Source organism: Lagenorhynchus albirostris, chromosome 16 (genome assembly GCF_949774975.1).
Source record: "Lagenorhynchus albirostris chromosome 16, mLagAlb1.1, whole genome shotgun sequence".
Lineage (NCBI taxonomy): Eukaryota > Metazoa > Chordata > Mammalia > Artiodactyla > Delphinidae > Lagenorhynchus > Lagenorhynchus albirostris.
This window is the reverse complement of record NC_083110.1, coordinates 67103067-67391424: the sequence shown is the minus strand read 5'-3', so window position 1 is coordinate 67391424 and position 288358 is coordinate 67103067. Positions and strand designations below refer to the sequence as shown.

Below are 288358 nucleotides of genomic sequence, written 5' to 3'. Positions count from 1 at the left end.
AGCACAGGGCGCCAGATGCACTGAAGCAACCAACACACAGATGAAAACTGATGGCTTTAAAGGGGGGTGGCCCAATAAAGGAGCAATCGTGTTAAGGTGGGTTAGATTAGAACAACTCCTAGAGTGGGCGGGAACCTGGTCTATGGTCCCCTGGTGTCAGGGTGTGGTACAAAGCCATCCTCCCTACCATACTAACCAAAAGGTACCTCTGGGTTGGGTATAGAAGATTAACTAAAGAAAATCAGAACTGCCCTGTAAAATGGCTTATTAAGACCAATTTTACAGAATCTCTTCCAGAAAATAGAAGAAGATGGAATGTTTCCTAACTCATTTTACAAGGTTAGTATTATCCTGATACCACAACCAGACAAAGACAATACAGATACCCCTCACGAACTTAGACACAAACATCCACGACAAAGTATCAGCAAGTTGTAGCCAGCAGTTCATAAAAAGAATTGTATACCACGACTAAGTGGGATTTATTCCAGGCATGCAAGGCTGGTTCAATATTTGAAAATCAATCAATGTGATCTACTTCATCGATGGGCTAAGGAAGAAAAATCATATGATCATATCCATTGACGCAGAAAAAAGCATTTGACAAAACCCAATACCCATTTCCCAGCCAACTAGAAATAGAGGGAAACTTCTCAACTTGATAAAGAGCATCTATACCTACACACTAACATGATGCTTAATGGCAAAAGACTGAATGCTTTCCCCCCAAGACCAAGAACAAGGCAAGGATACCTCTCCCTGCTACTCTCATTCAACATAATACGAGGCGGGGGGCGGGCGGCGGGTGAAGGTAATGGTGTACTTATCGAGCCTTCCTGTGTTTCCCAACAATAAGAGCCAACATCTGGACCTCCAGCTCACCTCAAGACAAGTGAGGCCTCAAGGATACAGCACCAAGGCCCCACCCTGGGTATCTAGGCTGCCCAGATGGCAGCACTTGAGTCTGAGGTCCCTCTCACTGGCCTCTCCCACACGTTTTCATTTTTTAAAAATAAATTTCCCCTCAACATTGATTATTGGATTTAAACCCTCACTGCATCCCTTTGTTCTTCTGAAACTAAAGAGTTTCCCAAGTTACCATCAATCCAGTCCAAGCTAAGAGAGAAGAATCCAGATTGCACACTCTTTTGTATTACCTGAAACCAGAATGCAAAAGAGCTTACCTTTTGTAACCCCCCAAAATTGCAAAATGCTTTTTGTTCACCAGTTCATCAGCTCCAATCCTCTCCTCTCACTTCTGGGCCTTTCCTGGATCCCCCCTGGAGGAATGAATTGCTCCCTTCTCTGAGCTCCCGTAGCACTTGGTATGTGCCCCTGTGAACACACCTGGCCCTTTCCATTAAAGCACTGGTTCAGGTCTCTCTGTGGCCCGCCAGACCAAGAGGGACCACACAGTGAGTAATTTAGCATCCTCTCCCCAGCACCTAGCATGGGCTCAGTCATGGGTTTGGGTGCAGTGCCGTTGAGAGGTAGGTATCACTGGCACGTAGAAGGGACTCGGTAACTGGTAGCTGGAGTGGAAGCCAGAGGAAGAAGCTAGGACTTAGACACACTGAAGGACTCCATCAACGTCACACAGCAAGACGGGGACAGAGCTGGGCTTCGACGCAGATCTTTTGCTTCTCATTTCGATAAACAGACGCTTTTCACCTGCTCATGTCCTGCCCCGCGGCTCTGGAGAGACCATACCCCGGGAAAGCAGCTTGAGGGTTTAATGCAAACTCCACGGTATGGAAGCTGAAGAGAAAAAAAACAGCCTTGTTCCCACCGTGCAGAGACGGCACAGAAACAGAAAAACGGCCGGGATTCTGAGAGCCTCTGAAAACAGAATGCAAAACACAGAGCCCGGCCTACCACAAGTTCAGCAAAGTTTTTATGCGTTGAACTCTGAACTTTGAGAAGTCTGGAATCTTTAGCAATTGCTTATTGCCTGCAGGATAGACGCAGTTAGGCCCGTGCCTCCTGGGCATGCCCTTAGCTGCAATCCTCATTGAAGTTTCCATGCTGCTGCTTTCAAAACTGCTCAGATTCCTTCACTCAAGTGTTCTTAGCACTTATGTTGATAGGGAATACTTCAAAGGGTACATCTTTACTTTATCAAATCTGATCTAATTTTGCAGATGGAATCAAAGAGGTTCATTTTGAGTCTAGTCAAGTTTGCCAACCATCCCAGAGAGGAGGCATCGATGCTTTGTCGTCTGTGTAATTAACCTTAACTGAGAGGCCCCCAAAGACACCAGGGTCTTTAGCCATCCGGACCCAGAGACCCCTGCGCAGAGGCAGGGGCCTCCCTCAGAGTGAAAGGAGCATCAGGAGGGGAAAGATTGGTCTCTAGCGCCCTGGGACTCATGGCCGGTCCTTCTCCACGGCAGTCAAAGGCAGGATGGGTGTTCCAGGGGAGCTCTATGAAGACAGAAAATCTAACGAGCTTCCGTGTGCCTGGCGGTCCTCAGAGCGTGCTGTGTGGTAGAGGGGAGCCCTGGACGCAGGCAGCCGAGGCCCGAAGTATTAACCTTCACCCTCGGCTGCAGAAACAATAATGCTTGTCTTCTCCCAATCTGGCACTTTTTATAAAACCCAAAACTTGATGTCTGTGCTAATTGGCCCCCGATACCTGCGTCTGAAGCTGGATCCAGGCGTGGATTCAGCTGCCTAACCAGACAGTAATTTCCAACTGAGCTATTATAATTGTTACAGTAAAATGTCTGCCTGCATACAACACACCAGGTTGGAGGAGAGCCATTGAGTTTGGTGTTCAGAAAAGTTCTCTGTGGCTCAGAGCAGGAACAGTTCCGGCTGGATTGACTTCATTTGGAATACACACACACACACACACACACACACACACACACACACACACACACACACACACACACACACACACACACACACACACACACACACACACACACACGGCAGCCATTTCGAATTGAATTGAACACAAAGGCAGAAGTCTCGGGGATTCAGCTCTCATTGTCGTCAGGTCTGGGGTCCCCCTTTTAAAAAACGCTTCAAAAACTCCCACACACAGCTGGCCCCCAGCCCCTGGCTTTGCACACGAGGGAGTCACGTTCATCCACCAGCCTCTGGGAGGTCAGGGGGAAAGTCGCGGAGCCTTTGTAAGAGACCCGTGCAATTGACCATGAAAAGGCTCCGGGCTCGGATCTCTGCCCACTCGTTCTGGTCATCAAGGGGGTGGGCGTCACTCTCCCTTTCCCTCAGAGGAGAAACCAGGCCACGTCTGGGGAGGGGGGAACTCGCCTCAGCCCTGAAGCCTTCAGGCCTCCCCAGGTTGCCTGGCCCCTTACTCCTTGCTAAGAGCCACCCATCTGGCTCCCCTCCAAATGTTTCTCTACCCAGCAGAGTGACCCTGTAGAAACAGATCCGGCAAGACAAAATCCTGAACTTGGCCTTGAGGGCTTTATGATCTGCCTTGACTACCACTCCAGCCTTCTCTCTCCAGCCAAGACTGGTTTCATGGGCCTGTGATGTCTGCAGCCACATCGGGCCCCACATGCAGAAGGTTCCTGTTCTCATGATTTTGAAATTCTTAATTTTTTAACAAGGCATCCACATTTTTATTTTGCACTGGGCCTTGCAAATTACGTAGCCTTCCACCATGCTCCACACACATTCCCATGCTTCCTCCTGCCAGAAGCCTTCGCACATGCCGTTCCCTCTGCGTGGAATGCTTTTACACACCCCATCCCCACCAGTGACACTGCCCACTACTTACCTCACTCCAACTCATCCCTTAGATCTCAGCTGAAGTGTCACTTCCTCCAGGAAGTCCTCCTTGCCCTCCCCAAGTGGGTCAAGTCTTAGAGCCCCATTCTCTTCTCTTCCATAGCTCTTCCTATGATTCCAATTCTACATTTATTATATATTTATATAATTCAATTGCGAGCTGTTTCCCATCTGAAATATTAAGTTCTAAAAGAGTAGAAACCACATCTGATTTTTTTGCTCACCATTTTAGCCTCAGTGCGCAAGACAGTGCTAGACACATAACAAATATTCCATAAATGTGTGTTGAACTAATTACCTAATGTAAAAGGAGAACGCAAGTTGGAGGCGGGCCCTGCAGTCACACTGCCTCTTCATGTCTGCCAGCTTCATATCTGTGTCTGCTGTTAGCCATGCGATCTCAGGTGAACTCCCTAACCTCCCTGTGCTTGATATTTCTCACCAAGAAAAAGGCGATAAAAATGAGTAACTCATAGAACCATTGTGAGCTTTTGATGAAATGATGTACATGGAACAGTTGGGACAGGACTGATGCACAGTCAGCAGTCCAGTGTCCAGCACCGTTATTGTGGGATGGCTGGTGAACACTGCACATGCGCTCTCCATGTGTCACACGTCCTTGGAACAACCCTATATGGCAGGAACGGCTGTGCCAGGGTGGCACAGCTAGCAAGCGCCCGAGCAGGACAGGAATCCGTGAGAATCCATCTTCTTGGCTTGTGTTTGTGCCAAAGGCATACAGCAGTTGAGAAAGGACAGTGAATGGGCTTACCAGGGAGTTGCAGAAGCCCAGGGTGGAGCTCTGGCTCCATCCTCTAGTATCTGTGTGATCGTGGACAATTTTCTTGGCCTTCCTGGGTCTTAAGTTTCCTCGTCTACAAATCAAGGATGGTAAGAGATGCCTCTCATAGGGTTGCAGTGCGTATTAAGTGAGATAAACCTCCTAAGTCCCTTGGCACAGGGCATGGCTCATAGCTATGTATTCAGTATGGCTGAGCTCTTGGCGTTATAATTAAAGCCACATGCCAGTGTCACTCTCGCCCCGGTGCAAGGAGCCGCGCAAAGCCTCACGTCTCAGAGCTGCCTTGCTCCCATATTCACAGCCACCAACGCTTCTGAAGTGAATTCACAGTGTTTGCATAGAGGACGGCACCTTTGTCCAGAATTCCTTCGACTTCCGGCATTCCCTCCACGCCGCCCCTGGATGAGTTGTGCTGGCGGCAACTCCTCTGCTTTCCAGATCGAGGGTATGCTGTTCCCCAACGTGGAGGGTTTTCAGAAGACCGGAGGCCCCGGGTGCAGACCTGGGAGGGCTCTGAGGCCTGCTCCTGTTCTCCGTCCGCTCTCCCTGGAGAAAACAAAGGCACGGCGAGCGAAAGGTTAAACCCAGCAGGTGCCGGCCCTTCTCCACACGTGGGGTGCGGGGACAGGGGTGGAATCTCACACAGCCAGAATGGCTAGAACGCGCTGATCTGGGATTAAAGCAGAAGTCTTGTTTCTTCCTCAGCCAATAACCAAGTGAAGAGAAAAATCCCTCCGCGCTGCGGCCCCTTGCAGGCTTCTCAACAGACTGGGAAAACGCGGTCCGCCTGCTAATCACCTGAGCTCGATCAGGCGGGCCTTCCTCTCCTCAGAATGAGTTAGGGCAGATGGTGAGGGGGAATCAGGTGTGACCAAGGGGTGCGCCCGAGGGGTCTTGGCTGCCATCCAGACACATCGTGTCCCCCTCCCCGTGAGCTGAGGGGGCTCTGGAGGGACACCTCGGAGCAGCTGGGGGCGTCCAGAGAGGTTGACAGGGCCCTCCTCCACTTCAAGCAGAACCCTACAATTTTGTCATTCATATATATATATATATATATATATATATATATATATATATATATATATATATATATATATTATAGGAGTTCTAGAGAGGGTTCTATTTGAGGGTGGAAAGTCACTTTTCAAAAGTTATTATTAAAAGTAAAGAAGTACTGGTTTTGTCCATTTCCCTCATTTTACTCAAGATAAAGCTGAGACTCACAGAAATCTCTGAGACGTCCCTGCACAGCTAACTATCACCGAAGAGAGGCCAGATCCCGAGTCCCTCGTTGCCGACTGGCACTGCTCTACTCCAGCGCTGGGGCTACTGAGCGGTGGATTTGGAAGGTGGGATCCGCATATGAAAACAGTTCTGGGAGGGAAGAGAAAAATCACTGAGCCAGAGAAGACTTGAGAAGAGTTTTCCCTTTCCTGTGTTAGGAAAGGTAGGACTAAATACAGGTGCACTGACCCTCCCCTCTGCCTCTTAGGTGAATATGGTTGCCGTATCCTCTACAGGAGAAAAGTGGGCAGCGCCTGTTCCTGGAGACTGCCCCTTCCAGCCCTCACCAGGAGCCCCGCAGGCCTGCCCCGCACCAGCCGTCAGCGTTGGAAGCACATCTAGGGGTAGCCGTTAGCTGTGGGGAGCCCAAGCCAGGTGGTCTCAGCTTACGCTGATGGAAGCACATCTAGGGTAGCCGTTAGCTGTGGGGGGCCCAAGCCAGGTGGTCTCAGCTTTAGGTGGATATTGAGTCTGACCTCATGGCTTTGGAGCCCCAGGCTGATTAGCTGGCCATGAGGATGTTCTTAATGGAAGTAAAATGTCCTTCTGGCAGAAGACCCTGAAACCTGCTTTGGTGGGTCATGAAATTCAAAAGATTGGGGTAGGAGGAGACATCCAAGGTTATCTAGACTAATGACTTTATTCTACAGAGGAGGGTGCTGAAGCTCAGAAAGAAAAACCAACTTGCTCAAGAAAAAGTAAACATAATGATAGACCTATGCCTCTGGAGTAAAGGAGAGGAACAGCTGCGTCTCATCTCTTGCCCAAATTACTGCTCATCTCAAACCATCTCAAATCAAATCCTCTTTCTTGAGCTACAAGGCTTTCTCCCCTCAATCCTCCACCTCCCCCCATTCCCCAAATCTTATTCTACAAGTTGCTACCCAATTAATAAGAAATCCTAGCTTCTGGATGAGTCATAATTCCCCATCTCTCATGACTGGGCCACGTAGAGGACATTTTCAGGAGTTGTTGGTCCATATGGGAAGTCCTAACCCACTGAGCTGAAGTCAATGCGTATGCCTGACACTGAGCCAGGCCCCATCTCATGGCCTGGGAAGGACTCCATGTAGCCTGGTCTTACCCAAGCTCTCTTCCCAAGGCAGTGAATCAAGATAACAAGAACCAACCTAGAGAAAGTGGGTCATGTTAGCCAAAATTATTAGGAAGAGTTTTCCATTTAATTGGGGGCAATATAAGTCAGGGAACTGACACTTTACTTGGATCTGAGGAATCCACAGGCATGGATTCTATTTTCCAAATCACAGCATAGACATAAAATCAACACAGAAATAAGCAATCTCAATCAAAACAAGAAAAATGACGATCACGACAAATCAGCTTCCTGTCTTGATGTAGGAAGTTCATGGCTTTTTAGTCTCTTTTGCTCTAATCACCTCCATCCACTTTTCAATCTTTAAAATTTTTACCTTCACTTATTCATCCAATAAGAAGGTCAAGGTCAAGATGTTGGCCAAACCCTAATCCCCACTCAATATCCTCTTCCCACTACCCCCCGCCCCTCCCCAGCCAGCCTCTCCTCCAAAGCGAGCCTACGATAAGAGTACAGCAGGCTCTGTGCATTTTAAAGAGTTAGCCTATTCTCAACTATAAAATAATATGTGGCATAGAAAACAGCGTGTAGGATGAAAAAAGATCCTGTTTAGTTTCAGTGTGACATTTGCCTGGGGGAAGAAGTGCAGAGCTCATCGCAAGCCGATTGTTGAAGCCCTGACCAGTCAGTTACAAAGTGTCATCATTTAATATGCCAGTCGGATCTGCCTTTTCCAGGCCAATCACTCCTTTTGTGCTGGGGAGAGGGCAGAGGTGGGGTGCAGAGGAGAAATTGAGTAGCGGGGGGCTGGGAACAGAAGAATGAAGGGGGTAAGGGGCACACAAAAAGGACAGTTGCAGAATGTTTTATGGCTCGAGCTCCCTCCCACCCCCATGGGAGCCTCACTGGTGCCCACTGGGGCAGAAGGGCCAGAGCCCAGTGGCTCTTGGTCACAGTAGCTGCCCAGGTGAGGCATCCATAAATTATGCCCCCAAGCCCCACCTGTGCCCGAGACGTGAGTACACTGGGCCCCAAAGTCACAGAACTTACACACATCCCTAGAGCTGGGATCATCTTCTGGCCCCAGATGCTATCAGAAACATCAGCTTCTAAAGTTATGGGCAAAAAGGTCAACACATCCGAACCTATTACCACCTCCTGCAAGCTCAACACATTTCTGTGTTTAGACATCAGTGCAAGATCCCGGCTCCCTTTCATGACTCTGAGCTTTGTATCCAACTTACCATTAACGGGGCTCAGCAGAGGCAGGGCTTTTGACTCTCTCTCCCCTCACCACGGCCCCCTCTCTCGGTCTGTCAGCCTTTTCTTCATCAACTATATTTGTTACAATCAAGTCCTGTCAACTGTCACGGCTTACATACAGACTGCCAGTAAATATGTCTTTCCACTCATTAGACATTCCTCTCAGTCACCTTGGGATTTCTACCTTGTCTATCTCACTCCAAAAAACTTTTGTTCAGAAGTATGAGACACCCACTGAGCAATGTCAGCTTGCGGCCATTACCTCAGGAAGTGACAGAAAACACCCAACTGTCACTCATTAAGATCCATTTTTTCCAGAGTTGATGTAAGTCAGACTTTGCCCCCAAAACGAATCATGATTTATTTAATATATTTGCTTCTACAAGTGTCAGCTCATCAGCTTAAAATGTTCCTCCTTTAACTCTATTGAGGACTGAACAGAAAGTTTTCTTTGAAACCTCGTTTTTGCTTTAAGGCTTAATAATTAAAACAGAACCAAGAACAGTCAAGACTCTGCTCTATAGGCGCACTTTGGTGGCCCCTGGTTTTATAATTATATGTACAAAGCAGTCGTGTTGGAACTGTCGCCGGACACGCTGGGAAAATTGCCCCCCACTGAGCGAGCTGGCTTTTTCTGCCGGGCGCACCGGGCTGGGGCAAGATGAAATGAAAACCCAGGCTGGTTTGAAAGCAGGGACAAAAATAACAATTAGGGAAGCCAGGAGGAGCAAAATGCAGTCTCTTAATTGCTCGGCCCACGTGCCAGTGGGCAGCTCCCCGCCACGCTGCAGGAGCGGGCCCGGGGGTCCCCAGTGCTGTCCAGAGGCCTAGGGGAACGGCGGGCGAAGGTGCATCAGCCACAGCTTTCCGCGAAAGATGCCCGAGGCCTGACTTCGACCTGGATTTCGGGAGAGATGAAAGCCGGAGCCAAAGAGGAAGGTGATTTGACGGGCTGATGGCTTCCTATGGGGATCTTCAGCCCAAGGTCATTTCCAGTCACCCTCCCCTCTGTTTCAGATTCACTCTGGTCAGCACTTTCTCCTGAGGGAAGGAGAGGTTTAGCACCTCAGGAGGGGCCGTTTGGAAGGTGATTACAGTGCCCCTTGATATCCCTTGGCCAGGCAGTAGGACTATGGCTAATTCTCCCTCAACACCAGAGCTTGCTTCCCTCTATCCCATGGACTGGGGACCCCAGAGTGAGATTAATCCTGGGCTCAGCCCCGTCAGCAAAAGGACTTAGCCCCCAGACCTATACCTGCAGCCACGTAAGGGTTAGCGCTATACAGTGGGGACAGCACAGAACGGTAGAAAAGAAAGGAGAAAATCCATGTGAATCTGCCTAAAAGGAGATGGATGGTCTGGGGAGAAAGTTGGGCTCCTGTTGCCAAACATGTTCACGCTCCACAACTGATTATTGGGGTGCGGCATGGGAGAGCCCAGCCTCACCTGGGCATCTCGGCTCAGAGACGCTCAAAGCCCGTGCAGTTAGATCTTAGGATTCTGAGAGTCTCACATTTGGCCAGGTGTTCTTTTTGTTTGTGTCTGCATTACCAAGACAGAGCGGGCCCCATCTTCAAACATCTCCCCCACCACCTGGTCAAGGGCTCAGATCTCCTCCCAGGGCCCAGCCTCTGGGTTAGGGCATCCATCACTGACAGACGAGCATGCCCAGGGGCAGCAGGGGCACCTGGAGGTTTGAAGGAAGTGTCTGGAGGAGGCTGTGGAAGAAAGGCACCTGGGAGATGCAGGGGCCACCACCCTGGTCCAGGCAGCCTCACCGCTCACTGAGATGACTGCCTTGGCTTTCCTGCTCCACGCATCCACTCCCCAACAGAAATGTTCTTAAAGTTCAGATTTGATGGCAAAATCTCCCACCTGCACTCACAAACCCCTCCCACTTACAAGCATTCTAATGGCTTCCCACGGCTTGAAGGATAAAAGTCAAACTTCCTAAGAGGGTGAGCAAGGGCCTGGTCCCAGCTCTGTCTGCCTCATCTTAGGATCTTTGTGTCTCTGTGGCCTTCGCCAGACTTGGGTCCCCTGAGACAGAACCAGCTCTGAGCCAGCTGGTAGCTGGAGGGACGATGGCTTCCCGGGAGATGGAGAGGAGGGGAGGAAGTGGCTGTGACTTAGCCACAAAACCCTACAGTTTCCAATGGCTTTCCCCAGACGGGTGAGTCTCATTGACTGAAACCAGGTCATGTGCTCAGTACTTAGCCGCCAAGAGGACTGAGGAAGTGGGCGCTGCCCTTTCCCACTCCTGCTCCCCTCCAAGACTCACAGAGTGGAAAATTCCCCAAATATAAGGAGTTTCAGATGCTGGCCTCCAATAAAAGAACATGTCTTCTTTCAACTCAGTTTATTGCCAGAGTATAGCCTTCCCAGGAAAGCTGGCCAAAATCCCCAACTAGGCCTCGTGAGGGCACGTTTTCCATCTCTCTAGCTCCCCAAGTACCAGGAAGAGGGCCATTTATTCACCAAGCACATCCCTATCCTGCTCCCTGAGCCGGCATGACAGGCAAAACTCTGAGGGAGAAAAACGCATTCAATACTGGTCTACGGGGCTTCCCTGGTGGCGCAGTGGTTGAGAGTCCGCCTGCCGATGCAGGGGACGCGGGTTCGTGCCCCGGTCCGGGAAGATCCCACATGCCGCGGAGCGGCTGGGCCCGTGAGCCATGGCCGCTGAGCCTGCGCGTCCGGAGCCTGTGCTCCGCAACGGGAGAGGTCGCAACAGTGAGAGGCCCGCGTACCGCAAAAAAAAAAAAAAAAAAAAAAAAAAACTGGTCTACGCATGGAACCCTTTCACGTTGCCCGTGATCCTCAGCTCCAAAGGTAAATCAGATACAGAAGTTTCTGATGAGGTTAAATCCATTTCTAACCCTTTACGCCAGCATTTAAAACCATCATCTGTTTTTAGCAGTGAAGAGCTTTAACGTACAGGGGGTACCAAGGAACTGGGGTCCTTCTCCTAATGCAGCACCAGGAGGCAGGGGCTGTGGAAAATTGTGGAACCTCTTTTCCTCCAACCCTGTGAGGGTGGGTAAGAAACCCCTACCTGCTGACCTCTAAAAATGGCTGTTAATGCTTTACAGCTGTGCTGAAATAGGGACCTGCGTTAATTACAAAGCACGGTGGGAGATGTTTGGGACTAACGCTCCTCCTCGGAGGCACTGAGCCCAAGGAGGCTCTCTTCCCAACAGGAACAAAAGGAAAGAGATGTACGTTCTTCCCGCGCTGGAGGGCTTGTCCCGGAGCCCCACTAAAATCCTATTTCCTTCACGAAACTGTCACTGATGAGTGACTCCTGCTCCCTGGAGCATCTGCTGTCTATAGCACTTGTTTAACTTAGTATAAGATCATTCATTTGATCCTTCATTCACCAAACCCTCGTTAAGCCATGCTATGGACCAGCTTGAAGATCTTCTCTTAACAAAGAAACCGGGACAACCCTGGAGATGGGGGTGGGTGGGGAATGACTTGCTCAAGGTCACACCCGTCTTAGTAGGTCCTCTGGGCTCCCACAGCTCCCAACAAACTGGTCCCCACTGATGGCTTAATTTCTTCCACCAGGGCTCTGTTCTTTCAGAATGACCTATCACCATGCACTTTAATCTACTGACAAGTCCCTCGACGCCATCAGCCTATGAGCTCCTAGATCAGTAATTCTCAACCCTGGCTGCACATTGGAATGAATAAGGAGAATTTTTTTTAAATACCAATGCCTGGGTTCCACCCCACAGAGGTTCCGATTTAATCGGTATTGGGCTTGACCTGGGCATTGGGATTTTCACCACCACCGCTACCTCCAGGCGATTCTGACAGGTATCCAAGATCGAGAAGCACCATTCTAGAACACTGCTGCTCCTAATTTAGTGAGCATACACATCACATTGCGGCAATCTTGCTAAAAGGCAGGTTCTGATTCCGGAGGTCTGGGCTAGGGCCCAGGATTCAGCATTTCTGACAAGCTCCTGAATGATGCTGATGCTGCTGGCCTGTGAGCCATACTTTGAGTAGGAAGGCTCTAGAACAGGGTTCACGAGCCTCAGGACTACTGACATTCTGGGCTATATATAATCCTTAATTGGGGGAGGGGGTAGTGCAGAGAGTACTGTCCTGTACACTGTAGGATTTTTAGCAGCATCCCTCCACCCACTAGATGCCAGTAGTACCTCCCCCAGTTGTGACAGCTAAAATGTCTCCAGACAACACCACATGTCCCCTTGGGTGGGAGAAACACAATCACCCCAGTTGAGACCCACTGTTCAAACGTTGAATCTAGCATCTTTGAGTCCTCTATCTCGTGATCCAAAGTCCTTTCACTATACCACGTTGCCCTATTAACTATCTTTTCACACTCATCTTACTTACTATATTTGTAAATTACTTAATATTCCATCCCATTTCATTAACTCATCAGTGATTGAACAAGTACTTGGTGAGTGCCCAGCAATGCACTAGCCTAGGGATCACAGCAGAGGTAGCTAAAAGCTATGCCTGCAATAGCTCTTCGCTCCTTGATACAGCCCTTGAAAGTAGGGCCTAGGGCCAGCCCCGTTTTACAGATAAGACAACTGAGTTTAGAGAAACTAAGTAACTTGCTCCAAATCACAGATCTAGCAAATTAGAGAAACAAAACGCAAAGATGAACAGGATACAGGTGCTTCCTTAATGGAGTTCATGATCATGCAGCCAACATAGGCACATCCATGCTCCTGACCCTACCTTGGTGCGAACAGCACTAGATCAGTAGTCAGGGCAGAGTGAGATTTTAGAAAGCACGACTTCACTTAGTATATGGGGAAGGAATCCATCTATGTTTTTGTTTTTAATTCCTGTCTCCACTAATGAATTGATGGATCCAAGCCCTGGTGATTGAGAGCTGCTAAATCACAGAGAGACGGCGGACATCCAGTGCCTCCTGGTGGAAGAACACAACACCCCTAGGAATGTGATCAAGGCCCCAGATGGAGCTATCAATTCACAAGTAGCACAGAGGACAGAGGAACACATTAAACTACACCACAGGGATGCAATCGACAAAGTCCAGACTGTGGGAAACTCTGTGGGACAAATGACTTGGATTTCTTACATAGATGACTTTCAAGGCGAAAGAGAGAGAGAGAGAGAGAGAGAGAAGGAGGGAGAAAGGGAGAGCTTATAGATTAAAAACACTTAAAAACATTTCAATCATTTGCAATAAGTAGACTTAACTTGAATCATGATTCAAACAAACAACTGTAAAAAATATAAGAAAAGTAGAAATCTAAACACTGGATATTTGATGACATTAAGAACTTACTGTCGGGCTTCCCTGGTGGCACAGTGGTTGAGAGTCCGCCTGCCGATGCAGGGGACACGGGTTCGTGCCCCGGTCCGGGAAGATCCCACATGCCACGGAGCGGCTGGGCTCGTGAGCCGTGGCCGCTGAGGCTGTGTGTCCGGAGCCTGTGCTCTGCAACGGGAGAGGCCACAACAGTGAGGGGCCCGCGTACCGCAAGAAAAAAAAAAAAAATGGGATCCTACAATATGATGTCCTTTATGACTGGCTTATCCACATTGTAGCATGTATCACTACCTCGTTTCTTTTCATGGCTGAATAGCGCTCCCCTGTATGGACAAACCACCGTTTACTTATCTACTCATATGTTGATGGGCATTTAGGTTATTTCCACTTTGGGGTTATTGTGAATACTGCTGCTATGAAGTTCCGTGTACAAGTTTTTGTGTGGACATATGCTTTCATGTCTCTTGGGTATACACCTGGGAGCGGAACTCCTGGGTCATATGCTAACTTTGTTTAACCATTTAAAAAATTGCAAACTGTTTCCTAAAGCAGCCGCATCATTTTACATTCCCACCAGCAGTGTTCCATTTCTTCTTGTATCTGTTTGAGATTTTCCATAATTAAAAAAAAAAGTTTTAAACCTACCCTCACAGGCTGAGAACCAGCAAGGCATCATCGCCATGTCGGCATCTTCAACTCTTTCTAACCTGTGTCACTTCTACCCTCATGGGCCCTCTGGGATAAGATCGTGACCCGTGGTCAATCGTAATGCCTTCTTGTTTGCTAGGTTTTTAGGTACATAAAAACCTATCATTTGAAACCTCTCCCTTTCATTTGGGGGATGCAGTCTCTGAAGAAACCAAAAATATTAGCATCGGTAAATGACCTAAATCATGTTCCCAGAGTGAAGGGAATCAGAGGCAGCTGTCTCATCCTGCCTGGCCGCTAAGGAAACGTGTGCGTGATGCCGACTGCCCCAACATAATTACACAAAATGAAGGCTGCTCGGGAAAGAACCGCTGCGGTAAGATGAGTAGAGGGGACTGATGCTGCTGAGGCCCAAGGTTAAATGCTGGGGCATAAAGAGATGGAACCAAGGGAAATCTTTCAGCACGACAATTTGGGACGTAATGGCACCCAGAGTCGTGTTCTGCAGATGTACAGCAAGCACTTGGCTGCATTATTCCATCCAGGGTTCCCATTTTCTCTTGTCAAGAGGTCTTCGACTGAAGACACAATTGTCTTCCAGAGAAAGGCTGAAATGCCATGTGAATGACTCGAGTGATAGCCTGTAGCATCTTGCATGCTCAAGAAAAAGTAATGCTAATGGATTTGTACACTAAATAACATAAAGAGGGAGGGGGAGAGCCCCTCCACCCGCCCCCGCCTCAAGGCACTGCAACAGCGCATCCCAGAGCCTTCTTCTGAGGCACTAGTAAGGAACTAAGGCTTTGGTAAAAACCTTCCTCCCCTCGATGCGGACAAAGGACGCCTGGGGTCCTGGGAGTCCAGACCTGACTCTGCCTTCCCCTTCACATTCTGAAATCCTCAAAGAACTTGTAGCAGCTGTTCCCTCACAAATCTGGGGCACGTAGCTTCCCGGCCAGCCTCCCACAAACAACAACTCTGACCCAGACCTGGTGCAGGCCTCCCCTCTCAGGTAGCAAAGCATCCTGGGAGATTCCCAGCCTGCCTGGCAAAATGGTCCAGCCCTTCCCAGAAGTTTATAAGCACTAGAAGTTTCGAGTGAGCACCGTTATGGGATAACAAGGTGAGAGAAATATAGAACACGAGCACAGAAAAGACCTCTGGGCCCACCAGATCCAACACTCTCTTTTTACAAAAAAGAACTCTGAGAACCAGAGAGGGTAAGCAGCTCTATGAGGTTACATTATCAATTCATGTCAAGCTGTGTAATTCCACTCCTTTCCCTTGCGGAAGGTGGAGTCCACTGCAGGGATAAAAAATGAAAGAGCGTCACTCAAGAATCCCATCTCTAATATGTCTGGCTCTGGGGATGAGACAGGACAGGGAGACCTAAGGTTTTTATATTCTAATATTTTAGGTAACCATGACCTAGAAACCGCATCTCAGGAGTCCCTTTTGAAGACAACCATAGCCTTCACTGCAGGTTAGTTTGCCCTTGTCTGTGGATGTCAGCAATGGAGCATTGGATAATGGCATTTGGAGACTGTATAGCCCATCCCTCTTTACACAAATGAGGAAACTGAGCCCTGAGAGCAGATGAGATCCCCCAAGGTCACAGAGCTCATCCTACGCTAGTGTTCCAATCCCACTGAAGGGCACCACTCACCCTCCCTCCAGAGAAAGGAACCAGACACTGAGGAAACACCCTCAAGATGCACCCTTGCCACCCATCCCCCCAACCTGATCCAATCTGTCCCCAGTCTGTCACCTCCAGTGTCCTCTCCATTCCCTCTGCCACTAGCCTAGAGCAGGCTGTCATTATCATTTGCTCAATCCCTAAGTGTTCTCAAGCATCCACCCGTGACCCCTGGCCCCAGGCATTCTCAAGACCACAGCTAGAGCGATCATTTCAAAACCGAATTCGATCACGTTGACCACCCTGTTTAAACCCTTCAGTGACCCTAGAGATAAACCCCAAATCTTGATTTCTACAAAGCCCACCTGGCCTGGCCCCCGGGCGTGTCCGTGAACCACACCCCACACTAACTCTCCTGTTCAAGCCACAGAGACTGACCTTCTTTCCATCCTCCAAATATTATCCACCGTGTTCCCTCTGCCCCAGGGCTTTTTGGTGAATGCTGTTCCCTCTCTGGAAAGTTCTTGTTCCACTCCTCATTTAATTCTCTTTCAGGTTTTGGCTTGTGCCTTTCCTCAGGGAAGGCTTCTCTGACCCCCAACCCTCCTATGCGTCATGCTTTCATGGCAAATCTTCTTTCCTTTAGGATGTTTATCCCAGTTTATAATCATATGCTTCTCAGTGTGAGGAACATAGTCTATTTCCTCAGACAATAAGGATGAAGTCTGCTTAGTCTCACTGCTCTTACCCAGCACCTAGCGTAGTGCCAGACACTAGGCATATATTCAGTGACTTGCACCTGTATGACCAGAACAGTCGTGAACATATTCAAATGTTTCTGTATCCAGTGGTAATTAACTACTGCCCCAAACCTCCCCCGTGCTCCATGGTATTCTAGCCATATCCCCTCCCCTGGACCTTTCAGACCACCCTATAACCCAGCGACTAAAGGAGTAATGTCTGGCACAGCCCTCGGATAATAATGGCTAAATATTTTGAATATCACTCCAGCCTGCAGTTGGTAGGCACTTAATAATTATGGAGTGACTAAAAGAATAATGGTAGGGCTTCCCTGGTGGCGCAGTGGTTAAGAATCTGCCTGCCAATGCAGGGGACACGGGTTTGAGCCCTGGTCTGGGAAGATCCCACATGCCGTGGAGCAACTAAGCCCGTGCGCCACAACTACTGAGCCTGCGCTCTAGAGCCCGTGAGCCACAACCACTGAAGCCCACGTGCCTAGAGCCCGTGCTCTGCAACAAGAGAAGCCACTGCAATGAGAAGCCCAAGCACCGCAATGAAGAGCAGCCCCCGCTCACCACAACTAGACAAAGCCCACGCACAGCAATAGACCCAACGCAGCCAAAGATAAATAAAAATAAAGTAATTTAAAAAAGAAAAAAGGGACTTCCCTGTTGGCGCAGTGGCTAAGACTCCGCGCTTCCAATACAGGGGGCCCGGGTTCGATCCCTGGTCAGGGAACTAGATCCCACATGCGTGCCGCAACTAAGCATTCACGTGCCGCAACTAACCGTTCACATGCCACAACTAAGGAGCTGGCGAGCCGCAACTGAAGAGCCCACATGCTGTAACTAATGAGCCGGTGATCCACAACTAAGGATCCCGCCTGCCGCAACTAAGACCCAGTGCAACCAAATAAATAAATAATTTTTTAAAAAAAGAAGAAGAATGGTAGAACTAGCATTCTAACCTTGATCTATCAGCTCCCTGTTAATTATTCTTTCTGCTTTGTCCTGCTGTGCCCACCCCGCCCCCAGTTGGCATAAAGTGTTTTCTCTGGCACTCTGCAGGGCGGCAGAGTCAGGTTCATGCTTGGGTCTTTATGAGCACCTTCACTCCCCACTTCATGGTTTCACAAGCACTGCAGCAGTGACTGCCTTGACACGGAAATCTGCAGCACGTGGTTGCAACCGGGAGCAGAGGCATGTGGGTACACTTGCCAAAGCTCTCTAGGGAATCTCTATATCAGCAGAAGCCACGTACGTGGCTCTGGAAAATCCATTCACCCTTCCAAAGGGGTGAGACTTCCTGGGTGTTTGCTCTTAACCAGCCAGTCTTTCCTCTGGAGGAGCAAAGGGAAATCTTTCTTCCATTAAAGAAGATATTCAATTGCAAGCATTTTTTGATTCTTGGGTCACTGTCACCATGGTTGGGCTCCCTAACTTCTGGACATTGAAAAAGTGGTTCCTTTCTTAATTTGAGTTTTTCCAAAAGTAGACCCTGAGGAAAATATTTGGGTATAAGCAGCTTATTTGAGAGATGAGTCAGGAAAGTTCTCTGAGCGGGGAGGACATAAGCCCAGTAAAGGGTGTGCCAGTGAGGAGGGGATTTCTCCTCACACCTCACGGGTGCTCCGCGTCCCGCCAGAGCCCGGCAGACAGTGCAGCGTGCTTCTGAATATTCCGCCAGACAGGCACGTGAGCTGGGGTTTTTATTCACCAATTTGCATCCCTCGTTGGTTGAGGGTCCCTCTGGGACATTCATCCTCTGGCACCTCCTGCTCGCCCTGTGATCTGGTCAAGCAGGCAGGAGGCCAGAAAAGACCTCAGGCCAAGAGACCCACAAAGCCACTAGACTGCTTGGGAACTGTCTGCAGGTGGTCTCACCGGGGTCAAGGGATGTGTGCAGGGGACCTCAGTAGCATCCTCTACAGTGTTCAAGTGCCTTCGAGGGGAAAACCCCTGGGGGCCACTAAGGAAGCTGCACTTCGAGTGGCGGTACAGCAGGAAGAGCTTTGGATTCAGAATGCAAGTCCTGGGCTTGATTCTCCTCTCTGCCACTTAACAGCTGGGCCACTGGTCTAGTTAACCCCTCTGAACCTTACTTTTTTTTTTAAATCTGTAAAGATGGGCTTCCCTGGTGGCGCAGTGGTTGAGAGTCCGCCTGCCGATGCAGGGGACGCGGGTTCGTGCCCCGGTCCGGGAAGATCCCACATGCCGCGGAGCGGCTGGGCCCGTGAGCCATGGCCGCTGAGCCTGCGCGTCCAGAGCCTGTGCTCCGCAACAGGAGAGGCCACAACAGTGAGAGGCCCGCGTACCGCAAAAAATAAATAAATAAATAAATAAATAAATCTGTAAAGATTATAGTAAAGATTAAATTGAGTGCTGTATATAAAGTGATTGGTACAGTGCTGGGAACAAAGAAAGTATAGTGCTGGGCACATTATTTGTGACAATTAGCATAATAATAATAATCACTATTAAAATGAAATAAATCATTTGTTCTTAGGATTTTCATGATCTAGAAGGCTCACCAGACTGAGGGTCCAGGAAGAATGATGTCTTCTCGAGTTTAACTGTTGGTTTTCTTTAATTCACTCATGCATCTGTTTGTTCATTTTAGAAATATTTTTGAGCATGTCCTTCAATGACCTCATCAGCAAAAAGGAAGGTTGGCAATACTGGTGCAATAGTTCTTTCTCGGGTGCTTTCTAGCATTTACCATCTTTCAATCTTCAACTGTTCTCTGCAGGAAGAGAGCTTAGTTTAATGAAAAAAGAATATTATAATGACCTAATGGTGTTTAAATATTGATACCTACTGGCTACATGACTTTAAGTTACTTCGCTCTTCTATACTTCATCTGTGAAATGGGCATAATAATACCCACCTTGCAGTAATACTAACAAGAGATGGCATTCTAGAAATCTCTTACAGTGTCAGGCATATGATAGGAAGGTGACATTGGTGGTTCTTTCCCATCATCTCGGGGGTACGCATGGTTCAATAGATAAATGTTAAGTGGTGTTGAGAGGGTAAGCATTTCAGATCTCTGTGTAAAGGTGAAAATGACCCCGCAGGCCACACGTGCAGCTGAACTCATCAGCAACACGTCCACGTCATATAAAAGGACACACGCTGCCGGACTGGGACACCCAGGACAGACTCTGATTCAGCCGGTCATGCCCTCACTCCCAACACAGTGCCTGCACAGAGTAGGGACTTTGTCAATATTTGTTGATAAATAAGTGAAACAAATCCAGCCTGCTTTTCTGAACAACAGCACAACCAAAAACAAGGTGACAAACAAACAAACAAAAACACTTCCAAAAAGACACCATGGACAAAAGACACCATGGACAAAACTAAGGTCCTTAAGGATAAGTACAGAGGCATTTCTTGGTACCCAGTGAGAAGCCTGCTTGGTCGAATTACATTCCAGGTAAATGGAATAAAATGTCTCCCAGGCCCAGGATCTATCTGCACTAAAGATACAGACCACTGGACTCAAAGGCCCTGTTCTGAAGAGAACCACTTAATCATTTAGAATACATGATGTTTAGCCTAAAAGGCACAAATAGCGAGTACAAATGGCAGAAAACTGCAGGGCAACTCCTACTCAAGTGTGGTCGACCCAGCAGTGCAGGCATCAGCTGAGAGCTTGTTCAGAAAAGCAGGGTTTCAAGCCCCACCCCAGACCTGCTGGAGCAGAATCTGCATTTTATAAGCTGCCCACGTGGTTCTCAAGTTAGTGCCATGTTGGCTGCATATCATCTGGGGAGTTTTTTAAAAAACTGACACCTGGATTCCACCCCTAAGATGCCGGTTGTTTGGTGTGGGATGCAGCTTGGACAAAGTGATTATTAAATTATTATTTAATTTTATTTATTTAATTTTATTATTAATTATTTAATAATTATTAAATTATTGTTATTATAATCCCTGGGGAATGCAGCTCCATTTGAGAGACCTGCCTAGACCTTCATGGGGCAGCCAAGGCAGGGAAAGGACTTATGTTTCCACGTGGAAAATTAGTTTCCTGAGTTCTTCGTGGTACCTCCTATCTGGCCATTGGGAAGGAAGCTCTAATGTCGTCTGAGAGCCAGGCGCACCCAGGCCAGGCCTCCACCTCGTGAGAGAAGGAAGTATTAAGCCCCAGTCCAGGCTTCCCTTCCCTGCTTTCATGTGTCCACCACTGCAGGGCCCTACAACCATCACCACAGCTCGTACATCTGGTTCCTTTCCTTGGAAACGTCTCCCCTTCTCATTGCTTCCCTCCCCTTGGGGACAGCTTTCCTGATTCCTGCCCAGAAGAATGACCCGGGGCCAGCAGGATCTAGCCCGGGAACGTCCCCACAGTCTCCTCTCCGGTCCAGACCTCCAGGTGGGGCTTGAAGTGGTTACATCAGCCGTGGCCCAGGCAGCCCGTTCATCAGAAACGTTCCAATCCTCCCAGGAATCTGCCTGGGATAAGTACAAGGTTCTGGCTAATTTTAAATGTAGTTAAAAGATTTTCTTTCTTTCAAGGCATGCTCAATTTCCATCACTCCCCTTCTTAGAATACAGTTCCTCTGAGGTCTTCTCTTTTTATTTTCCAAATTTTTCCCCCCAAATGAGAACACTTACAACAGATGCAAATTCTTTGCTTATTTGGCCTCGTTTATCAGTAGACAGTATTTTTATAATGTAGAAAGGTTTTTAATGGGATGTGGAAAATGTCTTTTCTCCCCAACCACTAATAATTTAAAAAAAAAAATCCCTTTTTTTATTTTCTTCAAATTGCTTTTTATAACCCATTCAGCATTTTCAGGGACATAATTAAAACATCAAACAGTTTTCCTGCTGGTTATGCTAAAATTTGAATTCTTGAGGCAGCCACTATTATTAGATATTAAAATGGACTTGAGTATTTATTAAAAAGATCCTCTTAAGTAACTATTCATTTGGGTTTGCTCTGTTTAATATAAAGACAGGCCCCATAATGTGAAAATACCTGTTCCTAATAAAGTCCGTAATTGGTAGCAGGAGGGTATTTTTAAAAAATATAAAATATGTATTTTGTTCACTATTTTTCCAGCTTAATGTGACTAATTTCCCCATTCAACTTTATCCCTAAGGAAAACTATTGAAAGAAAGGCCATTACCAATACATGAAGCTCAGTAGTTTGCTTTCGTGGGATGTAATTGCTATCAAGAAGGCGAGTAGGGCTTCCCTGGTGGCGCAGTGGTTGAGAGTCCGCCTGCCGATGCAGGGGACGCGGGTTCATGCCCCGGTCCGGGAAGATCCCACATGCCGCGGAGCGGCTGGGCCCGTGAGCCCTGGCCGCTGAGCCTGCGCGTCTGGAGCCTGTGCTCCGCAACGGGAGAGGCCACAGCAGTGAGAGGCCCGCGTACCGCAAAAAAAAAAAAAACAAAAAAAAGAAGGCGAGTAGCTGGGTAATTTTGGTTTAAATGAGTACATAGCCTGAAAAAGGATAAATTAACCTCTGTAGAACAGAAATTAGATTCCAGCGAGCGATTGTTCTAATTCAATGCACACTGAGTCCGGGGCTAGGGAATATGTTGTCCGGGAGCAGAGGCAGCGAGATGCTGGATGCCGGATCAATGGTACAGGAAGGACACGGTAGGCAACTCGGGGAGGAAAGCCTAGGGCAGAAATGGAAACCAAGACTGTTCGTCTCTCTGGCTTTTCCAGGAGTTTGTAGAAATTTCTAGATAAATAGAGTTTTCCCTTCTCATGCAATCCCAGTGGGCTTCTCGGAGACTAAAGCGATCAGGTCAATTCATTAGACACGCTGTTATTGCCAGCATATAACATGACAATGCTGTGTCTGCTCCACAAAGAATAGTGGTGGGATGAATGTGTGAAGACCATGTGAGAATTGGCCCTCATCTCCCTGAGGCTGATTAACAAAAGTGAGACTGGTGAGCAAATCTAGACTCCGAGATGGTGGGTTAAGTGCCTTTCAAGTGGCACAGACATGAGGAGCTCAGAGCAGAGTCATTGCTTTGGGTTCAGGACAAGATGGAAGTCTTCTCAGCTGAGATGGCATAGAGCTGGACCTTGAAAAACATGTCAGCTAGAGAAATCCTGTCCTGGTAAGTCTTCAACCTTCTAGAAACGCCTGTAACACTAGAGGGTGTCGAAACTCCTAAAATCTCATACCTGTGACTGACTACATGAACTCATACCACTGAGTTCAGTCCTTGCTTTCTTTGTGGGATGGAGGAAGAAGATTCAGATGCTCTGCAAACATTAACTAGCTGTCCACCCCCTGCAAGGCACTGTTAGATACTGCTGGAAAATGAGAAGAAAAGAGGTAGCGAAATGAGCGTCTGCAACTGGCCGTCTACTCGAAGATCGGGATGTATAGCACCCCTGCCAGCCAACTCTAACAACTGTAGGAAGTATACAGTAGGTACCAGGTGAGTGCCTGGGCTGTTGATGCTATGGAATGGAAGGGGAGGAGAGGAGTAGACCCCTCGGGTCCTGGCAGCTGGGAAGTCTAACTTAAGAACATAAAACTTGGACTTAAAGCTAGGACACCAAAGAGCTTATCCTGGGTAAAGAACTCTAATAGGGAAACACAGGAGGCCAAAGGGAATGGAAAATGCATTCCTTGGCTGAGACACTATTGGCACTTTCAAACCAGAGAAGACACGGTTTGAATAGGAATGAGAGATTTCCCAAGAGAACAGTTCCTTTGCCCTGTCTTGCTTCCTCTGTCCTTTTTTTTTTTTTTTTGCGGTACACGGGCCTCTCACTGTTGTGGCCTCTCCCGTTGCGGAGCACAGGCTCTGGACGCGCAGGCTCAGCGGCCATGGCTCACGGGCCCAGCCGCTGCGCGGCATGTGGGATCTTCCCGGACCGAAGCACGAACCCGCGTCCCCTGCGTCGGCAGGTGGACTCTCAACCACTGCGCCACCAGGGAAGCCCTCCTCTGTCCTTTTTAAGCACATCCCAGTCTCCAGCCCTGGTCTAATTTGATGAGGCTGGCCAGTGTTATTTTGGGAGGAACAAGGGTTGGAAGAGCCTCCACAGCCAAATTCTTGATGAAAGCATTTTCCTTCTCCGCTCTGTAATCCCCACCGCTGGCCCAAACCTCCAGGCCCCAAGGTTAAGGCCCCTGCGCTGCAGGTGCAGGGCGCACCTGGGAATGTCACAGCCCCTCCCAGGGCCTCCCAAATGGAGTCCCGATGATAAACACAGAAGAAGAGATCAAGCTCTGTGGAGCCAGCGCCGAACACGTCTCTAAAGCCAGAGAATTTTGTTTCGCTACCCTCTGCTGAAGTAAAAACAGCTCCAAGAGTATTCCCTGGGGTGTGAGAGAGTGCTCTCATCACAGGGTTCAAAGACACTGGGAGGCATGTAGCGTAGCTGCAAGTGTCTGTATGTAATAATGCCTTTATGATGTTGTTTTGTTTCTGGCTCGCCTTTACCTGAATTATCTGAAGACATTGTTTGAGGCTATGAAAAAATATGAATAACATTAGGCCTTGAGATCAAAAATCATTTTGTATTTCCATGGTTGTTAGCCGCCAATATCCCACGCACGGCTCTCAATTTCCAAAGCAGCAGTGAAATGCTGGAGAGACCAGGTGAGGGCTTTTTTTTTTTTCTTTTTCTCATTTTTATTTTTGTTATTATACACTGGCCTTGATTTTTGAAGCTGTTGAAAGCTATTTGATATGGCAAAACTAATCACGGGAGGGAAACCACAATTTAAACACGTGAGATAAAAAGGAGCTATGCATACATGCATGACGAGATGTCCACCCGGCGGAACGAATTATTTACCACCTTCCAGGATGGCCCCATGTGCTCCAGCTACCCAGCATGCCTTGAGGGGAGATGCTGCCAAGAACCTGGGGCCGCTCTGACTGGAGACCTTTCCACGCCAGGAGAGCACGCTTTGGTCCAACCCTTGAAATGACAAACAGGCCTTTTTGTCTCTTTTGCTCTTTACCACTCTGCTCACTCAATCCTGCCTTAGTGAAGAACTCAGTTTGAAGAATTAAGTAAGAAGTTTGATTTTTCTTTTTCTTTTTTTTTTGCCCCTGTTACCTAATCTATGAACAGTGTCCAACTCATGTTCCAACAAGTAGATGAGGGCCAAGACCACAGCTGACAGACGTTCACCTCCGGCTGACCTGCTTTCAGGGCTCCAGGAGCCGCCATGTCTCACAGCTAAAACCGGATGTCCAACACCCGCCGCGATAAGGCTGTTCCAACCGGGGAAAACAGAGCATCTGTTTTCTCGCCTGGCTTTACCTCTAACTGGGTCTCAACTTTGGACAGGTCAGTCCACCTGCCAGCCCTCCATTTCTTTATGCCTTCGGAATTTTCCCAGTTAGTAAACCTCACGGTCAGAGGCCAAACGATGCCTCGGTCTTCACCGGCCATATTCCCAACCAGTTTCTGAGTCTCAGAGTGGTGGCCTCCAATGACCCTCTCCTTTTCCTTCTAGCTGCCCGTGTCCTCATTCCTTACCCATCTCCCAAACCCCAGTTTCTTCCCCTCTTCCCTCCTCTACTCCACCCTCATGCCACTTTCAGATTCACCACCATAAACACTTCTCTGATTCTGTCCTCATCCTGTTCAGAAGCCATCAGTGGTTCCCCGTCACCCCTCTGTTAATGTCCGCCTGTCATTACCTGTCTGTCCCAGCGTACCGTTTCATCCTTAATGCCCACTGTGCCCCTAAATTCACCCATACTCCAGCCAAACACACGTCATGCTTCTCACACACACTTGCTCGTGCTGATTCTCCTCCTGGAACACTCACTGTCCACCCTCAGCCCACCCTGACCCCGATCTCTGCCTATCAGATCTGTCTATTGGATTGACGGGTAAGAAGAGGCGGCAAAACATTACCTGTGATTGTTCAGAAAATGGAAACAAACAGAATGCCTAATTGGACTGAAATGGTTAAATAAATTGTTGAACAGGCATGCGATGACTTTATAAACCTTAGCTTGGAAGAATATTTAATGATATGTGAACATTCATTATTGTTAGGTGAGTAGACGTCTAAGGTATTCGTTCCACATAAGCCCGATTTTGTGAACTTGGCATGTGTATACATATGTGTGTGTGTGTGTGTGTGAACATACAGACATATAGACATTAACATATATACACACACAGACAAGAGTCTAGCAGAAACACACCAAGATGGTGCTTCTGCTTTCTTCTGGATGCTGGGATTATGAGTATGTTAATTTTTCTTCTTTATGTTTTTTAGTATTTTCTACAATGAACGCGTACTGTTTGTGTCATTTAAAAGTACCATAAATAATCATTAGCTATGAAACAGTGAACAAAAGGAAACCTACCACTGCTCAAGTGTCATCTCAAACATCATCCTGTCCTCAGAGCCTTTCTGGATGGCATGCCTCACCCCCTGACCACTGACCTCTACCAGTTGGCTGTAACTTTTTCTCCATCGGAGCCCTTGCCATGGCACATGGCCCGTTCTGCTTTGTACTGATGGCAACTCTGCATCACGCCTGCGTCTTCTCTCAGCCCAGGCACAAAGCTCGGCCTCCAGAAGTGCTCTCCACTTGGCCACACTCAGTCTCTGGGACTAAAAGGGTCAGTAGCTGGATAGTCTACGTGTCTACAGCAGCCATCCTGGACATCTCAGCACATCTTCCTTTCTTGTAGTTCTGCAGGGAACTAGGTTGAAACGAAGTAGCTCAAATAGCTTTTATCTATTCATTTCTTCAGAAAAGAAAAGGAGGCCAGCTCCAACTCACCTCTGGTCGCTTCCTGTTAGCAAGTTCAGGAGACACTTGGCAGTATTGAGCCTGGAATACAAAGATGGCATTCAGGGTTTCCTCAGGAGTGTTTGTCCCTAGAAACAAAGAACATCCTCATTCTTGAAAACCTAAGTAATAGATGTATAGCCAATACTCAAATTGTGCCTCCTGGTTCCTGAGCTAGAAAGCATCTGTCTGGTCTGGAATTTCACAGCGATCTCTAGTCAGCGGCTTTCCCAAGAGTTGTCATTAACTTGGACCTCAACCCAAAACTCTGAAGCGGCAGAGGCTCAGCTGCGAGGACGGTCTCTTCGGGCCTCCTGTAGCCTTGCCACCAGGAACACTTCTGCAGCACCCATCATTTCTTTCTTCTTCACCAAGTTAGAGAAATGCAATTCTCTGATGTCTGCAGGAGGGACTGATAGAAATTACCCAGCTAGGTAGTGGTTCAAACACTCAGGGAGAGTGGGATACACTCCCTACTTTTGAGGAGAACCAATGTATGGAAGAAAGATTTAAGAGTTACCACAAACCAACCCCCAAGTGTGCCCAGCCTTCTCTGAGTCCTCTTCATCCTTCAAATCCCACTCAGGTCCCATCCCATTAAGGAAATCCTCACACCACCATCATAATCACTTCCTTCCCTGAATCCCCACAGCTGATTCAGTACCTACCTCATGAAGTTGTATATAAAGTTGTATATAAATCATTAACAATGTCAATAGAGCATCCAACGCAAAGATGAACATGCAGGAGGTACTCGATAATGATCCCTAATCAGCCATTATATAGTTTTTATTAGTGTGTATCTGTTCAACTTTATCTTCCTTGAAGATAGGAATCCTGTCTGCAGAAGTAAAGCTTGGCTAGCCATCTCTGTTGGGAAATAGATTGTTCTAGATCTCAGGAGTCTCCTGGGTGGCTGAGAGTTTAACTCTTTGAGGACGGCGCAAGGGTACTCCTAGAGGCTGCCGGTTCTGACCTCTGTCCTACAACCGCCCTCGAGTCGTGACACAGAGCAGAGTCTAGGTGGTGGAAGTTGGCATCTTCAGGGACCGCTGAGGTGCGCAAGGCTTTCCGCGTTCCCACCACAGGGCAATCCTGCATCTCTCCTTGCTTCCCTGACTTCGGCCTCCACTGTGTGACAGTCTGTTTCTTGTTCCCTCATCGTTACATCGAATCCCCCAACAGCCCCTGTAACTGCTTCTGATTGCTGCCACTCTCTGCCCACTTCATTCACTCTTTTCCCTTTGCCTCCTCTCACTGCCTTGGCTGTCATGTGAAAATGTGTGACCTCCCCAGGCATCACCAGGTGTCCGTCTCAGTCCACAGCATCTGGGGTCCTCCCCGCTGGTGTCCACTGGTCACCACTGCGACCTTGGCCTTCTTCCCCAAGAAGCCTCCTTTTCCCATTACATCCAGGCCAGCTATCATTCTGGATGGTGACAATGAACCTCAAGGTAATAGAGGCTTCTCTCCTCCTTCTAAATGACCTCCCGTTTCTGGCAGAGAGTTAAAGATTTTCAATAAAAACTGGCTGCTTGATTCAGGGAAGCAGTTAGAGAACAAGAAACGACAAGCTCAGGGCTATGTTCGGCCTCAGCATGTAAAGGATGAGCGTGATCTGCAGAAACTTCCTGAAGCCACCCAAGGCTGTGCTGGGTTTTGAGGGGAATGGAAAGTTTTAGGTGAGTTAGTTTGATTTTTGTAATTTCCTAAAGACATTTGACATCAGAAGTTTCTAGGGCTCCAGACGTCTTGGTCTCTATGGCATGACCCAGCGTAAGGCAAGACGTCGAGAGAACAGACACCGCCTGGTCCCACCGCCCTCTGCAGATAATTAACACAGCTAAGGAGTAAACAGATTCCTGCTTCCTACTCCGTCTACACAGCTCTCGTTGACGCTGACGTCTGGGACAGAGGGACTTTTTCCTCCTCAACCGAGGCACGTGGAGGTGACTGGGGAGAGGTGCACAGAAGATGAAAACACTGTCTGGAGAAGCAACACAGCGACACGCTCTGTGAACTTCCTCTGATTTGCAAATGCAATTTCTCCCACAGACAATGCAGGCAGCACCAAGCCCTGACTGAAGACACAACTCATGAAAGTCTCCAGGTCAGAGTCGGAAAAACCTCCCGCCACTGAAGGCAGAAGGCAGCCCTGGAAATAATGAACCACATTAACTAAGAAATCGCAAAAACCATCTCTATTAGACAGCTGTGCAGGTCAAAAGGCAACCAGACAGGAGACATCAAGAGGAAACTCAGGCTCCCCAGGATAATTGCAGTGCAATTAATACAGGGTGAGTCACCGGCCTTGTGGAAGTGGGATCCGCACGGCTAAGGGGAGCAGGCTCACAGACCAGTCCCCCAGTCTATCAGCAGCAATTCCCCTTCCTCACCATCTGTGGAGCCCAAGGAAACAACCTCAGGAAATAGGTCAATATGATGATGTCGCTATTAAAAAAATCAACTGCAGAGTCCACAAATATCAACACAGAAAGTGCATCCTCTAGAAACCTGGAAATGATTTCAAAGCTGTCCATCCCAGCTCAAAGGCCTGTTGGGTTGCTGATAGCAACTCGAGGGGACAGACTAACCAAGAGAAGGCTGAGAAGAAAAAGGGAGGGCAAGGTGAAATTGACATGCATCGTGCACCTACTGGGTGCTGGGTGCTGGGTATGGTGATTTCCTTCCCATTACCTTCTGAGCCAATTCTTACTATCCCCATATAGATGTGGAAACTGAGTCTCAGAGAAGCTAAAGAAAAGCAAACCAGGAGGAAAACACAAAGAAGCAGAGATAGAGGTTGAGGGTAGGGGATGAGAAGAGAAAAAATATGAATCTATGAAAGGAAGGTCCACCACATTCTCCTCTCATCCCCCTTGGCCTTTTCCCCATTGGAATCCTGGACTGCACATGAGACAGAGGTCACTGTGCTATAAAAATACCCTAGGGCCCTTTCAAGAGCCACATTCAAGCCATATGCAGGGTTGAACAATATCTCAGCCCTCCCTGAGCTCACAGCACACGCACCAAACCGGAGGGAGAAGGGCAGGGCTCAGAGTACAGTGGACATCCACCAGCTGTAGCACATTACAAATGCAGGCTCTTGGGGCAGACCCTGCATCGGTAGGTGATTCTGAAGAAGGAAGTAACCACGAACTATGTTTTGGAAAATGCAATCGTAGAAGTTTTAATTCCTAGAATTTAAAGTACGCTGGTTGGTGTTACTAAGCTTTTCTCCCTCTTCCTCGAGGAGTACCTGTGGAGATGTGAGAACTTTCTGGGATGCAGAAGGGCAGAAGCAGCCTAGACAAGGGCCCTGGTTACCACTTCTCTCATCTCAATAGCCTTGTAGGAAAGCAAATTAGTCAGACTCTTTTAATCTCAGGCAGTGGTGTCCTGGAGCTGGCTGGTACCTGCTCACAAAAGCCAATTGTTAGATATTCAGAAATTTGCAAGCTGCTTGTTAAACCTTGGTAGCTTAAAATCTGCCACAGTGGGAGCATTTACACCATGGTAATTGGTAATTTTTTTTGATAAACACAAAAAATCAAATCCTTTCTCTCTCTCTCCCTCTCTCTATCTCTCTCTCTCTCTCTCTCTCTTTCTCTCTCTCTCTCTCTTTCTTTTTCCCAGCACACCACTAGTTGCAAGTGGCAGAAACCCTACTCAAATGAGCTTCAGTAAGAAGGAATATTTATTTGTTGTTACAACTAGGAAGTCCAGGAATAGAATTGCCTTTAGCTATAGCTGGACCTAAAAGCTTAAAAGATACTGTTAAATCCTTGTTTCTTTCCCCATCTTTCAATTCTGCTTTTCTCCATGCTGTTTTTAATCTGCAGACAGAATTTCTCTAGGTGACAAGAAAGATGGCAACTCCCTGCCCCATATCCATATTCACCCAACTTTATAAAAACCCAAGGGAAAGGGATTATCCTCCTGTTGGCTCTACAGAGAAGTCCTGAGAGGATTCTGATTAGCTTTAGGTCACATGCCCATCCCTGAACAATCACTAAGCCAGGGGAGAAGGAGGATTCTAATTGGCCAGCAAGGATCATGCATCCTACCCTGAGATGGGGAGGATGTAGCCATCATGGTTGACATTTGGGTTGTTTTTGTTTTTTTTGTTTGTTTGTTTGTTTGTTTTTTGCGGTACGCGGGCCTCTCACTGTTGTGGCCTCTCCCGTTGCGGAGCACAGGCTCCGGCCGCGCAAGCTCAGCGGCCAGGGCTCACGGGCCCAGCCGCTCCGCGGCATGTGGGATCTTCCCAGACCGGGGAAAGAACCTGCGTCCCCTGCATCGGCAGGCGGACTCTCAACCACTGCGCCACCAGGCAAGCCCCGGGTTGTTTTTGTTTTAACTTAGAGCTTGGAGTTGGTATTTGACCAAGCCCTCTGACTTAGGTGAGACAATGGACAACAAGCCCTCCTGAAATTAAAGGTTTTCTCGGCCAACCTGTGCACTGGAAAGGTGGAAGGATTTAGGAAGTCAATGGAAATCAGGCAATGCAGAAAGAAAGTCCATGTAAAAGGACTTAATAATTGTCAAAGAAATCAGACAGGAAAATGGTAAGCATGGGGCATCAGAGCCAGACAGCCCTGGATAACATTAAGTACTACCACATGAGTTGTTACAAGGACCAGGACTACAGGAACAGGGTAAGGCAGATGCCCAACATGTTTTGAAAGCTCAGTAAATGGTAGCCACCAGTATTATTATTATTACCTCTATTTTGTTGCCTCTATTCCTCACCTATAAAAGGAAAATGATAACATGACCCACTTTGTGGGGTTACTATGAGCATATGAGACATTATAGTACAGGCCTGGCCTACTATAGCTACTCCATATAAGTTGTAACTACCCCTATCAGGTAGAAACATTATTTTGAAGGTTCCCTTGCTCCTGCCTCAGCTTCTTCTTTGAATCATCAAAATAAACACTTGACATTTTCCTTCCTTTCCTCTGAGCACGTCAAGAAATAGTCAAGGAATTAAGACAACCATTTTGTCTCCAAAAAGAACCTTCTGGAAATGTGTTTCTCCGGCAGGTTTTCCAGAACAGGTGGGTTTGGCTGAAGGGAAGTCAGATATTAGCAAATATTTTCTATCATGCTGATTTCCTGAGAAAACTGTACAAGTTACTGAAAGTTTAAAAAAAAAAATCCTCCATCTCTCCAACTTCAAAAAAGGCATTGAAGGGGGTATCAGTGAAGTACACAAGATCTTTAGCAGAGTGGATAATATCAATGCATGTTGCTACTTTTGATATTGCCTCGATGACAGGAGTGGTGGCAGAAGTGGAAGTTCAAAAAAAACAAATTCAGAAGAGACAAATGGGAAGAGCTTTGTCACGCAAAGAATAATAAATGTTTGCTATGGCCTACTGGGCAAGGCTGTTGAGGTAAAGACAGTGAGTTCATTCAAGTAGCAATTAGATGCTATCCTGGGGGAAAGACCATCTTATAAGGGAGAAGCATCAATGTGGTGAATGGCTTTTCACGCTCCGAACACTGCCTATGTTCTTTTCGTACTCTTCAGGGTCTGCAGTCCCAGCAGAATATGTCAGCACAGAAATAGGCCCAGAAGTATATGCCCTGGGAAACTGGGCCAAGAGAAATAATGCTATTCAGGCAGGACCACAATGTGCAATGTTCAACTATAGCACCCATTTCACTTCCATTGCTTCTTAGGTCTTGGGAAACGCAGATGATGCTAGGGCAGGGAATGGGAGACAAGTTCTCAGGTCCTGCCAGCAATGCTCAGCTGTGCCCAAGTACGCTATGTTCCTGGGTTGGTGAATTCAATAGCATATACAAATGAGGAATTAAAATCTGTTATGATCCTAAATAAGAGAGACCATTGGCCAAAGGCCAGAGCTTTACTTCTTGGAAGTGCATCCTGATGGCTGCCTCTCCTAGTCTCAGGGAACTTCATTTCTGTGCCATTTCCCAATATGGGGGAAAAATGAGGATTTTCAGATATTTTTCAAAATGCATAATTTCTAGACGCCCTTTGGACAGTAGAGTTTCACATGTCTACATTTAAGGTCTTTTAAGTTTTGTGTCAAACACATAACTCAAGTTTACAGTATAGCTTCTGTATTTCAAAACCAAGATAAGGCATTAGCATGGTGGCCTCCCAAATCCCACCCCCAAGTCACATTTGAAAAAGGAAGCAGACACGCATAACCTGCTGAACATAAAGGAAAACAGACGATTGAGAATTAACAAATATTTGAGAGGTATCAATCTCAAACACGAAAACTAACACTAAAGCACAATTTATTCAGGCAACAGAAAAATATTTTAGAATTTGTATAAGTAAGGTCTGCCAAAAAGAATCAGAAATCTTGAAAATTAAAATTTGGACAACAAAAATAATTAGTAGGTGGGCTGGAAAACAGCATGAAATGGCTGAAGAGGAATTTAATCATGTAGAAAATGGAGAGGAAGCATTTGGGCAGAATACAACTTAAAACAACAAGTACAAATATATGACGGAAAAAAACCAGTTGATATGTGGAGTCAAGATTCAGTTGTTCCAAATTTCATCTAATAGGATTTCTAGATGGAAAGAGTGCAGGAAATAAAGCAGAGAAAATAAATTATTTTAGTAGAAAACCATTATAGAGATGATCATTTATATTGAAGGGACCCACTAAGTTCCTAGAAAAATAAGATGGCTTTAAACTAAACATATCAGGTAAAACTTTATAAAACTGAGTATAAAGTGAAAAAATCCTATAAAGTTTTCAGGCAGAAAAAAAATAGTTTATCTACAAAAGAACAAGACTAAAATTAGAATCAGTATAACTGATTCACTTTGTTATAAAGCAGAAACTGACACACCATTGTAAAGCAATTACATTCTAATAAAGATGTTAAAAAAAAATTAGAATCAGACTTCCCAATAACATACTGAAAGAAAAGAAGTCAAGCAATATTTTCAAATGTCTGAGAAAATAATTTTTTACCTACAATCTCATATCCACTCAAATTACAACAAGTGGGAGAACAAAATAAATATTTTTCTGACATATATATAGAAAATCATAAACTTTATTTACCACACATATATTCTGAAAGAATTACTTTAAAAAAAAAGTGAGCAAGGAGTAGATGAAGAATTCATGACAGTTTTCTTAATGTATAATTAAATACAAATGATTTTGATACATAATGTATAAAAATTAATATTTGGAAAAATCTCAAATGATATTCACATGAGAACATAAGGAAATGGGGAGGAGGAATGAAAGCAAGCTAACATTCATTGTGTGTGTGTGTGTGTGTGTGTTTGTGTGTGTACTCTAGATATTAATAGACAAATAAAAGGTAAAATACTTGTGTTAAAAGTGTATGGAGAGAGCCTCTGGTAATGGTACTCTGGATGAAATATGTTTTTAAAATTATACATATAATTATATAATATATGTATTATAATTATATAATTATATGTATAATTTTATATATAATATATAAACATAATGGAGAGTAACCAAAAACAGGTAGAAACTAGAAGAGAATCAACACTTAAAAAAAGGGAGCAGCAATGAGTACGTTTCCCATTTTTATAGCTCTTCACCTGAAGACAGACAGTACCTGGTAGGACAATTAAAACTTGAATGGAAACCCACAGTCTCACTGGTTTGAGGATCCATAAGACAGAATTCATGATGACCACAGGAGCTAAAGAGGAAAAGGCTCAGAAAGGAGAGAATCAGAAAAAGGGACCTTTAACTCTATAAATTTGTTGACTAAGTCCTTAATTATGCTGCTGTGAGGCAGACTGCACACAGTTCAGCTAAGCCAACAACCACAGGGGATGTAGAATTTGAAGTTAGAGTCTGATCAGGTAAGATGCCTGCTAAAGCAAACTATCTTTATGTTCAGAAGATTATAACTGAATCCAAAGTCTTTAAAATGTATCGTTCAAAATGTCCAGGTCGGGGCTTCCCTGGTGGCGCAGTGTTTGAGAGTCCGCCTGCCGATGCAGGGGACACGGGTTCGTGCCCCGGTCCGGGAGGATCCCACATGCCGCGGAGCGGCTGGGCCCGTGAGCCATGGCCGCTGAGCCTGCGCGTCCGGAGCCTGTGCTCCGCAACGGGAGAGGTCACAACAGTGAGAGGCCTGCGTATCGCAAAAAAAAAGAAAAAAAATGTCCAGGTTGGGCTTCCCGGGTTCGTGCCCCCGTCCAGGAGGATCCCACATGCCGCGGAGCGGCTGGGCCCAGAAGCCATGGCCGCTGGGCCTGTGCATCCAGAGCCTGTGCTCCACGACGGGAGAGGCCACGGCAGTGAGAGGCCCGCGTACCGCAAAAAAAAAAAAATGTCCAGGTCACTCTCCAAAATTACTAGACATGTGACAAAACATGAAAATGTGACTCATACCCAAAAGAAAAGGCAATCATTGGAGACCTACAAGAGAAACCTAATGTAGAAATTAACACACGAGGATATTAAGGCATCTATTGTAACTATGCCCAAAGGTGCAAAGGAAACTATGCTCATATGAATATGAATAAACAAAAGGAAGAAATCTCAGCAGAGAAATAGAAGCTATAAAAAAGAATCAAAATTCTATAACTGAAAAAAATCTAAAATTTCTTAAAATAGATTTAACAACAGATTGGATATGATAAAAGAATTAGTAAGTGAACTTAAAGTTAGAGCAAAGAAATAATCCAATCATATATGTATAACTGATTCACTTTGCTGTACAACAGAAAGTAGCACAACATTGGGACTTCCCTGGTGGCACAGTGGTTAAGAATCTGCTTGCCAATGCAGGGGACACGGATTCGAGCCATGGTCCGGGAAGATCCCACACTGCCACAGAGCAACTAAGCGCGTGCACCACAGCTACTGAGTCTGCACTCTAGAGCCCGTAAGCCACAACTACTGAGCCCATGTGCCACAACTACTGAAGCCTGTGCGCCTGGAGCCCGTGGTCCGCAACAAGAGAAGCCACCGCAATGAGAAGCCAGTGCACCGCAATGAAGAGTAGCCCCCGCTCTCCACAACTAGAGAAAGCCCGCATGCAGCAACAAAGACCCAATGCAGCCAAAAATAAATAAATAAATATATTTTTTTAAGTAGCACAATATTGTAAATCAACTATACTCTGATAAAATTTTTTTTAAAAAGAAATAATCCAACCAGAAGAACAAAAAGGTGAAAGATTTCTTAAAAAATGAACAGAGCTACAGTGATCTGCGGGAGAATATCAAATATCATGTAATTGAAATCTAAGAAGTTGTGGCTACACAGAGGATTCTGGGAAGATGGTGAAGTAGGAAGCACCAAGAATCTCTCTCCCCATTGATCAACAATTGCACTCAGAGGATCTCAGATTGTGATTTTAAAAAAAAGAAGAAAAGGAAATCTATTCCTATGCTATTTATAAGAGACACACCAAGACCAAAACAGATTAAAAGTGTTGAAAATGATAGGAGATGTATTTATATGTATATATGTAAAGTTAGTCAGAAGCCATGCAAATAGTTGTCACAGCTGGAACAAGTGCCCCAAATGCCCAGAGACAGGTGAGGCTGAGAGATGAGTGGACCTGAAGTGTACCTGAGAGCTTCTGATAGAAGATCCAATTTCTTTTTTCTATTATGCATATTTGATAATCCTAGAACTATTTATTAAGTCCATCATTTCTCGAGCAATCTTTAATTGTACCTTTGTATGTGAAGTGTCCACATACACATGGGTATGTTTCTGGGCTCTCTCACTTGTCCTTTGGTCAATTTGTCTATTTCCACATCAGTACTATCTTAATTATTATGGCTTTATAAGAAGTATTAATATCTGGCAGAGCAAATTATCCAACCTTCTTCTTCTTCAGGCTCGTCTTGGCCTTTTGTTTTTTTTATATATAAATTCTACAACAAGCTTGTCAAGTTCCTCGGGGCAGTGGGGTGCGGGGATCCTGTTGGGATTTTTTGTTCTAGTTGTATTGAGCATATAGGTCAACTTGGGAAAAAATGTCATTTGTACAATATTGAGCCAAAGATTATTTATTTAAACTTTCTTTAATATCTCTGAATAATATTTTTTCTCCATAAACTTCTCACTATCCTTTGTTAGATTTTTCCAGTAATATTTATATTTAGATAGATGATAGATACATAGATAGATGATTGATAGACTTTACTGGTATTGTAAATGGTATGTGCATCTGTCAGTGTTCAATTAGGAAAACAGAAATAACTTTTAAGTTCAAACAGAGTGAGATTTAATACAAATATTTCAGTGGTTATAATATTGTTAGAAGGGCTGTAGGACTAAAAGAGAAAGAGGGTGTGACCCAGAGATAAGGACATTGCTTTCACCCCTAGAGCCTACAATTCATATTTCAAGAAGCCACTGCACCCACAGAATAAAAATATGAGGAAAGGAAAAATCAGAGCTTTTGGAAATCAAAAGTATGATTGTTGAAGTTAAAATGTCAACAGAAAGACCAGGAGCCAAAAATGAAGAAATATGGCAGAAAGTAAATCAAAAAGAGAATTTTGTCATTGTAAATATGACAGACAAGATAATAGACTTGAATAAAAAGTCTACTTACAACATTAGACTAACAGGAATTCCTAAAAGATAGAGAAAACCAGGCAAAACAGTATCAAAGAAATAATACAGGATAATATTCCAAAGTTGAAGAATATACAAATCTTCAGATTATAAGGAAAATGAATGAGAAAATAAACCACACAGTGGCAAATGAAAACAAATCAGAACATCAAAAGCAAAGAATGAGGCTGGCAGGGGTCAGGGGGCAGTTACATTTTTAAAAAGGTTGCCTACAAAGGAAGTAAAATTGGACTGGCATCATATTTCTCATCAGCACACTAGACACCAGGAGATGATGGAGAAATATCTTTGAAATTCTTTTAGTCATATGTTTTTATACCCAGCCAAACTATCATTGAAGTGTGAGTGGTGGAATAAAAACATTTTCAGACATACAAGGACTTGGAATTTTCACCTCTTACATTTCTTCTTTGAAGTTATTTGAAGTTGTACTCTAACAAAACAAGAGAATAAGCCAAGAAAGAGAAAAATATGGAATCCAGAAAAGAGCAGAACCAACCAAAAAGTGCAACAAATGGAAGTCCTAGGGTAACAGCTATGCCTTAATATTATAGAGCTGTAGGTTTATATTTATTAGGCTCATGGAGGATTCAGGAGTGGTAAAGCAGAGAAAAGAATGAGGAAGGAAGAATTTGGAAGATGGTAAGGATGTGATTTTAAAAACAATTCAAGAGAAAGAGAAATGTCATTAGAAATGTTTCAATATGAACACAAAATACACAACAGAAATATACATGGTGAAAAAATATTTTTAAAATTATACTCAATTTCACTAGCAATATTATTAAATTATTAATGTATCAATTTTGGCCAATCAGTTCAATAAAAATTAAACATTGATTACATCTGTGCAAATGAAAATGCAATTAAATGGCCACTCTCATATGTTACTAGTGTCTTTTTGAAAGGCAATTTGGCAATAATTATCAAACATCTAAAAATGAACATTTTTGGCCCAAACAGCCACTTTGGAAATCTAGGATAAGGGAATGTTTGCATGTATGTCAGAAGTATTCACTATAATATGGTTTGTAATAGTAAAAATACAAAATGATAACTTAAGTGTCAATAAATAGGAAGTTGATGAATAGATAAATTATAGCACATCCACACGGGAGTACCATGCAGCCATTTAAAAATATATATGTACAGACATGAAAAATTCCAAGGACTATTGTTTAATGCAAAACAAACAGCTGAACGACATGGCTATACAAAAATATGTTTATAGAAAACAAGTGTAGATATGTTTGTGTGTACATAGATAGATAGATAAATATACAAATGAAGAGAAATGGTTTCTAGCGGTGGAGCAGGATTGAGAATAAGGGGAAGGTTACTGAGAAATTTAATACATCGCTATATATACTCTGATTAACTGAATCTTTTATAAGATAAAATATTTATGTTTAATGTTAAAATGAATAAGCACCCCCAGATAAAGTCAACGCACTCTTATGCTACACACTGAAGAGAAGGGGTCTAAGACAAAGGAGGCAATTGTCCTCCTCTATGATGCAGGTGTCCGCATAGTCTAATACTGAATGCTGAGCACCAAACACGGCTGACAGACATGCACAAATTGAATCAAATCCAGAAGATGATAATGAGGATGGTAAAAGATCTGGAATATCATAATAGCTGAGGATCAACATTTAAATAATGAGAATTGTTAGCCAGGGAAAAAAGAACATGATTTAAAAGCACATAATTTTCTTTTTAAAAATGACAGCTCTCTTGAAATATGAAATTTATCCTGTGTGGAACTGCACCAATGGGTAGAAGTTATAAAAAGAAAATTTTAAGTTCACTAGGAAAAAAAGAACTTCATTTTTAAAAAAATATACAAAGATATAAAAGCAGCATCCATTCTATTATCTAACAAATTGGTACAGTTTTTAAAATGAAAAGAATACCTAGATGATGAGAGTACCTAGAGAGTGGAAACAACCACTCTCATTTATGGCTATTTAACTGTCCTTCAGAAAGACTGTCCCAGTTTTGCTTTTTAAAGTATATAGTACATATCCATAGAATGTTTACACAATGATATAACTTCATTCATTCAGTGAATATGCATTGAGCACCTGCTATGTGCCAGGCATTGTGCTGGGCACTGGAATACTATATGCTGGGGACGGAACAAGACAGCTGCCAGGTCCCTGCCCTTAAGATGCTTGGAGGTCAACCTAGAAGCGTGGGATAGGGAGGCTGGGAGGGGATATGGGGATACATGTATACGTATAGCCGATTCACTTTGTTATACAGCAGAAACTAACACAACATTGTAAAGCAATTATACTCCAATAAAGATGTTTTAAAAAAAAAAAAAAAGATGCTTGGAGGTCAAACATTGCTGATAGCCTGCCCTCGAAGCCACTGAGTCTGCCAACGCAAATTATACCCCTTGCCCAGATATCTTTGTTTTAATAAACAGCATTTTGCATCTTTTAGGGAGCAGGAAAGTAACCCACATGAATTCCTATTTAAAAGATCATTTGATGCGGCCTTTGTCCAGAAGCAGGAACCCTCCAGACAGTGGAGGGCACCCTCCTCTGTCTCCACTTTCACGTTAATGACAGTTGTAAGGATTCCAAAGAATGGATGCGTTTTCAAAGAAAACTACAGGGAGTGTCCCCTGAGCCCAAGCTAAAGCAACTATAACAAAGAAAACCTTCTATTTTCTGGCCCTTGCATCCCCTAAAGCCTCAAGAATGGCCTGAGCCCTCCCCTCTCCACTCACTCCTCCGGATACCTTAAGTCCACAGCCCACCCTCTGAGTCCTTTCTCTACACAAACACTCCTATCTCTTCTCCATCATGTAGCATGTTTCCAACCCTTCATCTCAAGTTTGCTTGTTCGAGAGTCCTTATCTCAAAGTAGACTTTATGGGTCTTTCCTAAAGTCCCTCTTCAACCTAATGTCCCTTTTAGCCACCCTCACCCTAGATAATAAAGTTTGCCTCCAGTAAGTAAATACATAACCAGTTTTTGTGTTTAATTTTTTTTTTTTTTTTTTTTTTTGGGGCCAAGCAGCAAGGCATGCGGGATCTTAGTTCCCCAACCAGGGATGGAACCCACGCCGCCTGCGTGGAGTCTTAACCACTGGACCGCCAGGGAAGTCCCCATAACCAGTTTTCTTAACCTATGTGGAAAGTGCAATAGTGCCACCATGTTGGAGGGCTGATGCAGATGCATGATGGGAATTGCCCAAAAAGCAAACCCATGGCCCTGGGTATCCCAGAGAAATTGAGAAGGAATCATCTTCAGCTTTGGTCTGGGAGGTTCACATCAGTTGTGTGGGATATGTGTATGCGTTTCAAGAATGGTGGGAAGGGCGGGGTGCAGTTCAACCAGTGTTAGGGGTGCAGTCTATTGAGTTAAGCACCACTTTCTGGCACTGATCTACTTTGAACATGCGGTACCTTATTTTACGCCTTAGAACAGGAGGAGTTACTCATAAGATAGGAACTGTCATCCTCATTTTATCAGTATAACGAGGCACAGTTTCCGTAAATTGCCCAAGGTCATCTAGCTGTAGAACCTGTATCTGAATGCAGAGATGTCTGACTCCAAAGCCCAAGCCCTTAGCCAGGTTAAGCCAGTTGCTGGTCAACAGAATATGGCCAAGTGGGGACTCCAACCCTCCCCACTACAGCTGTTGCTCCCAGTTCATAGCTCCATTCCCACTGTGCCCGCTACGCACCTGTCCTTACTTCTTCCTCACGCACCCCAGCACTCTGCAATCTGTCAATCCGTAGTGGATCCTTAGGCTGGCAAACACTCATCCCATGTTCAATAAAGTGCAATCGGGGCTGGTGCACTCGCTTTTTTAATTATTGGTTAAGAACATGGGTTTGGGGATCAGACAGACCTGGGTTATATCCCTGAACTTCTCTCAGCCACCCTTCTTTGTCTGGAACACATGCATAGTGTCCTGACCTCTGGGTCTGGTGTGTGGAATACACAACACCTGCGAAGTGCAGTGCCTGGTACCCCGGCCCCTAACGACATTAGCCTTTAAAATCATTATTAGTATTAAAGGCTCACATGAGTGGTTCTTATTGCTGAGGACGGTGACAGCTGTTCAGTGTTCTCGCAGACCAGTCTCAGTGGGTCATTGTCTCTTCAGGCAAGAGCCATGGGACCCGCAGACGCTACACCCATCACTTGACCCATCATTGTAACTCTCTCTGATTGGCCAGCAGTTTGCATTTCTCCAACGTCACAGATCTCTCTCAGCAACTCTCCATTGCTCCATGACGCAGGCAGCACTGTCTTCACGTGGCACACAAGTCCCAGAGAAATAGAGAAACAGAAATTTGTCCAAGGATGTGGGGTGATTCTGAAAGAGCCAGAAGTGGAATGATCCCACCCTGGTTCCCTTCATCTCACATCCCTTGATAGTGTGTCACGCATATGACGCCCTTCATCAGGGATTCGGGAAGGAAAGCAGCTGCTTCATCCAGGGCTGATGAGACCTTCTCAGTGCAAACAGGACCCTCTGCTGGGTCTCCTCGACAGCCCGGGCATCATCTCAGGGAGCCAGGCATCATCACTACAGGCCAAGTCCATTGCCAGCCCGGCTCTGCCAAGAAACATGCAGCTCAACTACACTTGACTCTCAAAATAAATACTTTAAGTCAGAACACATGCGTCAGCTTGGCCCGGAGCCATCAGTAGCACCAATAGCGTGGAGAAAGCTTTTGGAGCAGAGGAAATGCAGCAGGAGGCCCCTTGGAAGGGGCCAGGTCAGGCTTCTAGGACCTCCGGAGCACACTCCCTGGGTGGAAGCGAAGAGTCTGCCCGAGGAGACACATTTCAGGAGAGAGGGGGTCATGGTGCAGATAAAGGACTACAGCCAAGGGCCAAAGAGCCAGTTCTTATCCCAGCTTTGCAGCTCTTGGCAAATCCCTCTGGCCCTGGGACTCAGTTTCCTGTAAAGGATAGTTGTTTGAAGGTTCAAAGAGCCTAGTGAACTAACTGTAAAGGGCTGTCTGGTGGGTGGGGGATAACAGTAGCCTGGGATGTCCTCTGTTGCTATCATCAGGCAAAGAGGAGAATCAAAAGGGAAATGTTCAGGTGGCCAGGGCCTGAGGACTGGGACAGCAGAAGGCCATGGACAGAATCAGGACCTCTTCCTTCCTCATTTCCAGAGGGCTCCTGAACATAAGCTTCCAATTTCTCCATCTGCTTTCCATTCTCCCTTCTTTCTTCCTTCCCTCCATCTCTCTCTTCTTTCTTCCTTCTTTCCTTCTTTGTGCTGCATGGATCCAATCATTGACAATTCCTCTCCATTCCTGAAACAAACTGTGCTTTCTCTATCTCATCGCAGGACCTTTACACCAGCTGTGCCCTGCTTGTCCTTCAGGCCTCAACCTAGATACCGCCTTCTCTGGGCTGGGAGAGGGGCCCCTCTACTGGGTTCTTCTAATGTCCTATGTCCATGATTATCTCTCCTCAGGCTCTGAGCTCGCAGATCAGGGACCACTTCTTATCCATCAGCCTCCCTTCAAGCAGGGCCTTGGAAGATGTGCACTGAGTGAATAAATAAGTAAATATTTCTCAGGGACAAAGTGGAAGGATGGGGCCCAGTCCTCCATCCACGAGTCCAGTGCTCATTCATTCACTCATTCCTCCCTTCACTTATTCATTCACACAACAAATACTTGTTGAACATCTTCAAAAGCCAAGTACCTGGTCAAGTGCTGGACATACAGTGGGGAAAAAGACAAAGTCCTCTGTTCTCAGGGAGTTTGCATTCTAGATAGAAAGGACAGGAAATAACAGACAATGAGAATAATATTTTGAGAAGGATGAGTCCTACACAGAAAATTAAAATAGGCTAAGGGGTTAGAGCTTGACCTAGTAGATATTTTAGATTGGATAAATGGGGAAGACCTTTCGAGAGATGGGACTGAAAGAAAACAGTAAGCAAACAAAAAAAAGAGCCCCTTGGGAGTGTCAGTAGGAAGAATATTCCAGGAGAAGGACAGCTTAAATGGGAGGTGAGAACAGAAGGAAGGTCAGTGGGATGGAATGCAATGGGTGAAGAGGAGTGTGCTTGAGATAAGGCTGGGAAAGCAGGGAGGGGCTAGCTTGTGTGGCGCCTTGCGGATCGTGAAAAGGAGGTTCTATTTTAGTCACGTGGAATGGGGTCCATTAGAGAGTTTTAAGCTGGGAGTGATGTGATATAATTCATGTTGTTCAAAGACTAGCCTGACCACCATGTAAAAATGGTTGGAAGGGCAGACAGGAGCAGAGGTGGAGAGACCAGATAGGAGGCTAGTGTGCTAGCCCCTGCCAGAGTAATGTTGGCTTGTGCTAAGATGGGCATGGTGACAATGGAGAGGAGTGGCTGGATCCATGCTGCAAAGTAGAACTGATTGGACTTTCTCATGTTGAGAAAGTGGAATTGATAGTAAGTACGCATGGAATGGATATAGGGGTGGGATGAAAGAATGGGGACTCGAGGAAACTGGGTGGATGGGAGTGTCCTGTACTCTGAGGGGGAGAGGAGACTGCAGGAGAAGGCGGCTTAGGATAGATGGCCATGATTGCTTAGGCCCTGTTCATTTTTAGACGCCATTTAGATGTCTAAAGGAAAGTGTCACTTAGCCGTTGACCACACAAGACAAAAGTTCTGGGGAAAGATCAGGGTTGGAGATTTGGGGATCATCTGCTTTAGGTGACATTTAACATTATGGCTCTGGATAAGGTTACTTGAAGAGAGAGAGTGTTCAGGGAAAGGATGGAGCCTGGGCCTGAGCTCTGGGCACTCCAGCATTGGAGGTCCACAGAAGAGAAGAGACAGCCAGAGAGGCAGGAGGAAAACCAAGGCAGTGTGGAGCCCAGATGCCAAAGAAAGGGAGATTCAAGTTGTCTTTCTTTTGTAATCCTGCTTCCCGGCCACCCCCAATCTTCTTAATCCGCCCTGTGCCCTCCTATAAAGGTACCGCCCCGCCCCTCGACCCTCCCGTTCTCAGTGGTGCCACACACACCCCCATGGACCAGTGCTCCTGTGCCGTCTCACCCGGCCTCCTTTGGCATCCTGGCACTAAATGACTAAATGACGTGGCCCTCGACAGGTCCTTGCCCTCCCCGGTTCCCCATTCCTCCTTGGACGGGAGGAGGCTGGAGACGGTGATGCCTTGCTGACAGCCTCCTCAAGACAACATGACTTCAGGCTCCGCCTCTGAGTGCCCACGCCAGGCTCTCCAAGTCTGGGCTTTACTTTGGCGCGGCTCCGAGCTCTCTTCTCGGTGGCCTTTCCCCACAGATCATAGGGCCGCGGTCTCTGGAGACAGTCCCAGGCATCCAGGGGGCCTGCTAAAAGCGTCACTCACAGGTGGGGCACGTCCAAGGGCCACGAAACAGCACTGGGAAAGAAGCCTAGAGGAGTGTCAGGGGAACATAACCTGGCCTTGGGCCCAGAGCTGCCATGTGGGTTGCCCATGACGTGTCCAGCCACCGGGGTGCTCTGCTCACCAAAGGAGGGCACCCCCAGGGCTCCATTTGCATTTGCCCAGAGGGACGGATTTTTTCTCATTCGCACAAAAGCACCCTATGAGCAGTGCCACGTGACCCCAACTTGGACGTGTCACCTGTACTCCTTGTTCCTGACACTCCGACTTCTCGGAGCTCGCCTGGTTTCTTTAGGCCCACAGACTGAGGTCTATAGGCCTGTCTCCACTATCCTTAAGCCTACCATTTGCACTATAGGCCTGTCCCCACTATCCTTAAGCCTACCATTTGCACTATTCAGGCACGTTGCCCAGTGCCTGGCTGGCCTCCTGATGTTTGGGGGCCACCCCACATTTCTTTAGGTTTGCTGTCTGAGGTAAGCCTGTTGTGTCATATCTCTGGGCCCGCGGCCAGGCTGCCCAGAGCCCTGGGGCTCCTGCTGAATATCTCGGCTACCCGGCACATGAGCGCTGCTCTGAGGGGCTGCTGTCAGGAAGGGGAATGAATGACCCCATCTCTGGCCTCCAAGGGTGACCACTGTGATTAGGCCAAGGGCTCAGCTGGGCTTTGAAAGGAGCGGTTGTGTGGTTTGTTTCCCTGTAAGATACCTCCAAGGCCAAATCCCCCAGAGACTGATTCGTGTACCCGGTTTGCTTTTTTTTTTTTTTTTGGTAATCCATGCTCAACAGGGATGCCTCCAGCCGGGGACTCAGTGCTGGCAGGACAAGCAGACAGAAATGGCCAGCAGCAGGGGTGGAAGCGGGCCAAGAAAAACCCCCAGGCCTCAGGTGGTGGCAGGAGGGCTGTTCAGATGCCCTGCCCACCAGAGCCTGGCCTCTGAGCTCCCGGGGACCCGCCTGGCCTAGCGCCAGCAGCTGCTGCCTGGTTCCTGCAGAGAACCAGGGAGACAAAACAGAGCCCGGTTTTAAGAGAGACACAAAGTGGTCTCTTCACAGAGCCCTGCAGCAATCTAGACCGATACAGACTGACGCTCTCACACAGGGAGGGGGCCTCGAGAAGCGTAATGTACAATACGCATCACGTGCAAGAATGCCGTGGTGGGGCTTCCCTGCTGGCGCAGTGGTTAGGAACCCGCCTGCCAATGCAGGGGACAAGGGTTCAAGCCCTGGTCCGGGAGGACCCCACATGCCGCGGAGCAACTAAGCCCGTGCGCCACAACTACTGAGCCTGCGCTCTAGAGCCCGCGAGCCACAACTCCTGAAGCCCGGGTGCCTAGAGCCCATGCTCTGCAACAAGAGAAGCCACCGCAATGGCTCGCGCACCATACCGAGGAGTGGCCCCCACTCGCCACAACTAGAGAAAGCCCACGCGCAGCAACGAAGACTCAATGCAGCCCAAAATTAATTAATTCATTTTTAAAAATTAAAAAATAAAAAAAGAATGTTGCACTTGGACAGAATAATAAATAAACTCTCATTCAGCAGCCCACCCCCCTTACCTGCCAGGCACTGTGCTAAGTGCTTTACACGGGCCGTGTCAAATAACGTGCACAAGAATACCATGAAGGCCCCCGTGGTCTCCATCTTACAGATTACAAACCAAGGTTCACACACCTACTCGAATGGCTAACGTTTAAAAAACTAGTAATATCAAGCCCTGGTGAGGATGCAGAACTGCGACCCTCATACGTCACTGGTGGGAAGGCAAAGTGGTACAGCCACTGTGGAAAACAACTTGGTGGTTTCCTATAAAGTTAAACATACACAAACCATATGACCCAGCAAACCGACTCCTAGCTATTTATCCAAGTGAAACGAAATCTGTATGTAAATGTTTATAGCGGCTTTATTCGCAATCACCAAAACTGGAAGCAACCCAAGCGTCCTTCAACAGAGGAATGGATAAAATAAACTAGTTCTTCAATACCACAGAATATTACTCAGCAATAAAAAGAAACACACTGTTAATACAGGGAAAATATGGATGAATCTCAAAGGCATTATTCTCAGTGAAAGAAAACGGGAATCAAATGGTTACATACTGTATGACTCCATTTATATGACGTTCTCACAAAGGAAAAACTATAGGGACAAAAAACAGATCAGTGGCTGCCAGGGGTTGGGGGTGGGGGGAGGGGATTGAATACAAAGGGGCTTGGGCGAATTTCTGGAGGGTTTTGAAAATGTTCTCTATATACCTTGATTGTGGTGGTGGATCCACCGTTGTGTACGTCTGTCAATACCAGCAGAACCGCACGCTCAAAAGGGTATTACTAGATGCAAATTAAACCTTGATTTTTTTTTAATGGAGAAAATCAGAAGCTCAAGGAGATCAAGTAACTTGCCCAAAGGCAACCAGCCAGGAAGTACCACAGTCGAGATTCAATACCAGCTTTTTCACCACTAAGCTGGAGATCATCTGGTCCAAGCCTCTTTCATTATGAGACCTGGATGCCCCAGGATGTTTAGAGAACAGTAGGTTCTGGGAGACAGCTTTTTTAAAAAAAAATTAACTGAAGGGTAATCTACAAATCATTTTTTTCAATCCCCTCGCTACAAATGTTTTTCAGTTATCTGAGAATATTATCACATCTTAGTACGCAGGTCACTAACTCTGTTATGCTTGACAATTGTGCAGAGCTGCAGCCCCATGGTTGGAGGACCTGGTCATCTTCCTTTCTCTGTCACTATTTGCTGTGTCAGCTTGGGTATGTCATTCACTCCTTCCACACCCCAGTTTCCTTATCCGTGAGAAGTGGACAATTTCACACACCTCTAGATGAAAATGGGGAGATTAAAAGAGAATCACAGAACCTAGCGTTTTAGATCTTCATGATCTAATTCAACTGCTTTCTTTTATCTCGGGGCATTGATTCATTCCGCCAGTGATGATAATAATTGTCAACGCTTATTGAGTACTTAACGATGTGCTACACAATTTACAGACATCTAATCTCGCTCCCAAGCCTTGAGGTGGTACTATCTCATTAATACAACAGGAAAATAAGACACCAAGAAATGAAGTCATTTACCAGGATCCCACAGTAGAGCCAGGATTGAACCCAGGTACCCCCATCTCAACTTTCCACTGCCATCTGGAGAGTAAGAAGCGCTAGCTGCACCTCTTGTCCACTGTGCAAGTACTAACCTCTATGGAGTTTTCCCCAAAGGGACTTTGGATACCCCAAAGGATTCTTCTCCAATGCGGAAGAGCCAGCTAAGATGCAGAGGTCCTCTGTCCTCCTGTTGGACACCTGACCTGTCCCCCATTCCACCAAGCAAGGGTGCCGGAGGACAGCGGAGGGTGGCAGAGGGTCATTTGGCCCTGGGCAGGAGTTAAGACGGGGAGGACGAGAGAAGCCACTTTTGTGGGAGAATGAACAAGTGCCGAGCTCTAACTCAATCCAGGAGGTTTCGTTCGGGCTCATTGTTCCTCATTATCAGAGCTAACTATGTTCAGGCGAAGGGCAAACATGTTCCTAAATTTATGTCTCTGTGTGCGACCACGACAATGCGTGTTTTGTGTGCTTCTCCCTGAAAAACTCCTCTTGTGACACGGGCGACCCAGCTTGGACTTGGTCTTTCATGTGCGTTACCCGCTCCGACGGGCCCCCACTGGCAGATTTTTCTTAAAGTCTTAAATGAGGGGCTAACCTTCTCTTCTCGGCTTTCTCTTCTCTGCTACCTATAATCTTGATTTGACTCACACAAAAGCTGCTCGGTGGGAGACCCACTCAAGAAGCCTTTGACGGGGAACAATGCACGGGCACCTCTACAGAGGCCGGCCCGCCGCGTCGAGAGAGGGTAAAGGGATTAAAGTTTAAAGATGTCATGTATGTTAACCGACCCGTATTGGTTTTATGTATTTTGTCAAAGAGACAGCAGTGAAGCTGGGCCTGGGAGGGCGAAGGGGGTGCAGGGGAGGGACAGGTGGCTCCCAGGAACTTTGGCCAAAGGCCTCAGCGGAGATAACGAGCCCGAGAAGCTGCAGTGTTTGAAAGGTAATCATAACAATAATAAGGAAGAAAGGGCTGAGAGGAGATTGTCGCGGGATTGTTGTGTGTGTCAGCTTTGTCCTTCCACAATGGCCCGGGGCCAGGAGCCAGGCAGGCGTTGGGGCAGCAGAGGGGCTCCTGCTGAAAGCGGATGCCCTTTCAGCCCGATGCCTTTCTCCCCAGATAATGCTCTGGTGGGCGCCCCTGGAGCAGCTGGAGCTCAGGGGCGCCCTGGGCGAGGCGGCGCAGCCCTCTGAAAGGAACGGCTCCCCGCCGCCCAGCTCTCCAGCCAGGTCCAGCACAGGGCCTGGGAGCAAAGGGGTCCCAAGCCTGCAGGGGGCCTCGGCCCTGACCTGGCTTCTTGTTCTGGGGGGCGGGGGGTGTACCCACAGCGCCCCGCTGCCCTGACAGTAAGTCAGGAGAATAGGTCTGGCCTCTGGAATTTCTCTTCAACATCCCTGAAGGAAACCAGAATTCCCCACACTGGTTTCTTTGGACTTCGAGCACTTTTCCTTTCACAGGAACGTCCCTTTGTGAGAGTTGGTAGAATTTTCTCAAGTATCGACTAGGCTGGAAATTGGGTACCTTTGAATCCTCTTCCTGAAGCCGTCCAGGCTCAGACAGGACAAACCCAGCTTCCTTGGAGGCGATGGTGCGTGACAAAGGACACTTTCGTAAGTTGGCAACTTCCCATCTTGCTCAGAACTCTAAGGGCTGACAACAGGGCATCCATCCTGGCTTGGCCTGCAGTGTGGGTGCTTCAGAGACCAGCCAGGGGAAGGCTTCAGAGCTGGTCTGAAGAACTTTCCAAGGGCTTCTATTGGCCTTGGGGTGGCGGCAGTAGTATGCTGGACCCAGCACACACTGGCTTGGGAGACCTGATTTCCAGTAATTTTGCAAGCCAGTTTTTTTTTTTTTTTTTTTTCCGCTTAAACAACACAGATGTATTTTTTTCCACAGCTCTGGAGGCTGGAAGTCCAAGGTCAGGATGTCAGAAGGATTGGTTTCTCCTGAGGCTTCTCTTCTTAGCTTGTACACTTCACGTTTGTCCCTCTGTGTGCCAAGAGCCAGTTTTTTAAAATTAAGTTGTATAAACTTAGAACCAGACAAATTATATTAACAGCAAAGGTGGTAAACACTCAAAGCATCACTTATTTTACCATTATCTATGCCCTTGTGGTGATGTGTATCTACTGTAGCTGTGTGATGGGAATATTGTATAATGGTATGCTTCTGGCCATCTGTTTCTAACTCCATATGTAATGGTGTCACGTGGATCGATTAAAATTGGCCATGGTAGAGTAATTACACCATAGAAATTGGCAAATGCTACAAATCAGGGCTTTCCCCCCCTGAAGCATTACTTAAACATTTACCAGTACACTGGTTGCAGGGTGGTCTGGCCCAGCCCCTCGGTCACTAGACCCAGTCACTTTCCCTCTGAAACAAGTGGGAGAAGAGATGGAATGGTGCGTGGCTTTGAAGACAAACTGTACGAAAGCATGAGTGCTTCTGAGTTTCTTGACCCCATATTCACGCATTCATCCATCCATCCCCTCTTTTCTGTTTCTCACTCAAAAAAAATATATTACATTAGGAAAATAAATCATTTTCAATTCCAAGACCTTTTATGAACAATCTTTTCCAATGTCTGCCTTTAATCAGGATAATTCAAGGCCAAAAAGTGGACCCTCATGCTGGGCTCAGGATTGGGGGTCAGAGGGCCAAGTTCCAGGCTCTGGTGACGTCACCTTCCCTTGAGCCCACCTGTGCCCTCACAAGGCCCCTTTCTCTGGGCCTCAGCTGAGAAGGCTGAAGCTGTCAGCCCTCCTGTGGGGTGTCTGCACTTGAACAGGGGACTGGGGAGACTGAAAGGTCCTCAGGGCCACACTGAACGATTCCATGGGGTGTCTCAGGCCTTGGGAGCAAATCTGAGTCTGGTGGCCTTCCAAAAACACACCATGCAGGCCACTGTCTTCTTCCTCCTAGATGACCGCACCTGGTCGGGGCTCTTCTCTCTCCTGCCCCATGGAACGCAGGGCAACAGGAGCAGTAATAATAGCCCATGTTCATGGAACAGACCCCAAGTGTCAAACGTCGACCCAAGCACTTCTCATCTGAGCCTCCCGGAGGTAGGCAGTGTCTTAGTTCCACATTATGGCTGAGGAAACAAGGCTTGGAGAAGTTCCTTAACTTGGCCAACATGCCCAGCCAGGAAACCACACCGCCGGGGCTTCACACCCAGCCAGGCTGACTCCAGAGTCCTCCCTCTTAACCGCTCTGCTCAACTGGTTCCCAGGAAGTAACCTTTTTGACCCAAAGGACACAAACCCAGCTGGCTCCCCACCACCCAGGTCTGATCAATGGAAAACAGGAAAGTGGCAGGAGAGGAGGGGAGGGGGGGAGGACAAAGAGGCCCAAAATGGGGTGAAAACCGAAATGTGCAGGGGACACGGCTGCTGCCCGTCTGCCTCTCTCTGGGCATTCCCTCGGCCCTCGAGGCCTAGGAGTCTACAGGGGTACACACTCCCTGCACGGCGAGGCCCGCTCAGGCCAGTTCTACAACGTCCCTCCTCCCCAACACACTGGGCCCAACGCTCGCGTGGAATTGTTTCAGGTCTTAAGGGGCAGCAGCAGGAGCCTGAGACCCTGGGCGCTGGACATGCACATCTCTCTCCCCCTGCCCACGGCCCCCAAACAGGAGAGCATCACAGGCAGGTCCCCAACAACAGTGGGGATATACCACAGTCTTTGTTTTTCTCAACGGCCTCACCACCTACAAGGCACTTTCCAAGTCAATTTCCGACTTTTTTTTTTTTTTTTTTTTGCAGTACACGGGCCTCTCACTGCTGTGGCCTCTCCCGCTGCAGAGCACAGGCTCCGGATGCGCAGGCCCAGCGGCATGGCTCACGGGCCCAGCCGCTCCGCGGCATGTGGGATCTTCCCGGACCGAAGCACGAACCCGCGTCCCCTGCATCGGCAGGCGGACTCTCAACCACTGCGCCCCCAGGGTCTTTCTTATTTGCTCCTCATGACCCTGTGAGGCCAGCCCGTTTAACGAGGATACCTTTCGCGGAAGGAGAAGTTAATACAAATGCATCTGGGGTTGGGCCTGGGCCACTCGGCCCAGCTGGTCTGAAGCACGGCCTCTGGACTCGCAGTCCAGTGCTCATTTTACTGCAGCATCCGCATGCACTACCCTCCCCCCAGTCCCTTGCAGGAGGCCTAGTTTCTTAGAAGCAGATGAAATCAATTGGTCCCTGGAAATGTGTCAAGGGCTGAGACCAGAAGACAAGTGCTAGGAGGAAAGAAATACTTGAGATTCCTGTTAAGGAACAATGTTGGGTTTGACCTGAATAACACAAGAGAAAAAGGAGGAAATAATAATGTCAGACATTACATAATCCGTGGAGACACAGATTGAAGCTGGAGCTGGAAGGAACACAGCGGGGGAGATTTCAAAGGGGTCACCTTTCCCCACGGAAAGGATGAGGGGGTGGGCAGGGTCACTGACATACACTGAGCTGCTGCCATCTTCTAGGCAGTGGCAGTAGATCCTTGCCATGGCGATCCTGTGGCCTAAGGATTATTACCTCCAGTCTACGGATGGGGAAACTGAGATAATGAGGGTGATTTCATCTTCCCAAAGCAGCACTGAGATGCCCAAGGGCTCTTCCTCAAATGGGGAGCGGGCTGAGGGATTCAGTATGGTGTTTAAAGGCAAAGACTTTGATAGCCAAAAAGTGGAAACAACCCCGAAGCCCATTAACTGGTGAATGGATAAACAAAATGCAGCAAGTCCATACAATGAAATACTACACACGATCAAGAGGAAAGCACAAGGACGGACCACAACAACATTATGCTGGGACTTTCCTGGTGGTCCAGCGGTTAAGACTCCATGCTTCCAATGCAGGGGATGCGGGTTTGATCCCTGGTCAGGGAACTAAGATTCCACATGCCATGTGGCACGGCCAAAAAACAAACAAACAAACAAACCCTAATATTACGCTAAATCTTACATTCTCCGCCGGAGGATATAAGCCCTAAAATAAAAGGGAGAAAGTTGGGGGCAAAAAATTCTTAGCTATTACAATAGCTTGTGGCTCTCCAAAGTTCAACCCTACCTGACAAAATCCTTAGTACTTAATTTCTGTCTTCAGGGAGAATTTTAATTAAATATAATTTTTCCCCTTGGGGAAGGTATGGATGCTAATGAAAGAAAGGTTGAGAAGCACTGTGCTAAATAAAAGAAGCCAGACACAAAAGACTATATAATGTATGACTCCATGTATAGGAAATGTGAAGAAAAGGCAACTCTACACAGAGAGAAAGTAGATGAGCAGTTGCCCGGGGCTGGGCGTGGGAACAGGGTGTGACTGCAAATGAGCAAGCGGGACCTTTCTGGGGTGATGAGAACGTTCTAAAATTGAATTGTGGTGAAGGTTGCACAACTCTGTAAATTTCCTCAAAGTCATTGAGTTGTACACTTAAGTGAGTTTTCTGGTATTTAAATTATACTTCAATAAAGCTATTAAAAAAAAAAAAAAGGAAGAACACAGGCTCAGGGATCTGCCTGAGACGCCTGGCTCCAGATCTGGTTCCCTCACTTGCATGGCCCCTGGCAGGTCCCTCTGGGCCTCAGTGTGCTCATCTGTGAAATGGAGCTGCTACGAGAGCTTTGGGAGGCTGTGGGGATGCAAAGAGTCAGGCACCTAGAGTGAGACGGACCTAGAAAAACTTCTCAACTTTCAGGCCTCAGATGACACAGCACCTCCCTGAGGGGCCCTCCTAAATGCCTGGAGGCTCTTCCCCAGCAGGTCACCGGGTTTATTTCCCTTCGGCACTTACTGAAATCTCAAGGGGCCCTTTTGTTTACTTGGTGATTGTGTGTCTCCCCACCCTCCCCTGGAATGTTAGCTCTGGGTGGGCAGGGACCTCATCTACACCATCCCTGTTAGAAGGACGCCCCCCACTGGCACAAAGCAGAGACGTAAAAATGTTAGCTATGGTTATTATTACTGGTAGAATGTCAGAGCTAAGTTTGTTCATCCAGAGTCACAAATTTCTGGCGCTGTCTTTCCTTCACAGACTTCTATGTCAGGTGTGTGGAGGAGGGAAAATTCTAGAAAAAAAAATTGCTTTAATGACATTGCTTCATTGGCCCTGCCTGCCTGCTGTAGTGATTCTTATCCTGAGGGCCACCGGGGCTCATTAACTACTGAAAACATATGCAGCCTGTTGTTTGTAATCAAGCGTATACATTTGTGCACGTGTGGGGGGGGTGGGGGGCGGTGATGGGCATTCGCACTCACCAGAATTTACAAAGGGTTCACGATGGAAATAAAGCCGTGATTCTCTGGTGCTCCGGGTAAAATGAAGATGAAGACTCCTAAGTATGGAGGCCGTGCCCCCTTCTCTGTCTCCCTCTGTCTCTCTCTCTGGATTTCAAGTACTACACACACTCACACCATCCAAGCTCCAACCCTAATGGACAACTTGCGTCTGGGCAGTGATGAGGAATCTTCTCGAAGCTGAAAATAGACCAGCTGAGATAGGAGCCCGGCGAGATGGGAAACAGGAAGACTGGAGACCTCAGGGCTCACACAACATCTGTTCCTGGAATAGCAAATTGTGAAATTAGAACCTGGGCTGGGCACACATAAAGAAAGCCGCAAAGAGAGAAAAGGAGACCAAACCTCGCCTTGCTTCCGGCAGCCGGCGACGTCATCCACCTGGAGCTCATGCGCAGGCGCAGGGCACAGAGACGGGGGCGGGGCCGGCCTGGGGTACCTTGCCCCCTGGGCTCTGTAGGTTGCAGGCTGAGGCTGTGTGATCAACAGGCTTCTATGGGTGGTTTTCCAGGTGTGTGTGTGTGTGTGTGTGTGTGCGCGCGCGCGCGGTGGTGGGATTGCACTAGGGAGAGCAGAGAGAAAAATTAGTTCTCTACCATGAACGGAACATACCTCACCATCCACTCTTTTTTTTTTTTAAACATCTTTATTGGAGTATAATTGCTTTACAATGGTGTGTTAGTTTCTGCTGTATAACAAAGTGAATCAGCTATACATATACATATGTTCCCATATCTCTTCCCTCTTGCGTCTCCCTCCCTCCCCCCCACCATCCACTCTTAAAACAGGGTGTCAGACAGCCAGGGGTCCAGGAAACCAGCTCCTATTCTCTGAATATTATGGCCCTTAAAGAATAAAAACAAGAAGGGAGAGGCCGGGGGAACGGGCTCATTACACCTACCAAGCGACAAATCACTTGGAAAACATAAATACGTTTTCAAGGACACTCCTCCACTAACGAAGCTAAAGTGTTTTTCCTTTAAACCCCAGCAAGAAAATCCAAGGGATGAAACAAACTTCGCTTATTTTAGTTTCTACTCAATTACCTGCTAATGGAAAAGCGCTGGCACCAAGTGTAATGAGGCAGGCATGCGCGCACTGGCGCGGGGGTCTGCACTGTCAGGAAGGCTGCAACAAGCCTAGCATTTATCTGCCTCTCTGTAACCCTTTTCAGACTCGCTGTCAGGGAGCCCACGCCGAGCGGGCAGAAGAGGAAGGGCTTGGAACCTGCTGCTGGCCTCCGAGGCCCTCTGGGAAAAAGAAAATTGTTGTTGGCAAGTCTGCCTGGCTCCAGAAATTGATCCAGTGCCCCCCACTTGTCCGAGCAGCAGCAGACAGAGCTAAGAATTTTGTTATAATTAAATAGAGTGCTGATTGGTTGCTAGAGGTGGTCTTGAAACTGGTGTTTAAAAGCAGAGGAGAACAAGGGTTACTATTCATAGGAAAAGCCCAGAGTCTTAAAAATCCATCTGTTTCATTCCCAAATTTAGGCCAAAAAAATGCTCACTTGCTGTCTTTAAAAATACCACCTGCTTTGCAATGTTGTATAATGTGCCATTATATAAGGTGGAGGTGGGGCCGAGGGGACGGCTGGGCAGCAGGATGCGGCGTGGTGGCCCAGCCCGTTCCTGGGGAGAACAGAGGCTGTCTGCAGAGGCCAGGCTCTCTGCCCCCATGGCCGAGCCCTTCTCCTCAGATGCCCAACAACCAGCCTTGAGGCACCTGAGAGACTTCCCAGTATCACCTCAGTGAGTTGCACTCAGGAACCCTCAAATGCTGGGCCCTGGTAGCTACAGACCAGGACCTAGCACCCACCTGGCCTCCAGGATCGACCATCGGGGGGCTGCACTCAGGGTCCGATTGGACTCACCTCACTGCTCGCCACAGCTGGTGGTACAAGGTGAGGTCACAGCTCCTGGAACCAAGAGAAAGAGAACATCCAGGTCCTCAGCCCTGGAGTCAGGGCCACTTAGTACCTTCCCACGACACACCACCCTAACCCCAGGGCATGGCAGCCACAGGACATAGGGTTCCCCATGGGGTAGCCCCGTTTCTCCCAAGTGGACAGATGTCCCAGTCCAGCTGAGTCCTAACAGCTTTTCCAAAACCTCAGAGAAATGTCAGGACTCAGTTTCTCTTTAATATTCTCATTTGCAGGGTAATTGAAGAGAATTGGCTAATTTTAACTCCAGCTCTGCCACTTGTCGGCTGACTGATGCTGAATGTGTTCCTTAGCTCCTTCTTATGGCAATGGAAATAGGAAGACTCCCATCATAGTATTTGGTGAAGAACAAATAAAATAATGCGTGCCGTGGGAGATGCCCGGGAGCCCAGTGTGGTGCCGGCATGTCAGAGGCGTCTGCTAACGGTGGCTTCTGTGTTCCTGTGAGCTGCACACTCCAGTCCTCCATCGCACTGGAGTCCTCAAACTTGGACACCGACCCGAGATTGGGAACAAGTCGTGGAGCTGGCAGTAGGATGCAAATTCCCCATCCTCAAAGCCAGTCAGTAGAGGATTCAAAGCTGGGGTAGTTTACTGGAAAGATCCCTGGTCTAGAGTGCAAGGAATCATGGCGTCTAGCCTAGAACCTGCCAGGACCCAGCTGTGCGGCTTCAAAGAAGACACGCTTGGGTCCCCTTCTCTGGGCTACAGTTTCCTCTGGTCCTTCTTCCCAGCTCTTGGAGAGGAGACAGTCTGACTCTGTTTAGAGCAGCTGCTCTTGCCTTACAAAGCCCTCCTGGAATTCCTACCTGGAAGGTTAGTACTTACATGTCTCCACACCTCCCTCTTGGGAATTCTGATGCCCTGGGTAGGGGTGGGGAGCTAAACAGGGCCCCCCACACACACTCTGAAACCAAGGGTGGGCTCTAATTTCATAACAAGCCCATGATTTCCCATTTCCACCCTCCCCCTCAACCCTTGCACCCTGCAAAGCAAACACAGACACCAGAGTGGTTTCTAGCAGGGTAGTATCTGAAAAGTTATTAATAGAAACTTAATGCTTTACTATATTATTTATCCTTAGAGGCCATTCCAGTAGCCCCACTCCATCCACATCCTTCACTGTGAATTTCCTTCCACACTTGGTCTCATAAAGCTAACGGGGATGTGAGTGAGTGGGCAGTGCATAGCTTGTTTTGTTCTAAGTTGTAACCACCACTACCTTGAGAACCCAGAGGAAGTTAACATCGCTTAACCTGAATTCTTCATAATTCCATAAACCAAATGAATAGGGGCCATTACATTTTTTTCCAAAAGCCTTGGTTTATGACTTCTGGCTGTGGTGACTCGCTCCTCAGGCCCTAGGCTGTAGGCCACATGGCGATCATAGCTCCATGCAAGACAAACAGCCCCTCACCTACCCAATATCATTCCCAGATCTCAGTGGAATGGAGCATATATCATCTATGAGAAGAGTCCAGAGGGATCTTGAGGACTTTGGATGAAAACGACCCATCGTATGAAAACAACAATTTATTTATCCATTCTACTATTGATGAACAATGTGAATGTGTCCGGTTTGGGGCCATTATGAATGAAGATGCTATGATCATCTACTAAGGTAAACTTATGCTACTGGGATATCCCTTTTTTGTGAATTACCTAGTCTCATTTTCGTTTTGTTTAGTTTGGGGTTTTGCCCTCTTTCAATTGATTAAGCTATCTTTTCTTTTGATTTTTAGGAGCTTTTTAATTCCTGGATATCAGTCCTTCATCCAATAAATGTGTTACAGATATTATCTCCTACCTGTGGCTCACCTTTCCATGCTTTGAGTCTGTGAGAAACGTTCTCAACAAACTATGACTAAAAAGGAATCTTCTTAATTTGATAACATGTATCTACAAAAACAGCGGACACTATACATACTTAATGGTGAAATCGTGAATGTTTTTCCCTGAGTTCAGAAAAAAGACAAAGAAGTCCAATATCACCACTCCTATTCAACGTCCTATTGGAGGCTCTTGCCAGCACAATAAAGGGGAAAAAAGGAGGCAGAAGAGGGAGTATAAAGATTGGAAGGGAAGGAAAAGGGAAGAAATAACATTATCGGTATTTGCAGATAACATAATTGTGTGGATAGAAACATCCAAAAAAGCTACAGCTAATCTATTAGAATTCATATGTGAATTTAGCAAGGCTGTTGGATAAAAGGTCAGTATACAAAAATCAAGTATAATTTGATATACTAGCAATAATCAAATAGTACGTAAAAAATTTTAAATACCACTTATAATAATTTTAAAAAATATAAAATATCTAGGGATAAGTTGAATGAAAGACATGCAAAATCTCTATACATGAAACCATAAGACATTTGTTATGGGCTAAATTGCATCCCCCACCAAATTCATGTGTTGAAGTCCTAAGCCCCTTTAAAAAGGGGCCTTTAAAGAGGTAATTAAGGTAAAAAGGACATATGGGTGGGCCCTAGTCCAACATCCCCAGTGTCCTTATCAGAAAAGGTGATGGGGATACAGACACACACAGAGGGAAGACCACGTGAGGACACAGCAGGAAGCCAAGAAGAGAGGCCGTAGGAGAAATCAAACCTCCAACACCTTGATCCTAGACTGCTAGCCTCCATACCTGTGAGAAAATAAGTTTCGGCTGTGTAAGCCATCCCATCTGTGGTATTTTGTTGTGTGGCAGCCCTAGCAAATGAATACAGCATTATTGAGGGAAATTAAGGAATACATAAATAAATGAAGGGATAAATGATGTTCATGGATTAGAAGACTCAATATTGTTAAGATGTCATTTCTCCCCAAATTGTAGAACAGATTCATCACAATCATAATAAAAAGTCCAGCAGGTTGTGTGTTTGTGTATGTGTAGATGGAAGTTGACAATCAAATTCTACAATTTATATAGAGATGCGAAGGCCAATAAAGTCATATAATCTTGATGGAGAACAAAATTGAACGACTTACATGCCATATAGCACAACTTATTACAAAGATACAGTGATCAAAACAGTGTGGTATTGGCACCAAGCTAGAAAATGATCAGTGGAATAGAAAGTGTCAAGAAGCAGATCCACAACCATACTGTCATTTGAATTATGCTAGGTCAACCAGACACCCACACAGAAAAAAAGAAATTTGACCCTTGCCTCATATATCAAAATTGATACCAGCTGGATCATTGATTTATACATGAAAGGTAAAACAATAAAGCTTCTAGAAGAAAAGAGAGAAAAATATGCTCATGATTTGGAGTGACAATATATTTCTTAAGTGGGACTTAAATGCACTACCCAGTTGCAAACCACAATCTGAGAAACACATATAATATACAATATTATAATACATATACTTCTAATTTTCGGATTCTACAACTTCTAGCACTGAGTCCAAAATAGTTCAATCCAGGGACTTCCCTGGTGGTCCAGCGATTTAAGACTCCGCGCTCCCAATGCAGGGGGACCGGGTTTGATTAGTGAACTAGATCCTGCATGCCACAACTAAGACCTGGCGCGGCCAAATAAATACATTTTTTAAAAACAAAATAGTGCAATCTATATAATTATTAACTGTCTTTATTATTATTACATGCACAGGAACCAGAATGAGAAAAAAAACTTCTGCACACAGAGAGGGAAAGAACCCTGTGATATCATAACCAAAGCCTCTCCCAAGGCCATGAATCAAACTAGCTCCGTCCTCTGCCTCTCCCCAGCTACTCAGATGGTCTGTGACTTCATGAGGAGGAGTACAGCATGGTATTTAGCTGTGCAGGCTCCTGAGTCGGGCTGCCTTGGGTTAAATCCTGGGCTCACTACTTCCCCAGATACGTGTCTTTGAGAAAGCCACTTACCCTCGCTAAGCCTCACTTTCTACACTTGTGAAATGAACATAAAAGCAATGTCAATTCCCATGAGGATTAAATGAGGAAACACAGGTAGAGTTTTCAGCACATCCTCTGGTCATTATCCTCATATGAAGCCACTTTCCAGGTGAGTGGCTTGCCCAGGCCTCAGGAATGTTTGTGGCCCCTTTCCTTAAAGACTCTGTCTTGTTAAGATGATGCGGGACTGAGCTCAAAGGGAAAAAAACAGAGACCAACCTGACTCCTCCCAGATCTATGTGCCAGTTTCTAGAACAGTACCTGGTGCAAATTGGTGCTCAAAAAATAGTTGTTAAATGAATGAATGCATCAAGGAATCAATGTGCTTACAGCTCCCATCAAGTGCACTCACAAAATGCCAGCTTTAAAAAAACCCACGCTGGTCTTCCCTGGTGGCGCAGTGGTTGAGCGTCCGCCTGCCGATGCAGGGGACGCGGGTTCGTGCCCCGGTCCGGGAAGATCCCACGTGCCGCGGAGCGGCTGGGCCCGTGAGCCATGGCCGCTGAGCCTGCGCGTCCGGAGCCTGTGCCCCGCAGTGGGAGAGGCCACAACAGTGAGAGGCCCGCGTGCCGCCAAAAAAAAAAAGAAAAAACAAAAAACCATGCTTCAGGCTCAGAATTCACTAGTGTTGCCCGTCATACCCACACCAGGATTCACCCAGGCTTCTGCCATTGGCACACACCTGGGAATGCTGAGCCAGATGTGAAATGGGAGATGAGGACGCCAACTCCAGATGGGAACCCTCTAGAGAACCAAGCCTCTAGCCTCGTTTATTAGCGATTCCCAGCTCCGGTTTCTGGCACTTGCCTTGAGGCACAAGAGACTTTTAGGCTCTTAGCTTCTTTCCAAAGGGCTTTAATTAAAACATATTTACATACCACAGAAAGCATGCCAGCCACGGCTGCGGTGCCCCAAGAGGTAGAAAAAATATTCATGGGGTCATTAAGTCCCAGGTAAGGTGAATGACTGACTATGGGTAGTCACAGCGTCCCAGGCCCGTGGTCCCTCGACTCCACAATGGGGACATGTCTTCCACATCCAGATCTCTTTTATTCTCTAACCTGGGTTTAAAGACCCGGACTAGCAGAATCCCAAGGAGAAATGAGGAAAACAAATAATTATGACTGACCTTCTGCTTTTGTGATAATAATAAACACTATGATTTACTATTCCAGGCACTCTGCATTCTAGCCCTCACAAGAATCTGTCAAAATGACACTTATCATGTTGACAAAATGACACATTGTCACTATGTGTTAGCTGAAGAAAGAGAGGCTCAGAGAGATGAAGGCATTACCCAAGGACACACAGTGAGGGAGTCAGACGGAGGATTCCCCAAGCTCAGGTTCATGCCACTGCTCCCAGGTGCTTCCTCTCTTCACACCCTGGGTCCAGACAAAAGGCCCTCTGACCCTACATGCATTCACATCATCAGAATAAAAAGTGAACCTTCCATTACCTGAAATGGAAAACCACCTACTGTAATAATCACTTTCAGCACAGATTTGTCCAAAACCACCACCGACACTGGAACAACTGTCCATTGTGGAGGATCCTGTGCTAAGACTCTGCAATTGTCCCAGAATTGGCAAATGCCTCTGGAGTGGGCTAAAGGGTAGTCCCCTAAAATATATGTCCATAACCCAATCCTAGAACCTGTGAATATTATTTTATATGACGGAAGATGTGATTAAGTTAAGGACCTAGAAAGAAGCGTCTTATCCAGGGTCATCCAGGGGTCCCAAACACAATCACACGTATCCTTAGAAGAGAGGGGCAGAGGGACTTTCACGACAGAGGCAGAGGAGGCAGTGATGTGAAGATGGAAGCAGAGGTCTGAGTGATGTGGCTACAGGACAAGGAACGCCCAGGACTGTAGACAGCCACCAGAAGCTGGAAGAGGCTCCAGACATCTGGAGAAAGCACGCACTGGCTCTCGGACTTCTGGCCTCCCGAGCTGTGAGAGCTATTGCTTGAAGCCACCAACTTTGTGTTACTTTGTTACAGCAGCCACAGGTAACTAATACACCCTCCTGACATGCAAACTTCCTTGGCCAGGTCCCAACAGAGGTCAGGAATGATATGGCTCAGAGATGAGGTTATGGGCTCCTAGATGTTGTCTTAGGGTCCCTTAGCAACAAAAAATCCAGATCCTTTTCATGGATGAACTAGAAAGATGTTCAGTTTGAAAATAAACTTCCCGAGGTAGGAAGAAACCAAACCGATGTCAAGAAGAGAGTTGAGGGACTTCCCTGGTGGCGCAGTGATTAAGAATCCGCCTGCCGTCCGGAGATGGAAACAACCTAAGTGTCCACAAACAGATGAATGGATAAAGAAGATGTGGCACATATATACAATGGAATACTACTCAGCCATAAAAGGAAACGAAATTGAGTTATTTGTAATGACGTGGATGGACCTGGAGTCTGTCATACAGAGTGAAGTAAGTCAGAAAGAGAGAGACAGGTACCGTATGCTAACACATATATATGGAATTTAAGGAAAAAAATGTCATGAAGAACCTAGGGGTAAGACAGGAATAAAGACACAGACCTACTAGAGAATGGACTTGAGGATATGGGGAGGGGGAAGGGTAAGCTATGATGAGGCGAGAGAGTGGCATGGACATATATACACTACCAAGCGTAAGATAGATAGCTAGTGGGAGGCAGCCGCATAGCACAGGGAGATCAGCTCGGTGCTTTGTGACTACCTGGAGGGGTGGGATAGGGAGGGTGGGAGGGAGGAGACATGGGAACGTAAGTATATGTATAACTGATTCACTTTGTTATAAAGCAGAAACTAACACACCGTTGTAAAGCAATTATACTCCAATAAAGATGTAAAAAAAAAAATCCGCCTGCCAATGCAGGGGACACGGGTTCGAGCCCCGGCCTGGGAAGATCCCACATGCCGTGGAGCAACGAAGCCTGTGCACCACAACTACTGAGCCCGCGCTCTAGAGCCCAAGAGCCACTACTGAGCCCGCGTGCCACAACTACTGAAGCCCGTGTGCCTAGAGCCCGTGCTCCGCAACGAAGAGTAGCACCCGCTCGCCACAGCTAGAGAAAGCCCGTGTGCAGCAATGAAGACACAGTGCTGCCAAATATAAATAAATAAATAAATTTATTTTCAAAAAAAGAAGAAGAAGAGAGTTGAGGCCCAAAGACTCGGCCTGCCGTTTGACTGGAACTCGAGCTGGGCAGAATTAGACAAGCTTGGGGGAAAAGGAAGCTCCATATTAGGGTGGAGAGAAGATCCCCAAAGCATTGCTCAAATGTTCTAGAGCAGTAAGCACATGGCTAGGTGATCCGCATTTTGAATTTTAGGAAGAGATCTGTACTCAGGCTGGCTGATGATGGAGGAACAGCAACCCCTTCCAGCTGGCGTTTTCTGTAACAAGGGCAATGACTTATACTCCAGCATGGCTGAAAGGATTAAGGAAGTAACTTGAGACCTTGGAAGTTCTGAGAACACAAACTCTGGAAGCATTATGGGAAGTTTCTATTCTTCTGCTTCCCGCAACACAGGTGTGGAGTTGGCCAACCTCGTTCATTCCTTCCCCCAATATGTATGGAGCACCCTCAATGTGCCAGGCACTGAAACAGAACCCTAGTATAAAACAGAGATCACCAGAGCCACAATCCTGCTCTCCTGGGGGGTTCCCTAGAGCAATGGGTCTAAACTGGGTGTTATTTTGCCCCCTAGGGGGCATCTGGCAACGTCTGGAGACATTTCTGGTTGTCATGACTGGTGGGAAGGGGGTGCTTCTGGCATCTCGTGGGTAGAGACCAGGGATGCTAACACCCTACAATGCATAGGACAGTCCCCCACAGCAAAGAATGATCCAGTCCCAAAGGTCCACAGAACCGAGCGGTGTTATTAGTGGCCTAACAAGGCCACCCCCATTGACACGACGGCGGATGAGAATGTTAATGACAGGGAAAGACAGGAAGCTGAAAGATCACAGACACCATCACTATCATCTACGTGGAGACCGGAAGGTTGAGGAATGAGGCTGCAGGAGCAGAGCAGACCTTCCAGGCAGAGGGCAACTGCATCTTTGAAAGCAGAAGGGCAAAAATGCTTTTAGGGGAAAGCGAGTGTGTGCTGCAGAGGGGGTTGGAACAAACAAGGAAGCCATCCAAAGGATCATCCCATCACTCCATGTGGGAGAAGGACCATCTTTACTACGCAAGGAGGCATAACTTGGTATCAAGAGCATGGGTTTGGAGTCAGGGCTGAATTTAAATCCCAGCTCCACCACCCTACAGGCTGTGTGGTTTTGGACAAGACACACACTCCGAGTTCCCAAACCCAGTTTTAGAAAATAAAGCAGAGAGTGGAGGGGGAGGATAACATCTACCTCAGGGGGTAGGCGTTAGGATGAAATGAGAAAATGCCCATCAGTGGCTTAGCACACTGCCACAAAGAACAGATATTGTCATTTGTGTTTTCAAAGGTCACTCTGGTCCCAGCGTGCAAAATAAAATGGGGAAGGACAACCAGAATCACTCCTTCCCGGGAATACAAAGCAAATGAAAACAAAATATCAAGATTTTACAGAACAAAAATCACCTTGAGCAAAGCAGAGCTTCCAAGAAAAGTCCTTAAGGACAACACCGTGTAACCGTATGTAACAAGGGCAGTGACACAGACAGCTTCCGTGCCCAATGAAATCACGTCCTTTGCAGGTGAGGCTGTCCAGATATGTGGAACCACGTATGCATCCATCCATCCATCCATCCGTCCGTCCTAGACAGCGTGAGGAATGAATGCAGTGGAAACCTTAGGAAGATCTTTACTGTGGCCCTGGTTGACGATGGGGATGAACGCGCACCCCGGCCAGGGGAGAGCCCTGAACTTGAGACTCAGGGATGGCAAGAGTCCTCCACGCAAACTTGTAATGGAAGCACCTTGATCCAATTTTCTAAAAACCTTCTTGCTTAACAACTGCTCACCCTGGCATCGCTCCCTGCATGTAAATTCTTAGAAAGAAATAAGGATACTTTCACATCAATGATCCTTGAAATGGCAATGATGTGGTTTCTTAAATCCCCTCCTGGCGAACTAAGTCTCATGAACTGGAATGAAATCATTTCTGCTTGATACTCTGAGAGGGCCGACTGAGATACATCCGAGTGACAGTCTTACAGCCAGAAGAGTGATATTTGCTTTCAGAAATGAACTAACCAGGTACATAAAGTGTGGCAAACGGACATTAAGAATGGGGGCGGGGGGCAGGTGGAAAGCAACCCCTCATAAGAGTTCAAGGCCCCTTTCTGGTATCCAAGTCACCACCCACCACCCATACCAACCACGGGGTCTCAAGTTCCAGCTTGGAACACGTTTCTCTTGGTTAAGGCGGATCCAGCTTCCCCAGAAATAAAAGCCAAACTACAGAAACAAGTGACCAGCCTTTATCTGCACTAAGTTGCTTTTATTAATCCAGAACGGCATGCTACAGATACTGTACAGCATGAACATTTATTCATTACAAAAATGGCTTCCAAACCATTAAAAATGAAATTGGAATAAGAGCATAAAACGGAACAGTAACATCACAACTGTTAGGAAACATTCAAAGTATTCACAAAAAATGTTATAGTTAGCATTTTAATAAACCAGAGAAAAATCGGAGACAGTTTTACAATCGCTTCATGTCAACTACAATGGCACTGAATGAACAGGTTTCAGCTTTATACAGCATTTTGTAACATCAACATGCCTAGGTTTTTTTTATTTTTAAAGTTTGCTACCTACTTGTATGTCATACGTGTACATAAAAGCGGCAGCTGGTTTTTCCTTTAAGAGTAATCTAATATACAGAATTTTTGGCCCTTAAGGGTTTATACCTCTTCATTTAAAATGCTTTCTGGACAATCTGCTACCAAACACATCTTGTTATAGGTGACATTAAAACTACATACAAATCTACCTATGTAACATCACAGCAAAACATGATGAACAAAAATTACAGCATCAAAAAGAGAGAGAAAGCTAAAGTCACTGAGAATTTTGGCACATAAAGTTTTGCACACGGTCAGTCCATGTCCTCAGGGTGCAGGGCGCTCGCCTGCGAGTTCACAGGGGAAACGGGACAATTTCCACTGTTGCTCGTACAGCGTCGCTAAAATTCCCTCACTAATTTTCAAGTCTTGTTTTACATAATGGCTTTTAAAGCAACTTTTGTTAATGCTACTGATCCTTTAATGCAACTATTAATGTCCATTTGGCGGCATCTGGGTTTCATACGGCAAAAAAAAAAAAAAAAAAAGTCCAAAAGGGAAACAAAAAATATATATATACACATTTTATATATAAACTTAAAAACCTTGTACAAATGAGTTGTTATATATAAGATGCTTATGCTAAGGGGAAAAAAACTTTATACAGTTTCAAGAAAAAGGAAAACATATTTTAAAAGGGACAACGTACAGGTTTGACAAGCAACCTCTAAAGCAATAAATACTACTGGTCCAACAGCGTTGTGATTCCATTAATTGTTGAATAGCATCCCCCTCCCCCCAAAAGAACAACACCATGGAACAAGGTATATTAACACATTTTAACCCTTTGTTTCTGTACATTTAAACAATAACAAGTAACATCACAATAAAAGTTGTTTCACACAGGAAAAAAAAAAAGGTAAATGGCACTGCATTCATTGTGCCCTTATGGTTTAAAAACCAGATGGAAAATGATTGGTTCGCAAGCTCGTATTTAATACAAATAATACAGAACCAACTCCTTTTGGAGGGCTGCTTCAAAATTGCTTCTTTTTTTTCCTTTTTGTTTTTTAATCAGTCTTTTAAAACTAAGCTATCCGAACTACATAACAGTTATGTATATATATATATTTTTTAAACGCTACAAAGACTTTAAACAGCTGTTGATAAAAATTTTGGTAGAATCATGAGGTTCTTCTCTCATCTACATATTTAAAAGGAGAAATTGAAATAAGAATGGGTCAAATATTGACCAATGAACTCGATAAACATTAACTAATGTAGCCACGTGGCACAAACGGAAAAGAGGACAAAACAAAAACCTGGCAGAAGGGGGCGCGGGAAATAAAGAAAAGCAGAACGCAACACTCCACAAAAGAGCAACCGGAGCTGAGGAAGGTAAAGCTATTCTAAAGACTTGGTGACGAGGGAGAGCGGCTGCGGCTGCGTCCCGGCCAGAGAGCCGTGGGAATGTAAGGAAGATGTCGACGGCTGCGCCAGGGATGAGGGAGGGATGGCGGGAGGCAGGTCCAGGGCCCCGTTGGCACAGAGGGCGGGGGCCTTGCCGTGGGCGGCCTCGGCAAGCAGAAGGGCGGGCGGCGGAGGCATCATGGGCAGGTGGGCCAGGGGATCGGGCTTCAGGGACAGCGAGAGAGGCTGGGTCTGCTCAGTCTGTGACTTGGCGTCTTGGGGAGGGGAGCCTAGCAGGTTGGGGGAGGAAGGAGGCGAGTCTAGTAAGCTTCCATCTGAAGAGGGTGGACTGAGGCAGCTGCCTTCACCTTGTATGTAGCGAACGCACTTTTTTTTTCTCCTAGAAACAGGGGAAGAGAGTTATCTGTGAATAAAGGGCAAAGATGCCGCGGGAGAGAGTTCTCTAATGCTCAGAGCCGAGGTGACGTCACCTAGCGGATGCCCTGCGGAGGCACACCCAGCGGCCAGGGGACGATTACAGTCACGCTGGGGTGCCGCGCTCACTGAGCTAAGCCTGCTCCAGCAAACCAAGCATGTCAGACCACAGAACTCCCTACCTAGCTGCTTCCCCTGCCCCCACTAAATACCCAGCGCCCCACCCGTGCCCAAATATAAGCCAGCAAGCGAAAGGGTACCACCTGTAGGCGGCGGCACAGATTTGCCAGAAGGTGGCTAGGTGCAAACTGAGATGAACTCAAAAGTTTGTTATTGCTCTTTTGGCTTAGACACGCCCTCACTCCCCATCATAACCACCCTCCTCCATTTCCACCACTACCATCCCTACCCCGCCAATGGAGTGTGTGTGAGTGTGAGTGTGAGTGTGTGTGTGTGAGAGAGAAAGAAAAAGACAGAGCTCCCACCCCAGGCGCCTCGTATCAATCTGAAACTCTCAAAATGCTGACTGTTGAGCCCACAGAGCTGAAGGCAGTGCTAGCAAGAGGCTTAAAGGTTTTAACCCGTCACCATCACCACCATTACCACCATCACCACCACCATCACCACCACCACCACCACCACCACCACCACCACCAGAGGCTGCTGGCGCCCAGAGAGTTTTTGGGCTTGTCTGTTAAGAACCACACCAAATCAAGAGAGGTCAGAATCGGGGTGGGGTTGGGGGGGGAGGGGTGGGGGAACGAAAAGAAAACCAAATAAACTCAAAAAGAAAACAAAAACAAAAAATAAAAAACCAAAACAAAAAAACCACCAAAAAACAGGTAGAAGAGGATAAACAAAGGTGGGGGAGGGGGAAGAATAAGAAAAACAGAAAATGATCCAAAGGAACGAGAATAACTGGTTGTATGGCCTGCAGGTTGTGGATTAAATTATGATTCAAACTTGATTTTTTTTTTTTTAAGATTTGGGGTCTTCCCCTCCCCCACCCCATAGTGAGAAGGCTAGAAGGAGAGACAGTGAGGATGGGACGGAGGGGCATCCTGCCCTGGTCCACATGCCGGGGCCAGTGAATGGAGGGTACAGCCTGTCACAAGGAAGTGATGACAAAGAAGAAGTACCAGGGAATCACAGCATGGACCTTGTTGAATGGGGGTCGTCAGGATTAGGGTTTAAACCAGAAAGACTAATTTTGCCCTGCACCAAAACGAGAATCTCCCCTCTCCATTTCCTGTTTATGTAAGAAATAGGAATGAGAATTTCAGAGCCTCTCTTGCTTATCATCTAAAGTTGGGGACATCCATTCAAGACATTAAGCGTGTGACCTCAAAGCTTCTCCTATTATTCATCCCAGTCTGATGGGATAATATTTGGTAGGAAGAGTGATCCTGGCGATCAACCCCACACGTGCTATAAAAGTAATGCAGATACAGGGAATGTGCTGATCTAAGGAGAATACAGTCAGAACTACAGCTGATAACGCTCTGTCTGTAAGCGCCGGCTGGCTTCCGGTCATGGGAAAGCAACTAAGATGCTGCCTGGTTGAAGGCAACCACTGTCAGATGTCACTGGCCTTTGAAAGGAAGTGGGTGTAATGAGTTCCTCCTTGGTTCTGTGCCCCAGAGCTGTCTGATGATGCCCCTCGGTGCGTGGGCTGTGGACTCCGCAAGATGGCAGGAGGGGGTGTGTGTGAAAGGGCACATGCTCAGCCCTTCCTGACTCCCAGAGGCCAAGACCCACTGGACTGGTGGCCTCAGGGTCTATCCATCCCTGCTCTGGGTCCAAAGGAACTCTAGGAAAGCAAGGGCAGCGCCCCCCTTCACCTTCAATTTGACAAGGTTCCTTTTTCTCCTCTGGGATAGACTGAAATAGACTGTGGGTTCTGCTCCCGTCCCAGAAACTCAAGACAAATAATTAAGCCTCTCAGAGTTTTAAACCACCTTAGCCTGCAGATCAAAACATGCTCAAAAAACTATGTCCATGCATTTTAAAAACGGGAGAAGAAAGGGGGTGGGGTGGGGGGCATAAGCAAAACTGAGAAAGCAACAGGGACAAATGGGAGAGAGGACAGGGACAAATGAGAGAAAGAGGGGGAAAAAATAACAGGAAACAAGGGAATGACATCCAGCAGCGTTCCATGCTATATTAGGGCAGAGTGAAAAAGATGGGAAAAGCAACTTGGTGGGCTCAAAACAGAATCTTGTTAAAATGTCCTCAAATGTCAAATAAAATTAGAAACCCTGCGCAGGGAGTGAGGAGCCCTGATTGGCTAGGAGCGTTTCTGGTGCGCCCCTCCCCCCTCCTGCCCTCCTCATGATAGGAAGTTTCCGTGGTCGTGGGGATGAGTGGGGGCATCTGAACACGGGACACGAAGACTATGTTGACAGGGCGACCGCTCCTTCTAAGAGGTGGCGGAGCAGACGGCAGTGGAACACGTCCATTTCGGACAGGCCAGAAAATGCCTCGTTTTGCAACTTCTTTTTTTTTTAAGCACTTACTGATTTAGCATCAAGCTAGATCCTGGCAAAGTCAAGAAGAAACATTGAGGAAAAAAGGGACAAACCCCATTCTCTTACCCTCCCCCACCTACGCTCCTTCTCCCAGCAAGGGGTGGCCCCTTAAAAATCCATTTTTAGCTTCTTATGGATTCACTCTGAAAGGAAAGTAAGAGCTCTTCCTGACCCTATTTTGGAATTAGGCACTTAAAGGAGCAGAAACGCATGTGCTAAAGCTTTCAGAGTACGAAACGATATCCCCAACAGAGGAAGAAGGGCCACCACGGAAGGTCTAAGGGCGCTGAGGCGGGAAAGAGGAAGGATGGTGCTAAGGAGAGAGGAAGGACCTCTGAGCACCTGCGCTGCCACACTGACAGCTGCCCCCCCGCCCCGCCCCCAAGCTGCACTGTAGAGAACCATGTTGATGAAGCAGCTCCGAAGGCTTGGGGTGGTTTGTTTTTGTTCTGTGAAAATGTCATGAAAATTCTCGTTTCTGAAGAAGATTCCACACTCCGCTTTAAGCAAGGTGCAGCTGGGTGTGAGAAAGGACTGTCTGTCTGGTCAATGTTGGTCATGATTAACTTTCATCCCCCAAAGTGCCAAGTCTAACTTGCAGTTACCTGCTTCCAAAGCAGAAAAAGGGACTCGTAAGCCACCACTCGCCTCCCACAAAATAAAATACACAAACCAGGCAACAAAGCACATTGCGAGGGGCGCATGATGGTGTCGGCCATGTGTTTCTACAGAGCGTGAGAAACCCTCCCTTAGGAGTGGGCATTGCAATCAGCTAACCCTTCACCGCGGCAGGCGTCTCAGAGCAGGATTCCGTAGCTAATTAACTTCCCACTCAGCGCAAAGAAAAATCTGACACAAATTCACCGCCTAGATAGGGTCGGCAGAGTTCCCATCTTCCAGGCCAGCCCTAATGAAATGCCTAACACCCTCCACCAACTGCATCGTGAAACTTTTCTGTTGCACAGACAAGACCCCGGGACTGCGTGGCAAGGCCACCTGTCACCTCCGTGGGCACGGTCAACTCATAGAATGGGGGGGGTCCCTCTCTTGCTGGACATGCACCCAAGGCCCCCCGGTCCTCCATCAATGGGCATGAGGGTCGCCTGTGGAGGGCAGCCTCTGTCAAGACAGACTCTCGGGCCCTCTCTCCCCTCAACGCTTGCTCAACGCGAAGCACTTCGCCCATGTCTCGTCAGGCGTCAGGGGAGGGGAAGAGACACAGGAGACTGGTGGGCATGCACGTAATGGAATGGACATCTGAGCTAACGTCTAAACACGGAACACATGGCAGGGCGTGGAGGAGAGGGACACGTGACAAGGGAGGCACTACAGACAGGGGAGCGTGTTTGGGTGTTGAGATACCTACCATCATAATATTCCAAATTCAAAGACTGCTTGTATCAGAACAAAGAAACAACAAATTTAACCAAAGGTGGTCATTAAAGGAAAGGAAATGAGACAGGAACTAGTTGGTATCCCTCCACCAAGAAGGAAGTACCTACACCTTCACCTTCCCTGAAATTACAAGTTGGATGGAACCTGCAGGTGGAACATAGGCGTTTAATTTGGACTCTCCTGATTCACTTTGGAACCAGTGCTCTCTCTGTCTCTCTAAATACATGTACAGATATATATTTTTCATTCTGCAGGCTACCAGCACTGCAGTACGTGACTGCACGACTCACTGCTTGCAGCCCTGCAGCTGGTGCATGCCGTTCAATGCCACGCTTCTTTTCAGCACTGTAAAACAATGTCAGCTAACCAAGCTCCTCTGTCCAGAGACGTGGTTTTGAAACAGAAAACAAACAAAAAAACAAAACGAAACCAAAAAAAGCCTGCCCCAGAGCCCTTCTCCAAGTGCCTGGACTCCAAGTGCATGGGAATGCTACTGCTGCCAATTTGAGCTCATTGAAACCTCGGGACATGGTGGCGCTCTCTCTGTCCTGCAGACATGCCACGGAAGCACTGACAGGGCCGGGCCAGTTCCAGAATGCTGGCTTTCAAAGCAAAAGGATAAGTGCCCGTCCTGGTCTGTGAGGGCTGTGGTCTAGGTCCTACCACCAGGGATATGTTATTTGTAAGAGCAGGGGAAAGAGAGAAAGAGAAAAGTAGGGAGAGGACACGGCATAAAATTAGCAAGGAAATTTTGAAGAATGAGGATCATTAGTCATTGATACCAGCGGGGAAGTAGATAGGAATGAGGTCAAAATATATTGACACACTAAGGTACCAGAAGGACAGAATGCTTTGATTTTTCCCAAAGGCCTCGCAGTAGGGAATATACCTGCACGGTTTGCACCATAAAGTCTGTCGGTCAAGCCCGAACAGTGCCCGACACTTCTTTGGAGTATTTGCATCTGTTAGCATAAGGTAAACACAAAAAATACAACACAATGGTGGGTCGTGCTCAGTTGGATGTGAAATCTCAGCTACAGCTGACTTGTCTTCGCTATCATCTCGGTTCTATTTGACTGTCTTCCCTCACCAAGGACATGAAAGGAAAGGACTTCTATGCATCAAAAGAAAAAAAATAAAATAAAACGATAAAACACAAAGAAAAAAACAACAACCAGAAACCAAAAAACAACAAGGAAAAAATAAAAACAGAGAGAGAAGAGGAGGGGAAAAGGTGACGTTATTTGCTTCTACCTAGGCCAGGCTTACGATGGATGTCACTGAGCCCCCATCCTGGGCTGTCGGGAGGAAGGGGCTGGCAGGCAACATTCCCTGGGAGGGGGCGCGCTGGGGTTTGCTGTCGCTGACCCGAGGAGGCACGAATGATGCTGTTTTACAGTGGCATTTTGGCTAGCAGCAGCGAGGAGGACAAGCACGTCCCTCACAGAGCAGTGTCCCGCGCCCTCCTGTCTCCTAAGATCCACACACAGAGCTACAAAGCAACAGGCCAGAGAAGGGGGGAAAGGACCAAATAGACCAGCTGCAAACCAGCACAGCGAATCTGGGAAATCTATACACACCTGCAAGGGCCGCACCAGTTATTCTGTTGATCAAGGCCAAAGCGCGCTCGGCATTTCTTAGGAGCGCTCAGGTCTGAATGAGTTCAAGAGAGAAGCGAGCGGAAGAGGAGGACATGGGAGAGAGGGAGAGGGAGAGGGAGAGGAGAGAAGAGGAAGAGAGAGAGAGAGAGAGAGAGAGAGAGAGGGAGGGAGGGAGGGAGAGGGAGGGAAGGAGAGAGGAGGGGGGAAGAGAAAGATACAAATAAGAAAAAAATAAAAATAAAAAAGGGAATAAATCAATGACCTGGTTACTAATTACATAATATTGACTTTCGTTTTTAACTTTCTTTAATTAAAAAAAAAGGTAAAAAAATCACATTCTTATTCAACTTGTGAAATTAGCTGTTGCAAATAAAGCTGCAGTATCCCTTCTTTAAGGACTGTCTCTCCGATTTGGTTTGAACTGATAAAGGGAAGTTAGATACTGAAGAACTAAGTTTTAAATGTTTTTCCTCTTTTGGTTCTGCTTTTTGGTTTTTTTTCTCTCTCTCTCTCTCAATTTGTTTTTCTTAAAGAAGAAAATAAAGCAAAGGAGGGAATTAAGTTTGTCACATGCTTTTTTCTTCTCAGAGTACAACAGTTTAAAAAAGAAAAAAAAAACTACAAATAAAAACAGAACAAAACGAAACAAAACAGAAAGAAATAAAGAAAGAAAGGGGTTGTGGTACTGGGATATTGCAGCTTTTGGAATGTTCGTATTTTCTTTTTGTAAATCTATTTTCATTAATATTAAGAGAGGAACAGATAAAGGTCAACAGGCTGTGTGAATGAGCTGTTAAGAGTTAGTTGGAAGCTCACAGCAGCATTTAAGCAGGTACAGTCAGTGAAATGCTAGTGGATTTGCAAGTTATGAGCAGAAAAGCAAAAGGAAGGAAAGAAAACTAAAATAAAAAAAAGCAAAGGAAAAAATAATCATACTGCGGATGCATGCTTGCGTGAGAAAACTTAGTGGGAGCGATGAAAAAATGCCATTAGATTAAGGAGGTTTATTACTGAATTCCTTCCATTTTGTTGTTGTTGTTGGTTTCTGTTTTTTTTGTTTTTTTTTACCAGTCTCTTTTAAAGAAATACTGCATATTCAATTTGCACAGTTAGTTCAACTCTAAATCACTGTCATCATGGCTTAAACAACTGTTACGGGAAAAATAAATAAACAAAGCAGAAGTTAAATTAAATTCAAAAAAACAACAAAAGCAACTGAAAAAAAAATCTACCGAAACATACGAAACCGTGTAGATGGTCATTTTAAAGAATGTTCAAAGGTCATACGTGTTTCATGTTAATAAAACTATAATGGCAAGAAAAATTAAAAAAACAGTTTATCAACTATTTTAATGACTCAAAATGACATTAGCACCTGTAATCGGAGGAAGTGAAAGGCAAGGATTTAGGAAACATTCGCTGTGTTCTGAAAAAAAAGAACAAATTATACAAAGCCTTCAAAATGTTTTTGTCGTTGTTTGTAAAAGCCTGGCCTTCTCGAAGGGACCTCTGAGATTGCCTATGCAGTATTTCTAATTTCTTCTAGAGAATGACAAACCTCCTTAATTTAAATTGGGTGCAATTGACCACTGTAAAGGCATGCATCAGAACATTCAGGAACGGCCCAGTTAATATCAAACACTCGCACACACCCCTTCTGCTCCCCTAGCCCCCTCCTTCTCCCTACTCAGACACATACAGAATAAGCAGAGTGTATAAATCCCCGCCTAGGCATGCCTACCGCTCTCCACTTACAGGCTCTGCAGTTATTTTAAAACACATTCCACTAGACTTAACAATGTGCTTTTCATGCAACAATGAATGTTACTAGCTTTAAAAGGGCAGTCATGAAGCAATTAATTAAAATGCATAAACAAAAAGGCTGGCTAAGACGGGTCCCCCCCGCCCCCGCAACAATGTCCTGGCCTTGAATTTCTCCTGCCTCCCCCAGATAGAAGCCTGACATAAAAGAGTGGTCCTCAGAGTACCGCTCCCTTTCTCCATCCTGCTTATTCAAACTTACCATTGGTCTCCCCGGGCTGCTTGTCCCTTTTCCTCTTCTTCTTCTTCCCCTAGATGATGAACAGATGAAACACAGGGAATTATTTCAGGAAGCAGATGGGAGGAGGGCGCCTGGGCTCACCTGGAAGGGAGGCAGGAGGAGAGGCACTGGCTGCCACCTCCATCCGCACCGGCTCCTGAGTGTTTTCCCACCCCCCACCCCCCTTTAATCCAAGCGCCCTTCAACTGTGCTCCAGCTGAAGGAACGCGCGCCCAGCAGAAGAGAAGGGATCAGCGGGGCAGAGAGGAAAGACCTCTTTCCCGATACGTCTATGTCCATCCTCAGACCTGACCCCGAGTATCCATAAAAGGGGAGGGGAGAACTGGATGGCGAAGCTTCGGGGAGGTGTGGAGAAACAGGGCGGAAGTGGCCCAAGAGCCTGGGGACAAATGAACAACACTGAGATGGCTGTGAGAGCCTCCTTGCCCCACGCAAATCTCTTCTTAAGGCCAAATGGTCCTCGTTCGGAATCAAAACATAAAAGCCTCAGTATGGGATTTTCTTGGCACTGTAGCGTGGGCCTTGGTTTTAACGACGGAAGGGGAGAAAAGAGGTGAAACAGAGCCAGAAACCATCTGAGCTGCTTTTCAAACTGCCGAGTGGACATCCATAAAGGGGAACATCCAGCGCTCGCCATTTTCCACTTACGTAACGACTATAATACTCCTAGTAATAACAGCTACCATTTACTGATCACATACTATGATTCTAAGTGTGCTATTCCTAGTGACTCATTTATCCTCACACAATCCTATACACCAGGTGTGATCATCGTTCCAATTGTACAGATAAGGACACTGGGGCACAGAGGAGTGCATGCACTCTGCTGAGATGACAGAGCTACCGGATGATGGGGCCACACGATGGGAACCCGGGCGATCTTGGCTCCACAGCCCTTACCCGCTAGGCTACACTGCCTGCCTATTTACTGCCTTGCCCTCCGAGGAAGGCTCTCAATGGATTACGGGTGATACACCGCATGGAGTGATTCACATTCTCCAATCTGACCCTCCCTGATATCTTGACGGTCTGTTCCCGACTGTGGATTTGGCATGGGAGTAGGGAAGAACTCTGTAGAGGTAACCGCCCTCTTCCAGATCTGAAACTAGTTCTCCCTCACCCCGTTAGCTCCAGTCCCATCCGTAGGAATTAGCTGCCTGGGAATTAGCTGCCTGGTATATACGAAGCGTCACAAACAAAAGGAACTGGTGGTCTGACATCTATTTGTTTCAGAATATCTAAATATTAACCTTTGCCTAAAAGTTCTCAGGGTATGTTGACGTCAACTCAAGAAGAGACAAGAACAGCCACTGGTAGAAAACTCGAGAACCCATAAGGCCCTGTAAGGAGAACCCCAAGGCAGAGATGCCACTGAGCTTCAGATCCAGCTGAGGGCTGAGAACCAACGGTTCTAGAGAAAGCCTCTCAGATCTGGGGGCCTGCGCCTCTTGGGAAATCTCTACGGGCCTTCAGTTCAGTGTTTCCATCGGAAACATTTCATGTTCCTTGGCATCCAGTTAAAAAAAAGAAAAGGAGTTCGTGTGCTTTCTCATGAACCCCAGCGGCCCATCTTCATGTCTGTGTCTCTCCCGTGTCAGGAGCAAAGTACCACCTGGCCATCTTGGAACAGGCAGGAGGGTCTAGTTTCAGTTTATTTAGGAACCTGAAAGAAAATCTCCAGTGGGGCACAGAAACAGTTCAGCTCCAGGTGGTGTCAGCATCCAGGGAGCCAAGGGCCTCCCGGGCATCTGTAATACAGGCCTCACCCATCTCCAATCTCCTGCAATATGTTCTGAAAGGCAGGTGAAAATATCCGCTACCCCTAGGAAGCTGTCTGTTTAGGATACATAACTAAGATGTTCATGGCTGAGGAAATGATCATCTAGACTAAAGGCTTCTAGAGGACAGGGACTGTGTTTTTTTTTTTTTTTTGCGGTATGCGGGCCTCTCACTGATGTGGCCTCTCCCGTTGAGGAGCGCAGGCTCCAGACGCACAGGCTCAGCGGCCATGGCTTATGGGCCCAGCCGCTCCGCGGCATGTGGGATCTTCCCAGACCGGGACACGAACCCGTGTCCCCTGCATCGGCAGGCAGACTCTCAACCACTGCGCCACCAGGAAAGCCCGGGACTGTGTTTTAATCGGAAGAGGACATGAAGAAATAAACACTAAGTAGTGAAGTGGGAGATGCATTTCAAGGGAAGCGTCCATCCCATTATCTCGGGGCTCAAGATATGCAAATGGCCTGGGATTTAGCTCGTTAACCTTACGGAGAAGAGCTAGAAAGGCAATAACTTCTATTACAAGGCCACGGGTTAGATATCACCATGGGACCAAAATGTTTCTTCTTGTGTTCCAGAACGTACCTAGTCCAACAACCCAAATGTGACTGTTTTACTCAACTCTATTTTGCTAAAATAGTGTATAAAGGCTTCTGTCACCACTGGGCTGGAAAAGCAGGAACGTGAAAGAGGGATAAGGTGATTAGCTGAGAAAAGTTTTTCTACAAGAACCTTGTGAACTTTACAGTACCCAAAGTAATTTATAGAAGCTTCTATTTCAAGTCAGTTTAAAAAGAATACTAACAAGTTCCCACCACAATCAAATCTATAAACAGTTTAACTCTAATTCTTGTTCCACAGACCATTTCCTGGGGGAGGGGAGGAGGGAGGGAGGTAAGGAGGGGGAAGAAAGGAAGGAGAGGGAGGGAGGGAGGAAAGGAGGGCTGTGTGTGTTCAAACTCATGTGTAACGAACCACTGATAAAGGAATCTGACAGTACCCCTTACAAGAGGTAAAGCTCCTAGAGCCCCAAATCTTAGATCTACCTCTAAGTCTTTTCAGGGGTTCCCCTATTATACCAAACCTTATCCAAATGTAAAACTGAGCTAAAGTCATTTCAAGCGTCTCGTGAATCTTCTGAAACCTAGAAAGCACTTCACAAAAAACCTTGGGCAATACCTTGTCTGACTCCAGGGAAGTCCATGGCAGCATTCTTTCGAAGCTCTCACAAAGTCAGCTTTGTGCCTTTGTGGAGGTTTCACCCAGCACAACTCCAGGGGGCACCACACACATGGACCGCAGTGTAAATGGCATACTCTAAAGTTGTGCAGTGCACGCCCTGCACAGCTGTACGTTAAGGCCCTACTATGACCCAAAATGTCTACTGGGGATAGGATACCTATAGTGTAGCTGAATTCCTCTCTGCGGTACCATTCTAGATTACTCAAAGAATTGGGTCTGTAGCAGGGAGAAGCTGGAGATGAACTCTAAGAACTTCTGACCCGAAACCAGGAGAGCAAGCTGTCCTGAAATGAGATTGCTGTGTATGTGGAGGCTGCAGAGCCTGCCTGCTGTGGGCAATCTCCACCTCGAGGTCAGGTGAGGGCAAGCAGCAAGGCTGTGGGAGAGCATTAACTTTCTTATCCTCTTCCTTTCAGCTCCAGAAGAAAGGCTTCCCCACTGCACACATGCTGAGGACAAACGGAAAGGTCCCAAGCAGTTAAGACCCTGTGCCTGACCATCTGTGAGTGACAAGGGTTCTGAGCAGAGCAAATGTGCCACTGAGAGGTACCAGCACTAATTCCTGTTTCAACTCCCAGGAGAAATACAGTCTAGCGCTACCAGCTAAAGGCATGGGACCTACGGGGATATGGCTGGCAGCAGTGAGGGAGACACGGGCGTCTCGGTCCTCCCCCACCCACGTGGCAAAGAGCAGAGAAGCGAGCGTGTGTTTATAGGTACGAGACTATGAAAGGTGATGAAAACTGTTACTCAGAGCAAGCAGAAGACAGCCCTCACTCAGGACCCACATATCCACGCAGATGTCTGTGACTTCCTGATGGCTGGTAAGTTCTGAGAGAGTTCTGATTTAACTCTGAATCTCCACACCCTGTGTGCACAGTAAGTTCACAATCAGCGATAAATGAATGGATCTCAAGCCACATACACAGAGAGTTTCCTCACCACGGATGACGGCCAGGGGAGAGCTAGGTCAGGGAGCACTGATGGGTAGAAGAATCACCCACGGCTCTGTGCCACTGACAAGAAAGAACTGGGAGGAGAAGGCTGCTACCGGCATTAAGACAGGTTTTGTTTTTCCCCAAAGAGCGGATGGTAAAAATCACTTCCTGAAACCAAATGCCATGTAATAAAGTATGAGGCAAAATAAGAGACATTTCATCCATTTAGCGAGGAGAGCTGGCCCAGAACTTGAGCTCCTGGGCAAAATACAAAATAAGAAAGAACAGACGAGAGCCAGTTTACGGGAAGAGAAGAACCCTGAGTGTCGCTATCACTGTGATTAGTAAAGACAACAACCCTACAGTGTTTTCTAAAACCCACGGGAGGAAATTAGGCAAATGCTGCAGCCAACAAAGAGAGCCCAGGAACACACACATCGCACAACACACACACTTTCTCCCTACCCTGCTGGGCCCTGAGTCACTTCATCCATCCTGCCAAAGGATGACTTCTACTGGCTACTTTCAGGGATATTCCCATCATGCCCCTCTCAGGATGAACTAGGCTTCCAACGTCTACTGTACCACAGCCTAAGGCAACTGTTTCATTTTTCCCTCTGAAGGGTGAAGGCCCTGCTAACACAGCTGTGAGGAAGTAAACGCTCTCCCTCGACCCCTACCCCCTGGTCTTCTCTGCAAGGCCACCCTCACTGCTGAGAAGCACACAAGCCTCACTGGGTGTATACCTGGAGCCACGTCTCTTCAAAGACGCGGGCAAGAAGGTGTGAACAGCCCTAAACTGACCCCAGGGTCCCCTGAGCTGGAACATTAGAACACGAGCCTCATCCCTCTTCCTTGAAGAACTATCCCACGCTGATGGGAGCCCTACAGGAAGCCAGACAAAATCCTCCAATCCGGTGCTCAGGTAAGATGCTAACGGTCCCAGGACTGGGCAGACTGCATGGTAACTGAGGCCTGACTTGTGTTGGCAGGTTGTGTTCCCTTTGTCCAGATGGACAACCAACACATCTCTACAGACTCTAGTCCTGAGAAAAAGCAACCACCTACATAGTTATCCCGTGCGGACCAGCCGGGGTACAGCTGCATGTGAAGCTGTCGCTCCTTCCGGGCCAGCTCGTAGTATTTCGCTTGCTCTTCTCTGGACAGTGCGTGCCACTGGAGGGGACACAGTGGGGGGAGAGAGAGAGATGCAGAATCGTCACAAACCACGCTGTGTCTGGGGCATGGAGAGCGCTTCCAGCGGAAACGCTATCATCTGCAGGTGCCGACAGTCTGCAGGGGCCCGGCACTAACAGGAGGGCTCAGCCGGAACCTGACTTTCTGCCTACGTTGTTCTAGTCTCGCTCTCTCTGCAGGTGGGGAAGACCAGGCTGTGGCCGTTCCGAACCTCACTCGGGTGCGGGGCTGCTGGTCCCAGCTCCACGCTGGCCATGGAAGGACTCAGAGTGGCTAAAGGGCAAGGACTCTCCAAAGCAGTGGGGACAGGGACATGTGCCAGCCCACCCAGTGCGTCCTGTTCTCCCAGCGGGGGAGCCGCCTACCCTTCGGCCCAGGATCTGGTTGATGGCCGCACTTTCTTTCAACGTGCACTCGGCTACAACCTTCGCTCTCATTTCCTTCATATACAACATGAACGCGTTAAGAGGTTTCTTTATGTGGGGCTTCTTCTTTTCTTCTTCCTTTTTGGAGTCCTGATGCTTTCTGGATGGAGACAAAAGAGACAGACACCACCCAATAAACAATCGGCGGCAGCAGAAGGCCCACCTCCTCGCCGCCTCAACACCCTAGCAGTTTGGAAGGAGAAGCGCACTCCCACTTTGGGTCTTCTCCATCCTGGAAAATGGCACAAAAACAGGTTGGGGAGGGGGGTGGAGGGGTGAGAGATTTTGCTATCACTTCCTCAAGGCTCACAAACATACAACTGTCCCAAGCTGGAGGGGGAAAGCACACTGTGGCTGTTTCCATCTCAGCTGGTGTCTTCTCATGCTCGCAGGACACAGAGGGGTCAGGGATGGGGCAGTGGTTGCAAATCCCAGTCCATCCGAGGACACAAAGAAAGAGTTGTGTTCTCTCCCCCGCAGTGGGCGCCAGCCGTGAAGCCCCACGTGGTGCATGTCTACCTCTTTGTAAAGCTGGGTGCTTCCTGGAGTCACACCAGCGCAGCCAACCTTGGACAGAGCGCCACCACCCAGGAGCCACCGGCTAAACACGCAGCAAAAGAGAAACTGATCGGAAGGAGGACACTTACGCGCTGTGGAGTGAGCCGACGTCACTCTGGGAAGATTCCTGTTTGACTGTCGGCGTGACTATGGCCGGGTGGGGAATGCCGGTCGTGTGTAGAGTATGATGTGGTGGGACCATATGGGGAGGGAACCTAGAAGACAGAAAGCTGTGTAAATTGTCAGAATCAAAATGAATGAATGGGGAGGGATGTGTACACACAATTTAAAAAAAAGAAAAATAAACAGCACGTAACACTCACATAAAAGCAACTCAAGGCATATGAAACCTGTCAGCATTAATTAGCAATAAATTAAACATAATGATTCTTATAATGTCATTAAAGCCAATCTCCCCCTTCATTATTGCTACTGACATGAGACATTACGATTTTTAACATCTCTAGCAAAAGACAAGTTCAGCCCATATACTTGGGTGGAAAAGTAGGCTTGGACTACCTGCTGGAGATCACAGGTTTGGGGGGACATTATTAGTGACATCTAAGAAGACTATTTCCTAAGTCCTAATCAGCACTAGAATAAAAGGTGAAATCTTTTGTTGCATATAGACAGCTAAATAAAATATTAATGCGGTTGAAATATACACACATTTTTTGACAATGCTGCATAGGCCTCATTAGGCCTCATTCTGTTGATGGGAGTGCAGTCATATTTTTATTTCTCTTTTGCTGCTGTGCCCCCCATCACTTTGACAGGAATGGGAGAGAGTGAGGCAGAAAGATGGGGGACATCCAAATAGTTCCTATCTGGTTCTCAACATAGGCCACGGACGTTTTAAATAAGTTTGTATCAAAGATGACTCAAAGCAGTATTTTACACACACACCCACAAACAAAGCTTTGAATTCTGATCTGTACATCCTTTCCCACTCTAAAATTCTAGGGTTCCTAAATTACTTTTACTTAAAACACTGCCTATGCATTGAAACGCCTTATAAATGATGATCAGAATTGTTAACAAAGAAAAGAGAAGTTTGTGTTTTTTCCTCTAATACTGTTTATTCTTAGGAAAGTTTTTTCAGACACAGTTTAGGCCGTGAATTGGCATTTCTCAACCATGCAAACTAGCCAGGACGTACAGAGCTAATTTTAAAATGCTCCGGGTCCATCTGCAAACTGACAACAGGATCCGACAAACAGCTCTCGCATTTTCTGATACGCTTAGAGTCACCATGATTTGTTCTGGGTTAGAAGAACCATCCTCTTAAAGGAACGAATACTACTGTAGAGAAAAGTGGGGTGAGGGACTACAAGGGGAGATTCCCCCAAAGAAAACAGAATGGAGGCCCCCAGGTTCCGCCCTGGCAAGATCACGCGAGATCACTCAAGTTCAGGTGAAGGGGGGATCCCAGATGAAGCAACTGTTGCTTTCAGAATAAATCCAAACCACAACAACCCCATGTACCCCCCAGGGAATGAGCACCTGTTCTTTAGGAAGCTAATTCTGCTGGGCACTGAGGTGCTAATGAGACTTTGCTGTGACAGTTATTTCACAAGGATCCTGTACTTATCTACAAGGTTCTTTTCATATATGGACTGGAAATGAAAGTAGCTTCCATTTTACCAAAAGAATGCAGCAAATGTTCATTTGAAAAATTATGAAAAATTAAAGTCCTAACTGACTCTGCATTGATCAACAGAGAAAATATCAATGAATCATGCAGATTTTTGAAGGGGGCCCAGAAGCAGACTGGACATTTGACTCAGAATTTCTACCCTGATGTGGCCCCTCTCCCATGGCTGCCTTTCCCAGTTTAAGTCAGTATCAAAGTTTGGTAACAACGGCATGATTTTTTCATAAGAACCATGCGAGTTCTTTTATGGTGTCAAGAAAAAGAAAAGAAAAACCCTGAAAAAGAGCGAGAAAATAAGAGAAAGAAAAAAAAAGAACTTCCAATCCCACGCCCCCAAAAAATGAAAAGTAAAGCCTTGGGAGGCACTTGGGTTCCCAAGTTACACCCTGTTCCTTCCCAGAGCTTGAAGGCCTCTGAGAAAACGTAAGTGAAGAACATGTGTTCCTCGAAGCCCTTGGGTGAAGCGGTGGGCGGAGCAGCAGCTTTTGCTGTGAATTTTAAAGGCTTGACATTCCTCAGATACATATGTTCCCTTCCTGCTGAATGAGAATATGTGTACGGTGGGGGGATAAAAACACTGTGTGTGTGTGTGAGTGTGTGTGTGTACACCAAACACCACAGGGAGACACCACAGTTTGAGTACATTCTGGGGTGGGGAAAGATTTCCGGTGTAGCCATGAAGACCAAACACTTCGAAGTTCACATACCTACATACATAGTCCTATACCTGAGAAATGTTTAGCAGAGGAAGAGATGTATGTGTGGTGTGTGTGTGTGGGGGGGGGCTATACGCATACCTTCGCGTAAGAAATTCCTTTCTGCAGACAACTATCTCATGCAATGCAATAAACACCCTAAAAATTCCAAGCCGCTCATTATATCCCCCCATCTGCTTTCATGGCTCCGAGCCAGGATATAATGATGAACCTTAACTTCTTAAGGACAACTAACTTTTGTTTCTGGCTGTCTCAGGGGCTTCTGCCTTCCTCGCTCTCACTTTCCTTCACTGCTGACACGTTTCTGTTAACTGGATACCATCTGCAGGCCTTGATTTCAGGCGCGGGCGGTGGGCTGCATTTTCCTGTGCAACAAGCCTGCTTTGAGCTGCATTAGGTTCGCCATTATTCTCTCATTTCCCCCCTTGCACTTGTACCATTTCATCTCTTCCTGCCTTATTTTTTGTGAGCCACGGTGCACCCACATTATGGTTTATACATGATCTCTCTCTCTTTGAAGCCGGCGGATTTCAGAGCCGCTCTCGTCAGGAGAAGAGCCTTGCGCCAATTTAGCAGGCTGAGGGCCCGGAGCTCCAACATCTCAATCTAAAGGGGGTCACAGGGTGGCACAAGTGAGTGTCAGCAAGAGCTGTTTAATTGCCAATCTAGGCTTCTCCATGGTGTTTAAAGTATAATGACCCATCACTTAATTCTGAGAAGCCCTGGCCCCGCTGCTGAAGAGAATGAATATCAAAGGGTGTTGTGGAACAGGGCAAGCTGCCTACATTCCCTATAACTGCCATACGTATAATAGACCCATACTTCTGTCGCCCCATTACCACAATAATGTATTTAATTTGCTGTATACTCTTTTTAACTAGCTACCTTTCATAAGGCCTACCTGGGGAATCGGCCGCCTCCCCCCTGCACCTCAAGCCCCCTAAACTTCCCTCCCACTGTTCCCTTTCTTCCCTCCACCCCATGCTCACCTCGAAATCATTGGCTAACCTCCTAATGATAATTCAATCGATGAGCTTAACCTCAATCCCTATCCTACGATTACTGCACCGCTTTTAACCTCTGGAACGCACCGAAGGAACAAACACGAAAAACAATGCGTTCCATGCATGCTGCTTCGGAGGGTGAGCTGTGGATTACAAGGTGCTCAGAAGCAGCTCTCCTCCTGGGAGGCTCCCTATTCGTTCCCAGGCTTTGCGAGGTGGTGATGACATTATTTAATGAGGATAACCTTCCTCTTCTCACTGGAGAAGAGGACCCACAAGCATTTTCCCGCCTAACCGATACTGGTGTGGATTTAGAAATTGAGATGATCTATCACATATGGGACATGGATCTTATTAGCTCCATGATACCCATGGCATAATTACAAACGTTAGAGATGCTACAGTTGGTGTTTCTTAACGACTGTGGTTCTTACTCTTTCCTCCACCAAAATCACTGTTTTGTGAGTAGGAAAAGAGGCATGTTGGCCTGCCTTTCCAACCCTGCCTCTGGTCTTGGGTCCTCATGCTGGCTACAGAGATTGGGGGAAGAGCCTGGGGGATGGCATCTCTGCCATGTTCATGCTGATTTAATTAGGTACCATCCTCAAAACGGATTAGTTGTTGCAGCCCATCGGGAAAGTCTAAACCTCCGCCGATTTAATTAACTTGACTGAAAATCAGATGAGCAGAAAATAAAACTATCATTAGGAGCAATTAGCGACTACTTAACCATACTGCTGCCAACCGGTTTGTAAATAAACTAGCAGTTGCTGAAAAATTAGTCAGAATTAATTAGAAGGGGGAAAAGGAGAACATGGGGATTAGAAAGATCTAGGTACACGTATGCAGGTGTATGTGTGTATGTATTATATATACATTTATATGCTGAAAGATACGTGAATGTACACACGCATATGACTTTTTAACTTTCAAAAACCTATTAGAGCTACACAGGCCAACGTGGTCCCCACCAGCCGCATGTGGCTTACTAAGCACCTGAACTGTGTCCAGGCCAAACTGAAATATGGTGGACGCGTGAAATACACATCAGATTTCAAAAAACTAAGTACAAAAAAGGTAAAACCTCATTAATAGTTGCTTTACAGTGACAGCATGTCAGAATGAATAATATTTTGACTCTATTAGGTTGAATAAAATATATCATGAAAAAGAATTGTCTGGGTTTTTTTTTCCTCCTTTTAAAAAATGTGGCTACTAGAAAACTTAAAATTCCCTATATATATTCCCTCTATATAAGGCTCACCTCCTATTTCTACTGGACACTGCTACTTCAGAGAGAGGTGTGTTTGGGTTGGCGGGGGAGTAGGGGTGTCCTTTCTTATTATGCTTAAGAGTCTGGAGCTTTGAAAAGACTGATAACCTTTCCTCCAATTCTTCTTTGTATAATAATAAACTTACCTGAGCCCTTTCCTTTCTTACCTGGTTTAGGGCAACAGAGAAGTAACACTTTAAAAAGCTCTACACGTTCTAATTACTTCTTCCTGCCTTCTTAAGTTTTCTTTTTTTTTTTTTTTTTTTTTTTTTTGAAATATATTGACTCAGAAATTCAACCTTGAAATTCTGCCATCATCTACGTGGGAAGTTCAGGGCAATTTTTCAGTATTTTCTAGGACTGTGGGTCTTATTTATACCCTTAGAACTACATGTAGCAGCAGTCCCTGGATGGTCTGGGAGCATCTAGAGAACTTTCTGAGAAGTGACCCATGGCCTTGGTTGAACGCCCTCTTTCTTGGAACTCACCTGGACATGGAAGCGTTGACAGTCAGAGCTGTGGGGTAGGGGTGACGGAATCCTCCTGTCGTGATGGGGTACACTGGCTGACCTTGCCTACAAAGAGGGGGTACACAGTGAGAGCATGCAAACAGGGGTGGAGGTGGGGAAAAGGAAAAGAAGAAAAAAGGAAAAGTTCTCTCTGCACAGTAAGCTTTATTCTCATTTTCTCAGAACAAAAATCTTGGGGATTGTACAGGAAGGATCAAAGGGAAGAAACACAGAACAATTTGAATACCATAAATCTGATAGGAATGGCTAATTAAATTTTATAACCTTTGCTTATGTCAATAGAGACCCTCTCCCCAAGCTGAAACTAGGTGTTTTGTTGTAATAATTAAAGGCGAAGTCTCGCTTGCTTTAATGGAGCCATCACACTAATTGAGGGCTACACATCCAAAGGAAAACAATAATGAATGTAAATTTATACCAAAATAAAGTACAGTGAATCAAAGGACTTCAGTTGCGCTTTGGGCCTCTTTCAGTATTTAGATCTCGGTGAGAAAACATTAAATTAACAGAGCTTAATTTGTAGCCTTTTGTCAAATTAACAAGTGTTGACAAGAGTTACCGGGGGGAGAGTCCCCAAGAAGAATTGTGGGTAACCAATAGACAATCACACCTCATTACAATAATTAAAAAATACAGCAACATGCAAAGTAGCATCCTCATGAAAGACACACAACTTTTTCTGACAGAGGGTTGTCTGAGTTGGCTATTCCTTTTTATCTATCCTTCAAATCTCTCTCCATCAGCTGAACGGGGCAAGTGATGACTGAGGACTCTGGGAGGCATGGTCCCACCCACTGAAGAAGAAATAGGACACACATTCCCATCCACGTCCACCCTCCCTAACAAGACCGAGGAGCAAAAAATCAACAGAAACTCGGCCCAGGGCTGGTATTTAGTGCAGCTACTGCATAATACAAGATGGGTTTTTTTGTTGTTTGTTTGTTTTTAAAGTGTAGAATATGCTCAGCTAGAGAAATCAGGGTAGAACTGGGGGAGAGGAGGTGAACCCCTCCAAAACTGTATCTTCTTTAAGGCTATAAAAGTATGTCTTCCCCAAGACCCAAACTTGAGAGTTTTACCAGGAATTATTCCTGTTAAGATTCAACAAATTGTCCTGTGTTTTTTAAAGAGTAGAGATCACCGATAAACGTGGAGAAATATATATACAAAAGCGCACCACCATAAAACACATATTACACACATGCATACAAACATACACACACAGAATTCTTACGACATTAAAGGCCTTTCTACCGTGATTTTTAAAACACACATTTTTTAAAGTTAACTAAGCAAGGTTAGCGGGTCTATAAAAGCAAGCCCGGGCGACAGGAAGACAAATTGTAAAAGGCAGTTTGATGATCTGGGCACTGCCAGGACCTAGGGTTGACAGGAAGGCCCCACATGCTGGAGTGAGGATTCCAGCCGCCCCGCCCGCTCCCCTCAAAATTAGATGAAGCACTCCACATGCAAAGACTCTCAGAGAGATGCTGGTTGAATAACATGGAGCTTCTCAATAGACACAAATTTCCACTGTGGTTGTCAATCTTGGGAGTGATGGTTGGGATGGGGGGCGGAGTTATAACCCCCCACTCCCACCCCCAGATTTCAAAACTAGGCTGTGCCTGTACCCACTCCCCTGCTGCCTCAATCCAATGACAGGACTCCAGTTTGGGCTGCCACCAGCAGAAGAGCCATGATCAGCTTCACAATGGGAGAAGCCCTCGGAGCCTTCTGCAATTCCCAAAGGACCTTAAGGGTACCTTTGTTCACAGAGAAGAACCTAGGGCCTTTGGGGACCATGGGTTCAGAGCGCCAAGTATCAACAGCCTTTTTCTCACATCATCCACCTGAATGGCTACTGACTTGCCTGCTTTTCCACAGGGCACTTCAGCAAGCAACTTCCCCATGACCTCCCACCCACTGCCCTCCCTCCCCAACTCTGTCTTCTGCGAACACAAACATACATGCACAGAATAAATAATAAGCATGTGCCCATGTGAGAAACAAAAAAGGAAATTAAAAAATGGAACTCCTTACTGTGGTACTAACCATCCTAGCGGATGGGGGATTTGTCCTACAGCGCCGGGCGATAGCGGGTAATACGGAGATATATCTGGAGGGTGCGGAGGCCGTGGGATTCCTGAGAGAAGAAGCAGAATTTTAGGTACAAGAGAGGGAGAGAAGGAAAGAGAAACTGTCAGGTGATGGGAACAGGTAAAGGATAAAGGGAGACATTGCCTCTGTAATCCTAGCATGAGGTTCTTTTCACAATTCTGATCCTAAGAACTTGTGGGTAAGTTTCATCTCATTATCCCTCTGCCGCAGCTTGAAAAGTTTATCTCACTCTAGATGGATCCTACACTGGCTAAACGCAGACAAACTCAGAAAATGCCAGCTTGGGTATTTCTGCCTTATGTGATTGGTATGATTATTTGAATTGAAAAAAAAAAGAGGGCTTCCCTGGTGGCGCAGTGGTTGAGAGTCCGCCTGCCGATGCAGGGGACATGGGTTCGTGCCCCGGTCCGGGAAGATCCCACGTGCCGCGGAGCGGCTGGGCCCGTGAGCCATGGCTGCTGAGCCTGCGCATCCGGAGCCTGTGCTCCGCAACGGGTGAGGCCACAACAGTGAGGGGCCCGCGTACCGCAAAAAAAAAAAAAAAAAAAAAAATCTAAAAGGGTTGGCACATAGTAGGGGATCAAGTAATATTAAATCCCTTTGTCCTCACAACTTGTCCCTTCCCTCCTTCCTTTTAATTCTAATGACTCACCTACATGAGTTACTCCTCTGGTTTCTAATATACTTTTTGAGTTATGGCTTTTGAAAAGTTACCCGTGCCTTCTTTCAAAAAAGTTAATTCTGTTTAAATGTGTCCAACTCCACTTTGAAGATGAGCTGTAGGAGACACTCACACAATGCCTTGGCATCTTATCCAAGGCAGAATCTGAACTGAACAGACCAGGAGATGTTGGAGGCCTGGTCCACTCAGTTCTAGAGCCTGGTTTTCTAGAGGACCAAGTTGCCTGCGTGAGTTAACCCATCGGCTGACTGGGTACTGCTGGACCACGGGGGCTGAGGAGTGAGTTCTGAAGGCCTGTGCCACCGCACACTTATTAATTCCACAGGAACACATCCTGCAATCAATCCTTAGAAATCAAGAGGGCTGGGAGCAATCTGGACCCAGAGGAGCAGATCCACGCAGCTCACGTGGGAAGCAAAACGAACAATTCCTCAGAATTAAAACAGTATCGAAGGGCATGAGCTGCGTGTTCGCGGATGAAAACTATTTCATTTTTTTAAAAATTCTTTCAGGAAGCTTTTAATCTGTAAATTAAGCCTCCCTAGGTGACATTTTCATGCAGACATTGCTTTCTCTCTATTACAAAAACCAAACAGATTAGCTGGGCTTGGACCCTACACCAAGCCATTCGCACACTTGAAAGAACATTCGCAGAGGAAAAGTAAACAGTCCGCAGACGTTAATCATATGCTTTACGATAACCATTTAAAAGCTATTCCCTGTACTACCATTATTTAAATGAGACGTTGAAGCTGCCATTCACTCGTGGAGCCTGGGGCCGGCTGGCAGCCTCCTCCAGCCAGCCAAGCGCCAGGCTGGGTCCCCCACGAGCACAAAGGGGGCTCAGAGCTGGTGAGAGCCAGCTCATGTGTGGCTTCATTCAGGGGCAGCCAAGGCGGCCTGAACAGGCAGTCTACCTCAGCTCAACACCAAACAATTCCCTCCGACAAAGTGACATGGGAATAGCCATTCTGAATCCATCCTTCTAATTAGCTAGCTGGGAAGAGAAACCAACCCCAGCCAGTGCATCGCCCAGCCAGAAAGATACACCCTTGGCCTTAGCTGTTCTCCCAAGACCACCCCGCCTTGTTGTATATCTTGTTGCAGGGGAGCTATAAGTAACCTCGCCTTCTCCCTCTCTCCTCTTTAGGGAAACAGCACGTGGGATGGAAAGGAGGGACAAGTATAAAAGCTGGAGTGATGTGGCATCTTCTGCCTGAGACCCTATTGGTTGTTCCGTGATGCAATGAGGAAACCATGTTGGACGTGGGTCTTCCCATCTGCAAAACGGGCTTGATGATAAATAGCTAGGATATTTCGGGGGAGGAAGAACTCGAAGAAATCAGCAAACAGAATGCAGAACCCAGTGATGTGGTCCCTCGAGGCTGTACCAAGTCATCGTCAAGTGACTATAGTCCCTTAGCCACCAAGGAAATGGGGCTTCAGGGAAACACGCTGTTGGGGCTCTTACACTCCCAAGGAGCTGAGGAGTCGTCCATGACATGCTTCCAAAACTATTACTGCCTCCGAGTCTGTTTGAGGCTCTTGGAGTTATAAAAGCCACTCCTAAGAATCACCGAGTGACTCACAGCCAGGCCCCCCACACGGCCCCTGCGGGCGTACCCGGAGCTCTAAAGAGATCCTTAGCGCTGCAGATGGACTCCTCCAAAGGGGAGGAGAGATCCACTCCCTCAACAGGCTCTGGCCTCCCTGAAGGGCTTCCTTGTCAATATCCGGGAGAGGAACAGAGCCTCTCCACCACCACTGCAGCCAGTCCCCAAGTCAACATCCCTCCCCAGCGGGTCCTCTGGTGGCCCTGAGACCAGCACACTCTCTTTGCACCCAAGCACTCGGCCTACCTGTTTTGGGGTCTACGTCAGCTGGTAAGTGTGGAGGCGGGTTTCCCGGCGTGAAGTGTTCATTGCTGTATGTGATAAGAGGCGTGAGAGGGTGGACATGGTGAGGGTGCTGCACAACCGGTACTTTGTTCGACTGTGGGGAGGGAAAGAACAGAGAAGGACACCGTCACACCAGTTCCGACAGCCCAGGACTCCCGACCCTCAGGATGCCCTGACCACTCCCCACACCCTCCCACACCTGGACTTTGTAAGATGCAGTCAACTCCGCCCACCGCCCTGGTCCATGTACTAAAATACCAGACAGCTGTGATTCCGCTCTCTGGGTAGGTGCGCCTCAGTCTTTACCTCCCCCCTGGGCCTGGCTTCCTACTGTGTTCCTGCAGGTGGCGGGGAATCTCCTACCCCAGGGCCCACGGGGAGGGACCTTCAGGAGGCAGGCAGGCTTCACAGGGGACCGGCTAGGGAAACCCTTGGTTACAAGAAACCTGGCAGGGCCCTAATCCCACCACCCCAGGCTCTGAACCCCTCCTGGCCCCTTAGAACCAGTGGGCAAACTACAATCCTTTCCAGACAGCCAGGACAGGATGAACAGCCTCACTCGTGGTCTGGTTGGGAGTGTGAACTTTACCAGAAAGCTCTACACTGCCAGGCGAGCACCTGCATATTTTATGCACATACAGCAGCCCGGGTTCATCAGGAATCTCATTAGGAAGTCGCGGGGAATGCTAACAGATTAACTGGATGATGACGAATTGGGCTAATAAAAGGTATGTACGCATTTTAGAAATGGGCAGCTCTAGAAAAAAAGGACAAGGCATTTTTACGTCTGGGAAGAGTTGCTAGATGGAGAGAAGGAGAAAAAAATAAAAAGAAAACCATTTTAAAGATTTTCCTAGTTGCAATGACCAGACCTTCCCAAATTATCTTATGCTCCTTCCCCCACCCCAGTCTCCACCACCCCCTCCCCGGCCCACTATGAGACGCTATAACTCAGCCCAGCAAGATCACAAAGAAAAACTTAAGCTGAAACAAGCGAACTACTGGGCCATTTACCGAGAGTAATCCAATTGCAAAAAACCCTATTCCCAATAGAGGATTTTCACTAAAATCCTACAACAGGGACATTTAACCAGATTAGGTACCAGCAAAGATAAAGAGGCTAGTATTAGACGATGAATGGATTAGAGTCAAGTTTCATTTTAGAACGTGTCTTCATTTCCTTTTATTACTTTTAGGAAGGCACAACTTGCATTAACATCAAGGAAAAGGAATTGCGTTAAAAGAAAAGAAGGAAGGTTCAAGTGCTGCCCACTAGCGCCTCTTGAGTTCAGGGACCACCAAGCAGTTAGTTCTCTCTGTTTTCCTTCTTGTCCTTTTTTTTTTTTAATGGGTGAAGAAAGAAGGGGTGTGATATAGTAAGAGTATTTCTTACCACAGTTAATTGTGGGGAGGACATTTTAAAAGGTGCTTCTAACTTTTTCATGGGTATGTTTGGAAAGAAAAATATGGCTTTCCTAAATGCTCCTGGAAAAAAACACAGAAAAAGAAGCCAACACGCCCAACAGCCGGGTTTAATGATTTCTATAAACAACTGGACACTTTCAGAGAAAGACAGTAGCTAGTGGCTCATGGGAGACTTGTATCGTGAGCTATCATTTTGCAATCACAACATCGAAATTAAATGCACCCAGTAACACTTCCTTCGTCAGCAGCTATGAAGGTCTGGACATGGCCCAAGTCAGCTGAGTGAAGGGCAGCCACTCCAAGGCCAGTGCCAGCATCTCCTGGTCATGCACTGAGGAGTCTTTTAGGAACCATTTCTGTTTCGGACAACTTGAAAAATAACCAACAAATAAGCTCTCCCTGTGTGCTGGGGTGGAGAGGGAAAAGAGCAAGAGACGAAACCTACCAGATGGAGTGGAGACCATTAGGAGGAAAGGAAAATGATAGCTGCTGCCTTCTAGAAGTTTTCTATCTGGTTGGAAAGACACACACCCGCTGAAATGAAAGAAAGCAGACCAGGGCTTCCCTGGTGGTGCAGTGGTTAAGAATCTGCCTGCCAATGCAGGGGACATGGGTTCGAGCCCTGGTCTGGGAAGATCCCACATGCCATGGAACAACTAAGCCTGTGCGCCACAACTACTGAGCCTGCACTCTAGAGCCCACGAGCCACAACTACTGAAGCCCGCCAGCCTAGAACCTGTGCTCCGCAATAAGAGAAGCCACCGCAGTGAGAAGCCCGTGCACTGTAACGAAGACCCAATGCAGCCAAAAATAAAATAAATAAGTTAAAAAAAAAAGAATCCACCTGCCAATGCAGGGGACATGGGTTCAAGCCCTGGTCCAGGAAGATCCCACATGCCGCGGAGCAACTAAGCCTGTGCGCCACAACTACTGAGCCTGCGTTCTAGAGCCCGCGAGTTGCGGCTACTGAAGCCCGCGCACCTAGAGCCCGTGCTCCGCAACAAGAAGCCACCGCAGTGAGAAGCCATGAACCGCAACAAAGAGTGGTCCCCGCTCGCCGCAACTAGAGAAAGCCCGTGTGCAATAACAAAGACCCAACGCAGCCAGAAATAAATAAATACATTTATTTTAAAAAAAGAAAAGAAAGCAGACCAGTCCCAGACAGTTTAAAATAAGTGTGGAGAAACTGTGGGAGCCGTGGGAAGAACCACAGATAGCCCAAGGGAGGGAAGATCGTCACTTAGGAGTCTGAAGGACTTCCAGGGAACGAGGCCACCACAAGCAGTGGAAGAAAGCAAGTGTATAAACCTGTGATGGGAAAAGGGCAGGGAGACTTGCATTCCCCAGCTCTGCTCGAGTCAAGCATCTCTCAGGATGCTTATCACAAGCTTGGATCCCTGATACTAAGAAATCTCTCAGGAGGGACCTGATTCGATAGGTCTGGGCTCAGGACCTAGGCATCTTGGGTCTGCCCATGGAGTACCACAGGTGTCTCTTCTGTTTAGCCATGACCCCTAGACCAGAGAACCACGAGATCCCAGACAAGCACAAACGTTAAGAGACTTGAGTCCTAATCATGAAGTGTGTCCTAGTTCTGACAGAATCCATGGAAAGGGCTTAGTACAAAGCCTGCCACGTGGTAAGCACAGGAATGGTGGCTTATTATTATTGTGATTTTTGTTGTTCGGGAGAAGCTGCCCGATGGCACGGTTCTGTCTGCGGTTCAGAAGTGCATATCCCATGGCTGTCTTCCAAGCAGGAAACGCTGGGGAGACCCTCTTTCTCTACCTGTCCACTGAAGGACGAAGATAGCATTTGGGCAACAGTGAAGTTCACACGTATGTGAGCAAAATGCTCCCTCTTCCTGTTAGATACACGTATAAAGGGGATTCTAACAAAAGTTGGACACCTGTTCTGGCTGCCATCACTCTCATATCATTTTGCACATCTCAGCCTACTAGCCAATTAGTCTCTTCCGGTTCAGTCAGAACTCTGTAGCATGGGGAGGGGTGGTCAGAGGCGGGCGAAGGGATCTGAAGTTTTAACTACTGCCTGGCTTTGGGATGGGGGGATGCAGGTCCCACTGGGACATGGAACTCTTCTGATGTGACTGCATGACAGGCAAGTCCCTAGAAGCAATACAATCACACGGCTCTCCGGGCTGGCTGGTTCCTAAGCAAGTGCAGTCATACGTGTAGAAACCAGGGTCTAATTGCCACTCCCACTGAACCTGCCTGTACCTGGACTGCTTGTACGATGGGAAGACGTCCTTCTAGAAAATGCCCGTGTCTCTCCAGCCTCAGATCCCCACAGTCCTTTCTGTCTGCACCATATTATGTCCACTGCTGGGGTCGCAATAACCTTTCTCGGTGCTACCATAGCTAAGTCCCTGAAGGACAAAGACAACGTGTTGCAGACCTTTGTGTCCCCTGTAATGCCCAGCCTGTGGGAGTAGGGAGCACACTCTCACAAACTGCATAAGAACCACCAAACTGCAACAGTAAGCATCAGAAGAAGAGAAGGACAGACAGAGCCAGCCTCACAGATTCATTTCAGCAAATGTCGCTGCTCTTAAATGGCATCTACTCAGAATCACAGAGTAGAGCTGGGGAGGTAGAGAGCACTTCAGAAACCAATCAGTCCAATACCTTATTACAACAGCGTCTTTAAAAAATGGTTTTAGAGCCCACTGGCTTGCACACGGTGACCAAGAGTGAAGTCTGAGAATTCCAGGAAGACTCGGGTTTAAATCCTACTTCAATCCAGCTGTGTAACCTCTCACAGGCCTTCGTTTCTGTGTAAACTCCGGATGAGAACTGTGTCTACCGAACAGGGTTGTTGTGAAAATTAAAAGAGATCATGCCTGTAAAGTGCGTATTAGCACAGTGCCTGGCACGTCCACACATGCCGTGCAAAGAAGCTTTGAAAACTACAGTCCAATGAATACTAACAACGAGGGACCAGTGAAGGTGACGTCTGCTACCCCTCCGGTCTCTTGTCATTAAAGTCACAGGGGCAACACAGTCACAGACCGCACTCCTTACTGCAAAGGCAAAGATGTGCACGGCGGGGCAAGAGTACACGGATGTCCTGCAGCCACCCTCCCTCAGGTGCACGCCCTGCTTAAAAATGCGATATTTGGTCCATAAATATATTTTATTATGTCTTTTGAGAAAAGCCATCACTTTATTATGCTAATAAATAACACTGCCACAGAAGAGTTGAAGGTTAAACAAGAATAGCCGATGACAACCAAGGTCCTTCCAGAATCAGGGGGAGGGCCTCGAAGTAGGAGCTGATATAAACGAAACACGGAACCACCACCCAAATAGGAAATGTCCCTTAGACTTTCCCCTTCGCTACGAACAGCTCCCACTTCTTTAAAGAGGTCTTTAAGGATTGTGTTCAAAACTGTACAAACCTAAGAAAATTCAGATGTGAAAAGTACCTTTTGTGAGGGACATGGAAAACCTTCCAGAAATGCATCCAGGAATCTAAATTAAAGCTACAATGTCTGCTGGCAGTGTCGGTGGGGTAAACAGGCTGAAATATGTATCTCCTCCCTCTTTTATCTTTCTACGGAGTCCAGTGTTCAAGGCAAACAACTGTAACATAAAACTAGGTGCCTCTTAGGCAAGCGCTTTATCTAAATATTAAATATGTCTTCAAAACTACCCAGGGGTGCGAAATCATTACCTCCAGGGACAGCTAACTAAAGTTCAAGGTTGTGAGAGTGGCAATCATGGGAGGCTGCATGGAGAGCTTAAGCTGCTGCCAGTTAAGCCTGAAAGAATATGACGAGCACTGGGAATCTCTGAGCCACAAAAAACAGCAAACATTCCTAAAATATTCCACACAAGGTCAGGGAGTTAGGCCACAGTCGCCCATACACACCAGCACTACCGGCGCCTGAAACACACCCAGAGCGCCACTCAGGACCCCTTGCCTAGACAGTCCTCTGACCGAGACCTCTCTGGCTCACACCAGCGCAGCTCACGGCTGCCAATCTAATGGAGCCTGTGTTGAGTGTGACAGACTTTATTCAGTCCTCACAAAGAAACCTATGAAGTAGTTGCATTTGTTATTAGCTCACCCAGCAGGTGAGGAAACCTGTCCCAGGTCACAGGCTTTGCGAGCTCACCTGTCCGACTCTACCTCCTGCTGCTGTGTCTGCGGAGACGAGCCCTGGGACGGGGTTCACTGCCGGGTGGGGTAGTGAGCTGCACCCAGGAAGCCCAGCCTGGGCCAGTCTTCCCAGCTGGACATAGATGCTTCAGGCTTCATAAGGGGATCTGTCCCCCACACTCCCCACCTGCCAGTCTCTGGAACCTAGACCAGTTCAGCACACAGTGCTCCTGCCATCCCCCAATTAGGAGTAGCTCAGGGCTCCCCGCCTCAGCCAGGCACACCCCTGCTATGGAGCACGAGGCATCTTTAGCAGGGATTTTTACACCATGTGGCGGATTATGGAGGGAGGGGTGTAGAACAGTTAGTGGCATGTTTCTGCTTCTCAAATACAGACACAAGCGATATCAGGGCCCAGCAGGATTCTGGTGACAGATGTGGTCAGTTCTGGCAGCAAAGAAAAAGTCCGCTAAAAGCCCGAACTTATTAAATGAAGGAAACACCATCTATTTAAAAGGAACCAAAATCCTCATCTGACTTTAAATTACTGAGGCTTTATGTTTTCTACCTGGAGGAATGGCTGTTACTCATTTCTCCCCCGGTTCTGCTCATCAAGCCCTATGGGTTTTGAGCACTGAATAGTGAAATTAGAAAGAAAAGGTCCTTTAACAGCCCTCAAAGCACACAAAGGCTTTCCACCCAAAGTATTCATCCTACTGCAGTAGGAGGAGTGGGGAGGGGGCACCCCCTGTGGCTGACCTCTGACCCCTTCAGAACCCTTAAGCCCGGTGTTCTGGCCGTGCCACCCTCATCGCCGAGCGCCCACACACCCGTCCACCAAATGTTGCTCTCGATCGGGGACCCGGCGAGTGAAAGAGTGATTCAGGCCCTTCTAGATCCCCCTGACGGCCCTCCTCTCACCCCAACCCCTCCACCTTCTCTAACTGTGGGGAACCCAAAGGGAATGAAAGCTCGCCATTCACCCCGCAACCTATTAATCAACAGACGTTGAAAACAAATAGAGCCATTGCTAGCCCTGGCCTCTCGGGTGGCCGGCCCTCCTCTTCAATACTCCCCTATGGCTCTCCCTTTCTGAAGAAGAAAAATGGGGCCAGAAAGCGCCTTTACGGGGCCAGCACAATAAAACAAAAGCAGCACAGAGGAGCATTTGTCAGCCGTCTCCCCTCCCCAGGGTGGATATGAAGGGTCTCCAGAGTCTCAGATGACCGGCCCTCCCGGGGTCTGAAATCAGCATCAGGAAGGGACACTGTTCACTCGAGGTTTACACTGAAAAATGGGTTTATGGCTCATCTCTGCACTTTTTTCCAGATGCCACTTACTATGGCTGCACCAAGGTCAATGGCGACCAGCGAAACGTTAATAGACGCTGCTAGTCACTGGAGTCATGGAGCGCAGATGAGAAGGAGGGGCTGGGATGAGGAGAGGCTGTTTCTTCCTCATCAACGACCCCTTGTTAACTCAACTAGTCCTATTTTTTTGGGCTATGAACCAGAGTGGAAGGGTCAGCGATGGTAACCTTCCTGCCTAAACAACCCACTGACGGCATCAACAAAGGAGCAGCCACTTCCGTTACTGGGATGAAGACGTCAGGGAGGAGCCTGTATCCAGGCCGGTGCGCACAGCCTCACTTATCTGCTGAGCATCTCGCTACTGTATCCTGTAAACCTCCTGCATGCACGGAGGGGAAGGGTGGCGGGCGGACATCCACCACGGCCTGAAGGGCTGCTCTCCCCCCTTTACTCTGCCCCTCTCCCCTCACAGCTGTCCGAAGCCCAGCCAGCGAGGACCCACCTAGTGCAGGGGCCGTTCATGGTTGGGCACTGCTCCACTCTAAGGCCCTGCCCCCAGCTAAGGGGGCACTGTTTCCCTGGGCAAGACTTCTACTGATGGCTACAGCACTGCCTGTTGGAAATAATAAATAACACAGAGAAAGTTTTGCTTGAAGAAATGAGGTGGTTAAGAGAAAGGAGGTCTACCTATGAGATGCAAAAAAGAAACACCCATTCTGCAACTATAGCCTGTATCACCCTGCATCACCCGGCCTGCATCACCCGGCCTGAATCCTGTGCGCGTAAGGCTGCAAAGTTATAGCTTCTACGACCACCAGAGCCTGCCACTCAGGGTGCTGCTTAGTTGTTTTGTGAATTATCGATGGCTGACTTCTTCTCCCTCCCCGCCGCAACCCTTCTTTCTCTGGTATCAAATCCATTTAGACAGCAAGAAGAGGGAGAGAGAAGATTCTCCCAGCCGTCTATGAAATTCTGCCGACTCACAGTTCCTCCTGTACTCACACAGGCATTAAAATTCCTCGTGCAGGGAAATGACTGAACAGGGCAGGCAGGGAGAGAATAAACGTGCAGCCAATTTTCATCCACATTCTCATACACACATGCATATACATAGAACTAACACAAACCATCCTAAGCTCTTGGCCTTTTTCGGGGCGTTTTTGGGTTTTTTTTTCTTTGTCTATTTGTTTGTTTTGCCCCTTCTATAATATAACAACCCGGCGGGTAACACACCAAACAGATTGCCAAGCATAAAGGGTCTAAGGGGCCAAATTCAGCGTTTCTTAACGACCTTTTCTCAATCTCCCAAAAGGAGGAGGGGAGGGTGGGAGGGGGGGGCTGGAGGTGTTAGGGTGGGGAGTGGACGCACGAAGGGGAACATTGAAACCTTGAAAATAAAGATGTGCTCCGGCCGCCTGGCTTTGTGAACGTCGCAGCCAAGGCCCAACCCAGCAGAGCTGTGCTTTCACAGGCTCTTGAACAATTACTTCCAGTTAAGTTCATTAAATATAATTCATTTCCACTCATTCTCATTTATTTTCCAATAAAAAGAAGGCATCCCATCGTGCTTCCCCCAACTAACCTTTAAAGCACTTGCGAGCTTAAGTCTTGGCCCGCCCAGTCCAGGCTCGCCCCTGACCAGTGAGTTCCCAGGGTTTTCTTCCTGCCTGCCACAGGATCCGGGGGGGGGGGGGGGGGGGGGGGGTACGGCAGCACAAGGGGGCCCTCTGACCATCTTAATCATCCACCAGGTCTCAGAAATGAGGACCAGCCGCTCCACCCTGAAGTAATTCCCCAGGAAAGGCAACCTCCACCCTCCCGCAAGATATTTTTCTACTACTTGGGTATTAAATGATTAGCGCTAGCATAATCAATCTTGTTAAGTGTCCGAGTTTGCAGGGAATGTTTGGGACTTGGGTAAGAGAGTACAGCTGTTTCTAGGAGAGCCGATTTTCAAAACAGAGCCAGGAATAAAACTAACCTATTCCAAATGAAGAAATCCAAAAGCTCAAATTTAAAACAACTTTTAAAAAAATAATGATTTCCAGACCATCTCCCCCCGCAAACACAACAACCCCAAATCTAGGGATTCCTAAATAAGATGGAAAGGAAATCACCAATTTTGATTTAGAATAAGTTTTAAGTACATAATGGTTATTACATCCTGGGGATTTCAAGAAAGAAGCAGTGAACAAAATCTGATACCACCTTTCTAATTTATTTATAATGAACAGCTGTATAAAAATGTCTTTCGTATTTCTTAAACACCCTGTGCCTAACTTTCCAATCTAGACGGTATTTGAAAACCATGCCTGTTACATGAGTCTGATAAGTTTCCTTTAGAGAGCAGGTAGATTTCTCTCTAGTAACAAACAGGTGAACCGAGAGGAGGGATGGACATTTTCACCGGGCCCACGGATACAAATGGCCAAACCTCGGATTTGGCAGGAATTCAGCAAAGAGAGACTGAAGAGAAGACGAAAGCAAAGGCAAAACTGCATTCTTCTGCTCCATTTTGCCCCGTTAGTGTCCCAAACGTGGGCATTCTTTAACAGACATCTATAGCCTCCATAAACGATACATGTAAAAGGACATGGAAATTCAGTGTGGTAAGGAGGACACAGCACCGCTACCCCCTCTGAATGCAGCTGTTGAAAGTTTAAGGTAACATGGGAATGACCCAAGCAAAGTTCACTTAAAAAAAAAAAAAAAAGCCTTCGAATGTGTGCAGAAGTATGTAATCTGAAGGGCATGTCAGGATTTCATCACATTCCAAAATATTGCAGAAGGAAAGAATTCCATGACATAGCTCAACCAGGCCTCCACCATCCCCAAACCACAAAGGGGAGGTTTCCCTAAAAATACAAGGTTGCAGGCTCTGTTGCTTCCAGAAAACACGGAGGCAGCAGCCTGTTGTGACAATAGAAAGATCATAATATCTGTATCATCAGAGTCGGGAATTTACCCTTTCAAAGGAACTCCCATAAGCCATAAAGAATGGAGGTTTCCCCATCCCCAAAGCAGCAGGACCGCTATGAAGTAACCCAAGTAATTTGAGTAAACAAAGGTCTGGAACCTTTCAGGAATCTGGAAACGGGAGGCCGTGCTGGGTGGGAAATTTGTGGCAACACAATTTGTACACTTGCAGTGCCAGCCTGCACTCTCTTCGCCACAATTCTTGACAGTTTACACAACTGTACATTGAACTAGAAAGTTGCACAGAACCAGAAAGGAAAACCAAGACATACATCTGTCATTCCTTCACGCTCAACCAGAGAGCTATCTACCACCTTCATAGTTCAACACGACATATAGGATTTTAATTCATGATTTTGAAAACACAAGGACTCTTACAGTGTGTAGTATATTTCATTCCTTCTTCCCCCGAATATGGGATCTAAGAGCTGACTGACCACTGCAAATGTTTCCGTTTGGCCATTTAACAACAACAAAATAATAACGAAAGCAATAATAAAGACAATTAAGGAATCGCCTGCGAATTCAAGAGAATGCTCTTAACAGCTCTTGGCAAAGGATTTGACCGGAGAGTTGAACAGAGTATCAAGTATTCTAAGCCCCAAATTGGTATTGCAAAAGGGCCTTCTTCCTAATCATTAACAGCACAATAGGCTGTCATCAGTCTCTTGCTCAGGTTTCCAAAACACATTTTATATTAAGTTTACAAAATACAAACACCGCAAGCAAGACTGGAGCCCTAAAAGGCCAGCAGCATCTAAATTTGGAGATTGAAAATAAATACAACCAAAGACATAGCAACACAAAGTTAGCATTAAATATGAAACCACAATACACGGTTTACATAAGCCCTGCTACTGGAAAAGCCTTATAGCTCAAAAATGTCTCAAGCTTCCAAAGTATGCTCCTCTATGAGGGCATGTCATTCTTCCTTCTCTTTCTTCCAGTGGAGCCCACCCTGGTGGGTGAAGCGGAAAAAAATTATTTGTTAGAAGAAATCCCAAATCCCACCGCCCTTTTCCAGATTCCAGCTCGCCTGCACTTGGGGAGCCAGGTCTGCATCGCTATAGAACCGTAAGGATTGTGATGAAAGTCAAGCTTTCTCTCCTCCCCATCTTTTTTTTTTCTTTAACCCTTTCCCCCCTCCCCCAAAAACCACTATGAAAAGTACACAGTGAAAGAGCACAGCTTGAGATGACCATTTATTCTTGTCTTGTTTTTCCTTCCCACCGTCTGAATTTTAAAAAAAAAAAGCACAAAGGTTTAATGGTCAAGACCATAAGCAAGGACACGAACACACACACACACACACACACACACACACACACACACACACACACACCCCTCACTACTCACCCAGCAATTCAAATTGAGGTGCCAACTGCCCAACTGGTGGAAGAGAGTGAGCCCAGAGGCCACCGTGCCTCCCTTCCCACTCAAATCTTCCATTCCCACTAAGATGGTATCCCTAGGGTACATAATAGCTTTGGTTTTCTTTCTCTCCACCTCAAAAAAAACTTTCTCTGTACCTTCAAGATGGGACTGGGCCAGCTTTTTTTCTCCTCCCTTATTGCTTTTCTCACTTTTCTTCTTCCTCCCAGCTTCCCCTCCCTTTATTCCTTTCACTTAAAGAGCTGAAAAAAAGCATCTTAAAAGATGGAGATGGCTCCCAATTTCTGCCCTGGGGTACTCAGAACGATCACAATGCCTGCAGTTATTTTGTTGATTCTTCCCTTTCCACACACATGCCTCAGAAACCAAAAACAAAATAAAACAAAAGAAACCAAATAATCTAGTTTGACTGGTTGCAGATTAAATTTTTAAAAGTTAATGAAAAGAAATTGCTCCTAGTTTCTACTCTGTACCACTAGGAAATCCGTGAAGGAAGGGGGAAGGCCCATCTTCCCCAGCCAGCTCAGGGCACTAAGCAGACTTCCCCTCCCTCACCGGTTACCTTGGGCAGCAGGGACAGAGCTACCGCTAAGAGTAGCTAAGAAATTACGGTCAGCCGTGAGGGAAAATGATCAACCGAATGCAGTAGGCAGGCACTTTATCTGCAAGATTGTCAAATCCCTCAAAACAAATTTCTTAGGGAGAGGGCTGCCATGGGAGAGGGGGAGGGAGGGGGAAAGTGTATTTTCCTGTCACAGTGACACGGGAGTGACACTTGGTAGGGCCTTGCCAGCCACGCGCACACACCCCTCTTTTCCTTCCAGAGTAAGACTGTGCCTGAAAGATTTTCAACTGACCTCTCTGGAAGCAGAAGAACGGAAGCTTCCTGTGTTCACTGGCATTCCAGTAGTCTGAAGGCTGACTCGCTTTCTTGATTGTGAGTTTTGTGAGCTTCCCCAGAATGAGACGGGGGGGGGGGGAGAGAGAAAGAGGGAGGGGGAGGGAGAGGGAGAGGGAGAGAGGAGAGAGGAGAGGAGGAGAAAGGAGAAAGGAGAAAAGAGAAAAGGCAATCCCTGAGTCCCACCAACCCGACTTACTTTTCCGGGGTCTCTCCTAGGTTCCAGGGCCGGGTACATGTGTGTGGGTTTAACTTAATTGGAGTTGAGAGACTCAGACATCATAGGCCTGAAATCGTCCTCTTTTCCATGAAGGAGGGGAGTGTGGGAGGGTGTCTGCTCCAGGAGGGGGTTAAGGACACAAGAAAGTTGCAGAGGACAGAAGTCGCCCAGAAGACCTTTCAGGTCCTTTCCCACCCCAAGTGTGAATTAAATCATTTCGCCCTCTTCAAAAGCAAACACACAACTCTGATTCGCATGCAGGTAAGAAAACACCCCTACTGCCACATGGGATCGCGGCCCTGTCTTGCTTGAAGCAAGACTGGTAGCAAAGATTCGGTTTCTTCTGGTGCGAGACACCTAACGTACAGGAGATGTTTTTAATTTACCGACTCGACTGCCCAGCTGTTTATCTGCAAACCCACAGGGCTGTTTTCATGATGTTGGTCTTTAAGCAATCTGTTAATACACCAGACAAGTTAATAACCCTCGAGCCAGGGCCCCACCCACCATACCCCCTTCCACAAAAAAACACAAGGGCTGGAAGGGCTTCAAGATAACAAAAAAGTGAGGCTTCTTAATTTTCTTCCTCTTCTCGTTTAAAATACTGCTCCGTGGCCCCTCTTTCTGGACTCACCCGGCCTTCCTGTGTAAGTGTCAGGCAGCAAGCTTTAAGGAAGGCCCTTAATACCAAAACAAAACCCTGCCATTTCCCTTTACATGGAGGTAACAAAAGCAATGAGGCTCCAGTCTGACAAGTAAAAAGCCCCAACACAGCCCCCTAATTGCCTTCCCTCCCTCTATTCACGTGGACCACCACACTGGGGCAGCTGCCTTTGTCACACATGCAATTTCTTAAGTAAACTGCCAGTTCCTTCCCCGCTGACGGACAGCTCCCAATCATTCAGCAACAATAACTCATAAAGTGCAGCCAACAGGATGGGCAACTTTGACTAGAAATTTATATTCTGGCTTTCTCAAAAGACAAGGAAAATGGAAACAGCAAGACGAGCCAACACATTCCAGACAGACCTCCTCCTCCGCAGCCACCTCCTCCTTAAAAAGGACAGGGAAATCTTGTGAATTTCTTCAAACTAAGTCCTCCTAAGAAACTATTCCCAGATATCTGCTGCCCCACTGCTCTGTTCCGAGGCGGTCCCCAAGGTGCCCCGTTGTCAGCAGTACACCCACGTTTAGAACATTTCCATTAAAAACACCCCACAAGGTGATCGAAAGCTGCAAAGTTCTGTGGGATTATTTTTAAAAAAGACGTCCTCAAACCAAAACCAAAAAAAAAAAAGCCAAAAAAAAAAAAAAAACCCAGGAGACCTTCCTTTCAACATGAAATTCACCATCATGCAGAGGAGAAATACAGTAAGACAACGGGAGGGGCTGCCCATTTACACCCCACCGCCCTCATCCACATCTTCAACAAAGTTCTGTTTTTGTTGTTTTAAATAAAGAAGTTTGAGATGGAGGTGAGAGGAAATGGGTCTTGGAAGAAAATATATAAAAAGTACAAAAATGCGGATCCTTCAGGAAAATATTTGGGGAGAGCCAGAGAGGAGGGGAGCCAGGAGGGTGGCGCGTTTAAGAGGATTTAACTTGCTGGGGCGAAAAGAAACAACGGCCCCCCTCCCAAATATTCCCGTCCGAGTTAAACAATAATCATAAAGCATGTTTTTATAGTCGCGGGCTAGAAGTTCAGAATGAAAAAGTCATGTCATTTTCTTCTTTTCGTTGTGTGTGTTTTTTTAAGAGGAGTTAAAAAAAATTACTAAAAAGACCAACTCCATCGGGCACCTTACCAGTCAAGGGACATCAATCTTAAAGTTACTGCAAAGTGACAGCGAACCCTGCGGAGGCTGAGAGCAGGAGCCTGCAACGGCCTTGGACAAGCCGGGACGCGGCAGGGCAGGCGCGGGGACGCAGCGGGCCGGCCTCCGCGCCCCGCGCGCCCGCCCGCCTGTCCGCCTGCGCGCGCGCGGGGCCGCTTACCATCTAGAGCGGGTTGCGGGGCTCTCCTTCCCGCCGCCGGCTCGCGGGCATGCTGCCGCGCGCCCCGATGGCCGCCCAGGGCCCGCGCCGGCCGCAGGCTCCACTGGAGGGCAGCACCCGCCCTGCAGCCGCGCGGCGCACCCGCGGCACAGGGGAGCAGCTCACACCAGCAGCGCCGCCAGACAGGATGCTCAAGCACAGTTCCATTCACAGAATTACCTCGCTTGATAGGGACGGGCACAGTAACTGGGATCTCCCCCGATTCCACAACAATCCACCCCCCCAAAAAAGGGAGGAGTGTTTAACAAAAAAAAAAAAAAAAAAAGAAAGAAAGAAAAAGAAAAGGCAGGGCTTTCTTACTCCTTTTTTTTTTTCTTCCCCCAACCCGGCATTCAATCAAAAGAACAAAGCCTGATATTTTGTTTGCCGACTTGGCAAACATAAAGGCAATTTCAATAGTCCAAAGAAGTTCACCTAAGTTGGCGAAAGTAATGCTTTGCAGTTCTCCAGTGAAATTAAGCTTTAATAGCTATCTGATGCCATTCAGAGAAGGAAAGGGGGGAGGGGGGAGCCAGCAGAATTTAGATAAAGTTAGAGGACCACTTCACTCCTAAGTTTTGTGCCCGCTGAAAGTACCCTCAAAATTCTTGACAGCATCCAGAGCTTAATTATCTTGCTGAATTCTTTTTTTTTCCTTTGGTGGGGGGGGAGTATACAAAAGTCAAAATAGACCATTAAAAACACCAATATGTAAAAGAATTCAGAACAATTTACTGTATAACATTTTCCATGACTAACTTAAAAAAAAAAAACCTACCGAAAACTTGTGGATATGTTCCTTTAAAGCAAATGGTCCTAACACATATTAAACCACCGCTGCGCATCTTCTAAGCATCGTAGGAAAAAATGACTATTGATCTTCAAATAGCGATAATTGAAAAGATCAAAAAGATTAAACAAAATCAAGAATGTGCTGACTTACCATGCTATGCTTTTTTGTTGCAACTTTGTAGAAATTTCACTCAAAGAAACTGCATCAGAGGTGTCAAATTTTTTAGCGGACTGTGATCGTATTATTTCCGCAGCCCTGCCTTCCAATGCTTCAGAACTTTTTTCCCTTTCTCTTTTTTGTTTGTGGTACCTAGCTTTTTGCTATAGACTTTAAAAGCCTTCAGCTCAGCAAACCAGCACAAATTATCTTGCCACCTTGCGCAGCTCTGATGCTTTGGCCGCTAACTTTGGAAGACCCTTTACTACTGCATCAAAATTAGCATTGTCAAAGCAGTTAATGAATATTAATATTGTATTTGTCATTGGAGCCGGCCCGTTGCTGAACTCCGAGTCATCCATCAGGGACAAGATTAAGAACACAATTATTTCTGACTGACAGGGACCGAATCTGCTAGAATTTTTTTTTTAACAATTCGGGGGGAAAAAAACCCACAATATCATCATCTTAAGGTGTCTCCCAAGAGACTGGGAACCAGATTAATACGCTTTTAATGAAGTAGAGATCATTATGTATGAAGGGAAAAAAAAAAGATGTACTATTCAAGCTATTTAGTTATGGTGGTGGCTAGAAATTTAAAAAAAAATGCAGATGGCATATCTTTTTCAACAGCTGTCCAGATTTTATTCATACTGTTCTAAACAAAAAGACGATTTTTTTTTCTGAAATCTTTTCCTTTTTAAAAAAAAGAACAGAGAATGAGCGATTCGTCCCATCTGGGATAATTTTCCATGTCTTCACTTTTACTGTAGCAGCTCAGGAAAGACAGCACGGTAAATAATTCCTACACAAATTTGACAAGAAACACCTTCATCAGCTCAGCTCCTTCCACCTCTATTCCCCAGATTCCAAGCACTGTCTCTCTCACTTTATTCAGGAGGAACCATTGCATTTACAGAAACTCTTAAGTTCCCTTTAACAGTGACAATCTTTCTGTAATAAACACACAGAAAACTACACAACTCAACGAGAGCCCACTCAACACACACTGCAGATCCCGAAACGCCACCACAGAGAGAGAGTATCCAGGTACCCTCCTGGCGAGCCAAGATTGTCTAACTGATGGTACCGCAAACTTGCAATGGAAGTTTTGTCAGAAATTAAACTAACCGAAGCTTAATGACCTGAGCCATCAGCCCAGTAGCAGAAAATGTCTTACAAGATTATTAAAACGCAGAACCTTCTCTAGAAGACAGGCAAAAGACTAATTAAAAGGAATTAAGTTTAAAAACTTGCAGCTTACCTGGCATAACCAACTTATTTGAATTCACCAAAATCATTTCAACATCTATACGTCATGCAAAGTTATATCACATATAACTATACTGTACATATATACACACACAGATATGTATGGCGATTTCATAGACGTTTTAGGAATAGCGTGCTTCACTGGCTTGCTCCATATAAATTGTCTTCGAGATGATATTTCCACCCCCCTCTTCGTATTTTAAATGTGGTAAAAAGGGGAGAACTAAAAGGGATAAAATGACAGATGTGATGGTTAATCTACCCAATGAATCGTGGGGGTCTAGGTAAAGCCGCAATGGCCACTGAGCTAATCTACAACACCCACTGACCACCCCACTGGCCTTCTAATACCATTATCAACCCTTAGATGAACATTCTAAATTAGAGTTTTGTTCGAAAAGGGTGTGAATCTGACCTTCGATGCTGGGAAGCCGGTGCTGTACATACAGATGGGGAAGTTCTTATAAAAAAAAAAATTTTTTTAAGGTTTCTACTTTCTCGCGATTTGCATCTTTGAACTCTGTATCTTTACACCCTCCCCTTGGCACAAAGAAAAAAAAACCTCTCCCCAAATCCCCTCCTGCAATAGCCACTGATGTCATCTCTACCACACACCCCACAATGTTTATGCTTATCCTTTAAGAAGACCCTAAACCAAACCATTGAAAACAAAGAAAAATCCCAAACATATATAAAAACATTCGCCCTTGACCCAACTTTTATTCTCTCTCTCAATTTTCCAGTGCCTTTACCTACTGGTTTACTTCATGTCCAACAAACTTATCATAAAAAATGTATCATATCATAAAAACGAGGGAATATATCATAAAAAATGTATCATATCATAAAAATGAGGAGACTTGATTGAAACCCATGTAAGGGAACGGAGATAGGGTTCAATAAACAATCCCATTTGTTTGCACACACATCGAGTTATGCTACAAAGAAGGAAAAACTTGGGGCTAAGACTTCTCCTGAAGAGCTCCTTTTTTTTTTTTTAAAGTGGATCAAAATGGACTTGTGTCAAATTATTACTGCCTAGGTATTATTCACTTCAGGAGATATTCCCAATGCCACTTAAAAAAAAATCAGCATAACCCGCTATGATGCAAGCATACTTTCAAAGCTCCCTTTAAAAACCAGAAACAGATTTTGTGCCTTTTCCCCCCACACAACACCCCTTGAAAACCTACAGTGGTCCTTATGCAAAGCTCCCCTCTTATTTTAGAAAGGTAGAGGTGTGTGTGTGTGTGTGTGTGTGTGTGTGCGCGCGCGCTTCCACAGTCACATGTTTATCTCTACCAAACGGACATTGTGTACACACAGGTACATGTGTATCCAAGTAAAGATTTTTCAAGCGTAGACTAGCTTCCAGATAACCTGAGATGTCTAAATTAAGGACCCCTTGCTTTATCAATTCACGGCTTCCCCATTCCTGGCCAGAGCCTGTCTTTTCAGGGTCAGGGATAGATCGGTAATCTGCATCTTTGTGCGCTCTGTACTGGAGTTGTTAATAGGCAGCTTTCTCTGCCTCTCTCTCGGCTTCCCCAGCACGACCGCATCAGCACTAGTATCAAATTAACTCTCCGACTTTGAAACTTATTGATCTGCTATTAAGACACCAGTGAACTTGATGAAATGAGTGCTGTAGGTGCAGTCAGGACTTCAAAGTCTAGCACAGCCACATAAAGCAAGCGCCTTTGATCCTAACTCCGATCTACTGAGGGTTTAAAGCCCAGCTCTCCCTAAGCTGCCCTTCACTCTCGTCATGTCTGATGTCTTACCAACTAGTGACTTGATAATGTTAATAATGCAAATTTTACAAATGATTTTTACAATAGCAAAATTAATTATATGAATGGATGCTTCTTTCAATAGGGGTTTCTGCACTTCTCTCCCTTGTAACATAACAACTGGAGCAATTGGGAAGGCTAAGAAGGGGTTCGGGGGCCCCAGGCAATTGCAGACAACGTTTTACTGCCTTCTTTCACCTTCCCAATTTGTACTTAAAACCAAAATAATTAAAACTAAAAATTCCATGCATAATCTTAGTAACTTGTATTCTGTAATTCTCATTTACTAGTAAATATCTACCATGGAACAGAAATAGCCCCCTCTGTACACAAGGTTTCTATGTTTGTATCACAAGTCAGTACAAAATCCTTATTTTTGTGTAGAATTTCTTCTCGACAGTTACCACAAATCCACAGTGAAGTTGTCGGATCTCATACCCTCCACTACTATTTTTTCAATTAGGAATTATCTGAAATGGTATTATGGCGAAGAATCAGAATGAACTACACAGATTCTGCGAACTGGAAAATTCATATATGCATAAATTCTCACTCAATCTGGTTAAACAAAACTTTTCATCTAACAATTATTTTTATCACCAAAGAATATGTCTTGAAACATAGATAAATTTTATAAATTCCTTCAGTAAGAATTCTGAATCCTTGCTATTAAAAATACGTTTCAAACTCAAATTCTCTCTAAAAAGAAAGATAAGCATCACAAGTCTCAGTTACCCCGAGAAGTGTGGATTTAAATACTACGAAAGGTTTTATGGTCTAGGATAAAATAATCTTATATACAACCAGAACAGCAACATTTAAGCAGAATCGCATCTTTTGATATTCCAGTGAAGAATCAATATCTGAGAACAAATCCTTTGCCAAGAGGTTATTCTCTGTATGTTGATTTTGGACAGAAGAACATTGGTAGTTCAGAGTAAAATGTGCTCCACTAATAGAAGCTTCATGGATCCCTTTTGACTTACAGCATGTTATGTAATGTCTGTGATATTGCTATTCCGAGTCCATTTATTATAGGAAGAAACTAAGGAGTTAGAATGGATATATTTCCCTCCATCAACATGACAATGTATCTTCCCCAATTCCTAATGTCAGGACTGGAGCCCCCCAAAATGACCAAACATCATAACGAAAGTTTAAAAGGACCATCATTTTAATACTTGCCTTCATTTGTGTGTGTGTGTGTGTGTGTGTGTGTGTGTAATCCAATTAGTTTGTTTTCCAATGTGACTCTAATCATAAAATTTAGGTGGTAGTAACTTTGTGTTAGTGTTTTCCCTCCTCCAACACCCCCCCACGTTGATACTCACTTAACCTACTTGCAATTCTAAAGAAGTCAACACTTGATTGTGACAACGTTCAAAAGAATTTCCTCTGCCACTAGCACAGTAAAAAAAACTTTCACCAATTAGTGCAGGAAAAAAGGAGGGAAAAGCCACAGTGCTGGCGCTCAAAGAGCCAGGCCTTGCGGCAAATCTGTCATGTCGAGAGGATTGATCAACAGGACGGCAATTTCTAATGGCATGTTGTCATGAAAAGTCAGCCACAGGGAGCCACCTGCTTTGCTCCTCACAGACAGCTAGGAAAGGAAGGAGGAAGAGGGCGGGAGGGGGAGAGAGGGGAACCACTCTCCATTCCTAGCCCTGCCAGTTCCCTTTTGCTAACAACTTTGGTAGAGGTATCATGATTTTTCGTTCGGTTGAAATATGTCAAGTCTCCAATCATATTACCCTTCCTCTAAGACAACAGTGGTTTGAAGCCTGGCTCTTTCTTTTCCCTCAATCCCCTTTTCCCCCGTTTTCAGCAGGGGATGAGGTACCTTTATTATGCTCTACTGCCTCCCCCTTTTTGTCAACCAATACTCCTCAGATCAGAAGACATCTCTAATGGCTTTAAATCAACAAGGAGCATCCTGACTTAATAAAATCCAAGTCTGGAAGATTCTGGAAGACCAAAGAGATAGAGTGACACCATCAGCTGTTGTTTTTCTGAGCCAACTGAACGTATGTGCTGCTGGCCTCATACTTCGTGGGGCTTCGTCTAGTTGAGAAATAGTCCTGAAACTAGGTTTTGTAGGCTATAATCTAATCCATTAGAATCTACTCTGGGGAAAGTGGTGCTGATAGTTTTGGCTGTACATTTCCTGGTGCTCAATGCAACTCAATATCCCGTAACAACCTCCAACTTACCCTTGAGAAAGAGAAGATGCTCTGCCTTTGACTACTCCTCTAGAAGTTATTATTTTCTTGGTACTCAAGACTCTGATTACCAACCACTCCAAAGAAAAGGACTTTTCTTCCTCTTCCAAATGCCCTACTCAATGCTCTCTAGTCCTTTCAAAGAATGCTGGATTGGATGACTAGTACTTACAAGATACTCTAACGGTACCATTCCCCCAAACGTCAAGCTCCTGAAGGATACTAGAGGGACTCAACACAAAATCACAACATTTGAAAAAATGCTTTCCGTAGACCGGATCCTAGAGGGTTGACGTGGCTGCTCTCCATAAATGCTGGTAACACAAAGGGCCATCCTCACCATCTCCGTGAAGATGGTCCGAAATATCGCTGTGACCTACTGTCCCTGGTAATTTTCATACTTTAAACAGTCACAAATATACTCACCCCTCAACCTACTTTGAACAAAAGAAAAAAAAAAGTCAAATAAAAGTTAAGGAACTTTTAAGCTCATGAAACCAAACCTCACTTGGCATGCAAATCACGTACTGTAACCTTTTATTGGCGGAGCCTCTGGTCTCATCAGTCGATGAAATTCTCAGCCCGCGGCAACAGCTTAGCCGAGGGACACAGACCAATGAGAAAATATTCATTGTGTTAGCATTTCAAATGGCGAGAAAGGAAGAAGAAGCGCTAACTGATCACTGCCCGTGGAATTAATTGGATATTCCAAGAATAATGTCTCTCACTGAAGATCCTTGGAGGCCGAGCGCTGGTAGAGACCACATTTTGTGCGGCGCCTTCAAAAAGAGACCGCTTGGGGGTACTGGACATATTAGGGTTTTAGCGCATTTCCCTAAAGGCCAGAAGATAATCAGATGCACTGAACCAAACTCAACTAATCCAATCCATAATTATACACACAAATCCAATAAACTTTGCCACATTACTGGAAAATTAAACTATTCCATTAAACTTTCAATAACTTAGAAAAATAATTTTAAGGGGCACCACGGCTAAAATGTTTCTTTTGGTGGTTGGGGACATGTAGCCAAGAACTCAATTATTATTTTTTTGCTTGCAAGTCAGAGCCTTCTGTGAGGCTCGAGGACTGATCTCAGTGCCAACTCGGTTTCTTTATTCAGGGAGGGATTTGCGTTTCGGCTTTATTGCACATAACCCAAGCATTTGCAATGACCCTGACCGATATTAGTATATCTTTCCTTAAGACACATCTTAATCTAACCTTTTTAAGACTCTTTTGCTTTCAAACTCAAAACAGCATAAAAAATAAGCATTGTTGATGGCTCCGGGAGCCTGAACTGAGGCCCTGGCGTTGTCCGAAGCAATAGCCCCCTGAATAAACAGCTGCTGGTGAAGCTAAATAACCATCGGAGACCAAAAGGTAAGGGGGGGGAAAAATGAGATTAGGAACTTTCCCAAATGTTCCATCTCTCCTATCGACCACTGGCCTAGCGTGAGGTGTCAATTTTGACTCCAAAGAATTCGCAGCGGTCCCATTATGCGGTCTCCGCTCTCATTGTAAATTCTGTCAACGAAGTCAATCTTATTAACTTCCGCACTGGTTCACACATGACATTTTCTTCAATTTTCTTGCTGACATCAAAAACATCAATTAGCAGCCCGAAAATAGGAAGGAACGAATGACAGCGTCTGATAACGTCGACTATTTGAAGCCAAGGGTAAATCTATTCTCCAGTTCTGAATGCGTTCATTACAATTGCATTTTCAAAGAAGACCTCCAAATAGCAAAGAAAATTAAATTTATCATCTAGAAATGCCTAGAAATTGTTTTTTTAATCCTATGTCTATCTCTCAATCCCAGAATGTAATACAAAGTATCGCAATTGAGTTTTATGATAACATGCCCCAACTTTAATAGAAAGTTTATAAAATATGCAGCCTGGACCACACTTACTATCAAATAACAACTACAAAGCTTGGGGGAAAAAAATTTCCCCAACAGATTGTGGCCTCGCCTTGTAGGGTCCATCTATTTTCCTGTGCTGTCACTGCTGGCGAGGCAAATGTGTCGGTGGATACACACACACACGCACACACTGAGACAACAGACAACCAGTTGGTTGAAAAGTTTTTAAAAGGAGAGAGAAAAAGCAACTAAGGTCTACAGTTCAAAACCCAAAAGTTTTTACGGAAAGCAACCAACACTATACCTCCCTATCAAATGAAAACTGTCTTACTAGCCACATACCCCATCTCCTCCTCTCTAAGAAACAAGTTTTCACATAAAATCTTAACTCCCCCCACTGATCATCCCAAGACGTATGTACATAAGCCTTGTCCAAGTAGCCCAAGCCAGGGACAAAACACTTATTCATCTGCCCGACGCGCCCCACCTAATTATCACCCATTTCACTCGTATTGACTTTTTCCCTCCAAAATCAAATAAATAAATAATAAAAATGTCAAGTGTTCTCCCCTGACCGGAAAATGAAAATGCCCACGAGTGAATCCTCTACCCCATCTGCTGGGCTCCAGCCTGGCGAATCTGGAAATGGCTGGAAATGGATGGAGAGACCCAGGCACCCCAAACTCGGATTTCAGCGTCTTAAAGGCAAAGCTTTTATTTATTTTATCATTTATTCATGGTGGGGAGAGAGAGGGGGCGCGGGTCGAACAGGCTAACGTGCCCGCTTTGTGAGACATCCCAGCATCTCCCAGGGAAGGAGGCAGCAACGCGACTTCGGGGCCGACCCCCCGACACCACCGCCGACTTCTGGGGGAACAGAAGGCTCCACCCTGGTAAACAGCTCGCATTCCTGCCGCCCATTGATTTTTTGATCTTTTGACATTTTTTAGTTGCTTCCATTCCCTTCCTTGTCTTTTCTTCAATGTCACAAAAGACAAAAACGTCTAAACAACTGAGGGCAGAGATATCTATTAGCTGTCAGACCGCTGTTTTCCCGGCACTGACTAAGCGCACGCCACACAGAATGCCGAGAACCGGTAAGATGACAAATTATATCATTTTTTCCCCTTAAATAGGGATAATCATATTCCAATACCTTGGCTTCTCCTAGCCAACCAAAACATGCTGTGCGAGAAGGGAAAGAAATCTCATTGTATCCTTCTCTGCAATTTCTATTACGTTAGCTCTATCTGTTGAAAGAGGAAAGAAAAAAAAAGAAAAAAATCTCTTCGAGGAACGGAGTAACATATTTCAGGTTGTAGCATCTGAGAAGCAAAGCATATCTTCCTGATTATTTTCCCTTAAGAACTGCTTCGATAGTGCAAGTACCACATTAATAAAAGAAACAATTTGTTATACTTAGGGATGAAAGACTGCAAAAAAAAAATGAACGGATGTCCCCTAAGTTACTTGTTTCCCCCTGAAGACAAGCAAAGCCATTCTTTCAAAGCAGTTAAATTGTAGATTTGAAGTCCAGCCAACCTCAATTTTCTAAAATCTAAAATCTGAAACTTATCATTCCTATAAATAATGCCCTGACAGGAATACTTTTAAAAAATTATTTCAAATGGGTTCTCTCTGCTTGTGATTTGACTGCCATGAACATGTGTACATCTATGATTTCAAAGTTAAAATTCAAAACACACACTGTGCTTTCCTTCAAAACCAATAATCAACAATTTATGGATAAGAGGCTAAAATGGGTCAACTGTACACTTATATTTGAGAAGATTAATGATTTTCTTTCAAGGAAGCAGTATGTTAGAAGCATTAGTATCTAGCATATATTTGTGTAGGTAATAAAAATATTAAACTGGGTAAAAATCTATTACTTAGAAACCTATTTTATAAGGAAATGATTTTTGAACACTTTTTAAAAATGGGCCCAAATTTGTAGGATGCACTTAAAAAAAAAGAAAACAGAACTGTTCTAATTTCGAGTAACTACCACTTAATCTTATAAACAACTATTTCAGAAATAATCAAAGGAATCTCCAAATTTAATCTGTACTTGTGTTTCTATTTTACTTATACAGGTTCCTATTTGACATTTAACATCTAATGTTTAATTTTCTATTTCCAATGACGCTCTTGATAGAGACTAATAAATATTTTAAGATACTGGTGCATGTTTGCACTCTTACAATACAAGGAGAAATATTAATTAGGTATAATATTTAGATTGCAAGTGCTAAAATAGAAGTAATTCAAATTCAGGAGGAACGGAGCCCTATTACGCTTTTAAGAATTGTATGAAATATCCTAACAATACTCAGAATATTCAATCTATGCTTTTCAAATACAGCTTCAAACCAGCAAAGATAAGAACAAATGTATAAACTCCAAAAGAGGGATGGGAATGGGGGAAAAATGGTAAATCAAATTTTTCATCCAATTATCAAGGTAACATATGTTTGCAAACATAATGAATCCGATTTTTCTGCTGTTACAATAAACTGATTTCTGCGTTAATGTCAGCTATATACATCAATGTTTTCTTAGCAGAGCACACCATAGTCAAATAGTTTCATTCAAACATGTTAGTAAAACAGGACCAAACTTCCTTAAATCATTCCATAATTATGGAAGACAGGTATCGGAAAGGATCTCTCTCTCTTTCCCTCTCCCCATATACGTGTGTGTGTGTGTGTGTGTGTGTGTGTGTGTGTAAAATATTGTTTGGGTTTCTTTCAAGTTTATGAAATAAAGTATGACGTTACAGCAAACCATGTAAGTGGGGGAAGGCAGTGGGAAATCACGGCAAGAGGCAAGCAGACACGCACACACACACACACACAAAACTGACCAAAGGTTTCAGACGGGATGGTCGGTAGTTGTGGTTTTTAAAACCGCGCACTGTCCTTGAAACGGAGGCCGCACACGGTTCCATTAGATACAGATCCAGTGCTCTTGATCTATTATTTACAAAGAAAAACCCTTCACTGCTTAAGTGCCCCCTCTACTCAGCCTTCCATTTCAACAGCTTCAAACAACTTAGTGGGAGAAAAACACAGGACACAACTTGTGTTCATCACAACATTCCACGCAAGTCAGAATTCCACTTCGATGGAAAAAATATATATATCAGAATACCCTGAACACAGGATGTCAGCTAAACGACAAACAAATGAGAGGTTTGCTCCAAAATACAGATTGTCGTTTTCTAACAACTGACGTGAGGTTTTATAATCCTTCTGTAAGAGGAATTTCTCTTGGGAAAAAATTCAGGAAAACCATTTTTTTACCTCAAGGATGTGAAAAGAATGTTTTCAGAATGTATATTTGGTATAAAATTCTTTAATTATCAAGTCTGCTCTTTGAATCAAACTGCATTCGATCTAATTAGTAAGCTTAGATCTCACCTTCATGCTGAACTTTAAACTCTCTGAAGCCAATTAAAAACTATTTAAATGAATATTAAAAGGATTACTGTGATCATTTCTGACATGAGAGAAAACATGCTTTTCAGCAAAAAATAGGTTTACAAAGCATGCCTGCATTTCACAAAATATTTGAATTGAGTTTTGCATTTAATCTGTCTATTACCCTTCTTCGATTCTGTCATCCAATGCTCTTCCTGGGCTGTTTTATCATCCTTGTTCAGGCATATCTGCCGCCAATACAGTTTCAACTGCAATTAGAACTGTTTTATTATTCAGTGCCCTTCAATTTTCAATAACTTATTAAGATTTACTGGATGGGACCCATTTCCCACTTTCATTTTGATACACTATTGACTTGAGCACGTATGAGGACGCACCAATAAAAGTTGGAATTAGAAAAAAACTTAGCCATTTCCAACTTGATGAGGCAAAGCATACTCAGACCACAGCAAACATCAAGTTAAATACACACTCTTTCTCTCTACATCTAGGCCTTGAAATAGCTTTTTGAGAATTAATAAATTATTCTGTTTGCTTATGAAATTAAATGCTCCCATGCAAAGCCGTTACAATTAACACCACTAAATGTGTTAGGTTACACTGAAGAAAGCCTCACAGTGTAATTATATCAATGAGTCATTTAACTCACATATATTAATTCAATTTATCTTCATTTTGAACTGTGGGGACTGATGGATTGTCATCATTAGAAATGACAAAGCTCCACGCGGGAGGGAAACACAGACCTGCTAAGGCTGTGACTTCTCGCAAGACCACACATCATTCCTCCACCAAGGGCGCCCACAAGTCATCAAGGGATGTATTCTCTGTTAAGGACCAAAAAGTCAGGATGCAAAAGAATATCAACTGGACTCTCTGGGACCTACACACCAGTGTCAATAAAGCAAATTCCTGTACAAAGATCGAAATGGTAATATGTTCTTAGCACAAGGACCATTACATATTTGGTATTAAAGAAAAACTCTCCAAATACTCCTTGGGAAAATACTACACTACAAATGCCATTTTTCCCAACCATGAACCTATTGATAAGCATTTCTGATTTCAAACAAAAAAACAGAGCAGTGCCAAAGAAAACATATTAACCAAGAGAGCTCAGCTGGGGATACTGTCAATAAAGAAGACGTTACCAGGCAAAGCAATTCCAGGATTGCTCGTCAAGATTTCCTTCTGAAAACTCACAGGATTAGAGGGGTCATGATTAAGATTTTAAGAACGACTGAGACCATATTCGACCAAGCTAAACCTACCCTGATGGCCATCCTAGGTTTTGAGAAACAGAATCACCGTGGGAAATTCGAGGCTAAGTGACTGACTTTTGCGTTTGATTCTTAAAAGGCTGATTTTTTAAGATCTAATACCTTGAAACTCCTGACTCAATTATTTAGTTTCCCTTCCCTCTTAAAAAGACATCCTTGAGTTCAAAGATGCCCATAATGGCATCATTTATCTCCAGTTTCTCTAATCTGGACAATGGGGAAACAAAGGAAATTAATTTTAATTTCTTTGATTGCTGGTGCAAAAGGGAGACCGCAAAGCTCTGTGGGACTAGGAGAAATGAATGCAAAGATGTACAGGAATGGAAGGCCACAACTTCTCAAGGGGGCACCCTTCCTTTCTCAAGGTCTTCGAGAACTTCTCAACCTGAACACTGCACCCAGCCCGGTCAGCTCTCGGTGGAAGGGAGGATGCCCTATTCCCTCTGATTCATGTGCTCATAGCCACTGATCAAGTGCTGGGGGAAAAAATTACAGAAGCACATCAAGCTGTGTTGAGAAGTTAAAAGCCGCTGATCTGGTCAAATTAAAATACTTCAAAATTACACACTTATGGGGATCTTTCCATTCATTTGCTGGATCAGAACTCAGTGCTATGCATCTCCTCCACTGATCTGCAGGGAGGGATGGAAGGACCCCACAAGGTGTCAGGGTTTCACTGGCTTGACAAGGCAGACCCGGATGGCCAGTGCTGGGGTGACTCTCTGGTTACAGAACTAGAAGACTCCTGTCACCCATGAGGCCCCTAATTAGATACCGCTGCAGCAATATGACAAAAATAAGGGAACTGGGGGAGAATAAAGGGAATCTGCTTTACAGAGAACTGCGTCTCTGCTAGAACCAAGAGTTGCAATTAACAATGAATTGGGAGTTTGTGATTAGCAAAGGCAAACTATTATATATGGGATGGATAAACAACAAGATCCTACTGTATAGCACAGGGAACTATATTCAATATCCCGTGACAAACCATGATGGAAAAGAATATGAAAAAGAATATATATATTCATACATAGATATATATATATATAAATGAGTCACTTCACTGTACAGAAGAAATTAACACAACATTGCAAATCAACTACACTTCAATAAAAAAATTTTTAAAGATGCAGGTAATAATAAATTTTAAAAAATAAATGAATTAGAAGGGAAGTCATTTTATAAACAGCAGTGACACATAGAAACTCACCAGAAAAGCATAATAAAGGAAAAGCCCCCCCGCCCACCCTCTCTAAAAGGACAAGGATCTGAATATATGGGCACTGGCTAAACTCACCTCCTTTTACTACCTCATATGCTTAAAATACATGATTGCTCACCTGTGGGTAAAGACAACCTGCCATCAAAACATTAGAGAGAAATGACAGCCCCGGACAGAATGATTCCGTTCTGAAATTCCTTGGTTTTCATTAACAAATAAATGATGTTTTTATAGAGTCTGAACCTTTGCTTTTCACAGCAAATTTAGGAACATTGCCAGGAAAAGTCACCCAAACCCGGTAAGTAGATTTCAACTCTACTAAATAAGCATGGGGACTTGCCATCCCCTTTCCCACACGTGTGTTCTTTGAGAAATTAGGTTCACACACGCTGCTGCCGCAGGAAATTACAGGGCTAAGGGGAGGGGATTTTAGGAAGACAGGTCTTTCTGAGCCTTCTGAGCCACTTGCTGAATGGTGATGATTTCACCCCTGGCCAGTACTGGTGCTGGATGCCAAAGAAGAGAGGGGTGTGTGTGTGTGTGTGTGTGTGTGTGTGTGAGAGAGAGAGAGAGAGAGAGAGAGAGAGAGAGAGAGAGAGAGAACATGCCTGGCCCTTACACTGACAAGACCGCTTTATGGACAACACAGCCTCTACCTCTTTGCTAAGCTCCTGACAAACACACCCAGAGGCTAACATACAATGGGCACATCCAGCAAATAATAAAGTAAAATTAAATTATGTCATGCCTCCACCATAGCAATGCCCACTGGCTGTCTGGGGAGCACCGATGCCAGTGTGCCCGCCACAGTGTGGAGTTGGAGCTCAAGTGTGCTCCTTCAAATTAGGCACAGATGGAAAGCATGTTGCTTTCCATGTTGCAACCACCCGCCTAACGCAGACTGTGAAACTGGTTCTGGATGCTACCAAGCATCTTAGTATATAGTCTGGACTGGGGTGTTTCTTCAAAACCATCTTGTTTTTGTCTAGCACCTCTTCAAGGAAGTTTGGGAGGGTGTATTTGTCATAATCAAATAAAGTCTTAGATGACAACAGCCCCATTTTATAGACAGAAAAACAAACAAGCTCAGAGGACTTGGAAGAACGCATTTGAGATTAGCTGGTTAGTAACTTTAGCAAATGAAAAGGAGGAGAAGGAGAAATTACTGCAGCCAAGGTAGGAATCGTCCCTACATTCTACACTTAAAGATGCACTCGCTGATTCGATCAATACTGATTCAGTGTTTCTTTCATGCCTGGCACTGTTCTAGGGACTAGGGATAAATCAGTGACCTGAGGGAAACGGTCCTTGCCCTCAGGGAACTTACAATCGAGAGAGGGCGGTCATAATTTACGAATGTCAAAGCGCTACCAGATGCACTCCTGGAATACCTTCATGGAATAATCTAGTCAAAGCCAAACAGAAACCAGTTCTCTGACTATCCAGCCCAATGTTCAACTCCAATTATTCTGTTCCTGAAATATGTAATTGAAAAGCTTGCTTCGTATGCTTAGAGAAGAAGCACAAGTTTTTAATCATCCCTTTCTTGGTTGTTTTTAAAGAATCCCAAATGCTAAATTATGCTGTCAAATCACCTACAGATGAATAGCTGTTTGCACTGGAGGTCAGAGAACATCACAGACTTGGGGAATATGGAGTAACATTCAGATGCCGGGTTTTTCACACCATCCTTAACACAGAGCTGTTGACTATTTTGTTTGATCCATATATAGTTGGCCAAATTAGTCTATGCTTGGGACAGAAACATCACTGGAGCTCAGGGAGGGATCATGAATACCAGTTAATACTAATTTAATTTCTTCTCTTTGACCCAATACATAACGTGGGCTTTCTGGTACTTCTGTACTTAATTCTGGAGCTCTATAAACTACAACTCCTTAAACTACTAGCATGAACTCAACATTTTTAGCTACTCTTCCAACTATAAATTAGATAAAATATACAGGTGTAGAGGTCAAGAACAGCAAGTAGAATTTACTTCATTCTTCACTGTAATTTGGGGGCAGCCAAGCTTGTAAGAAGAGTTTCCTTTACCAAAAAAGTGGGTATATCACATGGTGATCACTGTGTCCTAAGTATAAATATACAGAACAAATTAAGCCCTGGGTAGATGCTCAAGAAATGTTTGTTGCAGGTATTTATATATAAAAACATTGCTGCTGGAGTACATTTTAGAAAAAAATTTAAAGAAAAACTCCAATAGACAATCTCAAAATATTTCAAAGCACATAATGGGATCAGAAATTCTTTAAATACAGCTCCTAAAATGGAATTTTTTAAACAATTGTTCAGATTGTGATGGTCTGATGAAAAGGTATCACAACTTAGTGTAATGAATTAAAGTTCATTAGTATCTACAAAGATAGTATTGTTCTAAAAAATGCATACTCTACTCAGACATCATAGAGATCTATAAGAACTGATTCCTCTAACAGAAGAGTTTCTTAAATGCAGGGAAAGAAGCCCACAATTACTTATGTTTGCTTTAAAATGAGAATAAAACTAGTGGGTTTTTTTTAACATTTTCTAAACATGTCTGTTTAGTGGCTTCAACAAGTGTATTTTCAAAGTGTAAGCACAGCAAAGCTAATCTGTGTGAAATTTGTTACAGTCTTCAAGCCAGAGTCATGTTTTCAAAGAACTGTAAAATATTATATACTCTGATGCAAACCACTGTTTAATTAGAATATAAAAATTATCAAAGAGGTAAAAAAAAAACCCAGCAAAATGAACTGTATGCATGTTATGTTTCCAAAAACAGACGATGGATGCCATTGTATCATAACCTCTAGGTTACTAAAGCTGCATGAGGTCTTACTTCATATGATGGAACACTGAATGGCCCCTGTGCAATGACGCCTAAAAGTTGTTCTTTGCCCTTTCATAAACACCTCATTTAAATCCCACACCATTCCTAGATGTTGATAGCACTGTCCCTATATTTTTAGATGGCAAAACTGAGGCTCCCACGGAATAAGATAACTTCCCCAGGATAACACAGCAAGTGGCAGAGTCGAATTTGAACCCAAGTCTTCTAACGCTCCCCAGTCCTATGGCTAAAATCCCCTTCCAGTCAATACTACAAGGCAGAAGTTCTAGACGGAAGCAATTCGAAAGCTGCCTGTGATCAACACATCAGTTTAGATGGCCTGCGAGTGTGTGTGCACGCGCGGACAGACACTGTGTCAGTAGGGACTGTAGCAACTCCCTTTGCTAACCAAGGGGACAGTTGGCAAGTACGTTGGCACAATTAGTACAGATAAACCCTCCACAGCCTATCTGCCTTCTGATTTTTAAATAAACACAGGCTGAATGCTATAATTAAGATCAGAAGTGCCTCTGAAAGACCAGATGGCAAAAGGGAAGTTACACAAAAAAGTCGCTGGCAGGGAATTGGGTGTTATCCCTAAGGTGGAGTGAGTGATTTTTAACAAATGTTTTTAACTCCAGTGCCTGGAAGAGAACAGCAACCACCCTGCAGAAATGACGGGTGGGCCCAAGGCGGGCAGCATCCTGCAGGTGCAGAGGAAGGAAAGGCCCACGACTCAGATGCACACAGCGGGCACCAGGTCTATACTGCAGGGGGCTCCGAGGAGCTTCCTATCTGGTCTGACCTTGCCCACCACTCAGGTCAGGAGTTCCTCGATGATAATGCAGACCTAGAAAAGCAGTCAGTGCAGTCGCTACACTGATGCCTGGAGGTCCCCAGAGTCTTCCTCCTTTTCTTATGACTCAGAAAACAATGGCATCTCTATGCCCTCAATGGCTTCAGTGTGAGCCCCTCCCCGCCACAATGGCCCCATTCAATCCCCCACCAAGAGCGACTGCCCCAAGTTTAACGGCCTGTGTTAGGAGAGCACTGGACACAAAGGGAGGTGTTTCCAGGTTCAGTGAACACTTTACTTCCATTCATCAGAGAAGGAACAAAAGCAACACCACCCACACTCACCCCCGGCCATTGACCTCGGGCATGGCAGAAGCTGGGCTCTGCCAACCCCACCAAAATGCAACCTTTTCCTGGTGGAGGCAGGGACCACACTGCGTTTCCAGATCACTGTGCAAACAGGGTTCCAGATTATTTCTACCTTCCACGAAAGACATCTACATAAAAATGGGATTCTTTTGACCCCTAGGAAGGACCAAGAGGAAACTAGGGGGTGTGGGTGGGGACCATGAGAGCAAAGGGAGAAAAAGGCTCCCAAATAAAGACCAAGATGGTCAGCGGACAGACGTTAACTTATACTTCAGAATCTTAATTAGGAAACTAGCCCACCTCTTTCTTTGCTTTCAATTTTTTATTAGGGTTGACTGCTATTTTTATTAAGGAACCTAGCATTTACTTTGTACAACTGCTTAAATTACTGAGTACCACTGCTCGCAACACTTGACCAATACAGGCTAGGTGTTTAAGAAACATCATTTCACATAACCCAAAAGTGTTATTTCCCCCGATTGCAAGTGATATATTCACCTTGGTGTCCTGACCACACATTTCTGCAGCAATATTGGGTATCAGTCAACAGCCCCTGATTTTACTAGTTGGTCGTAGGCTCAACTTTTTTCTTCCTTTTTCATGGGGTTGGCGGGGGCGGGGTTTGCAGAGTTTACACAAAGTGCTAACATTCAAAATAGCACAAGTCATACCTCCCTCGCTCCTCAGAGAGACACCCACCCACCCCTTTCCCCAGCCAAGTTGGATTAGTCATACTAAACATAGCCCATTCCCAATCAACCCTTCAAGCTTTGGCAGGCCTAGCCCAGCTGACATTCCGGCCCAGTTTAACGTTACATAATGAGAGCTTCACTCCCATCATGGGCTGCAAGTCAAAACAAACCTGCTGAACTTGACCCAGAGCACCAGCTTGATTCTCAGTTAACAGGACGTGGGACTGCAAGGGACAGAACAGAGCTCTTAGCAAACATTTAAAAAATCACCCATGAACTCCTGAAGCCATTCTTTTTGTGGTCAACTCCGTCAGGGTTGCTTTGACTTCAAGTATCGGTGATCCCCAACCTAGATACTTTCCAAGATTTATCACAGAGTGTTGGTGTCAAGCTAGCTTTCAAAGGATCATTTTCACACATTTCTATGTTTGAGCTGTAAACACGAGCCCAGAAAGCAACCCTGTAACAGGATTCCCAAATACCAGTCCTCTGGGAAAGAAGGGGGTGGGGTTATATAAGAGGATACAATTCCCTGCCAGAGACTAGTTCATTCAAAATGCATGTATGAACGGTAAGATCTGATTTTCTACGTATTGCTAAAGCACACTCGTTGCTGGCAAAGTGTCCAAGACGGTGTGTGTGTGAATTCCTGCTCACTTCTTAGGTAACCCCTAGCAGATCGTATCAGCCCATCCTCATCACCATCACGAGCCTCGTCGTCATCACACATCAGCACCCAGGGCACCCCAGGTAAACGCAGCCTCGCAAGTGGAAAATAAGCGAATTTATACTACACTTGATCTTAGCCAAAACGCCGAGAAGCGATGAGCGAATTTATACTGAACACACTGAACTTCACACAGTAATCCAGAAAGAGCTGAAAATGAATGGCACTTAACACGAACAAAAATCAAACTCCACCTTGAATCAGAGGTGGCAGGATGGAAAGAGAAAAGCCGAGAGGTCTGGAGTCTGGTCTCGACTCTACCGCTCTCTGGCTCCACGGCTGCATGGCCTTACGGTCATCTCCTCTCTCCAGGCCTTGGTTTCCCCAGGTTTACAGAGAGGACTGGATGGCATGGGTAGGTTACCACTCAGCTCTCACAGTTCTAAGATTTTATAACTGCCTCTACCCATCCACCCACCCCAACCAGAGTGAACAAATTTGTTTGCATTAGTACTTGGAGGTCACGCAGGTCCGCTTCTCTGACCTGAGTTATTTGATTTGTCTTGCACCAGAGGCCCAGGCCCATATGCACAGTGACCTTACCGGCAGCCTACGACCTGTTAGGCAACATTCAAGTTAAACTTACCTGCAAGACAATCCCAGTCAATCTCCCTAGGAAACTTTGTTTCTTTTTTAAAATCCCAGAGACCAGTTATTTTCTTAATGTATCAGGATCCTACTTACAAACACTGCTTGCCGGAGCACTGAGGGCTGCTGCCCCCATTCTAAACAACTCCAGCTTACGGTGCTTTCACAATTATTTTTCTCTCCCCTTCTTCTGAACTGTAAGAGGCTGGAATTGCCAGAGACTGCTATGCCTGGATCTTTGGGACTGAAACACAGACAAAGACTTAATGTTGGACAAGGAAGGATGTAAATATGGTGAGAAATTCCTCAAGATGGGGAAGATGGATTTGGGGAAGAGGAGGGAGAGTGGGACCAAAAAGGTGCTGCTGACCAGGCAGAGGCGAGAGATAAAGAAGCAGAGAAGTGGATGCCACCACACGGTGGCACCTAGGCTGTGGTCAGAAGCTCCCAAACTTTGAAAGCGGACTTGTCCACAAAACACACCCTCTTCAACACGCCCTTCCATGGCGGCCTCACCACCAAGACCATTCGCACGAAGATGGAGGGATCCCGTCATGGAAGGCGTTCTAAGTTCCCCAGGAGCTCAGGAGGCAACTTCCTCTGACGATGCCTCAGAAAGGAGCAGACCTCAGGGTGGGCAGGGACTCTGCGGGAGACCAAAAGGGAGCAGAACGTCCTAGGGACTCAAGTCATAACTTCCAGCTAGAAGGGTGACTCCCTGAAGGCAAGGACTCAATCTGTCTTGCTCACACCCTCACCCCCAGCACTGAACAGCACCCGGTAACACTGTAATTAATGAGCTCAAGCTGTCCCAAGTGCTGCTGGTGTTTCTGTCCAGTCACCCTGGAAGTCAACAAGACCTATTCTGCAAACTTCCTCGTAACTTGTGTCCAGAAGCATTACAGGAAGACACCATGCCTGTCCCACAAAGTCAAGTTAATCGCCTTTGTGACAGCTATCAGTCACAAGTCTGATGTCTGGAAGACTCACCTGCATCCCCGCTTCGCTCTATAACTTCCAGACTCCCTTTAATCTGAAGCTAAGCTTGTAAGGCTAATAAGATGATGCTGTCTTGTCTACCTTAGAACTTGGCCTGGGAACCAAGCCCCCAGACAGCCAGTAGAGTAAAATAATCCTTCCTGGAGTGTCACCCAATGTTACAAAAGATATGGACAGATCTTCTGGCTTTATAAACAACCAGGAGTAGAGCTCAATAATGCTGAGAAATTCAAGATCAAGTTGAACAGGTAGCTTACCAGGTATTCTTTACGCCACCTACAGGTCCATTAGGACACTGTATCTTTTGTCCTAAAATTGTAGAGTACACGGTACCCAACACTGTGGCGTCACCACAATTACTCTGAATGCGTTGCCCTGAAAGGGATAAAGAAGAGGCTGGGAGACTGTAGCATCAAGGGGCAGCGGCATTTTACTTCTAAGACTTTTCCCCCCGTGCTTCTCTACGCCCCTCCCTGGTGTCCAGATGACATCCATTAAGTTCAGGCACTGCTCCACAAGGGATCTTGGCCTCTGGCTATGAGAAAAATAGCATCAAAAAAATTGCTTGCCAATAACCCATTAATTTAAACAAGTCAGGATGGCAAGAGGAGGCTGCCTGGGAATGATCATAGAAGAGAAGTCAAAAGCAATGTGGGTTACAATGGGACACACAGCCCTCCGGCGGGATGTTCCTTCTCTTACAAAGGCAAACCCTTAAAGCTCCCACGAGGATTAGGAAATCATCTCTTCACCCATGTGACCAGTTACACTCTTAGAACGACAAGGAAGGTCTCAGTGGGGATGTGAGGGGTGAAGGATTTCCAAATGGATAGCACATCTGACTTGGCCAAAGGCACCAACTCAGACCCTGGCCCATCCTCATTCTTAGGAGAGGGTGAGAGTGAGGGGAACAACATATGAGCCAGAGCGCCAGTATCATTCGTACAGAAATGGGGGCACAGCGTGAATCATTCGGGCACAGTCCTAAGAAACCAAGAGTCCCAGCGACACTGGCTGAGTCCTCCTAACATGGAAGGAGGTCTGGTTTGTTCCTGCCTCAACGATACAATCTATACAATGGAAACTGAAGGCTGTACTAAGGCTTCCTCGTCCTCCTCCAGCCCACCATCCTGGGTTGTGGAACGCAACAGAAAGGACCACATGCCGCGTAAATATATGCTTCATACTCAGTCCTCACCCCACCTGCACAAAAGACATACCATTAATAAGTATAAAAAACGTAGGTTTCCTCCCAGAGTCATCTTGTACGTAATCCGCCCCCCATCACTGGCAACCACCGCTAATGTCATTCGATTCTGAATTCAAACAAAGGGGGAGGTGAGAAGCAAGAAATCCCCAGCGTTTACACATCTGAAGCTCACCCTCTAAAATGAACTTTCCTCTCGAAAACCCCTTTTTAATCAGTCTACCAAATGGACTCGTTTTTTTTTTCCTTTAATTTGCGGGATCCAAGCAATTTTTACTGTGGGTGGTAACGAGAGTCTAACTGTTTCTAATTATTTAAAAAACAGAACCACACACACAAAACAAAACAAATAAAAAATCTATGCTGCCAACTGCCGAGAGGCTCAGAAGCCACAACTTCCGGTAGTAAAGATTTTTGTTCCCAACTATCATAAACCAGCGGATCTGGAGAGCATCTGGGCATCTGCTCGACGTTTCCCATACACGAGCGCGGCGAGAGGGTACCATTCACATTTAAGGAACAGAGGCTGGCAGGACGATGGTGAGGTGAGTACCCTGACTGCAAACGTATGAAGATGCAGCCTGCAAATGCAAGCCCTACCACTTACTCTCAGCGGAACCAAGGACAATTTTTTTTTTTAATTTTGTGCCACAGTTTCCTTCTCGTTAAAAATGGAGAAGACGGTTCTTACCTACTGGGAGGATGAAATGAGTTAACATATGAAAACCACTTAAACTGGAGCTGGTTCATAAAGAAGCACTCAATAAATGTTACTATTAGCTTATTTATATATAAAATTGCAAAAATAGATTTTCCTCCTATGGAGGAGCTGTAAAGAGTGAAACGAGTATTTATGAAAAAGTGAACTCAATGCCTGAATGACAGCAAATTTTTCATAAATGGTGGTTAATATTAAGCCACACCCCCACCAAAGAAAGGGTTCATCCTTCTTTCCTCTCAAACCAGAGATGAGTTTAAGAAAACCTACTGAGAATTAATAAGTAAGAGCTAATGTTGACAGATATACATGTACACCACACCTTAACTCATTGATAACTCCCAATAAATGAAGGGAGGTATGATAATTTCCCTGCTTTATAGATGGAGAAACTGAGGTCTAGAAAGGTTTCACTACACAATGCCAGTAGCCAAGCCAGGGTTTGAATTCATGCTCTTAATCATTCCATTAAACAGACTCTGCAAGAACCAAAACCGAGTGCCAAAACGCATTCTCTATTCTTCTGAGGCAAGATAGCTCATGCCAAAGAGGCCTGCAAGAATTACGACTTTATCATTACATCTGAAAGAGGGAAAAACAAATATCCTTTTTATGGAGAGGAAATCCACTACAAAGACCCAGAAGGAGGAGCTCAACATGGTAGAAGGAGGAAGGTATTTCTTTGGGCTACCTTGGACCTCTGTGTCGACAAAACGGCCCTATTCTACTCCACGAGAAAAAGAATCCTGCACAATCCTCTACCCTCCAGCCTCCGCTTTCTCCCCCACTTGTTAACCATGCCCAAAGGGTGGCAGTAAGTTGAACTGCAGACAGTAATTTTTGTTAATGGAATTCTAAGCCCATCAGTTTTCAGCTAGGAGGATGAGAGACTCTTTCACTGTGCTTTTCTAAAGCAAATATTTAGTGCTTTCATCTTTTAGTGCCCTAACATGCAATCTGTCACCCAAATAAGAACACAGGAGAAAAAAAGAAAAAAAAAAAAACCTTCTCATGTGGGTGTTTGTAGAAATTATATCATGTTTCCGGCGTCGATCAGACAAATGGCAAGCACTTCTGGAAGGGGACACACGTCACCCCGCACGCTCTTCTCGAGGCGTCTTCCAGAGTTAAGGCAGCCGGGCCCCATGGTTTACACTTGCTCCACTTGGGAAAATCATGCCAGCCCTGGCTTTCCACAGCACCCCTAGCACGTCAATCATGATGCAGAGAAGCAGCTTGTTTCTGAGCTGTTCTGCTCCTCTCGTTTTGCCTAGGCACCCATGCTCACGTTACCTGGTTTCGTGTGTGATTTTTTTAAAATGAGAACCATTTTTCCTCCACCTGGAGGACATTCTTCTACAGAAACCTGTTGCCAGACTACAGTAGTTTCTTATCAGCAGAACTCCCTCCTCTCAGCTAACCCATGGATGCTCTGACCCTATCACATTTCGAGAGATTCCTTCAGCCTGGCAAGAGAGAAAGGCAGGGAGAGGGGATACAGACAGGGAAGTGGGGGTGACTTTCGTAGAAGGCAGTTCTAATTCTTTTTCCTGATTCTAAAGCGAGTTTCGATTCCAGAAAGCCAGAAGGAGAGCTACGACTGTGTTTCTAGATGTTACCTCCCCTTTCCACCCCTATAATTTCTGCTTTCTGCTCTGGGTCACCGTTCCCACTTCTCAACTGGCTGCAATGGCAAATCTCCAAGTAATTACAAAGGCAGGAATCAGATTACACCAGATTCTACATGTGTGCGATTGTTGCCACCTTCCCCAGCAAAATCCACAGCAGAGGCATCATCAACTGTTCAGTCAAGTGTGACGTTCTGAGCTGGGGACATCTGAGGTCACCTCTCCTCGTTTCCCAGGAGGAGGACAAGCACACACACACACAGGATCACAGCACACAAACGTCCCTGCAGTTCACTTTTCCCTAAGAAAGCAAAAGCCCTGACCGCAGCAGGTGAGACACAGCTCTGGCCTTCCTGTGATCGGACCAGCTTGTTCCAGAACCTGGGTAGAGATGCACAGATAATCATGGAAGCACCTCAATTCCTGGCTTCACCTAAGTAATGGGACAAGTGAGGACAGCTGGGGAGAACCACGTTGGGTCAACAGATCTGCAGGTGATGCAGCGTCTTCATCTTACACGTTATGCCCAAACCGTGATCATCTGTCCTGACATCTGGGAAGGAATAATATAGATAATTCAAAGCAGAATACTCCAGAAGTCGTTTCCCTTCACAATGCTGCCTACATGGTTAGCAAGAACATTTCCCTCGCTAATTAGATTTGTCTTTGGCCACTGTCAGAATTAGCCCGAGTTCTCCTAAATCCACCAAGTGGCCCAAAGCATCCTAGGTGTGTGGGGCAAGGACAGCCAGTACAAAAAACAGACAAAAGCCAAACAACACTTGTCAGTAACTAACAGGCTGACTAGCCAGGCACTCTGGTTACATCTCTTTTGCTGGAGAAGGCGTGGAGAGCAGAGCAGAGACTTATAATCAACAATGAAAAATGACCCTCTGAATGAAAGAGATGAATCAGGCCAAAGATACCTTTCGAAGGGTAAAAATGATAAAAATAAAAAAATAAAACCTACATCTCTTGTAACCATAAAAGGGTAGCACGGGAGTGTGTGTGAGGTGATGAAGCTGTTCTGACTGTGGTGGTGATAATACGAACGGATGCTAAAATTCACAGAACTGCAGACCAAAAGAAAAAGCCAATACTGTTGTATATTTTCAAATATAAACTTTCAAAATCCCACATCTCCAAAGAAACCTGCTCCTCAGACCTAAAATCTGGGACACAGAAGTATATTCAGTAAGTGCAACTTCAAAAAATGCACAGCTGCAGGTGACCCCACCAAACCAAGACTGCAGGGAGGAAAGGCCCCCAGGAGCCTGATTCGAGTCCACTCTGCTGTCCCCAGCAGGACAGGGCCAAGGACAAACAAATGTCCGAGTCCCTTTAGAAGCGCACATATCCCTGCATCCTGACAGCAGTGAGCCCGTGCCCAGACACTGCTGTTCCTGCCCCGCCAGGCACAGAAATGCCCCACCTTCCCTTCAGGAACTGCCCGAATTGCTGAAGCCAGTAAAAGCCCCATCAGCAAGCTTGCCCTGCCTCTCGCCTCCACCCATCTTTCTCCTGGGTTCTTATAAAGGAGGCAGGAGGAGAGAAACTTGTCCATGGGGCAGAGCCGCGAACTGGATCTCCGTCTGGATGATTCCACGTTTCTTCTACTCCCTGGCGGAGGGGCTTCTCCTTTCCCCAGGAGGAGAGGATCTCTCCCCTGCCACACTGGCTGCTGGAGAAACACCAGGCATGCCAGAAACCCAGAGGGCAGGAGCCAGGCTGAGCACGCAGTGATTGAGCTCTTCCATGCTCCCTCTGACCCCGGCCCCTTACATCGTGCCCAGCCCAACACCATCTCCTGCCAGCTCTGCTTTTCAAAGCAGCAAGAGGCCCCCGCCGGGACCTGGGGCTGCGACACAGGGGCTCCGGCGAAGCTGGGCAGACCAAGTGACAGGTGGGGCTGGGAAATGAGGCGAGCGGAGCAGCGCGTCCCTCGGCCACCCCCTGCCTCCCCACCTCCCTCGACTCTCACTTCTTCTTTCTCTGGCGTCTTTAGTTCCTTCCTTGTCCCCGCCCTCCCTTGTCAGAAGGAACTGGCTTTTCCAAAACAGAAACTTTCACTCTGAGCACAAACAGGCCTGTTATTTAGACCTTCTCAGAGAAAAACACAGCCAGCTGTGAGCAGGCTCTGGGCGGTGAGGCCTGGGAGACACAATGCCCACGGAGGAGCGCGCGCACACACCGGGAGGTCGCGCACAAAGGGTTTAGAACTCCCTGGCTGTACAAAGGCCACCTCCTTCCTCACCTTCAGCTCAAGCAGAGGAGGCCACCACGGATTGGGAAAGGACAGTCCAAGGAAAACTTGAACCTGGCCTCATCAGGGAAGATGAGTCCACTTCTCCCACTTAGCTCCCCAGACCACACCAAAAACATGTTTTGGTAACTACTACATTTCTTTCATGCAAACAGGCGTGACATGAACTTTCAGAGATGTGATGGGAAAAGCTGGGAAAGTGTGGAATAAAGGATAAAAGATGAGGTAGCTCCTAGAATCATCTCTTGCTAAACGAGCAGCAACTAGTGCAATACCTCTGAATAAGGCACAGAGGACTGGCCTGACAGAGAAGGATAAAAACTAAGATCCTCCACTTCGCTCACCTGACAAGTGCCTTTAATAAAAATGAGTAAATTAAAGTTCCAGAATCTGGGCTGAAATGTGCTTCATCTCTGTTCCCAAATTCCAAACATCGACCTCACTGACATCATTAAAAAGACTGATCATAGGAAGGTACTCTGAGAAACAAAGGTATCACAACATGGAGAGACAGACAGACTTGATAGATAATGTCAAAACTGTGAGTAAAAAGCATCTATGACCTCTCTTCAACTACTGACCATGTATTATGATTTGAGGGGCCCCTAAGGTATAAAAAGCCTGAAGGTTAATTTAAACTCTCCCCTGACACAGTGTAGCCCATTAAAAACTGATCTGTGAGGGCTTCCCTGGTGGCGCAGTGGTTGAGCGTCTGCCTGTTGATGCAGGGGACACGGGTTCGTGCCCCGGTCCGGGAGGATCCCACATGCTGCGGAGCGGCTGGGCCCGTGAGCCGTGGCTGCTGAGCCTGCGCGTCCGGAGCCTGTGCTCCGCAACGGGAGAGGCCACAACAGTGAGAGGCCCGCGTACCGCAAAAAAAAAAAAAAAAAAACTGATCTGTCACCTCACAGAATTCCAAAAGGGGAGGATCCAAAACAATAAACTGTGTGGATGACAAGATGTCCTGCACGGAGGGCCCAGAGTCTTCTCTATTAATGACCTTTGTCATATGAGATGCAAAGAAAACATGTGACTCACAAAGAAGGGGGAAAAGAGAGGCAGCCACAGAGATAAGAGCCGTGATCGAGTCTGTGGTGTCCGAGCGGATGTCAGGTGACCCCAGAGCCTGGATGCAGGGCCGGAAACCACTCCCACCATCCAAGGGATGGGGTCCTTAGAAGACGTCCACGCACCCTGCTTCCTACTCTGTATACCAACCTCCCGGGGCGGAGAAAAGTGTAAGAAGTGAAAAGAACAGTGTTCACAGCCTTTAGTCCAAGGAATGGTCAGCTTGGGAAATAGGGCCCAGAATGATCCTCTCCCTCTCTGGGCCTGTGTCCCTGGTGGGAAGCCCTGTGCAAGCTGTGGCCAAGCTGTGTCCATCCCGTAGGGGGCTGTGACAAGCAGCGGGGGAAACAACACCATTTCACCTGGGAGTGTGGCTTCTTTGAGGTGCCAGAAATTCCAAGCTAGGCACTGCAGTGCCCACCTATACTACTGGGGCCGTAATTCGGCAGAGGAAATTCACGTGCCCATTTAACCCAGAAGAATTCAACAAAGAAGCTTTGCACACAGAAAAAGGAGAAGCTCTGCAAAATAATATGAGTGGTCCCATCAGCCATCCCACCCTGAGAAGGAATTTAGGGAGGGGGTGAATTTGCTGGATCACTCGCTCAGAATGATCGGGGCTGTGCGTGCTAAGCCATGGCTCATATATATCATGGGGACATTATGGAATGTCCAAAGTCATTCTATTCTGTCTTTGTTATTTTCAACTCACACTCTCTCCCACATGAGAGGCAACCAGACTGTAATAGTGGAACTTCAGAAACAGTGTGTTTGCACTGGGGCAATGACTGAGCATATTGAGAGGTACCCAGTTCTGGAATGGACACCACTAGAAGTTTACCAAGAGCCTTCACAGGATACGCAGGAAAGGGCTTCTATTACAAGAGATGTGAGACAGACAGAAAATAATTACATATATGATAGGAGCCCACCTATGATTTTTTTAAAACACATCCTTTAAAAGACTGGAAGGAAGTATGTCAAAATGTTAACTCTGCCTTTGAGAAATATTTTTACTGTTTTCTCATCCTGCTTCTCTATGTAATCAGGAGAGGGAGGGTGAATTAAACATTTTAGCTTAACTGAATGCTTGGTAATCCAAAGTTATAATGCAGAGATTTATAAAGCAAATACTTCCCCTTTCTAATGTACTTTGTTGTGTAAATCCAGATTTTCCAACAAAACATATTGAAAAACATAGTACTAACTAAGGAAGTGAAGCAATATCTATATTTGTTTCAATGACTAATAAGCAAAAATAAAACTTTGGCCATGATGCCATGCTTTTTAGAAACCAGACACATAATAAGCCACAGATTTATAGGATGTGGTCTAATAAACCTAAGAAAAGTTTCATTTCCTCTCACCAAAATGGTTAACTCCCTGTCTATGTGACTGGCTTTGCAAAGTTAGCTGAAACCTTTTTTTTTTTTTCCTTAAATGCCTAACTTGAGAAGTTAATAAGCAAGTACCAGCAATAATGTGCCCCCTCCTGAATTCACACACACACAACACACACACACACACACACACACACACACACACACACTCACTCACTCACATACCCCTAAAGAAGAAACAAAATTAGGCTCAAACCTAGCAAAAAGGTAGGTCAACCAAACTATCAGAAGGGACAGAGGGTATCGTCTTCCTAACCCCCAGCCACTGACCAGGAAGAGTTCAGAGAAGCCCTTCAAGACAAGGAATAAGAGAAGGATCTGAACAAAGAACCTTTTAAAAGTTTGTTTGCAAGCATTTCCGTAAAAATGGTATTGACTAAGCAATTACAGGAAAAAAACTCTTTCTTTCTTATCTGAATGCATTTATGCCATGGGTCACGCCCTATTATTGTCACTATTAAACATGGTAATAGCCTCAGTGTAATGACTTTGTGTGGTGAGCTTTAAAATGGCCATGAATAGCTAACTAGAAAGAAGTGACTCATGCCTGCCCAGGTGGACGTTGACTTTCTTAGTCATAGTTAATCAATCAACTGGTCTACCAACCTTAATTCCCTAGAGGAGACAGCCTTGATTCTAAAGGGTTAGAATCAAGCCAAATCACAGGGAAGAGAGAGCAGGGACAATGAAGGTTAAGTATGGATGGGGTAGAAAGTATTCTAGATATGGTACCTGAAAAGCAAAAACTGGACTCTGCATGTCCTGAACCAGAAGTTTCCTCCCAGCTCCTGAGATGGCTGGGCGTTGAACAGGACCTAACCCAATCTCCTTTAGCAGGTGGAAGATGATTGGTGGAGAAGGCTCCAAACCATGGGCTATTTTGCCAGGGTCTTTCATTAACAGCAGTTTTAGAGCTCCACCCCTTTGTGATCTTAAGCAAGTTACCTAACCTCTCTGTGGCTCATTTGCAAAATGGCAATAATCACAGCACCTTCCTCTTAGGGGTGTTGTCAGGTTTTGACGAGTTAATATACACAAATCGCTTACGGAAGTGCCTGGGCCGTAGGAAGCACTGTATTAAAAGTCTCTTTGATCAGTATTTCAAGGGATCCTGATAGGTGCCCAGTGAAGCAGGCTGGGCAGGGATTCCCCTACCATTCCCTTTTAACAGACACAGGGACCCATCACAGAGGGATGAAGCATCTTGACGGCAGAGGTGGGAGAACGCTGGACTCAAACCTAGTTCTGACTCCGGTCATGCAAGGTTTCCACTATGCTACCCAGAACCATCTCGAACACACCTAAGCTGTGCGTGGAAAGCATGCAGCACGACTGAGATACCGCCCCCCCCAGCAGAGGCCAGCCCATCACACGGACACACTACCAGTGTGCGATGCCTCCAGAATCCTGCTGGGTGTCTGCGCCAGACCGAGCACGCCAGCACCTCTGGCCAAGCCAAGCCTCCGCTTTATATCCTCAACTCCACTGATGCTCACAACAGCTCACATGTCATCTTGGGGAGACTGAAGCACAGAGCACTTGGGTAACTTGCCCGAGGTCACACAGCCCGAGTGGTGGTGTCTCTGTGTCTGGTCTATTCACAACTTAGGGATTTAGACCCAATTCTGGAAGCTGGGTGTATTAGCACTTCCCCAAGAGATGCTTCCCTGTCCTGAGGGCAAAGCTTGAGAAACGAGCGTAGTCACTGGCGCCGGGGATCTAATCAGCGCCTGTGGATCTTGAGTTATAAGGAAGAAACCCCGACTTTCTGTTTCATTTTCCTCAACGCAGAATGGGTGCCTGGTTCTCTTTTATCTACCTCATAACTCTGACCAAAGATTAATGAGTTACCATTTGCCAGGCCCTGGTGGAGGAATAACTATGATCGGTATGGCCTTATCGTCCACAGTCAGAATGAACAGAGACTCTTATTAAAAGCCAGACCAAGGAGTGGCTGCTGAGAAAAAGCTTCCTTCGGGTCAGGGCTGCTGCAAAGAAGTGCAACAGCTCTATCCAACCCAGGCCAGTTAAAGACACGGCCGTACACATGCACGGGACACGTGTAATCCGGGCACAGTCCTCATCAGAAGAGGGGAAGGAGCATGTGGTGTCAAAAGACCCTAGACTACATCCTCAGTTTCAGTCACATCTGGCCAGAGGGGAACAATCAGACAGGAAGATTTCCACAAGACACCCACGCGTGAAGTTACTAACCAGAATTAAAACGCATTATGGTGTATAAGAGCAACCCAGTGAAAAGAAAAATACAAAACTCTGTAAGGTACCATTCCAATTTTACGAAACATTTTTAACTTTAGACTCATGAATGACAAGAAAGAACTGCATCCAAACATTAAGAGATTATAACTAGGTAAAAAAGAACGTGGGTGTTTATATTTTTTTCTACTTGTTTCTCTTTGTGTCTCTAGTTCTCTCATAGGGCTATTTACCACTTTTTAGATCAGAACAAGCTTTTAAAGATGATTTCACCCGCCTTTTCCCTCTCCAAAGGCAAGACGCACGTACACGTTACCTGCGATTCTAGGCCTCTGCTGTGTTCTGTCCCTGCAGCCCTAACACGCAGCCCAGCAGCCAGCGCACAGTAGGGATACAATAAGTATTTTTCAAAGACAGAGGCTTTACTAATTGCCTCTTAAATATTCACTTTTCTTTCTAAAAAAACTTAAAAGCTAGCATTAGTACTCAAGCATTCACTCTTTAAGTCTAAAGAGTTACCTTACAATTTATCTGCATTGACTTGTGCTTTTCTGAAGATGAAAGCATGTTCTAGATGTTCTTTATTCTTTGGGACTACAAATTTGAAGAGAACTGTCACTCTCAAGCACCGAGCAGTGTGGGGTATTGACATCGTATTGAATTATTTAAAGGAAATTAACAACGCGCTTCCTGTCCTTGGAGAGTGACATCTGCCAGCAAAGCCATTCACGGGCTGCCTCAGGAAGATACCACTGCAGAAGGGCGGGCGTTGCCCAGCACCTTGAATTCTAAAAGAAAATCTGTAAGTTCTAAAGAACAAAGACAAAGTTCAGGTGATAACTTCTCTTCCACTGGAAGCTCTGAAGAGTCCCAGGAAATTGTTTCCTGGGGGTCAAGTTTAATGGGATAACGTGTTGCTCATCATTCTCACGGAAGCTCCGCGGGACACCGGACCACGTGGCTTTAACTGGGAGCCCAGCGCCTCGGGTTCGCGGGACCACCTCCCTCTATACCCTGTCCTGGTAAGCTGGCATTTTTATGGCTATGATAAACCTATCCGTGGTCAGCACACCCAGACATCATGGCACCCGAAGTGACAGCGATGTGACGGGAACTGGGGACCACGGCGGTGGGCACTGCCCTAGCGGGAGGTAAACTTTGGATGGGCGGTTTCAGTTCAGAGTCCGCTCATCTCATACCGTCATTCTGCTCCGAGACCTACCTCCAAACACCAGGGCTCCCCAACCTTTTGTAAGGAATGGCTCCTTTTCATGTCCCTGAAGACTTGAGTGCTGACAGTGAAGTCTGAGGGGGGGTAGAAGTGCTGACAGTCATGTCCCTGAGTGCAGCAAGGGAGGGGGCACTGCTGCCAGGAAGAAAGGGGAACAGAGTGAGGCTCGGGAGGGAGGCGGGGTGCAGTCAGCAAGGCATTCACGGCCCCCAGCCTGACTTCCTGTCCTACCCCCGCTTCTCTCCAAACTCCAAGCGGGGAGGATCATGGTTCCCCGCACGAACCCAGAACTCTTCCACCTCCCTGCTGGCCAGCGACATCTTCAACACAACCTCCTCTTAGCAGCCTTTCTGATGCATCCCTTCCCGCTGAGCCCACCCTTGACCATCGTTCCCCCTAGGGACACGCCACTCTTTCCTCTGAGAAGCCCGCTGGCTAGCATTTTCTCTCTCTCAACTTACCTTACTGAATCTTCCATTAGTTTAAACCATGTTGATATTGCTGCTATTTCTACCCTACAAAACTGCAATTGTATAGGGTTCCACGCAATGCTAGAGCTGTCTGGGGAGCTGTCTTAATACCTTTCCCTCTGCCAGGCTGCCGTCTTTTTGAGAGCAGCAACTACACTGACATATCTGGACCCCTTGAAAGATCTGGCAGCTCACACCCTGAGGGCTCAGGAAGTACGTGCTCTACTGCACTTCAACCCAGCTGGAGCCCTACGATGAGCGCTGCTTCTCTGGGGTTCTGGACAGGAATGTTCATATTATTCCGCTATTCCTCACAACCACCCTGTGAGGTAGGTACTACTGTCGTGCCCATTTTACAGACAAGGAAACTGACTCAGAGACGTTAAGGAGCATGCCCAAGGTCACACAGCTAGTAAATGGCGAGGGAGGGGGGGGACCTGGACCAGGTCTCAGTCAACTCATGGTGGTGCTATGTGGATGCATTTGCCTGTCCAGATGTTGACTATTGCTCTGTAAATGGGGTAGAGAATTGAGGGGTGTTAAGAGCGACGTGGGGTCCAAGAAGGGCTATTTCACAACAAGGAAATATCATTCTAATCGCCTTTAAAAAAAAAAAGAAAGAAAAGATCTATGCCTTTTGTGTTCATTGCAAAGGATTATGTCTTCCTTTACAATGAAGTTTATCTGCCTTGTAAGAAGTTTAAAAACTTCTCCACTCTAGTTTTTAAAAAGTTTTTTGTGAAGGAAAAGCCCATGAACAAATTTTTCACCCTTTTTAATCCCACATAATAGAATTCAGGATTAAGAACATGAGATTGAGCACAATATCTGCTATCTTATGTCCTGCTATTCACTGAATAGCAGGCTGAGCATAGTGGGTACCAAAGACTCTAGGAGTTAGGGAAGCAATGGAAATACGGGCAGATCTACAGAACAGCAGCCACGTCTCCAGAATAACTTACATGGTTCCCATATAACCTGGTCCTCCGATGGGGGAGGTGGGGGCTTATCCAGGTGGATTAAAACCAGCCGAAAGCCATGTGAATACCCAAATTGAGAAGAAGCCACATCTCCTGCAAACTGGTGCTACTCTAGGGCCCTTGCTGCTTGCAACTGTCCCCGAGGCTGGACTTTTAAAGTCACCACTGCCTGGAGCCCCAAGCTCTGCTCCCAGGAAGGGCAGCCGAAGCCCCAGAGGAAGCACTGGTTGCCCATCCCTGGAGGTCTCTGGTCTCCACCCAGGAAGCAGAGCCTCCCACTCTGCATTTCTCCACGGGGCTCGTTTGTAAACAGGAATGTGAGTCACTGGGCAATCATGAGTCCATTTTCAAGATTAGCCCAGCTTGACAACCAAGGTCCTCCTATTCTGCCTTGTCGCAGCCGTGACTCACCTTAACTGCCTCCCACCAAAGGGGCCATGGTTTAGCCCTCCAATTGTTCCTGAAGGGAACCCAGCAATATGGGGGTTTCAATCCTTGTCTGCTTATTTTGTTTCCTAACACAATGCTGAGAGCAAAGAGGCAAGGTTCCCGAGGGCAAGCACCCCAGGACTTTGTAAAAGAAATGTATCTAAGGTTACCACAGACCACATTCTCTTTATTATCTTCCCATGGCCTTTCCTTAGGGCCTGTACTCCCACAGGGGCTTGCACACAGGCTTGTTATGCTCATGGGCACGCACGTGCACACACACACACGCACGCCTCTGTATAGGATCTAGATACTCTTCCATTCCTGGGAACCTCAGAGCCAAATCTGCAGGTCACGCCTACCAATACTGTAGGATCTACCAGCTTTGAAATGTGTGAGATTAACCTTACCCCCATCTTATCCTAGGGGTCTACCCTGCTTTGCTCTTTATTCTAATTTCCTTAATTATTCATTTCTAATCTTTTTACATAATATGAGGTCTTATAAGCCAATTCAAATCTGGGGGCTAGGGCTTCCCTGGTGGCGCAGTGGTTGAGAGTCCGCCTGCCGATGCAGGGGACGCGGGTTCGTGCCCCGGTCCGGGAGGATCCCACGTGCCGCGGAGCGGCTGGGCCCGTGAGCCATGGCCGCTGAGCCTGTGCGTCCGGAGCCTGTGCTCCGCAACGGGGGAGGCCACAGCAGTGAGAGGCCTGCGTATCGCAAAAAAAAAAAAAAAAAAACCCCCCCAAAAAAAATCTGGGGGCTATAAGATGTCTTATAAACAGATCCAAATGTATATACAAATACCAAATCCTTTTGTTCCACGACAAAACTCTAGTTGAGCCTTTCCCTAACAGATCTAAGACTCTTCGACACATCCTAAAGATTATGAAGGCAGATGTCTGCCAAGTTTTCTGCTCAGCATCTATTCATGCTTTTTCTGGTAACAGCGCCCTGAATTACACAGCAGGTACCACCCTCACTCTCAAGCCATATAGTCTGGGTAGAGTGGACCCTACCCCGACCTGCACGGAGGGGTAAGTGTACTCAGTCCAAAGGCGCTCAGCACATCACACCCCCTTACCCAGCCACCGATTCAGAATTGTGGGGAAGATAAAGTCTCTCTGGACTCAAACCTGCTTCCGTGCAATGAAGTCAACCTGGAGGAGAGCAGAGTCAAGGGCTGGAAGGAAGTGATGTCCTGGTATATGGGCCCCCGGATCCAGCCACGCTACCTGTATACTTTTCAATTATGGGTCAATACACTCATTTTCCTTAGGCCAGTTTGGGCTGGGCTTGAGGAGAGAGAAGGGCACCCTGACCGGAGAATTCTAGTTGCCTTAGAATGACCTCGATAATCGTCCATCCACACATCAAGCAGTAACGTGGAAAAAACTGGAGACGCTCCAGGAAAAGTAAATGAAGGCCTCACAAGTTTCATGCTCCAGGCATGATGCGGGGATTATTACAAGGCAATATATTGGAGTAAGTGTCTAGTACTTTTCAAAATAAGAATGAACGTGGCTTGTGGCCAGTCTCTGGGATGGGGGTGGTAGCCTTGAGAAACCACACACCTGCTAGAACTGTCACTCGGCCCTCCTCCTCTAGTGCCTCTGAAGCCACCAGCTACACTGACTGACTCTATTAAGATGTGGTCTCCAGAAGTTGAGGCTGTACCATGTCAAGACAGACATGGCAGGTTTCATCTTCTCTGATGGCTTGACCCCTGAGGACATGGGGTGTTGACCAGTTCTGGACGTGGCCGCATGGAGCAGATCAAGGTGTACCACTAAGAAGTTAGAGCATTAGTTGAATATTCTACTATTTGGTTTCTTTATGAGCTTATAGCCGCCTTCAACAGGTGGCTGGGCAATATTCAAATGTTAATGCAACAGAATGGAAACCAACGAGCCAGAAAGTACAAATTGCTCTGCCAGGAAAAATAAACACAAAAGAAAAGAATATAGGAGGAGCTGAAAAGCATTTAAAAACCAAAACCCTTAAATATACTAAAGCCTCCAGAAATAAAGATTTTCTATGAAATTTGTTATTCTGACCAAATTTGGCCAACAGCCAAGAGCTGTTGGGAGAATTCTAAACCCACCTCTTAGGGCAGGAAGAAAAGGCAAAAGCTTTCAATTTTGTTTCAGTAAAGTTTGGTGTGATTGTTAACTTTATATGTCAACTTGACTGGGCCATGGGGTGCCCAGATATTTGGTCAAACATTATTCTGAGCATTTCCGTGTTTTGGATGAGTTAAAATTGGTAGAATGAGTAAAACTGAATGCCCTTACGAATGTGGGTGGGCCTCATCCAATCTGTTGAAGGCCTGAATGGGAACAAAAGGCTGTTCCTCCCCCAAATAAGGGAGAACTCTGCCTGCCCAACTGCCTTTGAGCTGGGACACTGGGGGTTTTTTTTTTTTTTTCCTACCTTCGGAATTGGACTAAGACATAGGCTCTTTCTGGGTCTCAAGCCCACCAGCCTTTGGACCAGAACTAATACCATCAGCTCGTTTGATTCTCTCAGACTTCAACTACAGCTACACCATAAACTCTCCTGGGTCTCCAGCTCACCAGCTGCAGTTCTACGGGCTCGTTGGTCTTCCTAACTGCATGAGCCAGTTCCTGACCATCAGTCTCTTTTTCTACTTGTCTGTCTGTCTGTCTATCTATCTCCTATTGGTTCTGTTTCTATGGAGAACCCTAATATATTTGGGGTTGTGTTTTTATATGTTTTCTCCCCCCAAGCAAGAGGGAAAGGATTATTTGTGGGTCTCTCAAAGATATCAGAATTGTGAAATGGAATGGGTCTTAGAAATCATGGAATTGAATTCCTTATGATTTTTTAAAATCTCTAAGTCTAGGCATAAAACTAGGACCTACCCAGGACGACACAGCTAGAAAAGAACAAACCAAAACCCAGGTTTTAAAAACTAGGAGATAGGGGTTCTATGCATAACATGGACGAGTTTTATTTTGAAACTGCAGCATCTTCGAAGGGACAAGAAATCCATTTGAGAGAAGGACGTGGGCAAGTGCCCTTCCACTAAAGAAGCAAACTGGTAAAATGACAATTCTTTAAAAATTGGAGGGAGGGCAAAAACCTCTTATCTCTTTATCATTTACTCACATACACACGCACATGTGTGTACAAACAAGGACACCAAAAACAAATAAGCAACAGCAGGCAGCCAGCCATCCATCCAACCAACCAACCAGAGCCCACACACACGTACATAACCTCGAAAAGAGATTTCAGGTCTACAGGTCATGCTGATCTAGCTTTGAGTCCATCAATAATTACCACCTCTGAAGGTAAGTTAACTCTGGTGGGAACTACTTACGTTTGAAAGATCTTGCCAAACAACACAGATGCAAAAAAACTGGCATCACGGCTCCAGGCAAGCTACCATTTTTGTCATTAAAGGTGAAGCCAGTTTTTCCCCAAAACAGGATACCATCACAGACGTGGCAAATGTGTGCAACATTATTTTTCATGATTATTTTTCCAAAATGTGAGTGTGTGTGAGTGACAAGGTGTGAGAGTCTATGTGTGGTGCGTGTGTGTGTACACACTGAACACCTGTGTGCATACAGAGATAGGCGGGTATCCTCCAATATGGAAGACAGTGGCCTGCAGTCAGGAATGGCAAGTACCCGGCTCACCTACGGTAGCTCCCTCTTCCCTTACCCGTGTCAATATCACCTGGCCACCCTGCTCAGAGCTGGCATGTGGTGAAACGTAATCATCACCCCTACACTCAAGGGATGTAGAAATAAAGTCTGCCTTGGCCATTGAGGACCTCATCTTAGTGAGAGAGAGACCAGGATCCAAACAGAATGAACACAAAAGGAGCCGATGTTAGGTCAACCCTTAGCCTAGCTTTTTGCAAAGCACAGTTCACCTCTTCCTCAGTCTCAGCGGAGAGACAGATGTGGGGCCTCACTGTCACTGCCACTTCCCACCAACTAGCTGTGCGTCCTGTACTTCTGGGGCTCAGTCTGTCAAGTCACGTGAGGGTGCTAGCTGCTAGATGACTTGTGAGGGCCCTGCTCACCCTCCAGCGTGCTCCAGTGCTGCAGGGCGAGCAAAACGTAGAGGCAGGGGATACAATCAAGTCCTCCAATCGCCCTCAGTACAAATCCAACGTGCCTGGATATCTAGACGTGGCCATTACATAAGAGGCGATATTTACTGAAGAAAGTTATATTCAAGGAGAAAAGGCTTTCTTTTACCAGATAAAATATCTACATGGCCAAGGAAAAATATTTTAGCAATAAGGTATAACAAACGGGAATTTGTAGCATCATTTCAAAAGGTGTTTATTAGTTTAAAGAAAATGTTGCCAACTTTTGTTTTCTAGGGGAAAATAATACTTCTCAAGAAGTTGAAAATAAAACATACTTTTTAATTATGGTATAAACAATGAAGGAAAAGTCATATAAAATATCTTTTGAAGAACTGGGGATAAAGTTTTAAAAAAAGTTACTTGAGTAATTTTGAATAAAGGACATGCTTTTATTTTTTAGCTGACATCAACACTAAATTAACTGACTTAATTGACTAAATTATTAGTTATGTCAAATTAACTAAATTAATTGACTAAGTGAAGGCAAGGCTTTCTGGGATGGTGATAATGTGAAATAGCTAACCTTAATATTGGGAATTTAGCTAAGGCATGCAAAAAATAAATGAAGTTCTAATAGACATCGCTGGAACACTAAATGAAATCCTTTCTACGGCCAACCTCATTCCTTGGACACCCATACACTAGCAGAGCACCAGTGCATCTTTCCCATCCGTTTCCTCAGACAGTGATGAGGTTCCATGGTGACCTCAAGCAGGTAGAAAAGTGAAGCTTTTCCCTGCAACCTCCATCTCCATTATTTGCATATGGAACTGAGAGATTAACAGTGTAATCTTTCCAGACAAGCAAAATGCCAACAAGCTCATGAAAAACCATGCTCATCCATTACTTTGAGAGAACAGGAGCTGATTCACACGTGTGAGCAGAGGACCCCTATGGAAGAATTGGAGGCAGAAGCTCAGGTCCACTGTGAATCCAGCTAATAAATAAATGTAATATCGTGCTGTTAATGAGATTTTTGCCAAAGGATAGCTCCTCCTCCCAGGAAAGCCTCCGGGAAGGGATGCGGGTCTATATGACGCCCCTGGGGGCCATGAACAGCACTGCGCAGAATCAAGGGACCAAGAGGGGGAGAGAATCTGATTGGGATTGGTGATGTGTACTTGGTAATCCTCTCTTTAAAAACCAACATATCGCCGACAAAAAAAAAAAAAGCACCCAGAAATGGAGCTGAGAGGTTGTAAAGACAACACAGAGACCAGGTGTGCCTGGGGAGCTAGTTACTACTCAGGAAATTTAGAGTACTTTGCTCTGAAAAAGCAAGCAGCGGAGATCAACAGCACCCTCCTCTCGGATCAATGGGGACCAAATGTTTTAAAATGCAAATAACAGGTTTCTAGTCAAACCCTGGAACTTCTCCTGGAAATGTTTTTATAATTCACATCTTGTTAGCCACAGGAGCCCCAATTAAATGTCTTCTCTTCTCATTTCTACTCACCAATTATTAGCATTAGATAATAACATACTATTTTCTGCTAATATGTTTCCTGACAACATCAAACTCCAGAGGGTCTTCATGGTGCAATAACTGTGCAAATGACGGCTAACCGACGAGAAAATGTTATTTAAACCTTCTCAGCGTTTATGAAAAAACAAACCATTTTGGCTGAAATGCATTATACTAATGGCGTAAAAACTTACTGAATTGAAATAATTTGAAAAAAATGTTCTCCCCAAACATCATGAAAGAGGGACTCACACTGCAAGGATATAAGGTTATAAATATTCAAAAACAATGGACGATATGTGGAACCTAGAAAAATGGTACAGATGAACCGGTTTGCATGGCAGAAATAGGGACACAGATGTAGAGAACAAACGTATGGACACCAAGGGGGGAAGTGGCGAAGGGGGAGGGGGGGATGAATTGGGAGATTGGGATTGACATATATACACCAATATGTATAAGAACCTGCTGTATAAAAAAATAAGATTCAAAAAAACACACAGAAAAAAAAAAAAGGATGCCCACAGGCAGGACCACTCTTGACACCATCTCATTCAGAACGGGAAGGTACATGAGAATTTGGGGAGAGGCTTGCCAGCTCCATTCTCTAACATCCCTGGTTCCAGAATGACAGTCATCCCCCAGCTGTCATCCCCAGAACGAATCACACTATTGCTAATTTCATAACTTGAGCGGCTGCCACCATTGTCACTGGGCACACACCTGGGACACCATAACGGGTCCTGCCTGGACGGGGGTGATGAATTCTCTCAGGACTATGGTATTCGGGGTTTCTCAGCTTGAAAGGGAAAGTCGGAGCCACAGGATAAAAGATAAGGGGATGAGACAAATTATCCCATCCACCCAAGTTGTTGGCTATTCTTCTACCCCGAATACTTATATTTTTAATAAAGAGAACCTTGAGAGAGAAAAAAAATCCTAAATTGTGTGTGTGTGTGTGTGTGTGTGTGTGTGTGTGTGTGTGTGTGTGTGTGTGTGTGTGTGTGTGTGTGTAGAAGGCAACAGAGACAGTACACCCATAAGCTGAAGGAGTCTCCATCCTGCTCCCATTTCTTCTCACCACTAAATGGATGGGCCCTGCTAACGTGTAGTCAGGCCCAGAAAAATCACTCACATATTCTCACTGAGATGGCTCTGAGGGAACACCTAGTTTTCAGAGTTCTCTTAAAGACTATTCAGGTTTCTTGGAGTGAAAATCATCTTCATATGGCTCACATGTGCAGCCAATAAAGAAAAAAACTCACGTGTGCCCTGAAACGTTTCCCCTCAAAGTACTTAAGGGACATGAATGCCAAAGACAGTCCTGGAGGGTAGTGATCGGAACTGATGACCAAGCGGCTGACCCAGGCTGGGCCCACCACCCTGAACAGAGAAATTCCACCTTCGGCCACATCAAATCAACCACAGTGCAGACGCGAGCCAGTGCAGCAAATCGGGACAAGATGAATTTTCCTATCTCCAGAGTGTCAACATATCTGGGCTTCTTAATATTTACAACAGGTAAAACTAACAAACCAAAGCAGTAACAAAAAAGCAAACCAAATATAAAACAAACAGACTCCCTAGACCTCTTCTCATCACAGTCTTAGGTGGATGCCATTTGAGTCATTACCACCTGAGGAGAAAATAAAGAAAAAGGAGATAGCGGCTATCAGGAACAAGTGTGAGTCACTGGAGATAAAATCTTAATCCTTGGTCAACATACAGAAAAACTTACTAGCAATAGTTACTACTTCCATAGATTAAACGCATTCAGTGCCTCCGGGAGACCCAAACTCTGAAGTCATCTTTATCCAATGTTTGGTTCCAAGCAGAGTCTGAGGAGGTTAAGTATGTCTTCAAATACGCAGACCACTCACAGACTTGGAAATCTTTGCCTTGTAACAGTATTTATCATAAGAGCACTTAACTTCCGATAAAAAGGAAAGGGATAATTTCAACAATTAAATACGGTCTAGATTAATATTTTTAAAATTCTGAAGTTTACCATCAACTGATAAATGGATCAATAAAATGTGATCTATCCACACAATGGAATATTATTTGGCTATAAAAAAAGTAATGAAATAGTGACAGACGCCACAACATGGATGAATCTTGAAAACACTAAGCTAAGTGAAAGAAGCCAGTCCCCAAAGACCACATATTGTATGATTCCATATACGCAAAATGTCTAAAACAGACAAATCCACAGAGACAGAGAATAGATGGGGAATGGGGGATGAGTTGGGGGAAATGGGGAGTGACAGCTAATGGGTATGGAGTTTCTTCTGGAGGTGATAAAATGTTCTAAACTTGATTGTGGTGATGGTTGCAACTCTGCAAATATACTAAAAATCATTAACGTGTACACTTTAAATGGGTGAACTGCATAGTACGTGAATAAACTAATTTTTTAAAAATTCTGAAGTTTCAGTTGGTCTAACCACCATTATCGTATCTCTAACTGCTTTCTATTTGAATTCTGAGCACATTTTATTTGAAACGAATACACAACTCTGGGAAACAGGCAGGATAAGAATTATCATTCCCATTTCACAGGAAGCAGAGGTCCAGAGACCTTCTGTTTTCTTTCCACTGACTGGCTAGGTTTCCACAGGGCACAAGGAGGAGTGTGAATTATGGAGAAGTCATAGGTCTTACCGTTCCCCCAATCAGGGAGGGATTAATATCCAGCTCTTGCCAGATGTCTAGAAATGTATATGGTTCAGTCATGCAGACATGCTACTGAACAAAAGACACTGAAAAATAGCACTTGGATTACTGGAATGCAACTCTCAATAGCATGAAATTCAGGTTAAACAATTGAGCTAAAAAAGCAGGGCAGGAGGAGGAGTCATCTCAAGTTGGTATCTGGTGGGGTGAAAATATACCCAATTAGATGTGGCCATATAATTTTCACATCAAACATCTTGCGGTCCCAAAGGCAACTAATAGCACAGCTTGCTGTGGATTTTCCCAAGTTTTCAAAAGCAATGACAGCCCTCTTCGACAAAGCCATTTAACATAACAGAAGGTTAAAGTGGGAACCACAAACACTTGCTTTTCTTAATTTACACCTTTCATTTACTTCCCCAGAAATGTCATGGAGGAGCCATGAAATTTATGATGTACTGTTCATACATCATATGTACGGCTCCTTTTAAGAATAGGATTTAGAAAGCAGAATGTGAACTCTAGAAGGTAATCTGGAGCTATACCTTAAAAAAAAAAAAAAAAAATTTTAGTATTCCAGGAGAAACAAGATGATTTGGTTGGGTCTTGCACTTAAATTTTTTTTAAAAAAAGGGGGGGGGGATGGAGAGAAAATATTAGGTGAGTGGGAAACTAGTGAGTTTTGACAAATGCAAATATGACGACTTCACATCATCTATTCGACTAACCAGGGACCATCAAAACCCGTTGCTGGAGCACAGCAAACAAAACACAGCTCACAGGGGCTTTTCTCTGCATCACAGACTTTTGGAAGCATGAGAAGCTACTAACTTTTAAATCATCATGTTTGTGTAGTTTTAACCATTTCTTTTTTTCTTTATTTTTTTTTTGAAAAATACTCTAGTAAACCACTAAGGTATTTTTTAAGTACATAAAGTCATTGACCAAAAAAAAAGACAACTTAAAACACACATTGGCAAATTGGGATGTCATTCATTTTAAAATATTCTTTCTTAGTCCTTAGACTGTTCTTTAGTTTCAGGAATAACAGAGGGATGGTTGCTCAAACACTCACGTTAAAGCAGGACTTCTCAACCTCAGCCCTACTGACATTTTGATAATTCTCTGTGATGCGGAGGGGGTGGGGGGGAGGCTGCCCTAGCAGTACCTCTGGCCTCTACCCACTAGATGACACTAGCATCCCCTGCCCAGCTGCGACAACCAAAAATGCATCCAGACGTTGCCAAACGTCTCCTGGAGAGCAAAACCACCCCAGCTGAGAACCAATGAGTTAAAGATAACTGGCCTGAAAATTCTCCTATGACATGGACGGATGCAGAGGCCCTAGCTTGAAAAGGTACCCAGATCACAGCAGCAGCCGGCAGCAACAACAAAATCAGCCAACCTTCATCCAAATCCTCCAACAGCGATCAGTTTCGGAAACCCAGAAAAATATGATACTGTAAACATCCCCATGAGCCTCCTCAGTGACTAGTGTGTAGCCTTCAACTGTGTGCCAAGGTCCCATAGTGCCCTGCAACTCTTTTAAGCGTCCCTAATACTGTCATTCACAAATGAAGGGACAGTACTAGCAAGATTAGTATGTGTCTAAAGGCGGGGTGGGCATGGTCCCCAGTATGTTTTGGTCTCTTTAAAACCACAGAGCTGTAGTAATCTGCTGATCTATAATAGATACCCCAGTCGCTCAAGAAAACCCAAACTACTCCCTCTTCAGAGTGGGGGGAGTCTATTGGTAGCCAGACGGCAAAACAATGAGATTTTTATCTCTGATCTCCTTAATGAAAGAATCCAAAGAACAAAATACAAAATGGAGCCCAAGTCTAATTCATAAATCCAGAAGGTTCTGCATAAAGTGAGTCTGAGGATCTACGAGATCCCAGAGGATGTTTGTGCTCAAGCAAGAGACGGGCAGCATCAACACCCTCGCGGACCTCTGGTGGATTTAGTCAGCCTGCCGACGGCGCTCGAAACCGCCACGGGAAAGCATTCCTCTGCTCACCAGCCACGAGCACAAGAGGTCACAGCAGTGCCAGAGGGAGGGGGGCCAAACCCCAGACCCATCTCAAGACCCCGGTGCCTCCTGTCCAGAGCGGAGAAACGCTGCGATGCATCACCATTCCCGGGGTGTGGTTTGTTTTCTGGACGCCATGCCAGCAACTCCCGCTGGGAGCCATCCAGGCCACGGGGATGGGCGGCAGTCTGGCTAAGTGACTCACGCCGAGGCCCACAGGTTGGAAAGGCTTGCAAGAATAAAAATGGGAGCGGGAAGCAGCTCCGCAGGGAAGAGTCCAGAACATCCTGTGACCCATTTAAATCCAAACCCTCTCGTGATCATCAAAAGCTAGGTTTCCAGGGTTGACACTCACCCAATGACAACTCGATGGTTCTTTCTCTACAGACCCCGAGCAGGAAGGGGGCCCAGGAACTCTGCCTGCTGTCCGAGTTCTAGACTGGAAAGACACCTGCTTGAAAGACACAGAGATCCACCCAGGTGCAGTGGGTGCGCGCCGCGCTCTCCCATCTCACGCCAGGCCACCCGGCTCTGCCCTATGGAAACACAGCCAGTCTCCGGCATCCTGGTGGCCTCGTGGACATGAGCGGTGTACTGACTCTAGTTCAGCATCCAGGTTCATCACTCAGCACTTAGCACCTGAATTCATTAGGCCGCCTCGAGAAGCCTGGTCTCCGCGTTTTTATCTAACACGCCAGAAACATCTCAGACCCAGTGCCAACCCCCATATCATTACCATGATGTATGCAGGGAAGCACCCTGCATCTTGTTTCTCTTCGCCCCAAAAGGCAGACAAGAGGGCTTCCCTGGTGGCGCAGTGGTTGAGAGTCTGCCTGCTGATGCAGGGGACATAGGTTCGTGCCCCGGTCCGGGAGGATCCCACATGCCGCGGAGTGGCTGGGCCCATGAGCCATGGCCGCTGAGCCTGCGCGTCCGGAGCCTGTGCTCCGCAGCGGGAGAGGCCACAGCAGTGAGAGGCCCGCGTACCGCAAAAAAAAAAAAAAAAAGGCAGACAAGAAACAAGAGCTAGCCAGAGATCAAGGCAAGAACCAAGCTATGAGCTCCCACCAAGTCACTGCAAATAAAAACTTCTCAGTTTCCACTGCCAGTCTTACAAGCGTGAATAACATGGGTATCGGCTCCTCTTATCTAAGGAGTGTATAAGCGAGCGCGTCATCTGGAAGGCACTTTCCCCATTTATTAACAGCAAGTTGTCTGAACAGCCACTCTCCCTGGGGCACGTGACTGAAGATGGGGCACCCCGACTCTGCTTCCTCCAGCACCCACAGAGCCCCAGGCCGGCCCCCAACCCAGAGGAGCCCAGTCATCTGGGATGGCATGGCAGTCTTCCGGGGATCTGCACCCGTGTGACCTGCCTGAAGGGGTTTGCACCATCCCCGCTGTTGGGGTCGCTGACGCCCCGGGCTGCCGAGGACAAATCTCCGTGGCAGGCTCTGCCGTCTCGGGCTCAGCTTCAGTTTCAGCTCGGGCACCTCGGGCACCGACAAGGTTTGGACCCGTGCCCAGTCCCAACACTGATAACATTCCTTGCAGCTGCCCCCCCAGGAACAGAAAAGGTAAAAGATTCCTCCCTCCGATGTGTGAACCAGGGGAGAAAAGCCGGGGGTGGGGGGGGGCCCTGGGGGTGAGAATACAGAAAAGGAAAGGTTTCCTGAAACTCCCCTGGAGCCCCTCTTAGCACCAAGGGAATCGGTACCCTATCTCCACCTCTGTTCCAACATCACAAAAGACAGATACTCAAGCTTCTGCGGCCCAGTGTACCCTCAAAGCAGGAATTCCCCCTGGAGGTGAAGTTGAGGGAGACAGCGTTTAACCCTCTCCCCACCAACACTGGAGTCGCCACCAGGCAATCAGAGGGAGGAATCCATGGGTCCCGGGGCCAGAACTAACCCACCAAGCGTTCCACTACTAACATTCCAGCATGCTCGTCTGTCCTCACGACGACCTCTTGGGTGTTTCTATCTTCCGGCTTCTTGTAGCAAATAGGGGAGTGAGGCAGAGTTGAGGGAAGCAAAAGGACACTGACCTCCAGAAGGCTGAGGCGAAGAGGCCACCTTGGGCAAGTTTCCATCATAAGTCCCTCACTTTACTAAGTGAAAGGAACCAGACCATGAGGTGTATGATTCCATTTATCCAATATGTCCAGAAGAGGCAAATCCACAGAGACAAAAAATACAGTAGTCGTTGCCTAGGACTGGGAGGAACTGGGGAGAATGGGGAGTGGCTGCTCATGGGGACAGGGGTTCTGGAGGGAGGTGATGAAAATATTCTGCAACTGATCGTGGTGATGGCAGCAAACTCTGAATATACTACGACCATTGAACTGTACACTTTCAATGGGTGAACTGTATGGTATGTGAATTATTTCTCAATAAAACTATCGTTAAAACACAAAGTTTAGCCATCGCAAACATGGGGCTTTCATCCTCTTCTGGTTGAGTCAGCTTTAAATGGTGTCTCCTGGACTAAAAGTAAAGATAATCTGGAAGGTCCTTAGAAAGTATCTGGATAAGCTATTAACCTGCTTGAGACTCAAGCTACTGGTACAGAGCTAACAATGTTATCTACCTTAAAATGTCACAAGGGTTCAATTCCAAGGGGAGGTAAAGAGCTTGGCACAGTGCCCCGGACATGACAGGCGCTCCATAGAACGCACCTGTTTTGCACACCCTCCTGCAGGAGGTCTCAGAGAGAAAGGCCAGGTTCTAGAGAGAAGGACTGGCAGCCATCTTTGCCTCAACCCTGTTGCTTTTTTCAGCATTCTTTCCTCACCTGCCATATTAAGAGTGTGACCAACTTAAAAAGCAATTAATAACAAATGCCAAAGTCTGGGAACTCTATGAAAGCTGTATCTGCAATGGCAGATCCTAAAAATATACTGCATACCCATTCCTACAGGGCTCTCCTTTGCCAGAGGGTCTTGCCCCTATTCAGCAGATGGGACACAGCAAAGAGCACAGGGAATATGCCCAGGATTACACTGGATTCTACAGAAGGAGGTGTTATGACCAGTTCTTAGCTCCAAAAAGGCTAACCTCTATGATCACCTTTACAAGCGAAGGCAGAAAACAAATGAAGAGCATCTAGTAGATACCAGAAAAAGAGCTAAGAACTTCACACCTGTTTAATGCAAAATTCAATAATTATTTTTAGAAGATGTTGGGGGTAGGAGTTTATTTATTTATTTATTTTTAGCTGTGTTGGGTCTTCGTTTCTGTGCGAGGGCTTTCTCTAGTTGTGGCAAGCGGGGGCCACTCTTCATCGCGGTGCGCGGGCCTCTGACTATCGCGGCCTCTCTTGTTACGGAGCACCGGCTCCAGGCGCGGCAGGCTCAGTAGTTGTGGCGCACGGACCTAGTTGGTCTGCAGCATGTGGGATCCTCCCAGACCAGGGCTCGAACCCGTGTCCCCTACATTAGCAGGCAGATTCTCAACCACGGTGCCACCAGGGAAGCCCCTAATTTTTTCAGACTGACTCCAGCTAATTCCCCCAGGGAATCACCCTAACACCAGCCAGTCATGTGACCCAATGAGAGCTTCCATCTTCTTACTTGATCCCCCCTTCCCAGCCTCACTGATTGGTCCAAACTGGGGCAAGAATCCCACCAATGAAAGCCTGCGACACTACCCATCCTCCAGGACTTCCCACCAAAGCTCTGCAGTAGGAGGAAACGAAGACAACATAGAGAGGACACACTCAAAGGGCCGATGTGCCCTCGTGGGACAGCATTTCAGTTATCCCTTTAGCAAGCTCTACCTCTGCCATTCCCAAAAGTTAGTTATGGGAATCAAAGAACTCCCCTTTTCCTTGTTTAAACTTGTTCCGGTTGGGTTTCTGATACCTGTCACTACAGAATTCCATTAAAGGAGTTTTGTGGGGTTTTTTAATGTTCTATACAAAGGGGGAGGGCATTCCAGATTAGGTAACTTTGCTCTAACACACAGGTAATAAGGAATGGTGCCCAACACCTTGGCCAGCCCATCTAGCTCCAGAGCCTTGGCCGGTCCATTCCACTACACCATCCCAACCCACCACTCCTACTAAAATCCTACGCCCTAAACAGGACCCCAGGGCATTTGGTGAGGCCCTTAGTTTGCCCTTAGAGTTTTCAGAGGTTGTCTCCAAAATACATATGTGCGTACTCAAGTCACCAGCAAACACAGAAGGCCCCTTCCCCCAAGTAAGCACCAAAATGATCAAACGTGGACTTCTCCAGGTCTGTGTGTGTGTGTGCGTGTGTGTGTGTGTGTGTGTGGTCCACCTCACACACCCCACACAGCACCGTTCTGTTACTAGATGTGATGGAACACAGGACTTCTACTTTGTGGAAGTGAATATTAAAAGACAAGGAAGATATCTGTAGAATTAGTGTTTAGAACCTAGAGTTGGAAATTAGCAAGTGGAGCTCCCCAGCACAAAAGGCTCCACCAGTGTTTGAGTGAACAAAGTGTTTGAATGCCCTGAGTGAACACACTAAGCACCCAGCGTATACGCAGTCCCCCAACAAGCAGAAGACCAGATGGGTCTACTTCTTTAGACACGTCCCAATTCCATTTCTGAATAACGTCCGAGTGTTTGCGGTTGTTCGCACGGCCCCAGCACATACTCCCGGAAGGCGTCCGTGACTTAGTCCGGCAGAAAGAAACAGGCTCCCGTTACAGACACACTTCTCCCTCTGAGCTAGACACACCATCGTGCCCACCACACCCACCATCCGCCCCTGAGGAGGTCCACCCCACCCTGGGCTTCACCCCACCATGTGCAAGCGCCTCTCTGATAACTGGACTGGAGACAGCATGTCACCCAAGGACAGCCAAGGCTGGACAGTGGCCATCAACAGGCACAGACACACCAGCCAAACAAGGGGTAGGGAACCAAATTCTCCCTCTTGGTTTTTTTAGGGTTTTGGTGTACTTAATCGGGAACTCAGAATAAACTGGGACATAGAGAAGAAGTCCATGAGTTGAAAGGGCCGAGGTGGAACGTGAGTGTGGAAGTGAGGAGAACAGGGGATTCGGGCAGAGAGCATGACGGTGCAGAGACAAAGTGGTCTGCAGACTGGGAAGGGTTAAGAGATGATACACAAAGATGAGAGGAGACAGGCCCAGGGCTAAGTAAAGATGAGAGGAGACAGGCCCAGGGCTAAGTAACATCTCGGCGTGGAGCAACTCCTGCCCTGCCGTCCCTCCAGCAGCCTGGGGTTGGAAGCAGTCCCCCAGTCCCAGGACCAACGGCCAGCGGCCCCTCTCCAGCTGTTGAATTCCTGTCTGTGTCTCCAGGAGGCCAAACCACTACAACAGCATCTCTTCTTCCCGATTCTCCTGTGTAGCCTTAAAATAAACCCCGCAAGACTCACAGGAACCGAACTGCAGGCTCTGTTCCCCAAGCCCACATGCTCCCCGCTTTCCAAGCATCCTGGACCACTCACAAGGGCTTCTGGGTCATCACCATTCAGGTGGGCCCATTTTTACCCAAATAAATAATCTTGTTCACTGTCGACAGTGCGCAAGAGTGTACAGAGCAGAGGGGCCGTGAAAACCTTGTACACAAAAAATCGTCATATTTTGTTCAAAATGGGAAGTTGGTGTAAGCTTCATGAGTCATTTTTTTTTAAAGGGGAGTTAAGTCTACACTGTTCTCACATGTCATAAATGGTCTCCCAGGACTGTTATCTCCTCAGCAGGTTTAATAAGGCACTTAAGACTTAACAAAATACTAACTTTCTAAAAGGGACTTCACAGTTTAACTGAAGTCCATAAAGTTATACCAAATGCCATGGAGGAAGACATGTCCCCAGTTAGAGGTTCTGCGGCCTCTCCCATTGCGGAGCACAGGCTCCGGACGCGCAGGCTCAGCGGCCATGGCTCACGGGCCCAGCCGCTCCGCGGCGTGTGGGATCTTCCCGGACCGGGGCACGAACCCGCGTCCCCTGCATTGGCAGGCGGACTCTCAACCACTGCGCCACCAGGGAAGCCCCCAGTTAGAGGGTTTTAAAGGGTACCCAGAGATGAAAGAGCGAAGAACAAGTTGAGGAGAATCCTAGCCCTCCAAGATTATAAGGCTCTGTCCACTGACTCTATTTTCCATTTTACAGTCACAGCGGAGGCAGAGATCATTGAATCACTAAGTTTCCAAGCTATAAAGGACCCAAAAAAAGCCCAATCATACATAACCCCTATTATCTTTTTTAAAATCTATGAAATAAAACATGCCATGACTTGCCCAGGGTCACATGGCAAGTTTCTGACAGGAGTAACAAAGGACTCAGTCTCCCTGGGTCTGAGCCCAGGCCTCATTCCCTTCTGGCCTGGAATTTAATTTTCAACACATTGAAAGTTTCTGTGAAATCTAAACATAATTACATCAAAAGTCTAGCACTACTTATGAAATCTAACAGAAAAATATATTGCCTCTCAGAAGCTTCACCAGAGAAGCTTGGCAACAAAGAAAAATTATGGCTAAGTATTTCGGAGGGGGGTGGGGGGTACATAGAGGTTTGTGGATAATAAAATCACTTCCAACCCAAACTGACCCACATTTAGAAGTCCAGATCCAGTTAATCTGACATCAGTCAATTCTGTGCTGCAGTCCAAGCATTTGAAAATTTACTTTGGGCTGAGTAGCACCAGAAGATTCTTCCTGCCACTGGTCTGCAGTTCATTTCTTTGTATGACAACCTCAACACCCAGGACTCCAGTCCTTCTGGAGCTCATCCTACAGGCTCTTAACCGGTAGATTTAGTTCAAGGTCCTCAAAGTATACATCACTGTCCAATTCACATAGTATGTTAATAACTGTGGGCTATTATGTTGATTTATTCAAAACCGCTCGTGGCAGAAACACATACTCTTTGGGCCGTTCTTCCACTGTATGTTCAAATGCATCACATTTACAGTAAGGTTAATGCGAGGTGCCCATTCTTCCCGAGAGAATACAGAAGAACGGTAATACATTAAATCCTCAAATATCGCCTTCTGATGAAGCGTCTGTAATCATTGTTCCCATTGCTGCTTTAGCCCAACCCTTCCAATGGGGAGACGGGCTAAGGAGAGGTTGGAATGTGGACATATTTTCAATGGTGTGCTGATGGAGAAGCAAGCTTTGCACAGCAGCCCAGATTCATCACCTATCAATACTAGCACCTCCCTTTAATGGTCAAAAACAAGGTGAAAACTTGGAATTGCAGAATCTTCATTAACAGAATCCTGTAAAATTGGTCCACGTGATCTTCTAAGTGCTGATCTTTGGCCGATCCCGTCTCAAGACTCTGATTTGCTTTTATTCTTTCAGCGCAGCTTAAAAACCTGATCCTTAGGGGCTTTCCTGGTGGCGCAGGGGTTGAGAATCCACCTGCCAATGCAGGGAACACGGGTTGGAGCCCTGGTCCAGGAAGACTCCCACATGCCGCGGAGCAACTAAGCCCGTGCGCCCTAGAGCCCGCGACCTACAACTAATGAAGCCTGTGGGCCTAGAGCCCCTGCTTTACAACAAGAGAAGCCACTGCAATGAGTAGCCCCTGCTCACCACAACTAGAGAAAGCCCGTACACAGCAACGAAGACCCAACGCTGCCAAAAATAAATTAATTAATTATTTAATTAAAACAAAACAAAACAAAACAAAAAACCTGGTCCATACAAATCCTACACCTTTACATGATTGGAAGTGGGTCTGGAAGTTTCTTACGTAGCATTCTTTTGAAATTTAGAGTTCCAAACTGCCCAGCTTTCATTCAAATTATAAACGAACACAGGCATAGCTTCTCCATCCTAAGATTCGCATTGTTCCTCCATGTTGACATTTCTGAAATTTAGATGCATATGATAGGTACAGAAATGTAACACAGGAGTGTTTCTTTACTCCCTGAAAATGTGTTATTAGATTAAAGGCGTATCTTACAACTGTTGGTGTATTCGATTTAGAAAACACGGTACTGCCAATAGTCATCGTCATGCATTTCTCTGGCAGGTTCTTGCCTTCACACACAGACACAAACCAAATAATAAGAACTGACATAGCTTTATTTTGATGCAAAAGACTTATCTGCAAAGCCCTCCAAGTATTAGCAGCACCCCCCTCCTAAACATTGGGCAAAGCAACATATCCTGTTTGAAAAGCTGTTTCTCTACCAGACTCACAACTTCTCTGACTTCTCATTCCTGATGACAATCCGAGAGGGAGACAGTTATTATTTTCCTCACTTTACTGATAAGGACACAGATTGGTAACTTCCCAAGCTGACAGAGTGAGGAGCCCGCGGCTCAGGGTGAAAACCAAAAGGCGTCCATCTCCAAAGCCAGTGCTCTTAACCGCTAGGCTGCACAGCCCTGCCCCTTCAGAAGCCATGCTTATCCCCCTTCTTTACAGACGAATAAGCTGAGGCCCCATACTAAGACGAAGATAACGTAACTGCAGGTGGAGAGGCCGGGCAGCGGGAGCCAGATACTGCGCGGGTTTGGAGGCAGGAAGTACTTTTTCCAATGCACTAGGCAAAAGGTACAGGATGGTCCCAAATGGCACCCTTGAGATAATGAATGAATGAACGAATCAATGAATCCGTGTGTCCTGTACTTTGCACACCTGAGTATTTGGGATAAAGTTTCCACTTATATGAATGGATCTATGGACGCCTTCTCGTCTCTGCCCTTGACCCCGCCCGAAATGTTTCCCAAATGTCTGGATATTACATTCCATACTTCTAAACAAGAGGCTACTTTCCCCACATTCAAAACAGGCCTTCTGCCAACCCATGAGCTTGCCGGCCTGGTAAACAGCCCTCACACTGGCCACACTAACAACCTGCCTTACTCTGGGTTCCAGAAGGAGTAGGTGGTACCAAAGAGAATGCAGCCTCTGGGAGCTGGAGCCCTGCCTGACCCAACTTCCTGGCTTCTAAATTCGATGAGAGGCAGGTCAGGGAACCTGGCTACACTTACTTGTCTCTCTGGAGAGTGGGATAACCTGGGCATCATTGACTAAAAGCCTTCTTGTCACTGGATGCGTATGTGGGGAAACATGAAGGCAGAGCATTATTTAGATGAACAATAGCAGTAAACAAGTTCAATTGCACGGCCCACTACTCAACACATTCTGGCAAGACACTTATTTATACTTCAGCTGAAAATCTATGAGCCTGCCTAGAGAGGGGGCGAAATTTCACTTGAAGGAATGACAGAATATTTTCCCAGGCCCTCGGCTGCTTCATTAATGCTTGCCTTATTTGGGGAAAAAGAAAAACTGGCTGAGGCATCCGTGGTAGTTTTACATGCCGTGAACTGGCAATGTTTTGGAACAAAAAACAACTTTTGCGCTGGGTACTTATGGCATCATTATCGCATTTTCCAAGCCCAGCTGCGGCGCTGCCAGGGAAAGAAGGAAGGAGCTGGGGAACAGTAGTACCTTCACCAGCGGCAGGGCTGAAACAAGGGGGCTTTAGAATAAATCTTGGTCCGTGTGCACATTTATGGCAAAAGAACCCATGTGCATTTACCTTATAAAAGTGTTACAGGTAGGCATACTTATGTAATTTATTTAATGTTCTTTAACATCCATGCTTACTTAGGTTTCATACAATTTATTAAGTTTTCAGTCTGGCCTGCAGAAATGGGAAAAATAAAAGCAGATGTGAACGGACTACCCCCATCTAAATGTTCACCAACCTCCTGCAAAGCCTGGAACCAGCTAGGAAATACCTCTGCGGCCACCATTTGCAGCCTGCCCTGGCCGGGGTCCTCGCTTCCATCCAGGAGAAGCCTAACCTTAAAGGTACAAGGGTCTCTGCAGCTGAGTCAAAGAATAAAAATCTCAAGCAAGAAAAGCTTGATGCCTGATTGGAAGCCTGGTAAACATCACAAAGGAAACATTCAGGAGATAAAAAGCAAGATGGTGGAGGCCCAGCCAGACCCAGCCAGTCCTTAAGAGTCTCCAAGTAGCAATGTACTCCCCCCTCTTCCTTCCTCCCAGGAGTCCCCTAGACTTGTCTATTTCGGGAACCCCACAGCCTTTTAGGAACTTCCTTAAACCTGCCTGAATGACACACAATCCACCCGTCCAACAGAACACATATAACACACTTGTACTTGCAGGCACACACATCGATGAGCGTGCACGGACACGGCCTCTCACACACACACCCTTCTCCTGCTCTGCCTAATCTTCCTGCGCTTGGCCCTGTGGTTTAATATTGACCACATCTCTCGGCACATTCCCCTTTTTGCTAAATAAAAACTCTTTCATGGCTCTTTTCTTGGCCCCTTTTTCTTTCTCCAACCTCTGGCTCCTTGGGAGAGGCTCAGAATCACCCAATTTAGGGGTCTTAAGAGAAGCCAGACCAGAGGAGAGGGAGGGCTGGGAGGCAGAGGTAGTAGATTCAATCCAACAGCTTCAGGTAATAGAATCAAAATACTGTCAGGTGTCGTTTCCTTCAGCTCACAGAGCCCACACTCCTTCCTGGGGCCACCCAGGGTCCACTGAGGCTCCCACCTCCTCCGCTCTCTCCCCGGTCCTCATCGCTCCCTCCAGCCAGAGCAGGGCCGTTATCTCAGGCCATCTCGGCCCATTCACCAATACAGATGGCTCTGTAAAATGTCACTGCTTCATTGTTTAAGAAACTGGGAGGAAACAAGGAGTATGTTTTTGGCCCATCATAAAAGCAGCCTAAGAGTTTGGTTTGGGGCCCCGAAGCCAATGACTGTCAAAGGGAAGTTTATTAGTAAATACAAGCATTAGCCTATCATCAGAGAGTGTTTCTCTCTAAGGTCAAATTCACATCTCCAAATATTATTGTGCTAAGAACAGAAGACATGTAGACAGTGTGTGTGTACGCGCGTGCATGTGTGTGTGTGTGTGAAGGGGGGATTGTTGGATTGTTTCATGAGCTAAGAGCTATTTCTTGAAGTTGAGCTATTTCCTAAAGCTGGGCTTAGGAAGGCTATCCCCAGAGAGATGACAGGAAGTGTGGGACTTCATAACAGAAACACTGTCCTAACTGTGAGCTCTGTGATCAAGTAGGGGAGAGAAGACTAGAATGCAAAGTTCCCAGGTCCAGAATTCATTCAGTGCATTGTCTTCCCTAATGTAAAATGAGAAAGATGAGAAATTTTATGCACAGTCCCCCCTGATTATTCATGGTATATGTGTGTCTATAAACACACACACATTCATCCCCCCTCCCCCCACCTCTGTTGTTAATATTTAAGGAAAAGCATCAAACCCAATTTATTAGTCAATCTTTGGTAGTAAAGAGTTCAAAATGAAACCCTCATTTATTTATTAAGACCCCAGAGTGTCCCTCAGGCCCAAGACCCCAGGGGATTGTAACAGACCACAAAGCCCTGACCTCCTGTCTTGCTTCAACCCCTTCCCCAGCTTAGACAACTCAGTTGCTATTGAAATATCTAATGGGCCCTTAACTGGGTTGATGTTTTACCTAGCTGGCGTAAATGAAATAATCTGGTCTGGAAAGACTAAACTTCACTATTATCTGTTATCCCCTCTCTGGCCACACACCCCTCCTGCCCAAAAGGGGAGGGAAACAAAAAAGGAAAAAAAAAAAAAAGCACTAGGGCCGTACAAGAAACACACAACAAAGAAATGTGACCAAAGGCAGTAAAAGACACCCCTAATATCAGGAAACTGTTGACTTCTATTCCTACCGGGTTTTACCCAGGCTTTTAGGGAAACGCGGTGCGGTCCACCTTCTCGTGGCTTCACGTGGATGTGTTCTGCGGGCACATGGGAAGTTAAGAACTAACTGGGCACTGAGGTGCTTCCAGTCTCGGCGTGAGGCAGCCACTTCCAAGATGGCGCGGCAAGAGTGAGCAGAGGTTGGGCAGAGAACATGGGGGTCTGAGGAGGGCCTCCTGAAGGTGCCTCCGGAGTTTAGCCATGGAAGAGGCAATGAAGGACTCACTGGATGGCTGACGCTCAGTCGTCTTCATAGAACTCATTTCTTCCACAGGAATAACATTTCTCCTGAACGGTATGTCCACACTCTTTCAGCCATGGTGTAAGTTTAACCTTTCCCTCTCCATGCCCTCCCCCAACCCCAGCAGAAGTTTTCTAAGAGGAGTCTCCTATCCTTTGTTAACAACAAGAATAAACAGATGTAGAAAAGACGGTATTTGCCCCTTTCCTCCTATTTCTTCATGTCATGCTTCCAAAGCTCCCTTTACCTCTAAGTCACCAGAGAGTCTTTTAGAAACATCTTCTAGCTCTTGCGTAGGAAGAGACTGAAAACACCCATACTCTCAAGAGGGCAGGTAGTGCCAACTTTTAACTCTTAACCTGCTGGTGTGGCCACCAGCTGACAAACTGGGAATTCCCTTTGTCAGGAAAAAGATCAGAATATAGACTGTATGGTTCCAGGGGAGAATCGATAACTGTCAGAGCGGGGGAAAGGGAGAAAAGGCAGACACTTAACTCACTGCCCTTTCATCTCAATGGAAGAACAAATTTCCTAGGTGACACTGTCTTTTCTTTCCTCCAAAGTCTTGTCCAGAGAAGACCACAGGAAATACTTATGATTTGAATGTGTCAAATTAGTGCCTGCAATGATTATTATAAACATGCTCATGAATACCTAGACATAAGGGAAAACTGAAGACTGAAGTTTTACAAGTCATTGGAGAGGTCATGCCCATCCCTTAAATTAAGGAAATATGTCTGAAAAGCGGCAGTTTATCCTAGTCAGCATCCCAGGTAAAGACACTGGGCCTCGGCACACACTCCATCCAGCAGGGGCAGGTGCAACTGTCATCATCCCTGTGCTCTCTGTGAAGTGACCGAGAAACGCAAACCCCCCATCCAGCAACTGGGGGACATGCCAGCCAGTAACCCCAAACATCACTAAGCTGCCTCGTGAGAGAAGTTTAAACTTCTTGAGAACTTAACTTACCTGGAAGGAGGGTGTCCTTAGCTCCCTGAATAATAGATAAAGGGGAAAGAGGGTAAGTATACACAATGGATAATGGATTCCCAAGACCTCCTGAATCTGTGACATTATCAAACAGCTTACTTGACTCCCACCCTTAAGACCTCACGGCTCCCAAGTGAACAATGTGAGATCTCTCCCAGACATGAACTTTGATGCGGCTCAGTGAGGCCAGGGCTCCCCATGGCAGCTACAAACTCCTCTTCATCCGGCAGCCGGCCACCCCTTACCGCCCCCTCGCTCCAACCAGGGCAGCAAAGCCCACCGGTTCCCAGTGGTGCCCTCGCCCTTGGGGAGGCACCCTCCTGCCAGCACCCTCTCCCCTAGGTATTTTGGGCACGCCACGATCACATGGTGTACCAATTTATGCTTCCGCATCTAGAAACACAGTCTTCTGGGAAAAACAGGCTCTTTTCGGTGTGGCCAGGGAGTTTTGCCACAGCTTGTAATTTTGGCTAAGGAAGTGATTTCCTGTCTGACAGGAAGCGGGAGCCAGAGCTGAGTTTAGCTGCTGCAAACCTCTGGCTTAAAAGTTAAAAAGGAGAGAATGGCAACCACTTCTACTTATCAGGGAGTCAGGATCCGAGTCTTCCAAGAACATGAACCTCTCCCTTGACCCCTATTTATTAAAACAAGTTTATCTAACAAACAACCCCAGTGCCTTCTGTCCCGAAAACGTGAGCTGGGTCTTTGCTTCTATAACAACACAGTCCTTTTAAAGCTTCTAAGGACATAATTACCAGTTGAGTTTTGAACTTTGCCCAGGTAAAGGCTGATACCAGGCTTTGCTATTTGTTTCTCTAATCAACTGAACTCAAGTGTGAACACAATTCTGGACTTCTTTTGTACCCATTTCTCCCTCTAAGATATAGTTACTTTTCCCCCTTTCTTCATCACAAAGTGAATTTTTATGGATAGTAGAATACGTTTTCTTTTATAAAATTCTAACCACTTGATTTTTATTCCATCAAGGCATTTTTAAGATAAAATTCTAACCACTTGATTTTTATTCCATCGAGGCATTTTTAAGACGAACAGACACTAATAGGATATCAGCTGAAAGCTAAAATTCAAATTGTTATCAGAAATCCTGCTTCCTTCCCTAACCCCGCTGTCATATCCACTGGGGGCAGATAACTTACAGGGTAGCTATCTTTAAAAGCTGACAATATGCAAGGCTAACATTCAAATTTAAAAGGAAACACCCTGCTCTCCCTTCTCTCTCCCTCTCCCTCTCTCTCTCTCTCTCTCACACACACACACAAAAACTGTACCCAGGAATATGAACTTGAATGGCAAATGATTAAGAAAGAAACAAGCCACACTTTTCCTGACACTTACTGACATCTTTAATAGTTTCTAAATAAAAGTGCCACTTTCTTTATTTTTCTTCCTTCTCAAAGCAATTTCCCAGCCAGCCTTGGGCAGTAAACAGTTAATATTCCACTCTCCCCTGCTGCCTTGAAAACCAAGGAAACAATTGAGACATTGTCCAGTGAACAAGACTCCCAGGGACTGACATTTTTGTTTATGTCCCAGTTCTCAGCCTGTCAATTTCCACTAGGCTGCCTGACCTGCACCAATACGGTCCACTGTGAGCTGAAAGGGCTCTGCTTCATTTATTTTATTAAAGCTTTGGTGTCTGTTTTTGATTCAAACTCCAAACCTCCCCACCCCCGCCTTTTCCCCAGAAAGTTGCCTCCTAACTTGGAGGCTGTGTTGCAATTCCTTCTTGGGACACGTTGCCAAGAAAAGTAACAAAATATTTTTGAATACCAACGTTTGCATGGTTTTGCCAAAGTGTGTGTGTGTGGCGGGGGGGACCCAAACACCGTCGCCCAGCCTTGAAAGCCTCATGTTTTTACGGAGTCCTGAAAATATTCCACTGAAATGTGTCCATAGGAGTGGATACCTACGGTGACCTAACATCCAAGCTCTGGTGCTTGGAAAACATATAAAAATCCACAGATACGTCTGAAAAACCCAAACTTCAGGTTCAAAAACAAAAAGGGTACATCAATATTTTCCTCCCAACCAATGCCCCTGCCTGACTAATTGTACAATTCCAGCCCCAAAGCTCCCTCCCCGTCCTACCTCCCCAGTCCTTCCCATGCTCCAACGACTACCCCACACTAGCCTGTGTGAGTAGGGGGGCTGCACAAGTGTTACTGTGGGGCCCCGCTCCTGACACTTTATCTGCATGAAGAGCACATACAGCAGCGACCATTTCCTGTTTGCAGAGTGGGCATGAACCAAATCACACTCTGTGCAGCAGCTATGGAATCCCACAGCATACAGCATTGTGTAAGGATTTACTATGGAATAAAGGCAGCAAAGCTCTCCTGCTGCGTCATATCAAATCCTGTCACTCTGCGCCTGGAGGTCTCTCTCTTTCCCACTAACCCAAGCCCATCTCTTTCCATTAGGGTACCACACACACGCACGCACGCACGCACGCGTGCAGTCCCAGACCCAAAACCTGAAACTTTTACAAGGAACAGGATACTTGAGAACTTGAAAGCCACATGGAGCCAACTTCCATCAGTCCTCCTAGATTGCTCCAGTTAAGAGACATAGCCCCCTCTTTTCACAAGCCGACCAGGAAGCCAAAGGATCAGGCTGGGGCTGCCAGCTGTCCCAGAGTGAAGTCCACGGTGAAGTCCATATCGCACTCGATCCTCAGGCACCCCACACAAACTCTGTATAAAAACCACATTTTCCAACTAACCATCTATACCATCCTTTTCCTTCTCACCCTCTCCAAAAAGAGCGTTTCTCTACCTTCCCATTGCGATTCTTTGTTTAGAACTGAGGATGCCCCAGCCCCTTTTCACCTCTGCTCCTAAAGGGCGTCTTCAGACCCTTTCACAGTCTCCTCAGCGTCCCCAAGCTCAGGTCATCAGACACTGAAATAAATGGTGATACTTTTATGGTATATCTGAATGTATTCTCTCCCATTTCCTAAAAGGAAGCACTGTTGGGCAGTCGTAGGTTATTCCTGAGCCAAGGTTGAAAGGCAGAATCCCTAAGGGCCAAAGGTAAGATTGTAACATTTACAGTCCCCAGTTCTCCCCGCTTTCAAGGCCCTAATGAACCAGCCTCCGGTCCAGGCAAGGCATTAACTCCTTGCCAGAAGGTTCCATTTGCCCCGCTGGGTGAGCATCACAGCTCTGGAACCTCGCACGGTTCCGATCTCAGCTGGGGCACTGTCTTCTTGGGGAGCCCTCCGTGACCACTCCATCTAAAACAGCCCCCAGCCCATGGTGCTTCTCTGTCCCCCTGTCCTGCTTTATCTTCTCTGTGGCTCCTACCACGATCTTAAATGACCTTGCTCATTCTCAGCTAGAAGGAGAGCACAGTGAATAAGATCTTGGCCACTGACCAAACTAATACTGCAAAGGTCTGACTTTCTAACTATGAAGAAGCCACTTCCTTCCTTTATGGGCTTCAGTTTCCTCATCTGTAAAATGGGCATATAATGACTGATGATAATAATAATACCTCTGTACTCTCCAAATGGTTGTTAAGGATCGAAGTAATACATGGAGAATCTGGCGCATAATATAAATGCTCAAAATATTGTTTTTATTATATTATTTCATCTTTTTCATATCATTTATTTACTGGTTTGGGTCTGTATGCCCTCCCCATCCATCCTGCCTATAGAATAGAAGCTCCATAAGAACAAGAATATTTTCTTGCCCATTGATATATTCCTAGCCTGTCTCCTTACGCGTAATCACTAAATATTTGTTGGAGGTTGTGAGAGAGAGAAGGAAAAGGGGCGGCGGGGAGGAAAAGGCAAATGTCTGGTTTTTCAGTTTGAGCAATCAGTAATCATCCTAATTATTATTAGTAGCTTTCCTCGACTGATATAAAGGGGCAAAGACAAAAAAGATCTTCCTTGGTTAGGAGGTCTGTGGTCTTCAGACACACTTAGACCAGATGACATTTGCATACTGGCTTCCTCACTTCCCCCCACTTCCTGGAGGAGGAAGAGTCAGGGGGTATCGGAAGGGCCTGCTCGGCAGAGCCCAACACAGGGACCAAGTCCTGGGAAACAGCCCTCAACTAGGCGTCCTCCCCGGCCTGCCCATCTGAAGTGACAATGCTTTTCCGAGTGGTAAATGAATCATGTCAGACCAAAAGCCATTTTAAAAGTACACTTTGTAAAAAACCCGTACTACAGCACATTTCATTTATTAATTATGCTATGGATTAGGGATCAAAGTGGTAGAAATCTCAGTGTACTCGAAATAAATGGCTTTTGCGGTTACCTAAATCCTCGGAGTCCCCTGGAATGTAACTCCTTAGGCAAAAACAGCTTCCCAGACTTCTTGCCTCCACCCTCACAATCATACAGAGGAGGGCGATTACTCAGCATCAGACCTGCATGATGCAATGATCTGGGCTTTTAACGTTTTAGTCTGTGAAACATGGAACTCTTCCTTTTGAACTACCCTCCTAGTGATGGGTTTCGTTTCTATTACTGAATCTCAAATCCTTCCCCTTTTCCTTCCTGTCTTCCACCCTCACCCCCTCTTTCTTTACAATTAGATTCAAATAGAAAATAACCTATAAAGAGGTTGGAACTCAAACAAATTCCAAGTAACTTTCAAGAAGGCAATGGGGTGTAATATTAAGCACACAAGCTTTGTGGTCAGAAAGATCTGGATTTGAATGTTGGCTCTGCCACTTACCTCATAAATTTAACTTCTTTAAGCTTGGGTTTTTTATCTTTAAGTGGGGATAAAATCACCTACTTCAAGAAGGGCTGCTGGAAAGATTGATGAGGTAAAATAAGGAAAGCTTCTGTCCAGAGCTGGGCACCGGCACCTCATCGATATATGACCAAGGGTTATTTATTACCTTCGTACTTCCTTATTTTCCACATACAGGTCTGGTCCACAGTTTCTGCACCTTGCTCCAAGTGAGTTGTTTTAATCATATTTAAATTCTAGTTTAAAAAAAAAAAAACCAATCCTCTGACTTAGATTCCTACCAAAGTAATCTCCTTACATGTGACTATTAGATAGCAGACACCCAAACAAAATCACAGTTCCTACACCAGCTACTTGCAGATTTGGAGCTACTTAAAGTAGGTACAAAATGAAAGCACAGGGGGAAAGGGTGACAAATTTGAAGGCATTAAAATTTAAAACTTTATTATTTAAAAACCCATCCAAGGGCTTCCCCGGTGGTGCAGGGGTTGAGGGTCCGCTTGCCGATGCAGGGGACGCGGGTTCGTGCCCCGGTCCGGGAGGATCCCACATGCCGCGGAGCGGCTGGGCCCGTGAGCCATGGCCGCTGAGCCTGCGCGTCCGGAGCCTGTGCTCCGCAACGGGAGAGGCCACAACAGTGAGAGGCCCGCGTACCACCAAAAAAAAAAAAAAATCCAAGCAAAGTTTTAAAACATCACAAACTGGGAGAAAGTACAGTCATCCCTTGGTATTCATGGGGCATTGGTTCCAGGACACCCCCTCGCACCCCCAAGCACACGTGGATGGCTGCTCAAATCCCTTATGCGAAATGGTGTAGTATTTGCATGTAACCTACACACATCCTCCCTATACTTTAAATCATCTCTAGATTATTTATAGCACCTAATACAAAGTAGATGCTATGTAAATAGCTGCTGGCACCAGTAAATTTAAGTTTTGCTGTTTGGAACTTTCTGGATTTCTTCCCCCCAAGTATTTTCAATCCATAGTTGGCTGAATTCACAGATGCAGACCCCATGGATATGAAGCGCTGACTATATTTCCAACACAAATCTCCAACTTATAATAAAGAGATCTTATAAATCAATAAGGAAAAACTATCTGATTCTTTATAATGAGCAGAGGAGTAAACCAGGCAAGCCACAGAGGAGAAAATAAACAATGACAAGATTGTCAACCTCAGGAGTCAAAGAAATGCAAATGAAAACATGATAAGATGTCACTGCACGCTAATCAGATTGGGCAAAAATTGTAAGTCTGACAAGTGTTGGTGAGATGTGGGGAAAGAAAGTGTTTATACTTCATACTCGTGATGCAAGTACTAGTTGATCCAATCATTGCACAGAGTGTGATGACTGATATCATGTGAACTATGACTGAATATTAGCATCTTATGTCCTACCAATGATTCTATACGGTATGAACCTCAGAGAAACACTCATACATGTGCCAACATACACCTACCTACCCAAGAACAGTTACTGCAGCATAATTTGTAATCTTAAAAACTTGTATGCAATCCAAATAACTATCGATACAGAAATGGGAAAACGGTGGTATGTCCATACAAAGGAATAGTACATAGCAATTAAAATGGGTGAATTAGATTTAAATGTACAACAAGGGTAAAATTCATACACAATGCTGAATAAGAGAATCAAGCTAGAGAATACTATGAAATATGAAACCACTTACCTAAAATTTAAAAACCACTAACATTAATTGTAATACATTTTAATCCACATATGTATGTGCACAAAACTGTAAAAACCTGGACTGGGAAGACACCAAATTATAACAATCGTAGTTATGTATCTGGAGGGAAGATTATGGACTAGGGAGGGGAACACAGATTTGGTTTGGTTCTTTTAAAACACAAGGGAGATTAATAATTGTTACCGTAGGTGGCAGGTACATGACTGTATTTGTTATATTATCCTTTTACACCATGAAAGAGTGAATGGTTGATAACCTGAGAAAAATACTCACTAAAGCCTTCCATCCCATGTAACACATCAAATAGATCTGATAATTCACCCACAAGTTTGCAGACACACACCTGTACTGCACGAAGGGAGGTATAATTTGAATGAATGGAGGGCTCATCTTGAGGCAACTCTCCTTTTGTTGGCTCCTTTCTTTTGCCACGAGTTCATAACTTGTCCTCCTAAAAACCCACAAAGCCTTGTTTCCCCAACAGGAATAAACAGCATCTCAAAGGCACAACATGCCTCCAAGTTTCCTGAAGCAGCCAGGTCAGCACCGGCCTGGCTATGTGCTTCCTCCCTACGGAAGCAAAAGTAACACCTATAGGTGAGAGCCCCAGTGCTGGAGTCAGATTCCCCACATCCAAATTCCAGCTGGCCACTCACCACCTGTGTGACCCTGGGCAGATCATCACCCCACCCTCCATGAGTCTCAGTTTCCTCATCTATAAAATGGGATCATAACAATTGTTAACTCATAGGGTGTTGTGCCAATTCAACATGACAATCACACAAATTACTTAGAACGGAAATTAGTAAAAGTAGTAAATTACTGGAACAATAAAGTTACTGGACCTAGTAAGTGCTCAATAAACCTCCAGCGTTATCATGATCTTAAGTACACCTCTCCATTTCTCAATGCACCCATTTCTTAATTATCACCATGAGGCCTTTAGACCAAGAGAACTAACTCCCCAGTTCCCTTTCAACATGCCAATCCATGATCAACTGTGAGATTTAAACAAAAATCAGGAACAGGAGAGTAAGCACGAAAGAGAACAAGTCTCTGGTCTATAATGTGCAATTCTGTTGGAAGTGAGGCCCCAGGACAGTGCTTGAGGAAAAGTTACCCAAGCCCCTTCCCTTGGCTTCGGTTCTGACCTCTGGTATCACAGCCCTGCACCTAACAGGATCCGGACAATCCCCACCCTTGGCTCCAGAACCAGCAGACCCCACGTTGCCAACTGAAAACTTGGGAGGAAATTCACACAGGCATCCAGACACCGGAACATCTGGCCAAAGCCACCCCTGCTGGCCTCTGGATGCGGCGCTGGCCACTGCTGGAAACCCCGCCACTTCCCCACGCCAATGGCCCGCCCTCCCTCTCCTTGACACACGCCCTCTCTGCCCACTCACTTATTCCACACAGATGTCCAAACACGCACTAGCTCAGCATATGTCTTTATTGCCTCTCAGCGGCTTATACTTTTCAAATCATGTTCTAAAGCTTAACCACGGGATTGTTGGCATGAGAACTGTGCTTGCGACTCACATCAGGCCTGGACTCATAGAGCAAAGAATAAATCGGGATAAAAGTTATCACAGGTAGGTACCAAAAACAAACTAAATAAACGACGAGTTGGTTCATTTAAAAAAAAAAAGGCCTCCCTTCTAAAATAAAAGTTTAGATAGCATTAAAGTTATCACCGTCTTTAGACACATCTTGATTTTTTTAATAGGGCAACTTTTAATTGTAGGGTGGGAAGAAAGAAGAAATGTGGGCTTCATCCCTGAAGTCCATATTTTAGTAACTGTCAGAAATCTGTGTACGCTGCCAACACTTGCAGGTGTGATGCACAAAAAGTGGGCTGGTCTGCACATCACACGTGGTCCACATCATGTCCTGCAAGACCTATTGGTCATGGAGGGCAAGGAGAGCTCCTGGCCGTGGGAGGAACTAAGTAAAATAAATCAAGGCGGCTGAGCCACAGGCCAGCTCCAAAGCTGAGGTTCATTTTCTCATCCCTGGTTCAGATAAAAAATGTTCCTCTTTCCCATCGCTTCGTTTGGAAAAAATTTTTAAATGGTGAGTCATAAGAGTGTCCATCATAATGGACATTTGAATGGGCTCTGATAGACCCAGTAGAAGGCTCAATTTCTGACACTTTCCCCCCAAAGCAGAAATGACATTTGTGACACTGACGTCCCTCACTCCATCTTCCTTCACCCAGATATTAATCCATCAGTGCCTCCTTTCCCTTGGAGCCATGAATATAAGGCCTCAGAATCTCTCTCAACACAATGCTCCAAACAGATACTACCTAGCCTCAGTCTAGGTACAAACACTGCACTCTGCTCACAGCCCCTGGAACAGTTTTTTGGTGTTTTGGAGTTGCAGGATCCTCCCCTGGTGCGTGTGTGTTTTATAGGAAAATGGATAGAACCTTCATCAAATAGTAAAGTTGTAATAATCAATATATCAAGCAGAAATAAACACCTGTATGCTCAGTTTGCCGGTAATTATCCATGATAAGAAAGCAGTGCTTCTAAAATAATATGAGTGAGTGTTAATACGTAGAGGAGACCACTGGTACCTCCTTATTTATGTGGGTTAAGATCACATTTTTCAACAAAAAGGGCCATGTTTATTAGTACTATTCATTAACTGGGTGTTCCTTAATTATCCCAAATAACAGAAATAAGAGCACTTTAGGGCAAAGATGACTATGTTAAGTAGAAGCCAGAAGAGAAAACTCTGTGAAACTAAAAATATGAAATCAGGAATTTCATGAAAATGCCTCAAGTTCATTTTCAAAATTCCCCATGACCACGGGAGCAAACCGTGCAAACTGCCTTTTTTTTTTGCATTTTTTTTTCACACAAGCCTCTCTCTAGAAATTGTTGGTGGGAGAAATTGTATATGGTATGTCTCCCTCAGATCAGCACGAATCAACCCAGTCTTAAAGAAGGCAAGTACGTTTCCTTCACGGGGGTCCCTATTTACACAGTAGCAGAAAAATCAGTTCACGCTCCAGTATGTTTGAAAAAACTGAAACAGGAAACATTTCTTATAAGCCTAAGGCTTGGAAAATGATTGGCTAGAACTCCTTTGGTCGTAAGTGACAGAAAACCATCTCAGACTAGTTGGCTTCCTTGGATAGTACAGGACTGGAGCTGAATACACATAATTAAATGGTATCATATAGACACTCCCCGACTGCAAACGAGCACCCTCCATTCTGTGTGTGTGTGTGTGTGTGTGTGTGTGTGTGTGTGTGTGTGTGTGTGTGTCTGGAGGGAGTTGCAAAGAGCCACAGAGTTAGACCCTCTCTGCCTAGTGAAGGCTCCTAAGTATCTTTGCTTAAATCACATGCCTGCCCCTTGCCCAATCACATGTCTACCTGGACCAACCAGAATAGGGAAAAGGTAGTTCTCTATATTTAGGGGGAGAGGATGCTGTCAGCAGCAGCAAAACACACACACACACACACACACACACACACACACCACAAAACTGGCATAGAAATAAATGTGGACTCTGCTCCGTTGTTAACATTTGGTTTCATATACTGGAAGGTCAGTACATAGATGTTATTCTTGATTCCTGAAAACAACCTGATAATTTAAGAGGAAAGCATAATAAAGACTATGCCAATCAAGCACTTTGTGGAAATGGGATGGGAAGGGGTTTGAGGAAGAATGGAGGAGAGATGTTTGGCTGTATTGTAACCATGGAAACGGTTTCTCCCGGTCAAACACGTTTCTTCCATCTTTGACAATGTCTTGTTGCCTTGATCAGTACAATTTTGGTTTCAGACGTTCCTTCATTTATGGGCTTTGGGGGAAGGGGGGCTAGCTACCTCTTCCCAAAAAACTATTTTCTCCCGAGTTTTTGCTGAATCATCCTAAATGTTTGCCCAGGAGCCCCTCCTCCCAGCCATGCTCCCCTTTCTTGTTACTGAGACTTTTTTTTTTTTTTTAGATTTTTATGTTCTCCCTCCACCCAGCAATGTTGGCTTCTCCCTTGAGTCCGAAAGGGCTGGGTAAAAACACTTCTCTCAGAATCTTACGTGCATCCCTGAGTCAGGTCTAACTGCAGGAGAATTAGAAAGGGGAAGGGTCAGACGTCAGGTCCAAAGACAAGTCTCAGTAATGGGGACCCCACACCCCCGTGGTCTCTGGGGGCCACGGGGACAGTTCGGTCCCAAGGCTCGTGGTGCAGGCCTGCCTTCCTTCTTCAGCCTTTTTAAACACTTGCTACTTTCTTCACCCCGACACCTGGGCAACACAGACAATGTTCTTGTAAGAGAAACGGGCAGCTTGCGCCCTCCAGCAAGAAGAACAGGAGGCCTTTGCCCTACTGCACTTTGGCAAATGGTGAGCCCATTTCATTCAAGCCTATTAGGCAGTCTCGGTGATGCACTGAATCACGGCCCGGATCCACTCGCTACGCAGGCTCTGGCTGGAAAACAGATTGCATCATGCCTGCCAGAGTTCCTCACGAGCTTCTCATTGCAGACAGGCTATGGCTGCAGAGACTGCACACATGCGGACATGGGAAGGGCTTGGGTGTGATGCAGTGGGAGGTGGCCCAGACATCGACCACATCCTGCTGCACCAGCAAAGGACTGATGGACGGGGGCTCGCTCACCCTCCCTCCAGCCAACACGACACTCTCAGTGCGGCCCGTCCTGGGCCCAATCGACCTGTATGCTCTCCATTCTGAGAGAATCTCCAGGTCCCACTTTCCAATCAGGTGACAGAGCTAAGTACCTGTTCATAGCTACTCTGTGTCTCTTTCAAAGGACAATATCTATCCTCCAGGTTTTCAGTAGAAGTATGTGACATGGTCTGTTTAAAGACTTAAAAGGCCATCTCAAATATAGGCATGAAGTGTAGGGACCAAGGGAGGAAAATGGGAAATGACAAAAGTGCGAACTGGGGAGAATGGGGTAGGCGCTCTGGCAACGCCCCAGTGAGAGATGCCGGCAGCCTGGACTTCAGTGGTGATGGCAGAGGTGGTAAAAATTGGTTGAATCCACAGCTATTTTGAAGGCAGAGCTGATATACTATGTGGATGAATTATGAGCCCACAGGACAGGCTGGTGGATTGAATGTGGGGCATGAGAGGAAAAGATGAGTCAAAGATGAACTCCGGACCTCCCTGGTGGAGCAGTGGTTGAGAGTCCGCCTGCCGATGCAGGAGACACGGGTTCGTGCCCCGGTCCGGGAAGGTCCCACATGCCGCGGAGCGGCTGGGCCCGTGAGCCATGGCCGCTGAGCCTGCGCGTCCGGAGCCTGTGCTCCACAACGGGAGAGGCCACAACAGTGAGAGGCCCGCGTACCGCAAAAAAAAAAAAAAAAAAAAAGATGAACTCCAAGATTTGGGGCGCACGCACTGGTGAATGTTGATGATCTTTACTGCGATAGTGAACAGCGGGAGTGACAGGCTTGGTGGTGGAGAGGGTGGAAATAAAAGCTTCGATTCTGAACAAGCCAATTTTCCCATGTCTATTTGGCATCCAAATGGAGGTTGAATCAGGCACTCGGGAGAGCACAGGCTGGAGAAAGGATCTGGATAATTGTCCGAAAATGGCTATTTCTGCCCATGGAATTCTGAGCAACTCCGCTCACCCAAGGGATTTTCACATCCTTATATGCATAATGGACATAACTATGAACTTTCCCATCCAGACCCCTCTACGGTCCCTCTCTCTCTCTCCCTATTTCCCAAGTATACTCCAAGGGACAATTCTGAAATCCAGGTGTTCAATTCTATTAATTAATTAAAAGAGATAAAAATCTGACCTGCAACCCATTAACAAGCCAATCAGGAAATCACTGCACATACCCTACACATTGTTGAAAATACCCATTTCCCAATCATCGAATCTTAGATTTCCCAATTGGGTACCCCTTAAAAAAAAAACCTCAGGCATCCTATAACAGGATTCCGAAGGAACAGCCGGTTTCAACAAGATTGGAAAGAGAAAGAAACCCTTCAAAGCCCAACCTTCTGGAGCTTCTGTGTGAACCACATTTACATAAATGCTACTGGGGTGACGATACAGGTTCCGCTGTGAGCTGGAATGTATAAGGGTGGATGGTCAAGTTAGAAAGCAGACACGTGGACAAGCTCTTGTTCAGGACGATGCTGAACTCTCTATGGTAACAATGAAGTCACACTTGTTCCAGACAGAATCAACTCCTGTCTCTCACCAGAAATTGGTTTTCTGCTTAATTGACAAAGCACCCCAGTAGGAGGAGAGCAAGCCACCCGCCAAGAAATAAAACCACGGGGCTCCTTGGCTTCAAGAAACTTACAATCTGGTTGGAGAAGCAAGCCCGATACCTAGCGTGAATCAGCCGGGCAAGAAAGGACAAGCAGGGCAGCACTGCTGCCAGGCGAACAATTTTGTTTTATTTCCTGGAAAGATAAACATGGGCAAATCCACGAGTGGAGCTCGAAGTACATCCATGTTCATTTAAAACAAGCTCCCACGCTGGGTAAACAGAGCAGGTACTGCAACTTTGCAGAATACGCACTGATCTTGTCCCTGAAGATGCCAAGAAGAATTCTCTAGTCAAGCAGGCCTTGGGGACTCCTCCTGCAGTTTCCAAGCACCCAGAGGAGTCAAGAGCCCGCCCTGAAGAAACCGACGCTACACAACCCAGAGCTTCCCTAAACCTCTTTAGGAGGGAACCCTTTTCCTAGTAACCTTATTAACAAACACTCAGTGACACAAATGTCGGGAAACGCTAGCCCAGAGCTGCCAGAGATTTTTGCGCCCGAGCACAGGCACAGCATTTGGAAATGGTCGAAACGGATCTGAAGCTGCCAGCCTTCCCCACGCTCCCTGTGTGGACTGATCTTAAACACAGCAAGAAATGGCGTTTTTGAAAAGCAGGTATGTTTTCCCAGAAACATAATCCAGGATCGTATTCTTAACAAGCTCATACACAGCATCAAATAAATAAGATCTTTGCCCAATAACATGCTATTAAAAGAAGAGATACTAAGACGTCAAACAACTCTACAGTTCTTTGGAGTTATAAAACTATACTCCAAGACCTCCAAAGAATAGCCCTAAACGGGCTGCATATATTCAGGGGGGCTAATAAAATGTACCTGAAGAGTTACGCTGTATCTAAAATGAATACACATCATTCTGTACAACCATGATAACAGGAGCTGGCTTTCAAACCTGCTATAACCATGTAAGAAGCAATCATTTTTGTTTGCCTGTTTCGAAGGTGAAAGGCCTTAGGAAGGGTGACTTGGATCGGGCTGGTTGGGTCTCTTTTCTGGAGCAACATGGAGTAAGGGCACATCCTTCCAGGGAAGCCTGAACTTTTTCTTTTGTTTAATTCCCCAGAGACAATAGAATCATTCTGATCATGGTAAGGCTAACTGTCACACACTGCTGACAGTTATAAAAACTGAGGCCTATCGGGAAGATATTTGTGGTTATGTATCAAGAAACTGTTTTAAAATTTTGTTCTCTTTTACCTTTCCTCCTAGTAATCTATCGTAAGGAAATAATACAGGGTGGGGGTGGAGGTGAGGAGGGAGCACACAAAGATGTCCCTCGCAGGATTATTTAGAGTAGCAGAAACAAAAGGAGATACCCTAAAGACCCAACAATACGGCACTGATTAAGTAAATTGGGGTATGATCACAGTATGGGCTATTATGTGCTTATTAAAAATCCTTAAGAATTTTAATGACATGGAGAAGTGCTTATTCACTACAGCGATTTTTATTTTAAATAAATACAAGGCTGAAAACATTAAGCGCTACCATGAGCTCAAGAATGTTGAAAACAAATATAAATATTAATACACTCAGCAGAAAAAGTCTAGAAGGAAATATACCAAATATAGCAAACAATTCGTAACATAATCTCTGAGTGTTAAGATTAGGGGCTCTTTTCCAAAGTGTCTACAATGAACATAAATTTGATGAATGAGGAAAGCTACACTTAATAATTAATGTCACCTACTTTAGAGGTAGGATTTTTCAATCAACAACGAGCAATTCCCATCCTTAAATAGTTTAAGATCAGTCACTGAAGATGTGAGTCACAATGGGGGATAATCTTGAAGAGGAAACTTGGTGATGAGGGAAGGATGCACAAGACATACCTTCTTATTCTCAAGATGGGTAAGTGGAAGAAGCCTGAGCAGAACTGAACAGCAAAACACAAATCAAGTCTGAGCGTTTCAAGGAGAGAGATTTCAGTGCAATACGAAGACAGAACTTTAAGAACCCCTGTTCTACCAAAGGAAATGGTCTGCATCAGGAGATAGACAGATGCCCCGTCTCTATGTTCAAGAACAGTATGGCCAACAGAGGACTTCTGAGCAGTGATTAAACAACAGAAGGGACAGCACTGGGTGACACGACATGTGATTTGAAGGTTGTGAAACGTTCTGTGATTCTAATCTGAAGAGGATACAACTGAGCTTACACAATCCTTCCTGGTAGGATATTTCCATCGCCATGGTGGCCAGCTGCCACCCCATGAACCCAAACCTCAAAACTTCAGAACTCCTCGCCGTAGAGTATTTTCTGGAAGGAGACAGGAAGCTTGGACTTTTAACCATAGACTGTTATGGACCACCCTGGGGTTTACTCCACTCTCCCTTTAAAGCACACCTGATCCGATCTACCACGTCTTCCCTGAAGAAAGATAACTTGGTTGCCTGGTTCTCAATGGTAGTTCCTCATAGCTCTCCTTATAAACATACTAATATATGGGCAGGGCTCACAGGCTTGCTTTATATCCTTACACAAAACATACACCCTTAATCATGGTTTTTTCTGTGAAATGGGAAAGGTCTGACTCAGCCACTGTTAGGAAACACATCCTAAGTATTCTAGAAAGTCTGGCTGAGTCACAGATAAATGGATTTAAAAAAAAAAAAAAACACAAGAGGAAAGTGTATGTGCAGTGGACTGCAGAAAGTGCACAGGGAAAGGCTTTTAGGAAGTTGGCACAGTTCACACCCTCATATCACCTGATGTTCGCCTGCCCCCGGAGCATCTGCCCTCCACTCCCACAATGTGTCAGGGAGTCTTCTGCAGTAATCACACCCAGAAACCAAATCCCTAGCCAGCCTCACATCCCACTCTCCAGTGAAGCGAGCGGGTCTCCTCGGGCAAGCCCACCCCGTCCAGCTGTGGCTGGGGGCTCCACTCTGCACACGGCATTGTGCCCTAGTTACCTGTCTCTTTCTCAGCCACCCCTGGGGTCGGGGGGGTTAAGAGGATGACATGCTCTGGGGTAGGCTGCCTTGCTTCATATCCGGACTCCCACAGCTGGGCAAATACTTCACCTCCCTGTTCTGAGTTCTTCCTCTGTAAAGTGGGGATAATTAAATATCTGAAAAGCACCTAGCACAATGCCTGGCACAAAGGAAACGTCCCAGACTTATTTGTTATTATTGTTACTATCATTCATCACCGACTCCACTTTCTGCATCTAGAATACTTTTTTCCCCACACGGTAAGCGATCACTAGATATCTGCAGGATCAATGAATGTGGGTCAGTGACTGAATCAACGGTGAATACAAGACCAAGAGAGGAAGACCAACTAGAGCTACTCACCTAAATTTTGGGGAAGGAAAGGGAGAATTCTCCACCCTTCCATAAATACATTCTGAAGAAACGGAAATCTAATAGATAATCGACATAACTCTTAAGTTTGGATTGTTAATTAAGTTTGAATTGTTCCCATTTCATATCGCCACACCGCTTTGTGGGGTCAGGAAACCTAGAATCTTAATCTCTCTAAAAAAGACAACTCAGGGAATTCCCTGGCAGTCCAGTGGTTGGGACTTGGTGCTTTCACTACCGTGGCCTGGGTTCAATCCCTGGTCTGGGAACTGAGATCCTGCAAGTCGTGAGGTGCGGCCAAAAACAAAAGAAAGACAACTCATTCAGCTGTACTCCAATTAAAAAAAGAGAGACATCTCTTGAACTGAGTAGACATTTTTCCAAAGGAGGTACATGAACTATGCCAATAGGTACACAAAAAAACGCTCAACATCACTAATCATCAGGGAAACGTAAATCAAAACGACGAAGAATTAATCACCTCACAGCTGTCAGAATGGCTGTCATCAAACGACAAGAGATAACAAGTGCTGACGAGGACGTGAAGAAAAAGGAGTCATGCACTGTTAGTGGGAATGTGAACTGATGCGGCCGTTATGGAAAACAGCATGGAGGTTCCTCAAAAAACTTAAAAATGGAACTACCGTATGATCCAGCAAACCTACTTCTGGGTATATATACAAAAGAAACAGAAACAGGATCTCAAAGAGACATCTGCACTCCCATGTTCCCTGCAGCATTATTCACAATAGCCAAGATGTGGGAACAAGCTAAGTGGCCATCAACAGATAAACGGATAAAGAAAATGTGTTACATGTAGAGAGTGGAATATCATTCAGCCATGAGAAAGGAGATTCTGCCGTTTGTGACAACATGGACGGACCCTGAAGGCATTATGCTAAGTGAGATAAGTCAGACAGAGAAAGACAAATACTGCATGGTATCACCTATAAGTGGAATCATGAAAAGCCGAACTCACAGAAACAGAGAGAATCCAGTGGTGGCCACCAGGGACCCAGGGGTGGGGGAAACGGGGAGACGTTGGTCAGAAAGTACAAACTTCTAGTTATGAAAAGCAGTAAGTTCTGGGAACCCAATGTACAGCCTGAGGATTATAATTAACAAGACTGTACCATATACTTGAAAGCTGCTAAGACAGTAGATCTCTAATATTCTCACCACAAAAAAGAAATGGTAATTATGTAATGGGACGGGGCTTTAGCTATGCCGTGGCAGTAGTTATTTTATAACATATACGTGTATCAAATCAACATGCTGTACACCTTAAATTTACACAATGTCATATGGCAGTGATATCTCAATAGAGCTGGAATAAACAAAAAAAATTTTTTAATTAAATTCTTCCTCCCTCACTGACAACATCGAATCCATCAGCAGTTCTACTGATGGTCCCTCCAAATGTGTCCACTTCACCTTCCCCACTCCCAGCAGCTTAGCGCAAGCCAAAACCCCCCGATGGTTTCCCACAGTGGTTAGGGTCAAGCACCCAGTCCTCAGCATTCCCTACCCAGGCCACTGTCCCTGTGCTTCCATGACCAGCAGCCATCAGAGCTAAGCTCTCTTCTCTTTAGGACCTTCATACATGTTCTTCCTTCTGCCTGGAATGTACTCCCACCTCCCATCATTCCTTGGGGAATAATTTCTACTCTCTTTTGAGCACAGATTAGGAAGCACTGGATTACAATAAACAAGATGCTGTATCCGTTACAGGAACTAAACTTTGTGGGGCTTGCTCGTTAATATAAATATTATTTGATCGATTGAACTCCACTTGTTAAGAACATTTAATCTACACGTTCATTTTTTTACAAGGTGGTAACCCGTATACCACATGAGAAAAAAAAACCCAATCAGATTAAAATATGCCAACAAGATGCTTCCCCTGGCCAACTCCAATTGATCCTTCAAATCTCATTTTAAATGTCATTTCCTCAGGGGACAGTCCTGGCCCGAAATCCTCAGCAGCTTCTCAGTGAACATCCCATCTCCTTGATCATACACCCTCACGGGCCCAGTACCCCTCACGGCACCTGGCACAGAGAGAGCCTCCCACACAGACAGGGGCTGCGATGGTTTTGCTGGACCTCAGCGTCTAGGACAGAGCCTCCTATCACATACTACCTGCTACCAAGCATCTGGCAGAACAGGACAGAATACAACCCAAGCCAAATAACAGCGAAACACCCGCTTGTACTTAATAACCAAGAGGATGCTCTCAAAGTAATTTTTTTGTTATTACCTGCAAGTCAGCTCCCCTGCACCCCGCCCCCAAACTCTTCAGAAACAACAGTGGAAGATTCAGCATGCCCTCTGAGCTTGAAAACGCTCAACTCAAACAGCAGACACCCTGTCTGAAGTCCTACCATCGTACATTTCGTAAGAGCTTTCCCGCTCTCTTTCAGCATTTAAGCAACAACACCAACCAAAAAAGAGTTACACGCTCCAGTCTGGCGGGCGTTGCTTCTCGGGATTCAGACGGCTTTCTCATCACACACCCGCATGTTCATTACACAACAAAACACACAAGACCCCAAACCGCTAGAAATCCACCCCAAGGTAAAACTCCACACCAACTTCAAGAGGAAACCCCCAAGACACAACGGTAGGAACTTTTGAAGCCTTTTGCCATTTTGTAAGATACATACTATACCAAAATACCACCATTTCTGGTACAGAATCTTTTTCTGTTGGGTACAAAGGAAGTTAAATGAAAGTCTTTGCATAGCAAAGACACTGGGGGTGGTGTCCGGGGAGGGGCTCCTCACAGGGGCCCTGGAGGTGGGTTAGACAAGACTCGGACAGCACCACGTAGCACAGCCCAGCTGCCTGGCACTCATTTTGGAAGAGGGGAAAAAAAGAGGCAAAGAATTTAAAATATAAATTTAAAAAACCCGAGAAAGAAACATGAGCGAGTTCTATGAATTAGAACACAAACTCGGGAGGCTGAAGACAAGAGAGGACACTGGCACCTGTGACTTCAGAAGTCCATGAATTTCTGGGGGGATCGGGGGGAAAGGGAAATCCAAGAAGAGGGAGAGAGAGACAAATCTGTGGCATAAATTCCTATTTTTTGGCTAGGCAAAACAAAAAAATGTTTAAATCATCATCCTTGGGGAATAATTTCTACTCTCTTTTGAGCACAGATTAGGAAGCACTGGATTACAATAAACAAGATGCTGTATCCGTTACAGGAACTAAACTTTGCGGGGCTTGATTCTTAATATAAATATTATTTGATCGATTGAACTCCACTTGTTAAGAACATTTAATCTACACATCCATTTTTTTACAATGTGGTAACCCACATACCACATGAGAAAAAAAATCCAATCAGATTAAAATATGCCAACAAGATGCTTTAAATTGCCATCTGAAAATTCTACCCCCATGGGTACCAGGGAAAGTTATTTTCTTAGCAACCTGTGATAGCTATAGTCTCTATAATGGTTAGTAACAAACACTGGACACTTCTCTAGTTTCAAAATAAAACATTAGAAATAATTATGAAACAGCCTGGCCCAGAAATTACAATAAATCAAAATTTCGGAGAAACTAGGAAGCAATCCTCAGGCAATTATTTTGAAACAGGTCTGATGAAACACTGTGATGTGACAACATTTTATTCAAAAGAGTAAAAAAAAAGAAAGTGAGGAAGAGCCCAGTGTCTCAAGAAAAGTTAGCCATTCATCAGAGAATCTGAAGGAGAACCAGAGTCTTCTGGCCAATGTTGAGCTATACAGAGACCTGAATGGTACATCTGCCACAATCCAGAATGCCCCCCGTATAAATACAGATACACTGTACCTGCCAAGCTGGTCTGGGTCGGACACGTTGCCCTACGTCCAGTGAAAAGGTATCATAAATTTATACTACCAAGGTATACAACTCCTCAATCCCCCAAAACTATACGAGACCCCGAGGTCAGCAACCTCCAGACTTTCTTCCCCCGCTATGTTCCCATTCTCCCTCTTCCAACTCCCTTCCCACCTCCACACCCCCTCCTCAGCCCTCATGTCAGGTGGAGACAGCAGAAATGTACAATTACAGGGCTGACTCAGATAACCAAAGACACCAGTCAGTTGCCACAAGCGTTAAGTGTTTCACGAATTCAGTTTCCTTTTTGTCCAAGTTCATGGCTTCACTCTCCAGCTCCCAGAGTCCACCCTCCACCACCACCCCATAACCTCTGTGCAGTGCCACTCCCCAGGTCCCCAGGAACAGAGCAGAACGCACAGAAGATGGGATTACAGCTGCCCGCTGTGGCTCCTTTGGACAAGGGTCTCCATCAGAACGTTGGTGTAGGCTCCACAGTGGTTGCTATGGTCAGCATGCGTCCCCCTCAACAGCAGAGGAAAAGGGAACCCAAGTCCCTTCACTACGCCCCCTGCCAAAATCCACATCGGCTCTGGAAAAATGTTTCACCAACTCCCTGATCGGTAATTTATACACGAGAAAACAAAGTGCTTAAGGCCTAAGTTGCGGCAACTGCCCTTATGGGATCTGGGGGGGGGGGGGGGGGGCGCCGCCCCGGTTGGGGCAGCAGTCATCTACCTCTCTCCAAATGGACAAACCCCATTCCGGGGGGGGGGGGGGGGGGCGGGTAACGCTTGCCAGCCTAGAGGTGGCTCACCGCCAGGCCACACCCAAGAGGGGCTGCGGCCACTAGGAACCACTTCTAAGAATTGCATCTTCTCCCCAGACTCGAGAGAGAAAAAGCCTCCAAGAGATTTTGAAGATATTGTCCCTTCCCTGTGCCTCCAAAACCAAGAAAAACAAAAACAAAAACAAAAACCCATGTGGGCGAGTCCTGCCCAGCATTTCCAAAAGCAGAAAAATAAATTTCAAACCTAGACCCCCCATTGGGAAATTCAGGGAGGCAGGAAAAGTGAAACAGACCGGCTTCCTTATTGTCCCCTCAAGGACTTGTAAACCAATCTTTGTGTATTGTTAAAATATTTTTTTACATGGCATTCATTTTTCTGGGAGAAACCTGCATGAGAACTCCCAAGTCAACAACTTCTTTATGCCTATGACACTGTCCCTAATAATGAGCCAATTTAGAGTAAGCAAAACAGAACCCAGCCACGGAAAGTTACTTTCAACTCCCTTAGGAGGACACAGTAAAAGAGAGCAGAGAACTGGGCCCAGTTCCCGTTTTCTGGCCGCTAACTCAGCGTGTGACATTGGGCAATTCACTTAAGGCATCTCTGGACCCGTTTCCTTTTCTGAGAGCAGGTAGGGCCTAGCTGATCTAAGGTTACTTTCCAGCCCTGAAACCTCAGCATTATAAGAGCATGTGTAATTATGAGCATCTGTTTTATTGTGGGGTTGAAGGAAGAAGCTTCCGGAAAATGTCAACCTTCTTTCTACATGCCTCATTTATAATATAAGGATTCGTAAGACCTTTTCACAAATGATGACTCAAAGAAGTGGTTTTATGGAAATAAATTATTTTGTGAAATATACACACACATACATATATACTTAATATTCATATAACAGAGGCAAAATTCATTAAATAATATATTCTCAATTATAGCAAGCTACAAAATAAGGAGGCAGTTAGCCTGAAACTTGACACAATGTATCTTAAGATTTTTCTACTTAAAATTATTTTGCCATTTTTAGAAATTAAAAGTAACATAGAGGTAAAATATATTAATGGATAACATTTTGTGATACTTAAATGAAAAACACATGAATTGTTTTGTGCTTTGCATAATTCTACCTGTCACGGATTCATTATAAAAATGTCTTCCATTAATTACTTCAAAAGTATGAAGTCCAACTCATGATATAAATATATAGAAGAGAATATTCTAATAAGGGTGAGCTATCTTCTCAAGAGGTTAATTTATAAGTTCCACTTTCAGAGCCTACAAAATCCTAAGAAAGTGCATTAAAAATACATGTAGACATACACTTTATGTTGTTGTCTCTTAGTAGTACAAACAAATGTTTTCTGTATGAAACCCACACGCTTTCAAAGCCATGGATGTACAGATTAAATTTAAGCCTTTCCAAGTTCATTTGTACTCCACGTTTACAATCAATCAGCCCAGATGAAAATTTTCTGATGTCAGTCTAGATTGTTCCTTTCCAATAATTAGGATAAATTGGTGAGTGTTTTGCTTGGGCCGGTGGGAGGAGGTGCAGGGGGTATGACTGGAAAGTCTCAAATCCAGGCTTTCCTTTTCGAGTTGCCTAATTCTCCGCTCTGCAACTCACCTCCCCTAAATGACTTTTTCAGGAAAGATTTGGGGTATTATATTTTTTCAATTGCTTTAATACCATTTCCAGTCTTCCCCACACCATGGTGATTGTGCCCTCTTAACTGGAATCCACAAAGCTAGATTCTAACCCAATACTAGGAGAAAAGGGTGGTGGGAACATTTCCAGCTAGATACCAAGGTCCAATAGCAGAAAACAAGTACCTTCTAGATATAAACCATATCCAAGAATATGCCCCCAAAAACTATTTTTAAAGAAAGAAAAACTGATAAACAAGGCCTGTTATCAACAAAAGAGCATTTTACCTCCCCACAATAAAGGAAGCAAATGCCTCTGTAAGATCACTTACAACGATGTGCGCCGGCGACGGAGAACGGGCATCCTTGAGGGCTTGTCTGCTCTGCAGGGTCCCCGCCTGGACATCAAGCAGTGGCCATTTCATCTGAAGATACTGGAGGGAGCAAACAAAAAGAACATGGAAAATGAATTTAGAAAAGAAATGCAAAACAGCTACCATGACACATGGATCAGAAACGGCAAAACTCAGAAGCGTGCAGATAACGACACCAAAACAACTTGAAAGCATGCAAGTGACAGCAACATCAATGACAACAGAAAAATCATGCAACACCGACAGGTTCTTCCTCAGAGTTCATGTTCAACAGGTACAAGCATAGAACATCAATATCATTAGCAATTAGTTTTGTCTTTACATTCAAACCACAGGGTGGCCTCAGATAAAATGATGCCATTACTACTACTCATTTGGAGAAGAGCAGTGGGGAGGGGGGAGAGAGAAGAAGAGACAGGACACATCTCTTCCGAAGGAATAAAGCAAATGGAGCCGCAAGCCAGAGGTGCCCTGGGAGACCAATTCCGAATCTGCTCTTTCAACAACCTTCATTTCTAAGATGCCATCATCCTTCACTTTCAAGAAAGCTCAGTATATACGTGCAGCTGTCCTTTACTAGAAGCTACCTGAGTAAGGTGAGAATGGAATTCCTCATCCAACCCCAAAGCTTATAAAACAAAAATATTTCATTGTTAAGAGAGGCACAGACAGGGCACGATGCAATTTCTACACTCGTCTCAAAAGGCCAAAGAAATTCTTAACACGCAGGTTTACCACAGAGAGAAAAATAAAGGTATATGCCAAATGGGTCCTTCTCTACCCTTCTCCGAGGTAGAAAATGAACACGTGGCACAAGAGCAAGAGCTACTTCTGTCCAAAGTGATACCTCAGCTTTCAGAGAACAATCAATTGATCCAGCTGCGCATCGCGCAGATCGTGGAATCTGAGGGAAGGCGGCCCGTCCGGTCACAGAGATATTTAGCACGTGTATAAGCAACTCCCAGATTTTGACTTTTGTTGGTGCCATTACACCAGTTTCATTTCACAACCAAACAAAACTTAGACACAATGCTAAGATTTTAACAAGGACATGTCAACACTAGCCTTTGTACCTCCAAAGGCCGACTGATGAAGGCGCCATCTTGATCTTTCCAGCGGCTGGTTTTACTACTAATTCTACAAAAAACTTACTTGAGGAACATGGATTAAAGCTTGCCTCATGCACAGCCTTCTTGTGAAGCATCATGGAAAGACAAAGATATGTTCCTTCAGAGAACCTAGGCACACGTGAGGGGGCCAACTCACCACAGGTAAGTCAAGACAGAATGTGGTGAAGCTCTGACAGAGACTCAGGGAACGTGCCAAGGGAAGGCCTGGAGAGAAGGTGGCATTTCTGAGAAGAGAGACTGAGGAAGGCTGCACAGAGTAGGTCTTGTCAAGTCAGAAGGATTCAGACAGAAAGAAAAAGGACGGCAAAGGGCAGTCCAGAAAGAAAGAAGGGTTTGCTCCACCCCCAAATGAAATGAAGAGCTAAAACCATACACAAGCTTTTTTCCATGGGTTCCTCCAAGACACGACTGTTCCGGCAAATTAAAACCAAACTTGGTGATACCTAAAGCTGGAAGACCTGACGCACGAGCCGCCTGCCAAACTGCACGGTTGTTTTTCCCAACCTAGATCTAGACGGGGTTGGAGCGACTTCTGCCACTCCAGAACTTTTACCTAGAAGCCTCCTGTGGTGAAGAAGCCTGGTTACGAGTTCTGGTAACTCACCACAAGACCTTCCAATTTCTCACCTCTAAACTGAAGGAGTTGTCCTAGCTGTGAAGGGGATGGGTGAGGGGCACCAAGGGACTTGTAGGATTCTGGGACCCCAGACAGGAAATGTCAGCAGGCACCCCCCAGTGACCCTTTTAATCAAACTATTTCCAAATATTTGTCCGGAAGCAACATCATCGCAAATTAAGAGACACTGAAGTAAATGTTTCCATGGTCTCCCTCAGCCCTATAACCCGAGCCAGCGGGCTATGGGAGTCTCGTCTGCCCTGTCTCACCCTTACTTCTTCCCATTCTCACTCGCCACATAAACATATGGGCCTCATTGGTCAAAACCACTCAATAGGGTCATTTCCTTGAGGCCAACCAAAATGGACGCCCGCCAACACTCACCTCTTCATCCCATGAAAACCTGTGAAGAAACATGGCAAGCTGAGTCGCCACACACCTACACCTCCCTCTGCCCTCAGTGGTGAGGGTTAGATTCATGGACAAGTTTTTGTCTTTGGTCATCTGCAAAACTGATTTGATTGTCTCCAAATACCAGCTCCCCAGAATGAGGAGATTCAGGCTTTGTTGAAGGCGACAGGCCTGCCCTGCGGACCCCACCCAAAAATGATCATACCCATAATGCAATATTAATGCGGAGACTTATAATTCCTACTTTACATAAAAGCTTCATTGTGCGCCCCAGCCAATCTCCGCAGGCTACCTGCACCACATACTTTTATGAGCCTACATTTCAGCACTCCGAGCCTACAATACACATAATTTTCAATTATGTTAGGGCAGCCCAGGATCACTGCCTATATAACATTACTGGTTGGAGGAAATGAGACTCGGCCCTGCTGCCCAGAGAGAGCTAACCAAATCCAGATGGTGGGGAAGACGGCCCCCGCCCGGCCGACTCACAGCGACCCTGCAGTGACAGCCTCAACCTCTCTGTCCCACTGCAACTCGATCCCACAGAACCGCTGGGTACCCGCAAATCTGTGCCCGTCCCTTGGGCCTTGGTTGGCACTCAAGCTGACGAGGTTCCTTTTGGGGAAAGAAGTATTAGGCCAGGATTTTTTAAAGGAAGTTATTAACCTCCTGCAAAAGTGATGGGTTTCCCAGGTTCCTTCATCTTCTACAATTGGTCCTTATTAATAGGGAAAATAAATAAATAAAGGGAAGAAAAAGGAAATTAGGTACTATTACAGCCCAGAGGAAAATCTTTTCCTTCCTGGAGACGTTTAGCAGCAGGAAATTCTCTTCTGTTGGGTCCTAAAGGAAGACCTGAAGGAGGGGCATCTCGGATTAATGAAAGGGCTGGATCGCCACGCCACATTTTCCCAACAGTTCAACTTCAGTTTTATATCCTTTTGGGGAAGGGAAAAAAAAAGTTCCCACCATCCCACTATAAAAGCAACACCGGGCTCCAGGCTCCCTTCCTTTTAGGCTGCTCAACGTGGAAATTATGAATTGCCTACAAAAACATTAATTTTCAACAAACTGCAATCAAATGGGGCTGTGGGAATTCCTGCATTGAAAACTGTTGAAATGGAGTCTACTCAAATTTCATTTGTAAAAATAAATAAATAAGTAAATAGGGTCATCTTGGCTTAAGCATTTCATCCTTCGTTTCATAATAATGTTCTGCTGAAGGACCACTAGGGTTCCCCCCGCCCCAGTCATATTTTATGACATATCTCAGGAAGCTTAAGTTAAGCTTTGGACCTGTGGGCAAAGTCTTCAATATATACACCACCAATGGCCTGAAATGAATCAAGGTGGCTTAAAGGCCTGTTGAATTGTCAGCAAAAAAGAAGGTATGTAGCTCTAATTTCTCCTACTCCACCTTCCGCAATAAAAAAGGAAAAGGAAAGGCAAATGGGGAGGGTCTTCCAAGTCAGAAGCCCCCTCCAAGATCTATGTTCCTGGTGATCGGCAGGTACTCAAGTGGGCCTGACAGGACCTGCTCCCCCAAAGGCATCCGCATCTCCATGAGTCCCATTTCCGTGACAAGGATAGCGAGGAGGGGCTGCTGGGAGGTCTTTGTACAAATGCATTATCTAAACACACAGGACAACTCAAAGAACAACAACGATGATGCTAATGAAGTTGCCGGGAAACCCCACATCCTTGATACAACACCAAGGCAGCTTCCCAGTACTTGCTTTCATTCACTCCCTTCCATAGATGGACGGGCACATGGAGACCACCCCCTTATTTGTTCAGAGCAGGGTTGGCAAACTTTTTCTGTAAAGAGCCTGACAGTAAATAACCTTAAGCTCTGTAGCTCACACCATCTCTGTCCCAACTACTCAACTCTGCTGTTCTAACACAAAAGCCACCACAGGCAATACACGTATGCATTATGTCATGGCTGTGTTCCAAAAACTTTATTTACAGATGCTGATATGTGAACGTCCTGTGATTTTCCTGGGTCAGGAAATATGTATTCCCCTCTTGATTTTTTTTTTTTTGCAGCACGCGGGCCTCTCACTGTTGTGGCCTCTCCCGTTGCGTCCGGACGCGCAGGCTCAGCGGCCATGGCTCACGGGCTTAGTTGCTCCGCAGCATGTGGGATCTTCCCGGACCGGGGCACGAACCCATGTCCCCTGCATCAGCAGGCGGACTCTCAACCACTGTGCCACCAGGGAAACCGCCCCCCCCCCTTGACTGATTTTTTTAGCCATTTAAAAATAATGAGGGGGCTTCCCTGGTGGCGCAGTAGTTGGGAGTCTGCCTGCCAATGCGGGGTACGTGGGTTCGAGTCCTGGTCCGGGAAGATCCCAGGAACTTTTGGATGGAATTGTCATTGGCAGACTCAAGTTTGAGGGCAAAAGCTTGGAAAAGAATATGAGCTCTCTGGCCGTGACTCCCAGTCACAAGGTCTAACCAATGGACCACAATCTCAACGGAAATAACCATTCCTTCTTCCAAAATGGAAGTTTGAAAATCCCTGAGCAATTCTGGCTGGAAAAGGTTCGCATGTCCAAAAGTTCTCATCCACTTCCCAGGAGACACTACCAACGCATCCCATGTCAGGGAGTCACCACAGAAGAGCATCAGGCAGGGGGCTTCCCTGGTGGTGCAATGGTTAAAAATCCACCTGCCAATGCGGGGGACACGGGTTCGAGCCCTGGCCTGGGAAGATCCCACATGCCGTGGAGCAACTAAGCCTGTGCGCCACAACTACTGAGCCTGCGCTCTACAGCCCGCGAGCCACAACTACTGAAGCCTGTGTGCCACAACTACTGAAGTCCGTGCCTAGAGCCCATGCTCCGCAACAAGAGAAGCCACCGCAACGAGAAGCCCGAGCACCGCAATGCAGAGTAGTCCCCGCTCGCCGCAACTAGAGAAAGCCCGCACGCAGCAGTGAAGACCCAACGCAGCCAAAAATAAAAATAAATAAATTTATTTTAAAAAAAGAAGAGCATCAGGCAGAAATTCCGCAGGTCAGGGGTGACGAGCCCTGGATGCTTTGGGATCAACTTTGCAGGTTCAGAAGCTCCTTTTTTTTTTTTTTTTGCCATACGCGGGCCTCTCACTGTTGTGGCCTCTCCCGTTGCGGAGCACAGCCTCCAGACGTGCAGGCTCAGCGGCCATGGCTCACGGGCCCAGCTGCTCCGCGGCATGTGGGATCTTCCCAGACCAGGGCACGAACCCGTGTCCCCTGCATCGGCAGGTGGACTCTCAACCACTGCGCCACAAGGGAAGCCCACAGAAGCTCCTCTCTTGCAGAACTCCTTCACACATCACATCGTTGGAATTAAGCCCACACTGTGCCAACCCTGTTTGCCACCAACAGATGGCATTAGCCCCCGGCTTGGGCAAAATGCAGGGTTCAGAGTGGGAAAAGGGGCACCGTGGGGCCTGAACAGACTGTTCAATGGAGATTAAACCAGTCTCTTCTGGAAAACAGCCCCATGGAAAGCCTATCACCCAGAAAAGGGCCGATTTTTAAACTCTGAAGGCCTTGCTCCCCTTCCCAGCCTGATATGCATTCTTTACCTAAACACAAGAACGCCTACAAAACGTCCTCTTCAATCCAAGCTATTTCTCAGTAGGGGTGCTTTTTCCTAGGAAAATCCATTTTACAAGAATTCAAATTAATTGGAAACCATTCTCATGGTAGATTTGGACCACAAGGGCTTCCTAACTCACTAGTGCCAGAAAGCGGTACAAGTCGTGTTTCTTATAAAATGGAAAGTAAATACTCTGCCTAAACACCCCACACTGAGAGTACTGCCAGCCACGGCCTATCACGTCCAAATGCATTCATCCTTCCTCCCTTGCAATGTAACTTGCTCCCACCTTCCCCCCGGCAGGCTCATCATGGACCAGGCCAACTCTACTACAAAACTTTACTCTGGAAGGGGTAGAACCATGCTTACGTTCACATCACTGAACTTGACAAAAGAAAAGGCTACCAGAAGCCCCTCATCCTAAGAGGAAAATAGGAAAACTTAGTAAGTGAGACAACAGGAAGCCAAATATTAACACTGACGGCACATACACACTTTCTTCAGGAGCTCGTACTATGAGGCTCCCCTCTAATACACATCTACACACTTAGGTCTGCTAAAGAACAGGCTTGCTGTCACTTTCTAAGCCTTTTTCATTTCTCAGAACTGGAAGATGGAAAATCCAGCCCATCTTCTATCAATAAATAATATGCCCTGGAGATCAGGGACCCCCAATTTACCCAGCATGGTTGAAATAGAAGAAGCTGTGATTAATTTAATACTCTAAAACATACAGGTACCAACAGGTTTCCAAAAGTCAGCAGTGATCACATATACCAAATAGCAGAAACTCTGTGAAACCATTTCAGAAGGCTCCAGAATCCTGCAGGATCATCAGGGGCCGCAATTATAAAACGCGTGTGATCAATTTTCCTACAGATGCAGAGGGTATAGGAGATTAGGCTGCTTTGTCCTAGGTTAAAACACAGTTCAGTAATTCCTTCTTTTGAAAATCCACTGAGAACCTAAGATAATGCTTAAAGAGGCATTATTTGCCTATGAAGCATGACTGCACAGAAGAAGAAAATTCAGGAACATGTGGTTTCTGCTGCTTGGGATTTAGCATAAGTGAGGATATACTCTAGTTACCTAGGAAAAGAAAACCAAAGACCTCAGAAGGCTCTCTCTCCCCCTCCCTCAATGAAACCAACATAATAGGAACTTTGAAACGTTCCCCTTAAAGTCACTACCCCATTTCTCAACATAAAAAGAATACGGGGAAAAGGGCAAGGAGGCGGGGAGGGAAGGGGCAATCAAGGCATCTGTGCAAAACAACAATTTAACAGCTTTTTTATCCTCTATCTCTGTGGGCTGGTTGTTATAAGATTTTTTTTAATTGAAGTATAGTTGATTTACAATGTTGTGTTAGTTTCTGATGTATAGCAAAGTGATTCTGTTATGTGTGTGTGTGTGTATATATATATTCTTTTTCAGATTCTTTTCCATTATAGGTTATTACAAGATATTGAATATAGTTCCCTGTGCCATATAGTAGGTCCTTGCTGTTTATTTGTTTTATACATAGTAATGCATATCTGTTAATCCCAAACTCCTAATTTATCCCTCGCCCTCCTTTCCCCTTTGATAACCATAAGTTTGTTTTCTATGTCTGAGTCTATTTCTGTTTGGTAAATAAGTTCATTTGTATCATTTTTTTAGATTCCACATGTAAGTGATGTCATGCGCTATGTGCCTTTCTCTGTCTGACTAACTTCACTTAGCGCGATCATCTCTAGGTTTGTAAGATTTTTAAATGAAACCCTTACAGTTAACCTTTTTGCTCTTAATCATAATAACTAAAGGGTCCTGATAGTATCACTTCACATTCAGAGAGTATTTACAGTTCATAATCACTTCCACAACAAGCCTACAAAGTAAACAGTCAGGCAGGTACAACCAACATTTGACAAGGAGGGCACTAGGGCCAGCACGGCAGCCCCAGCCCGCCTGAGGTCCCCGGGTCAGCTGGCAGCCCCACGGTGCACAGGGCTCCAGGTCACCAGCATGTTTCAACTTCATCCTGACGTAATTTACAACTCCCCTCCACCTTCCTTGGGTTTCTTATCAACTAACTGTGAGGCATCCTCACCTGAACTCTAAGCAGGGATCAGTGTCTCAAAGGGCATGGCTAAGGGAACGCCTCACAGTGTCCCCAAAGGGATCCTTTTCCATCATCTACCATCTCTCTTCTCCCCCCCACAGGTCACTGGGCAAACATTCAACTATTTTCCTCCAAGGCCACCAGAAAATTATTTCTACCAGAGCTCCCGAGGACAGTAAGGTAGTAAGGGAGAAACAAAGCAACACAAACAAATAACAAACGAAGAAACGAACAAAATCCAATAACCAAAACTTGGGACTCACTGTTTTCTTTACCTGGCCAACTATTCAACACCCAGGTCCCTGAGATATTTTTGCATTCGCCAGGTCAGTGGTTTTGCAGGAAGGTTATGGGATAGCAGCTCATGGAAGCACAAGCTGTGAAGTTTGTCACTTGGCCCTTCCTCTCGAACCCGGATGGGGCCCCTTAGACTGGGGCAAGGCCTTCCTTCCACTCTCCAGATAAAGTCAATCTGAAAATGATGACTGACTGTGTGCTCCTGGGAGTAGCACATTGGGAGAAAGGGTCTGGAAACCTACTTTCCAGGCCCAGCTCTGCTGCTAGCTGGGTAATCGCTTTGATTTCACTTCTTCACTGGGCAACCTCTTCCCCACTCTGGGCGTAAGTCTATAGTAGGAAATTGGGAACATGACCTCAAAAACCCCCTCTGCTCTAACACATGAATTCCTGCAGCATTTACAAAGCATATGCTCAGTATCCAGTGTGGACTACATATTCTGAGGCCTAGAAAAGTCATCTAGGACCCAGCCAGTAAGACAGTAAGCTAATGAGTGGTACACAGACCACCACAAGAAAGATAAGAGAAACCTCGTGAAAAAAGATTTAGTTCCTGACCGTGACATGGTCCCAGGCTCCCAAACCACACTGGTTTGTTTAGAGAGAGACTTTTCTCCTGACCCACTGCACACCTGCTTAATCAAACTATCTGGGACGGGGCCCAGGGGTCTGTATTGTCTTTTTCCCAACTTGCCAGGTGACTCTGATGATCAGTCATTAGCATAAATGATCAGTGCGCGCGGGGGGGGGGGGGGGGGGGGGCGCGGCCAGCATCAATGAAGAGTCCCTTGAGTATATATGCAGAGTCCACCTTCCTTTCTCAAAGGCTCTTTCAAACCTCTAAATTGATGGTCACATCCTTTTTTAAGTGGTCAATGCAGATAATCTCCAAACCCATTTTAAAAGAGGAGAAAGTGAGGCAGATAGAAATCAAGTGACTTACCCATGCAGTTACTAGGGATTCTGAACCAGAATGTAGAGTTTTGGTATTTTCAGGCCAGAACTGAGTGGAATGGGCAATGGGTGTCCCCCAGAGGAGGGCAGAGAAGATGCACAGGAAGGGAAAGTGTGCAGACACCACCCCTACACAGAGAGCCAGCAGGAAACCAGCCTTAGAGACAGGGTGTCCCCCTGTCGCGACCAAAAGCGCCCCCCACTCGCCATCTCACACTCTTCAGGCAGCTTCAAGATTGAGTTCCCCAAAGAAAGGCTGTGAATTCCAAGAAATGTCAGCCCTGCTGCAAGCACCCAAGTCTCTGAGCCATGCCTAGTGGACATGAAGCCACTAGAAGAAAGGAGAGGAGGAGCCCTGGTCCCCCCGTCTTGCTCAAGCAGGTCGCCTGGTCCCCAACCTCCAGGCAGGGCAGCCCCAGCTCGTTCCCCACAGCCGCCCCGACGGTGGCTGACAAACAATGAAGGCTCACATGCCAATGTGGGGACTTCACATTAAGAGACAAACCAGAGACAACCCAACTTTAGGCGGAGAAACATTTACAATCTTCTCATTTTCAAGTCAAACTTGTGGTCACCACATTTTTTCTTACTGCTTCTTATAAAAAGGTCCAGTACAGTCCAGTTAATTGGAATGTTTTGGTTGCCACCTGCTCCCCTACAAGCGTGCTGAGGTGGATGCACGCACCTCAAGACCAGGAGAAGAAGTTGGAATTCCTGGAGCGGCTCAGGGTCCAAGTATGGGCATCAAGGGAGCTCAGAATATGGAGAGATAAGGGCACACCAAGTCTCAACCGATGGATGGATAAACAAAATGCGGTGTAGCCATGCAAGGGAATATTAACTTGGCAATAAAAACGAACGAATACTGCCACGTGGATGACCCTTGAAAATACGCTAACTTAAAGAAGGCAGACAGACAAGGTCACACATGGTATGATTCCTTCTATATGAAATATCCGGAGTAGGCAAACCCATAGGGACAGGGAGTAAATTAGTGACTGGCGGGCAGTACAGGGATGGAGGATTAGCGGGTGACCACTAGTGGGTACAGCGTTTCTTTCTGGGGTGATGAGAATGTCCTGATGATGTCTGCACAGCCTTATGAATATACTAAAAACCCACTGAATTGTATACTTTAAATGAGTAAGTTTTACGGTATGTGAATTAGATCTGTTTTTTAAATGAATTACAAAACAAAAAGTCACTTGATGGTTTTCACACTCATTTCAGAGACAAGAGGGGTAGGAGAGGACAGACACGTATACACAGACCCCACCCATAATGCCTAAGGAGGAAGCAAAAAACAGGTGAACCTCTTCTTTTTCTAAAAGAAGCAAACATTCCAAAGTTTCTTGGGAAACAATTTCCAAATGTGATTTTGGCTGGCGTTGGATCTTGGGGAAGGAATGTTACCATGGCAGGTGAACAAGACTTCGTGAGAGACGTAAAGAGCGTGGGATACCCTGGATTAGAACTGCCGGTTAAGAGCATGGGACTGAGGAACAGAAGTGTGTGCTAACTGTTTCAAGGCCCGTGGCTAAAAACAAATAGAGCAGAGCAGATGAGTCAACAGAACCACAGGGAGTTCAGAGACCTGAACGCTACAGTCCATCCTCCACTGTCCTGTGACCTGGGGCAGGTCAGGGTGGCTCTGCACCTCAGTTTCTCCATCCAAAAAATGGGCATGGAATTGCTTGTCTAAAATCTCCTGACCGACCTCTCCACCACCCTTCCGAACTTAAAGGATAAATGGTATAAATGAAGGGAAAAGAATTACATAAGATTAAAGAGACTTAAGATTTGCTATTTTTTCCTCCAACTGCACCGAGGATTTAAAAGCCAGAAGAGTTACAGGTCTACCAGGTAAACTGTTAGAGACGTAGCCAATCAGATGACCTCTGAGAGGTACGAAGCCAGAGAGTAACAGGGTCCTGACGACCCGGAAGGGTTATTTTAAACGCATGCATGATCCGATCTCAGCAGATATTAAAATCAAGAACGCTAAAAAATTCCTTCCTTTCTCCACGGCCGGGAGCTCTCGAGACTTGGATTTTTCTGATATAGGGCCTCCTCCCTATTCTGTATTTCTTCCCCCCATTCCATGACAACGAGAGACAGCGGCAGTCTTGGCAACCAACAAGCAACCAATGAACGTGCTTTAGTCAAGTTCACGTAGGAACCAAATGCAAGACAGACCTCGGCTCCGGTCCTCAAACTCCAACTGAAACCGTGAAGCAGGCTGCGTTTCTTTTTTCTTTTTTTTCCCCCCTCCGGTCACATCTGAAAGAGTTCAGTGGCTCCAGCAAGGTCTCCCTGTCCGAATTTTTATTGTCCGATTCTAGCTGTGACAAGCATGTGGTGACGCTTCGTAATGTGACACCCAGGAAGCCGAAAGGTCAGGCAGCAGTGCTGGTTAATTTTGCTTGGGGAGGAACAAACCCCCGAGCCAGGGGGAAGATGTAGTGAGGCTGACCTTCTGGAGGCCCCCCGACCCCCCTGCACACAAGTCTCGCTGCCTCGGCCAGAAGCGGCCTGCCACTCAAGTATCATTTTGCTATAACAAATTACTCCTAACCCAGGATTACGGCTCTTTCCAAATCCCTCCTAGAGAGCAGGGAAATAAACATTCTCTCCCAGGACTCAGCCCCAGTCGTTTCTCCTGTTGGTAATCCTCGTCTCTATTTGCTGCTCCTACAAGCCCTCATCTGGGAGGTCTTCGAGACCATTCCGGCCCACTCTCCTTTCAGACATGGGCTGAATGTCTCAATTGTCCATTAAGCACAGTAACAGATGAAGGCGGGCTTTCTGTCCGGAGGAGCCTCACACAATAGTTCCCTTTGCCCACACACTTCTCGTCTGCCGGCGGACTCCACTGGCTTAATCCCAGTCGCTCAAGGAAGTCCACACCCCACATTCCTTCCTCACGTTCCAGAGGGACGAGTGAGGACAGGTCGCCGTCAAGGCGCCCTGCTCCAACTCCACAGCACTGCAGAGAAAGAAGCAGGGCTGCCCCCATGGGAGAGCATACCACTGGGGGGTAGGATCAATGGGGGGGGCAGGGAGAAAGATCTAGAAAGAAGAGGCAAGACAGCAGGCTGCAGGCAGGAGGAACTGCCTCTGACCCCTGCCTGTGGTTTCCTCTAATAAACTACCAGGAGATATTTCGAGCACAATCACCTCATTTGGGGAAGGAAATACAGTTCTGTCCACTTCCAAAGACTCCTGTGAGATACTGGGATACTCCGGGCACTTGGGACAGAGAAGGCTCTTTTGTGTTTTTAATTGTACGCAGCGAGAGACCAGAATATGCCAGGAAGCAAAGGGCAGAACAATGGATGTTACAATCAAAGTGGGTGATTTGAAGAGAGAGGGATCTCGGGGTTATTTTACAGAGACTTTCTCCCTGGAGAGAGAGATCGGTTGACAGCGTACTCTCTGACACACTACGGGCTGGGAGAGAAACTTTCCAAAATAACCCAAAGGCACTGAAGAGACAGAAATACTCCCATCAAAAATCCAGACAACAGAGAAAGACAAATAAAATATCATATCACTTCTATGTGGAATCTTAAAAAAATGATACAAATGAACTTATTTACAAAACAGGAACAGCCCCACAGACTTGAAAATAAACTTAGGGTTACCAAAGGGGAAAGGTAGAGGGAGGGATAAATTAGGAGTTTGGGATTAACATTTACACACTACTATATATAAAATAGATCATCAACAAGGATCTACTGTACAGCACAGGGAACCCTACTCAATAATTTGTAATAACCTATTTGGGAAAAGAATCTGAAAAAGAATGGATGTACGTATATGCATAACTGAATCACTTTGCTGTACACCTGAAACTAACACAACATTGTAAATCAACTATACTCTAGTATAAAATAAAAATTAACTTTAAAAATATCCAGACAAGTCAAATTCCTGTTTCAAAAAAAAAAAAAGGAATGCCAGGTAAAGAAACAGAGTTAGGTAACACAACTCATTCTGAATTGAGCGCCACATTCACCCTCCCATGTGTAAGCCCAAGCTGACCACCTCCCCTTGCTCAACAGGGCCACTGTGCCTCTCTAAACCAACTTGTTCTCTGCTTTTGTGGTTTTAGGCTTTAAAAGAACTTGGCTGGGGAAGGAGCAGTAACGATCTAAGCTACCACTTAGCTCATTAGTATGTCATCTGGACAGGCAAAATCAATTCCAACAGCATCAAGTTTGGTTATTCCCTCCCCCAAAGGTCTGCACTATTAATAGCAAGAAAGTTTCCCAGGCTTCAGTTTATTTGCAATCCCAACCAGCCCTGACCACGGAATCTGGCCATCTCCACTTCGAGAGCTCCCAGAAATCTGAGAGAAGGAACTTCAGGTCTCGGTCTTTTGACAGCAGCAAACACGCAGGAGGCAGGCTGAACTTAAAGATTTCAGGTCAAAGAGGGCTTGATCCCCAGAAAGGGCTGGCTACCTCTACCCATCTAACCAGCTCCTGTGCCCTCTCTTCCAGCCTGAGCTAACCCTGCGAACAGAGGTCACCACCTTATCTCCCCACTGTGGAGTCAGCTGACAGAAGCTTCTAGAAGCAGCAGCTTGGTTCAAAATAAACTTAAGGGCTTCCCTGGTGGCACAGTGGTTAAGAATCCGCCTGCTAATACAGAAGACACGGGTTCGAGCCCTGGTCCGGGAAGATCCCACGTGCCGCGGAGCAACTAAACCTGTGCGCCACAACTACTGAGCCTGCGCTCTAGAGCACGCGAGCCACAACTACTTGAGCCCGCGTGCTACAACTACTGAAGCCCGGGCGCCTAGAGCCCATGCTCCACAACAAAGAGTAGCCGCCGCTCCCAGCAACTAGAGAGAGCCCATGTGCAGCAATGAAGACCCAATGCAGCCAAAAATATTAATTAATTTAAAATTGAATTAAATTAAAAATAAATAAATAAACTTAAAACCTCACTAATTCAGACCAGCAGAATGTTAAGAGCACAGGCCCAGGAGCTGGAATGCCTGGGTTCAAATCCAGGATCTGCGGCTTAGTACTTCTAGGGCCTTGGACAAATGGCTTCAGCTCTCTATGCCTCCTGACCCTTGCCTGCAAAGTGAAGATACCTCCCTCTTAGGACAGGTATGAGTGATGGTCGTGCACCACTACAGCTACACTCATTTGACGTATGAGACGGAAGGCCAATGGGGTTCATGCTCATGAAGCACGCGATCTGACTGCAGGGAGCAAAGAAGGAGAAAAGAGAAGCGTGCGCTTTGTGTAATAAACGCAGGAAGTCAACAGACAGAGAGGCTGGTCGAGTTGGCTGCCTGATGAACAGACCGGCTGATAATGGCACGCCATTACTGTCCACACGCCAACGGGAAATTAAGAAATGGTTCACTCGGGGGACTTCCCTGGTGGCGCAGTGGTTGGGAGTCCGCCTGCCGATGCAGGGGACACGGGTTCGTGCCCCGGTCCGGGAAGATCCCACATGCCGCGGAGCGGCCGGGCCCGTGAGCCATGGCTGCTGAGCCTGCGCGTCCAGAGCCTGTGCTCCGCAACGGGAGAGGCCACAACAGTGAGAGGCCCACGTACCGCAAAAGAAAAAAAAAGAAAAAGAAATGGTTCACTCGAAGTATTTAAAACATATCCCTCTCCCTGTCTTTACATACCCTGGCGAAGGGCTCTGCCTTGAGCGTTCAACCCCAGCTGTCTAAATTTCCCCACGCCCCAAGGAGGGAAAGCCAAGTTCATGAGGTCCCGCTCAGTCTCCGTTCAAGTACAGGTGACTAACCAGTCGTCCCATCTGAAAGGCCTTCTGGAGTCCGCCCAACACGCTCTGCAGGCATGGGGCGGGGGAGGTGGGCACACAGCGAGTCACACGCTGCCACAAATGGAGAGGAAAACACTAATCCAGCAAACTCTCCTGAATGACAGTCCACGCTACGCCCTGAATGCCCAAGTGCCCAGGAGCCTTGTTCTTGCCTCCCCGAAGTCCCCTTGCTCCCTTTCCTTTGGACTCCTGAGCCCCCACTGGGTTCATCGAATCTACTACTGTGAGGACCTAAGGCAGCAAAACAGGGGTCACGGGGCCTGCATGCGCTCAGACCAAGTTCCCAGATCACACGCAGAGGCAGCTCGGACCGGGGTTCAAACCCCAGCTCCGTAACCCTGATCACTCACCGAAGTATGTATTGAGTGCCTAACACGTGCCAAGTGCTGACACTCCAAGAAATCGAGTTCTTTAAGAGAAGATACCAAAGCAAACCATCTAAAAGTAGGGGGAGCTTGGGCAAATGATTTCACCTCTCTGAGCGTTCGTTTTCTCATCTGTACAATGGGAATATACACAAAAGCCATCTCAGAGTTCTCCTAAGGATCAAATGCTTGCCACGGTGCCTGGTGTACGGTGCCTGCTTAGTAAATGCTATTCTATTATTAGCTAGCTATGATATTGTTATTAACATAATCAGTATCAGCGGAATAAAACGCCTGGAGCTATTGCACAATTCTAAACCATCCAGAAAAGTTAATCCCCAGGTATCATCTCATACTTAAAGGGAAAGGAACACTTAGCCTGAAGTAAAGCAAAGTGACCAAAAACATCCCTCGTGAACCAGCCTCGCCTCTCCAGATTACTCCCGCCCCATGCACCAATACGTTCATTCCCAGCCTTCTGGTCAAGTGGAATTTTCCTCTGTTACTGTGTCTAGTCTCCTTCATGTCTGGTCTCCAACTAGGTACACCAAAGCTCAGCTGCAGGCCTCGTGTTCTAAGCCACTGCATCTCTTCCCTCCAACTGGCCCTCAAACTTAAAGAAATTTCTTAAATGTCTGCAACCCTAACAGAATTCTGATTCTTCCCTTTCACCCTCTGCAAACAGCAGACACACAAGGCACAAGTTGGCCCACAGAACAGGGGGTTGCAACGCACTAGGTCAGACTCAGCAGCAGCTGCTCCAGGGCTACCAAGAAACCACATGAACTCATCATCCAAGAGAGGTTTTACAATGTGCATACAAAAGAAAAATGGCAAAGAAAAAAAAATCTCGAAAAAAAAAACCTACAGCTTTTCTCCCTGGCCATGTCTTGATTTTTTTTCCTCCTCTTTCTTCAGAGATGTCGATAAGATTTAAAGCCTCACCTGTTAAAAACATTCCCTAAAGAAGGGGCAGACAGTGGGAAATTCGAAGACCTCCCTGGTGCCCCTGGCTCGCCACCGTCAGGCAGAAAAACAAGAATCAGCCATTGGCACCCTGGTTCAGTCCAAAGACCAGTGTGGGTTTCCTCCTGCACTGACCATGCACTCCGAGAATGGGCAGAGCAAACGTCCAGGCTGTAAACAAGCCAAGTGAGATACGAAAATGCCCAGAACAAACACAGGTGGGTTGCCAAGTTTTCGGTGCAGTTTATAAAGGGTGGGAAGTCGGACCAATTCTAGTGCTGGAATCCCAGACCACCACCCAGTTCCTTAGAGACTTCAGGCAGGGCACCTCAGTTTCTCTGTCTATATAATGGGAGCTACAACAGCTCTTTCAAATCAGAGATGCTGCCACATCAAGACTCCAGGTAGTGGAACCCAGCACATGGTAAGTGCTCAAGGAATAAATGTCAGCTCCATGACCACCGTTAGTAAGTTGACATTTGTCACATTTGGGGATTTTGGCAATCACGTCGGGAATGCTTTCTTCGTTGTTGTTATTATCCAACACTACAGTTTGTCATCAGAAATCTATTTCCTAGGAGGTAGAAACAAAAAGGGAAGCTGTGTGGTTGGAAAAATGAAAAGACAACAATACGCAGTAGAAGTCCTCTAATATTTGCGTTCTTCCTATAGGAAATGCCCTCTGCTAAGTCCTTTACCCATTTTTCAGATGAGTTTTCAGGAAACTGAGCTGGGACACCGTAGGCAACCAGCCCAAGGTCACAGGACTTGGAAGTGAGGGTTACGAGGGCAGAAAACATATGTGTCTCTCTGTGCTCCTGTGTCCAGTGTGAACGGTCTCTTTAAGCCTCATTTAACATTCGACAAATATTTATTGATGCGGGAGCCGGGCATTATACTGGGTGCTAGAGACAGAAGAGAAAGATCTGCGGGGCCTAAGAGTCAGGTGACGTGGGTGTCAAGTCCCAGCTCTCACCCAACTTGCCATGTGACAGCGAGCAGAGATTACAGCTCCCCCAACCCCCAGCTACTGTAAAATAATTTCCCCTCAACCACCTCCCTCACAGGGTGGATGCAAAGATTCCCCTAAACCGTCATGGAGCTGCTTGGCGGCTTCTAGCAGAGCTTCAGGATTCAGTCAAGATTGGTTCCCTTCCTTCTATCCCCACAACCCTGCCCGTCTCCCCAAACAAGCCCTGGTTAGTGTATCTATAAACTAAAGAGAATAGTAAGGTATCTGAAAAGCACTTAGACTGTAAGACAATATCAGATATTATAAACACACAAGTTATTATTATTAGAAGAATGCACCAGCCTCTGCATCCAGTTGCCTCACTGCCACGGGGAACTTGGGACTGGTACAGTCTCAGCAAAGCACCCTCCTATCAGGTAAAGCCAACGCAGTATCCCACCCTGGAGGGGAAAGGGGGAGGGAAGAGGGAGGGGAGAGGGCAAGAGGGAGCTGATCTGTACAGGATGCTTGTACTTCCAGGCAGGAAAGAGGGGCACAAAGCACCAGACTGGATCCACACGCAACGAGGGGGTAAAGTAGGGGGCGGCAGTTCTGCCGGCTTCCATGAGGACACACGCTACCTTCTTTTCAGCTGGTTCCCCATCAGCATGACAGCCACTACATCTCGCTCTCAAGGCCTGTACCAATCGCAAAAGCATGCCAGGCCCCTACAGTAGGCCAGGCACGTTCTGGGTGACCGGAACCCTCAGGTGAGTGGTAAGGTGGCATCGCTGCCCCCCAACCTCATTATCTTCAGGGCCAGAAGATTCATTTGTTAGACGAACACAATACACATAACTAACTTCTATAAAGCTCACCTAGGGCCACAGCACTTCCCAGTATTTTAAGAGGCATCCATCCACTTACCACCTATTACCCCTGCTTTTAAAGAAGGGCAAAGGTGACATTTCAGCCTGTCGCTAGCTAGCTCGAAGGTTACAACAAAGAAACCAACAGAGCGCTTCTGAGTTGTCAAGTCTTTAACATAACGTCAACCTGCCTCCCCCCTACGCTGTCCACAGTGATCCACAGGGAAACTGGCAGACAAATAAGGCAGGGGTTTACTTTTCGTTAAGGGGCAGGTGTCAAGCCTGGCTGAAACCCACATGAAAAAATGCTGGCTGCCCGTGTGACCACGTGCACGCCTGAAAAATCAATATATCGGAAACACTCACCTATTTACCACTTTGAAAAAGAAAAATCAACCACCTTTAGTAATGCTTTTTCTCCAAGTAGCAGGATTACAGACCATTCTTTCTTGTTGCTTTGTGTTTTCTAACACATCATTTTACTCCTAAAGAAAAAACTTTAAAGAAAATATATTTTCCAGTAAACTAGCAGATAGCCGTAACTTATGTAGGACACAAAAGGTGAAAGGGACCACCATGTTTGGTGACATTTAAACTGGTTATGTTTGTTGGGGTTGAGCCACTGCACACTTCTCCAAATGGACTCAAGGGCCTCTAAAACCACCAGTGGGCCCATCCAATAAACCAGAGACACAATCAGACATGGCTTCCCCTGGACCCTCCTGAGGACTTCTTCAAAGGTGCTTTGGTCACAGAGAGAACCCCCATTCTGGGTTTCACGTGCTCTGTCCCACTGGCCCCAGAAACCCACTCTTGCTCCTGTGTCGCATCTGGACGCGGCCCAGATTTCCACCATCACACCCATAACTTTACTCCACTTCCTCGTTCTCATGGCTGCCTTCCCAAGGTCACGTCTTCCTCACCTCTCTCTCCAGCTCCTAGCACTGCAGCTGGTGAATGCTAGGTGCTCAGGAAGTGTGCACTGAAAGAAACAGACGCCTGGCTGTCCACCCCAGCAAGGCTCTCACAAAGGACTCGGGATAAAGCCTGCAGGGGTGGCTGAGTCTCTGGCCAGCCACCTTCCACCCATTCTCAATACCAACACATTGAGGACCTCGAGAAGACGCTCATCCCAGCCTTCCTAAAGAAAGCCTAAAGGACAGAAAGAATGCAGCAGAGAATAACAGGGCAACATACCCTAGAGAGGGGATTTCATCTCCTCCCACATCTGGAGAGAGGCTAATCTTTACTGAGCACCTGCTACGTGCCAGGCACTGGTCAAACGCCTTCCATAGGTCATAGAAGCTTCACAACCACTAATGTAACGATGTAAATGTATTTGTTTCCTCAGCAGTGATGGGAGACGGGCTGGGGGGGATGAATTAAATTACTCAATGCGGGCTTCCCTGGTGGCGCAGTGGTTGAGAGTCCGCCTGTCGATGCAGGGGACGCGGGTTTGTGCCCCGGTCTGGGAAGATCCCACGTGCCGCGGAGCGGCTGGGCCTGTGAGCCATGGCCGCTCAGCCTACGCGTCTGGAGCCTGTGCTCCGCAACGGGAGAGGTCGCAACAGTAAGAGGCCCGCGTACCGCAAAAAAAAAAAAAAAAAAATTACTCAATGCCTCTTCGAGACCAGCAGTTCCTCCATCACCCAGCACTGGGCCTACTCCATAATTACGTGCTGATGGCTCCAATGCCACCTTACTCAGCTCCCTCCAGCCCTCTTTGCAAAAATTCTGGTTTGTAAAGAAGATGCATTTTCAAAGACTAAAGGTCTACACGGAACCTCTCTGGACCTCAATTTTCTCATTTGTAAAATGAACATAAACATACTATGTTTGCAAAGCTGCTGTGAAAAGTAAATGAGACACAATGAATAGGCCCAGCAGGGGACTTAATAAAAATTTGGTTCCTCTGGTCATTTTTCTGAAAAATAAGGTGACCAGGACGGGAATGCTTGACTCCTCCAATAACTAGATGCTTTCTTAGGCGATGCTGCAGGTGCATGCCCACCAAGGAGGGCACTGGGTGGAAGGGAGAAAGTCCTCAGTGACCAGACAGGGTGTCTCTAGGTGGCCAGCCCTCTCCTCGGCTCAAATGCAAAGGGTCACATCCACCCCGATCCCCACCCCTCGCTCCCAGCCAGGCTCGGACCAAGAGCAGCAGGGTTCCCCCAAGAATTCCCATTTAACGGTGTCTCCGTCACTAAAGTACAAGTGGCAAAGGAAACGGTGTGCGCAGCTGAAAAGTGCACCTGAGGAGGGACCAGAAAGAAGGAGGCTTAGTTCTCCATCGCGGGTCAATTTCTCCGTTTCCTCAGGGGTAAGATGGGACACCACCCGCTTCCACCCACTGCATGGGTCCTTCATTCCAGCAGCTGTGCCCGGCTCATGGAGAAAATCATTCAGAAAACTCTCAGGTCCTGCCCCAGATGTTACTCCGAATCCCTCATAGTTTAGGTAAGTCTTATAAACTAAATCCACGGTTCCTACAAGAAATTGTTCAGGTATAGAAAACATGTACCAATTTTTGGCTTCACTGCTAACTAGGATATGAGTATTACTGGCTGTTCCGTGTTAAGAGGAGACTAGAGTCGAAGGTAATATGCTGGGGGTGAGGATGCTGCTGGTACAAGAATCTGCAGCCCTGCTAGCCGGGGGCTCTTTGCAAACTGGAGATAAGCCTCAAGAAGTGGTCAGTCCTCCGGGTTTCTGAGCCTCGGGGCAAAGAGACACCATCTAGTTTACAGAACACCAGGCAGCAGAGGCTGCCGGGGGCTCACACGGTGCTCCCGTCTTGGAAGATGTCAGGATCTGGGGGCAGCAGGGCTATTTATTAATGACTTGCTAAGGTTTTTTTTTTTCTTTTGGTGGGGGTGTTGGGGGGGGTACCAATCATTCTGCTGATAAGCAGAAGGTAAACCAAATCTCTCATTTCCAAAAGGACTGGCCCAAGGATTTTCTTTCCTCCCCCCCTCCCCAGCCCCCTCCCAGTTCCATCTCTCCCACCAACCCGGGCAGCTGATAAATTCAATTCCAGCCTAAGAAAGAAAGTGGAAAGAGTCAGAGAGCTCCCCTCGGGGTGCCGTGCTCTGCCCCGAGCTGCGGGGTACCTGCCTTAGCATGCCAAAATGTTATATGAAGAAATGAAATGTTGATACACACATACTTGAGGCCAATATAAATCAATCTGGAACATTCTACCACAGCAAAAGATCATTCTCGGTCCAGATTCTCTTGACACAAGTACCTCTGGGTCCCCAGGAAGCAGATTCCTTAGCATTAATACCATTGAATCAAGCAAAATTGAAATTAAAAACACAATACACAGAGCATAGGCAAGGAGAACCAATGGCAAACCCCCGCCTCACCCCAGACCCCACAGGCATGGAGGCCCTGGTCATGCCCGGGCTGAGAGCCCCCTGTTCTGCACCCACTGTGCGCCCGTGTTTCTCCACCTCCCCTGGCCACAGTCTCGGACAGATGATGACTGAGTGCATGACTGAGTGCAGTCCCTCACACTTTTCTTCAGTTTTATTGGGCAGGAAAAGACAGCAGAAGGAACGGGCTTGGCTCAGGCAAGAGGCGCTGCCCATTCTGGTTCAGACTAATAATAAATAATAATACTTTGTGCTTCTCTGGTGCCTTTCATCTGAGCATTTCAAAGTGCTCTGCAAACATTAACTAATTATTCCTCCAGAATCCTGCAGAGATGGCAGAGGAAAGGAACTGACGTAGCCTGGACTCACAAAGATTTCAGGATTTCTAAGGTCCAATAAATTCCCAACTCACCCCAGGACGATGGTGCCCCGACGATGGCAGAGGGGAGGTGGCAGAGGGGTAACGGGCAGAAGCCGCCCTGCAGCTTTTTCCCTAGCTCTAATCCACGCTTCCTCAAGTGATGCGAAGGTTACTAGCCACGGCCGTCTTTGATAATAACAGGGGTGACCATATAGTGTAACTGCCAAGCCAGGGCCCTTGTAAGAATAAGAGGGGCTTAAAGTAGAAAGGTCCAAGCCAAACAAGAGTCTCTGACCCTTGTGTGAAACCTTCTCATTTCAGGATCCAGGCTTAGCACAGGGCTTCCTGAATTCACGTACCAACATAATCAACAACCAGAGCTCCAAGTGCGCAACGTGTGCTTCCATTCTAGAAGCATCACCGGGTCTTGAAACTACTAGACAGGCTTAATCTGGCTCCAGCGGGAATGATACTCCAAACAGGTAACTACAAGCAGATGGCCCTTCCACAGGACCCACCACAGTCCTGAAGTCCCCTACCTATGCCCTTTACAGTTCCTGGTTCGTGAAGATCTGGGAGGGGAATGCAGAGCATGGCGTATTTCAGGATTTTGACCTCCAGTGTTTCAGCCGGATGCTCACCAGAAACTAACACGTTCCCTAACCAACCAGCCCCACTACTCAGAGGCCAGGCTCCTCCAGAGGCTATGCCATAAGTTCGTGCACCCCTGTTCTCACTTGCCAACTTTACTATTTTCTGTGTCCGTATCAAGTTCCAGCAACAGGCTCATGGGTTACAGAGACAGCGGAATATCTAGAAAGCCTCAGTCAGCGCTTACTGGTTCTCACCCATCAGCTGAAACTGTTGAAAAACGGGAATTGCAGATGAGCGTTATTTGTAAGAAAAATGTTTTGCTATCTTCAAACACTTAAAGTAACCCCAAAAGAAGCAAAGCAAATATTCCTTAGAGGAGATCCTTAAGGAAGCTGCAGAAGTGGTTAGCCAGGCAAGGTGCTTGTACATACATGACAAGGCTTCTAAAGGATCTGGGTGCAGCAAGTCAACCTGTCCTCTGCTAGCTCACTACTCAACGCCCACTAAGCCCTTTCATCACAGAGAGAACAAGGAATTTCCGTTTGGGGTCCCAACCAAATGACGGGTAATTCAGAAGTCCCGGGTAGCCTCCTTCCTAAAATGCTTCTGCTCTCGGAACCCCGTCTTCCCACTAGTTCAGACCATCATAGCAGCACACTGCTGTACGCACAGCCCCCAGAACGGTACCTGGCCTGCTGCATGCAGGCACTCAGCAGATATTGCAGACTCCGTGAATAAAGTAAGAAAACAACTGGGATCATCGTTCTCACACCCATCTGTCCTCTCCATTCTATGAATGGAGCAGTCAGTCCCCCCCCCCATTCAAATTCAGCAAGAACCATCCCACGCCCTACAGCAGCGTTTCTCAGTCCTACACCCTGGAGTCACTTGAATATCCTTCAAACATACCGATGTCTGGCTCCCATCCCCCCAGACATTCGGACCTAACTGGAATGGAGCATGACCTGGGCATTAGGATTTTAAGTTTCCCAGGTGATTCTGCCGTGCAGCAAAGTTTGAGAACCACTACCAAGAAGCCTCCTAGTCAAGGCGTGAAAGCAGCAGCTACTGCTAAGAGGTGGGAGAAATGCAGACCTTCAGGACCCGTCGTCCCAGGCCTACAATACCAGAATCTGCATTTTAACCAGCACCCCGGAGGATTCACGTGCCCATGAGAATCTGAGGTCTCTCTAGCACATGGCATTCCAAGTCCTTCACGGAAGAGTCCCAAACAACCTTTCTAGCCTCAGAACCAGCCACCACCACCCGATCTCTTAACTGCCCTTTGACACGGCATTGCAGCCACCCTGCCTTTCTGAGAACTCCATGACTCCGTGCCTTTGCTCATGTGGTTTCCTGCCCCTGGAATCTTCTAATCTCTATGTCAGAAAATTACTGCTCAAATGTCACGGCTTAAGCATGCAGATACCAAATGCTTTCCAACCTACCGGAACCATCCCCCACCACACCCCCATGCCCCTAACCAGGGCAATGACGTGGACTCTGGAGGCAGATACACCTGGATTCAAAGCCTCCTTCCACTGAAGACTAACTCAGTGACCTTGGTCAGGTGCTCAAACCTCTCTGAACTCCAGCTGTCTTGCCTCTAAAATGGGGACCACACCACCTATCTCCTTAACTGCTTGAGGACTCATCGAGACGACATATGTAAATACTCAGAAGCGACCTGGAGAATGATTAGCATAAGTGACTCAGAATGCAGATGACTCAAGTCTCGTCCTCCTAAGACAGTGCTTCCTAGACTTTGGAATCACTTAGGGATCTTTACAATTACTGATTGTAAATTGTCAATTTTGTAAATTGTGAATTCCCTGGCTCTTCCCGCAGAGTGGAACCTGGGCACTGACATTTTTAAAAAAGATCTCCGGTTGACTCAAGTGTGCAGCACATTTGGGAAACCACTGTCCTAATACCTGATGGGTAGGACACATCCATGGGTAGGAGCTGTTGTCACAAAGAATGACTCAGAGGCACATCCTCTGCACCTGCTCCAGTGACCCCTCACCTGGCTGCCTCACCCCAGCCACTCTCACCAGAAGGCCCTGCTCAGCAAATACAGAAGCAAGCTTCTATAGGCTCCGTAGGAAAACTCAAAGTTCCCAAAGACCCCCAAAAGCCCCATTCTTCAATCCCCAATGGTGCATTTCAGCAGACGAGACGGGGAACGATGAAAACAGAGCCCATGGGGGCCCAAAGGTGACTCACAGGTGTAAAGTTAAAGGAGACCAAGCAAAGATTTAAGACCCCCAAGTGAAAAGTAAATGGACACGTGTGCTTGTCTTTCATGGTCTCCCTTAATTACCTAAAAGAACAGTCCATGCTATCAAGCAGGTCTAGAGAAAGCCTTTCATCTCTCCCTCGCCTCTCCCCCTACAGGAGACTCAACAGGTTTTCTTAAATGTATGAGAGGCTCTGTCCAGGAATGCTAGCTTCAATTCACCATCTGCTAAGGAACATGAATTGAGAAGCTTAACAAATTTGACAATGGCCTTTTATAGCTTTAAGCTGGGCAAAAAACACCCATCCCAGGGAAGCCAGTCTGGGCATCGAGCTCAAGGGATTAGGGCAAGCAGTAGCACCCTCCCAGAGCAGCATTTCCTCAACACCCCTGAAGCTTTGGAGACCCCTCCCCAGGCTGGCATCTTGTATTTTCTAAGGAGTACCCAGAAGCCCACGCCCATCACCGGCAGGAGACGCCTTTGCAACCAGGCACCAAATGGCCATGTATAATGAATGCTGCTGAGAGCCTCAAGGGCTGAAAACCTAGAACCACTGGGTACTCGTGCCAGCAACTCCGATCGAGAGGTGGCAGGGATTTGCCGAGACCTGTTAGAAGGTAACTCAACCCAGAGCGATCTCGAGCTGCCCCAGCCAGCTCCACGATCCGCCTCGAAAACTGGTGGCGCCCTGAAAAACTGTGAGGACTCCGAGGACGCGCCTGCAGATTTAGACAGGCAGCATGAGAAGCAGCATGAGAAGCGATGGGGGAGGGACCTACCAGATCAGGAATGAATTCTAGTCACTATAGAACTGATTTCCAGAAGCCTACAACCATTCTGTGTGCAGAATTTTGAAATACAAGCACGAGCTGAGCAGGGGTCAGCTGGACTCAGGTGCAGGAAGAGAAAGAAGAGACAGCTAGGCGTCAACAGATGCCCAAACCTGCAAGCCACCAAAAAGGGAAGGGGTTGGGGGGAGGGAAGCTCTCTTTTAAAGCAGCGTTTCCCCAACTGTGGGGCTACCAAGCATGATTTCAGGCGGTACGAGATGTTACCTAAGGGGCTTCCCTGGTGGCGCAGTGGTTGAGAGTCCACCTGCGGATGCAGGGGACGCGGGTTCGTGCCCCGGTCAGGGAAGATCCCACATGCCGCGGAGCGGCTGGGCCCGTGAGCCATGGCCGCTGAGCCTGCGCGTCCGGAGCCTGTGCTCCGCAACGGGAGAGGCCACAACGGTGCGAGGCCCGCGTGCCGCAAAAAAAAAAAAAAAAAAAAAAAAACAGATGTTACCTGAGTCGTTACAGGATTAGATTCAGGTGTATTAGAAAAAAATAAATACCACGTCAAACTCATAATTTCACAGACGTTAAGACTTATAGAGCAATTGAGTTTAAATAAGTGAATCCAATGTTTGAATGCACCAAATAAATAACAGTGCATGTGGTATACAGTGATGCCAAAAATCACGAAGGGGATAAAGGACGAGAGAACCTAAGAAACCACAGCAAAGCGATCTAGTGGGAATTCTGGCTACGTCACGCTGAACTAATCAGGGTTGAAAGATACTGAGAAAAGGGGGAGGAGGGGGTGCGGGAAGGGGCTGGAGTGCCCTGCAGGGAGAGACACGTGAGGTGAGACAGGTGAATGCGGGGAGGGCTGACAGTGAGGGGAGCGGCGGCTCCGGAGGCTGAACGGTGACAGGGGCAGATGCTCCCAGGAAGCTCGGGACATACAACGAAAGGAACCCCGGCAAGTGTGGGGAAGATGGTCGGCTTAAGGAAGCAAAACCATCCCCCAAAGTAAGACATTTGCCACTGGTGTTGAGGCCAGAACGTGCTAGAAAACTATTCGAATGCAGCTTTGGACAAAAATCTAAAAAGGAAGCATTCCGGAAAATGTTCAATGAAACAACCTCCAAACAAGTGTCCACAAAGCTCGGCAGAGGAACCGAACAGGGGGGAGAGGAGGGTTGATTTCACCTTTGCTTTTATTGGTAATTCCCTTCCCAGCTCTCGGGCCAGCTGCCCTCTCACTGCTGCAATGTTCGGGCTGCCCAAGACTTCCCAGAGCCCCAGCTAAGCAGCCTGCCTGCGGCCTTTGTTGAATTCCATCAGAATTCGGAAACACCCAGCTGAACCGGGAACAGTAAGGGGTACAGAGATGCCACACAGAAAGGCAGGCAGGCAGGCAGCACATCCCGGAACTGGGGAAAGGGAACTTCCAGGGCGTGATCCACGGGGTCACCTCTCTCTCATCCTCCCTTTGGACTCCATCTTCCCCTCTCCACACACCCCCCAACACACAGCTTCTCCCCCACGTTTCCACCCTTCCAAGGAAAGGGAGTGAAGGAAAGAAGCTCTCCCTGCAGCCCCGAGTTCATTCCAAATGCAAATGAAGCCCTTTTGCAATATTAGCTCCATTTCCAGAAAAATGTGGCAGAATCGCCATGTTTACTTCGGCCTCCGCGATGCTACCAGGACGCAATACAACCTTCAGTGAAGCTATTAACTTGAACGTTGAACTTCACAGCCTGGCTGTCTTCCTCAGCCTTCCTTTTGATGTTACCTCCAAAGCGAAAGATCAAAGGCTCTGAGTGTGGTGAGGGGAAGTCCCAAGCTCTTAGCCTAGCAGCCTGTGATATATGTTAAAATCCTGGCCAAGAGAGCGAGCAGGAGAGGGAGGCTGCTCCAGAGGGGCCTGGGGAAGCACCGGGGTGCAGCAATGAGGCTGGACGAGAAATGAGGTCACTTGTGACACAGACGTCGGGGACAGTGACAATCCATGTGCTTGAAACATCTCCTACCTGGAAACACACACAGAATCCCCAAGAACAAAACCACCTTGGCAGGCATCGTACACGCCCCCCCCCCGGCACAGAGCCCCCGAAAAGAGCCAAAAGCTGCCCCATGAGCCCTTGCGATCATCCAACCAACTTGAACTGGGCATCCGCTACGCACCAGATACTGCCCTGCTCTCATCTAAAGGGAAAGCACATGTTAATCAAATAACCACACCAGGCAATGACGATTACAAACAGAGCAGCCAGCCCTGCAGGGAAAGGACTGTAGATTCAAGAGGGGGCGAAATACAGCAGCCGCCCCAGGAGTCCCCCGAGGTTGTGGCGAGTGGAGGATGAGAAGGAAAACAGCAGGTTAACCTGTGGAGGCAGCGTGCACGGGGGCCTGGCATGATGCGGGAAGGAGCAACTAACAAGGGCCGGAGCACGGGCAGGGTGGAGGAACTAAAAAGGGCCGAAGGATGGGCAGAGGCCAGTCCCCACGGCTTCCAGCAGCCTGGGGACCTGAGTGTCCCAGACAAAGGTGTGCTCTAGGCTTTTGCACCAATAATTCTGTGACACACAGGTAAGACATAAAAAGCATTCTTATGAAGAAACATCCAAAGATTCCAATAGACTGGATTTTGATAGAGAGGACGGGTATGAAATTAAAATTAAAACACAAGTGATGGGGCTTCCCTGGTGGCGCAGTGGTTGAGAGTCTGCCTGCCGATGCAGGGGACACGGGTTCGTGCCCCGGTCCGGGAGGATCCCACATGCTGCAGAGCGGTTGGACCCGTGAGCCATGGCCACTGGGCCTGCGCGTCCGGAGCCTGTGCTCCGCAGCGGGAGAGGCCACAACAGTGAGAGGCCCACGTACCGCAAAAAAAAAAAAAAAAAAAAAAAAAAACCACCAGTGATGGTTCTATGTATATGAAATTCAAAAAGAGAAAAGCTACGGTTATAAACGTCCGAAGTGGTTCTCTCTGGGAAGGGGCACGAGAGGGCCTCTAGGATGACTGGAAGATCTCCTTTATCTTGATCTGGGTCGTGGTTACACAGGCGTAAACATGTAAAAAGCACAGAGCTGGATACCTGAGGTCTGTGCACTTTAAGTTATACTCTAAGTCAAAAGGGGGAAAAAGAAAAAAGTTCCACCGATAGCACCTTGTGGCCGGCACCTCCAGTGTGGGAGGGTCTGGGCAACGACAGCTTCTAGAACACCACAGTGAATCAATCCTTGGGCTTTGCTTGTTCTGACCCAGAAAAATGGGCTTGAAATATAAAATCTGAGGTTTCAACTAAGAAAATAAATAAGCCTGTCTCTACCCCCTTTCCCCTTTTAGCAACAGAAATTTGGCTAAAGGAATAAAATAGAGAAAGAAATTCTTGTGGGACGACCTTTCATTATGGACAGAATGTGCTGTTTCCCAATCTGCTACATCTCCTGAGTTTCATTTCATTTTTTGCAAGAAAAGTCTCTAAAAGGAATCGGAGGCCCTTAAGGGCAAATTTATCTTCACTCTCTCCAAATCTAACAAGTTCTTTCTCTAGGATAACAACAGAGCTGTTTTTCTCCCCCCTCTCCCCTCTCTGGAATGTTCTACTGGCCCCCCCCTCCTTTTTCTACCTCTATGGATCCCCCAGATCAGTCTTGGTTTTTATTTCCCAGAACACAAAACAGCTACATTCCACATTTAGACAATGACACCATGGCCCAGACTCTGGTCAAAAGAAAACAATTTTCACAGAGGGGAACTACCAGACCCATCAACTGAAATCCTTGCCCAAACCAAGAGTGGTTTTCCCTCTTTCATTCCTTTGGATTCCAGGAAAGAACTCAAAGGGGCAACCCTCACCCCTCAGTGCAAGGAGTGGCCACTCAATCTCAAACCCTCAAGCAAGACAGGGCAGCAGGGGTGGCAAGGGAGAGGGTGATAACCACAGAAGCAGCCTGGGGCCAAGCACCGGGACACTTTAGGAATCACTGCTCCCAGCTCCAGGGTCATCAGGGGGTGAGAGCATTTCCAAAGCCAGAGCGAAGCCCAGCAGATCACACCGACGATGAACCCCAGACTACAGGAAAGGACTTAGAATTCCACCAGCTCAAGCCCAATTTAAAGCCCAGCGAGATGGGCACCTCCTCTGCAGTGACCCTGCCAGCTGTCACCAGACAGAGACCTCAGACCCATCCTCCGAGAACCAAGCTTTCTGCCTGCACATCACCACAACCAGCACCACGCTAACTGCTCACTGCACAGTGGGAGGACGCTCTGCTCAGACGTGCGCCGCATACCACCCAAGCGACCCGACAGCATGTCAGACCATCTATAAACCACCCTGAGCACCATGGGCTTCACTCATTCATTCAATCATTCATTCACCTTTGGCTCGGTACCGGCCAGGGGCCAAGAAACGTATCCAGAGTCTGAGCATCATAACACAAAGCCCCCAGCCCCGTTCCCCTGAACCACCACAACTACAGAGGCTTAGGCAGGAAGACATTCTGAGGGATCAAAAAGAGGGTTTAAAAAAGCGAAGCTGTGCAAAGACCCACACCCCACAGTACACTCCGATTCAGTGTGGGAAACTGAATGTTAACTGTCTGAAAACATATGGTGAGTCACAGCTGGGAAAAGAAAAATGCCACCTCGATTCCAGACCGGGAAGTCTTCCTGTAAAAAAGTTGGATTTTGGAAAGGATTCCTATTTCATTGCGGACAGCCACCATCTCTAATTTCTGACAGAGCTGGACCCTATAATCTCTGTCCAAATAATCTCTCATTCCGAATAATGACCAAAGGACCTTAAAGTACCACTGTCCACTGAGCTGCCCCATCCTCCAGGGGAAGGTCTCACCTGCAGCTCCTTCATCGCTCCCTAAAACACTGATGGATCTCGCCGGAGACCCAATCCATCCTCTGGCCGTGACCCCTCCCTGCTCTGCCCTTACACGACTTTCCTACCACAGTGGCTCACACTCTACTTCCTGCTCCAAGCAACACCACACCCCAGAGCTCCCCACTCCCTGGCACTCCTCCTAACGATCAAAAGTCCACCCTCTCTTCAAGGAACCAGGGAAATCACTTCTCATTCATCAAGTACAAACTAACTGACTGATCTTGGGCAATCAGCTTCCCCTTTCTCTGCCTGTTCCTTCCATCTGTGAAGTTCCGATGGTTTACCAATCCCAGGCTTCACCTGATTCTTCCAGCCCCCAGAGGATCCTAAAAGGCCTCCGAATGTGTCCATTCTCCAGGCTCTCCACACGGAAGGCACGTGTCCGCAGCCCCTGCCGCCTGTGGGTGGGCACAGAGCCTGCAGCCTCAGAGCCCCGCCAAGCTCCGACCATCTAAACGCGGTGGTGGTCCACCACCACCTCAGGGGTCTGGGGATCTGAGTCGATCCAGTCATCGACACCTGCTGCCTGTGGAACCTCAGGCGGGTTCTCCACCTGGCTCCTGAGAAGCCCACCTACCGGCACCAAAGGGCTGGTGAAGTGACAATCACCGAGCGCCGTGGCTCGCACGACGTAGGTTAACTTAGACGAGTTCCCTTTCCCCCTCCCCTGCCTGTCCAGAAAACATTTGGTAGGTTACTAGAAACAAAGCCAAAAATGGCTCAGGCTAGGAAAGGGGGTCAGGGAGGAGGGGGGAGGGGGAGGAGAGCACGGCCATTATTTCTGAGCCCAAAAGTGACTCCAGAAGGCATCGAGGTCCAATCACAGAGACCGTCCCCAGGCCACGCTGGGACCGGGACCGCTCGCCACAAAGCAGATGCTACTGGCACCGCATGGGTGGTTGGCAAACAAAGGTTCTGGCAGCCAGAGGGTCTCCAGGGGCGCGCGGGTGAGATCCCACAAAGGAAGAGCGTCAAAAGAAGCCCCAAATCAAGACCCGATCACATATCGGCCGCAATAAATAATGTTTGCTCAAAGGTGGGAGGAATAGAGAGGGGCCCTCATCGGAGAAGGCCAACTTGCACGGCCAACGTTAAAGAAAAGCTTGTTTTGTATGTTACTCAAAGGAGACATTGTTCACAAATGCTTTGCCCATATACATAATCAGGGCTGCCTCTGGTCATTATATAAGTCTCTGAGGGCTTAAGATTCCAAAAATTAATTTCTTTCCATCCTTATTTCCAAAAATCAATTTCTTTCCATCCTTATTCATATATACGCATGAGTAAAAACACATTCACATGTATATAAGAATATATGTTCTCATATGTAAGGATATATATACACACATATATATGCACAAAGGCCTTGAAATGGAATTTAGAGATGGGCAACATTTACAGACATATCACGTAGTTAAAAGCAGTTACATCTGAAGAGGTGGGGAACTCTGACTCTTTCACTAGGCCCTCTTCCAAGAAAAAGTGGAGGGATAATGTGGGTTTTCTTTCCTTTTGTGTTTTACTGTAATTTTTGAAGAGAAAGTCTCAAAATAGAAGCGAAGACAATTTAATAGAACCACTAAATAAATGCAATTAAATTCTTTCTCCTGTTGGATTCTAAGGGCTCTTCATGGGCCTGCTTCGATCCTCATGTTCCCATAACCAACACCAGGACTGGGGCACAGATGCGCACCCACCACAGTGATCACCGGGGCAGCACATATGGGTCTCCTTTCCCGACTGTAGAACAGGAAACACACACACATGCTCGCTCACACCAGACACTCAACCAGGGATTCTCACCCTCCACACTACTGACACCTTGGGCTGGATAATTCTTTGTCATGGGGAGGGTATGTCCTGTGCATTGCAGGACGTTTAGCAGAATCTCGGGCCTCTGCCCACTAGATGCCAGTAGCAACCCCCAAGGAATGGCAATCCTACATCTCTCCGGACATTGCCAAACACCCCCTGGGGTTCAAGATCAGCTCCATTTGAAAAGCACTCAACTAAACAAGTTGGACCCAGCAGCCCCAAGGAATGACAGAGAAGCCAAGCCCCCAGCCGGCTCCCTTGGCGGCCAACCTATCTGGCCCACGACATGCACTCAGGGACCAGGTAGTTAACTGAACCCAAAACATCTGGGTCTAAAAAAAAGTTTTATCAGTCCGCCTTGATATTGTCCGGGGCCTCATACAAAGCTGAACATAACCCACAGGTTTCATAAGTCACAGCTTTCTCTTCCTAAGAACAGGGGCTGAGGGCTGCAAGCTCCCAGCCCATTTAATTCTCACCATCATCCACAGGGTGGCAGAAATTACTGTGCCATTTTACAGACGGAGAACTGAGTGAGCCCAGAGAGAGCCGGGACTGGGGACGAGCCTCCAAACCCGTAAGCAGCTAGGCTTGGACTGCACGGCACACCTCGCGCCTATGCTGATAAATGGAAACACTGAGTGCCCGGAGGGTTTTTAATTCTTTAGGACATTACTTTGGGGGAAAACAAATTGACTGCCTTAGTGATGCCTGGCTTAGATTCACATCTCTTCTGTTTAACTTTAAACTCAACATTCAGAAGACAATAGAAACTTCCTTCTTGCTAACACGGAGTATCTTCAAGGGTGATTCGGTTCACGGGGAAAGGGGGAGGGGGCACACACATCCCCCTCAAAGCTTTCTTTGTGGCACAAACCAGAAATGCTAGAGGACCCTTTCGGAGCTAACATGTCTAGAGAAAAGTTTGAAGCAGTCCTCCCTCCACACCACAAGAAGAAAAAAAAACCCACTTAGTCACTGAAAACTAAGGCGGTGGAGAAAACAGTCCGCAGCTCACTTACCCATCCACCTAGCCACTTCCCCGAGAACCAACCTACCAGCACACCACTCAGAGCTGGCTGGCTGAGGTTCTGCTTACCCTGCAGGCATTTTTCTTATCTCAAAGTTTCTATTAACTCCCCACTGATGTGCCCTAAAAGAATTTTTAAGGGCTCAGAAACACATAAATAAAACAGTCTTTGTAGGACCAGCACAGCCAAATGAAAGTCTTTCACCTGTAGCCGTGGTGATAAAAGTTTCAGGTCCCGCTTTTCTAGGAGGCATCCGAAGGCTTGGGAGAGGCTGGAGTTCTCCAACCTGCTCTAGTGCCCCTGCCCTCCTAGCTGGGGCATCCCCAGCCCAGGGCAGGGTGAGGGTGGCCTGCCCACTGCATGCACGGGTTGCAGGAAACATTCCTGACTCCAGGCCTGCCCTCCCGAACGCTCCTCTGGAGCCTGCCCAAAATACCCAGTTCATAATGCTTGTCAAAACCCAGTTCGCATGTAGTTAAGGATGAGGAAGCTGTGGCCAGCTGGGTGGAGACCTGGAGAGTGGAGGGTGGAGCATGGACAGGGAATTTGGAGGAGGAGAGATATGACCCAACCACAGCAAAAACCCCGAAACAGAAAAATAAAGGTGCCCGTCCAACCGAAGGCAGTGCAGTAAACCTTCAGCCATGGAGCGCGTGAACAGGGCCAATGGACCATGTGGTGTGCTCGTGTACTCAGAGCCTTCTACCAGAGGTATGATTTCTCACCCTCCCCTCTGGGCCCAAGAGATGGTTTGCCAGTGCTAGGACAACAACAGCACTGCCAAAGGCCATCCTAAGCAAACAGCATTGCCTACACTGTCCAGGATAGACATCCTAACACCATGTGGCAGATTAAACAGCTCTGGTGTCTTGCTCTGAGTGATGTCAAACCTCGGCCATTCGTTAACTGCGGGATCCTAGGAGGATCGTGCTGCCTCTCTCTGGGCCTGAAGACTGCTCACCTTTGAAAATAAAAGAGACTGGCCAGACTACGGCCAGTTCCCTTCCAGTCATACAACTGCGTACCTCTATTTGCCAAGGGTCTCAAGCCTCAGTCCGGGTGGGTCCTGATTTTTCTTCTTCCCTCCAGAGCCTGGTCACGCTGCATAATGAGTCAGACAAGCACTAGTAGTAACGCAACGCTCCTCCCATCACAGTTTGCCCGCCCAAGACGGTGACCACCCCTTGACCGAGCAGAGATGCCTGTGACCCACCACAGATAGAACAGAGAGAGTGGGGTGAGACTCACCTCAGACAGGGGAGGCTACTCAAATAGCACCTAATCCCACAGTTCCCAGGGGACATTACATTCTGGCCTACAAAGAGCTGCCGATTCTCTGTAACTGCAGGACTTCTTGGACCTTTCAATGGGCACCTGAATTCCCCAAGAGGTGACTGCTTATGCAGACTCCCTGAGAAGCACCCAGCCCCAGACTTTTCGGAGGAAACTCCTAGGGTCTCACGCTAGGAGAGAAAACAGGCCCCAGGGAGGTAGCTGAGATTCAGTCCAGGTCTCCTCAATCCAGTCTGCCTATCCTGCTGGTTTTAACACACTATAGACAAAGGTATTTATAGACAAGAGTGGGCGGCCAACACTACAAGTTCTTTGGCATTTCCAAGGATCCGGACAGGTCCTGCGATCTATGGCCAACACCCATTAAGTAGCACCAGGTTCTTTTTTTTTTTTTTTGGCCGCACCGCGCGGCTTGCAGGATATCTTCGTCCCCCAACCAGGGATTGAACCCGAGCCCTCGGCAGTGAAACTGTGGAGTCCTAACCACTGGACCACCAGGGAATTCCCAGCACCAAGTTCTACTAACAGGGAAATCCTCAGGCCAGGATTGTTTTGTACCATAGGCCTTACTTATGGGACAAACAACTAAAATTTCAGGGTATTCAAAATTCTTTATCCTGACAAGGAGAAGAATGACCCAGCAACCCCATTTCTCAATACCTGTATTCAAATCCCTCACAGAGGAACTCAGCTCTCCCTCCTCCCAGAAGACAAACCGCGATGGTATCTGCAGAATGCGGAGAGCTTCCCGGCAGGAAGGCATCCAGCTAAGCCTAGGCGCTGTTATGTAATAACAGGGCTCCTACCTCGGCCCGACACCTCCTGCACTACGAGGTGCTTCCCGGCCTCTCCCAGGTCAAGGATGGGGCTGCCACGTCATGGACAGGCTGCCCGTTCAGCCACATGGAATGCAGACAATGACCTAGGACCGTTTCAATTACTCCGCTACATAGGCCTGCATGGACAGGGTCGTCCTGCAGCAAAGAACCCCGTTAACTAGAAAGCCCCGTACAAACGGGGAGAGCGTGCTAGAGGCCCAGCATCACTTCAGAGGGCCCCAAGTCTGCCCCCCAAGCCAGACTGATGGAGCGGACACAGAAAGATAACCTCTCACACTGCTAAACCTGCCTCTTTGTTCCATGTAGATGCTGTGATGACTAATAAACATATAAGGCCATGCAAAAGCACTACCAGGGCTTCCCTGGTGGCTCAGTGGTTGAAGGTCCGCCTGCCGATGCAGGGGACGCGGGTTCGTGACTCGGTCCGGGAAGATCCCACATGCCGCGGAGCGGCTGGGCCCGTGAGCCATGGCCGCTGGGCCTGCGCGTCCGGAGCCTGTGCTCCGCAACGGGAGAGGCCACAGCAGTGAGAGGCCCGCGTAACACAAAAAAAAAAAAAAAAAAAAAAGCACTACCAGAGTCTTAGAGCTTTTGGTCACGGTGTGTGGTTCCCAGTCAGCAAACACAGAACATTTATATTGATGAGAGGAGATGCAGCAGCTAAGTGCTCAGGCTTCTAACCCCTTCCCTCACTGTGTGACTCTGAACAAGTCACTTGCCTTTCCTGCGCCAGTGTTTGCTCAGCTGGAGAAGGAGCGTGGCCTCATGCAGCAGTGAAACTGCAAAATATCTATCAAGTGCTTAGCTCAGTAACCACTCTGTAAATGAGGGTTGCTTTAAGGTCTGATGCAGGGAGAGTGTGTAATTTTCACCACTTAAAAATGGGTCTTCTCGGCCCCTGGGCTGGCAGAGACTTCCTCACATTGGCACTGCCCTCCGACGCCTCCCCTGCTCGATCCAGCTTCCCCCCCCCGGTTTCCTTTCACAAATGCTACCCTCCAAGTGCTACTTATACCTAAAAAAAAAGGAGGGGGGAGTCCTTCGTATGTGAAAAACCCAGGAATGTTTGTTACAGTCCAATTCAATTTACAAATAAAGAAATAGGGGACTTCCCTGGTGGCGCAATGGTTAAGAACCTGCCTGCCAATGCAGGGGGCACAAGTTTGAGTCCTGGTCCCGGAGGATGCCGCGGAGCAACTAAGCCCATGTGCCACAACTACTGAGACGGCGCTCTGAGAAGCCCACGCACCGCAACGAAGAGTGGCACCCGCTCTCCGCAGCTAGAGAAGGCCCACGTGCAGCAATGAAGACCCAACATAGCCAATAAATAAATCAATAAATAATTTTTAAAATAATAATAATTATTAATAAATAAATAGGTCCAGAAGGATGGTTTGTACAACCAGAAAGTGACTAAGCGTGAACAGAACTTGGGCCAGGGCTATGCCCACAACCAAGGACGCCTCCCCTCCCTTCATTGCCCACCCCACGCTCCACATCTTCTAGAATAAATCAGGAATAGCATCAAAATATCCCTCCCCACTCCTTTTTCTTTTAACTGTCAAGGCAACTGGTTAACCAACTCCTCCTCTTGGGGGCCGCAATATACGGGAAACAGGACAATCACCCATGGGGAAGCAGGCCAGGAATGATTAGCTTACAATACTGGGTCGCTAATAAAATTGCTCAGCGGAAGACCAGAACTCTACAAGCGTTCATGAGGTAAGGGACTGGGTCTCAATATAACACCCCAGCTTCAGGGGAAAAGAAGCCAGTATGGAATCTTTCTGAGCCTGACCCCGGGTCTGAGAAGGCAACCCCTAGAGGCAGGACAGAGCGGATGAGACCAGGAGACACTCTGAAGGTGCAATCACTCGATGGGCTGGTCCCCTCTGGTCCCTGGCCTCTTCCCTCGTGGGGAGGGGTGTCAACCCTTTCCTGGAAGGCAGCCAACTCCACAACTTCCTTCCCAGTGAAGCCCATGGGCCTCTTGCTCCTTTTCAGCCTCTGGGGGACGCCCAGGTGACTATCACCCAATGGCATGATGCCATCATCTCCTCAACGATCTCACAATGAACCCCTCAGGCCTGGTACCTCTCAGCTTTCATCCCATTACCCTCTGAATGAACAAAACACCTCTCCCATCCTCCCTTCATGTTACTTAAAGTTTCAAAACAAAATATCACAGCTCAAATCAAGACAAAGCACAATTTCTCCAACTGCTTTTTCAAATGCTGATGGACCTGTGGTCTGTCTAAACCAACCTACCCCGTCAGGCTGACGTCTGCTCCAAGTTGAGAGATGCTCTACCAGCCATAGACAATTCTCAAAGACCTCTAGTTGCCGAGGCTACGTCACCCCAATAGTGGAAGGTAGGGAGGAAATTACCCAATTGACCATTTATTGTAATAACTACCAAACCCAAAGCAAACATGCTTCAAGATCTCTTAAGAAACCCATTGCTTCGTTATTTCTTGAGGAGAAGGATGCCTGAGCGAGAGTCTTGCTAACCTCCTTGGAACCACTTGGAATTCAGCTCAGCTCCTCTCCACCACCCTCATCGCTACGCACAACCACAGCAGAGCGGGAAACCTCACCTCTTCCGTTTTATCTTTCCCCAAACTAAATTCTAACCTCTGAGGAACACAGGGTCTCCCTGATGTCTCAGAAAACAGAATGCCCTTGGAAAGTGCCCCAAATCTGCAGAAGTTTCCCCCTAGAGCCCTGGGCTCTAGCCGTAGCTCAGCCACTAAGGGGCTTTGACCTTCACCTCCCTTTCAGATCCCTGACCTGAAAACGAGGAGGTGAATGAAACAGTCTCTCTGGCCCCTTTCAGCTAGAAGGCCCTAAGTTGGCATACTACACACGCCGCATCAGCCTGCTGGCTTCATATGTGCTAAGTGCCGGCCACAAAGTCTTGTGCCCCACAGAAGCCAGCCGAGGAAGGAGAGGTGGGCAGTCGTGGCCTCTGGCCTTCCTAGATAAGGATCACTGGTGAGCATTCCAGCCTCCGCCAAGGGCCTCAGCAAGGCTTTTGCTAACTGGTTCTGCGGCCATCACTCAGCGCTCAGGAAGCCCTGGTCTTGGGCGGTGGTCGACAGCGAGAACAACCTTCTGGATTCTGGGGTGTCTCCCATGCCCGGCTCTCTCCGTTGAGCTGCCTGCTTTGGCACGTGGACCACCACACTGCCCCTTTTCTGGCTTTTAGGCAAAAACCAATTTAGCATCACTTTGGATATCACTGAAAGCAGTCTTTTCTTGGTGCCCTAAAAGATACCTTTTGACAGGGAGCACAAATCATTTTGGTTACCATAGCCAAGAGGGTCACCATCCTTCTGCCCAAATGTCTTTTTTTTCCAATGCACAGAATTCTTTTATTTGTTCATTCCCTCCCTGGGGGAAAACAGAGCTCTAAGGGCTCCGGGGTCTGGCCAGGGTCCTAATCTAGGCTGCACCTCCTACTGGCCTGTTTCCTCACCTGTAAAATGGGAGTCTGTCCATGACCACCTACCTCGCAGGATTGCGATAAGGTATAAACGAGATTAATAAAGTCCTTAGCCCCACGCTGGACACAAAGTTCCCAATAAATGTTGACCATTATTATTTCTTCTTGAATATAATTTATTAAATTAGGAAAGAAAAGAATCAGCTCCCAGAGGCTCAAAGCTACATGCCTACAGTCACTGGATACTTGGGGTAAAGATTCAACAGCTCATTTACTCGCGATTATTTCTGTAGCCCCCAGACAAGGAGGAGAGAGCAAAGAACTGACTTCCTATCCCCGTGGAGCGAACATCCAGGTGGGGAAGGGAAGAGCCGGGTAGAGGAAGATGCCAGGGTGTGAGGATCAACGCACGGAAGGAAACCAAGGGGCAGGCCTGAGGGAGGTGAGGACCCCTGAGGAGGAGGTTTCAGAGAGGGGAGCTCTGAGGGAGCGGCATTTAAGCCAATTTCACCAAAACACCAGGCAGCGGTAGGCTGAAGGAGAAAACGATCTGAACCACACAACAGCCTGGGTGAAAGGTCCTCCTAGATCAGTCCCTCCCTCTGAGCTCCCCGGCATGTGGTGACATGCGCAAGGCCACCCCCATACTTAGTAAAATCCAGCGCAGGCCAGGGGCTCTCCATCCCTAATCAGTCCCGCCCCTGCAGGGAACGACAGCCTTTAGGAGAGAGGGGCGGTCGCTCCGTACCCAGGGCTGAGACAGAAAGACCACCACGAAACAACAAAGTCCAGCCACTGTCAGGGAACCAAGGAATCTCTCAGCAACTATCTCTGTGGGTAATCGTGTGCTTCAGCTCGAATATAATTACATCCAAAATGTACAGAGGTTAGGAGATTCTCCCCCCACCCCCCTCGCCCATCCCAGCCACAGGTCACCTCTCACAAGTTCCTCCCGTTTACCTGCCCAAGTCCCAGGTTCCCATTTACAGCCATGGAGCCTCATAAGAGAGTGCTGGGATCTTTGTAGATTCTTTCTAGTCTGCACGACCAACCCCATCTCTGCCTTTTCATCTCACCCATGGGAGAAAGGAGAGAAAGAGGCAACAGCAACTTGTGAAAATCAGGTCGAAACTCCAGTAGCTAGAGACTCTGATTTAACTGATCCGGAGATGAGACTTTTATTTTCCAGAAGCTCCCAGGTGATTGTATTATGCAGCCAGGGTCAAAAACTCCCGGGTTACAGGAATGTAACTGATAGGTGTCCATCCAAGTATAACAATGTGGGGGGAGGGAGTCTGGGGGGGACTTAACATGACCAGTTTTTTTAATAGACAATCTCTACACTGTCTCTGGCAAAGTCACATGTTGCCCTAGCACACCACAGAACCCAAGGCTTTAGAAGTTTGGTGGTTCCTCAAAAAGTTAAACATAGAGTTATTATAAGATTCAGCAATCCCACTCTTAGGTACATACCCAGGAGAAATGAAAACATATGTCCGTACAAAAACCTATGAATGGATAAAGAAAACGTGGTGTGTGTATATATACATATATATATATCCATACAGTGGAATATTATTTGGCTCCCAAAAAAAGGGATGAAGAACTGACACGTGCGAAAACATGGAGGAACCCTGAAAACACTTTGCTTAACTAACCAAAAGAAGCCGGACACAAAAAGCCATATATTTTACGATTCCACGTATATGACATGCCAAGCATGGGCAAATCCATAGGGATCACCAGGGGCTGGGGGAGGGGAAATGGGGGTTGAGTGCTACTAGGTATGCGGTTTCTTGTTGGGTGTGATGAAACGTTCTGGAGCGAGATGGTGTAGATGGTGACACAACTATATGCCCCAAATCACTAAATTGTGCACTTGAAGTAAGAGAATTATCTGGATTATAAGTACCTCAGGAGAGCTACTGGCCCAGTGCAGGGCAGGGAAAGGAGGCAGCCCACAGCAAAAAGCATCTCTACAAGCAGGTTATTACCAAAGACACATTCCCAGGTCCTGCCTTCCAAGATTCTGATCAGTAGATGGGGTAGGGAGAGGACACACGAGAAATCTCCATTTTCATCGAGGTAAGAGTTCCCCGATCAGGAAAGCCTGAAGCATAATGACCTAACACTTCATTCCAGAATCTCAGAGGAGGATCAACGCGGCCGATTACTCTTCAGGAGAGGCCGCAAGGGGCCAGAACAGAGCCTGAAGTCTTCCTCAAGATGCTCCCATCCCGCGGCCTAGGACTCCCTCTCCCCCCAGGAGCTCAAAGCCCTTGGCAAAGACAATGCAAGCTTAGCGCCCCACAGCATCTAGCTCAGGAGGCCTCGCTGGGCAGCCCGCACTTCTTTTGATTCCAGAAATGTTAGCCCAGCGCCCAGGCGATTGGCAGTGAGCTGGAACTCGAACCCAGGAATCCCGACGCCCACGCGTTCTCACCTCCAGCTCCCACAAAGGTCTCTTTGTTGGGTCTGGGTGTCTCCCGGAGGGCACGTTTCCTTCCAGGGCTGGGGAAAGGAGGCGAGGGCGGTGTGTAGAATGGAGTCTATGCCGCCGCCGACGTACATTTTCTGCTCTCCACGTTGCCCAGTCCCACCACCAGAGGGGATGGATGGGCAGCGCTTTCCTGGGCTTGGCGTGGGGCGTCCTGGAGGGAGTCAGGTTCCGCCCCTCCCCAGGCCTCGCTGCTCTGAATGCAAGGCCTCCAAGGCCGGACAGGCCGCCCACACCCTGCCAGCGCAACAAGGCTCAAACGAACAACGGGGCTGTTGTTCAGACACGCTCTTTAGCCAGTGAGGTTACCCTCTAGAAATACTTCTAAATAAACACATAGGCCAGCCCATCCTGAGGTCTACACGCTGCCCAGCTTTCGGCACAATGCTTGCCTCCGTGGCATTTCATCTTCCCCGTGGCCCTGGCAACCACCTCCGTCCTCCTTCCTGTCCGAGGTGAGGTTTCCTTGGGAACCAGAGGCAGAATCCACAGGCTCACAAGCCTGAGGCCGGGTGATCACGGCAGGCCGGAGTTCTTCTTCCAACGCCCCTGGCCGCCTTCGCCAGGGAGATCTCTGCTTCAGACGTGATGCTGCCCTGGCTGGGTGATCGGGACGATCCCAAAGAGAGATCCCCGTCCCTGCTGTGGGCTCGTACCCTGACCCCTCTTGGCAATGGGAGAGACTCACCCTGTGGCTTTCCCTACCCTGGGGGAGGGGTTCCCTGCTTTCTGAGCCACTCAGGAGCCTGGGCTACATCTTCACACTGTATCCAGGTACCCCACTAATAAGATCTCTGCAGCATCCCCACTTCCCAGAAAGGGAAACTGAGGTCCCAAAGGTACTGAGAGAAGCCAGGGGGCCACAGCCCTGGGCCCCCCAACTTGGCATGTACCCCAGCTGGCAAGGAGGGATCAGTACCTGAGGGTTCCTGAGGAAGGCCACAAGGCTCACCCTGAGGGGAACTGCACGAAGGTGAGAGGCAGCTCTGAGCTATAAAAATACAGGATTCAGACTCTGACCAAAAGACACAGAATGGTCTCAAATTTAGATGCCTGCCTAACACCACTTTTCCCCCAGAGGGCTTCCATCAAACTGTGTCCCTTTTGGTGCTTCGAACTACCCACTGGGGTGGGTAAGGAAACATCATTTCCATTTTAAAGGTGAGAAACACACTTGGAAATGTGAAAGAACTATAAGCACCTGTCAAGTTAACTCTTAACATCCTTTTACATCATGAGATTGTGCATCTGCCCCCAAATTTAAGGGATTCGGATGTATGGCCGGGGGAAGGGTGGGAGGGATATAAATTTGAGTTACCCTGGGGATCTGCAGGACAACCACTAATCCAGTCCCCATTGCTATGTGTCTCACTCCATGGAGAAATAACTACCTGTGAGGCCTGAAAGGCAGGCAGTTGCCTTTATTTAACAGTAATGGAAACACACTACCAGGAATAACGATTCCTGCATCATGCCAACCTGAACTTTCATTTCACTGTACGAGCTGCTGGGCATCAAAGCCAACAAATTCGCAGAAATGCTCGGGGAAGAAAGGAGGGGGAAGAGAAGAAAGCCCAGCCTTCTGCCCACCACCATCCCCCCACCCTATCCATTAGAAAACATATTTCTAAATAAATCATGAGAAAGCCCAAGCTACAAAATATTCCACAGTGCTAGGTGCGCCGAAACCCCCAAAACATCACCGCAAAAAAAAAAAAAAAAAAAAAAAAAAATGTTTAGACCTCAATCTCACTGATTCATCTACCCCCACCTCGGTCCAAATCAGATGAAATGCTATCATGCTGCTGTTTTAAAACAGTGTCCGAGAAGGTAGAAAAGGTTACCCACAGCAAGCAAGGACTGCCATCCTCACCATAGCAACGCACCTATTTATAATATGGTCTACCTGCTTCAAAGGCTTGTACAAGACACTCAAGGCAAGTCTAGTGCTACATCCAAGCCGAAGAGGAGCCGGAAACTCTCGTGAGCATGTCAGTGAAACACTTCCAATTACATTACATGCCACAATTATTAGCATTGACTCTCCATTTTTTTTCTTTCTACTCAAGCAAAAGCAAAGGGGAAAATGAATTATGACAGTTTCTAGGACATGGTAGAAACCCAGCATGTGACTTTCCAAAGTGCTTTGGCTATTTCTTTCTAATGGTTAACCCCGACCCACACTTGAGGTTGCTGAATCCTCACCGGGGTCAGGCGCACACAGCCTGGTAAGGTACCCGCGGGTCCACAAGCAAGGCCTCGGCCATGCATACCAGATGCAGAAATTCCAGAACCCAGACTCAGATCTACAGTGGACCATGGAGGGAAAGAGAGGCTTTTGTTTTTAGAGGGAGATGTAGGCAACCACATCCAATTCGCCTCCGAGGCCCACATTAGAGTTTCCAGAGAGGAGCCCAACTGTATTCCCAACAGCAGCCTCCCGTTTCCATGTCAAAGTAGCAAGCATACAGCATCAGGCAAGGCCCGGATTCAAACCCCAGTGCAGCCACTTACTAGCCATGTATTTTGGGGAAAGTCCCCTAACTTTCCTCAGTTTTCTCATCTGTAAAATGGGGATGATGCATAAAGTTGCCGTGAGCATTCAGTTTAAAAATATATGGAATGTTCTACAAACTGACACATAGCAAAAGTTCAACAAACAACATCTTTTCTTTTTGTTACTAATATTAAATTTCTTCTGGAGTGATGATTGCCGAGTAAACAAAGTCTCAGTTCCCGCACATGACAGTACCACAAGGATGCCTCAGAAATGTGAGTGTTCCCCTCCCTTAACACACACTCCAAGGGATAATGCCCACCCCATATCACAGCTGGAAAAACTGAGGCTAGACTCACACGTGTACCAGTGATAATGCAAACGTTCAAACCTGGGGGGCCAGGGGGAAGTTAAGAGAAATAGAAGGGTGAGTGACTTACAGGAACCATTAGTGGAAGGCAGACAGAGAGAGACCCACACTGTTTTCATTCGGTCCAATGGAAGCATGACAAAAAGCATCCCTTGGACCAAAGTGAGTGACCCAGAAGATTGGGATTCACAGTTCCAGACACCCCACTCTGCTAAGTGCTTTCTTTTCCCAATAGACTGTACACTCCTATAGGGCAGGGACTATCTCATTGTATCCAGGCATCAGCAGAGCAGTGGACACATCGCAGACCCTAAATAAAGAATCTGTTTCTGCTGAATGCATTCGGGGGAGGGGGGAGCTTCAGCTTCTTGGGATCTCCCCTAAAATGTAGGGCTTTTTTTTTTTAACCAAAATAAAGGCAGAAGATACAGTGTTATTTCACTTTGTTATCCTAACAATCCTTTGAGGGATATTTTTATCATGCCTATTTTACAGACAGGAAAACTGAGGTTTAGGGAAGTTCTAGCTCAAGATCATACAACATCACAAAGCAGCAAAGTCGGGATTCAAGGTCGGTCTGTCTGACTCTAACATCAAGCTCTTCACCACTTCGTTATTCTCTGTATGTCTCTTGACGTATCATGTGTAGAATAGTCCTTAGCTACGAGCAGATGCCAGTAAGTATCTTTAAAATGGAAACACAAAAGAAATGGGCAACTCAGGTTGTAGCTCCCAGGGCTCACAAAACCCTAGGTCAACCACAGCTGAGAGTGCTTCACCATTGCCTTGCACACTCACTGCAGACGTCCCGGAAAGAAGAATTCAATGCACATTTTCACCCACCCATCTCTGCAAGAGAAGGCCCAGGAGCAACGCCGGTGACATGAAATGGGCTGGATCTGTTCAGGTCCCGAGTATTCAATTATTCCAAACCAGGGATCCAGCATCACCAAAGAAAAGGGAGCGGGAGGTCAGGGCAGCACCCACCTGGGCGGAGTTCTCGAACATGACACCTTCTCCAAATCTTCCTGGGGAGGAGTGGAGGCTGCAAGGAAGGGAGGGACGCGGAAAATGCCCTAATGCGTCCTCTTAACCAGAGCCTGAGCGCTTCTCCACCAGAGAGAAACACAAGCGCAACAACGGTGACTTCTAAGTGTGCAGGCTGATTATAGCTTTACTTTCAAAAGAGCTTTGATTGATCTTTTCTGATAGACCTGAAATAAATTAAACTAGATTGACTCACTTGAGAATGGACTCTAATCCCTTAGTCAGATCCCGGAGAACTCAAACCAAACCAGCTGTTAATTTAGGCTTTATAAGATAAAGCATGAGAAATCCAAGCTGATGTACCCCAGAGCAAAGCTTACATCATCTCTGTAAGCAATCAACTTACTGCTTCTTTTAGGAACTAATCAGTTCTTGGGTAAGTGGGTACCAAGCCTGCACTCTCACAGCGAAACTAGCTCAAGGAAAGGAAGAAAGGCGAGAGAGGAAGAAAGGTCCCGAGAAACACTGACTGACTCACTCCTCGACAAGCTCAGAACCAGCCCAAGACATTTTCGTTTTGCTTTCTGCTAGTCATCCATCTCCGGCTCCAGAAACTGCAAGTGAAAGGAAGCTGTGGACACTCTTAATATTTCTTAAAAAAAAGAGGGGGTTGGGGGGGGAGGAACTGCAGAATTACCCAGAAAATATTTCCCACTACGTTTTTATCCTCTCATCTTTGAAGATCACACTGTCCCCCTTTATCTTTGCTCCTGGGAGCCTTTGATTTGAATATAGGAACCCCAAGGCTTTCAAGTGGTGGCTACCCATGGCACTAATAGAGTTACACACACACACACACACACACACACACACACACACACACACACACACACACACACACACACACACACACACACACACACACTGCAGGCTTCTTCCCAAACTAAACTCTGCTCATAAACAGGCAGCCCTCCCAACTTTCACCAGGATTTTTGGAAAGGGATTCATTCCTCTATCCCTAGTGAAGATGGGCATTCACCTTGCCTGGACCTCACCCACAGTCTCACCCCAGGAGGCTCCACCACAGTGCCTTTCCTTCTGAAAAAAGCAAGGCTGCTAGCCTCTTGCTCCCAAACAATGATGTTTCATAGAACACTCTGTTTACTGAACATAAGGGGATCAAGCATTGAAATCCAATTTAAGGAATTATGGTGCCTTCGGACTGTTTCTCTTCAAGGATGAAAAAAGACAGGCATGTTGTTTCTGGAATTAAGCCAGAAGAAACTGATCCTTGTAGTAATACATGAAAAAAGAAAGAAATCAATGAATGTATGTGTTTATGTATGTGGCTGGAGGGAGAGGAATAACTAAAATGTAAGTTAGAAGCTGAGGAGCAAATGAATGTGACTCCTGCCATGGAAAGATCCTGACGTTGCTTTCAAAGTCCAATTTTAATACCCATCTGACAAGGAGAATACAGCTCATCTCTCAATACTTCTCAGAAGCAGAAGCAATTTAACCAGAAAAGATGGCATGAAAATCAAGCAGGACGACTGTCCACTCGCCTTCATTAGCAGCAAAACAAACCACACACCCGAGGAAGGGTCAGAACCTGAAAGGACGACAAATATCGTTCCGCTTTGAACAAAAGCAACCACTGCTGCTCCGTACTCGGCACTGGCCACTGTATGTATGTTTTCCTCTTTAATCCTCTGGGATCAGTTCTGTCCCCATTTTGCAGATAAAAGTGCCGTGGCAGGGCAGCTCCAGAACTCGCCATGGTCCCACATGCACTAAATGGCTGTGACTTGAGACGCCAGGTGTGTCTAACGTCAGCGCCAGAGCCCTCATCCATCACCCTAGAACGCCTCCTTTTTACAGCAAAAACGTCGAACTCCAGATAGTACAGCCCTTTCACAGCTTCCCACCTCTGTGCGCATCCTATGGAGGCATTTCACAGACAAGCAAACTGAGGCCTAGAGAACAAAGCTCTCCACAAGCAGATAACTCAGAGGCAGACCTCCTGGACCCCTCGTTCTAATTATGAAGCTTCATCCTCTCCCTTAACTTGTTCTTCCCCACTGCCATTCCCAAAGACAAAGTCCTCCCCAGAGGAAAATGCCTCATCTCACCAAGGGCTGCCCGGGGAAGGAGTTTTGTGATTGGAGTTAATTTGGGGAGAGGGGGGATAGAAAGGAGGCAAAACTATTAAATGAAGTAAATGAAGACATTTCTGAGAGGTATGGCGTAAGTCATCACTTAGAGGGACGGACCAACTGAAAAGGTACGGCACTGCTCTGGGTGAGAGCTACGCCACCAGCCAGGATGCTACAAATGACAGCGGAAGAGGGCAGGGAAATGGAGGCGCCTTCTGCAGCCCAAGGCCACTGACCGGCTACAGAGGTCTGGCCAAGGCCAACAAAAGTACCATACCTTTCTGATGAACAATGACTGCTAAACACAAGTCCCTTTTTTTTTTTCCAAGGGAGGTGGGAGGGTGGGAGAGCGTAAACACACTCTTCTGTTGTTTTACGGGTCCCAAAGCCAAAAAGAGGGGCGTGAGGATTTAAAGGAAAAAAAAAAGTCCATTGACTGTTTTCTGACTTCTCGTATTTCACTCTCTTTTCCTTTTGGCCTCTGAAAAAGCTAAAGAGGGCCATAAAAACGGACAAACCGCCCAGCCCTGTGTGTGAATTCGGCCTTCTGCAAACGAGGGAGGTTTGAACTGGACCTTCTGGAGCCAGGAGGTGTTAAAGAAACAGTGACTGCCGTCAAGTCGATTGGGAGAATAGATGTCATTTCTTAACCTCCACTGAGAATAAATCATTCCGGACAAGCTCCTTACTGCATCGCTGTTATCCAAGCGGAAGTGTGAACAGGCCCGAGAACGCCGTCCACTCACTGATTTCTTGCCCCAGGAGAACCTCCCAGGAAAGTTCCAGCGAGGGGACCTGTGTTGTGGGCACGGACTCAACTGCAGACATGCTGCCCCTCCCGCCATGGGTGATGGCACCCAGGGCCCCGGAGCAGTGAGCTTCTAATCACAGGTTCTGAAGGCCTCTTGTCCCCAGAAACCCACTAGGGCCACTTGTCTTTGAGACAAAGTGGAGGAGGACGGGGCTATTACACGCTTATTACAGATTCAGACAAACAATAACCTGACCACAGTGGCCCCAGGAAACTCCCTCATAAAGAAAGAAATAAGTGTTACTAGGTTCGCAAGCCAGGAGCCAGCCCTTTGCCTTTCAAGAACCAAAAGGGATGCCTTTTAAAATCTATTTTTTTAATGAAGTTCGAAGCAATAGAAATTAGACCAAAGAAGAGAGCAGACACTACAGCCAAAAGGCCACGAACCCCTGTCTTGCTGTCGCTAACTTCACGTCCATCAGAAGCTGAATAATTCCAAGTCCAGTCTCTCGATCCGTTTTTTGTCTGCCCTCCCCAGGGAGATAAATTATGTCACAACCCAGACTCTTCAAAAGGTATTCTGGCCTCCTGATTCGGCCCACTCGCTTACAGGAGAAATAACTCAGAACCAGATTCTTTTGGTGGGGGCGGGGGGGGAGTAGAAAAAGCACAAAAAAGTATGCCACACAGTCCATCATCAACTTGTCAACTTGGCAAGAGTGTAACAACAGTGTTGTCAGGGTGACCAACTGTCCCCATTTGCCTGGGGCCGATGGATTTCCTCAGACACCCGATTGGTAACAGTAACACCACCATTAAACCTTTCTCATGGACCAGGCACTGGGCTAAACCCTCTCACAGGATCTCACAAAGACCCACACAGGAGGCAAGTCCTCTTATGAAACCCATTTTCCACAGATGAGAAAACGGAGGCACAGAGCCATTAAGCCATTGGCCCAATTTAAAGTTTTCAGCTTTACGTAAAAACAAAACCAAAAAAAAAAAAAGTGGTGGAAATCAAATACTGGGATAAAGAAAAGTTCATACTTTATGGGAAATTTTGACCTGGAAACTCGTTAATGAGGAAAAAAATATTTCCTGCCAAAGAAGATGAGAGGAAAGCAAGGGAATCACGGGAAATACAGAGAACAGGAAGATCAATCACAAGTTGGTCTAGATGTTTCCAAAATAGTCCTTAGAGACATTACATAACTAACACAGGAAGAGAGAGAAGAAACCCCAGGTGGGGAGCCTGTGACAGCAGAGGATCCAGGACGGGGACAATGGCTCTGCGGCCACTTGCCAGGGAACCCGGGCCCAGGCGCAGATCTCCAATCTCAATATTCCTTGGGAAGGCCAGCCTGGGACTCTCTCTCCTCAGACTCTCACGGGCCAGGAGCCCTAGTCCCTTTGGTCCCCAGGCAGCCAAGTTCACGAGCTGTGATGGCAACTGGAAACCACAAACCATGAACGGAACCAGAAGTCGGCCGAAAGATAAAGATCCACTCTCACGGAAAAAGCAACGATAGCAGAACCACGGAGGTTGAAATCAAAACCGTATCTGCTTTGCATGGGGCATGTGGTTTTGTGTGTGTGTATTTTCTACACGTCAGCTCATCCGCTCCCGACATGTGCAAGTCACTGTCGGGCTCCTTTAACTGCTTTGCAAAACCAGGGGCCTGGAGAGAAGCATTGTGGCCAAAAATTCCAATAAGGCCAGAGGAAAAAAACACCAAACAACTCTCAACTTATTATTATTAAAAAAAAAGAAAAACACAGTTGTGGAGGCAGCGGCATCCAATCCGGTCTACAACAACAACGAACTTGGTGCCTTCCCTACACTCTCCTAAAATGACAAAATCATGGCAGGAGGAGTGTGCTTGTGGGGAAATGATAAGTATATTCAGACTTATTTTCTGATGAAGATAAACTGGCAGATGTAACCCAACTGAAAAGCCATCAGAGCAAAACATAGTTGTTTTTTTTTTTTTTGGTTGCCCTTTTTTTTTGAGGCAGGGGTTCCCCTCTTCCAAGGAAAGAGGGTCTACCATGTGACTGAAGCCTTTTCCTCCAGAATTCAGGCCCTGAGTGCCAATTCTTCAGACAGAAATGGCTTCACACATCAGGTCTTCTGTGACATGTCAACTGCTTTCACTCACCATTGTGAAAATGTGACAAGTGACAAGTTTTTTAAGACAACACAAAACAAAATCGGGTACACAAAGCACGGTGGTGGCTTGGGAAACACCTCCTTTTGAGCCTGGGGACATTTTTCAACCTTCCTTTAAGTTCTCTTTCACGAAAAAAATGCCTGCCTACATTGGGTCAGTGAGGTTTTTTTTTTTAATTAACAGGAAAATTCTTGGCTTCTTCAGCCCTAACTAAGCACCTGAAGACCAGGAGGAGGAAAGAAGAGAGGTTTGCTTTTGGTTTTAAGGATAAGAACCAAATTCAGAACTTTGTGATTCCTGAAACATCTTCTGAATTGTTTTATAGATTCCATACATCAACTAATCCCTTATCTAGAACTTGATACCATAAGGAAGCTAATTATTGTTTAATTCTATAGAAAATAACTTACTTTAAGCTCAAGAGTTGATATTATCTCACTATTTCATTTTTGTATCATATTTTAAGTATTCCTAGGTCTTCTACTATCTATTTATATCTGAGGATCTAATCAAAAGGACAAAAATGCCTCTTTGCACACATGACTGCCAGATTTCAGCCCTGTTCCAAGACCAGAAAGGGACAAGTTAATCAAGAAAGCACCCCTCCTGGACCCTGAAAAGACTTACCCCTACCACAGATAGGCCATTCTACCCAGAAAGTAGATGCTTTCTTTTCCCTAAGAGTCTGTTTTCCAAAAACCCCCTTACTCACCGCATGCCCAGTGCACATTGTCTATACCCCACCCCCAGGAGTATAAATCCTGAAAGCACTTTCGAGTCAAACCAGACAGAGCCCCAGTAAAGCTCACGGGACACAAGGGATGCTCCCTCTTTCAGTGCAAATTTCTTCCTTCAGATTCGGAAGCACATCTCAATGTTTCTTCCAAATTCATTTAGTTGCATTACTTGTTCTGAAATGATTGGGAAGTCTACCAACAGCCGGATCAACTTGAGGGCTTCGATGTGCTTGGTGGGTTTTGGTGGAGATGGTAGTTTAAATTATCTCAAAGTGTTCTGCCTAAATTCTACTGTTAAACTAGTCTAGAATATTCAGATTCTCGGAATTCAGTATTGAGCCATAATTGTAAAATCTTAACTTTTTATTATCATCCCTGGATTCTTTCCTCAACTGAGTTGGAGAAAGTCAGAAAGTAAAATTCTAATAAATTTGCCTCTGGGAGAAAAGATTTGCCTGGAAGGAACACTTAATGTATACCACCACCCCATACAATGAACTGTACCCCAATTAGAGAAAAAAGCTCCTAGGACTTTAACCTTCATTTACACCAGCACTCCCAATGGTTAGACTTATGGGCTGGGGGCAAGACTGTACAACCATGAATTTCTTGGCCGTCCACTGCCAAGCTCCTCACTCAGTCCTCCAGTCTTTCAAATGCTCCTTTGAACAAGCCTGGAGTCCAAGTCCAGTCCACTCCACAAAAGAAAAGCAACAAGAAAACCCCAAAACCAAAAGAGAAAAACCAAACAGTAACAACTCAATGGCAGGCTTTACCAGCTCCTCCCAAAACAAAAGGAAACTAGAGTCTTCTAAGACCATCCTGGACCAAACCAACACTATAGAAATGGGGGGTGGGGGGAGTAAAACCAGAAATTTTTAGATGAAAATCATAAAATTCCCAGGAATGCAAACTACTGGATGAATCTAGAATACAAGGTCCACATAGATCCTAATGAGTCTGAGTTGTGTAAACACCAGTATTTAGCTCCGAAAGTTACTTCTCTAAAGTTCAATGTTGCCCTTCACCTCATCAGTATATACTGAGCACCTACTATTGAATACATACAAAGCTGGGTCACCCCTCAACAGCTATTAAAGAAAAATAGAAAACTTTAAATAGATAAGACCTTCCAAACTCTCTTGCAAATATGCATAATATATGTATTTCAGAACAATAATGCCTTCTTGACTGCTTTCCAGTAGAGAATCAAATGCCCCCAAGATTATCAATTTAAACTTAGCTGTCCCTTTCCCCTCTCTCTCTCTCTCCCTCTCTTAAATCATCATTAAGGAAATAGAAAGAGCATTTCCTAGGCTTCCTACTACAAGGCTTGGAAAAACCCACAAGGATATTGGGGAGCTGGAAACACATAAGAAGAACCTCAAGTTTCCTATATATTTTGGACCGTCAGCAGCATTTAGGAAAAACACCTCCTCTCGTTTCTGCTTCATATGTTTTTCTTATTGGTTCATTTACACAATGCTGCTCTCCTGACGGCGGTCAGTACATCGTTTTGTCATTTCTGCCTTCCCCGCCATTAGTGCAGGCTGCTGAGACGACACCCCAGATGCCTCCCCAAGTGGCTAGCAGCATCAACGCATCCCCTTCCTCCAAGTGGTCCCCCCGTTGACTAATGTTCACCAACACTCATACATCATTCCCAAATTGGTCCAAATGAATTAAACACAGCTCTGCTTAACATTACGAGATTTAAATGGATTTTCTCTCTACAGGTCTGCCCCATAATTGGGTTTATCCATCTTGTTGAAGTACAGTTTACACTTGCTAACATCACGCCAATTCAAGCTACATTTTCTGCTCCAGTGGCAGGAGCAAGGCAGATTTGTCATCGGATCATAACAGGTAATTCAAACAACAATTAGTTTGATGACGGCCCGTATGTCAATGTCTGCTCCCAGCAGCCCGGCTCATACTCCCTGCTCTGTGTTCCTCAAGATGAATTGTCTTCACAATTCTTCAATTTCAATCATCAACAATGCTTACTGAATCAACTTAAAAACTACTGACACAAGACTATCTTCCCTATGGGGCAGCCTCGCCAAAGCTCTGGCGAAAGGAATCCTCTAGTCCCCCACCACCGCCCCAGGATGGGCTACGACCACACACACATCCATTTTCAAGCCTTGGACAGTTTCTGACTGTCAACCAACGTTTTTTTACTCTAGAGCTTCATCTCAACCTCGAAATTCAAGGAGGCACAAGGTTTGGGAATAGAAAGGAATGAATTTGCTTGTGAAGGATCATCCAGCTACAAGTAGGAAAGTGCTTAATTTATTTATTTTTTTTTTTGGTAAGTCCGCTGCAGGAATTAATGACAATTGTCAAAGTCTGAGAAAATGTTATAATCCAATGGGTAACACTACTTGTCATTTAAAGAAAAAAAAAAGTTAATATTTCTTTTAAAAACCAACTAACCTCCAAGCATCTTGAAAATTAGAAGATAATTACATAAATATAAACCAGTCCAACTATGGTTATGCGTTGTTTGGGCAGTGCCATCGTCATTAAGACAGGGTACAAATTCACGCACTGAAGGAGAGCTGAAATCAAAATATGAGATACCTGGGAGAGAATATTAAGTTTACACGGGGACTGAAGGCCTATCTCAAATTATTTGGTTGAGTACCAGAAAAATATACTTATTGGCCTCTCATGTTATGAAAGAGGTTATTATGAAAAAAAATGCAAACTTACGTCCTCTGTTCCCTTTCTGCCCACAGTATACAGTATTTCAACACATTCACACCACTGCTGTATACCTACTATGTCCCAGGCATTCCTACACAGTGCTCTAAGGATACAAAGATGAGTAAGACACACCTCAGAAGAGCTTACATTCTAGTCAAATGTTACAAGGACTAGGCAGGATTTTCAAGTGACATAAGAGAAATGCAAACAGCAACCAACAGGAGTCATAAATCTTTGCTACTCAGCAAAGATAGTCCATGTCATCAAATTTATCATGTGTGATGTTCTTGACAGGAAATAAAAAATATACAATGCATGACGGAATAAGGCTGATCTGAAATCTACAAATGAGTACTTCACATAGTTCCCAGTGGTTAAAAACAGCTGCTTGTATTTATCAAGCAGTGTGCCGCTGCCCTACCCACCTCATCACAGACCTGATCTCATTTCATCTCCCAACAACCCTCTGGAAATTAGCATCATCCCCCATTTTACAAATCAGGTAACTAATTTACCTAATTAGTAGGCAGACACTGGCAGAAACTGGACCTGAACCCAGGTTATCTAACTCCAGAAGCATACGTGCTGAACAGCCCACCTCCTCTTGTACCTATCCCTTTAAAATGCAAAGGTAATGCTCCTAGGGCTTCAGTGGCAGGGTGCCCACTTGAAGCTGAAAAACTAAGCCCGTGGTTCTCAACCAGGGGCAGTCTGGGCCCCGGGGGGACATCTGCCAAGTTCTAGAGACGTTTTTGGCTGCCACATTTTTGTTGGGTGCTAGTAGCATGCAGAGGGGAGAGGGGAGAGGCCAGGGCTGGAGCTAAACAAACATCCTGCCATGCACAGGACAGTCTCCTGTGCAACAAAGAATCATCAGCCCAAAGTGTCAATAGTGCTGAGGTGGAGAAGCCCAAGCCCGCACTAAGCCGTCTTATCTCATCCAGCCCGGAAAGACATGCAAATTTCCAGTCCAGGCCTCAATCGTTATAGAAGCTGGTGGAACCAAGTGTCTTTCCAGCTGGTACCTCAAAAAACTAGGGTTTTGTGAAGATGCTTCAAAGAGTCCACAAATATTTGATTCTAATGTTTCTTTTTATAACATGCCATAGATAAAGAAATATATAGCACCTGTGCCTACTCTGGTATTTTTTTTTTTTTAAATCTCAATGTATTACTCATTAAAATATTAAACAAACCGCCAACCACCCAGGGGTTTTGGTGGAACCCTTAGGAAGAATGGTCAACCGCCGCTTCTGTGTCACTGAAGAGTATGCTGCAATTCCGAGGTAAACTGTTTAAAAACAAATTGCGACCACTTATCTGTTTGACCAGGATGTGATACCGTGCAACCAAACCCAACACCAGAAACAAATTAAGTGCTAAGTTTGATAAGCCTGAAAAGGTCAGCCATAACCCACTTAGAAACATCTGTGCTTAGCTAAAAGGCCCCATGATTCTCAGGGACTTTATAAAAAAAATAAAAATACTATTATAAAGTGCAACTTATAAAATGAAGTGACTGGGAATTCCCTGGCGGTCCAGTGGTTAGGACTCAGTGCTTTCACTGCCAGAGCCCAGGTTCGATCCCTGGTCGGGGAACTAAGATCCCACAAACTGCTCGGGAGTTTGGAACTGACATGTACACACTGCTACATTTAAAACAGATAACCAACAAGGACCTACTGTACAACACAGGGAAGGCTGCTCAACATTCTGTAGTAACTTAAATGGGAAAAGAATTTGAAGAAGAATAGATACATCTATATGTATAACTGAATCACTTTGCTGTACACCTGAAACTAACACAACATTGTGAATCAACTATGCTCCAATATAAAATAAAAATTTTAATAAATAAATAGCTGCAAAAAATAAATAAATAAAAAATAAAATAAAATGAAGTTACTAAGAAAATACAACCAGCTGACTGCCACAGACCAGACCTCTACACCTACTGGCTGTGGTCCATATGGGGGACCCAGATGGCTGATATAGAACAGTTGTTTCCATTCTTTCCGGTTGTTCTAGTCAAAGACAACCAGAACTTCTCTGCATCCTCACCAGCCCTCTTACAGGCCATGCAGGCTGGGCCCCAAGTGCCTTAATATGGTGGAGAATGAAAAGATACAAATAACTCAACTTATACAAATACAATGATACAATTAGAATAGAGAGAAGTTAAAAACCACTAAGTAAAAATGAGATTGTTTTATTTTATCTGGCCAATGCAATGCAACTGCTATTGGCTTGCTATAGTCCCTGAAAGATGGACATTAAGCCAAACTGGACTCCTGGCTTCTTGTCTCAGCCCTGTTTCCACCAAGCGGTGGGACCTCAGACAAACCAGTTCGCCTCTTTGCTCCTCAGTTTCCTTGCCTTTCAAAACGGACTCTATCTTTGCTCCACTCCAAGGGTGTTCTGGGGCCCATCAGCACCCCTTGGGAGTGTGTCAGAAACGCGGGATCTCAGGCCCCAGCCTGGAACTACTGATCCCACATCTGCATTTTCACAGCACGGGGAAGTCTGAACAGCACTTAGACTGCCAGGCCCCTCAGCCTCAGGGTCCCACAGCCCCCTGCATATGACAGCAGAGTCCCACCTTCTCACACTGGTACTAACTCAGGGGACGGTGCCCATCACTGAGATTACCTGTTAAAGAAATGCTCTCAAGAGAGACTCCTACCACTGAACAGACATCCTTTAGAACTCCGAATGCAACCAGTCTCTTCTCCCCCAGGGAAAGAGTCAAGCTAAAATAAGCCAACAGGCAAAAGATTTTACAGCAGTTGTTCTCATGAAGCTACATGCATCAGAATCTTCCAGAGTGGGACGGGGTTCAGATCCCAGCATCCCCCTAGGCCGGCGCATTGTCTTTAATGCTCCCCTGGGGATTGTAATGTGCAGCCAGAGTTGGGAAATACTGCCCTTGCCCACCGGTTCTCGAAGGTTCTGTGCTGTCGCCACAGAAGCGGCGTCAATATCACCAGAATATTTGTTACAGCTGAACCTCTGGTGGGGCCACAGATGTGCATCTCAACAAGCCCACCAGGCACTTTCTAGGTGATGCTTGCTCAAACCTGTGAAACACAGACCTAGTCCTGATGAATGAGGATCTCCAAGGGGTTAAAACCCAGGATTCTGTATTTTTGAGCGGCTCCCAGGTGGTTCTTTTGTATAGACCCCAGAGAGCTGGTTAGTCGCCATTGCTTGAGGAACCCCCAGACCCTGCTGAGCTTATATTCTGAGCAGACAGTAGTCAGCATGAGGCTGTGTAGTACAGGCTCTCTCCAGCCCAGTTTTGAATTCTAATTCCTTGACCATGCGCAAAATATCTTGCGTATCTGAGTCTCCATTTCCTGGTTCACAAAATGGGGATAATGGTGGTAAGAGGAGCTACGCCATTTGGGTTTCCTTCTGTGTTGTTACGAAGAATCAATAAAGAATTCACATACAGCACTTAACACCAGACCCAATGCGCTGGGAGAATTCAATGAGCAGAAGCTGCTACTACTATCAGCTGTTGTTATTGCCTCTGACCCCTAAGACCAAGCACGTCACTGCCCAAGCCACTCTTCCATAAACAAAGAAATCCCTCTTCTTGAGCCTTACAAAAGTATCTGGCTCTCCTCCCATAACCAGGGAGAAGGAAAGGCCTCAAATGCTCATCAGAACCTAAGGGCAGTCTAGTTTCTCACTCAAAATGAGAAAAAGCTATCCCCCTTAATTACTTGGCCAGCCCTTAATTTTTACTCAGCAAGCGAAAATGACTGAGCAGCCGATAAGTGATCAATGGACTGATTTCAGAAGCCTCTGGGGCAACAATTCCAAAACTTCAGTAGGCAAAAATCAGAACCCTGATTAAAAATGCAAACTCCCGGACTGTATCCAAAACCTACTGAGTCAGACCAAGGGGGGTGGGGTGCTTATAAATCAACATCCAAAACATCACCAAAACTGAAGCTCCCTTGATACGTGTTGCTCACTGATGAACTCCCCAGGGGCCTGGCACACACTAGATACACAATAAATATTTTTGAATGAATGAACAAGCATTCTGAGGCATGGACTTAAATGAGACAATTAGGCTAAAGGCACCACTATAGCAAGTGAATGAACCTTCTGAATACGTTAACTGGCACCCAGAGGCTTTGTCAAACTACTCTAGTGAAATGACATCTGTGTCTGTCTGTCTCTCACATACACACACACACACACACACACACACACACACTGCATTCTTTGTGGAAAATGGACATGAAATCTCACAGCCAGTCTGGTGATGGGACTAAAGAACTGTATGAAGAACTGGCTTCTGCGAGTTCTCCCTCTTAGCCCAGATCTGCTCCTCGATGGATATCGCAAACCCTCACAAAACCTGAAAGGCCAGGGAACTTGTGGAGCAAGGGAGGGCCTAGAACTCAAGAGACGACCATCCGAAACATGAACTAGGGAAAAGCCAGGCACCCTCAAACATCCTGCTCAAACCTGCTGGTACAATTCTCTGGACATTTTTATCACGAACACCAAGGATCTACTGGGGCAAAGAGATGGACCCTGAGCCATAGAACCTCAGGAATCTTAACAATGTTATGATACGGACAAGACTGAGTGCCAAGTTCACATTGAAGAATAAAGGACCAAGAGGGGACAGGACACTCTCCAAATTGTATCCTTCTCTCGCTGGCTCCACAAAGCACCCAGGCCCTGGAGGAAGGTCCTCAGGCCGTAGTGAATCATGGCACACGAGTTCTAAGACCAAGCAGAATGGTATGGGCTGGGAGAACTCAGATGGAAGCTTGCAGCCTCGAGGATGAAAGGGAAAGCAACACCCACTACAAAATCTCCACCGCTCAGCTGTGTAAACAAATAAAATGGTCCATTTCTTCTGGATCCTCTCCTAGTTGTCTTTGTGCACGCACACACAAACACACACACACACACACACACACAAACCACTGCACATCTGAAAAGAAAAACAACGAAGAAAGGTCTACACAGTTTGTTTTTGCTGCGTGTGGAGTTTTTTTTTCCTAAATCACATCTGACTTGGTGTTAAAACATCAACCTTTGGCCAAAATACTCTTAAAACAAAGGCTTAATTGGTTGTGAAGTAGCCCTTCTGAAAACCAACGGAAACATCTTCTGTGGATCCTGACCTTGATTCCAACACTACTCCTGGGTTTGGAAGGAGTGTGGGAAGAGCTCTCTTCAGGGAGATAGTGGAGACAGTGCTTAAACGTTTATCCACAATCACCTGCAGGGCACTCCTGGGAGGCACCTGCAAAGTGAGTCCACCTCTGCGCTCAGCCTGCAGGATCTCTTCCGGGTTAATGAAGACAGTGGGAGGAGTTCCCAGAAACAGGCCCCCCAGTGGGAGGAGCTCCCACTGGGGCCAGAAAGCAAAGCCCTGCGTGAAGGGGCGTGCACTGGAGCTTGGGCAAGCTGGCCTCTGATCCCACCCAGATCTTTTTTTTTTGCGGTACGCGGGCCTCTCACTGTTGTGGCCTCTCCCGTTGCAGAGCACAGGCTCCAAACACGCAGGCTCAGCGGCCATGGCTCACGGGCCCAGCCGCTCCGCGGCATGTGGGATCTTCCCGGACCGGGGCACGAACCTGTGTCCCCTGCCTCGGCAGGCGAACTCTCAACCACTGCGCCACCAGGGAAACCCCCCACCCCGATCTTTTTACTGCTCCCCCTCCTGTGTGCCACTTACACACCCAACAACCACTATGCTGGTGCATTTCAAAAGATATCATTTGAAATCCAGTGTTCAAGTCTCTCTCAAAAGGGCAATGCAAGCTAAACACACATATCACTCTCCCAGTCCGCTCCTGAGTGTGAACAGAATCCAACACACATATTCCTCCAAAAGATCTGGGTGAGAATGTTACTAGGGCCTTATAGTAGCAGGAAACTGGAAGCAATCCAAATACCCAAAAGCACAGAAAGGACACCTGCACTGTGGCACAGTACATGGCAATAAAAAGGAGCAAACCATGCTGCTGGCAATAACAGGGGTGAAACACACACATACGCTAAGTAGGGCCAGACATGAGACAGTCTATGTGCTACACAATCCCATTGCTAAGAAGCTAAAAAACAGGCAAAACTAATCCATGGTGATAGATGAAACTAATCCAGGGTGAGAATTTTGGTCAGCAGTCGTGGGAAGCTTTGAATAAGTGAGACCCCAGGGGAATTGGTAATACTCCTTTTCGGGGCCCCACAAACTACAGCCTAGGAGCCAAATTCAGCCACTATCTGCTTTTATGAATAAAGTTTTATTGGGACCCAGCTACACCTACACCTATTCCCGTAGGTATTACTTTTGGCAGCTTTCACACACAATGGCAGAATTGAGAGGCTGCCACTGAGCTTGTTTGGCCTACAAAGCCTAAAATACTCATTATCTGGCCCTGTACAGAAAAAGCATTCCAACCTCATTCTATATATTGCTTTGGGGGATGGTTTCACGGATGTTCACAAAAGTAAAAGTTCGTCCATCTCACCACTGAGGATCTGTGCACTGTGCTGTACTTATATCTCAATAAAACTCTCTACAAGTCAATAGAGTTAAATATCTATGTCTGTAAAAAAAAAAAAGCCTTTTAATTTTTATTCCAATTATACTGTGTTAACCATTTAGGGAAAATACGGCTTTTGTGTTGCTCTTGTCTTTTCAAAACTGAGAGGAGTTAGGAGATTGTCAAAAGTGAGGAAGATCCCAACACATCAATTGATACTGTGTCCAAACCTTTTAGAAGAACATGACAGACGCGTCTAGAGAATCACTCAGAAGCCATTCACATAAATGTTGCACCTGGCCAAGTCCTGAGATTACAGGAGGGAAGGGAAAGGGGGAGGAATCTCATGGGATGCACGGTGTCATACTACTCTAGGTTATTTCAGGATATAGCTTAGGAAAGCAACCAGCTCAGCTCAGATTGAAATACTGTACCTATTAAGGTTAAACAGTTTTAAATTTCCAGGGAAGAAAATTCTGCCCTGACAATCACGCCGCATCTAAGCCTTAAACTGGAGAATGGGGCAGAGGGCACACATCCGCTCTACTCTGCACGAAAGCAGGGCCACCCTCTCCTCTCCCCCTCACGTTGCTACTGAGCTGCCATGTGCCTTGGGAACAATTTTATTGTGTCTGAGGTTTCCTCTTTTTTTCCCCTTTGCTTCTTTCGTTTCGTTTTGTTTCGCCATTTATCCTTTGATGGTCAAACTAAAATTACAGCTAGATGCCATGTGGCTTTGACCTCATCCTGGTCTAGCAGAGACTGGGGGAGAATGAATCCTCAAAGCATGGTGGTGCTGGGTCTCTAATAAAATATCTCTGTTTGCCCACATGGGCATCATGCCTTAGCAAACAGAAGCAGAGGAGAACAATACTACCTGTTCATGGACGAGTAGTAATGGTTTCAGTCCTCCAGACAATGAGCTCTGTAACTTACTCCATCTCCCTCCTGAGAAAGCGCTTCACACGGCCCGCACTGTGCCAGGTGGTTTGGAGAAAGACGAACTGCTCGGCCTAACAAGGGACACTTCAGCAACGGGTGTAAAGACACAAAACAGCTACTCTGGGCTCGGCTGGTCTCCCAGTGACATGGCCCCAGCCAGCCTTTCCACTCCAAGATAGGGATCGTGATGCTATTCAACCTTGACAATTCCCATACCCCAGGCAACGGGATTTTCCAGCCCCCCCACAAGATGTGGCAGGCCTCACGACACTGTTCATCATCCACTCACCAAGAGTTAGGGTTCGGGCTTGCTCTCCAACCAAGCCCTGAGTCTATGCCCTTTTCTGGGAGCAACGTTCACTGTGCTGCTGATCAAAAGGAAGAAGGGTCCCCCAGGGGGAGTGCCAGCAAGAACACCAGCCCTGGGGACTTCCCTGGGGATCCAGTGGTTAAGACTCCATGCTTCCAATGCTGGGGGGTGGGCCACGGGTTCGATCCCTGGTTGAGGAACTAAGATCCCACATGCTGCGCAGCGCGGCCAAAAAATAAAACAAAAACAAAAAAACCCACCAGCCTTGGAAAGAATCTGGGGGTGGAGGAGCATCATCGAGAGTCGTACTTTCCCCTAAAATACACACACGGATCAGCAGCACGACTGCAGAAGGAATCCAAATATTTTTTCAATAAGTTACTGTCACCTTGAAATGAGTACAAAATACTAGGGGCTCCACCGAATAACAACGTCTGCTGAGTCCTACTTTTCACTGGTGGAATAATTCACAAGGTACCTGGGACAAAGGGCTACTGGAAAGTCTTCTCCAGACAGAGGCAGATTTGAAACAGCACAGCTACAAAGATGCGATATGGCTGTGGACCGCATACACACACCCAAGTTATCCGCAAGGGCTAACCACAAGAAAGTGAGCAAGGGAAGAACGGAAATGATATAACCAAGCGACACCCGCTTCCAAGGAGAGAAGACCCCGGAGCCAGACCTGAACGCCCCAACAGCGGGTTTCAAAAACCTCCCCTTGCAGGGTTAACCCAGAAGCAGAGGACTCAAGAAGTTTCAGCACCATTAGTTACACCATGAGGTCCATCCATCCTGGCCAGGCCAGGCAGACAGACGAAAATCGTATTAGTCTGCTCTCCCTCCACGACTGCACTCTGTTGGCATCAGTTCAGCTCTGAGTCTATATTAGTCCGTGATTTGTTTAGCCTTTGGATTTAAGAGAATGGAAGTACTACGTGAGCAGGAAACAGGACACTCATCAGAAGCTGGGATCTGTCGCCTTTCCCTCCCAGCACTTCCAGTGTCATGTATCAACAAGTCCTAGAGAAATCAACATTTCAGAACAATCAGGTCAAAAGTGATATTCTTAGCACCACTTAACATGATTTTGATCCACCGGAAACAACTCTCTGGCTGTCACACAGCCTCCTCTGCTATCTCACCCCCCTTAATTCTTCCCATTCACATTCTGTCACCTCATGTGACTCCCAATTTAAGACCCCTCCTGAAGCAAAAAACAGTAGCCAAGCTAGGGGGGTCTGTGTGCCCATCATGCCTGATCGAGATGCTCTTAACAAAAAAACACAGGCTCCTCCTTCTTTCCCTATCTTTAAATCATTTTAGCAGCATTTCTTCTGCTCTTGTTTCTTCTTTGCTTCCAACCTCCCCCGAAGAATCAACCACAACCACACTGCCATCATCACCACCATCATCATCACCTAGGTCAGGGGGAGGGGTGGAGAATAAGAGACACAAGAGACCTACACATTGACAAATCAAGCTTCGGGATCTCTTGCATGTCCTACCTGAATTGCAATCTGGTGTTCAATCGTTTTGTACGCAGAGTAATGTGTGCTCCCGGACTGAAAATAGAGCTGTAGAAAGAAACCAAATCAAAGCGTTCTGCTTATGTCACAAACTACAAGAAAACATCTTAAGCAGTTTATGAATAGCAGACAAACCTTCCTAGATTGAACTGCAGCCTTGGCATTCAATCAAGACCTCTGTATTTTTATTTGTTGCTATAAATAAGATGATCATAATCATCTAAAGTTTTAAAAAAAAAAAGCACCTATTCAATAAGCAAAAGGGGGGTGGAGGGGGCCGGGAGCGAGGATCAATGACACGAAAAGGAAAGACGGACGCCCATTAAGACATAAAGGAAGCCAGTGTGCTGAGCAAGATGCTGCAGAAGAATTAACTGTATGCTGCAAACATCGTCAGAATTGCGACACGCAGGCAAGAGGGAAAGACTGGGAGAGAAAGGATGTGAGAAGCCACAAGACTGCAAAGGTACAAGCCCCCCAGAGTTCTAAGAACTAGGCTCTCACCCTCAGACACAATTCTATTCTGGGGAAAACAAATGTGGCAGGCAGCATTCAGGGGCCACTCGATGCCTTATACATTCTTTCGCAATGACTAAGCTATCAGTCCCAGGACGGCTCAGGACGGCTCTGCAGCCCGCACGCACTCTAGGAAGCCACACTTCCCCAAAGAAGGAACCAACCAGTGCCAAAGAGCCACTGAGTTTTCTAAAGACCACCTATATATTTGGGGGCCCCCGGGTGAAGGTGCATCCCTGGTTCACCCAGACTCTCCACAGCAGAAGGCTAAAGTCTCTCCTGGGCCTTTCCCTCTGAAGCCCTGTAGATCTACCATCAAAGAAACGGGCAGCCCCAAATAAAAAGGAATACCAAGAGGCCTCTCCAAATTCTTCTTTTCCCAAATAGTACTTATTCATCTGGGGCTCCTACCAACTGGGAGAACAAACACCATCTGCTGACTTATTTTATAAACAATACAACAAACACTAAAAGGTCTCAACAATATCTGAAAATGCATTTTAATTGGCCATAAACGAACAAATGATGAAGAATCACACGGTCCTATGAAATCACTGCCCATCTCCCTCGCAGTAATAGGCAAATCGGTTACATTTCCAAACACAGATCTGTATTACTATAGCAAACTATTGCCATTACTACCACTGTACGATTCCTATTACCAGAACCTTCCTGTATAGCAGTTCTTTAGACCCCATTATTTTGTATCTTGCTCCCTGCAAGAAAAATTATTCAGTTTATACAGGTTTTTATTTGGGGGGAAAAAAAAAAGAAATTCACATAAGAAATTCTGAACCAACTCATACTAAACGCAACGCAGTAGTAATGAAATTTTTTAAATAGCCTAAATGCACACTGCTCATGGGATAAGGCTGTACTGTTCCCAGTTGGGGATATAGTGGGTTCTGAGATCACTGTATCTGCTCCAAGTGAACAAACAAAAACACACTGCCTGTATATATGTTAGGAGTCTGCTTGCTCCCAAACAATACTAATCAAAGTAAAAAGGGGGCACAATAAAGGTGGGCCAAAAATATATATATTCCTTTACCTGTCAAAGCAGAGTAATGAATCACACTCCCTAAAGCAACAGAAGATAAAGGCTGAGCCACTGAGATAAGCCCCCCTACGCACACAGCACTCCACCCCTGCACACACACACTCAGGAGCAGTTCATCCAAAGTGAGTCACTGAAAAAGACAGATGAATTTGCCCCCTTGGCCCCCCTGTCCTTTTTGTGAAAACTGCCAGTCAGTAAGGAGATCGCACTAATTACTGTGACAATTCTGCATTGTGTTAAAACAACTTTTGTGCGAGGGATAGGTTCCTCTGCGAGTTTGGAATTCCTGGCTGAGAGCAGCTCTTGTCGGAGCGAGGGACTCCCCTGCTCAGGAGAGAGAAGGCAACACTAAAACCTCGTCCCCCTTTTCAGCCGGTTTTATGCTGCGATTTTCCAACTGCCTGATTCAGAGCTTAATGGAAACTTGTCCAAGCTTTTCTTCCCACAAACCTTGCGGAGCCCTAAGGCAATCTTGCACTCAGGGTAACCACAGAAATCTCCTATCGTCAATTAAAATCGAATGGACACCTGATAACTAAGTATACGTCGAGTAAACAAAATTTCATATCATCACGGCCCTCCGAATAAATTAATGAAACTGTGGCTAATCCAAATTCAATTTCCATTTGTCCGGTTCCACACTTAATCCTCACGTTCAGCACCACCCAAACAACACCACAACCCCAGAGAGAATGCTACAATTAAGACAGTACAAATGCAGCTGCAAGGTCCTTAAGAATCTGGCAGGACAAAGTCAATTTCACCTTCACACACACCAATCTAACATCCCCAAGTAATGCAACTCCCCTCCTCAGGTATCCAGGCACACGGAATAACCGCCACCAGCTCATAAATCCACACAGTACAAGCTCCAATCAGCTCTTCACTCCCAGCCAGTACCCACTGCGTTGGAGAGATTTTCAGCTTAAACACTTCCCCCCAGCAACAGCGACGAAGACAATTTTCTCGTTTCTCCTTTGGGTTCCCACCCCCTCTTTTCCCAAATACTCTTTTCTAAAACACACCCTTTAAATACTGCTTTTTCCATCCCTGGAAAACACAGAGATGCCTTGTTCATTATAGTCTAGCTTTTTAAGACAAACATAAAATACAAGGACCCGGTAAAAACTTGGCATTCTAAACTGGAACAATAGTTTATTTATATCTCCGTAAAAAGCTAGAAGAAAGAACAAGAGAGGGTTGACCCTCTGTGCTTTTGTTTGTTTGTTTGTTTGCTTTTGGAAGATGAGGGGCGCTTGAGAGATCTTAGGTGGCGATCTAAGGCTCATCTGAGTTCAAGAACCAGGTTCCCCCAGGCCTGGACTCTTGGGACCACCCCTGCTCTTGGCCACCTGCAGCACTGCACGTCATTTCCGCATCCAGCAACTGGACTCTTGTACCCTGGGTCCGCAACACACCCTCACCGTGGTTCCCCCCTGCCCCGCCCCTCCCCAGGCACCCTGAAGCAGTACCACATGAGAACTCCAAGGTACTTTTCATGTCCTCTTTCTGTGAAACTCTCAACAAAACAAACCTTCCCTTCCTGTGTGCTTGTTTACAGTGGCCAAGCCCACCCAACCACCCATCTGAACACCTCCCGGTGACCCAGCCCCCTCTGGTCCAGAGGAAGAGCCATGGAGATGCGCTGGTGCTCAGCACAGCCTTGCCTACATCTTCCAGCAATTCAAAAACCAACATTTTACGATCAACCACCTCCCTTATCAAGAAATCCTATCTTGATTTCTCTCATTTCATTTCTAATCACTACTACTGGCCCTAAATTTGATGTTTCAGATACAAGACATCAGAGATAGCCAGGGATGGGAGAAAAGGGAAACAGCTTTTTCAATCACAGAGATCTCATCCTCAGAGGCGACTAAAAATCTTGAAACACTACATTGGGTTTCCAACTTCCAGTAGGATGAAGATTAATTTTGTATGCCTATTCATTCCACTAAATTGGGAAGAGTGGGGAGCATTTGCTGTATTTCCAGTTTTATGAATCACCAAGCTTTCAATTTAAAAAAAAAAAAAAGAAGAAGAAATTCAGATTCATTTCCTAAACCGTTTTGGTTTGGGGGATTTTTTGGTCCACCTTCCTCTCCCCTGTAGCTACCATGAGGCACTTGAAGTTTAATTTCCATGTCATTAGCATAAAAGGCAGAATAGAGGCTTAAATATCTAAGACTTTTTCTTAAGTCACCAGTCATTTTGCAGGACAGAGACAGCACCCCCAGCCCTATGCTGGGAGCCTCTTACATTTAGTGGGAAACTTCTGATCAGGCCTTTGGGTGCCTGCCCGCCCCCTTAAAAGATGCCAAGGGGGCTTCTAACTTCCACAGGGAAGGCAAAGCCAGCACTGACTGCTAGGTATGGAGGCTTAAACATTCCTGCAAAGATCCAGACACAGAACATCTGTACCCTCCTACAACAACAACTTAACAAAGGCAACCCCTTTTCACTTCCTGGCATTCTCCTTCAGAAATTCTGCTGCAACAAAACACATGCCTTTAGACACAGGAACAATCTCTCTTACTGTCTCAACGTTCCATCAAATGTCTATTTACCCTCATTAATTTTTTCTTTTCTTTTCCTCAACCTGAAACCATCAGCTATGAGTCAGAGAACGATCATTAACTTTTACAGCTTTCATACACATCCACCTACTCACATTTGGGGAAAGAAGTATTGACTTGCAACACTGCCTGAGACCAAAATCCTCTAAGAAGAAAAAAAGGGGGGGGGGGAATCACTTCAATAAACTTATATCTATAGGTCTATGGGGGATGCTACATTCATTGTTTTTCCACTTTGTGCTGCAGTCTCTTGCAAAAAAAAAAAAGAAAGAAAGAAAGAAGTTGAAGTTGAACTTGGTTATGGTGATGGGCATTTCTGGATTGGTTTTTTTGAGGGAAAATTAGATGATTTTCTTTAAACATCAAAACATAATTACATTTCTTAAACTGTTTGGGAGAGGGGAGAATAAAGTGAAGCAAGTTTCCTGCTCTTGTCCAAAACACATTTCCAGCATATAAAAACACGTGGGCTAAAGTGCTGAGACATGTTCCTAACACAGCATTTTTCATTAAAAGTTGCTACACTAACACTCTTAAAATGATGCCCCATCATTACTCCACTTAGCAGTCACAGGCTGCACACTCATAACGAATTAATTTGCATTAATGTGGGTTTCATGTGTCCTTCCCTGGGTATGCCATTGTGATTCAGGCTTAATAAAACTGACACGACAATAACATAGTGCCTTTTATTTCACTTTCCCAAACCAACCAACCCACCCAAAGACCCACACAAATCCTCTCGATTTTTTAAGCATTTTGCTAATATATTTAGTACATCATAATTGGTCCAGCACGCAAGAACCTAGTTATCTTCTCAGTAAATATTTATAGCATCACTCTTTCCCATTCATTCTGCATTTTCTTAGAGAATCTCACTGTAGCCTACATCTGCAATTCATTGACTTTACAATTTACCACATGTTGGGATGGGAGAGGTCTTAGCTCCATTTGAATCACTACACAAATATGCAAGTGATTTATCGGTTTCAAACTAAAGACTGCAAGAGAAGGACTCCACTTTTCCTGAACATTACTTCTTCTGGCAGACCATGAACAATTACAGTTCGTACTAATTAAGCTCTGTAAATGTGCTGTGCCTTACTAATGTCTACCAGGCCTCAAATTTATTTTCATGATGCCAAACTTTAGCAAGCAATTTTAACTCCTTCAGAGCTGATCCCACTAGTAACCATTCCTTCCCCCTGTAGATCGAGCTGTTTGGGGCTACTTCATGACCAAAAAAAAAAAAAAGAAGGAAAGAAAAGAATAAAATATTAGACATATTACCAGCCTGAAATCAGATGTGCCCAAGGAAGAAAAAAACCTATCCTGGGAAAACCGAAGAACACCAGGGCTGATAACCCGTTCAAAGATCCCACAGCCCCATCTTTGTAATGAGCTGTTAAGGGATTCATATCTGTCCCTGAGGGCTAGTAAGTTTCTGCATTCCATTGATTAGAAAATAAAACCTTTCAGCCTCTGTCTTGAAGTCTGGGTTGGATGGAAGGAAGGCTCCGGCCAGCGAGGACAGCGCGATCAGCTCCTACCCCCCTCAACAGTTACCCACACACCTCAGAATCCCACTCCCCCTTTACCAGGTGGTCAGTTTGTAACACACACACTAGAAAGCCCACTCTTTTAAGAATGAATTAAAATCAGGAGGATAACTGGCCTTCTCTGTCACATCGGGGTCTTGACCACAGATGCCCCATCCCCAGCTCCTCACACAGTAACTTACATGAAAGACTATCTGCTGCTGGATAGAGCTCTTTGGGTGAAAAGTGGATAGCGACCAGTTTTTACTGAGCTGAGCCATATAGTTGCTAACAGCCACCCCCCACCCATGGTACTTCTACCTCTCGCTAAGGAACTTCTAATCCCTAATTTCAATCAAGCCATTTCCTCATGCCCAAATCTCTGTCCCATCTTCTTACACTTTTCTAATCTTTCTCAGGCAAGCATTTATTCTTCCTCCCCTGCTACTTTTCTGTGCTTCCTCCCCCCAGATACCACTGCACTTCCCCCAAATGAATGGCCTTCCCACTCCCAAGGTAAATCTGGAATTTTTTTCTCATCTATTAATTCTTTTAATCAACTCCCCTCACTCTGTGGCACTTTTTTTTTTTTTAAACCCTCACGTTAACTAGCGCACTCTGCAATGTGTGTATTTTCCCTTCCAGCTCAGTGGAACATCGTATAAATTAAAGACCCATCTCCCGTATCAGGTTTCTTTAAGTATTCTGGGAAATATGCACAATATAGGCAAGAGGGTCTCAAAAAAAAAAAAAACAAGAAAGAAAGGAAACAGGGAGAAGCCAGAAGAAAAGGAAAAAAGATGCAAACACCTAGAGCAACTTTGCTTTTGAAAAAAGGCATTTGTGCCGAGCCCCTCCCACCCACCCAACTGAATTTCCATTACTGAAAGTGCTCTTTATAAATGTGTGTAACAATAGCCTGGAGGAAAAGTACAAGTCGGCTGCCAAAGGAGGAGGGGGTGTCTGTCTCAGTAAGCTCAGATTGTAGGCATGGGGGTCAGAGGAGGGGAGAGGGCAGCTTTTGCGAAGGGGTCTCCACACCCCACCCCCATCTCATTGCTTATAATTAGTGAGAGAAATCTGAGCTACTGCCAGTGTCTGCGGACCTTGAATATTATAAGGCCAACGTGGCGTCAAATATCTTAACATTCATAAGTGTTATGGGCTGTAAATAAAGCCTGTGGATTTATGACCCGGTGGCGCTTGCCAGCAAAGGACTGGGGCACATTTCTTTCAGCAGACCTGTCGAGGTGCAAGTTTGCCTTTGGTTGTAAAATTAACCATTTCCTTCACAAACGTGCTCAATTATAAGTCAGAGTTGAAGATTTAGTTACACGGTTGCCAATATCCACTCCCAGAAGAAACTCAGATGCCCACAACACACACCCCCTTCAAAAATAAAAGCCTCAAGAATTTGATTCACCCCGCTCCTTCTCAAAACTTCTGAAATGTGTCACCTCGAAACAGTTATAAATGTGGTTAAAGATATTATCTACTTCCACTCACCAAGACTAAAAAAGCTTACACCTACTTCCCTGGAAAGTGCTTATTTATTTGGCAACGCCATGTTTTAAAAAAACAGTAAAGGAGTAAATCACTCCTTGCCTGAAGTTTTGTCCCTTCCCCCAATATAATGTCATCTATTTCCTGTGTAGGAGAGAGCCTCTGCTAAATCCAGGTTGCCTCAGACTTAACTGCCAATAAACCAACTTCCACAGAACTTCCAGACAGCTGGGGAAAAGGTCCTCGGAGTTTTAGTCATGGTCCAGAAACACAGGTCCACACAAAAATTTGCAGCTGTCCTTTCTCTGCAGTGCATTTTTAATGTGATTCGGGGGCCCCTGTTGTGAAACATCTGACAAAATGTAAAATCCTCTTAGATACCTTCTAGTTTACCCCCTGTGCATGTGTAAGAGAAGTTGCACCAACATTTCTCCACCAAGAAATCTAGGCGCTTTTCGTATGCACGCAGGCACCTCGTGGGATGTGAGGAGGCATTCAAAACCTGGAAAGACTTCTACTGTAATCTTTAAAAGCACAGCCTCTGGTGCAACTATTAAAATGCTGGTTTGCTAAAGCAAATATTTTTTTAATAGCGTGCAGAACTGCAGTTATCCTGCGCTGCTAACAGAACAGCATTCTTGATCTGCCAGCCCCCGGAAACCTTCCTGTAACTTTTTCACAGCTTGCTAAGAAACAGAAAGCGGACCAGCTTCCAGCAGGGACCCTAAATGAAATCCATATCAGTAAAATTAAAATCAAGGTGGAAAACTCCTAGCCAGAGCGGGGATTGTTTTCCTCCAAATCTTTTCTCAATCAGATAGGGGGCATCAGTGAAAGCTACTTCCCTTCAGCAGTCAAAAGTTTCCAAAAACACTTCTTCCAGATAAACACTCCAGCCTCCCGGACTGCCTCATAGTTTGTTTCTGGGGTTTCAGAAAGCTTTCATTTCAACAAACTGCAAAGCACTGGCATATTAAATTTATAATCATTAAAATATGACTTACTGGGTGAATGTTGAGCCCATAATCCAAACTGCAGACATTAAACCCCAACCTATAAAGATTAGCACGGAATTAATACTTTGCATTGAGACTGAAATCTAAACATGTTTGCCATAAATATTTCTGAAGGAGATGAAAAACAATTAGCATAAATACCAAAGAAGGGCAAGAACACCTGTTCTTTTTCAGGGCGATAAGCATTTTATTGTTCTCTATTTAAAATGTAATGACCTGTGTAATTACAGTAATATTACATTGTTATGTAGGGGCTTGGAATGTCACACTTTGAAAAGTGTTGTCAAAACAATCAGGGGTGAAGGTGGGGGGTAGGAGGACAATGGGGAAGGACCACCATTAACCCTTCACACTCCGAGGTCTAAATCTTTTGTATTAAGAAAGGATTATGCTGTTTGAGCGAGGAGAAAACATCCATTTTTCACCAGGCAGAAAGAGAAGCTGCTGCCCGGCTAAATAAAACCCCAATGAATAATAGGCCCCTCTTGGTTTCCTTTAAATGCTGGATTCCAAGTTCAAAAATGAATTCAAGATGCTGCTTATTTATTTGTTCAACCTAGTAGCAAACAGCTTCAGCTGAAAAGCAAACAACTTTGGATCAAAGAAGATGTGAAAGCTCTAATAATCAACCCCTTAAAAAGAATTTCAAACCTAACTGGAATTTCGGCCACCGTATCCCATATTCTCATTTGGCAGGAGGGAAAAAAGAAACGTAAAACTACTCTTTCCTATCTACTTTAATATGGTAACAGTATTCTTATCTTTGGTATATACAAATGTTACCACAATTCTAATATTTGCAGTTCTATCACCTCCCATCTCCTCAACCAGACCTCTCACCTTAATGCTTTTTTGTATTCGAACCTTTTTAAAAGCTGTTCCTATTACAGTATCAAAGGCTAAATTAATGTGATGGAGGAATCTTTTGTCATTTTAAAATAAAATTATTACTATCAAGCTTCATGGCATCTCCAGCAATTAAAGCATTATTCTTGAGATAAAATATTATTCATCATAAGCCCATTTAATGATACTCCTTAATTCTTTACATTCTTAAAAAGAAAAGCAGAAATCAGGAATCCAAAGAGTTTGCTTTTTAAAGGATGCAACTGTTTACAGGTACACTCATAAGTTAACAGAAAATGTAGCAAAAGAACACCACCACCAAGGAGGGTCCGGAAGAGAATAGAACATACAGCTAATTTGTCTTTACACCTTGCCCTCAAAAACACACTCTATGAAGCACTAAGAATTTCAGATGAGCATGAAAAGACCGCTATCTTGCCTATAGATTCCTTCGGCAGCTGTATCAAATCTGGAATTGCAAGCCGGCCCTCTGATCGAAGAGGTCAGGAGTGACACACAACAGCCTCTCAGCCTCATTTCCATGGCTCTACTTACCGGCTTAAATAACCTTAATTCTGGAGCACATCAGCTAACCCAGGTAACAGATAGGAGGAGGAAGGGCCTGTGCACACTAAAGATGTCTGTTGGTGTTTGACACGCAAATACTAAAACTGCCTCCTGACTTCAGAAATGTCTTCTCAGACTCCATCTGATGTCACAGCATCAGGCCACCCGCTATGTCCACAATTAAAATAACTAGACGCCGAGGGTTCCTACGATGCCCACAGAGGGGATGGGGTTGTTGGGAGCCATCCTTTTCACACCGGGAAATCATTTATTTACCTTTAACAATTTCCCTGTTTCCTAATTACAGCGCAACACAACTGTTGCAGTTTCAGGAGATCTTGCGGCAAGATTGCCAGCGGTCACAGGCAGGAGTTTGCAAAGAGTCAAGAAGGCCAGCAAGCCCACCATCAAAGCTCAATATTCAGATGGCCTTTCAGATGGCTAAGTGGATTTTAAAATAATACCAGAGAGGCTTCCATCGTAGGGGGAGGGGAGGAGAGTAAGAAATTCTCAGGGTTACTTTGGAATGTCGCTTGGTCGGCTTGGTTATTACACAAACTCTCCGATTCTGAGCCGAATACTCCCGGTTCAGGATGCCCACAGGCTCCCAAGAAAAATACAACGTAACCGGACAATGTTTCCCCTACAGCTGCAACCCCACTGCCCGGCCCCCGCCGCCTGAAAGAACTGGCCCTGAAGGAGGAGGTCGGGCTGAAATGCTCTCCCAGCTTCCCAAGCATGCAGAAGCCTGGGCGCGCGGGAGGGGGAGGGAGGGTAATAATTATTTCTCTTTCCTGGCCATAACAAATGACCGGTCTAGCATGCCCTTGCCATTTTTGCCAGGGCCCCAAAAAACAAGTCAAACCTGATAGTTAATATTTTAATGCTTAAAAACACTTGTAGACCTGATCGACTCCCGTCCGGCAAACCCTCGGCCATTAGCACCGAATCCACGGCTGCTGAACAGTGGGTGCACTATTTCAAATTGCTATCTCGAGTTACCGAAAAATAAAAGAAAACAGAAGAAGTGAGTGTAAATAAGAGGTAGGGAGACCAAACCAGAGAGGGTGCAAAATGACAATCCCGAGAAGCCGGGCACAAACGTTTAGAGATTGCGACTAGAGATTCGTAATCCAGGCTTTTTAGAGGAGGGTGGGACGGGGGGAGGGGGTTCAAGGCGAGGGCAGGGGGCAGAAGCCTGTCGGGGAAGAGGGTGAGCCTTATTCACAAATGTCACGGGGGGGCGCGGGACGCACGCCGCGGGAAGCGCCACCCCCCCGGAGCCTGGCACCCCGCGCCTCCCTGGAGCCCCCAAAGTTGGGTGGCCCACGATCAGCAGCCCAATCCCTTGAAAGAAAGGAGCCCTCGGCCTCCCTCACCCTCTATACACCCTTGGGCCCCGCACAACCTGGTCTCTGGCCCCCCAGGGCCCACTGAGGGCCTTCTCGGAAGCTGGCGAGCGCAGATCCCGCTATAAACCCCAAGGCACCAAAATTCCCTAGAAATACATCAAGTCCGCTCGGAGGAGGCCATCCCGGCTCCATACAAACCAAAACCCGCGGCCACAGGGGCCTCTCCACCCCGCGCGGCCCGGGAGAGCCCGCAGCCAGCGCGCCGGGCAGCCGAGCCGGCCACGGCGCCCAGGGCGCTCGCGGCCCTGCGGGGTGGCCCCAGAAAAGGAAGCCCAGAGCCCCCAAGTTTGCAGTGGGACCAGTCTTGGAAGCGTGACCTTCCAGGGGAAAAGGGAAGGAGGGCTGAGAGCCAGCCATCGCCACTAGAAAGCTAAACAAATACGCGGCCGAAAGAGAAAGACGAGGCGCTTCTCCAAGGCCCCGGGCTCCGCGCGCCCGCTAGTTCTCAAGTCCAACGCCTGGAGGACAATCCACTCTACCCCGCGCGTCGGGCGCAGCCCATTAACTCAGTCCCCGGCAGCGGCAGCCAAGGGGTTAACCGGGGAAAGCCCAAGACGCCACAGAAGAGGGAAGGAAAAGAGAGAGAGAGAAGGAGAGGGAGAAAAGAAAGAGCCACACAGTCATCTTCCCAGGGTGAAGAAACAAACACCACCACCAAAGGGGGCGGGGGGAATCAGAGCGCAAAAAAAAGTTCTTCTGATTCCCCCCCAACCAACAAAGCCCTGCTTGGAAAGAAAAGTCTCCCCAACATCACGAGGCAACAAACTGAAAGCAAGAACATGGCGAAGTGCAAACAAATCCAGTCCACAAAAGGCAGAAAAGTTTGGAGAGTTTCGGGCTGCCTGGGCCACAAGAGGGGGAGGGGAGGCGGGGAGGGGAGGAGGCGGGGAGGGAGGGGAGAGGGAGGGAGGGGGCAGGGCAGGGCAGGGGCCGCATGCGGGGCCGGGCGGGAGGCAAGGGTGGGCGGTCAGCGGGCGGGGGCCGCGCGCGGAGGCACTTACGGTTCGGGCGGTGGGCGAGAGCGATCCGTTGGGGAGGTAGGGGCTCGTCAGGTCGGGGATCATGATGAAAGGGTAGCCGGGATACGGTGGCCCCTTAAAGAGCCCTCCATCTTGCCTCTTGGCCGCTAACATGGCGGGGCAGCGAGGGGACGGCGGCGGCCGCGCGGAGCGGGAGAGAGCGAGGAGAAACTTTTTAGAAAGTGCCCCAAGTGGCTGGGCGCCCCGGCCGGGCCGACGCAAGGCCCGGCCGAGCGGGGCGCGGGGCCCGGGCGCGCGGGGCGGCGGGCCCGGGGGACAGCTCCCGGCGGCTGCGGGGCGCGCGGGGCGTACTCACCTTCTTCCAAACTTTCCCGGGATTTATCTCGGAAACTTTCGGAGCGAGGCGGAGGCCGTCTTTCCGCCTTCCCGGAGGGGTGGAGGTGGGGAGGGCGAGGGGCAAACGCCACGCAGAGGGGGGAGATGGGGGAGAAAAAGAATCAGCGAGGTGGGGGGGTTTGGGATGGGAGAGAAAAACAGGGTTACAAGTTTTTGCAATGGTGGCACCACACGCACACGCCGCCCGCCCGGCCCCGCGGCGTCCCGCCGCCGCCCCCAGCCCCGATTTCTCCCCTTTAAGAAACATTTGCCAAGCCCAGGAAATAGATTAAGAACCCCGCCAGCCCGAGGGGCTTTTCCTACCTCGGAATCGGAGGAGCTGTTTTGATTCGTTTCTGATTCATTGACTAGAGACGATTTGACATCAGCTAAATCCCTCTCTGCCGAGGAGTTTTCGGAGCTCTTCTCCTCTTGCTCGCCCTCGTCTTTGAAGGAAATCAGTTCGTCGTTGGCGCCTAGGTCATCTCCTCCACCGCCGTTCAGCTGCGGCATTTTTTTCACCCACCAGCAGCAATTTTGGAAGAAAAATGAAGGAGAAAGAAAAGCCAAAAAAAAAAAAAAACCCAAAAAGTTTTGCCCCCCCCCAGAAAAATACTGCAAGAAAAAGACGAGTCCAAGGTGAACTTTTTTCTGCTTTGGGGTCTTTTTCTCCTGGGGAGGGGAAAGAGGGAGGAGGGGAGGGGAAGGGGGGGGAGATCTTCTGCACGCGTGAGTTTGGATTTCTTTTTTCTCTCGTTCCCAAGGATCCGATCAATGTGCAAAAAAATAATAAATAAAAAAAGGGGGGTAAAAAAAAACACACACACCAACAACAACAAGAAGTCAGATATAAAGAGCAAAGGGGGGGGAAGCCGAAGATACAGGAGGAGCTCGTGCCGCTCGGATTTGAGTGAGTTGAAGTTAGACTGAGAGCTTTTCAGTTCAAAGGCGGCGCTGATTGACAGATAGAAAAAGGGGGATCGAAATCCGGAGGAACGGAGTAGTCTGGGAGCGGAGATTATTGACAGGGAGAGAGGAACACACTCGCTTAATGAGATGCCGGGGGGCGGGGCCGGCCCGGTGACGTCTGCATAAATAAACAGCCGGAGTGGGCGGGGCGGGGGTGGCTAACAATGATCCTTTCGGGCGCCGGGAGAGGGAGGAGGGAGACGAGGAGGAGGAGGAGGAGGAGGAGAGGGGCGGGGGAGGGGGGGAGAGACGGAGGGAGGAGTGTGCAGGGGGCGAGGCCTGCGCCGAGTGTGTGCGAGCCTGGGAGTCTGGGCGAGGGAACGGGGACTCGCTCCGGGAGGGGGGTGGCTTCAGAAAGACAATGCGGAGTAGGAGAGGAGGGGAAGGGGGTGGCGACCGCGTCAGGAATCCGAGTCGAGGAAGGCGGAAGGAAAGCCCACTTGGGGGGCGGGGATGGGGTGAGGCCCAGAAAAAGTGCACTTTAGAAATATTAGAAATAAGTCTTAAGGAAGGGGAAAAGGAGGAGAGTATTGTGGGGAAGGGGTGCGGGCTGGTGTTTAGTGGTTAAGCCAGCAATGAAATCGGCCACCCTTGGGCGGGATATAAGAGAAGTGGTCAAAAAGAGAGATCAACCCTCCACTTTCAGAGAGCTTGGGGAAGTGGAGGGCTGGGCAAAGTTCCTGGTTATCTGCAGTGAAAGAAACTATTAACCCACGAGGTCTTCCCTCCCCTTTCTTGTTTATTAATAGTGAATCATTTCATTAAATCTTAAGTCTCACTAGAATAAATATGCCAAGATGACTTTTTATCCAAAAAACAATCAAATACTGTAGTGTTTGTCAAGGGCATTAAAAATATCCTTAAGGAAAAATACATGATTCTTTTCAATGTAGAGTGTTGTTCTTTTTTTTTTTTTTTTAAACTGACTTTGGAGGTGGTAGGAAATAAGCTAGGATTCAAAGTCCTTTCTGACTTTGGAGGTGAAAAGTTTGGGCGTTAACACCGCCAGGGAAAATAAAACTGAAAGTTCACCAACCCTTGGGACCAGTGGGTCTGGAGTCTTTCTGGAGGGGGGTCTGAAATGAAATCCCCAAAAGACTGACCAAATAATCAAGATGTAGATGGCTCTGGCAGGAAATTGCTAACCCAGCTGATGCTGGAAGACCTCTGGGAGGAGATGGAAAACCTGAGGTTTGAGGCAGGTATTTGTTGATTTTTAGGCTCTCTCCTGGAGAGCAGATTGATTTGCTACAAAATGGGGAAGAAAATTATGTCGAAGGGGGAAAGGCCTGGGTCCCAAAACACCGTGTCCCTAGAAAATGGGGCAAGAACACTCATTTTCTTGCAAATATCCAACGAGAAGTGGACTGGAATCTACAACATGAAAGGGGACAAAAAGAACCAGAAAAAAAGAAGTCAATAAGAATTAGCAAATTGTCTTTTAGGAGCAGTGTTGGCCTGGAGTCCAAGATGAGCTAAATTATTTCACCCACATCCCTTAAAAAAAATCTCACCTGCTCTTCAGCTGGCCTGTCAGCACCTAAGCTTTCCAAAAGAAAGCAAATTCAAATGTAATATTTAGAGAGTTTGGGTTTTCAGCAAAACTGTTTTATAGGCTAAGGTCTCAGCAAGAAGACTACTAAAAATGATGATACCAAGATTGACAAGGCCAATGCATTCCCTTGCACTGGAAAAAAATTCATAAGCACATTTGCACACTAAAGAGTAAGATGTGGGCAAAATAAAAATGTGGTGGGGGCATGGGGGAGGGCTATGGAGGAGAATCACTGAAACTCCCAGCTTTAATATGAATCAGAAAATCAGAAGTAGAGTGAGAAGGAGCCTGAAAAGAAGTAAAACAAATGTGTACCTTTAATCAGACAGGATTGCATAGGATACAAAGCACAGGGCTAATTAGTCTCAGCAGGTAGGACTAACCTTCAGACTTCATAAATAAATAAGGCGGGCACAGTTTCTAAGAGGGTGAGTGGAGACAGAAAGGGGATTATTTCAAGACACCAAGTAAAAACATGAAGAATGAAATGCTTCACTGTTAAATCCATGTACAAATGGATTTAACAGTGTCCTTTTTTTAGGTCTTTTCACTTGGTTGCCTTTAGATTTACACATTTAGCAAATGACCATAGCTTCTCACACTTGCTAATTGTCACCTGTATACCTAGGTGCATGAGTCTGTGTACAGCGTAGACTTTCGTAAGGCCTGTTTTAAAGGCTTATTTACTCAAACGGGAACACATTTATAGTAACTCAATTTTGTGGCCATTTCTTTGTCCTGTGCAGTGGTTCTTTTATTTTAGTCTAAAGCTGATCGGAATTAAATTGGATACTGGGGTCTTCAGTGTCCTTTATAGGACTTACCTGGAAAATGAAAGCTCATAAATATACTGAGTTGAAATTTTAAAGAATGTACTTATTGTTTTTAATGTCCTGGCCTGCATTTTTATCGTATGTAAATATTAAGGGCTTTCTGCCGATGATTAGTAACCTCATCCACTTTGGCATATCCTTATATTTCTCATTCAAAGGAAACTCTTGAATCCTTCCTTCTTTAAATCTCTGATTTAATTAAGCAGTTGAAAGTTATTCCATGATAGCCCATGTGCCACATTTAATCCTGTTGCTTTGTGCCATAAACAGGCTTGGGGAGACCAGCAAGATCTCAGAGGGTCAATTACCCCTGGGTCTCTGAAAGGGCTTCAGGTGATGCGGGGATAGGGGAGAAGTGGGGGGAGGGTGTGAAATTGAAATTGGCAAAAAGCAAGGTAATACAATATTTTTTTTAAAAAGGTCAGGTTGGCCCACAACCTGGACATGTAATTTGTAGATTTGCTGTGAAATTTTAAACAACGGTTGGCTTGTGTCCCGGTGTTGAGGCTACTTCTCTCTCTAGATACTGATGACTGACTCCTAGTTTATAGGACCAAGAGTTCTACCCAAATAGCAGGGGTTCTAAACACAGGGAGGAAACCAGACCAGTTCTGACTTTAGCCTGAGCCAAGGAGTTTTGCATATTGGGGGGCTCTCAGGTTGGAGGAGAAGCTGGGACTTCTTCCCTTGGAGGCCTTTCCCGGGGCCAGCCCAGGTCCTGAGCTGTAAGTAGGCTGTCCCTCAACCCTCCTTGCTGTCTCCTTCTCATCATCCACTGCCCTTCTGCTTCTTCTCTGTTTTCTCCTCCCCTTCAGCCATCCCTCTATTTTTTTTTTTTTTTTTTGCGGTACACGGGCCTCTCACTGTTGTGGCCTCTCCCGTTGGGGAGCACAGGCTCGGGGCACGCAGGCTCAGCGGCCACGGCTCACGGGCCCAGCCGCTCCGCAGCACGCGGGATCCTCCCGGACCGGGGCATGAACCCGTGTCGCCTGCATTGGCAGGCGGACTCCCAACCACTGCGCCACCAGGGAAGCCCATTCCTCTATTAAATCTCTGTGGACCTGTGTTGATGTTAGCAATCTGCATTTGAACCTCAAAAATTAAGTGAATACGTTACCTCTCCCGTTGGTACTTCCTTGTTCATCCCTATTGGGGAGCGTGAAAAGGAAGTTTCAGTTTATATAAATCACTTTTCAGGCATCAGTTCCCTACTGGGGGGCATTATGGCAGAGTGCTAGATGTCCTCTGAAATATGGGACTGTGCTTGAAGGAATATGGCAGAAACAGGCTGGCCATTGGCCTTGTTACCTATGGCCCCTTTGTCCTGTCTCACCTGACGGGTGAGGTGTTTGGACTGGATATTTTCTTAGGTCCTTTCTAACATTCAGAAAATCCATGATCCCGTAGTTTCAGCCCACACCCCAGTTACGCTAAGAGGCTCACCAGCATAGCAGCAAAAGGGACAAACTATATTGGAAGTTTGGCTTTAGAATTTAGGAAAAACAAGGATAGTCTTCTTAGATTCACCGGAAGTAGAGAATACATGTCAACAACCATATTCAGCTTCCCCAATCACCTGGCAGTATCCTAGTAATTAAACCTAGATGGGGTTCCGCACATGTGTGCATGTGTCCTGTGTGATTTTTCTTTAAAGATCCAGGCTCCAAGATGGATAATCTGTTACCCACTGTGTTGGACTTAGCTATGCAGGGAGTGTGCTGACTGAGGAAGCCAAAAAAAGAATCTGAAAACATAAGGAAGCTATAAAATGGGGAAATGTTGAGAAGCCAAAGTCCTGATTCCACTGTGAGATTTTCTGTTTGCTTTTTGTTCTGCGTGGGTGATGGTTCCTTATTTGGATGTTGAAGAAAGCTACTCCCTTAGCCAACCTAGGAACACTAAAAATTGGACACCTGAGAGTTTTCAATTTTAGCAGGAGGAAGGGACAGGCAAAAAGGGCCCACTTCACAGGGAACCTTTTATTTTCCCCCAATGATTCTATCAAGGGACTCGGAAAGGCACACACCCTCTTCTTGAAACCCTGAGGGACACTGTTCTGTTTTTGGCATTTTTCTGAAGTGTCTGGCTTGATCACCTTGCTTCAGCTAATGACAGGTCCAGGTAAAGTGACAATAATGCCTGATGATCTAAGGGTTAATGGGGAGATGTATGCATTTGTACAGGGTTTCATCACCTGCCTTCATAAGCTGATCACTACCGCTATAGGCATTTGTGACAGGAGCAGCCTTTTGAAAGACATCAGTCCTCCATAAATATACCTTTCTTATTGACAAGATGTCTTTTAACCCTAATAGTAATGGAAGAAGGCCAATAAATGAAACATTTACTGCATAACTTGCCTTATTTTGGGGTGGTGTACATTTCCTTTCTAGCCATCTCTAGAAGATGTTTTCAGCCTAATTTGCTCCCTAGAAATTTCGCTTGCTACAGTTATACGTCTATGACGTTTTATTGCCTGAAGCCAAGTCTGCATAAGAACTTTCTTAAGATATACTTATCCTAATGCCAAGCTACAGGAACGGGGCTGCTTTATGCTGAATTATTTGTGCTACCCTGATATACAGGGCAGAGACTTCCCGATAGTCATTGCCATAGGGTAGGTCTAAATGTTCCTGAGAAGGGGAAAAAAGGCAGGAAAAAGGTGAAAAAAGTTTCATCTAGGTTGATTTGTAGAAGTCTTTAGAATTAATAATTGAGTATGTATTTAACATATTAAAATGCGTGAGGTTTTCTTTTTTTTTTCTTTTTTTTTTTTAAAAAAAAAAGCTTCAGTGGGCTTCCCTGGTGGCACAGTGGTTGAGAATCCGCCTGCCAATGCAGGGGACACGGGTTCGAGCCCTGGTCCAGGAAGATCCCACATGCCGCAGAGCTCCTAAGCCTGTGTGCCACAACTACTGAGCCTGCACTCTGGAGCCCGCGAGCCACAACTACTGAGCCCATGTGCCACAACTACTGAAGCCTGTGCACCTAGAGCCTGTGCTCGGCAACAAGAGAAGCCACTGCAATGAGAAGCCCTCGCACCACAACGAAGAGTAGCCCCGCTCGCTGCAACTAGAGAAAGCCCACGCGCAGCAACAAAGACCCAACGCCGCCAAAAATAAATAAATAAATAAATAATAAATAAATAAATAAAAATTAAAAAAAAAAAAGCTTCAGTGACCCCCATCCTTTTTCAGGGAACATCCTTGCCCACTCAAACCCATTTTTCTATTCAGAGATGTCATGGATACCAAAGCACCTTCCACAAAGACATGGGTACTTTAACTTGAGGCAGGGACGATGTCCGCCAGCATTGAGCAATCTCATAAGGTGGTCTACGTCTGTTCAAGGGACAGAGCAGGTGAAATTTCAGGAGAGGACATTGTTCTCCTTGTAATTTATCTAGGTGTGGGCTGACACACCTGCTTCTGGCCAAAAGCATCATGGGATGGAGGAGGATTCAAGGAGACTCCCAGGTCCAGAGTGTCAAGATTTCAGGCTCAGTCCCCCCAGGAATCCAAAGCAGCTTTAAGCCCCAGCCTGTCCTTGAGGAAGGTCTATATGTTGATCAAATCACTTGAGACTGGATTAGAATCAGCTTCCCCCCGCCTTGCAAATATCCCAATTGCTTCTGTAAATTCTAATGATATTCGTGGATTATAGTTCCTAATGAAACACTCATTTGGACAGGGAAAGGGAAGAAGGATAAATGATGAGTTCCGGGGTCCGGAGTGAGTTCGGATCGCATACAGACAACAGCCTGCAGCACAGAAACAATTAGCAAGGCTTCCGGTGGAGTCATCTGGAGCGAGCCCTGTCTCTTGGTGCCTGCGGGCACGCTGTAAATACCTAGAGCAGGAGGGAAGGCATTAATCGTTATTTCTTAAAGGTTCCAAAATGCCGAGAGGGAGAGATTATAATGACCCCAAAACCCCATAAGAAGCACAGATACGCCTCCCAGCAACGCCTCCCGTGGAAACGTGGTCTTCCTCTAGGCACGGGTACCCAGACACTGATTCTCTCACCCTTTCTAGCGATGGCCCAGGTTCCTGACGGTCTGTTGGCAGAACAGGTAAGCGCCTTCCTCGCTCCCACCCGGCAAAGGGCTCTGCTCCCAGGAAAAACCAAGTCCTGGGCTGGGCAGAATCAGCAGAGGCCCCACCCACTCTCCCTTCTCTGACCTACCAGCGTTCATCAGGGGTTGGAGGTCTTGTGAGTGCTGGTGTCTTACTGCCTGTGAGACCCTCCTGATCCCGCCAGCAGCACCCCCAGCCCCCCAACAGCAAAGGTGATGACTGTCTGGAAACCAGATGGGGCATTTCTACGGGAAGGATCTGATACTGCTGTCTTGGAGTCTTGTCTCCTTTGAAGGAACTTCACACACCCGTCTGTACAAGAAGCATCTTTCTAATGGATCTTCTGGCTCTTCATGTTATTATTATTTTTTTAACATCTTTATTGGAGTATAATTGCTTTACAATGGTGTGTTAGTTTCTGTGTTCATGTTATTTTATTTCTGGCTACAAGATAGCATGTACTGTAGAGTTCTTTTTTTTTAAGTATAATTGTTCCTTAAAAATATTTGAAAGGATGTGCTCCAAAATGTCAACAGCACTATTTTTTCTCTAGATGATAGTATTGGGGATAATTTTTACTTACATTTTTATACCTTTCTATACTATCTGGTTTCGTATGGGTTTGTTTGGTTTTAACAACTGGGCATGGATTATTTGCATAATCAGAAAGGGAGATAATGCTCTTCTTTCTATTTTAAGAAATAGAGGCTTTGACTTTCCTTCTCCTTCTCATATCCATCCCTCCTTGCTTGAGTTGGGGTTATTTCAAGGTAGCTGTTGCTCACACTGCATCTGATATACCATTTTATTTTTCGGCCTCTCCTCGCGGCATGCAGGATCTTAGTTCCCCAACCGGGGATTGAACCCATGCCCCCTGCAGTGGAAGTGCGAAGTCTTAACCAATGGACCGCCAGGGAAGTCCCTGATATATCATTTTAAATCTCCTTTTGTCAAATTTACTCGCATGCTTGAATTTCAGAGCACAGGGGTGACAAAGGATTCCATTTCACTCCTTTAATTTAAAAATAGATAGTGAGCCCTATCCACCCAAAACGGGCTCAGAGATCTGCCTGCAGGTTCCACAGAGGCAGCATCCTCTGTTCTTCAAGGGGATTGTCCTTCTACAAAGACCCTTCCCTAACACTGTTCCATCTGCTACTCACAAGACCTTGTGAGGGGGGCAAATATAATTATCCCCATTTGACAGGTAAGGAAACTGAGGCTTCAAGAGATCCAGGTTGGCTCAGCATCACATAGCTGACAATGGCCAGGCTAAGATGGAGATTCAAGTTTCCTGACTCCAAATCCAGGTCTTCTTCGGCTACGGCTCCTGGGCCAGTCCGACAATAGAATCACCCTCACCAATTTTCTGTGATATTCTGGGGGTGTAAAGAAGATCTTGGCAAAAAGATAATTAGTTTCCTTTAAAGCAAGACTCACACCTCCCCTTCTGCTACATTGTCAAGTAGGTAACACTTGTCTTCAAGGTCCATCCATTCCTCCCCCTAAATATGCTTCTTCGGGGATGCCCAGCGTTGTCTCCCAATGTATCTCCTTCCTCACCCACCCCCCCACAAAATAGTGCCAGGGTTTCTTAACCTCAGTGCTATAGACGTTTTGGACTGAATAATTCTTTGTTGTGCAGGGCTGTCCTGTGTGTTGTTGGGTACTGAGTAGCGTCCATGGTCTCTACCCACTAGTTGACAGTGGAACCCCACCCCCAAGTCATGATGGGAAAAGATGTCTCTAGAAACTGCCATATGTCCCCTTTTGCGGGTGGGGGAGGAAGCAAAATCACCACCAGAGAACCACTGCTGTGCAGTGAACCCCCTCTCTGAAAGGAATATGATAAACTCACTTTAGTAAGTCAGTTCTCTAACCGGTGAAGGGAGACCACCATCTCCTCTTCCGCCAGCCAATGGGGACCTGTATCAGAATGGCCTGGGGAGTTTTTACAAACTGTGCCACCTCCCTGGTGAGAACCTATGCCCTGCACAAGAGGGCATCTTGATCTCACCAGAAGTGTTCAAATTTGGGCTCTGCCATGTATGAATATGTGACCTAGGACCAGTGCATAAATCATTCTGACTTTATTTACTCATCTATGAAATGGGGGCATGATATCTACATCTAAGTGGTGAGGATTCAATGAAATGACGTGTACAATTACCTTGATCACAGAGGCTTTCAACTGGGTAGATTTCCTTTCTTGCCTCCCCTCTCCAGATGGAGATAGAATGCCAGGATTTAGCACAGTCCTGGCACTGTGGGAGGACTCAGTACATCTTAGCTCTTATCACTGTTATTCTACCCCTCCTAGTTACTCTTCTCAAGATTTGCTGCATTATAAAAAGGCAAGGTGCCTGCACTCAAAACAAACACATCTGGAATGGTGGCTTTCAAGCACCAAAGACAAGCCAGGCGGCAGACTCCTTAGGGTGTCTTTGTGGTGCTGTCCATCAGGAGGTGGGTAGCCCCACCACGAGAGTGTTTTCAACCAACCTCCTCTCCCTGTCCCTCTAGGCAAGTCCCTCCCACCCATTTAGGGAGTGTGGCAGTACAGATTTCCAAAGCCCTCAAGGCTTAATCTCAATTGTCTAGTAATTTAATAATAGGCAGCCCTTTGCAGACACTAATTAAGCAAGAGCAAGCTCCCTGGTGAGGGAGGCCCGCCACCCTCCCACCCCTGGCCCCAGGAGAAGTGGTTTGCCTGGAGCTAAAGAAAAAAGAAAGGAAGGAGCTAGGTCAAAAGGGAAGAGAGGAATTCCAGGTCAGAGGACTTCAGGGGCTTGGTCCAGTCAAGGTGACCATTGGCCACTCTGGGCTGGAGCATCTCCTGTAGACGAGAGGCTCTCCTAGCACTTCTATTTCTTAGGGGTGGGTGTCAGAGACCCCTTTGCCCATCCGAAGCTAGGTTTAGTCTCTCCCCAAAATGCACTATCACTTAAGTTTTTGCAAATACTCTAGAGACTTTTTATTAAAATTTCCTATCGTAAATAATCATAAGGGGGGGCGAGAGGGATAAATCAGGAGCTTGGGATGAACACACACACTACTATGTATAAGATAGATAACCAACAAGGGCCTACTGCATAGCACAGGGAACACTATTCAATATTCTATAACCTATACTAGAAAAGAATCTAAATCTTTTCTGAATCACTTTGCTGAATCACTTTGCTGTACACCTGAAACTAACACAACATTGTAAATCAACTATACTCTAATAAAGCTAAATAAAAAAAATAAAACTTTAGGGACTTCTCTGGTGGCGCAGGTGTTAAGAATCCACCTTTCAATGCAGGGGACACGGGTTCGAGCCCTGGTCCGGGAAGATCCCACAGGCGGCGGAGCAACTAAGCCCGTGCGCCACAACTACTGAGCCTGCGCTCTAGAACCTGCAAGCCATAACTACTGAGCCCTCATGCCACAACTACTGAAGCCCACCCACCTAGAGACCACGCTCCGCAACAAGAGAAGCCACCATAATGAGAAGCCCGTGGACCGCAACGAAGAGTAGCCCTCGCTCGCCGCAACTAGAGAAAGCCCGGGCACAGCAACAAAGACCCAAAGCAGCCTAATTAATTAATTAATTAGTTAATTAAATAATAAAATAAAATTAAAACTTTAAATTAAAAAAATCATAAGTAAAGTTTTACGTTGGTTGAGTCTTTTACAGTCTTAGAAGCACTTTCCAGTAGGCAAGCACTAGGGTGTGGAGATGAGCCACACGAGTTCTAGAATGATGGCCTAGAACCTGTCAATGGCACTCACCAGCTGGTTTGCCTGCAACACAGTATTTCACCTTCCATTTCCTTCTGCATAAAATGGAGTTAGTAGGAGTAGCTCCTGTTAAAATTATTTCCATTAAAATTATTTCCATTTTACCGATGAAAAAACCGAGACTGGGAAAAACTGGACCAAACTCACTCAAGTCAATAAAGGCTTCAGTTGGAACCCAGGACTCCTGACCCTTCATATATTGCTCTGCCTCTCTATTAAAGCCTTTAAAACTTTTTATTGAGGTATAGCATTCAAACAGTACAGTGCAAAACTCTTAAATATTCACCCTGATAAATTTTTAGAAATGGGCACATTCACATAACTACCATCTAGATCAAGATAATAGAATAGTACTACCAAAACAACAGGAGCAATCTTTGTGTGCCCTCCAAGATTCGCGCCCCCTCCAAAGTACGATTGCCAGATTTAGCAAATAAAAATATCGCTTAGGACATACTTCTTATAAAAAATTCGTTGCTAATCTGAAATTCAAATTTAACTAGGTGGCCTGTATTTTATCTAGCAATCCTACCCCGAAAGCAACCACTGTTCTGACTTTATGACGCTAGAACAGTTTTGCCTATTCTTGTCACAGAAATGGAATCATATCTTATTGTACTCTTTTGTTTCTGGCTTCTTTTGCTTAACATTATGCCCAAGAGAGTCAACAATGTAGCAGTAGTTCATTTTCACTACTGTATAGTATTCCATTGTATACAATGGAATATAAATTTATAATATACAATGAATACAAGTTTAGTCATTGTATATTATAAATATATACATATACAATGAATATGAATTTATTTAACCACTCTGCTGTAGATGCAACTTTGGGGTGTTTTTAGAAGACAAACAGAGCTACTATAAACATTATTCTTGTATATTCCTTTTTGTTAATATCTGAATGCATCCCCATTGGGTATAAACCTAGAATTAAAATACCTGTGACATCGGGGTATGTATGTGTTCAGCTTTAATGGATGGTACTAAATTTCTCCAAACTAGTTGAACCAATTTATTCTAGAATGTGCAGAGAACTTCTGTTGCATCACCTGCTATTGTCACTTTCCCCCCCTTTTATGGTGAGGATATAGGGAAATTTGCATTTCCCTGATGAGTAATGCTGTTGGGCATCCTCACATGCCTATTGGTTATTTAGATGTCCTCTTTAGGAAAGTGCCTGTTTAAGTCTTTTCCCCATTTAAAAAAATGAGTTGTCTGTCTTTTTCCAATTGATCTGTAAGAATTCTTAACATGTTCTAGGTATGAATTCTTTGTCAGACATAGGTTTTGCAAATAGTTTCTCCCTCTCTGTGGCTTGCCTTTTCATTCTCATAATAGTACATTTTGATAAACAGAAGATTTTAGTCTTTATGGTTATTGCTTTTGTGTGTGTTAAGAAATCTTGACCTACTCCAAGGTCACAGTGATATCCTCCTATCCAGTGATTGCCTTCTAGAAGAATTTTCATTTTGTTTTTCGTGTCTAGAACTACTGGACTATGGTATGCACATTTCTTTTCTTCTTTTTTTCTTTTTTTTTTGACTGCGCCCCGCAGCTTACAGGATCTTCCTTCCCTGACCACTGCACCCTTGGCAGTGAAAGTACAGGGTCCTAACCACTGGACCGCCAGGGAATTCCCTGTAGATTTCTATTAATTTTTAAATTATTTCCCAACTTCATAATCCTACAGAATCTACGTTCATGTTCGCTAATATCCCCATTAAATAGTTCCATTCACTCCAGTCATTACTAAGCATCTTCATATGTGCTAAGGAATTTTGCTAGATCCTAAGAATTTACAACTTGAACTCAGCATGGCAGTCATCCTCTCAGAGCTCCCAGTGTAGCATCTTGCTCTATGGGGTCTGCCTAGATCTACATGTGGCTGCTGCCACACCCACAGTGTCTCTTCACGTTCCTTTAGGGGCAACGTCCACTTAGATTTGCTTCTACGCCAAGGGCTTCGTGTCTGTCCTTCAGAGTCTGGGCAGGGAGATGGAAAGCACGCTCACGCGTGCTACTCCTTTGAGGCAGCTCTGACTGGAGGTTCAAAGAGAGAGACTGAAATCTTGATCATTTGTATGTTGCAGGTACCTGTGCCAAGTAAGAGCCTTGTCAAGTCAATGGTGGCAAAGATGCATTGTCCAGTCACTTGGAGTGTCTCGAAAAAGCCTGGGGCAGCTGAAATGTTGGTAACAGGACAAGTAATAAACTATGAATGACTTTCGTGGTACCTGATTGTATCATAACTGGTTTGCTGGACTCACTAGCTCTTCCCATCAGTGATCAGTTACACAGCTAACACCCAGCTACCAATACCTTAGGCAGGAGATGGTGGCATGGATCCATAAAGGAACGGCAATCTCAACCTCAATTCCAGTGTCCAGGGCTTCCCTGGTGGCGCAGTGGTTGAGAGTCCGCCTGCCAATGCAGGGGACACGGGTTCGTGCCCCGGTCCAGAAAGATCCGACATGCCGCCAAGCGGCTGGGCCCGTGAGCCATGGCCGCTGAGCCTGCGCGTCCGGAGCCTGTGCTCCGCAGCGGGAAAGGCCACAACAGTGAGAGGCCCGCGTACCGCAAAAAAAAAGAAAAAGAGTCAATTCCAGTGTCCTTCAGACCCTTGGTGCTGGTCCAGAACTAGCCCACTACGCTTGTACCTGGGGTTCTTGAAGACTCTTCTACTTTATTCCCAGTAATCATCCAGAATGCTTTCCTGGTTCCTGATCCCTGCTGTTGGCCCAGGCAAGCCCCTTTTCTTGGGATATATCAAATAATCTTGATTTCCTACTGGGCCCAGGACCCTCGTTAGGGATTAGGGCTCATTATCTGATTCTTCCTACCTCTGGTCACCTCAGATTAGAATACCCCACCTTCCCCAGTGAGCCCCAGCCTCCAGTATTGACCTCCGACAACATGGACTATTGTCCCACCCAGGCCCATCACAACTTCTGTGAGAGATGGAGTCTAGACATTGTGGGAGAAGGGAACTTGCTCTCCAATTTTCCGGATATAGTCTTCCTCCAGTTTTCTGCACCAGCCACTCCCTCCAGGGAAGAACCTGAGGTACTCAGATGATGCCTTCCTACCTAGGACTCCCTTAGCCAAAGGAACTGTCCCTGGATGGCAGACAACTCTTACCTAAACAGATGGGGGATTCCAAGTACGTGGGGTCAAGTCACGGAGTTGAAATGCAAATGTGGGTTCTTAATGTATTTTAAAGGACTGAAGAAAGGCTGAGAGATTTTTCTGAGACCCCTTTTTTAATTTTTAATTTATCTATTTATTTTTCCTGTGCTGGACCTTAGTTGCCTTGCGGCACGTGGGATCTTCATTGCGGCTTGTTTTTCAGTTGTGGCCTGCGGGATCTTTTAGTTGCAGCACGTGGACTTCTTAGCTGTGGCACGTGGAATCTTAGTTGCGGCAGGCAGACTCTTAGTTGTGGCATGCACGCGGGATCTAGTTCCCTGACCAGGGATTGAACCCGGGCCCCCTGCCCCGCCCCCGAAAATCTATCAAGAATTTCTGACAACACTGCTATTTGTTTTTGACTTGATGGTGGGGCAGAGAGGTAAGCTTCTATGATGACCAGGCTAGGGGAAGAAAGGAACCTTTACTGGACTTTGTAAGGAGAGAAGCTGAGGGGTACAAGGCTAAAGGAGTTTCTTGGAGCAAACAAAGCAGCCTGGCTGTAGACCACAGAGAGGTGGCAGGCAGGCCTCCAGGACAGACTGACCAGGAACAGACTAACCAGGATCGAATAGGTTCGATCCCTACTGCAGGCCAAATATAGGCATTTAAAAGGAATTAGGACTCCTGAGGGCAGTGTTGGGAGAAGAGGGCTGAGTTAACTGTGTCCTACACTCCAAAGCCAGCAGGTTCCGCTGGGAAACCGACAGGAAAGACCTGATTCCTTCAGGGACAAAGGACTCAGGAGGGCCGACTCCTGTGATCACAGCTCATAGAAGGTGCTGGAACTAAAGCAGACTGTTATACACTTAGTACCTGAGCCCAGGGGTCCCTAGCAACTCCAGGTTCTGTTTAACTCCGCTCTACTGAATTTCCACAAGATAAAGGGCCTGCCCTGTGGACTCAAGCTTGCTTTTCCCGGAAGCAGCTGCAGGTGGTCTTATTAAGGAAATGCTTCCTCTGGGACATAGGGAGGGCTCTTAGGAGGGAACCAAAGGCTTGAGAGCTGTTTTGGAGAGTAAGTCAAGCAGGTGGAGTGCACATAGCCCATTCATCCTCCTGAGGAAGCATACTACTACTGTTGTTATTGTTGTTGTTGTTATTGTTATAATAACAGTCGATCCCACTGAGGAAAGGAAGGGAAAACAGGTGAGTGCTATTTTTGAGAAATAGCTTTGCACATCGGACTGAGCCTCTTACCCCCCGTTGATCCCAAAGGCTTTCCAGGGCAGCCTGATATGGACATAATTTAGAGGGTTATGAATTCTGAGAAAAAACATTATATTTTTATTTTTACTGAACTCTCACTGAAATTTAGCATTTTCTTTTCTTTTAAATGTGGGCAACAAACTGTAGTAGTATTAGCAGTTACTGTGACACTTTAAAAAAAATTACTAGCTTTAGGGGACTTCCCACGTGGTCCAGGGGATAAGAATCCATCTTGCAATGCAGAGGACACCAGTTTGATCCCTGGTGGGGGAACTAAGATCCCACATGCCTCAGGGCAACTGAGCCTGCATGCCACAACTAGAGGGAAGTCCGCACAGCTCAACAAAGAACCCGCACTCTGCAACAAAAGATCCCGCATGCCGCAACTAAGACCCGATTCAGCCAATAAATAAATACAATTATTAACTTTATATTTAAACGTTGTTTTTTTTTTGGCCACAGCCTCTCAGCTTTCTGGATCTTAGTTCCCCGACCAGGGATTGAACCTGGGCCATGGCAGTGAAAGCACGGAGTCCTAACCCCTGGACTGCCAGGGAATTCCCTATTTAAACATTCATAATTATTTCATGTGTTACAACCAGCATATATTCCTTGTGTAGTGGACATAGTTTACAATAAAATATAATTAAAAAAACCAAAAATCTATAATTCTCCAGATAACTACTAGGCCCAAATGTATTACCCATATTAGGTAAACAGACTTTCAGAACAGAGAAAAGGAACCGCCTAACCCACTTTATGAGACTAACCTTAATCCCCAAACCAGGGACTTCCCTGGTGGCAGAGTGGTTAAGATTCTTTGCTCCCAGTGCAGGGGGCCTGGGTTCAACCCCTGGTCAGGGAACTGGATCCCACATGCATGCCTCAACTAAAGAGCCTGCCTGCTGCAGCTAAGACCTGGTGCAAACAAATAAATAAATATTAAAAAAAAAAAAAAAGATTTGTGAGGTTGTAGAAAACTTAATCTTAAAAAAATATATATCCCCAAACCAAAACTAGACAATGACAAGGCATAGAAATAAACCTTCAGAGCATCAGGCTCTGAGGATGTAAGACTCACTTTCTCTATTTCTTGGCTTTGTTACTTGGTGTTGGCAACTGTGACTTTAACGCTGCTAGAAATCACAGTTTCATGTCATGTTATAATGGTTATGGATACCTCAAAATAGCATTTATAGTCATCATTAATTATAAATTATAGTAGTTATTAGATTTGCCTTAGTAAAAAGGCACATAGGTAATTATATCACAGATTCGTTTTAAAAAAATATTTTGATAGCTGCATTTCAAAATAATTGGGCTCTTTTGTAATCCTACGTGTATTTTTAAATTAATTTTCATTTTATCATCTTTATTGAGGTATAATTGACATGTGATAAACTACGTGTATTTAAAGTGTATAATTGGTAAGCTTTACATAGTTACACTTGTGAAATCATCACCAGAATCAAGACAGTGAACTTTTTTTTAAAAGATATTTATTTATTATTTTGGCTGCACCGGGACTTAGTGGCGGCATGCGGATTCTTTGTTGCGGCACGCCGGATCTTTATCGCGGCATGTGGCGTGCGGGCTTCTTAATTCCGGCGTGTGTGCGGGATCTAGTTCCCGGACCAGGGATCGAACCCGGGCCCCTTGCATTAGGAGCACGGAGTCTTACCCACTGGGCCACCAGGGAAGTCTCAAGATGGTGAGCTTATAAAGCACCCCCAAAACGTTCTTCGTGCCTATTTGTAATTCCTCCCTCCTGCACATCCTCATACCTCAATCCCAGAAAATCACTGAACTGATTTCCATCACCATAGACTTGTTTGCATTTTCTAGAACTTTATATAAATACAATCATACAGTATGTACTTTAAAAAAAATCTGCCTTTTTTTTAAACCATTTAAAATTGAAGTATAGTTCATTTACAATGTTGTGTTAGCTGCAGGTATACAGTAAAGTGATTCAGTTATACATATATATATTCTTTTTCATATTTTTTTCCTTTATAGGTTATTACAAGATATTGAATATAGTTCCCTGTGTTATACGGTAGGTCCTCTTTGTTTATCTATTTTATACAGAGTAGTGTGCATATGTTAACCCCAAACTCCTAATTTTCCCCCGCCCCCCTGCTATCCCCTTTGGTAACCATGAGTTTGTTTTCTATGTCTGTGAGTCTGTTTTGTAAATAAGTTCATTTACGTCATTTTTTTAGATTCCACATATAAGTGATAGCGTATGATATTTGTCTTTCTCTGTCTGACTTACTTCACCTAATATGATAATCTCTAGGTCTATTCAGGTTGCTGCAAATGGCATTATTTCATTCTTTTTTTATGGCTGGGTAATATTCCATTGTGTATACATACCACATCTTCTTTATCTATTCATCTGTCGATGGACACTTTGGTTGCTTCCATGTCTTGGCTATTGTAAGTAGTGCTGCTGTGAACATTGGACTACATGTATCTGTTCGATTAGAGTTTTCTCTGGATATATGCCCAGGAGTGGGATTGCAGGATCATATGGTAAATCTATTTTTAGTCTAAGGAACCTCCATACTGTTCTCCATAGTGACTGCACCAATTTACATTCCCACCAACAATGTAGGACAGTCCCTTTTTCTCCACACCCTCTCCAGCATTTATTACTTGTAGACTTTTTAATGATGGCCATTCTGACTAGTGTGAGATGATACCTCATTGTAGTTTCGATTTGCATTTCTCTCATAATGAGCGATATTGAGCATCTTTTCATGGGCCTGTTGGCCATCCCTATGTCTTCTCTGGAGAAATGTCTATTTAGTTCTTCTGCCCATTTTCTAAAAATCTGCCTTATGTTATTCAGCATAACTATTTTGAGATTTGTCTATATGGCTTAGTGTATCAATAGTTTGTCCTTGCTTTTTTTTGTTTTTTGTTTTTTCCTGAGTGGTATTATATTCTGTGGATAAACATCAATTGTTTATCCACTCACCTGTTGATGGACATTTGTGTCTCCAGTTCCCGGCTATTACAAATAAAGCTGCGTTGAGCATTAGTGTATAAGTTTCTGTGTGAACATAAGCTTTCATTTCTCTTGGGTAATTACCTGAGAGTAGAATGGCTAGGCCAAACCTTTCCCCAGAGTGGTTGTAGCACTGACATTCCCACCAGTGGTGCAGGAGAGTTCCAGGGCTCCACCGCTTCATCAGCACTTGGTATGGTTAGTCTTTTTCATTTCAGACATTCTAGATATGAGATGATATCTCACCGTGGTTTTTGTTTGCATATCCCTCATTGAATAGAAAAAATGTCCTTGTTCCTGAAAGGCTTCCTTTAACATTTCTTATAGTATGCTGGTGATGAATTCTTCCAACTTTTGTATGTCTAAAAAAAAGTCTTGATTTCCCTTTTGTTTCTGAAATATAATTTTGCTGAGTATAGAATTCTAAGTTACCAGTTGTGGGGGTTAATTTGTCCTGCTTTCTTTTTTAGTTTCAGTACTTGAAAGATTTCGGTCCACTGTCTTCTGCTTGTATTGTTTCCGACAAGAATTCTACTGTTATCCTTATCTTTGTTTCTATGTGTGTAGTGTATCTTTTATCTTTGGCTGCTTAAAAATTTTTTCTTTTTATCACTGATTTTAATCAATTTTACGAAGAGATGACTTGGGGGTGTAATTTTGTTCATGTTTCTTGTGCTTGGGATTTGTTGCACTTCTTGGATCTTTCGGTTTGTATTTTTTAATCAAATTTGAAAAGTTTTTGATCATATTTCTTCAAATATTTTATCCTTTGGGAATCCCAATTACATATTTTTTGGCTGCTTGAGGTTGTCCCATAGCTCAATGGTGCTCTGTATATCTTTTTTGTAAGATATTTTTTCTCTTTGTGTTTTATTTTGGATAGTTTCCAAAGTCCACTCATCATTCTTCTGCAGTGTGTAACCTCCTATTCATCCCCTCCACTGTATTTTTCATCTTAGACATTATAGTTCTCATCTCCAGAATTTCTAATAGGGTCTTTAAAAATATCTGTCTTTGATATCCCTACTTAACATGTTCACTCTTTCCTATAGCTTCTTAAATATAACATTTTCTTGTCTTAATGTCGCTGTCTACTAATTTTATCATTGGTATCGTATCTGAGTCAGCTTTGATTAATTAAGCTTCATGCTCATTATGAGTTGTATTTTGCTGCTTCTTTGCATGCCTGGTAACTTTTTAGCACATGCTAGACACTGTGAATTTTTGGATGCTGGATTTTGGGGGGGGGGGGCAGGGGACCCTCAAGGCTTGCAGGATCCTAGTTCCCCGACCAGGGATTGAACCCAGGCCCTTGGCAGCAACAGCTTGGAGTCCTAACCACTGGACCGCCAGGGCATTCCCTAGATTCTGGATATTCTTGAATTCTTTTCTATGCTTACAAATATTCTAAATATTCTTGAGCTTTGTTCTGGGACATGGTTAAGTTAGTTGAAATCAGTTTGATTTTTTTCCAGCTAGTTTTTAAGCCCCGTTGGGTGAGACCAGAGCAGCATTCAGTTCAGAGCTAAATTTTCCCAGCCACTGAGACAAAACGATTCTGAGTACCCTACCTGATGCCATGTGGATTATGAGGTTTTCTAGTCTGGTGAATGAGACAAAGAACTATTCCTGATCTTGCGTGAACTCAAAGAATTGTTCCCTCTGATCTTTTCAAGTGGTTCTTTTCCTGGTCTTATGCAGTTTCCTCACACACACATGCTGATCAGTACTCAGCTAAAGGCTCAAGGGACACTGCTCTAGGTTTCTAGAGTTCCGTCTTTGAGCAGTGCTCTCTTCTTTGGTATTCTGCTTTGCAAATCCCAGCCACTTTGGTCTCCCTTTCTCCCAGCTTCTTCTCCTCAACCCAGGGAGACCACCGGCTATGTCCTTGCACAGGGTTTGGAAACTCTCCAGGCAGTGAGCAGGGCAAGATTGCAGCCCTCACCTAGTTTGTTTCCTGTTTCTCAGGGGTCACTGCCTTTTGTTGCCTGATAGTCAATGTTTGGAAAACTACTGTTTCATATACTTTGTCTAACTTTTTGGTCATTTCAGGCAGGAGGGTACATCTGATCCCTATTACACTCTTGGTCAGTAGTAGAAGTCTGCAGTCAATCCAATATCTTTTATTTAATACATTAAAAAAATATGGACTCTGAGAAGGTGTCACCCAATGGCCAGAGAGGATTATCATGCAAAAGGAGGTTAACAACTGCCGCTCAGCGCCTCAGGTATTAGTTCATATTTTTTGGACCTCCCAGCCTTCCAGGTGCACAGATTTTGCCTGGGAAGGTTAGGACAAGGCCTGGGCTGTTTTAGGGCCCCAGAACCTGGGGTCCAAGCATGGATGAGAACCTGACATGGTGTTTGGGAGGCCCGGGCTCCCAGGTTTCCCCCTGGAGTAGGTGTAGGAGGAACCTGGTTTCCACTCTGCACAACATCTCTGCACATGTTCGTTGTGTCTCTGTTGCTTCTTGCAGAGATTTGTAAATCTTCTGCGTGCTGTGGGCAAATGTGTCATAGAGTTTTAATATCACAACAAAATCAGTTGTTAAGCTTTTTTTTTTCTCCATGTCTTTCCCTTCCCATCTCCACTGCAGACTCTGTCCCATTTCCCCCGCCTCCATAATTAGGGCTTAAGCTTCCTGAACCTGAACGTCTTTGTCTGGTGAAGAATCTATGTGCACCCTAGCAGAGCATGTTTTGTTAATTCTGGTGCACAGCCAGAAAGGTTAGAAGACTCTCCTGTCTCTGACCGACAAAGGAACTGGAGGTGGGGCTGGCTTCCACCTGGAAACTATTCATTTAGTCCTGTATTTTGCCCAGTATTCCAAGTCTTCCATAATTCCCTATGGAAGATTGGAACTACCTGGACTGCTCTGTAGAGACAAATGAAATGAACTCATTAGCATTTGTAAGCAGGTCTGTGGGAGTGAGGCAGGAGGGACTCATTCTATGGAGATTAACACCAATTTGGCCCCCAAAGGTGAGCTCACCTGTATCATGCTCAGACGCATCTTTTTCTGAATCTGTCCTCTCTCCTGGGTTAATGCACCAGGGGTAACAAAGCCATCAGAAAATCATAGCCCAGCACAAGGGACTCCAAAATCCAGGCTTGGTCTTCATGCATTTTTTTTTTCATTCAATAAATATGTGAGCACCTACTATATCCCCATCCCTATACTAGGCACTGAAGATAGAGCAATGAGCAAAACCAAATGAACTCTTCAGTTCCTCTTTATGTGAGGCTTACCATCTAAATGAGAGATAGACATTGGCGTATGTGTGTGTATGTGTGTGTGTGTCTGTACAAACACGTGTATGTATATATGTCTATATATATACGTATAAATGTACACACATATATAATTATATGCATACATTTATACAAACATATGTAAAATATAACTGTGATAAGAATCAGAAATCATAAACTAAGGGAGCTCAGGAAGGCTTCCCAGAAGAAATGCTGACTCAACTGAGATAGGAGGGATGAGCAGGCCTTAATCAGGGGAAGAAGGTAAGGAATGTTGCAAGTAGAAGGAACAGAATGTGCAAAGGCCCTGTGGGCTGAAGGGAAGCAGGTGTGTGTGTCAGGTGGTATTGTCCAATGATGCCTGCATCCCTATGGGATACCACACAGCTCTTCTTAGTGTGTCCCTGACACTCATCCGTCGCGAGGTGGGGTCTACGTGTCCTCCTTTTGAATCTCAGTGGACTTCTGACTACAGCAGAGGTGAAGCCATATGACTTCCAAGACTGGATTTTCCACCGGGTCCTCTTGGGACCTAGCCTCCATGCTGTGAGGCAGCCATGCAGCCACGTGAAAATTTCCAACTGAAGACTCAGCCGGCAAAGGGCATCACCCTCCAGACACATGAGTGAACAAACCTTTGGGTGGTTCCAGCCCTGGCCTTTGAGCTGCTGCAGCTGATACCGAGTGCAGCAGAGATGAACTGTCCCCACGCGGCCCTGCCCAAATTGCATATTTGTGAGCAAAACAAATATTGTCATCATTTTAAACCACTAAGTATTGGAGTGGTTTGTTCTGCAGCTGTAGGTAAGAGTGGGGATGGGGAACTATGAGAAGAAAAGAGTGCAAACAGTTTGGAGCACTACAGTATGAACTGAGAATGGAAGAGGGGGCAAAGGCTAGATCCAGCCCAGCCCAGCGACACTAGAAAAGACACCCCCTCAAGGCAAACAAAGATCTGGGGGCACCTGGCTTGGTGATTGGAGTGAGGGTTGGATTGTAGCCCTCGCCCCCATCACGGCCACGTGTACTCATCCAGGGCACAACCGTACAACCACACTCAGGGGCGCTGGCTAGATCATACGAGGGGCATGAAGCTTGATAGGGATTTTATTTTATTTTATTTTTTTGCGGTACGCGGGCCTCTCACTGTTGTGGCCTCTCCCGTTGCCGAGCACAGGCTCCAGATGCGCAGGCCCAGCACCCATGGCTCACGGGCCCAGCCACTCCGCGGCATGTGGGATCTTCCCGGACCGGGGCATGAACCTGTGTCCCCTGCATCGGCAGGCGGACTCTCAACCCCTGCGCCACCAGGGAAGCCCTTGATAGGGATTTTGATCCTTATTCTAGGAGCTATGGGGAACCAGGTGAAGGAGCCAGTGAAATGATTCCTACCACTTAAGTCCAGAGGCTCCCGAGAGCTGCTGTCCATAGATTTTAGGTCCATGTCCAAGGAAAAAATGTCACCAGAAAAGTCAGGTTTACTGTTCTTCAATATTTCTTTTCTGTGGAGGTGGAGATGATTTCTCCCACTTATGGGCTCAACATACTAATTCCGGTCCTACCCTAATCCAGAATAGTTAAAAGTTGGCTAAAAGTGAAGGTCACACTAAAATCTCATCCCTTCGCTTTTTCAAGCCCTCCATTCTAGTGGCTTGGTGTTGACCCAATACCTCGATGGCCCAATGGATTTAGATTTCTGCTCTTGTCTTTGCATCCTCTCCCCTTCTTTCTTTGTTCCCTGTCACCTGATCACCAAGAGAATGATCTCCAGTGCCCACCAAGAACAAGGTCAAGCAGTGAGCCGTGACCAGTGAGGTGAGGCTTATGTACAGAGCAAAGGGTATGATGAATCAACCATGGGTGGACTGTGGAAGGCACTTTTGGCCACCCACATAATGCCATTCTCTCCATCTTCCTGGCTAAGCGCATCCTGATTCTGTTCACCTTACTCAGGTGGTCACAGCCTTTCAGGACAGTTGGACTCCTCCCCAACCATAGCGCTTTGACGCCTGATTGGTTCAAGCCAGTCATGGTGGTCTCATCCTTCTTGCCAAATGAATGGTTTGGACTCAAACCAATGAGATGTGAGGGGAAGTCTGCTGGGGAGTCTCTCAGAAAGTTTTCCTTGCTCATGGAAAGGAATAAAGAGCTAAGCCTAATAGCCACATGGATTGCTGAGTGGATGTTCTCATTTTCACAGCCATCTTGGGACCACGCATTAACAGGCTGAGGATGACAAAGTGAAAAGGTGGAAATAACATGCTTCCTTGAAGGTATCATTGAGCAACTAAATTACCAACCCTGGAATCATTCTAACGCCAGTCCAGTTTCTCATATAAGATAAATCATCTTATTGTTTAAGGCACTTAATGTACATTTTCGATTGCTTGTGACTAAAACATCCTAATTGATGAAGGGCCTCTTGCTGTGAAATCCCCCATCATATACCTAGATTTTTCTTCTACCTGTGAGTAGAAGCTGAGAGAGGGATGCTAACATTGTAAGCAGGTACCGTGTGCCAGACGTTCTGCTAAATGCTTTCCATGTAATCTTTCCCATGAGGCACTGTATCAGTTTTAAAACATGGCTGCAAATTCTTCAATGCTTTTCCCATCAAGAGGTGGGGTTGTTCTTTCATAACTCGTCTTTTTGCTTATATCTAATCCATAAAGTTTCACAGTCATGGAGCTTAACAATAATTTATGAAGGTGTATGCATAAATAATAACAATCTGATTTTTCTCTTAAATAAAATAAAATTCACTTTATAAAAAGTGGTGGGATCTATGTGTCTTGTTTTTGGATCTGGGCGGGGTTGAGAGTACTTTAACCAATAGAGTCCCGTCAAAGACTTGGTCACAAAAAGCTGTGCAGCTTTCTCCTTGTTCACTGGAGCCACGTAAGAAGTTCAGCTACCCTAAGACCACCATGCTGGGAGTCCCAGGGTAGGTGCTCTGGTTGACAGTCCCAGCTGAACCCAGCCTACCAGTCATCCTTGCTAAGGCTCCAGACATACGAGAGACGCCATCGGGACCCTACACAGTAGCCTACGAGCCAGCTGAGTACCACCAAGTGACCTCCACTGATGCCACATGGAACAGAAGAATTGCCCAGCCAAGCCCTGCCTAGAACTTCAAGCTGTAATACAATGGCTGTTTGTTTAAAGCACTAAATTGTTGAGATACTTTGTTACACAGCAATAATCAGCCTAGGTTGGCTTCGTTGCTTCTACTTTGTAGATAGGAATAGCTAAATGGAAACTCAAGCCAGTGAATAGCAGAGGCAGGACTCAACCTCAGTTTGTCTAACTCCAAAGCTTAGATTCCTCCCACAGTCATGCCTGGGTCCTTCCTTGATATCCAAGCACTGTCCCCGGCTTTCTCTGTTTTCATCTCCAGCTCACAATTTGGCTTTATTCTCTAGACTTAAGGTCCCTACATGCCACTTCTTTCTACACTGTTGGACTTTCCAATGGAGACCATCCACTTAGTCCTTCTCTACCTGTCTAATCAGTGGCCTGGCCATTGCCACCGGCCCCCGGTACTCCTACACCCTCCTGGGCTGCTCTGTTATCTCCCAGGCTTGATCCCTGCTGGAACTGAATGCTGTGCTCTTCATTTAAACCACACAAATTTAGTGCTCAGTTCCAGATACTTAAGAGGCAAACACAGCACTCCACATCAAATAGGATGGAACACGGAAATCTTACATTTGATTTGTTAACAGAGACTACCAGGTAGAAACATCTAGGTGGACGCTGTGTCTTTTCAAAGGAAGTAAGACATTTATTCCAAGGTTGTGCCATGTTCCACATGTGCCTAAAAACGCATCAGTTATCTTGGGTTTTGTTTCTTTGTGTGTGGGTTTTATATATATATGGAGGCATTTCTCACCTCTGTTCTCAGTCTGGTTCACCAGACTTAGCTTTGAAAACAAAACTCAGTCACCACTGAAGAATCTGAAAAGATGTCTTGCTGGTACTAAGGACAAGCTCTGCTTTCTCCTTAGTTCTCATGGGCTAACTTGGTGTTTCCTCTTTTGTCCTTGCCTGTTCTTTCGTCCATGTCACTCACTCCCTGTGCTTACCCTACTGGCATCTTGAGTTTCTGGGTCTTCAGGACTGAGAACTAGCTGGTCTTTGGGTGGCCTCAAGATGCTGGCCAGAGAATCCTCAAGCTCACATTTCCTTTGTGTCTCCCTTTGCCAGTGAGTAACTGAAACTACAGAACCTCCAGGACCAAGAAAGTCTAATCGGACCAGAGGGACCATCTACACCATGCAAAAAAACTCCCAGATAATCTGACACAGAAGAACATTGAGTAGGAGCCATGTAGGATGCTTTAAGTAGAAAGGAACATATTTAATTTTATAGAGCCTGTGGACCAAAGGAACAGAGAAAGAGGATAAACAGACACTGGCCCACCTCTTTCACCTACTAGTTGTATGACTTTGAACAAGATTCTTAACTTTTTTCACCCTCAGTTTCCTTATCTATGAAATGCGGATAATTGTATCTACCTCAGATGTTGTGAGGATGCAATGAGATCATATATATAAAGCACATAGCATAGTGTCTGCCACATAGTAATAGCTCAAGACTTGGGAGCTATTTATCATCATCATCATCATCACCATCATCATTGTTTTCAAGTTCATATAATATGTCCTCTTAGCACCTGGAAGGTCTTGCATCCTAACTTGTGAACAAAAGGGTTAACTCCCCGGAAGGCACCCTTCTAGTTCCTGGTAGAATCCAGCTCTGAGAGCTGGATCAAATGACCCCAACGTTTTCCTTTCCAAGTCAGTGGTTAGGGGCTCTGACTGCCCCACCTGCCCCAAAAGGAGTGGGAACACATTCAAAGAGAAGCCAGGTGGAACTGGATTTTCTTCCCCTGTTGCTTTAGCAGATTTGTCTTATAGTCCTTTGTTCTCCCAAACAAAGCAAGAGGAAACCTTCCCCAGCTTGTAAATACTACAGCTACAAACCCAGGCTGTGGCAGTGTGTAAGCGACCTTCACCGGGGGAGAGTACGGAGCATTCCTCCAACGCCCCGTGAACAAATGAATGAAATGGATGGTTGAGTGGATGAGCGGAATGAATGTGAGCCTCTTCTTAGTCCAGGCAATCATTTCATCCTCCAAAGAGTCTATGCCAAGAACCCCCCTCCCTCTTCCCGTGCTCTTCCTTTTCCACCAGCCTTTCCTCATTCCCTCCCAGAGCTGGGTAGGCACTTTCAAGAGTTCTGTCATCCAGTGGTTACTTCTCCTAAGCCTGGAAAACAGATCTGTCCAAAGCAAAAAATTGGACAGGCATCTGTAGAATTATGCCAGAGAAATGGTACTGAAGGGATCTCAGGTGACTAAAAATGAACAGCTGTATACAGACTATTTCATGCATTACTCGTTCTCCATCAATCTTGTAAACTTGTGAAAATGTCAAGGAATGCAGCTTGGGGAAACAGCCTCCTTTCTTAAACTGAAGCCTCAGATGGATAATTGAAGGCAGATAATAGAGGGCTCTTAATATATCAACTAAA

The 288358-nt window shown here is 46.1% G+C and overlaps 1 protein-coding gene across 23 annotated transcripts; it reads right to left on the bottom strand.

The window, feature by feature from the left end:
* Positions 1 to 64885: 64885 nt before the first annotated feature.
* On the bottom strand, positions 64886 to 261946 carry TCF7L2 (transcription factor 7 like 2). 23 transcript variants are annotated; one of them, XM_060125471.1, is made up of 15 exons: positions 261262 to 261946; positions 260918 to 260984; positions 260584 to 260708; positions 185584 to 185685; positions 137792 to 137935; positions 90602 to 90734; positions 87983 to 88085; positions 85901 to 85987; positions 80855 to 80995; positions 80148 to 80307; positions 79654 to 79761; positions 74588 to 74636; positions 73940 to 73990; positions 72544 to 72616; positions 64886 to 67005 (listed from the first exon to the last, which is right to left on the bottom strand). In XM_060125471.1, the coding sequence occupies exons 1-15, from the start codon at positions 261448 to 261450 to the stop codon at positions 66600 to 66602; spliced, it is 1938 nt and encodes a 645-aa protein (XP_059981454.1). In that variant the 5' UTR covers positions 261451 to 261946; the 3' UTR covers positions 64886 to 66599. The 23 variants fall into 23 exon arrangements, with proteins under 23 accessions (XP_059981454.1, XP_059981456.1, XP_059981455.1 ...); XM_060125473.1 differs by having other exon boundaries at positions 80855 to 80980; XM_060125472.1 differs by having other exon boundaries at positions 87995 to 88085.
* Positions 261947 to 288358: the final 26412 nt, after the last annotated feature.

Excerpts from the sequence above, each read along its gene's own strand:
- TCF7L2 (XM_060125471.1), bottom strand. The coding sequence starts at position 261,450 with ATGCCGCAGCTGAACGGCGGTGGAGGAGATGACCTAGGCGCCAACGAC. Across the intron at positions 260,709-260,917 it reads CCGGGAAAGTTTGGAAGAAG|CGGCCAAGAGGCAAGATGGA; the intron begins GTGAGTACGCCC and ends CCGCCATGTTAG. Across the intron at positions 67,006-72,543 it reads AACTGGTGCGGCCCTTGCAG|GAGAAAAAAAAAGTGCGTTC; the intron begins GTGTGTATAGAT and ends CCCTGTTTCTAG.